A 255,503-nucleotide genomic window follows, 5' to 3' on the forward strand; every position below is an offset into this window, starting at 1 on the left:
TTACCGCAGTGTTAATGAATGGGGGCTTTGATTTGGCAAGGGGGTCTGAACCACAGGCCCACACATGCTCACATTCATACATAGGGTGAGGAGTTCAAACAGTGTCTGCTACCTTGGAAATAATCACTCTCTTTCCTCTAGTAATTACTGAAGCATTATTTCATATCGGTAACACAGAGAAACACTTTTTCCGTTTTACTTTTAGCATGAATAGATTTATGTTTTATTGTATTTTACTGCAAAGTGCATAGATAGTGAGTTAGATTTTGCATTAATTGAGGTAGATAAGCGTATGGGTGTGTCAGTTTTAAACAGATGCCATGAGCATTAGACTAAAATGGAACAAATGCCAGAGAAACATGGACCTAATGGCAATGATAAAACATGGTTGGGGTGTTACCTTCACTTAAAGTTATCTTTTGTATGTCTGCCAACTTTATTGGATGGACAGTAGAGATCTGAAGCACACAGCGTCTTTGGTGTATGATGTGTTACTGTTCAAGCTAAACACTTTCTAATGCACCAAAGACAAACATTTTCAAAAGACCATTTTTGGGGCTCTGTGTTGGGCAGCCACAAGAGGTGCAATCAGCAAAACCTATTAAGCCTGATAAGAAATTGTTCTATCTGAGATAGAGCCATGTATGAAAGGAGCTTTTTACATTTTTATAATCTTTAATTTGAATTTCTTGAAAAATTCTTAGACTTGGTATAAGTTTGGACTGTACTCTATCAATCTAAGACTTAACATTTACACATGACTCTCAGCATACTACTTTTGTTTGCCCTCTTCCTTAGTCCACAAAGAAAGTAAGACTATGTAAAAAGCAGTATGAAAGGACATATGGGAAATAAAATATGTCAGGGATGTTTGTGCATGTAGTATGTATGTGTAGATACGGTACAGACTGTTCAAGTGTGTGTGTGTGTCTGTGTGTGTGTGTGTGTGTGTGTTAGATAAAAGAGAGAGAGGAGCATGTGAGGCACCTGGACCAGGATGTGGTTGCTTTGCGAGCCACCCTGGACTCTCTGAAGGAAACCTTGGCAGTGAAGGAGAAACACACACAACAGCTGGTCCAAGAAAACACCAAGCTCAAAGAAAGCTTGGCCACACTGCAGAGCAAAGTAGGTAACAAACACACACACACACACACACACACACACACACACACACACACACACACACACACACACACACACACACACACACACACACACAAAGTAGGGGAGCTCTTTTTAAATAAGAACAGAATTGGGATACCTTCTTGAAAGCAAATCCAGTCAGGTACAGGTGGGAATTCTTTTCATTTTTTTACTTCCTTTGCAGTTAATCATCCTTGCTTCTCTCCCTTTTCCTCCACTTTCCCTCTCGCACCCTCTCTCCATATTTAATAACTTATCGCCACCATCTTAGCTCCACAGAGGGTTGGCTCGTTGTACAATGAAGAACTATGCTTGTATGAATATCACTTAGTCTACAGAGAGATCAAAAGTGGAGGGGGGTTAAGTTTTATTTTCTTCCTTTCTTTTTTGTCCATCAATTATCAATACATATATTGTTTGAACATCATTTTTTTCCTTTATGCCTTTTCTCAGTTTCTTGCATCTCACTTTTCCGGTATCACCTTCGCCCCAATGAGAACCAGTGGTAATGAATGGGAACATTAAAGAGTCATACACATGATGAATGAAATGGCCTTTAGGTTTCTCTCGTTGTCCTTTCTCTCTCTTTTTTTATAATTCTCTTCCTCTCTGTCTCTTGTTCAGTGTATTTTCTTCTCTTCTTTTTTCATCCTGTTCCAGGCCCTTTAGTTATATCAGAGTGCTGCATGGCAGTGATGTGCTTTAGGCTTAAATTAACCCATTTACTGTGTCCTTGACCAAACCAAGTCATTCATCTGCTACTACTGTTTTAGCAGTGTGGGTGCTTGCCAGCCAGCTAAATGAAGTACCTTCAACATAAAAGCATTTTAGTTACTTGACTGAGGGAACACTTGTAACACCCTCTTAGAGGCTGACTTTATGCTGTTACTTTTCCAGCACTAACTTAATTTCTGTGTTACCTTGTTGACATTACTGGTATACTCTGGAGGTGGCAGCAGTTTAAATGTGATCATTTTAAAACTGTATTTGCATTTCCTCATATTATTGATAGCATGTGGCTCATTTTGCAGTGCTTTAGTAACAATTTAAAAATAAACTGCTTCCTAGCAGCAAAACTGAGCTGGGCAGCACAGTTATTTGAAAAGTGCAGCGGTTCGTCAATAGGGGAATTGGCATCACAGAAATTAAATGTGGTGTTTTCCAAGGAGTCATGTTAATCAAAGTATATCCCTCCTTTTGTCTGATTGGATGATACTACAAACACTACTCTAAAGTTTGGATCCTATGACTTTAATATGTGCAGTTTTGCTGTTGCATTGGTCCTGGGTCAAAGAACCATAATGTTCCTTTTAATTGTATCCCTAAATTGTACTCTTTCCCCTAGTGTTTGAACCTCATTCGTCTCTTTCTGTGCCTGTCTCTTTCTTAGCCTAAAAAGCAGACATACTGTACTTACTCTAACTTTCTCTCCGTTTCTTGCTATGTTTGCCCACCTCAGTTGCAAACAAGCGAGTGCATGTTCAGCCATATTAATGAAAGCCTGGATCACACCAAATGCACTCTAAGTGCAGAAAGACAGCAGAAGCAACAGATCCAGGACCAGTTGCACAGAGGAAATGAAGAAATAGAGCGTCTTCAGCAGGAACTGACAGATGTGCATCGCACCACTGAAAAAAGGGTAATTGGTTTCCTCCTCAAAGTCTTGATTCAAATATGAAATTATGAAATATTGTAAAACCTTGCTTGCCTAATTTTGCCATTTTATTGTAACAATTAAACTGAGACAAGTGCATTTGACTTCCCCATTGTTGGCCATGTAGTGTTGACATTGATACGTTATTAGCGAGTTGCTCACATGGTCAAAACACATTTTCTTCACAAAATGGACAATGTCAGTGAGAAAACGGTTAAATGAAAATACACAATTTTACAGGATTGAAATGAAATATAATATTCACTTTAATGTAATGCATTGTCTTGTCCCACAATGGGGCTGATAAGAGGGGTCGCACAGGTGAGGGATTCATTTAAATATTCTTTCTTTCAAATGTAATATTCACTTTGACAGGCATTGTCTAGTTCTACAATAGTGCTGATAATAAGGTTTTAGATAATGGGTAATGTGATGTTCAGATATATAGAGCCTTATTAAAAACACACTTTTGACAAAGACAGACAAAAATTTGCATTATTCTTGTAAAATAGGATTTTTTGTTCTCTCAGTCTGTGCTACAGTAAAATTCAAAAGCAAATGTTCACACATGCTGCCTCTCTTTTTAGATCTGTTTATGTTCTGGCCATGAAATTAAGTACAAACAGGTAGTGTTGCATCTGCCATCCCTGTTTCATGGTTATTACAGACTAATGTGTTTCCAACTAACACATTGGTTTTAACAGACAATACATCAAATCTATTACCCAGTTATTGCTTTGTTAATTACCATATTACCTATAATTTAATATATAATCACATTTTTACTGTGTTTTCATTATATTACCCCCCATTACCCTGTTGTTACCAAGCTATAATGTAAAGTGTTACTGCATTAATTCGCGCACACACTCACGTACTTCATGCATTCACTCATGCACACTTCATTCCCTCGTTGTATAGACAGTGGATGTTTTAGGTGTGTGTTACAGAGAGCGAGTGTTCCTGCTGCCCATTGAAAGTAAGTGAAACTGAGGGAATGTCATATTAAGTATTTTCCTCTGCTGCTCTAAATGTCCTAACATTAGCACAGCTGAACAAACACTCTCTGCTTCATCTGAAATGTTACTCTGATTCACTCTTCCTCTCACCCTCACCCCCTCTCACTTTGGATTCTTAGCTTAGAATTGGAAAGCAGTTTGCCTGTGTTGTAGAGAATAGCAGAAAGTGTTCCAGAACCTTTTTTTTTATATCTGGGAATTAGGATCAGAAGAGAGGAAGCCTGACCTGGGGATTTCAGAGACCAAACTTTTTACCATTCAAGTGCTGTATTTTTGGACTTGGGTCAACATTTCTTTTTCCATTTGGTTAATTCTGCCAGGATCTATGTAACAACTAAAGCATCAGGAAAAAATGACTTTGGAAATTAACTAATTAAAAACATATGATTGCCCCTCTTACATAAAACTTTTGTTTTTACTTATAAAATCCTGTGTAATGTTTTTAAATATGTTCCTTTTTATTATTTACATCTGTATCTCTTTTTGCTTGATTTATATTCATAATCTTGTCCCCCTCTCTGAATTTCACATATCATACAAATGGCCACATGTTGCTATGGCCTTAACATGTGGTTTAAGTGTTATACTCGTCCGAACTTCCCCACTGGGGTACTTGAAAGTGGTAAAGTAATTAACATGACAATGGTCTTTTTCTCAGAGATGATCTGCTTCATCTACCCAGGCTAAAAAAAAAAGTCACTTGGATGGTTCTCTGGAGGGCCTTCTGTTAAATGCTTAGGTCATAAAGTACACGGAGGGAGATGGGAGAATAGGGAGAGAGAGAATGGTGAAGCTTTAAGGGTTGGACTTGGACAAACACTGGTCTCACTCACAGTGCTTTGCAGCCAGCAGGATAACTTACTGGTTCTTCTCTCTCCCTGTGTTTTCTCTTGATTTTGCTTATTGCTCATTTCTTTTCTTGCTTTCCCACTTCTCACATACTCTCCCAACACCACTCCTATCCCCACCCCACCCCCAACTGTTCAAATAATAACCCCCCCCCCCCCCTTTTTTTTTTCTCTGGCTCTTTATCTTGTCATTGCCTGTCAGTAGGGATTCTATCTGTGTGTTGTGTGCGTGCGTATGTGTGAACACATTGAGACTGAGATACACTTAAGAGCTCATTGATTTAAAAATACCTTCGATATTGGAGGTCCCCTCCTGCAGATTTGTTCAGGAGCTTATCACACACACGCGTAGACATCCACGTAGAGATATGCATAAACCAAAGCTCCACTCCAAAGTTTCTCCTTAAACTTTGTGATTGACCTAGTTAGCGTGCCATTTTGACAAGTTGTCTGTTTTGACACGACATCCTCCGGTGTTTATCAACATCCATTCTGCCTATCACATGCACACATTGGGAATTTGCACATAGACACACACACACACACTCAAAAATAAATCAAGCTAAGATTTAAAAATTGGCAGGAAGAAAGCTGCATTTGCCGAATGACTGAAATGAAAAAAGGCTCTGGTCATTTTCTTCTGTTGGCACAAATGTGTTTGTTCTATTTTATCTGGTATCTATGGAATGCAAAACACAACCTGTATTATCCCGACCAGGGTATGAGGTAGGTTTATGGCTGTTTACATGAAGAGTCATTTGTGATTTAGCTACTGCGTGCATGAAAGTGCATATGAGGTGTTTTTTTTGTTTTTATTTTGTTTTGTTTTTGCTCTCTTTTGCAATAGCTCAGGTTTAGTGTGGTTAGTAAGCCTTATTGTTGACAGCCAAAGGTGATGGGTCAAAGAGTCAAGTTAACTCCATCAATCCCCCTGGACAGTTACAAACGAGCACTCAACTCTGGTCAAAACAATCCGTGGATCACAGAGGACAGACAGAAGGTGAGGAAAGATGGAGAAAGGGAATGTGAATATCCGGCTCAATTCGGCATGAAGGACAGCAGTGGAAACTCGCTGCATCAAATGTTTTTACCAGTAATAATGTGCATTGCAAATTACACTGAACATTAGAATTCATTGCTTATTATTTTAATGTTAGTGGAGTTAAGCAATGGCCACTAATGCCCTTGATCCACAGATGCTAGAAATAATATCCCTCTCTTTCTGATGTGATCCGTAGATTTCACCGTCTAAAAGAAATCCTGAACATCTTAAATATATTAATGATGCATAACCACTGATGAAAACATTCAAAACTATGTTAGAACCCGACACAAATCCGACTGCACAAAACTGCAGACACCTGGCCTTGTTGAGTGACCCCAAACAGAGAAAAGCCTTGACAAAATACAGTCTCACTGAACAAGGAGAGAAGAGATAAAACAGGCAAAAACAGTTCCCCAGCCAACCAGTAAGGAAAAACATAACACCCACGTGAAAGTGCACACACTCAGTTTGGCATATAACCGAAGCAGGTAATTAGGGAAGGTCACCAAGGAAACCGACACACACAGGCAATTGTCAGACACACTGTACTCACTACTGTATACCTGTAGTATCTACCCACTACCCCCACCACTACTTTAAACACAAATATGACAGCAGCACTAGGGTATTTTATCTCTGGTTATGTATAAACAGTGACCATAGTTGCCCTTTTGCCTGAGATAAACTCTGTGTTGTCAGTGAGACAAGGAGATAGGATCATTAACAATGTGTTACATTGTCAAAATATCTTGAAACAGACCATCTGTGTTTTACAATTAATACAAAAACATCCTTAAACCACGAGGACATTTTTTCTTACAGATACAGAAGAGGGAGGCAAAGATTTGTGCGCTGGTGAAGGAACTCACAGAGAGTAAAAAGCAGCACTCTGATTGTCAGAAAGTGGTAAAATCAACAGCTTCATTATTCCCTAGACTGATATTTTTAATGCACAGGATTCATTTTAATGTTAACTGCATCAAAGTAAGATTTGTTTGTTGATTAATTATACATTTTACATATTGTACATTAGATAATGTTGAGCGGCTTTCTAATCCAATAATTGCTTCCTAGGGTATTATTTAAGGTAAATGACAGTATTCTGTTGTCCTAATGTGTTGAACGGTTAAATCGCAGCTTCGACTATGTTGTCTTTATTTGCTGCATGTTTCCTCAGTTGCTTAGAAGTGAGAAGGAGCTGGGGAAACTGTGTGAGGAGCGGGATGTGCTGAAAACCAAGATGGAGCATCAGACCAGAGAGAGACTGGAGGCAGACTTGGCTGTGAGCCACAAGAAAATCTACGCCTTGCACCTGGAGGTCCATTTCTTAAAGTCTCACTGCATGCGTTCATGTGTTTGGGTGTGAATGCATGTCTAGGTTTATTGACCACACAATGCCACAATTAGACTGTAGTTTTATGCCCTGGATATTTTTTGTGTGCTTAGGTTCAAAGCAGAGATCAGTTGATTATGCAGCTAAGAGGTGACATGAAGACAGCTGAACAAAAGCATCAAGGGACACAGGAACAGGTGTGGTGGCTTGTTTATATCTTTGTTGATTTGTGCTTTTTTTGTCATTTATATCTCATGTTCCTATCTGCATTTGTATGACTTTACTTCCAATTATCTGTGTTCAATTTGAGTATATTGTCATATTGTATAATTGGACAGTAATTTAGAAGATAATTTAGAGATAATTTAGAAGATCTTACGAAACAGCATACTTTAATATTACTAGTTTACAATTCATATCTTCTGAACATGTTCAGTGAGAAATATCTTGGTTTATTTGGATGTTTCTGTTTTTGGGGTTTTTGTTTGAAATTCAATTCTAGCTAGTACTACAAAGGTCTTCAACCTGTCTTACTATTTTGTTGTTTTTTCTTTCATATGCAGAGGCTAGGTTGAGTGAGCACCCTTGTGTTTTTTTTCCAGCAATGCCCTGCTCCACACCCACAGACTCGCACAAATCCCACTTGAGGGAAGTGCCCAAACCACCAACAGTACTGTTGGCTACTGAGCAGCTGCATATGAGCAGTGGGAGGTGTATCACCTCTCTTAGTATTTCTCCTCAAAAGTTGGAGCTGAGGAAAGGGGAATCGTTACTCATTCATGTCTGCGTGTCCACATTTTCCCAGTTGATCCTGAGACTAAACTAGGAAACTCTCTGACTCAAGCCTTATTCCCTCACTTTTAGGTTACTGCCGCCCCCTCGCTGTCTTTTCTGTGTGCGCTTTGTATGCCTACATAAAGTTGTGCCATTTCCATCCTTTTAGCTGTCCTCTCTTTCTCTTTATTCTCGCTCAGGTGGCAGCACTAGAGGATGAGGTAAGACATTTGAACAACAAGATCAGGGGACACCAGGAAGCAACCTGTCAATTAAACAAAAAGATCAGAGATATTGAGCGCCTTAAAGACCAGAAGGAGAAAGAGCGACAGGAGCTTCATGATCAGTTTCATATCAGTCAGCAACAGGTACAGAAAAATTCTCTCCTCTCCTCTCTCCTCTTACTTTCACTCAACTCCACTTTCCCTGCGGGTAAAATCTATAGATCAGTTGAACTCTAACCCGGAAGCTGTGAAACAGGGTCACGAAATTAATGCCAAACGCTGGAGCCAGGAAAGCCTCATGGTTCACAGTCGACTGAAGCAGAACAAATCTGAGCTCAGCCAACAGAGCAGGCTGAAGGAGGAGCATCAGAGGTTATAATACTCAAGGACAGTTTAAGCATCATAGGCAAGTCTTTTGTGTGTTTGTTTGTTAATCAGCTGAGTCACAATCCAGCAAAACAATCTACTTCAATAGGCTGTGTTAATCTATTGAACAACATAAAAAGAAAAATCATGTGCACTTATGATTCTGAGTGTGAGTGATACAAATCGCAGTAGACAATAAAGTAGTCAGAGCCTTTGCCAGGAAAAAAAAACTGACCCCTTCACAGCAGTCAACTTACATATATCGACATTTACATCATCTGATTAGCAAATAAGACAAGATGAACCCTCTGTTTGTCAACCTCTCACATCCAATTGGACCCAAACATGAATACACGGAGGGAAACATTAAAGAGAATCCAAAAAAAAGAAGAAGATAATAAAAAAGAAGTTATTATCAACCGAGGGTTGAATTGGGCAGTCGTGTGACAGTCATGAATACTCAACAGACAGTCCAAATGAGGTTCGTCAGGTCACGAGGGTCAAAGCGATGTGTTTTCCATCATGTTTAATGAGGGTTATTTGTTTCCCCAAAGCACAAGCTCCTGATTATGGTCACAAGAAAGCCATGGTGTTCCCATTAAACCTTGTTATGAGGCCTTTCATCCAGCAACAAAATGAAATGCTAAATCCACCATTAGCGCTTCGACTCTGATGTAGTCGATACATTAAAGGGAAAGAAATACATTGACAGATGGGGGCAAAGTAACAGAGAGAGGTATAATAGGTAATGTGGGCACATGACGTCCACAGTACTTTAGTGTGTGTGTGTGTGTGAGTGTGTGTGTGTGTGTGTGTGTGTGTGTCTCATAACATGCCTTTAAAATGTTTACATTGGGTAACTGGGTTCACAGTCGCATTCAAGTTGCATGGGCTGAGTCAATGGTTTGAAAGAGTCTACACCTACACAACACTCCCCTCGTCTCCCCTCGTCTCCTCTCCTCTCCTCTCCTCTCCTCTCCTCTCCTCTCCTCTCCTCTCCTCTCCTCTCCTCTCCGGTTTATGTCTTATTCTTTCTTTGCATGAGCAATTGTTCTGCTCAGCCATGCCACCTTCTCCCAAGTGTTAGTCTTAGATGGGCCCAGTTAATCCCTGGTTAAACCAAGCTGCAGTGAACCACTGAAATCTAACTAGTTGGCTGTCATTAGTTGTAAACCCTCATGTTCTGATCCAGATTACAGCAGGATTAATGTGGATGAACTCAAGCTGAGTGTTAGAGCGGGTTTAACTTTCTCAACCTCTCCCCTTGAAAGGTGAACTACTGAAGGATTCCTAGTGTAACACCAGGATTAAGCCTAGTTTCACTTCCTAGGTTCCCCTTTCATTATGGGAGAGGCTACTGTAGAGCAGTATTTTGCACCATGGTAGACAAACTAGAATGCATATATTGTTCTATTTTTCTAGACACCTTTACTCACTGAGCACCACATTAAGCACTGATTTTGTAGTGTTATGATAATGATTTTGGCAGTTGTTGCTATAATAGTTTCCATATCTTTCTAAGTTTATTTATTCTTCATACGTGCATACATTATATCTTCCTACTGCTTTATTCATCAGTTGTTAGCAACACATCACCAGCTGAAAGGAGCCAAGGAGGAGCTGAAAGATGCCAATTTGCAAGCCCAGGAGCAGAAACAGACAACAGCAATTTTAAAAAAGAAGTACATGGCAGCAATGGAAAAGGTGGATAGTGTTCAAGTGCAAGTCAAAGAATTGCAAGAGGAACTATGTTATTCACAGCAGCAGGTACAATACATACAGGTACTATACATCCTGTTCTTGCATGCTTAGTGCTTATAGATATATCCCATTAGCTCCTGATATATTTTACAATACATTGTTCTATTCACTTTAATGTCTTCAATGTTTGGCAGCTAAGAGAGTCTCAATTGGCAACTAAATTAGCGAGGGAAGAACTAGCTGAACTGGAGCGGAGGTACCAGGAAGCGGTTGGCCAGTGGGAGAATTCACAGGAGGCTCTTGACCAGTTAACAGATCAGCTCCAGGCCAATCGAATCCTGCTAAAGGAGAGTCAGCAAAAAGTGGACCACTTCAAAAGTCTGATGGAATCCCTGCAGGAGCAGGGTGACACACTCAAACAACAGGTCAAGAATCACCTGTAGTACATATTAGCTTAAGTAGACAGAGACAGGTACACAAAGAAAAAATAAATTTTTAATCCTCTGCAGATACTGATATTTTTTTTGTTTATATATTGATACTCAGTCCGAACCTTTTTTTCCACTAGAGATCTTTTGTCACTCACAATATTCCTGTTATGAAGATGAAATAATCATTGTACAGGTTAATGCCTTTTAAAATTTCCATGCAACTGTGAAGCATCTCATCACAATCATGATAACAGAGAGAGATGGGGGTATTGGTCCATTAGTCATTGGGGGTAGCGTTTAATTTTAAAATATGGAAATAGTGTTATTCCAATATTTAACAAGAAAAAGTGGATAACATGATCTCTGATGAGTTTAGTTTAACTCTGATTTGTTTCTTTGTTCTTGAGTGTGCACCCAGCTGCTTCCCTACTCCATAACTGTAAATACGTGTGCGTACTGTGTCACTGTACACATGCAAAAGTCTGTGTCTATGCCAGTATTCTTTTGTGCATGTGTGCAGTGGCGTGTGTCACTTTTTTCCTTTTTCTTTCTGTTTTATATTTACTACGTCAGGCAACAAATGAATCATCTTTATTACGGAGAAATTTAATTTGGATGATCTTAACTGCTGCCACCAAGGTCACACGGGCAGAATGTCATTTTAATCCAATCAACTTTAATCTGTTGGTTATAAAAGAGTTAGGCTGTTGAAGAATGGCTGTATCTCTGGCCCTTTATTACACTGGCTAATGACTTTGATTGTGAGCCACCTATCAAGAGGTTAGGGGTTCTTATGGAATCTGAATTCCATATTTGCACCCTGCTAATTCTCTCCCTCATGCTCTCCCTCAGCTAACCCTAAAATGCACCTTTTGCATGAGCAATGAAATTAATTTTGAATTTATTTTTCAGTTTTAAATGTGTTCTTTGCATTTTGGTGGCTTCCTTAAAAGATCAACAGCTTTCCGCTTGTCCATCCAGGGGTCACCACAGCGGAGCACGTTCCCTAGGTTGATTTGCCATGAGTTTTTACGCCGAATGCCCTTCCTGCTGCAACCCTCCCATTTTTATCTGGGCTTGCGACCAGTGCCAAGGTGGCCCTTGGTGGCTGGGAGGTGCCACACCTTCTGGGGTGGGATTCAAACCCATGGCCCGACCTGATGCTCTACCCATTGAGCCACTAGGCCCCTTTGGCTCTCTTTCTTAGTATATGGTTGACTAAAATTAGTCAAAAAGAGCATAAAATCATTTTCTCTCTACCCATTTCACTTGCAAATAGAAACTGATGTTGGAGGGTGACCTACAGCTATATAGACAGATGCATTCTCATTCTAATGACGAGTACCTCAGGCTGGTAAGAAAGAGTCAGCAGCTGCAGGAGGTAAGGTTGTAGATTTTACTGTTTCTACACTTTAAAATTACATATAATGTATCAAGCTTTGTTTTTATAGACTTTATTAAATTTATTTACACTGTAGCTGTATTCTAAAATAACACTTTTGAATTCAGATTTACACATAATGTATAATTTCAGATATTAACAACAGATGAAACTACATACTACGTCTGCACCTTGGTGTGTGTGTTTGTGTGTGTTTCCAGCTCTGCACTGAGCAGGAGGAGCGCCTTGCAGAGTGTGAAAAGGCTATTCTTCAGATGAAGTCAGAGCTGGAGAGACAGTAATAACAGAGTCTATAAAACTCTCATTCTCCTCTGCTGATCCTGGTTCCTGTCCTTGTCTATTCTCTCATGCCCTTCTCATCTGTCTCCATCCCCTACTCTCGCTCTCATTCTCTTTCCAACAGGCACACAATAACATCCTCTATGTAGCATTGAAAATATATTCAGATAATTTCTGTCAATTTATGTAGTCGGTTTTCTATTAAATGTTTTGTTTCATTATGTTTAATGATACCATCATATTTCTATGATCTTCAAACTGGCCAGTCAGTCTCTTTTTTTCCTACACATAGAGCCGAGGAAAAACTAGGTCTGAAGCAAACTCTTGCCAAATCCCACCATACATACCTGAAAAATCGCAACCAGCTGGAACAGGAAGTGTCACATCTAAAAAAGGTAGTAGCACGCCTAGAGCTTGAGCTGGCAGACACCCAAAAAGTATTAAAGTAATGCATTTCTGCTGAGTTGCCCTCTAATTCAGAAAGAGCTGTGTTATTTTTACCTTTATCTTTTCTACTTTTGAATTCAGAGGCCTTTTCCACTGTTACCTATACATGTATATCAGGCTAACCACATTGGATTAAGCACAGCCTTGGATTCGGTTCAAGTTCCCAAAGAGGAATACTCACGCTCCTCACCTCCATCAGAACGACACACCCACCTTTTGTGATTGTCCCGTGATTGCTTGGCAGAAACAAATTACCTCGCCATTAATTAAAGCACCAAACGGTGCCAAGGCTGGTAAAATTGACTCCAATTAAGAGCTCAATGGGACACTAAATATTCAAATTACTCAAAGTGGTGACTGTTGCCTGGCAAAGTGCCAACATTGCTGGCAGTTATAAGCACTTAGTATGTGGATGATGTGTGTGTCTGTGTGCATGTGTGCGTGAACGTGCTTGTGCAGCCTTGCGTGGTGGAAGCTGGAACTTTTGATATGCACGTCATCGTTACCAAGACCAGATACACTCACACACACATTTATGGTATGGTCATAATCACACCTAGGGAAGCTGTAGTAGAGTACTAAATAATTATAGCTTCTTGTCATGTCTTTACCAATCATTTATTCAATATGTATAATCACAAATTGGTTGTGGGGGCAGCCTTGTGGTGCAGTGATTAGCAAGAGAGATCTAGGCTCAAACTTGCTGACCAACCGGGACCTTTCTATCTGGAATATGCGTAGTTACCTCATGCCTGCCTGGGTTTCTTCCCAAAGACATGTATATTAGGTTAATTGGCAACTCTGAACTGCCTGTAGATTTGAATGATTTGAGTCTGTCCCTATGTGTCATTGCAGTCTTTAATAAACTATTGGCGTATTCAATACTTTGTGCCCTACCTCTTGCCCATTGCCAGCAAAAATTGGCTACAGCCCCTGCATCACCCTCTAAAAGATATGTGGAAATGGCTAATAGACGGAGTAGTGAAAGCTACATGGACACCTATTGACTACATTTATTCTGAGTTTAAGAGTTTAAATTTACACCAAGGCTTAGCCACTCGACTGGGTTCTTTCATTAACTAAAAATGTAACATTTACCAAATATGCATGTGTTGTAATAATGTATTGATTTTTTTTTTACCACATAGTTTGAACACAGTTTTGAAAATTGCATGTGGGGGGAGGTACCACTGTTTTCCACTTTTTGTTCTATTATTATTATTATTGTGTCATTGTTTTGAATTTAAATATGATCTTTATTGGATAAATGAAAATGAAAGCAGTAAGGCCAGGTAAGGTATCAAATATCATTAATGTATGCACAAACATTGTTACTTAATCAGTGTTCCTTTTTGGCCTTACTTATGCTGCAGGCACACATGGAACTCGTCAGGCGGTCAGAGGAGGAGCTGAAGGGGGCCTGGCAGGAAGTTGCGATAAGTAGCAAGGAGGTGGATGTACAGAAAGGAGAGGTGCAGAGACTCCAGGACAAGTTACAGGAGGAGGAGGAAAAGTTGAGGAGTGCCATCAGAGAGAAACAGAGTCTGAGCTCTTGCATCAGGCACATGAACCAAGAGATGGAGAAGCTACATAGCAAGCACCAAGTGACAGGTAACAATCAGTCAGTAAATTTCCCATTTTATCTACCCATCTTTCCATTAACCCATCAACATATCAACTTTAAAGTCATTCGCATACAAAAATGTATATATGTTACACTTTTTACATAATTTATTTTTACATTAACCTTCTTTTGACGGATGACCAGTGTGGTTTTTGCTCCTGCACTTGCAAGCAAAAAAGTCAACATGATCCTTTTTATATTATATTTGCAGAACAAGCCACACTGCTGTAAGCTCAATCAGTTGGCTCAAATTAGCCATCACTGATACAGCAATGTTGAGATTCGGTTGCAAGTTATCTGCTCACAATGTTAACTCCTATGCACATACACACACATACATCCTGTAGATAGAGGTTGAATTTAATGGCGTACTGCTTTAGCTGTATGGTAATGATCTAGTTTGTGTGTCTGTACGTGCGTGTCTGCGCGTGCCTGATTGTGGCCTTTGTAGTAGTGTGTCAGTGCAGGAATGGTGATGGCTGGGTCTCTCTGAGCACAGAAATGTCTCATTAAGAATTAACGTACACATCTACGGTCACGCCAGGCAAACACCTCACATACACATGCACATAGCCATTTCACCCAACTCCCACTGCTTTAATTAGCACATACACACTTGCTCACAGAGGTATAAATACGCACACACAGACAATCACCTATTGTCCGCAGAGAGATGAATCTGAGGTCTCTCTCTGTGGTAGACAGTGGCTGGCTTGCTCAGTGAACACTGCTCATTAACAAGATAGAGACAGAAGGACAGTGCTGTGTAGCTTGGCCTTTGTCTGCGATCAAAACACATTCCCTCAACTGTACGTTCCACACAAAACCACATATTATTCAGCTTTTACCTTCAGCAAATACAATCCAGCAATGTAGAGCCTATTGTAATGACTTAAGAAGAATCAAGATGCATTATTATAACAAAGGAGGCATTGTTTACCTGGATATAGCAGTGTCCTGAATAGACTGGGTGAGGAGTCAGCTTGAGAAATTACTGTCATGAACAAAAGGCCTTTTTATTAACATGAAGCCTTTGTCGAAGTTCTTTCCCTGTTTTGAAAATGTTGCCTTGAGTGGTGATTCTCTGCTCTGCTTGATAATAGATCTCCTCTAAGATGGAGAGGATTATAAAAAAACAAACAGGTTAGGATGCAGATAGTTAGAACGGTGATATACTGTACAAAAAGAGGTATAAAATAATCAGAAAACAACATGCTGGAATAGGAACTGCTTGTTACCAGACAATGTTTACTATAATTGCCTGTTTAAGGTTTAATTTTATTTTAGTTTTATACATTGTGTTATATCTTTGTATATGGTCAATATCCAGTAAATTTTCTGTCTCAGCATTTATTACTAAATTATTTATCTGTTAAATAATAATGCTCTGAAATATCAGCATGGCAGTGGCAAATATCAGCTTTAAAAAGCAATAATTGGAGCAGTCCCATATCATTTTTACTGCTGATGTTTAATTTTTCATGGAATTGACAATTTTGTGGTCTGTATTGAGCATTTTTATTTGTTTGGTGAAACCAAACAGGCTGTCTGAGTCCTACAGTTCATTGGGCATATACGTAACTGTAGTAAGAATGTGATGGATATTATATTAAAAGGTCCCCCTGGCCAGATAGAGGGAATGTCAAAGAAAGGGAGGATGTGAAGATGAGTTGGGAACCAAAGAAGTGTCACATCGATGAGATTGAAGCGTCTGAAGGCAGCTGGATTCAATCAGACTGTACCACGAGAGTATGAAGCGAAGGGGAAAAGAGTGATTAAAAAGAAGAGAAAAAAAGTCCTTAAACTTGGCATAAGACTGTGTGTATCAAATTTAATGTCAATCTTTGACAGCATGCATTTACTGTATGGCTCTTTGCTTATGTCCTGGCCTTATAGTGTGTCCAAAGTAAATCACACCTAATAGACCTAATAAACTACAGTACGTGTGTTGCTAAGAGCATACAGGTGTATTGATGTCAACAATGTAGAGCTCCTTTATTTTAGTAATTAGAAGTAAACACATAATTTAAAAATATAGTTTTCAACAAAAAATAGAGTTATCTAGAAAAGTAAATATTGTTTTACTGGTCATTTTCAATGGGAGATGCCGTATAGTATACTCTACACTAAATGGCCAGTTAATTGTTTAGTGAAAAAGAGTTTTCATTCATCAGTCTGGGAAATTCAAATGTTTAAAATATCTAAATTTGACTGATAGTTCCATCTTACATCTTAAATAAGATGTGCTGTGAGGTTGGCCATAATGTGAAATAAATGGGATGCTGTGTGACAACAAATGAAATAACAGCATAAACAAAAACACAATATCCATATTTCCACACTTCCACAAAAACAGAAATGTGATATTACCACCCCTCTGTGCTGCTGATGTGCATTTGCCTAAAGATGATGAAATCATTATTGTGTGTGTGTGTGTGGGTGTGTGTATGTATGTGTGTTTGTTTGCTGCTATCCAATCAGGATCCCTGGACGCACACATGCACAGGCCTCTCTCCTCCAATTCACCTCTATTACTAGCTATAATCCCATTTCACACTCTATCGATCCCCAAAACTGTTGTTCACCGGAACCAGCAGCAAACACTGGCATTTCTCCCCATCATTTCACCACCATTGTTCTTTATTACACAAAGAAGTCCCCCTTTGCCTCAGATCAAACTCAGCCCTGCTGAAATATGAATTATAAATGTATGGCTAATAAAAGAGAAGGGGGGGAAAGAGAGAGAGGGTAGAGAGATAGAGATAGAGAGAAGTGGTTGGTAGAAACATCAGAGAAAATGACTCCTTTACAAGAGTCTATTGATCAGTTTCTATCAAAGTGGGATGTCAGACATGAGATTACCTGGCAGTTTGAGCATTAGGTGCCGTGTGTTATAGCCCCGGGCCCTTGTACCACTGCCAGAGGATTGTAAATAAAGCGGAGAGGAGAGAGCAAGAGGGGAGTGTGTTGGGGTGTATGTGTGTGAGTTTTGAATTGTATGTTTGTGTGTATGTGTGTCTGTTAGTCTTTGTCTTTGTGAGTGCTCAGTGTTGTGTGCATACATGTTTTTTTACTTGTGGTGTATTTGTGTGCATGATAGTGTACGGCTGTGTGCTTACACCTTTTGGCTTATACCCAAAAGCAGTGTTGCAAGCCCATGAAACTTCACAAAGAGAGAGAAAGAGTCTTGGGAGGCTTTGGGACGTCTCCGGGGAGCACCTTAGCCCATATGAATCCCTCAACAAAGCCAAAGGAAGCCCCTATGAAGCCTTATGAAGCTTTTATGAGGGCCAGGCAAGGCCCAGCCTAGCTCCAACCACTGATTCAGGGTTAGCTGGGTTTTCATCCTTCTCATGTTAAAGGTTAGCTGTGAGAGCAGGGTAATCTGACCGCAGATCTGTGATTATAGGCTGATGCTGTATGATGGGCTTTGAAGTTAGTATGAAGGCACTAAAAGAGAGAGATTGAGCGAGAGAGTTAGATTATGAACTAATGTCATACCTTGAGCTGTGAAGCCAGTATAAAGGGGTCAAAAAAGTGAAAGTGCGAGGGACCCAAGATCTTAGATTTTGGACTAATGTAATAACTCATGAGGCCGCTAAAAGCAGGTTGTAAAAGACCTCAGGTCTTTTACAACCTGCTTTTCGTTTAGTGTGTGGACTGATGTACTCCTTAAGCTGAAGAAAGAAAGAAAAGCTGAACAAACAATTGTATTCAAATCAATACTGCGTCCAAACAGACTACAACTTTCAAATCTCAAATTATCAACTTAAGTTAAAATAAACATTTAATTTAAAAGTACTGTGAACATGTATGTCTTGCTGTTTGCATTCTAGTTTTTGTCTCTCTGGAAATGTGTATTTTTAAAACTACAGACGTCTACACTTGATGTATCTAGGGTGTTTGAGGTGTGTGTGTGTGTGTGTGTGTGTGTGTGTATACCGATGCGTTGTTGGGTGCAAATAGCAGAGTTTGTGTAAACGGGCAGTGCATGCAGCTAATTGCTCTCTCTGTGGCCTCCCCTGGCGGAAGGTGTCACTGAGGTCACCTCCAAGCTAACGCCGTGAATGTGAATTTGCTCCCTTGTCTCAAGTTTTTGCATCCTTACTTAATTGATTATTGAGATTCATAGCAAACTCTCACCTTGAGTGTCAGTAAAATAGCCAAGGTAGGGCACATACACAAATAAAAGTGTTTGTACATCGTTAAATATTTAGCAATTCCAGTTGCCGCTTCAGTCTTCCTAGGGCTTCAGTTTAAACAGTTTGGATGCTGCAAAACCATAAATTAATCATAGTTTTATTAAATGTAGGTTTGCTTTTCTGTATTTATTCCTTTTTGGTATTGGTTTTCTCTTCCCTCGATTCAATCTGTGCCAGCGTCAACATCACAGCATGGTGCGTGGACATAAAAGCATTAAAGAATTACACAAAATATTTCTCTATTTCTATTTCACACACTGAAATACACATGCACACCCACAAAGTCAAGGTCCAACCTGTAAATATTCAGCACACACTCATACACTGTAGCACATACACCTCTACATATTCAGTGCACACACCTTCTCAATATTCACTAGCCTTGGCCACTGATGGCTGACAGTTTATGTTATATTCAATGAATACTGAATTTAGTGAAAAGGTTTTAGGAGCTATGAGGAAACATTGACTCACAAAACAGCATACATACAAAAAAAAGGGGGGGAGGAAGCAAATCCTAAATTTTAAATTCAAACTGTAAAGGGCCTGCAAAAGCAAACCCAACCAAGGAACCTAACTGGTGGTTTAGTATGCATCTGCTCAATGTGCTAAACTATTAAGTGTAGGACAATGGGGTTTTATTGCATGTAGACGGAAAAGAGGGCTGAAAAGGGAATGTGATTGAAGGGCTGCAGTCAGGAGTATGAGCTAAAGTAGCCTGCTCAAGGTAAAGAGTGCCATCTATTGACAAAGTTGGGGAGTGCTTCTTTTGTCTCTCAACAAAAGGTCTGCTGCCCCATCTAAGTGTAAGCACTGCAATACGTTGATTCCTTCCTTCTATGCCACTTAAAGGCATTCACTGCCTCTTCTATGGTGGACTTCTTCATTTTGCTTTGAAGGGGACTTGCAGTTCATGTTTTTCCACTTGTGCTGAAATCAACAAAAAGCAATAATCATCTGTTTATATGCATGTTTTCTAAATCATTCCATTAAACGTGATCTTCTGAAAGATGTGAAGGAGAATAACTGTGCAAATCATTACTGCCTATGTCGCCTTTATTTCTTTACATACAATATCAACAGAATCAACTCAGCCTCAAAATACAAGACAATCTTATTGATGACGAAGTTGGAAAATGTCTCTTTTTTTTTTTTTTTTTTTTTTTGTCATGTGGTCATTTGGGTTAGGCCTTCTTGCTTATGAATCTTGACCAAGAGTTTCTGAACTGAACTGTTGCTGTTTATCTCACACTTTATTTCTCTGTCTCTCCTGCTCAGTGAAGGAGTTGGCAGCCCGTGCAGAGGAGGTGAGGCAGATGGAGGAGTGCCTGAGTGAAGGAAAGCTAGCAGAGGAGAAAATAAGGTAAGGAGGGAGAGAGGGAAAGAAGCTCCCTCTCTTATCCCTTTTTCCATCGTCCCCTGTGTAAGCTCAGTAATCAAAAACATAACTTTTTTTTTCGTGCGGCATACAGTAGTGTTTAACTGAACATGTGTCGAAAAGAACAGCCCTTGAAATACATACAATATTTAAGAAAGTGTACAAAGCAAAACAACCAGACTTTTAAGTTCTATCAAACATTGAGTTTGACTTTACTGTCCCGCGTGTCAGATGTAAGTGAGAAACTCTGTGTTGATGGTAGATGCTAGGCCATAGAGTTCATAGTTCAGAGGTGAGACCTCTGGTTGACCCCTGTGTGTCACCAGGGCTGCGGTGATGACATCAGCAAGCATGTATCACCCAGTAGAGAGCGTGTTTGTGTGTTTCTGTTTGTGCACACATAGTTGTGGTTGTGGCTTTGGCTTCGACATGACCTCACTGCAACGGTCTCCCTCTCAGGGAGTTTCTTGGTTAAGTTGAGCCATGGAACGTTTTCATCGTCAACTGGCAATTTAAAACTCGGCATGGAGACTCTATAGGTTACATTTTGAATTATTACATTTTATTACATTTAAACCAATTTTAAGTACTGGATGGTAAAACAATCACTGTGTCTGCATATCATATCCATTTGCAGATTCATGCTGTTTACTGTTAACCCAGTATTATCTAATAACTGCAAAGACATGAAAGGTTTTTAAGCAACAACACCATACTAATGGCTTCCATCTGTGCTGTGGGAAATCCCCTCCTTTCTCCACAGGATGCCTTCTCTCTTTCTTTTCTCTCTCTCTCCTGCTCTGTTCATCCTATCATGTGTTCTCTCCATGGACCAATCTATCAGGCATTTCTTTCCTTTTTGTTTTGGCTGTTCTGCTTCTCCTTTAGTTTTTCCTAACACTGTTTCTCTATTAATAGCAGTTTTAATTTTACTGCTGAAACATTTAGGCAATGAATGCGTGCTGAAACACACATGAATGTGTTGAGACATAGACAGAAAGTTAACTTTAATTTTTGTAGGTAAACACATTTCAGAGTTTAGACATTAAATCTTTTTCATTTGAAAAGATAATTTAAACTGCCAGTTTGTTGCTAGCTACGCTTATATAAATGCTAAGATTGACTTTCTCATGCCATTTTATAACAAATACAGTAAGCATATTAGTTAAACATACAATACACCATTTTAAGATTGGTGACCTAAGAGTTTGAGACACTGACCATGAAATCAGCATCCATCTGTCACACTCCTTCTTTATCGTCCACTCTCAAACGACAATGTAACGAGACAAAATAACCTAAAAATATGTATAATTGGAGTTTTTTTGTCACTTAGACAGATGACAGACAATCAGTTAGCAACACTTTTGGTTAAGGAATTTTTAAAATATAAATTCTGTCCCAGCTTCTCGTGTGAACTTTTTTTTTAATCATCTGAATATAGTAAATCACATATATTCATCTTTTGAACTATGCGTTGGACAAAATGTGTTTTTAGAAAAAACTGTGGTGCATTTTTTTTGCCTTTTATTAAGCGATTAACTGATTAACTACCAGAAACCCTGTCAATAATAAAACCATTGCACCCTTGAATATTAAAATCTACAGTGACAGGTCTTTGACATTCAATACTTTAAATGTTTAACTGTAACTAACAACAAAGGAAGTATAGAGGGAGAATGGTCAAAATTAAACTCTGCATTTGTATTGTTTTTTTTTCATATTTTATATGACAGTTTAACACAAATGCCAATAAAAACTAATAGTCGGATTCTGACTTTGTGGTCTCTCCCTGCATACTCTCTTTTTGAACTTCAGATCATGGTCCCAAAACTTTTGCCCGAAAAATATATTATTATACTTACTATTCAAAAACACTACTAATTCCTCTTTTTGTATATATTTTCTTTTATAAGTGTGGGGGTTGTTTGTTTTGGTCTGTGTGTGTGTGTGTGTGTGTGTGTGTGTGTGTGTGTGTGTGTGTGTGTGTGTGTGTGTGTGTGTGTGTGCATGGAAGGGGTTGGTGGGAGTGTTGAGGCTCACTGAGCGGCCAAAGCGAGGCTGTGGAGGGAGGTTTGTGGAAATGGTAATCATTTGTCGTATTGATCCCGCTGTAGCCAGGCCAGCCGGCGCACACAAACCCACTCACACACATGTACACACACACACACACCGACAAACACTACCAGACTCACATACACACAGATGCACAGTTGCGTGGCAGGAATAGACCCCTTCATATTGATCCCCTTCACATTCCCTTAGCTTCGCTGCCACACACACTCACACATACACACCCACACACATACTTACACTTCTGGGCCTACAGATCTGGATTTTAAAGTAACTTATAGGAGTGAAATACTTTAGATATGGTTGTGTTTCGAAACATTTCTGGTGAAAATGAACATAAAATAAAAAAAGACACCTAAGATGTTGCGTTGACTAATACAAATGGGATATAGTATTAATCTTGTTTTACAGTAAGACTTTAAATTGTTTTTGTGTGTTTGGGCAGATCAATGGCCATGAGTCTGGAGAAGGAAGTGGTAGAGCTCACGAAGAACCTTCAGCAGGCTGTTGATCAGAAACTCAAGGCAGAAAAAGAAAAAGAAAACGCACAGGACCAGGTAAATGAAAACACTCCAGACCTGAGTGACATAGAAGGCTCTGCAGACAGTTCAGAGTTTTTGTTTAAAGCACCAGGGCATTGTGCAGGTGTGATGTTGGCCATTTGAACCATGCTGCCTGAAAGCTACTCTAAAATAGTTGTACCACTTCATATAATTTAAATCGAGTCATCTAATCCATGTGCCAGTTGTAAAATTGATTTTTCTGGTTCACTGTATCTTTTATTTAGTATGTTAAATAAATATTTGAGCTACATCTACTGTACTACATACAGTAATACTAATACACATATGTTAACGTTTCCTCTCCTCTCCTCCCATGCCCTCCAACATCCCACCCCACCCAACACCACCACCCCCCTCTACCTTTTTGATGATTAGTGGCATATATCCGGTGCTAGAGCCCGGATTATCTTGTCCAAGAGAGGGAGGGGTGTGTGCGGGACCTAAACCTGGCAAGGTGATTTGGAGCATTAATTCCTGGGTGTAATATTCCCTGATATTCCCTAATGTTCTGCCTGGGAGCGTGGGGGAACCTCAGGGGAGAGCGGTTGTCAGAGCTGAGCCGCCGCTGTACAAAGGCAGAATAGATAATTAAGGGTAAAGCCATGACGGGGAAGTGATGTTCATTTAGATTCAACAAACTTTGAGTTCAGTCTTAAACGCCCTTGCACCATGGTGCTCTTTTGGATCTTAATTTTGCTTTTTGTTCAGTGTGTTCTTATAGTTACTCAAATTCTGCCTTTGATTCTGTCTTTCTCTCTCTTTTTCTCTCTCTCCCCATGTTTTATGTCTTACCCTCTCTTTTTCACTCATGTTTTTCCATGTGTTCCTCTCTTTCTATGCCCCCCCGCCCCTTTTTTTTATTTTTTTTTGTCCTTGGCCTAAAATCACAGTGGTGAAATTGTTGGTATGATTGCAGTCAATGTCACAACACAAATAGAGTTAAACTTCTTGGGGCATGTAAAACAAGCCTTTTAAATAAGTGTTTTATTAGTTTTTTCTATAATCGTACTTCTTGCTCTGAATAATTAGTCTGGTTAACATTTTTTTACTTTGCCAACACATTGTTACTTAAAATAAGTAAATGTTAATATTAAAATATTGTCCAGCTCTAGGCTAAAACGATATCATTTTGAGTTACTGTACAATTTGAGTTCTTTTTGCGATCGATGTCCAGATTCAGTTTTCCCTTTCTTAAAGAAATAGCACTTTGTTGTGGCAAATATTCATATTCTGTTCTTTTCCAAGAGGTAAATAAGAAGTTTGATACCAATGTGCTAACTCTTTAGGCTAATGTAAGCCAAATGTCAGTCAACAAAATGTATTTTTCAGCACCTGGTAATGGTGACTAACTGACATGTTTAATCTGTAAAAGCACAGTGTGGGAATAGATTCAAAAGACAATAAATTCAAAATCAGTTAATTTAAGTTATGTATCAATATGTAAATGTTAGATAAACAGGAGAATAGTCAGCGTAGGAGTCCCATTACCTTTAATCAGAAACGATCTGTTTCAACAGCTTATGCTAAGCTAACATATACCATATTTAATGGAAAAATACAGTATAAAAGTGGCCAAACAACAACCTACTTCTTCAAGGCACTGTGGCTATAACACCACCAGCAGGATTTAGTCAGTACAATAGTAGCCAGCCCCTGCTGGTTTGAAAAAGTAGATCAGTTCAGAAACCATTCTGGCTTTTGTTTGGCTGATCACTTCAGTTGGTGTTAGTTTAATGTAAAACATGGGTCTTTTGAACTTAATACACTATGTTTTTTAAGTGATTCAGTTAATCAATCAGGTAATCAATCAGTCAATCTTTTGCTGTAGTGAATTCTTTGGGAAAGAGAGAGAGAGAGAGTGAGAGAGAGTGTGAGTGTGTGTGTGTGTGTGTGTGTCTATTTGGCTTTGTGTACTGTAAGTATAGTCAGTGGCTGCCTACTGCTCTCATATACAGATTGTTACATTTCCCCTTGGCATTCTTGCTGTCTTTCATCATTTCAACAACAGGTGAGCCTTTCAATGAATATGACTCCAAAAAGTGTTTAAACGCCAGTGTGCTGGCCGTTCTGGCTAGGACTCCTTCATTAGGTCCCAATCTCTGTTATTGACCTGCAGAAGATGAATTATCCACTGGTAAAAAAAAATCAAAGGGTTTGAAATGGTAAATGGTACACTACAGTGGCCTATAGAGGAAATCTATATTACAAATTGCCTCAGTGCACAGTAGCTGAACCTCAGATAGCTCTTTCGTTTTCCGTGTGTATGTCTTTCGTGTGTGTGTGCGTGTGTGTGTGTGTGTGTGTTTGGGGTGGGGGGTGGTGGGCTACATAAATGGTATTGTTTGTGTTGTCTGTGTCTGTTTAGTGTCTCTTCTATGATATGAATAAAATTATTTGCATGCATGGTGGTCAGCTCTGTGCTTACATACACACACACACACACACACACACACACACACACACTTTGCTCAATCACATCTCTGCATGAGTCCAGTTCAAATGCAAGTCATGGTAAACATGAGACATGCTGTGTTATTAATCAGATCATCCCTTTACTTTTCTCTCTGTCTCTCTTTCTCTTTCACATGCATACATATACACCCATTAACAAACACACAGACAGACAGACACACAGACAGACAGACAGACAGACACACACACACACACACACACACACACACACACACACACACACACACACACACACAATCACAGTCATTAGTGTGTTTACCACAACCCCTTTTATCATGGAGTAAAACATTTCTAACAGTTTAATGAGAATTTGCAGACAAGGTTTTAAATAGCAAATGCTCATAAACTTTTCCTAGTTTTCCTAGATCTTTACAACTATTGATGTCATTATAGAAATACAATTAGACAGTAGGTTTTAATCACTCGGAGACAGTGTGGGGACTGCCTGGTGGTTAGGGAGACAAGTCTTGGACCTGCTTAAGTTTCTTTGAGCAAGACATTAAATCGGACCCAGTTCAAAGAGAGCTTATCTGTTACCTCATCTTTTCAGGGGGTAAGATGCACAGTATTATATCTTTACCTGAAATGGAATGGACGGCATTTGGTGTCTCCATGTGTTTTTGTGTGTCTCATCCCCTTCAAACGCAGCTCATTAGTCTACAGTGCTGTAATTCATTTAGGACAGACAGTCGAGACTAACCACATTTGTTTTTATTGCTTTTTTTTTTTAGTCCTCCTTGTGTTGTCTCTATACCTTTGTGTCCCTCTTAGCTGTCACACATTGTCTTCCTCTTTCAAAGAAATATGAGTTTTTTTGGGATATGGATGTAGATGGAGGAACACAAAACAAAGCCACAGAGAGCTGTTCTTTGCAAAGGTTCATGGATGGGGCACATAAGGTATGAAATATTCAAACCAGAACATTTGATAGGGACCATTTTGAAATAGGCACGTAGATAGTTAGGCAGTTAGGTTATTTCTCTCCCTCTTTTTTAAGTATGCTGATTTACATTTGTTCTTTAGTTGTACTAAATGTGTCTTTACGTTGTTAGTTTAAGCAACATGCAAGGGCAAATTTATCTCAGTTAATTTTCAGAGTGTATTTTGTGCACCTGTCTGATCATGACTATGTTCAAGGTTTACAACACTTAAAATATGAGTGAAAATGGGTCTTTACAAATTATACCTGCGACCCATTTAACAGGGTCTACTTTTAAATAAAGTAAGAATGCTATTATTATAATTATTCAAGGCTAACCTTAGCTGCAAGTTTTATTCTACTAAAGTCCTCTTTAGATTCCAAAAGAGATTTGTAATTTTACTCTATTCAAAGTCATCTCGACCTCAGACTAAAGAATAATGACAAGTTAGTAGTTGTCAAAAAAGGACCTGCAGTAGGACACTACAAGTACCACGCTCTCTAAAAGCTATGTATGACACACTCATGTGTTGAGTGCTGGTCTGTTTCTCTGTACCATAAAATGAACAAATAGATTTTTTTTTTTACTACAAATATTTAATGTGGAGAAAATAATTATTTATATATAAACATCACACAATGCTACTTTTTTTCTTTTCACTTATTTTGGAGCCTTTAGTTAAGTTACTGAGAAATGAATAGAAAAAGCAATGGGAATACTGCATGTCACAGCAGAGCAGGGCTGCCAGTTTTTAGCTAGACTTGCTCTAAGTGATCATCACTAGAAAATATGTTAACAATAAAAATCTAAAATTGTTTTTTTGTGTGTGTGTATGTGTTGGTCACCTGAACAACTAAATGCTGGCCTGTTTGACGTCCTCACATCCAAGCCACATTCATAGATTGCTATTGTAAGAGGTTTCTGACTACTGTAGCAGTCTCGTAACCTCCACAATACTGTTCGCATCGTTTCTCTAGTAATCCTGCTACACTACTCCAACCTCAAAAATGAACCAACCCTAATAATGCAAAATTGGCAGGAATTGAATTGATGAATACAAAGGCTGGGTATTGCTTAAAATGATAATATCATTGACATGATGAATTAAACTTTTTAGACTTCTATAAAACATAATTTTTCAACTAAAAATCAAACAAAGTTAAATGTTGCATAAACATAAACATTCCTAAATAAAATGCAGTCTAAAATTGTTGTAGACTGTTGTAGTCACTGACTGACTAAAGGCTACGTGAAGAAATTTCAAAATTTTAAAATAGTGTTTGGTGCCAGCTAACTGTGTTTGACAGTTTCTCACACAAAGTCCTATGAGTTACTTTTACAACTCACACTAAAACCTTGCTGTGAAGTTGCAAAGAAATATCTAACAAGAAGGGTAATGTAGCTATGCTCATGCAGGCTAGATCCAAGATAGGGGACTTTAGTAATGGCAAGTCACTGATAAACAACCCAGCAGCATTCGTAGGACCATGTTTGATGAAAGGACTTTGGAAAAGAAGTCAGGCCATGCAGCAGCAGATGAAGGTAATTAAAGAAGCCATCATCAGCATCATTAATATGCTAGATCTGCTGTGGCCCACTGACTAGTCTAATGGAGAACATGTCATCATCGTCACCATTAGGGAGAGTGGGACACACACAAACACACGCACACACAATCTTAATCTTAATGTTGGGTCACGCCATGATTATCACCATTAAGCCTAGAGTGAGAAGACCTGCTTAAGAAACCTCATTCTCTCCTGCCATCATACGTGCACTCATACAGTACACACACACACACACACACACACACTTGTAGATCTTTAATTCAGTCACTGTGAGTGATAAGCATGCATATTTAAGTGATGTCAGGCCTGTTGGGTCTTTTAATTAGACAGAATGAATGAATGTTTTATAAAAACGTGTTTAACAATAAATGTGTTCATTAATTTGATGAGAGGATGTGCTCTGATGAGCTGAGTGGAACAGAGTAATGGCTCGTATTCAGCTCCGGCGTTGGATGGTAGCAACAACCAGGCTATTTGTTTCCGATTTTTCTCTCATCTCTGTTTCCCTTGCTTTACCCAAAAAAAGTTAACTTTAAATTATGTCTATCCCACAACCTTGGACAGTTTGGTCTCCTAGAATGGACTTAGTCCTCTATAGTTAATGTGCAGCATGACATTAGGCCACAGTTCAATGGTAAATAGAAAAGATGGAAAGTCCCCTTCTTCTTTTGTTTCACTGTGGTAGGCTGTGTGTTTTGTAATAAAAGTTCTTTCAGTCATTTCAGTCAAGTTTAGAAGAAAGATTGTCCATCTTGTATCTTTTGTCAATAAAAAGTCTGGGCTATATCAAAATGATAAATACTGTTGCAGCCACTGTAAAGATTCCAAATCCTTCACCAGCACCACAGTACAAAACACATTCTCCAGCACAGGATTAAAAGAACCGGTGATATCACCAAACTTAGTTATACTGTAAGTGTGTCCCAAATGCATTTTGTTGCCCCTTTTAGCCCCCATCATCTACTAAAATATTTGTGCAACAAAACCAATCTAAATGTTAAGCAGGTATGCTACTTTATTACTCCCCCTCCCCTTGCAATCGCACCAGCCACCTTCTGCCATTTTTCTTTTTTTTTTTTTCTTTTCCAAATGTCCTCCTCTCTCTCACGCACTCTCCCTCTTTTTCTCACACACCCTTTCACTGCCTCCCTTGACACTGGTGGAAACAGAGTGATGGTGTGTAATTTAGTCCTAATCACAACATCAGACTTTTGTGCTGCGATTTACATCCCTCCACCAGCCGAACCAGTCAGACAGTCAGGAGGGAGATGTTAATGTGAGACCGCAGGTAATTACTGTCATTACAGCTCACCACAGATCCTGCCACTGTGTGCATGTCTGTATGTGTGCCTGCGCATGTGGAGATGTGTGCAGAGGCATTGTGAGTGTGCGTGTGCTTTTTGAGGACTTGAATGCCATGGTTTGATATTTTTGTGAGTAATAGGGAAATAGGTATATTAATGTGGGGTTAATGTAAACTTCTGAACGTGAAGATGTACCGGTGCATGAGACCAAACATAAGTGAAATCACAAACAACAGGGGCTTCACAATATTTAATCTATCATTGATTTGTGTAATTAAAATTGATGCCCTGACTCTTTACTCATCAGAATTGATTGATTTGCAGGATGTGATTACATTGTTTCTACTGTTCTTTTTTGGAAGAACAATATTACCAGTAGATACACAATACAGAGGGCCAAGTGTTTCTGACTGGCACAAAGAATAAAAGTTGATGTTTCAGCAGCTGATCAGAATGACTGTGTTGTAACCTCTACGGAAAGATTCCAAGAAGAAAACCTTTCCTCAAAAAAACAGGACAAAAGTTGTGCCAGAGCAAACATTGCCAGAGAACATGAAAAGCAGCCTGATGAATTCTGGCTGCACAGCCTCTGGTCAGATTAAACCACTTCTGTCCCCCCCTTCCACTTTTCACTCTAATTGGCATGTCCTCTGTGTTGTCCTGTTCCACTGAAGCAATCTGATGATGAAATGAAGGATAATTGTTTGTTTTAATCAATATTTTGATTACGCCAGCAAACTGTGCTTTCGTTGAGTTCTGCTTCAGCAGAATCAGCTGTCTTATTATATTTGTGTTACGGTTTACTCTGTGGTGTTTTTCAGATCAGCAAGAAGATATTTTGGTATACATGTGGTAATCTGAATACACAGACACACAAATGCACACAGTACAATCCACACAGCAGTTGATATTTTGACATTTCTGGTTAATCATATGACAATTTTGGATACTTAAATCGTGGCCCACATATTGGAAACTTTTTTCAGGTTTGCCCAAGTCTTTGTTGGAAGAGGGTATGGTATATCAAGGTGTTTCCATGGCGATAAGAGTAATGTGTCAGGGTCCCCAGAGTTTAGGCCTGGAAAGGTCCTGACTGATAAGCAAAATGAAAAAGTCAGCAGTTTGGCCAGTACCATCCCATTTCTGTTTGCACCCCACACCTGTCTTCTCCTCCCTCAAATCTTGTCTTCAGTCTTGTGCTCTCCCCCATCATTCATCATTCTTCTTTCGCACCGGCTTAAAATCTCAGTCTGGTATTTATACCTGCACCTCTAAATGCCACCTCTTTTATTTCCCATTATCCTCCATTTAGCTAAGTTTTTGTATTGTTTTGCTATTATGTTCTATTTTGGATATATTTGTTTTCACCCTTTCTTTGCTTCCCATCTATTAGAACCCTTACTTATCACCTTCCTTTTTTTTACATTTGTGGCTGCATCCACCTGTTTTTATACTGCATATGAAGAGTGTGTGTGTGTGTGCGTGTGTTTGTGTGTGTGTGCAGAGTGAGCAAGAGCCTTAAACCAATCTAAATTTGTGAAGCAGATGTTAGATATCTTATCCTTGAAAGACAGCAATATTTATACGCTTCAAAACTCTGTTTTCAATTAATGTCTTGCAGGTTTGTTTATCACTAGTCCAGTCAGAATAGAGAACAGTTGTTTTTGGTGAATAAAAAGTAAGTATTGGCATATAAACCACAGTACACTAAACTACTAACATTGACTTTGACTTTTACTGTAGGTGGACACACTCCAATTGGAGCTGGAGGTGACACGGTCAGACAATGCCAATCTTCGCCGTGAAAGCAACCTGGTCATGACCAATGTCAAATGTTGGATGGCTGAACAAAGGTACTGTATGAATATACTTAAGAATAACATGTTTTTAAAACATTTTCCACTGGCATAAAAATGAATGAATAAGAAAATTTAATTAAATGCAGAGTTTTCTTTTGAATTTGTGGATTAATAGAATCTTTCAATTTTATCTATTTATTAATGTTATGCATGTTAAATGTCTTGCCTGGTCTTCTTTCAGGGCTGCCAATGACAGCCTCATTATCCAGATGAAGGCCCAAAGCAAGATGGTCCTCATTTTCACCAAAGAGAAGGAGTGAGTATTTCTTTTTGACTGAGATTGTGAACTATTGTTTGTGTATGGGCATCTGTGATTTTCTAATTCCTGTTCAATATACTTGTTTAATAAAATGAATAAAAATGGCAGGGAAAGCAGCACAGCTAACATGACACCTGCAAACTAGGTCACCTTTACCACCTGAAGAACATCTGTTCCGAAAGTGCACCTGTGTTTATGTATGTATGTATGTATGTATGTATGTAATGTTTGTGTCTGTGTTGGAGATTATGGGGGATTCACTTGCACCTGATAATCTTTTTGCATGTCTGCATCATGATGACTCACACGCACACACAGTACACAAACAGACATGGGCGTGACTTGTTCCTGTTTCCAGAGATCAAAGCAAGTCAGGTTGTCATCCCACCCCCCTGTAGTGCCATACTTCCCGCAGCCCCACCTAGTAGCATCGTGTGTCTGCTGCGTTTTTCCTCGCTGCAATATCTCAACCTAAACTGTGTGTTTGTATGTGAGTAACCTGTCGCAAAGGTAACAGACTTTATGCACACGGAAACACACCAGCTCCAAAAAGCTGTTTCACAGAATTTTTCTACCTCATACTCAGCACATAATACAAAATGTGATGGTTCTAAAATACTTCCCCTCCCATAAAATGAAACTATTTCATGCTTCTGTTGTGTAGCATAATAGTACAATAAACATCAAAATGAGAACTTGTTTTAATAGTTGTGGATACTAAGAATGTGTGGCATAACAAAATTCTGAAATAAATAGCCACAAGGGTGAATGATAAACGTGTGCGGAAATATAGCATTTCATTATAATAGGCCGCGATACCGGGTGTGTGTGTATGTGTGTCAGAGATAATGGCTGAGCTGTTAGTTAAAGGCTGGTATGGAAGCAAAGACAGACACCATTGCAGATGCTTGGTGGAATATTTTGTCTGTCATGTTAACAAGAGCCCCTTGATGATAATAGGTGTCTCTCTTTCTCTGAGTGTGCCTCTCTATGTATATTTCTCAGTTTAACTTTGTCTCCATATCTCCATCGCTTTGTCAGACATCTTCAGGAAGCTAATGACACCTTGAAGGCAGAGGTAAAGAGACTGCAAGCAATGGCGGATGAGAAGGAGAGGGACATGGAGTGCTTCAAGGTGAACAAGTGCACATAGAAAGACGATGAACTACATATAGGGAGAGACAAAAGAGAGTAGATCATAAACAGCTTTGTTTTTCGTTTTATAATTGTTTGCAGGGGCAGATCCAATACCAGAGCATTCAGCAAGACAAGAGAACGTGAGTCATGTCTGTGTGTGTCTGTGAGTGTGTGTTAGAGACTGTACAATTACACGTATGTATTTGTGTGCATCCATCAGCTGATCAGAGTTTAGCATTCACATCCAACAAAAGCGTTGCCCACCATGTTTCGCTCTTTCACACGCAATCTAGCCTGAACAAAGCTGATGATGATAATAACAGCAGGAGTGCTAAGTTGTGAATGAAACACCCTGTGGGCCTAGCCACCTGTGTGTGCCTGCATGCGTGTGTGCGTGTGTGTGTGTGTGCGTGCGTGCGTGCGTGCACATGTTGTGTCTCTTCAGTCTGAATATGTTATTCATGCTGGGCCTTTAACAATGATTACACTCCAATCACGGGACCATCGTCTCCTGCTTGCCACCCCCATGGCTGTCAAATAGCATTCATCAATAGAGGGAAGATATATTCATTATGTTCATTAAGGCAATGAGAATGAATGTGGCACAGATGGTATTGGGTGCAGGATGGAAGTGAGAAAGGAGGGTGTGTGCATTTGGGAGAGGGTGTTTGTGGGGGCACCTGCCTGCAGTAGCACCCCCCACCCCACATACCCTTCATACCCCCAGTGTGACCCCATAAGGTCTGTCTCATTAACCACACCCCACCCCCACCCCTCCCCACCTTGCCATGTTTTACACACATGCACACACTGATGTCGCACCCCTACCCTAACGAATCACCAGGCTCTGTTTCCAAAACGGATCAGATTTGTTTTGACTGGAGTAGGTTTCCAATTTTATTCAAAGCTGTCAGTCATTTTAATGATATCATTAAGGGGCCACGACAGAAAGACGAATCACATTTCTTTGTCTTTCCCTCATAATTGCGAATGAGCGAGAGAGAGGGACAGAGCAAGAGAGGCAGTTCATATAGATGTATGCATAAGAGGGGTTTTGATTGAGCGAATATAATAACATGGAACGAGATAAAAACAGTGAATGAAGCCTCCTCCATAGTGTCTCCCCATTCGTTCTCCTTTTTTATTCCCATTTTCTTTATTATGACGATTTCTAATTTATTTCATTCCGTTATTGTACCCCGCCAAACACACCTAACAGAAATGCCATATGTATGAAAATCATACATCTATGAGGCAAAAGATTTGTTATTTTTTCATGGCAGTCATATACATTTCCTGTGTAAATCTCATTACTGGTGGCAAAGGGGGTATCTTCTCATTGTCGCTCTACTGTCACTATCACTGACAGCAGTCAACATGGCATGAAGGCTTTGTCATTAGGTATGCCTTTATTAAAGAAATTTATTATGATAACATGCCCTAACTGTTCTAGAGCAGCTGGGAATGTCATTGTGGATAGCAAACTGTAATATACCAGTAATGCAATAGAAAGGTGAAGAAAGAGGAGTCGAGAGGCTGCGAGCTTTTTACTGAAGGAGTTAGAAAGTAAGAAAAGTTGCTTAGAAATAAAGTAAATGAAAGTATAGACATTAAAAAAGTATGTTGTTATTTTTTTCGACTTAAAAATGATAAATCAAAGTCAAAATTGAAACTGGAGGGATTTGTTTGCAACCTGTCTGATAATCTGACAATTAAAAAAACATAATGGCTTCGCTGTAATCTAGCGCATGAAATATCATTAGATGTGATAATAATGACAGTTTGCAAAGTAATATTACTGGTTCAGTGGTTGTTGTGGGTCTTTCAGTCATGCTACACAACAGTTATCAGCAGAATATTTCTTTTCTGCGCACTTTAAACCACAAAGTATAGAAACAGTGCTTTCTAGCCTTAATGCTGTAGCTAAAAGTAGTTGCAGTCTTAATTGCACAGGAAAAACTCTTATCTGCAGTAGCAGTTGTGGCATTGATCAAAACTCAATCCTGTTCATTTGCAAAGGATGCCACTTGTCCATTCCTCTCTGCCTTCCCTCCAGAGGTGTTTAATATGAAGAACGAGAAGAGTCTCTGACAACAGCCCTTAAGCGGTGTTTGTGCTGCAAAGCAATACACCGCTTAAGGTCTGCTACGAAATCCGAAGGGCGTGTAAGTAATACAAAGCCAAAAACTGTTTTGTTTTTACCTGCAGTTACGTTCTTATCCTAATTAAATTATTTGTTATAAAATTGTTTACTCTTATCAGTCTGCACAAAATATCTCTATCCGAGCACATTAAAGTACCACAGTGCACATTGAAATGCACTGAGTGGAGGAAGCGGAGATCGATGCTGTTTGCTGTCAGTGACTGTCTGACACAACCCATGTGGGGGAAGCGCTCATAAAGCATCAGGCTTCATCAACTGCACCACTAATGATGTGCTTCCAATTAAGAGCACCCAGTGATCACAGCAGAGGATTTGTACAAACACAGAGAGCTAGAGTGACAGAGAGACAGAAAGAGAAAATACGAAGGAGACTGTGTGAGAGTCAAGTCTTGCATAAAATTTACAGCAGCATGAGAGCAGTAAATAAGAAAGATGAGATTAGGGCAAGAGAGGGACGGTGTAGTTTATTGCCTGGTTTAGAGAGCATGGCAGCTTGGCTTTGACACTAATGACTGTAATTATACATACACTGATTGGGTTAGGCCGCTAATTACACACATCTGTGTTTGCGTGTAAACACAGCAATACATGTTTCCACAGGCGTCATGCCAAGAGATCAGCGGATCGCTGCCTTCACACATCGGGAGCATAAATCTCACACAGTTGTCTCAGCGGCAGTGATGTTTCATGATCTGCTGAAGACCACATTACCATCTAGGAAACAGTTTAAATCATGTGAAGATTCTGTGGAGATGTGGATTTTATGGAGTTGGCTGCTGCTTAAAGTTTATGCCTCCTGTTTTCGATTCACTTGTAGCAATGGGAACTAATGCAAGTCATCTTTTAAAAGGCATTTACAGTTTAAAAGATAAAGGGAATGTCAACCTTTCTTCTTATTAATGTTCGGGAAGGGTCAGCGTGATCAGTTTATGAACATTATTATTAGGCAATTAGATTTCTATTTTAAACCAAAAGTTAGTTGGTTAATAGGGATTTATAAGACAATCAGCTGGTGTATTTTTTATGCAGTTTTTAAAGTTTTCACATGCATTTTCTTTTGCACATTAAAATATTTCATTTACGGGCAGATTAGTCTTAGTTTTTGTGCTGTAAGCAGCATTATTTTTTAATACAAAAACACATCTCTCCCACAAAAATGATAGCTGGAATAATGACTGTTTGTGCTTTTAGTCAGCGGTGTCACTATTGTTTATATTGTTGTTTTGTGAAATGTTTCACTAATGAATCTCGTAAACTTTTCAGACAAAAATGTCAATTCACATATTAACATCTTTCTCAAGTGTCTCCTCGGATCTTAAATGTTTTACGTTGTGGCTAATAGCACCAAAGCTTCCTATGAGTGTGTTTGTTGGAGCTCCCCCACATACACAGGGACAATCATGGCATTTATTAGTGAACTTGTGCATCTTCCCAACTGAAGCAAAATAGGACTTTCCATCCACTGCTCTAATAGAAAGTGTAGCTTGCTGTTATACACAAAAATTAACATTGGGGAGGTACAGTGTTACTTTAATGGCCTAAAATGTCTTCAAAAAAGTATTTAGAAGGTTTAGAGGGTTTTTTTTCCAAATGCAAACTGAACAGGTTTACTGGGGCATGAAAGAAAGAGCATAAAGCGGGGGCAGCAAGCTCTTCAGCCTGTACAGAGCACCATTATCCACCGTCGTTAATTTAATATACATTCCTGGGTCGGCCCTGGGTTGGAATATAGCAGACCCTAACATTTGTTTGTCATTTTCCAAAACATTTTTAATAAACAGTTAAAATCTTAAATGGCTTCTTGTACTACTAATGTTCCCTGGCTGCGGTTGTGTTCATTTTGGTTTTGTTGTTTTCATTTTTTTTTCTTCTTGTCTTTTTTATTTGTGCTTTTACATATAATTTGATGATTTCTGGAACCCATTTGCTTAACCATCTTTCAGTTTAATGAAGATGGTTATAATGAACATGATGTACGCCGTCTTCTTGCCCCAGATTTGCAAGGACATTTGAAGCTGTTCTCCCACACAAATGTATATCACTGAACAAAAGTACTGGATTTGAAAAGTTTACCACCATAGGAGAATGTACAGTTTACTTAATATTATTTCACAGTAAAATGCACATGACCTTGTTTCAAGTAGCATCTGGAAAGTAAATTTTCAGAAACTACTCCAGTGCTAAGATTTAACATCGAATTTAATTTCTGATGTGTTTCATTGTCCATGTACTTGTACGTATTGTGTTACAGCATGGAAAATCAGAATTGTGTGGCTTTAAACCTCAGCAAAATTGAGGACATGCAGACCCGAATGCAAAGCAACCTGGAGGCCATCGGAATGCTAAATCAACAAGTAAGAGAGACACAAACGTATATACACAAGCCAGGTCCTGACAGTCCTTTTACCCGACACATACAAACACACACACCCACCGGCCCACCTGCTGTTGAGCTCACACAGAAAAGAAGGCTTTCATGCGTCCAACTTCAAACACACAGGCACACGCAGACATCCATTTCCTCTTCCGACGATAAAAGTGAAAAGTCTGTGGCAGGGCGGGGGAGGGTGTGTGTGTGTGTGTGTGTGTGTGCAGTGTGGGGAAGGGGGGACAAATCGTATCGGGAAAAAGCAGTGACGTTTCTTTCCACTGGTAAATGATTTCCCTTTCATGAAACTGAGAGAGGGAAGTATATCAATACAGCCATGCTGATCTCTTCATGACAGCATAGGGAAATGGCCCGCTGTGATAAAACAATGTGGGGGAAAAAACACAGAGGAATATTTTGAGGAAAAACTGACATTTTTTTTTTAACTGTGTTGAACTTCACAAGAGTCAACAAATCACCGAAAGAGAGACGAATCAAAAGTACTCCTCAGCCCCCTCAGTTCTCGAAAACTCCAGAGCCGGTGGAAAAGCTCACCCGACTTTTGTAAGTTTGTGGAATGGCCCTCTGATTGACACGGTACGACGAAAGGTGGTACTTGTTGAAGTTTTAGCATAGTGTTGGTTTAGTGAAAAGCAAATAGCATTAGTTGCATGTTTCAGACAGAGGAGGATAGATCAGAGAAAGAGATAGACACAGAAAGCGAGAGAGAGAGTGGGAGAGGTGGTGTTTAACAGGTCAGGTGTGTAATAGCACCTGTTAATCTCTAGAGTGAATCATTACACACATCGATCCAACATGGACAGCCTGCGCACACACAAACATACAAGCAAGAAGGGTATAGACAGTTCATTTACACAAGGATATTCCCTTCACTGTCCGTTGGACACACACATGCACACACTCACATACACACTTCCACACAGGTATCTGTTAAGAAATTAGATGAAATGCCTCAGTTTATCTATGTGAAAGGTGCTGGGTTGTAAATCACACCAGTGTCTCTGCTTTAGATCAGCCTCTGTTAGTCATAGTCACAAACTGCGTTATTGCTCCTCCACAGGTGCATAGTATTAACATTTGCTATTCAACACACACAAGCTTGATTTCTCTCCGACTGTCAGGTAAATTTCATGCAAACTTTTCAAATGTCACACAGGTATAAAGTGAATTTCCATTAATTGGGATGAAGACAGGCATCGGAGGAAACAATTGATATTCTTTCAAGGCTTGATTAGCATTAGGCGAGCTGTTTTGTTTTGTTTTTTTTTTTTCAGTCAGCTGTTGTTCGTTGTGTTTCATGCTTTCATGCATTTTTTTTTTGGTTTTATTTTGCTGTTGTTTTCAGTGGACATGTCATCTTACTCCAGTCTAGTCAAAACTCTGTTTAAAAATAACCAACGCTTTTTGCGAACATGAGGAAATTTAAAGTTTGCTGTCTATACAGCTTTTCTACTTAGGTCATTTTCATAATTTGTATTAAAATACTTGACTGAAACCAAGCTACACTATACTAATCAAGAACTGCAAACACACATGTGCAGCAGCGTTATAACACCCCGCTCAGTGCTTGTCTTTTTCTTTCATTCTACACCATTCACACACATCCTTTTTATGCACACATATGCACACCAATTCACTCGCAGTATGTGAAGGTTTAGGAGACAAGCTGTGATTTTTAATTGAACCCCCCTCTCTCGCAATTAGGAAAGCATCCAGAGCCACCAAAGATGGGGAAAATTAAACAGGTCCCCTTGAATATACAGTTAATTATAAATGTCAGCCTCAGTGTTTTTCATCCAGAAAGTCGCTTTTGGCGTAACATAAAATGGACACGTTGTAGATACTAAATACTCTTTAAGCATGTTTTGACACATGAACATTTCATTGGCTCTTCAAGGGTTAAGCCTAAGTCCCTGCTATTTCTAGTCATCAGATGTAATACATTTGCTCAGATTTATTAAGTGTGTGAGTGTGTGTGTGTGCATGCATGCGTGCATGGTGTCTGGAAGGATAATGTTAGCGGAACCATCTGGAAATGTGTCTGTCTCATCTCCGTTTTTGTTTTTCTCTCTCCCTCTCAAACACACACACACACACACACACAAAGAGACCCACACACACAAGGCCAGACATGTCGATGTGACATCATTCTTTAACCGCAGCGTTCACACAGACATACATACACGCAGTAAAAAAACAGATGTGGATGAGTGCAACTGTCATTACCCGATGTGTCTCTTTGTCTCTTCATCCTTTAATTTCTTATTTTACTCCTAAAAGCTAAAAATACATTATATCAAATCTTTTATTCTCTTTTATCTGCCTTATTACAATTTTTAAACTGACACATTTTGCATATATTTACCACGCTCCACAACTAATGCAATACTTTTATTTTATTTATTTTTTTATTTTTGCATTTAAAGCCCCTGTTTAACTCGCACTCCTCCCTGCCTTTACACAAATGCCCATGTAAAACAAAAATAAAACACCCTCAATTTAGCTAGTCTGTAATTGTGTTTCAGGAAGCTCAATCATGTTCTGACTATGTGCGATTTGTTTTGTGTCACAGATAATTTTCTGTCAAATCGACCTCTAATGATCGCTCAAATTGACTGTTTTCATGTAGAAATTTACACCATCACATGACTCCCACTTGCATCCATTTCAAACTGTGAACACAATACTCCTGAAACCCCCCTCGCAATTTTCCATTTGCATTTCTGTTTCAACAGGCATGAAAGCAACTGTGAAAGATGAATTAAGCACATAATGAGGTGTTGGCTACTTCATCAGCATGATAGCTGTTGACTTTTGATGGTTGATATTTATTGGTTACATCAAATTAAGTTTTGCAATTATGTAGATTTATCAAAATGAGAGAGATGTTTTAACTTCCTTGAAACTTCACTAAAAATTCCCACTCTTCTCTCAATCTGTTTTATGGTCTCTCATAAACCTTTTATGTATAAGTCTTCCCCAGTCCCTGTCTTAATGTCTTTTTATCTCTCTCCAGTTAAACACCCTCAGCAAGGAGAATAAACAGTTGCGTAGACAGCTGGAGGAAGAGGTGTCCATGCGTAGACACGTCGAACAACTGCTTCTTCCTTCTCCCACATGCCAGCAGTGCTCTAATATTCACCTTCCCATGTCCCTCACTGCCCACCCACCTCCCAAGTCCACATCCCTTCCTCATTCCTCCACCTCCCTCGTTCCCTAAGCTTGGACCCTGCAATAGGTGATGATGGGATTCAAACCTAAATGCAGAGAGCAGGTGAGACCCAGGTTTCGGGTGAATTATTCTTGACCAAGCTGACTACTGAGCTCTCTGTCTCCACATCTCTGGAAGATATTTGGTCTCAGAGGACCAAGCAGGGTTCTGACCAAATAAAGCCCCCTGAAGACTTTGACCTGTCTTGACTTTTTGACCTCAAACTCCTCACCAGGGGGCTTACTCAGTATAAGGTTAATGTCCTGGAGGTCAACATCAAGTCTCAGGGTGCCTAATGTCTGAGGGGGGCTCCAGAACCAGTGGATGATGGAATTTCCTCAAATCATCAAAAGTCAACTTAAAAATATCTCTACTACTGTTCTGTGATTAGATTAATTCCAAGAATTTTAAGTCTGACAATTTTATTATAAAATGATTGCATCCTTAAAATATTGCAGTCCTTTAAGCCCTGGGAGTTTAGCAGTTGATTCTTCAAATAATGTTCTTGTTTTACAACAACACTAAAGCACTAAGTATTAAAACATATGAGTATCTGCATTTATTTAAAATGTTGACAATGTAACTAACTTAACTGACCTTAAATCCACCCACTGCATAGAACACAGTATAATACTGAAGGTGGGTACATAGTTTACATAGTAGTGCCAATAGTGTTTACACAGCAATTGTACTATTTCAAAATGTAAATAAAGTTTTGTACAGTAAATCTAACCAAAAAACATAATAATGCTTTCAGACCCTCTGGAAATATTATTACCCAGACATTATTGCCTTTCCATAACTCAAATTCAACTCACTCAGTTACTTAATGCAGTTTCAAACTCCATCTTCACAGGAGGCTCTACTGGCAGCTCTTTGCTTCCTCAGCCCTTTACAAGAATGGTCAAAGGTTAAATGTCACTTTTTGTTGATTAGCTATAGTAACAGCGATGTGATTCTTCCCACTGTGTTTGCACTTCGCAGCTATGGGTTTGGTTGCCTCTAACTTTGCCGACTGCTGGAGTTTTATAATTGGTTGGAATGTCCTGAACATGCAGTATATCCACTGTCAAAGAACAAATGTTTTCATTCTCACTATTACTCAGAATGAGAGACCTGGGCTTAAATGTTGCTGCTCGTTGATTTGGACACTGGATTCTAAAGAATGGAAAAGACTGGGGACTCATTGCACAGCTCCTATCTGTGATACTCTGACCTGACAATGAGAGCAGGTGATGTATGGAAAGAGATTGTTCCAAAAAGAGGATTTGGAAAGAGGTTTTGCATTACACTTAACATTTGGCCTAAAGAACTGGCAGATATTTCAAAGTTCCTGAACTGATAGTTTAATGCCTAATTTGTTTAACTTTTGAATTACACGACTAAACCATTTTGACGAATGGGCTCAAAATTGCTGTGTCCCAAGATTGAATGAGATTTTACTTTTTCTCGACTCTTAATGATTCAAGGGAACCTGTCTGCAAGAAAAGATGGTGGATTTTTAACACTGGTTAAAAGTTATAGACATTAAACTGGAGTTGATGATAACAAATTTATAATAAGTTACCAACAACAACAATTGAAGCTATGAGATTTTTCTCCCCATTGTCCCATGATTTTACTTTAAACTTTTATTTTCACATTTACACATGTGGATAAAGAAAGATCAATGTTCACTTTTGGCCTTATCTGATCATGCACTGTTTAAACCCCTAAAACAATGGTGCTTTTTACTTAGTTTTACAGTTAAGCTGTATCAGGCAAAAGTTCAACATAAACTGCATTGTTCAAAAGTGGTCGTTTGCAGATGTTTAAGTTTATAGATGATCTGCAGTGACCATGCTTTCTGTAATAAAGAAACATGTGACCTTGTTTGTAGACAGTGGAGGTCTATGGCACAGAGAAATGAACAAACTCAGGTCCTGATTTTATAGATGTTGCACTTAGTAAATGCAATGTGTTATAGGTTTTAGATTCTTGGTATATTTTGCTAATGAAGATGTAGAAAATCACAGCCCTTATGCTTTAATCATTCTCTTCTACTGCGTTTGCACGGTCTTAAAGAGATGAATGGGGACAACCCGATTGTTACACTAAAAGAACAACCTGAAGGCCTAACTTTTCTAGCAAAGCTGTGATACATCACCACACTGTAGCATTTAAGTGTTTGATTCACAGAACTGAACAAAGCAACAGCCTATGGCAAATTTAAAAACTACTTTCAGTTGATAAAACTAGAACTTGGCATTACTTGCAGCCATGGAATAAGCACTTGTGCATAGATTCGCCATCACTGGCAAACCATCCCCCCACCCACCCCTTCTTTTTTTTACACAACTCGAAACTGTCTTACAAAAATCACACAGAAGAACCCCTCCAACCAGTGTTGCAATGTAATTTCTCAATGGATGTTTATTGTCATCTACCATCTTGTTTGCAGGCGGGTTCTCCTGATTTCACAGCAGCTGTGCACCATGTGTCCCCTGCATCTACAGTACTGTGCTGAATGTGAATTAAGTGAGAGTGCATTACAGTATGTATCTGCCTGCTTCTGTCTTTCTGTATCTGCATGTGGGTGAATGTGTAATATCATATTTGTTAAAATGTTTAGTTTTACACTTTAGGAGCTATTTATTGATTTTATGAGCCGGTGTTTTTTTAAACTGAAAGCTTAAAACCATTACTGAGTTTCATTTGTAAGTAATCATTCTTATAAATGTGTTCTGCACTGCATAATTAGGCAGTTTTACAATGTTGTATAACAGCTGAGAAAGAAAGATCTGCACACAAGTGACAACATTACATACATCAAATCTATTAAATAAATAATGATAATATGGTTTTGAAGTAAATGGCATATTGATGCTCCTGTCCCTCCATGTGCATCTACAGGTGACTCTTTGTATATGCTTATTCATACAAGCAAAAGATAAGCAAAAGAAGCATGCAAATATCTTAACTTTAACACCAATATTATACTGTGATAATGAGAATTCTGGGAAAAGAAGGTGTCAGACCACAATTGGCTTCCTTACGGTTTCCCCCCACCTGTCTTCCAGACCCCATTTTTTTAATCTTTCATTGGTTTTATATACCGCATACATAGCTGCTGTATAGCTGGTCAGGATGTCGTCCATTTTAATGATTTCGAGCTGAACTGCATGTCCTTGTTAGCTTGGTTTTCCTCATTTGCCGTTGCACTCAAATATACCCTCCTTTTATGTGCAAACACACATGCATGCATGCACCCAATCACACATCCACATGCATTTATATTCTTTCACAAACACACACTTGCACAAAAGGCACAGTCATTAAAAATGAAACCACAGTCTTTTTAAAAACTCCCTGGACTGAGGGAAAAGTCAGCGGCGCAGCGGTGAAAAGAGTCCCCCTGGAAACAATGAGTAGAATGATCATTTGTTGTTCTTGAAAACCCAGTGAGGTTTCACAGAGGTTAAGCTTCCTTTTGATGTGTTTTTAACTCGTTTCAGCTCTGTGCAGGGATTAGTCAGCCTCTCTCTCGCACACACACACACACGCACAAACACAAATGCACACATTAGCTCACACAAGCACATACAGGCTCTTAATTTCCACACCATGAGCTCTTCTCTCACAAAGATGAAAAGCACAGAACAGGCTCCTTCCTAACCTAATTTTATCAAATGAGCGTGTGTGGTACTTCACTGCTGTATGTGTGGTCCTTCGGAAACCTTTGGTAAACCAGAAAAATATTGCAAGTCAGTATTTTCGTTTTATCCCAAATTAGAGTTGGCTGTTTGTGAACAGTGTGGGCCCTCAACCACGAGAGAAAGGGAGAAAGAAAAGCAGAGTAGCTGTGCATCATCACAACAGTCGTTACAGTGTTTTTGAGACATTATTTGATCCTTATTTGAATATGCAAAAGACTAGGGCGCTCTCCCCATGATGTGAATGTGTTTTACTGACTCCAGTCTGCGCTTCCTTGTAGATTTGTATGGTAATAATCGCACCAAAAGCTTGTGTTTATAGTCCATGTTGCAAGCAGCTCTCCAAAATGCAAACCAGTTTTCAAATAATTCTTGGTGAGTGTTTTAACATTCTTGGAGTAGCAGGTGGAGACCAGAGCAGGTCACGAAGATTATGTGCAATGATAATAAACTCATCAAGAAGTTATTTACAGAAGCCATTTTATGTTTATTTTTCATATCACATGCAATTTGCTTACACGGTCAGTATTTCCTGTAAGATACATGATGAGAAAAATATGCTTCAGCCTCTATTAGATTTTATTTGTTTTGCTCTAAAAGTGATAATCCTTAAAAGTGTTGTTCTGAGCACTGTACCAAGAAAAATCTGTAAATTCTGCAGCTTTTTTACATTTGATTTACCTTTATAGATTTTCAGACTTACATTTTAGGAATTTAATAAAAAAACATTTTGTTTTTTTATTGTCATCTCTTAATAACCATATATTAGACACCTGGGTCTTGTGAAAATGACCAGCTCAGTATTTTGCCACTGTTATTGGGAGAGACACTTCTGTCACAACACAAACAGAACATGACACAACAGCAAGCAAGAGGCAAGGAAGAAATAAAGCTGACAGGATTGCTGGCAATATGTCTCTTCTAAAAGTTAGGTCACTCAGAAAGAATAAAGAGACAGTCATTCACACAGTGTTTCACTTTTGAAAAGGTGGTCGTTTTGTTACATGGTTACTTTTATAGACTGTACACTAACAGTATAGCAACATGCTGACATTTTGTTGGTGCAGTTGAATTTAAGCTGTCGAGGTTTATTTTCACAATGACAAAATGTCCCAGAAGGCTTCATTTCTTCAAACAATCCTGCACACACATATGAGATACGGCCTACAATGCATTAAGTTAGTTATTATTTACAGATGAATAATATTAGAATGAAGCAGGAACAAAGTAAATTTTAACTAAAAGTCTGTACTGTATGTGATCAAATATGTTTAAATAACCATAGCTGATATTGCTGTATAATGATTTTGTTTGCACCATGTTTGTCCCTAATGGAAATTTAATTTACCCCAAATCATGTGCATGTATATTCTATTAAATAACCCACAATCGTAAACCCCACAGTCAGTTGCTAATTCAGAAATCCCAGAGGAGCACATGAAGCAACAATTACTGACACCACCTATTTGACTCCTGTGCCCGTTGCTAAATAAATACCAGCTTTACAGGTGTTAGACTTAAGAGTTACTGTGCAGTAATTGCTAGTATTATGTTGTAAAAATGACACCCTGTGAAGTCTAACAACAACTCTGGTTTGCAGCAAAATGAGAGCACACTACATTTGTGTTAGTGTGTGGCTGACTTATCAGCGATGATCTGTATCTACAGTAGTTTCAGTGTTGTCTAATAGTTGGATTAGCCAATGCTGTACTACCCAGGGCAATCAGTGCATATTTTTTTTGTCATTCTGTTGATTGTAGCTTGGTGTATAAGGCAGAGATAGAAATGTGAAGAATACAAAAGCTGTTCAGCTGATTGTCCAGCAAAGGGGAACTACAATACCCAGAAGTACTTGCAGCATAGAACTGTGTTAGACTATAATAGCAACGCAGTAGCTACTGTATTTGTACACATTCCTACTCAGGCTACACATGTGCACACCTTTCATACCACAACCAGCGATTTATACACAGACTCCACACATGCAATGCAAAACATGTGAAAACTGCTTCAGAGACTGCTTCTCTGAATCCATCGTTTGATTTCGCTAGAACTTTGAGTTGTTCGGCTTATTGATCATAAAGAACAAGCCCAGACGATAGCAAACAATTTAGTGTTTATTGTTTACATGGATTATGAATGTGCAAATATAAGAAGGAAAAGCTACCCATTACAAAGCTTTATCACTTATTTAAACATATACAGTACACAACCAATTCCTTTTAATTATAGTGTCAGTTGTCCCACTGAGGGTGAAGGTACCATCCTTGAAAAATATAGTTTAACTCTAGTAGCAAACAGGGGATAGATGATATATTTTTGTTTCTGTGCTCCCATCCTGTAATAGATAAGTTTACCATCAGAACAATTTCTCAACATGATCCCTTAAGGAATAAAGCCATAGGTAAGAAGAGGTGGGAAAATGGGACAGTTTAAGACAGTAGGGAACCTAGGGGGAAGAAGAGATTACGTGGCAATTTAAGGAAGAGGGAAAGAAAAGTTGTGATGGAAGAGTTAAGGACTGTAGGGAAAGAGGAAAGGAAGGAAGGTAAAGAAGCAGAAGTACATGTGGAAGAGACTCAATGAACATGTGGGATTTAGGGAATAGGTTTGGGAATAAAGGGGGAAAATAGCAGATTGAGAGATGGATGCGGTGGGAGGCTGCCAAAGGAATGAAGAGAAGGGGGTGTAATGTGTGATTTAAAATATAGAAAGGCTAAAATGGGGAAAAGAGTACTGGGACATTTAGGCAAAGGTGATGAAATGGAAAGAAACGTAAAAGGTGAGAGAAGCCTGTGATGTGGAGAATGAGAGATGGAAGGGTGAAGGAACGCTGCAGATTTAGCAAGCGAAAAGATGGTGAAAGAGCAGAATGGGAGAAAGAAAGAATGAGAGAGCAGCGGGAGATTTAGGGTAAATATGGAAGAGAGAGTGCCAAAGAAGAACATATTGTCCTTATCGGCCTGCTCCAGAAAGCCTGCTCCTTAATGGGGCCGGTCTGAAGGGGAAATGAGGACTGGGCCTGATGCTACCTGATTAGCCATTGACTCAACCACACATCAAAGGCATGGAGGGAGGGTGCAAGGCGTGCATGTGCTCATGGGCTGAAGGTGAGTCACCGTCACCTCCTTCAGCGGGACCACGAAGGAAAATCATTCTCACTTTCTACACACACACACACACACGCACGCACGGCCCTTTTCTTTAACCTTTAAAAGGGAGAGCTTCTCTGAATAAGGAGATCCTCTGAATGGGGATATAGACGGGGGGACAAAAAAAGGTGGTGGAAGGTGTGGATCTCCTGTAATAGGGTGGGAGCGAGTAGTAATAAAAGGAGGGAAAGGAGACAGAGAAGAGTCATCATGCTCTATTTGCCTTTTGGCTACGTAAATTACAGAAGGCTAGACTGCATCTTTTACTCGATACCTTGGCACCTATACTCCTTTTCTATCCAACACCCTGAATTCATTACCGTCACGCACAATCACACACCTATAATCATATTCATCATACTCGCCCAAGCCTTCACTACCTCTCTCTTCAGTTCTATCCAAGGGAGCCCCAATATGGCTGCTGATGACCTTCATTAGTCCCCCTTTTATTTTCTGCACCCTACCTACTCTATTCATTTTTGATCTCTATCACGCTGGGTATGTTCACATATCTGGCCTTTTTTTTTTATTTTGCTCTCTGTCAAACATATTTATAGACTTTGTTTCATCTCTCTGTCCCTGAAATATTCTTTCATACACTGTTTCCTTTCCTCCCCGTTTTTTTTTTTAATCTGTCACTCTTTTCTCATTACTCCCTGTCTCTGTTTCATTAGCATACAGAGTAAGAAGATGGCGCTGGAGGTAATCTACACGAGTCGCCGGTGACAAAATGGAGGGCGTCATCAGAGGTTGCAGCGCTGTCATCAAGCACCAAACCTCTGCTGATGCCTACCTGTCACACGCTCACACTCGTGCATGCATCACACATATTTGCACAAGGGAGAAAGAAGGAAACATGTATCCATAATCAGGAGCGACACATTACAGCGTAAATGCTCCAATCTCACCTGACAGCCACATACACACATGCAGTGTCTGCGGTGTGGACTACTGCAACAGAAACAGACACTGACAGGTATCAGAGGCTTTAATGAATATAGCTGGTTTGTTCAACTTTTTTTTTTTTTCCTGTTGACTTTATCATGGTTTTAAAGGATGTAGATGTGGACTGAGTCTTTTTCACCTTAAGTTATCTGATAAACAGTTCAGTAGACCTGGAGTCAAAAAACTGCCTCTAATCAGTTTTGTATAACATCATTTACACAGAGATTGTTGTGTTAAAGACGTTTTTTGTAATCATCAACCCCATGTGTATATCTGTTGTCGTTTGAACACAAGCATTTAAAAATCTTTGCTACTTTTCTCCATGCCACAGAACATGCTTTCAGGTAAATAGTGAGAGTTGTACTAAAATGTTCTTAATAGTAGAATGTAATGTGAAAGTGTCACGAGTGCAGAAGAGTTAAATGCCAGCAGACTGTGAAACAGAGAAGTGGTTATTAGTTATAGATTCAGCTTTTAATCTGTAAGAGGAAACCTGTATTAATCGGTATCTTCCAAAAGTTAAATACTGTCGATTTAAACTTTGGATTTCACAAAACTGTGACGTGGCCAACTGACCTTTAAAGTGAGGTGGATACATTGGCTAATGCATACCGATGACTAATGATCAAATAACTGGATTTATAAAATTCATTTGACAAAAATTCTTTCTTTTTTTCTTTTGAACTGACATCTAACATCGTTTCATGCAGTGTTCTTGTAGGTTTTTTAGTTTCTGAAAGGGTTGCTTTAATGTAAAATGTGTACCATCCATCAGTCATACTGTGGCATTGCTGTACGTTTTTTTTTTTTTTTTTAAATCCCCGAGCATCAGTGCAATAAAATGTTTTGTGAAAATTTGATTTCCACATTGACTGCATTTGTATCTGTGCTGTATCATGTGTCCTCTATGTTTGAAGCTCATGAAACGGAGGTAGAGCATCATAGTTAAACAAAACATTAATTCCAAAATGCAACACACTGAGTTTCAAAATGTCTAAATTGCCTAACTGGCATATCCCCACTTTTATTGTGCAAGGTTATCTGCATTAAGAATAGTTTTAACTATCAAGTCCATTACAGCACTGAGAATGGTTGTGGACATCAAATTCACCCTCTGACCTTTTTGTTCCTTTACTTTTTCATCCTAGGGCAGAAATTGATTGCTGCGTAGCATGACAGTGGAGCAGAGCTAAGCTCATGGGTGTGTGTTGATCAGTGGATGGCCCCCTACTCTGTTCTTGATTAGAAACTGTACACTTACACTATTAATATCTGCTCTTACTTGACAAGACAACTGTGTCTCAACAACGCAAATTGCATTAAGCTTAGAAGAGATGGATGGTGTAGGTGTATATCTTGGAAGGAAAAGAAGAGAGGAAAGAGACACTGAGAAAAAAGTTCCTGAAGCCTGATGGCCATAGAGAGAAGGGGAAATAGGAAGCAATGGGGGAAAGAAATGAAGAGGACAAACAGAGAGTGAAGGATGAATTCCCAGGAGGCAGTGTTAAGTTGTATTGGTGTGTGAGCTTGTCACTAATAGTGTCCCTGCCATGGTTATGAGAGCTGGAAATACTTTGATGCTAATAGACAGATTATGGAAAGAAACGAAGCATGTCCTGAAATCCTCTTAGCAAGACTTCACCTTTTTATTTATTTATTTCCTGCCAAGTTCTTTTCTTTCTTTCTCTCTTCCTCTCTCTACCTCCATGGCCTTGGCATTGTCTCGTTGAACGCGTTTCATGTTTTGTCTGACGCCTGGTGGGTAGTGTTGTCTCTCCCTCACTCGCTATCTTTTTCTGTCTCACACGTTTTCAAAAGGCACTTTATTTATTGTCCCCGGGGAGCACTACATTATGCATTAACCTGTTCAATTATGCATTCATTTATGCAGCCGTTGCCTTATGTAAATGCACTTCATGATTAAACAAATTGTTTCGCTGTTTGGCCGTGTGTTCCCCGCATCGAGTGTTTGCCAGTGACATCATGCGGCAGTAGCAACAGACTCCATGCCTTTAGTCTGTATGCATGAGTGTGTGTGTCCCATTTGTGCCCTATTAAAGTTGTGAAGGGGCCTTGGAGATTGCATGAACACTCTGTGGACTTCAGAAAGCGATACCAATCAGGGAAGACCAGGAAAAGTAGAATTTAGATAGAATGCAACAAACTCAAAAGCCTGGCATGATTAGCACCGCTGCCTCATAGCTAGAAGGTCCCTGGTTTGAATCCTCGGCAGCTGTGGCCTTTTCTGTGTGGAGTTTGCATTGTCTCCCCATGCTTGGGTGGGTTTTCTTCAGGTACTCCAGTTTCCTTCCACAGTCCAAAGACACGCATGTACCCCACCTCTTGTTCAGTGACAGCTTAACAGGATAAGAGGTTAAAGATGCATAGATCACAGTTTTGGATCGTGTAGTGCTACTGCAGTACACGGACATGAGAAAGAGACATTTTTTAATCCGACTTGTTGCTTGCCCTTGAAGTTCCACTTTAGATGTCCCTTCTCTCTGATCACAGTCTGGATAAATCACGTCTTATTGCAGCAGAAGAGTTAATTAGACCCACCATTTTCACATAAATAAAATAAAAATGCCTGAGTTGCTGTGCAATGTCAGAAGTTTAACCTTTCTTGGCAACATTTTTATTAGAAAGCAAACAGTGAAATCACTATGGGTACCTTTGCCAGCCAATAGTCAGTCAGTGCTTTCATGAGATCAGCTTAGTGGACATGTGCCAAATTATGAAGTTGTCAGGCCACAGCAATATCACCATCAAAAACTTTCCCAATATATGAGAGTAGAACCTGAAACAACAGCTAATTTAAAACAAATACCCTTAATAGGCAATGTTACAATGTCAGCAGAGGCCTCTGGAAGTCTCCTATTGACTAAAGACTGAGTTGCCGCAGACATCTTAGTCACAGCTATATATAGCCCTTCCCCTATCTGACAAGAGAAATGAGCAGCCATTTAAGACAGATGAACTGGCTCTGAATGGTGGCTAGATTTATCTAAGCCACAGCCACAACTTTGATCTACTCCAAAATATCCCATTGGTTTCCATCTGATACAGGCTATCTGATTTGCCCACACCACTGAAGAATGAGAAATTTTGGAGGAGAAAAGATGAATGGAATATGCATTAATACACCTCTAGTAATGCAGTCGCCCTTTTTTTCTGCTTTGCTTTTGTCTTTTTTCACCTCGAATGCAACCATCCCTCAATCATGTGGTTGTAACACTGTGACTGTACCCCACTCCACCACCTCTTGCTTTTTGCTCTCTCTTCACCTCTATCTCTCTCCTCCCTCCCTCCCTCCCTCGGTGCGCCTCGCTCTTACTCTATCTCTCCCTCTCCGCCAGGCTGTGAGTGAATGATGGAGTTTTAGTGGACCCTGTGAGCAGTCCTGTGGTTTTTCAGTGCCACACATCAGAGGCAGAGCATTAGTCCTCTGCATGCTTCAGGAGTTTGGCTTGGCAAAGCACCAGGCCCTAACTACCTCCACTCCAGCATTCGCTGCTGCCAGCACGGGCCAGACAAACTACCTGAGCCTGATTTGCAATATACATGAAATTATGCTCATGTCCCACTGTTTATATTTTTATTCATTAACCTTTATAAGGACGTGTGTGTGTTTTTATTACATTAATTTTCTGAATATATCCTGACACAGAATGAGTTAAAGAAAGTTTATATTGGCTGTTTTGAAGGAAAGTGGGTCCCTATCTGCATAATATACAGTAAATCTTCATTATCCAAACCTCAGAAAGACTGTGCAGACTGGATGGTTGAAGGAATAAGTGTAATGAAGAGAATATGCACAGCGATGCAAAGTTATAGTCTGGTAATTTTGTACAATAATAATAAAGCTACCTGGGACTTGCATCTTGGAGCAATATAATTATGTGAGCTTTATAAGAAACTTCGTCCTGGTGGAGTTAATGGACTGAATGAAGAATGTGGACTATAACAAGAGGATAACACCCATGTTGATGTGTGCTTTACAGATTGTACCAAATACGCTGATGTACAGTATATTACATGAGTGAGGGAGAAACATCTGCAGAACCTTGTGCAATACCTGCAATTTCATGTATAGTAACTTTAGTTAAAGACAGATGAATATCACTAATCTGGTTATAAAACACTCCTTTGTCACAATGTTGGCTACAATCAAACATACACTCAACATCTGTTTATTATTTACCACCTATTAGAGAGTACGCTGTATGCAGTCAAAATGTCAGCTTTTACAGTTCCACTGACTTTCTCTCAGACTGCAGCTATTTCTAAAGCTGCTCTTATCATATGGGTTTTTATAGAACAGGGGCTTTTGGTTTGGAGTTTTTTGGCCGTGGACTAGAGAACATTCATTCTTATTCTGGGACCACTGGTCACTAAAACAAAATAGAAGTCTTCTCAGCTTGAGACCCGCATGAAATGAGTCCCTGACATATTTTTAAAAACTAAAAAAAAAACAAAAAAACACAGCTTTATTGTGACTGCTGGAAGTAGGAGGGTGTCAAAAGTCTCTACGGTAGAAAGATAGCCTCAGGCTGCGCCACACTACGTGTGTCCATGCAAGTGTGTGTGTGTGTGTGTGACTTTGTCTATCATTCTGCAGACTAACATTGTATTCTCATGCCAATACAAACACAGGAGGCTGCTATATATCTATAGTATTGACTGAATGCTACATTGGCATGATTTACATTTCTAATGAAGGACAAGAAAAATATGCAAACCCAACACACTCCAGCTAATTTTTTGGACACACACTTCATTTGAAACAGCTCTCTGGTGATGCTGCAACAGAATATTTCATCAAAACAAATGTTACATTTTAATGTTGTACCTCAGTTGAATATGACCAGCACTAAAAGATGTAATACTTAGCTATGCAATATGTATGGAAATATGTTCATGGACAGCATTTGCATTCATATATACCAGTCATTGGCAAGACTGAACAATTAAACAAACAAAAAAAAGACTAGTATAAAAGAAACACATGAAATGTACAATGAGTTGTGTGCTTTAAGAAGGATGAAATGTGCAGCACTTAGAAAACACACAACTATATGTATTTACATGTTGATACATGAAATAAGGGCTCCATTACAGTTTACTGTGTAATTATTTTGTATATTTTATTATATGTATCATAAAAATCAAGCATTTCATTATTTTTATTCATAGTGAGCCACACATATTGAGTGGTTTCAGTAACCCTCCAAAAAGAATAGAATTATACAATGTGTATAAATATAATAACAAATCCTTTTTTTTTGTCATGTAAACCTTTGTCCGACTGGACGGCTTAACCATCTGATGCAAAACTTAGAGTATTAGTTTAGCAATGGTGAGTCAGAAGCTTTAGCTGCATGCTAATACTACTTAACTGGATATTTAGTAATACACACTCACACACAGACACATTACAAACATACAGAATGCTGGGGACACCTCTTCAGTCACATGCTTGGCTATATATCTATGATAATGGTTACTATGCTGGTGATTATCATCATTATCAGTGGAAGACTTGTGATGGTGATGAGGTTTTTGACAGATATATTGCCAAGCAGGAATAGGTGGTGATGATGAGCCACAGAAGTGTGCTGCTATTCCGTGCTTTCATTCTCCCCTTGTGTCCCTCCATCTCGTCGTTGCTTCACCTCTTTGTCCTTTGGTTCAATTTTCGAATCACAAGTCAGGAGCAGTCAAGTGCTGCCAATCCGCCACACAACCTCGTGTCGCGGAATACTAAAAGAATACAGCAGAAATGTATTAGTTACACAAAGTCCTTGCTGTGTTTTTATTGAATTATGAAGAATTTATGATAGCAATTTGATCTGGTGTATCACTTTCAGCAAGGCTCTTGTTCTGCACGTGTAAGATATAGTGCAGCACTTGAGTATCTGTCTCTTTGGGGAATTGGCAGAGAGCAAAGCATGCTGTGTGATGCTCCACTCTTCCCAATCACAGCTTTGAGTCTTCAAAGAAAATATGACTCAAATTTATATCTGACATGGTAATAATAAAACTACTTAAAACTATAAAGTCTCTCCCAGTTCCCCCCATTTTATAAGCTCATGTTTATCTCCCACTTTTAATTAGTGAGTAGCATTAATTTCTGCCTTTGCTTTTATCACCAATCATTTACAGGCACTAGGATGATCATGTTAATATTACCGAATTATGGAATACATTCCCTAGGTTAATTAGGTTGTTCTTTTTAATTAGAATGTAATTGTGTGAATTGATGTCTTTTCAAGGGGAAATGCAGGCTATCAGACACTACAGGCAGCCCAGACATCCAATTTGGCTTAGACTGTGGGCAACAGTGCCCTCTAGACGTTGGAAAGGGAAGCGCATTATTGTTTCTGTGTGCTAAAACTGGCCTTTCTTACTGTCGATAGGATGTTTCTTTAATTGGAGTATTTTTATGTTGAATGTGTTTTTGTTTATTTGTATGTTTGTTTTTTCGGGTGAAGGCCTATGTGGAAAAAAAAAAAGATATCTTCGGTTTGAAAAACGATCCACTAAAGAATTATTCATCGATGAGTTGCAAATATAACACTTCTGTGTTTGTTTTCACAGCCTTTACTTCGACAGATTTGACACCACTGTTGTGCAAACATACATGAGTTGCAGTGTGTGTGTGTATGTGTGTGTATGTGTGTGTGAAGGAGAGAGAGAGTGAGAGAGAAGTGTAAAAAATATGTAGGCAAGATGAGGCAAGTCCCCCAAAGGAAGAGACTTCGAGCTTTGCAAGTGCAATGTGATGTTGCGTAGTTTACTGTAGGCTTAGATTTAGAGTTAAGGTTTGGAAGTATTACTGTATTAGCAGTTTGTCTTAGACTTCAATTACGATTAGAGAAAGAAGACTTTAGCTAAGGTACTACTGATTAACTATCACTAATTTCCGTAAACCAGTCTACAACTGCACATATTAAAACACTGCCTTGCTAGGATCCAGGCACATGTAGTACTGTACTACAGATGATCTGTTGAAATTCCAAACAGTATCGAAATAATTCATACAGTTACTGATTTACGATTCACATCAGTTCTGTGCAGATATTGCAGTGTAGTAAAAAGGCATTGAAATGACAGGTCACAATAAAGGGGAAACTACATTCGCCCGATAGGTCAGGCAGGCACAGAAGCCACTTTATTGCTGCATACACACCCGAGCCTTGTCCACAGCCGCATCAGTCTCTCAAAGCAGGTGGGCCATGTAAACTTTTAGAGCTCATGCAGGCCGCATAAAATGTTTTTGAGCTCCGAATCCTGGCTACTAAAATGGTGCCTTCTTCCAAAACATACACACCTCTCTGACCTCCTGTTAGCTCTTATTTCTTTGTAATTTTTTTTATTATTGTTTCATGTGCGAAAACATATTAAATGCACAAACAAAGTGTGTATTGTTGCTATATATATATGTGTGTGTGTGTGTGTGTGTATGTATGTAAATGGTTAAAATATGAAATGAATAGATACAAATTTAAAATTATGGTAAGAAACTCTGCGTAGAATGTTTTGGCAAGTCCTAGCTGAGGTTCTGAGATTAGGCCTGTTGTTTAGATAATAATTGGGGAATAAAATTAAAAACTGTTGCATACTGGTGGTCCTTAAATGTCCGGTGCATGTACTGTATCTGTGTACATCATTCTGTACCTGTGTCTGTCTATACACAGCTCACACACATCAGCTACCACCTTAATCATTCAGTGCAGTGCCTCTCCCTTCATCACACCCACAAACATTAAACATAGCAGGCCGCAGGTAAACAGCACTATCTCTAGGCCAATCCTTCACATGGGGTAAGGCAATTACAAACTCTGCATGCCACCCCACCATGCCACCTGCATTACATTCACTAACACACACACACACACACCCCTATCCAAACACTTGGAGACACACCCCTCAGTCTTGAACTACCCTACACATTTTATCACTTTTTCATCTCTCTCGTTCCCTCTCCCTCCCTCTCTGCATGTCATTCTCTGTCACTCGCCTTCTGCAAAATTGCACTGAGGCGAGCTGCCACAGTATTGAGGAATAGTGTCATATACTGGCAATTTCCTCCCTAGGTGTCAGGCATACTTTACCTTAATATGTCTGCAGCGACTCTTAATAAAACAGTCTTGTCTATATACATATCTCCACCGCAGCCCGGTCTGTGCCACACTGCACACGGCACTCAATAGCATGCTGTTAAATATTTACCTCCAGTGAATGTCAATGGAGGAGGAGTAGGTGGAGAGGAGGAGAGGAGACAGAGAAGAGAAATGGAAAATTGTGTCCCTGGTTGGTGTTTTAGCTGTCTGGATCTGTTGCAAGTTAGTCTGGGAGAAATTCCATATCAGCCAGCGGAATGTTTTAGGATATCGTGACGCCATATCAATGTAGTCTGCTTGCTTGGGTCGGGGGGGAAAAAAAGGCGAGAAGTGGAAATTGAAAAGTAGTTGGGTATTTGTGACTCAGGCAGGAAAGACGAAGTGTTTGGATGCACCGAAATTTACTGCGCCTGTCTGCCTGATGTTCATCTTGTGTTCTTTTTTGTTCTTCAAGCCCTGTGCATTGTGTCAGACCTCAGTGTACTGAGACCTGACAAGGCTTTGACTAAGAAATGAACAGCAGATCCCCTGCAGAGAGCTTGGGCAAAACTTATGTGTACTAACCAAGAAAAACTATTGTGGGTTGGCATCAAGATATACATTCCACGATTCGACTGCTAGCCATGCTTCTTTTAGCAGACGCTGTGTTTTTATTTTTACATCGGAATAATTTTAGAACTGTATTGTTTTTGTGTGTTTTTACGGTTGCAAGCATGGAACAAGTACAGTAGGGAGAGCAGCATAAAAATGTTCACCACTATACGGTAAGGATGGGGAACAAAAATAGATGTCTGACCCTAACTTTTAGATTTTAGTGAGGCGTGCTGAATGTCACTGATCTCTGGTTTGTCTTGGTTTATGGCTTGTTTTAGCTTGACTCTGGCTTTCTTCACTGCTGTCACATGTAGAGAACTGATAAAAATGCAATTTACAGCATGTTTTAAATTCAGTGCGATAACACAGGAAGTGCTGACATATGTGGCTTAGCTTTTAGAGCCACAGGTGCAATGAAATAATCCTGCTGTACATACAGTAGTTACCCTGGATAATCGCTAATACTGTGAATTATCAGTCCATTCGGAGTATTACTCTGGATAGCTCCACATGGCAAGCAAAATCTACTGTCCGACCCGGCAAACTTTATCACTTAGCAGCGGTATTCATTTCAGTGAGAAGTTAGAAAAGTATCTCCTGAATGTTAACTATGTGGCAGGTGATCCTGATAATAATCATGAGCTTGAAGGAAGGAAAGCTAACATCTCCTTTAAGTGCAGATTCTCCAGCTCAGACTTAGAGGCAGAAATATTCTCAGCGAGGGGAACCAGAAAAAAAGGAAGAAAAACGACGGCTGGGTTTTTAATGACTTTCTGCGCATTAGAATAATCTGTCATTTCAATTAGCTGGATTGTCATCTATGAGCTGTCTCCTGCTGCACCCACACACAGACACACCCTCACATGCGCACACACACACACACACATACATGCTGCACATACCTATACCTTGAGGTTGTCATCTGTACCCCTCATGGGAGAGAAGCAGGGGTGTCAAAGCAGCCCCCACCACCACCACCACCACCACCACTACCATGATACACACACATCACCAACACCACCGCCACCACCACTACACTACACACACACACACACACCCCATCCCTAAAAAACAAAGCAAGGTTTCAAGGGAAATTGCTTGACAGCAGCTTAAAAGCCAGTCAGGAATAACTTATCAGGCGAGGGCTGCCATCGTGCCTCGCGGGGTCATTTCATTACGATTACCTTACCCTCCTTAACTCAAAGAGAGTGAGCAAGCGGGGGGAAGGGGGGGGGGGGTGCAGGTAGTAGTGGTGGTGGTGATGGCAGGGAGGGGGTAAACTCTTCAAGAAAGAAAGATAGAAAGGAAGTCGAAGTTTCAGGAAGTGCTTGACTTTTACTTTTCTTCTCTCTCACTCTCTGGTTTTTAAACTTGTCACAGTAATGAGCTTACATCTTTTTTTTTCCTCTGCTTCCCATCATATACAGTATGTCATCTGCTGTTTCTCTTTCTTGCAGGTATTATGGGATATTTCAAGTTGTAGAAAGTCCAAAAAAAAGGTGAACAGTTTAATTTGTTTCCTTATGTTGTCTCCAGTTTTTAAGGTCAACATTTATATACAGTGGAACATATTTGACCCAAGACCTTATTTCCCTGAGGGGCTTTTGCTGCCTCAGTGCAGCGTGTGCAACAACTGGGGTTTGAAGCAACAGCGAGAAAGAACTTGCCCTCATGTCCACTGTGGTAACTTCATTAAACTTTTTTTGTTTATTGAGATTACTTGACCCACTTTTAAGCTTTTATTACTTCCATCTAATTATGTTTTCTATGGTAAGGAGGCATGTATTTCTATTTTCTTTTCTTTTGTACCTCAAGGCAATTAAGTGGCTTCCAGAAAATAAGGGAGTATGGCATGTTGGGATGATGTTATGATTGCTAATTATGCTCTGATGCGGCCCTGAGAAATGCTCTGCGCTCTGGCTTTTGTCCGGCCGGCTTTGCCAGGCCCAGATAATATTTATGAAATGTAGACATTCTTGGGGCTAAGGCAGAGTCTTTATAATGGGAGACAGATGGGGTCTGCTTCAGATTAAGAACATCGACTCCACTATCTGTGGGAACACCTTCTTCTCTCTCTCCCTGTGTGTGTGCACCTAAATGTGTGCGATTGTTTGCCTCAACGCATTTGCATCTGTACGTATGTGCACCGCGGTGCTTGCTCATGTGTGAATGTGTGCTTGCATAAATGCAATTGTCTTTGACAGCCACAGCGTACTTATTTTTTAATGCATTTCTGAGTTATGATAACCATCGCACAGTCTGCTCCTTCCATTGGCTTATGTATCTGACAGTGGAAATGGGAATAATTGTACAAAAACACTTCTCAATAACAACAAAAATCCCTTACAATTACATAGCTGGAGTTCATTTAGGCCAGAACTTTGTTATTGCCAGCAACCAAAGCTATGTTTCCGAGTAAATGTTTCTCCAGTCCGGATTCATCAAAACCAATGAACCTCCAGTACCTCATTGAAATGAAGAGATATGCAATACGAAAGCAAATTGCAGATAATATTCCCCTGACAACCACTATACACTGGAGTGTATTGTTTACCTTGCTAACATGCCATGCTAATGACATCAAGCTCACACACTAATGATAGCATGATAATTCCAAAAAGCACAAATGATCTTTATACTGTTGCAGCAGACAAAATGTTGTCGTATCTGTGTATCGTTTGCAGATATTGTGATTTAATTATGTCGATGTGATTCCCAGAAAGAGGGAGAGCAAGTAAAGGCATCGCGTTATGTTCAGTGCCGTGATAGAACTGTGTAATGTTCATTAATTCCAGAGTAACCATAAAATCAGATGAAGTCTCAGGATTCGTAGACAGTAGGTGGTTTCGTTTGGCACTGATGATAATGACACCAGGATATCAGCTGCATGACTGCCTATCGCTCTGTCCCCTGCCTGATCTCTCTACTTATGTTTTTTCTTCTCCCCGTGTCTGCATGTTTCCCTCTTTCTCACCTCTCCCTCTGTTCTTTTCTCTCTTGTTTTTTTTTTTTTTTGTTCTCTACCTCTCTTTATTTCCCAATTCCACTCTTTCTTTTCCTCTTCCTGAGACTCCTTCTCAAACACCTCTTCTCCCTCTGGAGCTGCGGTTGGCAGGATAAGAAAAATGTTTCAATAAAACAGTCCAGGATAGGAAGAATTGATGGCGAGGCAAAGGAAGGCTTTACTGCAGTATATACAGCATATGAATACATGTGCGTGTGTGTGTGTGTAAGTATTCTTTCATGCATACGCTCCTGTCTGAGTTGTACACTCAGGTCTTTCAGCCAGAAGAGACAGAAAATGGAGTAAAATTTGGATGATTGCATTAGCATTGAACTAGACTGAGACTCAACCAGCAAAACACTGCTTCCATGAAATACATTGGCCGAAATTTATAAAGACACTAACACTGCAGACCTGAGCATAGGAAATCAATATTTCTGAAAATATTTTCTCATATTTGAACTACTTCAGGAATGCTGGACTACACATTTCTTGCACAATGAGCTCCTAGAAACTCTAAATTTCCTCAGTAAATTGAAATTAAACACACAGACACACACACTCCTTTTTGGCAGATTTGTAAAGTTAGTGTCCTCACCTTCTCTGGAAAGTGAGTTCTACCGTATAATATGCATTTTTAAGACACAAATCTCCAGATGACCGTTTCAAAGACAAGAGAAGCAAGGTTGAGGCAAGTCTATTTTGCCCCACATTAATGCTCATCCGCTGCCAAATTGAGCAGATGGAAATTAAGTGAATCTACTGAGGCCATATTAGTCCCTTTTGGGCAAGTGTCATTGAAAAGATAGCGAACAGAGCTAAGTCGAATGACACTTTCTGCTCAATGAATTAGGCACAGTAAAGGATTAGTCCACAATGGAGGTCAATTGATTGACAGTGTTAAATGCTTAAGTTTGAATAGAGAACAGAGGTGGGAGAGAAGAGGGGGGTTCACATGAAACTTACAGGCAACCTCAGTTATTTAAAAAAAAAAAAAAAAAATTACCATTACTACTTTCTATCACAGATCATGTTTGCGTAATACTATTTTACCAGCCATGTTTTCTCCCATTGAAATTCACTTCTTAGAATATCAAAGATCTTTCTTCTTTTATCCTTTCTTCTCACTCGCCGTGCACTCTCTTATTCTTCTCCCCCTCCACCGTATCTTTCCTGTCATATTCCATCTCTTGTCGTTTGCTTGGTTTCATCCCCCAACAATAGGTATAAGAATTACATTTCAGCTGGAGCATTTCATGTTGCTAGAGCACCAGCTGGTATAATTTTTGTTCTGCAGAGGAAAAAACATCAGGCTACATTTGCTGCACTTCATGTATGTAAATCAGAATAGTGATGCACACCTTTTGAGGCTGGCTAGACAATGTGTGTAGACTGCTTAGAGAGACTCACACAATATAAGCTCCTGGTGTGGTTAAGTGTGCATGTGTGGTTATGACTGTATGAATGAGTGAGTGAGTGCATGTGTGTGTGTGTGTGTGTGTGTGTGTGTGTGTGTGTGTGTGTGTGTAGACCAGTGTTTATGCTCTTTAGTGACAGCCTCAACATAATCTGAGTTTGCTCTACAGGCATGGTGGGATGATACTTCAAAGTAAGTACCTGCTAACAGACATTAGTCCATGTAAACAGGGCATACTCTACCTAAGCTGGGTGTGTACTAGCATATGTGTGTATGTGCGAGTTCACATCTGTCATGTGTGAGTTTGTTTGTGCATATGTACTGTGGGTGCAATGGCATTTGAATGTAATTATACACTGCTGTGTGGTGTAGTTTAATGTCTCTGTGTGCAGTTGTAAAATTATGTCATGCTGTGCTGAAGATTTCAGCATGCATGGTCTGTATGTGTGTGTGTGTGTGTGTGTGTGTGTGGGATCTGTTTGCATGCCTCTGCAGTGGCAGGTGAGGGAGTCAAATGTAATGAGGCTGTGTCCCTTATGGTTTAAACATGAGCCTGTAAAGATGGAGACAGAGAAAGAGAGAATCAGTTTAGGTTTTTGAGGTCGAGAAATTAAGAGGAAGTGGGTCTTCAGCTGTGGAACACTTTGACATATTTTACTGAAAAGAAAATTCTATGGTACCATGATGCATTTTAACATTTTTGCATCAATACATTTTACAGACTTATGAATTATAGAATTTGTGTTGGAGTCTATATTGCCAAAAGACAATAAAAATCTGCATTGTAATCTGCATGTGCACTTCTGGTCGTAGTTTGGGGCTTATGTCGTGATTTGAGATGTTCATGACCCTTTGAAAATGGTAAATATATTATTGTAATGTAACTCAAAAAACATACAGCATATATATGGTGCTAATATTCCTCTGGTGTCAAACGTTATAACGTCATTTGCCTATTCTTAGTTGGTCCCAGTTGGACCCAATTCCACTTCCCAAGTTGCTCAGTAGGTTGTGTCACATTTATGCAGAATAATTAGTTGAGCTGTTTTTAGTTAAACCAACTTATACTTGTATTTACAGTACACATAATCCAAAAGACCTGCACTGTGTGTGTGGGCGAGGTTCATGTGATGTCCGATTGCACCCGTGTGTAGATATTGAGCAGGTTATTGTCTGGAAAATTCACAGTCGACAAGTGCACGTTTCTGTCATGTGATGGGAGCAAAACCAGTGTGCTGGTCATTTTGTGATCCATACCTGCTTTTCAGGCAGTTTCTGATTACCAACATTCAGTACATGGCACAAACTGCCTCCCATTGCAGATACGGTTTCACTACAGTGCTAAAAATAAAACAAACACACTACGCATCTTACTTAATGCTTTACCTGTCGCCTAGTAGGTGACAACTTGTCCGACATGGACGGTCTCCTGTTATGTCTCTACAGTACAATCAGTAAAGACCTGATTTTCATGACATAGTCAAAGGTAAGACTATACTGTACTTGCGATGTACACTTGATGTTGGTATATTAGACTAAAAACTCTGGTCTTTCACAAACCTCGATCAAGTGCTTAAAAATGAATCATGCTTTATTTCTGAGCAGCTATTGTAGGAAAGGTGTATAAAGCATTTATTTTGGCTTGCCACTGAATATTTTAGAGCTACAACAAATACTTATGTTTACTTGCGGTAGATATCCAAATGCATTATGTGATAGTATTATGTTTGTTACTGAATACATTTGCTAATTCCGATCGATATCTTCGCAACTATTAGGAGACAGTTTCTGATGAGATAAATACATTAAATGAAGCATTGGTTTCTCTGAAGTATTTTCGCAAATCAGACAGCGCAAGGAACATCCTGAAACAAGACAAGCAATCAAAGTAAACTGGATCAGAGAGAAATGAAAAGATCTAATGCCTATGTCATTTATTTTCCCTTTTTGTAAGAGAAAATTAGGTTTAAGGCTCAAAGTGAGTCACTGATGTGGACTATCTAGTGAGACAGATAACCTCCAAGTCCAACACCTTTACCCTGGACTTTCCAATGCTGCTGGCAGGATATATATCAAGTGCACTTATCAAACCCCATTATCACACCTCTGGTTGCATTGGTCACCCAAACTGCCCAAACCAGCCAGTTCATCCCTCCCCACATCAAAACACCGTACGTTATTTTACACTGATAGAAATGCGAGACCAGATGAGAAGAAGGTGCAAAAGAATCACCCTTGCATTCCCACACATCATTTCCACACTGAGACCTTTTTTGATGACTTGCCTTTGTGTGTGACTTCCATCCAACATACTTTTGCACTTTCCTCTTTGGAATCTGTTCTCTGTTCTTCCTCTATGTCACTTCTAGCTTCCCTTCATGTCCCGGCTCGTCCCTTATCATTGCATGTTCAACACAGGCTGCGGGACTCCTCTCTCGTGCTCTGTCCTCCCTCCCTCTCTTTTCCCTCCTCTGCCCTGCCAAGACAATAGACAGGCAGGATAACCCTTTACTCTAGAATTAATTATCTGCCCCTTTAATTCTAGGCCACGCTGATTAGCTCTGTATGTAAAATGGAGTCCATATTAACATAATATTTGGCTATCTCCTCTAAGCTGAGGTCCCTTGACCTTTTCAGCCTCTAAGTCTCTCTCTCTCTTTCTCTCTCTCTCTCCTTCTCTCGCTGTCATCTTTTACTCTCAGGAGGTACCTGACAGTCCCAGCCTATGAATGTGATTTGAAGGGGTAAATTAGATTTAGCCTCTCTCGCTCTCTTTCTCTCGGGCTTCCCATCCCTCCCTTCTCCTGTATGTATATGAAACTAACGACAGTTCATTTCAAGGCCTGGGTATAATTATGTGTTGCTTTTTTCTCAATCACTGACTGCTCTGATGGCAAAGGCTGATATGCTGTGTTAATATAAACGTTTAGCCGGGTTATTATGAGACCTGAGAGATGTAAAGGACAGCCAACCTGCACACTGATTGTCTCTTATACAGGACGTCCACCTTTGCACCTTCCATGTCTGCTGCTATTCTTCCCTTTATCGCTGTCCCCTGTTTCTCTATTCCTCTATTTATTGCTATCTTGTGTCTTTTTCTATCTTTGTCTATGCCTGTAGTAAAGTCACCCTGGCAGAATTAAGAGACCAAAGAATGGTCATGAATGGTTGGCACACTTAAGATGGCTGCTGAGATAATGTCATTTGTGGAAATGAACATTGGTGTGGTGCTGAGATCAGGAGAATTGGATGATTCATCATGTAGATAAGCACTATTGCACGGGATGTTTTAAACACAAATACAACCCTATATTCCATGTAGCTATTAGAAGCAAATTTATAACTATGAGTAATTTGAGGCTGCAACTAATGTTTCTTATTATTTGCAAGTTGTCTTCAGAAAATTAGGTTAATATCAAATGTAATTTGATATAGGTGTTGTTTGTAATGGCGCAAAATGTATAGAAATCCTTCGACTACTAGATTGCTGACATGTTGTTGTTGTGATGAGCAGTTCTGTGGGAGAAGCACCTTCTTCAAATCCCTGACAGTCTGGTCAGTGAGCTGCACAGCCACTCAGTAATCACAAAAGCCTCTAATAGTACATTATTACATTGGTTGTTTGTTCTTTGTTTTATGGATTACATTTTTGCTAAATTTTATTTTCAAATATTATTTTGTATACAATGCCTTCAGCGGCCCTCTTGAAGAAATGCTTTCTTCCTCTTTCAGGACCCATTGGTCTAGAATAAAGATGTTGTTGTAGTCTGCACTCTTAAATGGTAAACTCACTAGCTTAGATCCAATTGCACATGCACACAAAATCTCTCTCTCTCTCTCTCTCTCTCTCTCTCTTTTTCTCTCTCTCTCTCCCCCCATCTCTCTCTCCCCCCATCTCTCTCTCTCTCCCTCTCTCTCTCTCTCTCTCTCTCTCTCTCTCTCTCTCTTTTTCTCTCTCTATCTCTCCCCCCATCTCTCTCTCCCTCTCTCTCTCTCTCCCTCTCTCCCTCTCGCTATCTCTCTCTCTCTCTCTCTCTCTCTTTCTCTCTCTCTCTCTCTCCCCCCCATCTCTCTCTCTTCTCCACCTCTTAGTCTTTCACACACACACACACACACACACACACACACACACACACACACACACACACACACACACACAGAATTAGCAACAAGATGTTACAACATCCATAATATCAGTCAAGGAAATAGGCCGTTAATTGCTCAGTAGTGTGTGGGAGATTGTCTGTGTGTGGGTTTAGCTTCTTCTCACTCCTCAGGTCATTAGATTAGTTGCATTTTGTTTCAGCTCTGTGCGGGTGAACAGTTAGAAGGACATTAGCTTCCAAAAAGCCGCTGCTATAGCACCTGAAAGTTTAATTAATTTTAATTCACAGGGCATGCAGTGCAAGGGAAAACTGAATTTGTGTGTGTGTGTGTTTCGATTTCAACTCCCCTAAAACCCTTTCACGGTCAGGGTGTCTAAAACTGCTGGAAAGGTCAGCACATAATCACTCTCTTTAGCCTGCCACACATTTTAATTGACTGTCTTACCACCCCCACCCTTTCACTCACACACACACACACACACACACACGCACACACACACACACACAAACACACAGACACACACACTCCCCCATCATTACGGCAGGTATAGACCCCAGTATGAATTGATGATCTCCTATCTAAAGTCTAATCACTCTCCAGGACCTTAGGGAGGCTCAGTGATGTGTTTCCCTCTACTACTCCACAGGACCTCACACTCACACACTGAGCCTGTTGATGAGTAGAAAATGAGCATTCTGCCTCGTTTAATATTGTAGTTGATCACAAAGTCCTGTGAAAAATTGAATTGGACATAAAATGGGACTAGCTGACAGGCATCACGATTGGAAAGTGTGGTGGAAGTGAAGGATTAATAGTAGCATGCAGAGGCAAATTTATATCAAAAATCCCATGATGACTTCCCTTTTATTGGCCAGTAATCACATGTATTCACTATATATAGACGTAAGATCTTTCAAATGAGGTGATAGAAAGACATGCAGGTTCACACATGAGTCTACTTTGATCACTGGCAGTCTTACTACACCAGTGATTTGCCAGCCAACAAAGCATGTATTTATGCCGCAAACTCTTTATTTTTCTTAAATATGCAATAACTTAAGTAGATAATCATAATAACTTATGAAAACATTTTTAGTAGGTTTGGAAGAAGCTGTATGAAGCTTATGCAACATATTGCAGATCCTTTGGTGAAGAAATGCTCATATTTTATGATGTACTAGGCCAAGAGAAAGAGAAATTTAACTCTCACAATAATCTCTTGTGTGTCCAGTGCACTGCCGGCTGATTAGGGACAACCATCATTATATTTTACTGGCGGGTGCAAGAGATGAAACAATTAGGCCAAAGAAGAGGAAATGAGACAAAAGACACAGCCGCAAAGACAGAAAAAGAAAGCAGACGTGGTAGTGCGTGAGCTTTTCCATTTAGAAAACAGTGAACTGTTGAATGAGGCTGAGCTTAGTTTAGTGTTGAACAAATTAAATAAACAGAAATATTATTTGTGTTCAGCTAATTAATCATTCCACTGGTCATCACTTTTAAAAAAATAAATAAAATTAAAATTAGAAAAATGCTTCTGATGTTAAAGACAGCAAGAAAGATACAGCGAAAATTAATTTGGAGATCATGTGGTGCTGTAACAAATGATAGCGGCCGAGATCTTTTAGACATGATAATTGTCAGCTTGTTTTTTTTTTTTTTTTTTTTTTTTATGTTTAGTTGTTAAAACAGATTAAGAAACAGACGGACAGAATTATGAAGAACTAGTTATACAGACAGACCCTGGGTGGCAGCTATTCAAACATCTACATAATGCCTTCTGATGCACTATTTCCTAAAGGAGCGAGACGGCACCTCTACATGCACACACACACACGCTCACACACACAAACGAAAAGGCAATAACACAGGCCCTCTTTTGTCTCAGGCTTTTGGAAGTGGAGAAAAGGAGAGTGTGAAAATGAGTGAGCAAGAGAAAAGAAGCACAGGATGAGGTGTGTTATTCAGCCTCGCCACAGGGGGTTAGGACAACTAGGAGACCAGGAGAGTCTGCCCATTGTCCACACATGCCACACACAAACACACATGCTGGACAGAAAGCAGGCTCGGGCTCAGCAAAACCCAATATGTTGCAACATTTGCCAAAGAAAAGTGAAAATGAGTGTAAATTGAGGTTATTTTCTCGAACTCTCACTTACTACCTCACACTTGTTATCCAGTCACCCTTGGCTGTGATGGAGGTTCATTCTACACCCTTTCCTATGTCTGAGGTTCAACACAGCCACCATACGCAAGTGAAACCAGAAATGTAAGTAACGAACAGGGGCCTCCAATTACTTTTTGCTCAACTTACTTCTTTTACCAACACAGATATCTTATACAAAGAAAAGCTAAAATAGCTGGTGAAGAGTGTTCAATCATCCTTATTTGCATGTGTGTGAATTTGATGGTCAATGTTTCTGGCCAGTGCTGTTCAACACTGTCAGTACTGCCACATTGAGAACCATTGTACCGTGACTATTGATTCTTGGTCCTTCATGTAGACTTTTGAACAACAATGATAATGACATTTAGTGAACTGTTATAGATTGTCTCTCTTCTGGCTGCTTTGGCAAAGATGCAACTTTTAATGTCATAACAGGACGTCTTAATGGCACATTATACTGCAAAATCTAATTAGATCTTTGCAACAAGTGTATCTGCATTCATTATTATCATCCATCTATCAATCAATTTTCTAAACTGCTTGTTCTGTTAATGGTCTTTGGGGGCTGGAGCCGATCCCAACTGTCACTGAAGCGGTGTACACAGAGGCCCATGACCTTCTAGATGTGAGGCAGGTGTAGTAGCCACTCCTCTACTATTTCACCTGTATTTACAGTAGTAATATGTTATATACAAAAATATATTTGAATTTTAAGCTTTGGGAATTAGTCTCATCCTAAACCCCAAAAGCATATCAGTATTGTATTTAGTGTATTAATATACCCGAGAAACAAAATAATATAGTATTTTTTTTTTATTTATTCAACACAACTGTTCTGCAGTGTCCTTGTCTACTTAGGGATAACACGATGGATTCTGTTGTTACGTAAATCAGCCAAAAACATAACAAAAAAATAAAAAATTAACTTCTAAGTGAAAGTGCCTGCACAATGTAATGAATGTAATGTTTTGCTTGTCAGTATTGGCTGCACAAATATTGCTACAAATGTATAAATCAATGCAGCTGCCTCACACGGACCACGTACAGGACCAGCCCACGATTCCTTTTGCCTGATTGAAAATTCAGTGTTGAGCTTCATTTCATAGCATTTCTCAATCAACAATGTATTTGTCATCAAGCAAGAGATTTAAAGTGAGAGATTTCTGTCAACTGTGGTCCCTAGAAGTATAATGATATGATAGATGATATTTGAAAGAGAATGTATGAATTGTATGAAAGAGAAACATTTTTGCAACAGGCGAGCAAAAATCAACGTTTTGTTTCTTGTAAACAACAGTGAATCCAAGGAGTCTTATTATTATACAACTTTAATATTTCTCAATGTAACAAGCTGGAGAAATGAACATTCCAAACAAAATATTCTCACATAGTTTTCACATCAGTTCCAGTCCAGTTCTTTCTCTGAAATTTCCTTCCATTAGGAGCGAACGCTGGAAAAAAACAGTTATGCTAGTTATTGGAACAGGAAGAAGACGTAAATATAAGGACAAAACTAAATTACGATCAGTTTGGATTAAATACACTAAGTTTAGAAAAAGTCTCTAGGTGAAAAACCCTTGTGCACATTACATCCACTATATATTTTTTTGTTTCTTCCTGTGTTTTTCATTGTTAAACAACAAAAAGCTGGCATTTTGATCCAGTGCTAGAAGAAAATGTATTGTGCTGTACTGTATATGTTTGTGTTTTGTTTTTCTGGAGATGTGGATTTACCAGTAGACATAAAAATAGTGTTCTAATACCACTGTAAACATTTCTGTTTTTTTTTTTTTTGTTGTTGTTTTTTTTGTGCATTTTGTTGTACAAACTCGTGTAGCCGTCAAAAAGAATTCAGGAGTAGCCAATGACTAGTTGTTTATGATACATGAATATCACATAGAGTATATCTAGGCCTGTATATAATAAATAATATATTAGACGTACTGATTTTTGTGTCATTGATAGTCATCTTTCAAGATGCTCTTTAAAACAGGCTTTACACTCTGCCCTGTCAAAATTCAGTCGAAATCAAGTGGGCAAAATATTGGGAATTTGTGTTTTTTCCCAAAGACGGCCTGATCAAGGGATTCTACATGAAAGCTTTGATCCCGTATTCATTTCACCTTTTTTTTTTTTAAACTGCATCTCTCCCGAGGGTGAGGTTCAGATTATGAGAAAGACACGGGTCAAAAAAGGATTTGCAAATTGACACATGGATGGTGAGAAATTGGAATGAAGTCATTATTAAAATGCCATCCCTAATTTTTTGTACACTCACTGTTTATTAGTGAAGCTGAGCTGCTAATTTTAACTGTCTTCACACATACATCATATTACAAGTCACAAGCTTCCTTCTCCTTTTGGTGGAAGGTACCCAGTACAAAGTGGGGACATGTAACACATCCGGTCGCTTTGGGGAAAAAAAAAAAAGTTTATAAAGGTTTGTGATGATATGGAGAACTACTGTGCAAAGTGTTTGTTCTCTGTGAAGCACCTTCCAGTCTAACAAATCCAAACTCCAAAACAGAGGCTCTCCATTTGTCTCTAAGCATTTTGATCATTGCGCTTTATCAGTTCCAAAGACAGCATAGCAAAAGGAAAAAAGTGCTACAGGAGCTCAGCAATTGTGACGCTTGGGAGAAGAAAGATTCGATGAAGGTGTTCATTGTTGTTAAGCACCTAACATGTCTGTTTGTGTTCAGATTCTGTGTTTTGCTGGTGGTTTATTCCAGATGGTCCACTGCTTTGGTTAGATAAGTTTTTGTGTGTGAGTAAAGAATAATATATATATTTTTTTATTTTTAACTATGGAGATTCTAACTCTAACTCCTAATTAATTATTTAAATAACTTTCTTCAAATTATAATAGCATAAATATTGCACCTTAGACAGTAAATAACATGCTGACAGATTCACGGTGTTATTTTATAGTGTATATTCACATTAATATCAAATGCATGCCTTTGTTTCTTTGTCAAAAAATGAAGGCTCTTTTTTCATTTGTTTTGGGGGGAAAAGGAGTTTGTATGAGGGGCACATAATGGTTTCTAGATTAGTCAGATTGGCGAGGTGTAACATTAGAGGAACAAAAAATTGTGACATTATGACCACGACTTAAACTGATGCACATTATGGGCAAATGTTCCATAATGTGCTTAACTGTAATGTGTTCATTACAGGTTGATGTGTGAGAGATGGAAATGAGGAGAGGAAATCGTGTTCAAGGAGAGACCAAGCTCAGATGCCCAAGGGGGAAAAATGGTGATGTCAATCTTTTCTTTAATTGTGTAGAATCAAGAGCTGTGTGTGTGTGTGTGTGTGTGTGTGTGTGTGTGTGTTAGTGTGTGTGTTTGGCTGCATATCCTATATACTGCACTAAATTCATTGTGTTCTGTATGTTTATGACTGCAGAGTAATAATGGATTCACAAGTTGCTCCCATCGGACTGTGCCCCCTCTGACCTTTGACCTTGAAATCTCCAGTCAGGTTTAATGATCCAATCTTCTCACACCCTAGAATATGTTACCGTGGTAACTTAGCCTTTTCCCCCCACTCGTGATGCAGGAGGGTTCTCCATCCGTGTCTAATTTTGTCTCAAGCCAAGTCGGTGACCTCTGAAGATATGTTTGCAATCTGATCACTATATCCACAAATGTTGTTTGTCTCCCTAAAGCTGGCATTAGGATTTCTTCAGGTTAAATTCGACAGTTTATATATATACAGTAGTGACCTCTGCAACGAAAGTCTTTGCAAAACATTTACATTACATGTTTAATACACATGGATGTTTTATTCATCCAATTAAGTGTTTTATCACCCCAATAGAGGTTGTTTTACCATATAGTACTTAAAAGTAAATTATTCAGTGTATTCAGTGGCTTGGACAACATGCTATTCTTAAACTAGCCACTGCTTGTGTTTAGCCTGGGAAAACTACAGTGGTTGTCACACTGGACACAATTACTGGGGTTGTGTTAGCTTTAATTTTTGAGAAGAGAAATGAAAGTAAACAAAAAGCAGATTAAAAAATAAATGAAAACAAAGCATGGCAACAAAATAAAGTAGTAGGCAATGGTCACAAACAAATAAGACAATGGCAATTCCCTGGCATTCACTGTACTCTACAGTACTTGAGTTCTATCGAAATCAAAGCCAGTTCATTAAAATGGTAGCAGATCACCCGTTGTTCAATCATGCACTCTTTAAAAAGATATGTGCTTATTTAACAACGTGAAGCACCATTTTCCCACACAGTTCTCCGGTTTCTCCATGTAACTGCCCCATCTGTCGCTACTGCCTCCCTGTGATCAAAGTCAGAAAGTCTAACACTCTGGTAGCTCACCCCCAACAGTTATTACATTTTCTGAGTTAACAAAACAACATATTGTACAAGGACAACAACAAAGAACGCATCCATTCAAATGTTAACAGCTTTAAAATGTATTTAGACGTAACCGAAAAATTCAATTAAAATTGGGACCCAGCTGCACATCTATTGTTCAAAAAGTTGTTTGTGGCCGTTCTCAGGTTTGACTCACATATTTAAGAATATCACAATTTGTGCCCTAACTATGAATACTGTTGTTCACGTGGCTACATGACTTAAATTCTGCATATTGTAGATATGTGTTAGATTCCTGTTAAAACTGAAGCATTAAAAGTCTTTGCGCGCTAAATGTTAGCCAGATAAAGTTAACAGTGTGTGGATTCTGCATGTCCGGCTGAAGGGGGAAAGAATGGTCCCTTTTAATCAATGTGAATAATATTGTGAGCTGGGGCCCAGCCACATTATCATGTCAAGTTACAAATTAAAATGCCTGGCCGCTAACAGACTGGGGATATAAATTGGCCATCATGGCCATCTAAGTGTTCTAATGACATTTTTCGCTTGCCAGACAATTAATTCTATCAATCTGCATAACCTTTCCCAAAGCCCAGAAAACAATGACTCAAAATGAATGCAGACCAGCTGAAAGGTATACTTAGGCAATCATTACATTATTTAACACATGTGTTTAATTGGATTGCGATGCCTGGGTGCGGGTCTGGAGCGCCGGGGCCAGCGTGCTGACTCTAGCTCTGGCTAATTCAATAGGCTAAATGGAATCACTGGAAACACTCTGCAATCATCACTGCATTAGGACGCTCATTCCCATCATGTAAACATTGCTTGGAGCTCTTCCCATTTATCTTGTAGTCTCTCTGTCTCTGTTTCCCCTTTATTTCCACCACTTCTCAAGACATTCTTTCATCCTCTGTTTAATGAAAATTGAGGATGAGTTCCATTTTGGACTCAAGTGAATTCACAAAAAGCAATTTACCAAAAAGCTAGCACTTCTAGACGCATGAACTGCTTAGCTCCTCACTTTTCATAAATTAGGGGTGGAAGGCTTCCATCAGACACAGTCTCAAAGGGATTGGGAAGGTGCTAAGCATGTCTGCCTTTAACGGAGGTGAAAAACAGACTAATTCATTAAGCATTGATCACCCCAAATGACAGCAAAGTGCTTCAACATTTAGCGGGCAAATAACTGACAAATTGGCACACAATTTTTGTACATTTCCAACTCTTTAATGGGTAAAGTATGGAGCAAAAAGGCAATAAAAATGTTAGCAGACAACCCGATGAACCCACACCCAGCCCATTATGCTCACCACTCCTTATGGCTAAACGCCCTTAATGTCTTAAACTGTGGGCAAGGGTTGCCCTAATGATGCATTTTGGTGAGTGTTTCTTACTTTTTGATCAAAATTACATGTTTTATTTGATTCTTTTAAATGCAGTTTGTAATAGGAGCCCCATTATGCAGTGGACGAATGGACCCATTATGAAGGGTTAGGCTTAAAGTACCTGAGTATGTATTTGAGTAAATGTGCTTAATCTTGGATGGCCTAATATCATTTCTATCAACACTCCACCCTGTTCCGGCCTGTGAGATGAATACTGATATGACCTCATTATTGTATTATCATCGGTTGGGCTGCATGGCTACTAGACACACATTGCACACACACACTTCCGTGTGTGCAGTGTTAAAAAGAAAAAAGTGCAGTGACGGAACACATCAAATGTATGAAATTTGGCAGTGCACGTCCTGTATATGCACATAAATGGACATATAACAAGCAATTCTGTATTTTTAATGGATTCAGCCTTTGGCACAACTTCTGCTCAAGGACAATTAAAAGAGGTTAGGCCATGTCAGTCAACACAGGAATGCAGGCAGACAGCAAGGAGTGTGTGGCGTGTGTGAGAGTGAAGCAGTGCTAGATGAGCAGCGAGCTGACCTGAGCCCCAGCCAGAGTTTATTAATCAAAGCAGGAAACATGTGCAACCTCTCAAGCCTGGCCTAAAGACTTTGCTCACTGTCTTCCTGTGATGTCTGCTTCTCCACAACGCTCTCCCTCAGTTTGTGTTGTTTTACTTTTCTTTTTTTCCCTCTTTCTTCTCTCTGTGTGCTGCAAATGCCTACCTTCCTGTCTCTGTCTCTTGCATGCGCTGCTTATAAATTTTGTCTCTGAGAAGATCAGATAGCAGCGCAGGGATTTCAAAACAATGGCTCTTCATGCAGGGAGTCTGAAAGGTGGTAATGATTTACAGCATTATACCTGCGGAGACCCAAGAACTCATGTGTCTTCGTGATTCATCCCTTTTATCTTCTCATTACATGGCTACAGATGGATACATGACTGGAACTGCTTCCCCTAAAATCTTGGTTTCAGTGGTATTCTGGACCTGTGTTGTGCTCATTTGCAGAATTTTTTTTAGTTGGTCACGATTAAGTGTTTGTGGCGTCCTGTGGCTATTTTACTATTAGGAGCTTATCAGCCTTTCTTTGTGGTTCTTTTACAATCAGCTGTGGTTGTTTGTGTTATGCTGTCTGAACATGGAAAAGGGCATGTTTTCTATAAAGTCTTACTTCCTCTTAACAATGAGCTACTTTAGCAACAGTTTTATCCTGCCATTGTTGCATTGTCTGTTTGCAGCTATTTACTTAAAGGGAGGTGATCAACATCGATCTCCTTAAAGGTGGTTTTCTTGTAGAATTTCTACCAAAGCCGACTGGTTACACACAGATTCCGGCTAAAATCCACTTGAGACTGTCCTTCCTTTCTACACTGCTCTTTTTATACCCTGATTTTATGTCCTGAAATCAATGTAGTTGTGATTTATTAATGTAAAACTTCATTGTAACATGTATGTGCAATATGTATATCTGCTCAATGACAATAAAGGTTGTTCTAATTCTAAAAGTGCAGTATCCTTTTAAAACCTTTGAGCTTAAATTTTAGCCCTGCTGCTCAGTGTTTGATCCTCAACTAATCTAACTTCTTTTATTCACAAAGAAACCCCATTGTTAGCCTAGTAAAGTAGATGAAATAAAGAGAAGAATAGCCTTGAAAAGTTACTTTCTTTGAAAGTCTGAGAAATCTAATGGTAGTTATCAGTGACTATTGCTCGTAGTGAATATTGCTGACATGGTTTAAAGAGTGTGCTGTCAAAAGAATATGTAGAACCAGATGTAGCTGTGAAGTACATTTCACTTGGGGTCTCAACATTCTTATACCAAATGACGCAAATAAGGCAGAAAAGAATGATTAATGTGATTGCATGAGTGATTGCAGGATTGATTGATAGTTGGCCTCTTTTAATAAAAAAGTGTGTGACAAATAATGTATTTTTCGTCACAAGAAAAGGAGAAAAAGTACAGCAGAGTTGGGAGGAAAGTACCCAGACAAGTTGGTGCAATATTGACAGTGCCATCTGTGATGTGTGTGACTTCAAAGCTACAATTACTTTGAGCGGTTTTAAGACTGATACCTGCTCATGTTAAGAGGCAGCCTCTCACCTCCGGAGAGCTGCCTGCCAGACGAGAAATAATTCATTTTTTAGGAACTGAAGCAAGGGCAAATTCTGCCACGCAGCTCTCTTCACATCCATCTTCAAAGAGAAACAAGCTCCTATATTAAACAATGGAATATTTGGGCTCTTATTCATCTCATGTGGTGATTTTGCCAGTGCAGGGTGCTTTAATTCCTCCATTGTTACTGACAGGCCCTGCTGGGAAGGCCAAATAGGGTTTTTTGGACTCCACTGGACACTCTTAAACATAGACCAATCAGCATACACAATAACAAGTTGAACCCCTCATTCCAGAGCTGCAGGGATTTCTGGTATCAGGATGATCTCCATCTTTGGAGAGACAATAAAAAGTCCCAAAGACGTCCTGGCTGTTTCCACGAGAGGCCATTTTGTTCGACGCAGCCGTTTCTTCATCTCTCTTAAATGACAGCTTTGCTGCAGCCATTAACATGCATGCTACTGAAACAAGTATTATAGTTTAATTCCTACCATGAAAAGCTTCCAGAGGCATAAAAACGGAGCCATATGGAAGAGGTGGGGGAGGGGGGGGTGTAAAGACAGACAAGCTCCAGAAGTCTCATGGCTTGTGTGTTGCGTTGACTTAATGGCAAATGGATGTCATTGGAATTTTGAGCGAGGCAGCGAGATCTTATCGTGTAGATAAATGAATTAATATTTTACACTTCAGCTGTATTTTTTTTCTTCTGCTACAAGAAGGCTACAGTTGCACAGGGAGAATGAGAAAGAATAGGAGAGAAATAAGAGCTTGGGATGTGAACTCTCCTAATGTTATTCAGAGGCAGTGAGTCATGTAAAAGAAAAGGATCTTTTCTTGTACCAGTCAAGGACATTATCTGCTCCTGCTAGCAGTTATTAGCATTAGCATTTATATATTCAATGCAATTTTGAGGTCTGGTGATACTCTGAGGGGTCAGGAGAGAAAAACGAAATGAGGGAGGAAGGATAAAAAAGGTCTTTTCTCTGTGTGCAATTGGCACTAACCAGGACAGAATAACCAATGAGGTAAAACACAAGGATATTTCATGGTGGAATTCAATCTGTGATCAGAGCTCAAACTCAACAGGAGGAGGCCACACCTTGGAACAAAGCAGAAATAATAGGGACAATTTAACTATAATCAACGAATGCATGAACTGATCGCTTATGTTCCTGATCTACTGTAGCACTCGAATCTTAGATGTCACACATCGTATATTGGTTGATTTAAGCAAAAGATTCTGCACTTATTTTGCAAAAATGCACTGATAGTAGACATTAAGTAAATTAAATCCATCCAAAAGATCCAAACTCTAGAGATGTGTGATAACATTTGTAGGTCAGATTGTATTCGGAGCAAATGGTTTGAATAATTGAAGATTGGGTATTAAATTGTATTTTCCAAGAAAGAAAGGTGGGGGAGGTGATGACTTGATAGGCATGTGCACATGTGCACATGTGCACGCACGCACGCATACACACACACACACACTCACAAAACATGGCTAGATGTAGTCAGCTAATGGTTTTCCCCCCAGCCCCAGTAGGTCAAAGATCATGAGCTCAAGCACTCAGACGGTTTGACGCAGTTAAATGCATCGTCTGTTCAATTTAAAGATAATAAAAGGCAATCAAGTTGCTCTATACCTGGCTGATAATGATGCAGATTCTTCTTTTGAGAGAAACCCTACTTTTCACAGTTTTACTGCCCTTTATTTCAAATACAGTATATAAAGTCTTTATTGGTTTGCCAATTCGACAGCCTAAAAACGTTAGGTGATGGAGATTCATAGATTTGTGGATATATTCCAGCTGGCAAACAAATGATTATACTTTCAGAAAATACCAATAAAACAATGTATATGTACTCAGTATTCTTCTACTTACCTTTTGCTAACCCTATTTACATTCATCTTTTTGAATAATAATTCAGAAATACAATTGCAGCCATATGATTCTATTATTTTATTTAGTTCACCTATGGTAAGTTGTTGTGCACTTGAACATGCCATTTCAAATGTCTAAGCACTGCTATACATATCGTATTTTTGACTTGAAAGACAATAGGTACTCATACCTCTGTGATAGCTCTGCATCTCATGCACCTACATCATTTTGAAGGCAGATGGGATGTAATGCCCATCATTTCCACTAGCAATGTGCATTAAGGAAGCTCTGAGAATAATGCCGGCTTTTTCAGCAGAGACAACAGACAAAATAGCTTTGTGTCTAAAACTGCCTCCGTTCTTCATTTTAATATAGATCAGCGAGACAGAGAGAACGAAGATGAGAAGCTGCAATCCATGAATCTTTTATTGACATAATGTAAAGCTTTACCACCTATGCGAAATATCATTTTTACATAAATTCATTCCTTAGTGTGTCCACAAAAGTCATCTAATCTCAGACATAATGAGTCTCTTTATTCTCGTCATCTTCATGTTTGTTCCCTGCGTAATTTGGGAGGCCCTAAGTGTCACAATTTGCCCCCCTCTACTCATACATACAAACCCACATCCCACTTTGTCCTAGACAGTCATTGTGCAGTTGTATTAAGTGGTAGGGGGCAGAAGAGGAGGGAATGGGGCACATTCTCTTCTGAGGCTGACTTTGAGATTGTTATTATCATTTTCAAAGCATCAAAGCTTTTCTCTCTTGCGTTCTCTCACTCTCTCTCTCCATCCAAGCTTAAAGAGATGAAAGTTTGCCTTTGTTCCATCCCCTGCTATATTACCTCTGTGCATTAGGCCTCCTCTTTATCCGTGAAATTACCTTTTAGCTTTCTCATTCAGCGCAGGCAGTCTGCATGCGACAAGATGGCTCGCACTTTTTCACCACATCATATCCCCCCTGCACACCTCTCTCTCTTCTAAAAGATTGTTGCATTTGCAGTTTGATTTTGACTACACCTCTCTCTCTCTCTGTCTCTCTGTGTCTCTCTCTCTCCCTCTCTCTGTTTCTCCCCTCTTCATATAAGGTCCATCTGTCCCTTCATTATATGGTTAGTGTTGTTCTTTGATCGTTCTATCTCCAAAGCAAACACAGGGGTCTGTGTTGTTCCCCCCATCACGCAGATGGCTCAGAGATGCTTCTGTTCTTGCTGCTGTTCAGAGAGCCACTTTCCTGGCCTCTTGAAGCGGCTCTTTGAAGCTGACAGGAAGCACTCTAAGAGAGAAAAGTAGCTTGATCGTCATGCAAAAGCACTTTCCTCCCCCCATTTTTGGTTTTGTATGTTTTTCTCCTTCTTTGATTGAGCTGATCTTTCTGTCTCTTTCTATCTGTACGTCCTCCTGTCTGTCTATTCATCCATCCATTGGAAACTGATCTTGGACAGGTGAAATTAATAGTGACTGTACTTTACAAGACCCAGTAACATATTCTAAAACTTCTAACTAAGCATGGAGAAAAAGCCAGGAATGCGGAGTAGTGTATGAGTCAACAGCTCTGCACCCCGTGCCAAGTCAATAGATACAATAAATGTTGCCCTGTCCATAAAATGTTCATATGGAAGTAGGCAGTTAGCCCACGTGTTTGCTTTTCAATAGAAGTAAAAGTCCCTTCCACACTCGTAAACTTATCTCCAGAGAAGAACTTGCTGGGCATTGTTTTGCTGCAAGACAGAATTAATATATAAATGAGCAAAAGTGTATAAGTGTAAGGATGGGAAATACACACAGACAGGGATACACACACATTCTACACAGCTGGAATGACTCTTCGCAGACTAATGTAATTAATAGCTTTTTATCCATGTAGAATTTGAAATGAAGATGTAAATTGTTCGTTTAATATAGCCATAGGACATGGAGGCGTCTGCTGTCAAAGTCAATTACAGACTCAGCATAGTCCCAGACTTTATGAAAACCTAATCAAGATGTGATGTGTGTGAGTGTGTGTGTGTGTGTGTGTTTCTGGACACAAGATGAGCGTAAGCTTGTATGCATGCATTTTGTCAGTATGTGTGTATGCGAAAGCAGAATGTTTTACACTGGGCAGTTACGCTGGTATAAAAATATCTACAAACCAAATCTTATCAACAGAGAAAGAGGTTAGCAGTGTTTTATCTACTGTGGCGGGGGAGGGTTACACAGAAATCTTTTTAAAAAGGTTTCACTGTTGCTTGAGTGGTTGTCATTCTTCATGCTTCCCCAGTCTTTGAAACTAGAGCTTAAACTAAAGATACACAATCATTCTATAGGAACAATGGATTATTTCATTTACAAAAATGCTAAAAAATTGAACTTGTTAAAAGAACACTTTGGGCATTTTCTATAGTATATAAAGTTGTATATGTAGTAGTATATAGTATATAAAGTAATATCATTCTCAACGATTCTCTACTCATGAGGGGGAGGGTGTTCGCTTATCTGCAACCTCGATTATCTTATTTGTCTGTGCTGGTCTGTAGACATCCGTTGTTGTCCACAAACAGTAAAAAACATCAGCCAGACACAGAGCTCCACTGGCTGACATGGTTCTTCATTCCAAAGTACTTGTTTTTTTTTTTTTTTTCTTATTTTTGGGCACAACAGAGATCTACAGCACAGGCGAATAAACTAATCCAAGACTGACTGACATTTTACATCAATAAAAAAACAACTCATTGTTGGTTTTAGTGTTTGTATGGGCTCATTTGGAAATATAATTAATTTAGAAAATGACCGAAGTTATTCTTTACACCGTATTGTTGCTAGGTTAATAAATGTATTGTGCATACATTTGTCTTTTTTATATCTCATAGCTGATAATGAATATACTGTTACAGTTGCACTCTTGTGGACAGATTTAAAACTTTTATTACACAGCGATGTTACATTCTGTAGTACACTACATTAACTTGACCACATCCAGTTTTTTACCTGCTGATCATCAGCTGGAGCTCATTTTTTTTTATCCACTTTTCCTTTTACCAACACAACACTGTTTATTACTCAAAAAGTCAAGAGAAAAATCTTGTCAAACTTTCTAATGCAACTTGTCATGCCAATGGAAACTGACACAAATTCTTTTGACAGAACTCAAATAGCCAAATGAGCTCAGTGGAGTAAGTCATGCAGGCGGAGGTTTGCCTGTGTGGAAAGTCATTTATAAACGCCAAGGGTAGCCATTCATGCTCAATGATTTAGGACTTTCAAAACACATTTCTAGCTCATTTGAATAATAATGGTCATAAAAAAAACATTGCCTGAGGCGCAGCAAGCATACATCAAGCATCAACAAATGCCTTCTGAAGTTGTCGAAAGGCCCACAAACATGAAAACAATTACAACACACAACTTAATTTGTGAAGGGTATGTTTCTCTTGTTACACCAAGTTCATTTTAATGAGTTTGAAGGCAGTCGTGTCCTGTAGTTTGTGCTCCTGATTGATTGACTGTTGCAACCAAACAGAGCTTGGTCAGATAGAGCTCAGGTATAAGCTTCATTATGTACGTAGGCATACACACATACTCCTGTTTACACACAAACACAAAAACACATTTTGCTTTCTCTGATTCCTTATGCCTGACTTAATTGCACCAGGTAGCTGGTGATAAGACATTTAAACACCCACATGCATGGACTCACACAAAGATGGATCAAACAAAGCCATCCACTTCAAACAGATGACCTCATGATTGCCTTACATCAAAACTAGCATGCAATTAGGACTGAGTAGTGTTCATCAGCCGAGCCTCCAGAGGCTTTTCATTGTCCAGCACACTTAGCAGCAAAGATCAGTGCAGAGAATCAAAAGATGAGTGCAATTACATATTACCAGCGAGCTGTAAAGAAAAAAAAAGAACCTTTAATTTGTGTGTAAAAAGAAAATATGATTTAGCCACGCAGTGCAATCCAGTTGGCTTGACCCCCCAAGACATAAAGCATGGGAAGCAATATCAGTTTGAACTGCAATAAAAATAAACCAAGTACATGATTCAATGTGTGGCAGAAAAGCCATATGCTTCTGTGCTTATATGTGAATACAATATGCTGAAATAATGCATTTGTTTCATTACTTACTAACTGCATTCACACTTCAATTACTACACACTTCAATTCAGTTCAATACATGTAGAGTGCCAATTCACAAAAAAATCATCTCAAGGCACTTAACATGTTTACAGTTTTATAGAAAAAACCCAAGAAACCCCCTTGAGCAAGCATTAAGGTGACAGCAGAGAGAAATGTTTGTTCTTTAACCGAACAAACCTCCAACATAACCAGGCTCAGGGTGGGCAGCTATCTGCCTTGACTGGTTGGGGCGAGTGGAGAAATAAAAGAAGAGCAATAAGGAGCAACAAGAGGCAACAACAGAAAATTGAGCCAGTAACTGCACATCAGAAACACACAGCTTCAAACTCAGGGATACCTGCAGAAAGGTACAGAAAGAGGGAGACAGAGAGGGAGAAACTCATTACGAGAGAGAAGGCACAAAGTTAATATCGTGCAGGGGGGTTATACACTCACTGGGCACCCTACTTGTATAAATAATAATAAAACATTAGAACCACCTCTTACCACCGCCCACTATGACCTTAATAATAGAGTAGACAGAGTAGAAATATCACTTGCCCCAGCAGTCCAAGTCTAGAGCCACATAATAAAGCTGGTTCCGAGTCACGTGAGCCAGCTCTAGTTTTTGCTGACAGTTTGTGCCTAGTCTTGAAAGTAGAGAAAGATTCTGCTTCCTAAATCGGAAATGAGGGCTGGTTGCACCGGAGATGAGCTTGATATCTAAAAGCTCGGCCTCCCATTCTATGTTTGGAAATTCTGGGAAGTACAAGTCGACCTGCACTCTGAGAGCAAAGTAGTTTATTTGGATAATAGAGTGCTATGATGTCTTTAAGACATGATGGCGCTTGACCATTATTTTGACCATTACAATGAGTCACAACCTCAGTCATTCTACTTATTGTACTTTCTCATCTCTCTCAGCTTGTGCCCAGAAATTTTCATATCGTTTTATTTTATTTTATATTAATTTTTTTGTCCTTTCGGTTTATCCCGTAATTTCAGGGCCTCCACAGCGGATCATTAGTCCGAATGTTGATTTGGCACAGTTTTTCCTCCGGATTCCAACCCTCCCCAGTTTCTACCAGGTATGGCACCGGCACCACACGACTGGGGATGGGGATGGGGATGAGGAGGGGAATGGGCTGTTGTGTGTTCAGTGTCTTGCCTAAGGACATTTCAAAATGTGGTCAGAAAAAGTGGGGCCTCCTACCCTATGGTCGATGGGCAGCCACTCTACCAATTGAACCACTGCCATCCCTAAATTTTCATATTTTTATACTGTTTGTCAGTTTAGTTGTACATATATACAAAAATTATTGGCTACATGTTTTACATTTGTCTCTTGAAAAATGTGTTTTAATGCATCACTGGTTTAATTTTAAGTAGAGGTAACTTTCAAATCATGTCCTGATTAAAAACTGGTTAATAATTTTTAACTTGAGTTCAATTTCCCTTCAAACACCTGAGAAAAAAATCTTCTTGTTATGAATAATGGCTTTGTAAAATGTAGTTTTTCTAAAGGTCATTGGTATTCGTTTTAGACTAATATTATGTCTACGTATAATTTACTTCAATATGCGCGTTTTGGCATTGTCAACTTGACAACTCCAATCACCATTTCTGAATAGCAATGAATTGAAAACACTTCTAACTATGGTAAATATCTTGAAAACTTTCAAGGGGAATGTTTAATTAATTTTTAAAGCCAAATACATACATTTTTATTTGTGCTATGTGAAATAACAATGAGTAAGAAAAGACTGAAGACAGAAAGCAGTTCTAGTTTCAACAATAAAACATGGAAACTTGTTTACCAGGTTGATGCTGCACGCTTCCAGAGGGTTTGAGTATGATTCACAAAAAGATTCTCCTCCTTTTCTATAGCTTTTCATACACAGTATTCTCACTGATTGGCTTTTATTGTCTGTGTAAAAATGACAGTCACATATTGTCTGTCTCCACTGGAGACCATGTGCACACACCCAGACGGTACATGCATCCTCACATGAAACACCATGCACAGACACACGTACACTGTCTGTGCACAGAGGACAACACACACTGCAACCTAGGTGGAACTGACACAAACAAACACGCACAGCTCACTGACTAAAAAGGCTCCCAGCGTACAATGTAAAGTTAAAAGATATTAATATTTAATAGATCATTTGCAAGATTGGTATAATTAGCAGCTCATATTCATGGATTCACTTCAGGGATATCACATTGAGACATGTCTACTTATTCAAATAAGATGCAACATGTCACAGGGTGCATATATGCAAATGTGCATATGCTGCTAATTACGTATTGCCTGTCACAAAGAGAGAGAGGCTTTCAGCAAAAATGTTCAAAGTTTTCTATGAACTGTTCAAGCAGGCTGCTCAGGTCTAATTAAAACATGCATGTCCCCAAGGCCTTATCAAAGCACAGCAGAAATATGTACATCTCAAATAGAAGAGAATTAGCTAAATAAAGGACCTCCCTGGTGCTTTTGTCCCACTCAGATTCCAGGCTCTGCGCTAACAAACTTTATTTCTGATTGATACTGATAGACTACTGCAGGGATTTGAGAATATTTTGACCTGAGGTGGGGGACTTTTATTCTGACATATCCTCCCCTGGCACAATCCCAGATTTGACATTCTACTTGACACCAGCTGTATTGAAGGCTGTTGTGATGGGGATTGTTATTTTAATGAGGTAGAAATGAGAGGTAAACCTTCTAGTACACATTTGCTAATTAACCAAATGATTTGGCCTATAGGGTTTGCTGACACACGACTGATAACAGTAAGGCATCAAACAACCAAAATAATAATAATAAGAACTTTTTACAATTCTATCACAACTTTTGACTAATTCCTCTGAACTGGGTTTAATTAAATGTAAAAAAAACAATGGAGAACTAGAAAAGGGATTTCCAAAAAACAAAATATATTTAAACCCTTTTGTTACCTGTTGTTATACAGTGGGTAAAACAAATGAGGGCTTTAAAGTAGAGCCTCATACCCTTTTCTTATCTGTAGTTACACCATAGTTGCACCATAAATACAGCAAATGAGGGCTATAATTTAAAGTGGATCCCTTTACCCTCTTCTTATCTGTAGTTACAAAGTAGTTACACCATAAGCATGTGCTTATATGATGTAATTATTTAATAAGTACCTTAACAAAATACTTACACTGTAGGTATTTTTCTTTGTTATGTTGTTACCCTGTTATTTCCCAAAGTTTGCTTATTGTTATCAAGTAACAACAGTAGCTCTGTATCCATAGGTACTGTGGAGGTGCACCGTTGTTACTTATAAGTACAGTAAGTTCACTGTACTTACCCTGTAAGTCGCGGACTGCAATCTAAAGTGTTACCAGATTACATTTTTTGCTGAAAGAGCTGAAATGTTTGCTATAAAAATGTAAAATAGTTTGAATAAAGAAGAAAATAAGCACAATTAATGTAACATGAAATAGTAGCATAAAAATCCTGGAAACTGTAGAAATGTAATAGCTGAGTGCAAAACTTAAGGCAAAGAATTTATAAACTACTATGGTCATTTCAAAACGTCATGTTAAAGTTGAAATCCCAGTAGGTTAAAGAATGCAGAACCATTTACATCTCAATGTCGAGAAAGTTGAGAGAGAGAATAGATTCTAACAATTGTCCAATCAGCGAACCTGGACCTATTACTGCAGTTAGACTAAAACCACAAGCTTATTTTACCATTTAAATGGTAAAGCATTTTAAAAGTATCAAAAAAGGCTTTTATTTTGAAAGTTTTCTTCCTGTGTGTGTGTGTGTGTGTGTGTGTGTGTGTGTGTGTGTGTGTGTGTCTCCACTGCGTATTATGAGGGAGAAAGACTGTTAGGTGAAGCCTGATCACATAACCTGAATCGTTTGTGTCCGTCTTAGTCCTGTTAACAAAAATAAAAGCTGTGAGTGGCAGAAGGCTTGACGGTAACATACTTAATAAAATGAAGGCAGAGCAGCGATTTCAAAACAGCCCCGTTTGTGACTTGAGGAGAATTTCTGGACCTCTGTTATAATGGGCTCCAATGGGAGTTTCTGACGGAAATCTCTCTGCTTCTGGCCAAATACTGAAAGAGAGTTGCATTTATTGAAAGAACACAAAAATACCTATGGTTAATGTATAGTTTGTTGAGGAAAGGGGAAAATTGACTTTGGAAAAGAATAAAAAAAAGAACAAAAGTTGAAAAAAGCTGAAGCTTCGATGTCAGAGTGTGTGTGCTGGAAGTTATGTAATATGTCTGCTTGTATACTATGCTAATACAATTTATTCTAGGATAAACTTGTCAAAACAGCTACTTCACTGTCATTTCATTATCTGCATATTAACATAGTGGACACATTTACTGTTGAACCAACAGTGGTGACAACCTCAGCTAACTTTCTTTCTCATCCCATTATATCACTGATGCTAAGCTAAATACCAGAAGCAGCTCTCTGTATAACAGCACAGAATAGAAATAGTCATAAAGTACCTCTCTAAAGCAGGTTGAGCAGAAACTGAGCATGATCGAGAAAGCAGAATTTATTGCAGGGCAGCTTTACTTTTAGTTTGGTGTACAGTAACTTATAAAATGCCATCTTACTGTATACTGTATACATTCATGTGAACATATATTTGCATTTGTCAGTGCAAACACAACGACTAAATCATCCATTCTGGAAAGCTCAGAGTGCAAAGCTGTCCAGAAATGTGTCTGTGTGAGGAAAATGTATGCAGCTCAAATCAAAGTGATGTTGCACACAGTAATCTTTCTCTATTAAGGATGTCACTTTCTACAATCTTTTTGCAATTGCGGCTTAATATCCTTTACCACTCCACTGCTGGGTTGGTGAGCTTTTGGCAGAGCACATACACACATACTCACTGTCCCATCACACACACCCACAGTGTGTAGGTATCCCGCTGAAGGAGTCAGTCATGTGTTTCTTTCAGATAGGAGTTGAGAAAGGCCCTTGATTAGGACAGGAAGTCATGTGTGTAAAATTCACACTTTTTTTTTAACCACCACTGTCTTTCTATACAAGGTGGTGTGTTTCTGTGTGTGTAGGTGTGTATGTGTGTTGGACACACATCTATAGAGATCATAATTAACTGACTAAAGGTAAATAGTAATATAAAATTAATTACACGCTTACAGTGAATTCCTTTGTACCTTTTAAAGTGAGCTCAGTTCTAATTTCAGGGTAAAATAATTAGATCTGCAGCTGTTTTGGAAATGAAATGCCTTGACTCTGCTATGAAAGGCAAATTATTTACACTTGGTTTGTTCCTGATGATAAAATTCAAACTGGAGAGCCAGCAGTTTTGTGAGCTATTGTCTCTTTCCACTGATCTTTCTCAGGTGCATTTAGCCCTTTTTAAAATTTCTCATGATTAAACTTTATTTATTGAGAAATGCTCTGATTCTATAGTTGCGCATTTATTTCTCAGCATTGGTCAGTATTCACTTTCACTGAAGCAAAGGCCACCACAAGGTAAAATCTTCACATTACTTTTTTTCTAGCTGAAGACGTATTCATTTACTACAATAAAAAGTGACCAAAACAATATGTATATTATGGTTTGAAGCCCTACACAATCTATTTTATTGAATGGTCTGCCATGCTGTGGTAAAAAGTAACCACACTGAAGACATTTCAAAAAGTACCCAGTACCCACACTTACTGTAACTTTCATTCCATGCTCCTCGCTGCATAAATAACGACCATATTCATGCAGCCTTTTTACTGTTTTATTTCAACTCTTGTGGTGCAAACCATAGCACACCCACTGCACATGCTACAATTTTCAATATACATTTAGTGTGATTGATCAAGGTCCATAAGTGGCCGATAATATAGAATAAAAAGCATAAGGCTTTACTGTGCAGTGTTTTTAATAAACATCCGTTTGCTTGAAGTTGCTTTAGTTTGTGCTGCAAACGCCTGAAAACATTACGGGGGTAAAAAGGTAAGCATTTCCTCAATGCAGATGGAGTTATCTGAAATCATGGCTCTACGACTCAGTCCTCTGCTTCCTTCTTCTCCTTTCGCTCCTCCTCTCCTGCTTTTCTCTGTCGCCCCTTCTTTCTCAATTGTGTCCCTCGCCTCTGGCAAATGGGGATCATTTGTTTGTGTGAACTTCCCATAACCTGCAGCGCGTGAGACACTTATCATTCGGAGTGTCGGGCTGCTTCGTCCTGAGTTCTCTTCTCTTCTACTGCATTTTCTCCTTTCACACCAGTACCATGAGCCATCACTGTGGTTCATCACAAGTCTCCATCCTTCTCCATTCTTTGTCTCCCCCTCATACTCCCTTTCCCCCCATTTTCTCCTCCATTGTACGCCCCTTTCTCTCTCTCTCTTCAATCTCATTCCCCATGTAATCTCGGGGTAACACAGGACTGTTTTCATTACTACACTACTCATCGTAACATCAGCCATGTCATCTCTTCTGTCCTCTCTCTCTTTTTTATATTCCTTTATTCTAACAAGTCTGCATCTTAGAAGCCATTAGTTGTCCACCCCTTTTCATTTCCCTAATGTACCCCACTGAATACACACACATACACACCCTTGCCTGCACTAACCCCTAATTTCATTGCCCTAACCTGGCCCCTATCATCATGATGTAGAGCACACCACAGTTCCCTGCAGCCGTGTAAATCACTCTGTGCACGTGTGTGTCTGTGACCAACATTGCAGCATACTTTTTAAAAAATCTCTGTGTGTACTATCTCCACAGGAAAAATGAGCAGTAGCAAGACAACGCAGATAACTAAACAGGGAATGACAGAATAAAAAAGGGAAAAAGAAATGAGACAAATATAAAGATGAAAACAAAAAGAGGGATGAGATAGAGAGAGACCGACAGGGAGAGGAAAAGAGTGATTTTAAAGAGGGAAAGCTGTCATTGAGGGCTGAGGTGAGCCCTATCCCCCTTGCTTGCTTTAATCCCTCATTTATGTGAACTCAGCTTTGGAAATGAAGCTGTCACTGTATTTTCCTTCCCTTCACCCATGCTGTGGTATAATCAGAAACCACACGTGCATGCAACACACACACACACAGAGTCACAGGATGGAGAGACACAGAAAATCACTCAGAGGAGGTTTTCAATTCATTCCGGTGTTGGAGACAGAGATTCGTACAGCCTCACCTTGTCTAAAGGGGGAATCATCGGATATGTTGGAGACAGAGGGAATTATGGGTAAATGCACTGGTGAGGAATGATAGTCTGCAATATCCGGCTCCAATCTGGGATCACTGACACATGCCATTCATTTCAGCCAAATATTCCTCTGCTATGGTGTCGAGCTGTTTCTGCCTAATTTTTGCTGTTTGTTGACGGCAAAGTAAAGCATGATACAATTATTAAGTGATGTTAATCTAACATCCCTAACAGGTTTGTTAAATGTAGATGCATATAACAATATTATAACAAAAACATGTCAGTATTTTTCTAACTTTTAAAAAAATGTTAAATAAAATTGAATCACGCAGTAAAAAGCTGCAACTGCAAGTAAGTGACGCTCATGGCATTGAAATATGATTAAAAACTTTTTTTTAGTTACATTTCATTTTTACATTCATCTTATTATTTTGTCTTAAAATGACAGAGGAAGGGCAACATACATAGATAACAGCTATTAAAGGGCAATTTGACTAGTGTGAGACCACAGACTTGTACTGCCATCTAGTGGCAATGAGAGAAAGAGGACGCATGCATCTGCTTGACAGAAAACTCAGTAAGGGAAACAAACTTCTGCTGTCCAGGTCCGAGTTTTGCAACGTTTTAACAGCTTTTTTGATTTATTAAATAAATATATTCAACAAGCCTGGTGGTGTCAGAACATTTTCTAGGGGAAAATAAATGTATTTTTTCAACAGCTTTCATTTATCACCATTTTTATTTAGCAGGTAAATTGACTTATTATCTTGAGAATTAGTTGATATTTGTAATATGAAAAAAAAAACGATTTCACAACAATATTTTAACTACACAATATACATTATCACCATCTCTCAACTTGGCTTAATTTATAAACTCAGCAAGGAAGTAAAACTAAGTAAAGAATAAAAGAAAAAAGCAATTCCTGTCCATCATGTGCACCTCCACCCTCCTCTCACTCTTCATCCCTCTGTTTCTCCTCCTCGTCCTCCTCCTCAGGTGAACCAAGTGTCATACTGGTGTGTAATAGCGTGCTGTCAGTGTGGTCCGCAGCGAGGTGTGGGGAGGAGAGCGATGCGTCTCAGATGAGATATGTGACTGGCATGCTAACTCACAGTTTTATCTGAGGAAAAAGACAGAGACAGGACCCCACATCTCCTCACTAGAGGCCTTTGATTAAAGCTCCCTGGGTACACATACTTCCAAAAACACAAGTGTACACACATGCACCCGCACAGATTTTAAATAAATTGCAGGTAGGCGCATACGCACACATACAGTGTATATACACACAGATCCTCCCATTGTGGGTGTTGTTGTTTTGACCTAAGCCTGGTAGCTTGTCCATTATGGAGTTGATAGGAGGATTTGGCCATGTTGATTCTAGACAGCATCATCTCCTCTGCCATAAATAACCTGAGTGTTTTCTCTGAGTCACACAACAATATACAGAGAATAGGAGCTCTCAGCTTTATCCACTAGTCTCATCTACTGCACACAAATGTCCACACACACAAAACCCAAAGACAGTGTTTGTGTATGTATGGGCACAGACAAAATCACAGATTTAAAAGTACAGTTGGCTCCAGTACAGCCCAGATTTAGCTTAAATTACAGTTTTATGCTTTGGTTTGGCTTTTGGGTTTGTTTCAAAGTGTGTTTTCTTACACAGAAAGCAGGGAAAACTAGTTTGATTTTAGATGAGCAGCATCATCTGGCAGTGCAGTCTTAATAGCTTGCCAATAAAGCCTTAAATACAAACTGCATATCCCTGACCAGTGGATCTGTAGGGGAGCATGATGACTTCCATGAAGGAAGTCATGTACAAACCACTCTCAGTATTATTCCACGTGCAGAAACCACACTGGAATATATTTCTGTCAATTTATTGTGCTCTGCTTGTCTATATTGTTTCCTTTCATGATCAAATCTGAAAAACATGTCAATTTTATGTTTTACTTTTAGCAAAATGTCAGCTGGAATGATTTGTTGCAGCTGTAGCCACAGATAAATTGGAAAGGATTCATTTTTACGACTCGCACAGTTTACATGTTTTATGAAAACACAAACTTGAATGCCTTGTACTAGTTTCACTGCATGTACTGCTAAATATACAGAATATACAAGAGGTAGTCCAGTTACAGCTGGTACCCTGCTGTACTCTCTGTCTTTACAGCAAGAGGGTGCTACTACATTATAATACACTGTTTAATAAATACTTTATGCATCAGATAATCAACATAGACCGAATTATTTGAAATACATCAGCGAGACATTCTTCGAAATTGCAGTTTAATCAGGTTATAAATTATGGAAAGCACATAACACAAACCAAAATAATATATATATACATGGCTGATTCAAGAAAATGAATAAGGCAAGACAATTTAAACTGATGAGCCCAATGTTTGTAATCCATTTGACTGTATGTTATTTTAGCCACATTCCTTGTACTTCACAAACTGTTTTAAAAACTATGTATAAAATATATTTTTATTTGAATAGTTTTAATCTAGGGCACACACCCCTAAAGCTCGTATGTACCCTTTTTAAAGTATATGTATTAATAACTCCATTAAATCTAACTCATAATTTGATATGCACATGTGATAAGCTGCATGTTAAGAATCACAAATAATGTAATCATTTTCTGCACATCTGTGCCCAGTCAAGCAAGTCATTATTCAGTTAAACCTCCAAGTTGAGAAAAATGAAAAGTCTGAGATGTTATACTCTTCATAAATATCTTGCTTTTGATAACCTTAATGTGGTGATCCATTTGTTTACATCATTTGAATATGGTATGGTAGCTTTAATTTTATGTTGCACCAGGCGTTAAGGGGGAAGTAGTGGTCACCAGAGACACCAAACAAAGGTCCATCTAATCCATCCATTATCGTTACCGCTTATCTTGTTCAGGGTTGCAGGGAGTCTAGAGCCCATCCCAGCTGTCACTGGACGAGAGGCAGGGCACACCCTGTATAGGTGACCAGTCTATCTCAGGGCCAACACAGAGAGACATACTGTACACAGAAAGACAACCATTCACGCTCACATTCACACCTAGTAGCAATTTAGAGTCATCAAATAACTGAACATGCATGTCTTTGAACTGTGGGATGACACTGGAATACATGAAGTAAACCTGAAAGATTGTTTTCATAATTTTTATGCCATAGTCGGGGAGATGAATCTATAGGGCAAGGAAGCTGATATCATGTCGGTTTCTTTGACAGAATTTAGGAAAGACTTCAGGGGTCTGTCTGTGAGGCAAACTGGGGGCTGGCTTGAGGACAAAGAGGCTGGGGAAAGTGTTTAAACATCTCTGAGGCAGGACCGTGTGGGGGCGATGGAATGGGAGTGTCAGGAGAAGCTGTAGGCAAAGAGGCAGGAAAAGTGAAACACTTAATTTTACTTTATGTCAATTACATATATTGTTTGAAAAAAACTATTTGATACATATGCACAGTGTGATTGTTCATCTGTAAATCTTATTCACTCTGGTCCATGGGAAATACACCTTTAGATTTAATACCCATCAATGTGTGGCCATTACCTGGTTTGCTTAATGCATTTTTTTTTCAAAATGAAAGCATTTGAAAGCATTTGCAGGGATATGTGTGTGTGTGTGTCAGATGATGGTGAAGGTAAGTCTCACAGTTGTTCCATATGTAGTTCTTACCCGTCTGAGGAGTGTGAACTGCTGGCATGGTGCTGATGACCAGTGTGTGTCCAGTCACAGGGTCTGTGGCCAGCTGGGTGTGTCCTGGGTGGTGGATGTGTGTGGGCTCTGATGTTAGTCCTGAACACACAACACAATGACTCATTGTCAACCTCAATGGCAAGTGCTAACAGCAAGTTGCTTTGAGAGCGAAAAATATGTTTTCTACATTTCATGTGTCATTTAATCAGGTGACATTTAAAAGCGCAAGCACTTAATGAAATGCTCCATAACACAGATGTCTTCTTGCACTATGTGGCATTTCACCTAACAAGGCCCTCTCAGACCAAAAGTGCAAAAATGCATCTGTGTTTGGAGCTTTTGAATAATTGAGTGAGTCAAGTTTTGCAGAAGTTTTACGCAGATTTAGTTTCAGCCAGTGCCTTCAAAAATGTACTGACTAATTCTCTGACGTGTGCTAGGCCTCCATGACTTTATTTCAAATGATACACGTGCAGGCAGTTTTCAGCTAACCTAGTTTGTGTATCACACACAACACATTAAAAACCAAAAGGGTCAATGGTTTTGCACAGGAAGGAAGAGATGTTTGTGCTGTAATTGGTTTAGTTTAATAGTTCTGTGTTTTTTAAACTATTAAGTAGCAATAATATTGTCTCAACAATACTTGAACAGCAAAGGGCTTTGTTACCTTGTTTCATATTCCTAAAGGTAGTTTAAAAATAAAATAAATGCAGCTGTTTTTGTATAAAACCCTCACATATATGAAAAAAAAGAGAGATGACCCATTACTTTATTTTTACACACCTCATTTTGGGCTTGAGTTGTCTATAATGTCCTTTTATACATATCTATGTTACATTCCATCTTTAACTTTATACACACACTTATACACATTTAGAAATGTTTGCTCAATGAGTCTTGTGTACCTGGTTGTTTATGATGGCTTTGTCTAAAACACACAGAGTTTGGATTATACCACCATTTCTACTCATAGTCTGTGTAAATCTGAGAAAACCTTTGCCGTGCCATGTGTACGTTTTGTTTATTTACACTGTTTAATACTTGCACAATTCCACACGTTTACCACCTCAGGAGTACAATTGGAGCAGCTAGTGGTCTTGCTCACCCTGTTTTTGTGACTACTGGTTTACAAATGTGGTCTCACCTCCCAGTAGCATCTCATGCAGGAGGTTGTCTATCTTGGCCAGGCCACAGAGTTTAATGAAGTGGAGCTGCTCGATCATCTGCCAGGTGATGCTCTGCAGGGTGGGCAGAAGGAGTAACAGCTCTCCAAAACGACCCCTGGAGTCATACTGACGATCATTTATGTAGTCCTCCAGACTCATTTGAACCTGCAAACACACACACACAATGCCAGGTGTTCATTACTGTAAGCAAACTACCTTTGTCCTTGTAAGATGGGTGATATATGTCGAACACATTTCTAAAAAGTATAAGAATGTAAGAAGTATAAGAATATAATAAACAGTGATGACAAAGCTTAGATTCTCCTCCTTAACACCCTTTACAAATAAATGGATTGATTGAAGTGAACATTACTGAAAAGAACTGTAGCTCAAATGCTCAACCTACCTGCAGACGCATGGCCTTGATCTTGGCAGGATCGCGCAAAGACTTTGCATCTGCAGATTGGGAGGCAAAGAATGGAAGTGGGGGGTGAAGGACAGAGATGAAGGACAGGAGGGTGAGTAAAAAAAAAAACTAGGATGGAATTGAGGATATGAGTGGAATTGATAGAATGATTATGGTCAAACTAGGGTATGAAAGCAAAATGAGAGGATTTAGTGAAGGGGAGCAGAGGGGGGGGGCAGGGATTATTATCTCACTAGTCCAAGGAGACATGGAGAGATTGTGAAATAACTTTAAGGGTAAATATAACCAGATGGATGGGATAGGTAGGAATATATGGATTGGGATAGAAATTGCAATGGGTATCAAACAAGATTTCATTACAAATACACTGCTGCTGGTATCAGCTTTTCACTTAATGTAACAAAGAGATGGATTTTTAAATGAAATTGACAGGCAGTAGTCTCCAAATGGAGTAACTGTTCACTCTCAGTAAGAGTAAACTGGATACTACAAATTCACATCTCTACTGAAGGCTAAAATACTCCAAATATATATATTTCTTTATTTTACCAGGGTCAAAGAAGACAATAGCCTTGAGCGCAGCATACTCATTGTCATCTATTTGAATATCCTGAAAGGGCTGAACCAGCTCATCCAGCACTCGGTTAGCCACTCTACATAGCTCCGGTTCAGGACTGTTTCTGTGGATCACACAGTCATTACCTGCAGGCAAAGAGAGTATTGGTCAGTGCTGTTGGTACACACCCCAGTAATGAGTAATACAGCTTAGAAGAGACATTGTTGAAGTACCAAAGAAACAGACACCTTCAGTTAATTGTTCTCAGATAACACAACGTTCTTCAACATCTGCATCTCACTGCTAAAACTCCTAATTGCACCGCATGTTAATAGGACGCTATTCAAGTTGTCAGTTTGTACCTAAAAGCAGGAAGTCCTTGAATGGCATTGACCTTTTGGCGACCCCGAGCAAAAGGTGTTCACCTGCATGAGCCCTGAGCAAGCTCACCTGGAGACAAAGACATGTAGAGCGTGCACATTTAAACAAAGGCGACAAACAACGCCTCTTCTTTGGCCCGTAGTGTACATATACCCCACATGAGCCAATACGTGAATAAATGAATTTAAGATAACATCTCTAACACTCATTTTCCAAGTTTACAATACTTGAGTGATTAAAAGGGAACAATAGATCATTAAAGTATGCGAATCACAAGATTTACAGATTATGCTTCATGCTCAAAGTAGGATTACCTGATCGTCCAGTGGCAGTTCTCCAAAGACAGGAATATATTTGGCCCATTCCACCAACACCAATAGCTGTTGTTTCATCGAGTCACACACATCTCCAACAGTGGCCGACTTCTGCTCTGATATGTCTGTTATTCCAACTGGAGCAGTGATCTGAAGAAAATGAATTTGTTTTTCAACAGTTTTGTCATGCATGTGATGCTTCTACTGCATATTCCACAATTACATATTAGAAAATTCACATGGAAGATCATCACCTGTTGGGACAGTGATTCAGCTTGGGCCAAAATAGTAATTGGTGGCAGGTCTTGGGAGTCAGGGATACTTCTTCGAGAGCTTATTCGATCTCTCTCATTCTGTACGGCTGCAACATAACAGCTGAAGTTAGTGTGCGTGTGTGTGTGTGAAAAGAAAAGTATCGTGTTTTCCTTATTGTAAAGATTTACAGGAAAATGCTCTGCTTACAGTCGTATTAATTAGCTGATTTATTTGTTTTCTAAGAGTCGGGAGAAAAGATCATCTGAATACAAACGATGTGAGCAGACACTAGGGCAGTTAATATTTACAAAAATAGCCATACATGCTGGCATCAGTAAGAGGAGTCAAACGTTAACCAGTTGCAATCCAGAACAACATGGTTGAATAACACATAATTAGATGTCATAAAACTCTGTGTCAAGGTTATTCTACCCATAAATACACAAACACGCAGGGAGTAATCACCAATTTTATGGCTGAGACAATTCCAACCATCTTGTTCAGCTTTCACATTTTCTGATGACAGACTTCATATCATGGTGGCAAAAATGAAAACTAACCTACTTTAATCCAGAAAGGTTTATATACCTTCTTTTTTCATTCCAGCTCTGAAGCATTTGTTGAGTCTGCAGAAGCGACACTGATTCCTCTTATCTTTATCCACAATGCACTGTCTGCTGAACCTACATGTGATAAACATAACAAAATATAATCTACTCTAATGTGACATGCAATGAGACGATGTTTAGACTGAAAAGTAGATTTTCATTTAGACATGGGCAGTGCAGCATGCTTTCACACAGTATGTGCTCGTTTTCTTCACCTGCAGGTGTAGACGTGGTTCTTTCGTATGGAGCGTCTGAAGAACCCTTTACAGCCGTCACAGCTGGAAGCTCCGTAGTGTTTACCAGTGGCTTTGTCTCCACAGATGGCACAATTACTGTTGAACCCATCTGGACCAGGCAGGCTCGGCTCCATCGGCATGTTGTCTGCAACACACACACAGCAAATTCACACAGGTAAATGATTGCAGAAACATGCCCACACAGAATTTCTGCAGTATAATAATCACTGCAGTATACTTCTAGAATTCAATTTCTAACCATTAATACCATTTACCATTTATAACTATGTTACTCTAGCTATTTTTCAAACTATTGTTATTGTAGGAACAAACATGAAATGATCTAAGTTAAAATCAGTAGAGGATGTGAGGTTCAGCTTCTTCATCTTATTATGCTGATTGGAGAAATATGAGCTACTGTTGATTTAATTAGTCACCGGATAAAGTGTTGCTACTAGATTAATACAATATTTACCTTTCTATTATTTATAATTGTTACCATTTTTTCCTTGTGTTAGAAATTGGCAATGGCCACTATGAGCTGTTCCTTACTGGTTAGTGATACCAAGAACCAAAAACTAGGAAACAATTTTTTGTCTTAATTAAATTTTTATGTTTTTATGTTTTTTTTAAAAAAAAACATCTCCATGACACACCCTACAATTCCTATCTAAACAGTTTCATTCTCTTCTTTCCCTCAGTGCCACAGATTGTTTTTCTAGTACAATTTATAATACAAGCAATAGACAAGTTTTCACAGTCACATTCAAACAGTTGGATGTGTGCTCTGCTGGTCCAATATCTTCAGTTTTCTTATGACTAAATTTAGACCTTTTGAGTAAGTTTACAGTATGTAAAAACGTCTTACTCATTTCCCTTTTTTTTCTAAATAGCAACTGATTTGACTTTATGTGGTCTCACTTCACTTCAGCAGTGAATTACTAATCTTACAAACCAGCACACATCCCAGTGAAAGGTGTCAAATTATGGACAAGGCTCTACCCTGCTTCGTCTGTCCAATTCAGACAAGTGTATGAAATGGCATTTTCAGACAGCAGCTTAACCTCCTTTGTAATGATACTCACAGCATCAACAACATCTGTAGCAGGGCATACATTTTCTACATAAAGCTTTTGACTGAGACTCTGTTTGATTAATGTGTTCTTGCAGTTTCTAAGTTATTGCAAGTTGAAAATGACTAAGCCCTGAATGGCTGTCCAGACTGTGGCAGCATGTAGCAGATGGTATATGAGTGTTGCAGAGACCGGAGAGTAAGAAACAGGTTGAGCAGAGTGGGTTAATTTAGAGTCTCATGCTAGCACTAACTTACATTTCATGTCGTAGCTTTAACAAACAGGTGTCACTTTAAGAAATCAGGAAGCTCATTCCTTTTACAGTAAATACTCTGAGGAAAAAATCCAGCCATATATTACAGTGTGTCCAACCAGATACAAATATTGAGCAAAGTAATTGTCGGTGTGTGTGTGTGTGCGTGTGTGTGTGCGTGTGTGTGTGTGTGTGTGTGTGTGTGTGTGTGTGTGTGTGTGTGTGTACCCATTCTTACCTCCTCCTCCATAAAGCACCTCTGCATTCTCAAAGCCCAGTGTGCTGTATGAGGGATCCAGGCCTTCACAGTAGTTGGCTACTTCCATATCTAACAGGGATTTACTCTGAGGAGCAGGAGGATACTTCATTCCCGTTTCAATCTGGTGTTCCTTATACCTTCCCCTTCTTTCTTTCTATTCTCAACTCTTCTGTTCCCTGGTCACTCCTAAGTTTTTCGCTGCTGCCTATCTGTTGGTCTTCGCTTCATCTAAGTCTTCCATATATGACAAGGGAACTCTCTGGCATAAAATATCTGTAATTCCACCTGATTGGGCAAGGAACAGGTAGATGGGAGGAGTTGTAGAAAAGACTTCTCATCTTATCACACATTACCTGTCCTTATCTGTCCTACTCCCTCACACTTATCACTGGGATGAATAGATTGTGATGAGGAGGACATTTCCCTTCTCCTTCTTTTTCCACTCCTCTCTCTTTCTTTCCAAAATCTATAGATTTCATCAGAGTTTTGGATTTTTGAAGGACGGCTTGGAGTTTAAGTGCAGGCTGGTCATCTTCTGCTTGCACAGTTTGTTTTTAGAGGCACATACATTTAGGAGTGTGTGAGTGTGTGTGTGTGTGTGTGTGTGTGTGTGTGTGTCCTTGCTAGGCTTCCTAATCTAATCAATAGTGCAATAATAGCACCACTGCCTCAGCAGATATAATCTATAAAGACACAAAGTGAAGTGCAAAACACTGATAACTTCCATTAAATCTTCAGCGAACACAGTGTTCAGGTTTACTCCCAATTCTTTGTTCATAAAACTATGTCTAAATTAATTGACTCTACCATAAACAGCTTTTAAGCATATTTTTCATAGTGTGGGCTATGTTTAATTTAGATTCTGTGTCTAAAGTGTTATATCTATAAAACCGAGGAAGATGGATGCTCATACACAGCATAAGAACTATGAGGTTGTTCAGCAGTGCAAAAATAGGGAAGTGTACCAAAACTGCCTAGGAAGGAGTGTGTAACAGAATATAACAATATTTTTGTATTTCCTGAACCAATTTTAGCTCCCTCACAGATACAGAACTCATTCAAAGAGAAAAAAGTATTTAGAAGTGAATTTAAAATCATCAAAATTAGAAATAAAGAAATAGTTGAGCTGCCCCTTCTTCCAGACAGGAATGTTGTAAACATACTATAATTTACAACAATAAACAAAGTAAAATGTCCCAACTCACTAATTTTACATCATGAGTTTTATTGCACCAAATCTTATTGTGCGGCTTATATGTGATCAGTGATAATATACAGCATAGTACACGTAGAGATAATGCTCATTATCATTGATTAACTACTATTACAAGAAATAGCAATTAGTTTCTAATAATACTAATAACAGTGTGTCTATTGACAGTGCCACAGACATAGTCAATACAGCTGAAATAACTAAAATAAATATATAAAATAGGAACTGAGAGACTGAAAGAAGAGACAGGAAGAGACAAACAAGTGACAGAGAGATTACATTTTAACCAGTTCACTTGAATTGTTCATTTCTGTTGGCTAATTCAGCCTCCTCGCAAAAACATGCCACAGTAACCGAATGACTCTAAATGTGTTACGGGTTAATATAATTTAGATATTTAGATATGTATAACACATTCACTGAAATAGCAAAATAACTAAAACATAAATAAGGCATTATGACCTCTTCAACTAAAAACTATGCAGAACTTAACTGAGAGACTTTGTGTTCACCTGGCAACCAAAAGCTCTTTGCAGTCATAAAACCTGTACTAAGAGGCTTTCTCTGTGTGAACGGGTCATAATAATGTCATCATTATTTAGAGTAGAAGTTTTATTAGTCACAGATGATGATCAGCCTCTCATCCACCAATGAAACAACTACTTCCTGATATCTGGCAACTAGTAAAAAGTACACAGTTCAGTACAATGTTGTTTAGTTCTTAACAACAATCATCCTCAACTATGTATTTGCTTATTATATTTAATACATATGGTGCTAAGTTGTGAACAATAATTATTTATTATTGTATTTGTATTTGTGAAAATTAATGGAAACAATCCCAATTTTTGTTGTGAACATTTAACAACCGTTTCCTTAAACCTTAGAGTTACATGCTTGCCAATTTAAAAAAAATCCCAACTTTTTCCTATTAACCCTGGTTCCCTACAACGTTAGTTCTTCTTGCTAATATCACCTGGTGAATTACTGGAAGGCTTTTTGTGTAAATGGCATTCTCCCTTAAAATTGGACCAATTGTTTGTGATGAATGATTTCTCAAGTAAAGCCCACGTGTCTGCAGACTATAAGCAGAGTGAACACAATCACCTGTACATCACATCCTGAAGTTTGTTGAACTGTTTGTTGAATAGCGTTTGCAATAGGTATAGAAGAGTGAACATGTGGGTTGTTGTATGTAGCGCCTGACCATGTAAGACTGTGTATGATATTGTGTCCACTCCGAGTATATTCAAGTGTTTGACACAGGTACATTACATATAGTGTGGTGGTGGGAGTAGCGATTCCCTTTTGTGATCACAGAAAACACTTTTTTATTGGTCATTCATCAAATGACTGCATATTTGTAACATATTTGCTTTCACAGATTATGTCCTGGTACAGAATAAAATGGGTTGTCACATGATTTTTACAGCATAGCCTCTGTTAGAAAGCACGTCTCTCATCTGGTTTCACAAAATGCTGTCTGCAAAAAGAGGTGAGAAACATGCTAATTCACACACACTTACACACATAGAAAAAAAGGGTGGAAAAATGACTTGATGAACCACATCACTGCACTACAATCTGTACCACTGGTTACAGGACATTTAACAGCTACTGAAGTGTGCGTGTTTGTGTGTATGTGTGCATGTGAATAAAGCAAACAACTCTTTCACTACCAAAATACAAAAACTCATGATTTAGCAGAGCATCTCACAAAATTTCCCTGAGAAACTGTTTAAGGTAAACAATGCTTCCTCCACTCAACACACCTTATACTGTAGGAGAATTTCTTACCTGTGTTTCTCTTCCTGCCTAGGATGTGCATTTATCCAGGTGTACTGCTGTAGTCCGGCAGTCCCTCAGTGCCACATTACAGCTTAAGTGAATCGAAATGGTAAAAGTGTTCCACAACATTAAAAGGGAAGGTTGGAGAGCTGAGTGGCCTATAATTCATGGAGCGACACATTGGATGGCGCCACCATAGCCCTGTCATTAGATCGATTTACTAAACAAACTCAAACTAGGGTGGGGATGTTAAACAGTAACCCAGCGTCATAAAAACCAAAAGGAAAAGAATCACCAGGCGTGTGTGTGTGTGTGTGTGTGTGTCAGTGGGGGCCCCTACCACCAGCTCTGAGGCCAGAAGTTAAGAAATCCAAGAGGTCTGAGCTAATGTTTTACAAAATAATGGTGAAAAAGTAACAATTTTAGACATTTATTTCTCCTCACAGCAATGAAGCAGCACACAACTATGTAGCTCGCACAGAGGTTAAGTGTTAACAAATACAATGAAATACACAGTACAGTATACATAAGTCATTTCTTCTCACATGAAATGGCATATTAAATATGAAAAACGACACTTTCAAGCGTCAATTCCGTGACCAAATATTACACATTTCAAACTTAATGCCTGTGTAGTATACAAAACACCAGTAGGTGGCAAGAGTTTGTTCATTTTCAAGAAGAGGAAAGGACATTTTTTAGTCATGTCTTTAAATATTCTGACAAACAGAACAGAACATGTAATACTATTGTAAGACATGTTTGCTGTCTTTCACTTTCACTTAATGAAAATACAGGCTGTACATGAGTTTTTATGATTTTGTTTTAAAAGTCATCAATACACAATAAACAGTAATAAAGTTTTCAGAAGCCACTGATTAAAGATTATTTTGTGCTGTTTAAAAATGTGTCTCCTAACATCTGCATGGAGCTACACCTAAACAATGTACAGCATTAAATAAGACTTAAAAAAAGTTACAAAATTAAGTAAATAAACTCCCTCCACCCCTCACACACAACCCATCAATGTTTTTTTTAAGCAGTCTTTCCTGGGAAGCAGCCATAGCAGGTTCTCCTCCCCAAGAACGTAAGCATGTCCAAACAGTTAAAAGTAGTCAGACTCAGAAACATCTCATTGAAGCTCTCCAGTTCATTAATGTGCTGTAAGTAATACAGCCGGAACACGTGGTAGGGAATGAAGCAGACCACCATAATGAGGGCAAAGAACAGGCTCTTCAGCTGAGCCGAAAATTCCTGCTGAGAGGTGCAGCCCTGGTCATACTTCTTGTACAAAACCCTTAGGACATTGGCTTGAAGCGCGGTCAGTATGGTTGCCCCTACTATGATCACTGTACTCACGATGTAATTAAATACCGTGCTATTACTGTCAATGTTTCTGCCAAAATTGAAACAAATTTTTTCATTCATTTGATTATTTTGATCCACACCATAAAAAGTTTGGATGGAACAAACACTAATAAATACCACTATCCACACTACAATGCTGAGAACCACGGTATGTCTTTGAAAGGAGTTAATCACTTCACTTTTGTGGTAAAATGTTAACAGGCGCGTGATGAGGATGATAACATAGAAGACAAAAGACATGTACATGTGGATGTGAATCATTGCACTGACCACTTTACACCACCAAAAGCCCAGGTTCCAGTCTCCAGACGCATAATAGTAAATCCTGAAGGGGACAGTGAAGAGGAAGAGGAAGTGGGCAAAGATAAGGTTGAGTACGGCGATGGAGGTGATGGATGTTGAGTTGGACTTCAGGATGTGGATCATCAGGCTGAGACTGATGGTACCAGTGAGCAGAACCACAGAGTAGACAGACAAAAGAACTGTGCCATATGAAACCTTAGTGGAGTTGTTTGAAGGTGTCGTAGTGGATTGTATTGTGTATGGTGTGGTCCCGTCTTCTATGGAACTCATCTAAAACCGAGAAGAAAATGAGAATTGTATTGTCGTGTTTGGTACATCTTCAAATGTATTTTGTAATTATGTTATGTCACATATTAGTTTAAAATGACTACTACTACTACTCAAGGTTACCTAACACACCAAGCACCTAAATACATATAACGCAAATTAAACATTTCAGCATATAAATAAAGCTTTGTTAAGCTTCAAAACATGGACACCATTAACAGTTTATTTATTAGCAAAGCCAGCAGAGCAGGGCTACAATTGGTCCTAAAAATATATCAAAAGCTTAATCAAAATCTTGAGTTTACCAGTAAACATACATACCTTCTGTAAAGAACTGTCTGCTGAGTGCTTCCTTCAATGGTCGTTTTCTCCTTTACATTAATCCCTTCAAAGCAAAGTTTGTGTCTTGCATGCGAAAAGTGTCTGACAAAAGATGATGTGTCTTCGTGTGGCTTTCTTGACTGTATGAACGTGTGCGCTTGTGTTTATGTGTGGGATCAAGTGTGAATGTGAAAACTTTCTGTGGAAGTTAAGCTTGTGAAAATGAACTGTAGTCAGACACCTTTGCATATTTTGTGTGTGTGTGTGTGTGTGCTCTGTCAGAAATAGGAGGTTATTGCACACATTTGTCTGTGCAACCACAGAGCTGGCTACTTCCTCCTTCTGGTCACCTAAGTGTGGCTGTAATTTGTATCTTCAATATACACTTTAAAACATGATGTGGAAGCAAATGCTGTATAGAGCCGATCATTCGATGAAATAGAGTATACTGTGCTTCTTAGGGTTTATGATTTTTACCACTGCAGAGTGCCCTTAACATCCATTCAACAGCATAATGAAACGATGTACAGTACAGCAGCTGCATACCAGGACAGAAAATACAGCATAGTGATTTTATCAGTGCAGCTAGAGTGCAGCTTCCTCTCGGCTTGGAAGAATAGTTTTTTTTGGCCAGGTTGTTTAAAGCATTTCACATAGTGTCATGCATATTGTTTTGATCACATTCAACTAACCTCAGTTACTTAGCACTCTGTCCAAATGTGGTACTAATCTAGTTTAACATGCCCTAAGGAGAAATCAGTCTGCAAAAGTTGTTTTTTCTTCAGACATTGCAAAGAATTAGTAAATACTACTACAGCAACATATGATCACAAGATCAGTGGTACTGATACATAACAGTGAACATAAACTAGTCTACAGTAAGTATTATAATATTTAGGCAAAAGTGCTCATTCACACAAGAAGAAGTGAGAGAGGATGTGGCATTGCAGGCTGTTTTTGTTAACAGTATTAAACCATATGAACATCTCAGACTGAGCTGACACTAAAACCTGCAAGTCCAGCTAGCTCTCAGGGTGAGAGTCTGCAATGATGCTGAATATGTATTAACATAAAAACTTTTTATTGCCATATTCACAATATACTCCATCACATTTCCCAACACAGGAAAGTTGAGAAAAACTCCATGTATGCAAGGTGACACTATAGTCCGAGGGATCGGAGTTTGTCCAGTTCTGTGCATGTAAAACAGCAAACATTAGCCTACAGTGTCTCATCTGATGATCTGTTACACGATTAAAAGTTATCAAGGTACCATTCTTTGGTGGATCATAAATCAGCACCCTTGGCAAAGGCATAATTGAAAGTCAAACATTCAAATGGCCTTAGTCAGTTCATCAATGATTAATGCAAAAAACAATAGAGAAAAAACAGTGCGGTGCAGAATTAGTCTACTCTGGTAATGTCCTATTGGAACCATTTATCTAAACTTTAAGAGTTTATCACTTAGGACAGCCTCAGTTATTCTTTGTTATTATAAGCCCTGGCATAAGGTACATATCTGTAGTAGTAGGCTTGCATGTCATTTTTTTGATATGTGGTAACTTTTCCTTAAGTAGATCTTTGGAGATGCTTTAGACATCTGATATTTAAGTACATATATAGTCCATATATACTTCTATACATATATAAAACAATTTAGCCAAGTAGTGTACATTTTGCACAGTATTATACAATAATAATACATAATACAATTCCAAATGTTTAGAAACAAAACAAACTTCAAAAAGACAAAGATAAATGGAAGATATCAAAGAAAAAGAAAATATATACTAAACATCTGGTTTAACCTGTAGTGTGTAAAAATACATGCAAACATAAAGACATTCATTTAGGGGAAGTGTATCTTAGCTCTCCTCCGTAGAGTAAGTCTTCGTGATGTGAGAATGTGTGTGACAACACTAAGCAGCATCAGGAAGATGGTCATTGACATCACTATCACATAGTGGCTGATGCTGCAAATAACAAAGACACACATTTCAAATTTTTCTGGGCCAGTATGTACATAACAGACAACATTAAAACGATGATTGTAAGATAGCATGTGTGTGTTTGTGCATGCATGAGTCAAATTATTCATTAAGAGTTCTCGCAGTTAACATACCTTGTGCCAATGTCCAACCAGCTGCCGTGATCCTGCACCAGGAAGAAAAAGTGCTGAGGAGGCAAAGAGTTCAAGTTAAAGATTTACTATGCAATGTTCACATTCTGTTCAATTACCAGAATAGGGAGGGAGAGGAAAAAGAAGGAATATCTCAATGCATCCTCAGCCCAACTTATAGGCAGTGCCTTTAAGAAATGCCTTACCAGAGCCATTAAGTCAGAGATGACCAGGACAATGAGGAACAAACTGAAAGAAAACAATGAAAGAAAAGAATGGGGGAAGGGAAGCATTGCAGGTAAGTAATCAGTCATATAAAACACCCAAAACAAATATTTACATTGTACACAGCACAGACTGCAGATTTACACCCTCTTTGCACAGACTAATAGCACAATTTAATCTGAAAGGTTAATAACTATCCATCTTTAAACTGTTTTTTTGGCTTCTGCTGCCTACAGGCAGTGATGCAATCAGTTTTGACACCAGAGATGCTATGTAACTAAGTACATTTACTCACTGCTGTACTTAAGTGCACTTTTAAGATACTTGTACTTTACTGGAGTATTTTTGTAATATGTTACCTTTACATTTATTTTACATATTTAATTGCTAGTTACATTTTGCAGATGTAGAGTCTCATAAAATATATTCAGCAAATATATTATGACATATTATTAAAGATTAACCACATGTCAATACATACAATAGTTCCACTTTTACCAGCTGCTGTTCCACACCATGTCGCTATAGTAACACATCTTTGTTTATTTATTACTGTACATTTGTTGCCAGGTTTTTCAGATTTGAAAGTTTGTTAAACAAATGTGAACTTGACATTGTAGTTTAGTACTTAGTTTTCCTTGGTTAAAGAAATTGAAGTGGTACTTCTACTTGCAGTGGAGTACTTTTTAACGCAATCACTTTGATTTATTTAATGTGTGTACATCTATCATCTCTGTCTGACACCAAATGCAGAAGTTATTGTTCACATGAGCAAGACAAGAAGCAGAAGGCTGCATGAGGAGTTACCTTCTTGATGAGAGCTGTGTTGCAACTTGGATGGTCTCAAATGTACACATTACTATTATGAATGGAATTATAACCTGGAAAAGACAATATATAGACTTTTAGAATTTAATTTATAGGACCTTAGACATTTTATTAATTGATAATGATGCTGGTAACCTTTTTCTGTCTATTACCAATTAGTAGTAATGGTGTAGTAATTTGTGTTAGACAAGTAAAAAGCAAGCCGGATGAAAGGTCATCACTGCAGATTATAAAATAAGCGAAGAGAGGCAGATTTAAAAAAGCTTAGATGTGTTTTTGACAATGACTATGCAAAGACTGTAAGATTACATCCCCTTTTGGACACCTAGTTGAGAGAAATTTACATAATGGAAAACATGCAGATACACAGCCAATATCATACAAGTAAAGTGTTTATAATATGGTACCTTCCACATCATTAGCCCTCCCATGATAAAGGGGTTGAAGACAGTCGAGAAACAGTAAACAGATGCTGGGTCAAAACTAGACAAATGAGGAGGAGAAGGAAGCAAAGAATGTTCTTCATTAAGTCTTCGCAAAGACGCTGACTTGGTGAGAATCTATACTGATTTCATGATGTACAAACTGACATTATGTATCTTGTGCAATTTAAAAATGTATATGAAGCACAAATGTACGCACTACACAAAAGATTAGCTGGTCTGAACTATTTAACTAATTCACAAACGGTATGAGTCAGAAAGCATATTTCCTTCCTCTATTCAAATAATAGACTGAGAGACTCATACCCTGCTCAGCCACAAAGCCCCACTACCCTAAACACAAACTTCCTGCCATAAACACACACGCACACATGCACTCCAGCCCCGACAATAATACCACCCACTGGTTTGAATATATATATAAAAAAAGATTTCGGTAAAACATACCATAAATTAACTAATAAACGCCAATGTATGATTATGGGTTAACCACCTGTCAACACACGTAAAGTGGTCACAGGTACTTTTTATTAATTGCTGTACATGTATTGCCATTAATTAACATGATCAGTAATATTTAAAATACATAGTTTTTGATTGCACTTTTGCTTTTGTACTTAAATAACAAATTAAATGATGTACACACATAATATGCTAAGAAAATAATCTGCTAAGTAAAGTGCTACTTGTAGTGGGACTGTTTTAGTTCAATATTTGAATATAGTGTCACCTCTGCACACACATTCTGCTGTGTCTGGAGCATTGTACCCACAGACTGCTCAGAGCAGCAATGCTGACCCTTGTCCTCCATGACATAAACAAGACCACCAGTGTTAATGTTGTGGCTGATTGGTATACATTATACACCGGTTACACACACATCAGAAGGCATACAAACCTGTTAATGGAAGCTATGTTCCCAGTGCCAAAGAAAGCTGTTATTACAAAAAACACCTGAAGAAAATGACTAGTCAAGGAAAGTGCTAAATCAATGTTAAACCAGTCCAGTATTTGCCATTATACAAACATCAATGAATAAAATATATATAAAATAATAGGGATCATCTATTCTAACATACTGTAGTTTGGCCTGAACCTTTGAGAAAGAAGTAGCCTACTAATTCCAAATGACATGTACAAAAAAGGTGCTTCCATTTCGGTATTTTTGTGTTTAAGCTAATGACACTGTTGCAAAAAGTCTAAAAAGGATACAAAAAAGTAAGATCTTCTGATGTCATCCAACTTCAGTTGTCGAATCCTGGTGATGTCAATGTTTGCAGAGAAGTCAATAATGGAGAGCTGGAAAAAAATAAAATAAAAACACAAAAATATGTATACATGTGTGCAAACACCAATTAACAATTGTTCAAACACACACCCGAACATGACAAACATTTAAACCAAACACTATTAAATTAAGTACATTTTCTTGTTTTGTAACATCTGGATTAATGGAGAAAAAAACTATTTTTTCCATTTGAAAAGAGAATCCAGTGTCTGTACAAATAGCATTACATGTCATTAAAACCTTAATAAACACTTCAAAATAGACACCTTGACTACTGAAATCTGCATCTTTGCCATGTAGTTTGTGCTGCATGTCCAAATCTTTCACGTTTTGTAACAAGTGTTTTATGGTTTTACCTCTTGCCTGCAAGAGACTCCCTGAGCAAGCATAGCTTCCTGTTCAATGTTGATCCACACAAACATCAACCAAGATAACACAGGGGGGAACAGCGCCTCTGACCTAGGTTGGACAGAACACAACACATTCAAATTTCATCATTGCGTGGATTTTACTATTACACTCTACTCAGACAAATGCTATGCAAATGCTAGCTGCATGTTATGTGTATGTAATGTCGTTTGTTACCCAGTGCTGAGCAGCAGATATGTGGCAGTGAGAGAGAGGAATATGCTGAGGAGTCGATGGAAAAGACGTGTAGAGCTAAACAATGGAACCAGCATAGAAGATGCTGAGAAAAGAGAAAAGACAGAAGGGGATATACTGAAGTGATAATCTGATTTACACAAAACTGAGCATAAATACACAAGTCTCATAACGATCTTCCTTGCAACTCCTGAGGTGATGCATTTTTACTCTATGCACCTTGTTCTCATTCACACCCACCTACCTAACGTGGTCCAGCTAATGATCTGATTAAGAATTGGCAGGCCTTGTTTCTGCTGTAGACTGGAGTGTGTGAGGGACGGCACGTATGCACACACTGCCACATGGAGCATCTGTGGAGTTTGACAGGTAATAATTTATTTAAGAATTTGCAGTAGCAAAAAAAACCACAAGCACACATCATGACATGCACAAGAGTTACCTGGATGACAAACTGCTGTCTGCCACCAAGGTGCAGTGGTGTTCTCTGTCGTGATGACCAGAGGTAACAGGCTGAACTGAAGACAGTAAGTAGACCTGCACAGGTACTAAGGGACAAAAAAAATATGTTATTTAATTATTATAGCCGTGTTTATCTTGTGCAGTTTACTTTTCCACAAACATTCTGAATAAATATACTGCTGTTGATTGAAATTATATATGAATTGGATTCTCTGGCCTTGCCTGCTTCTCAAATAATCACATTTTTTCCAATCTCAGGACATTATCCTAATGATACCACCTGTGTAATGCCTGAAAGCCAATTCTGACTAAATGAAGATTCAAAATTTGTATATAGTGATATAGAACAAGCATGTTGTATTGTTATTCCAGCCATATTGCCTATTCATACAAATGTAACCATTCTGCAATGATAATAAACATAGCCCAAGTACACAAAAAAGTCCTAACTAAGTGATGTGTATCTTGTTTCTGAGGTTTGCCATGGTAACACGGTGTGGTAAACTTTCTGATAAATCTAAACAAATAGAGGAAGCACTCACACCAGATGTATGTTAGGCTCTCTACCCACAACTGGCATCAGTGGAAAAACAGCCAAACACAGACAGCCCAGAAGCCAGTTCAGGGATTGAAACTGCAAGGTAATAGATAAAATCAAGTTCAAATGGTCACAGACTGGGTGTCAGTGTATAATTCAACAAACCATTAATCCGACAGCACACTGGAATCAAAATATGGGAAAATTGCACTGCAAACAGCATTTTTGTGTGTCACTAATTGTAACAATTTTATTCCACTTATTAATTTTCAAAGAAAGTAAAAGATCAATTATTGTAAGGGCCAATAAAGAAACAAATACAGATTTCCATTCTGTACTTTGGATTTTACTTTTTTATTTATTTTTTCAATCACATCCATTCCAAATTATTTGTGCATGAGAAAGGCAAAAATAAGCCAATGCTTTATTAGAATTTCCTACTTTATTTAGTTAAATGTTACTTGCGTTTAGTTACATTTTATGGAAAACATCTCATATTCGCAAACTTCCTGGAAGGGTTTCCATCTTATTTCCCCAGTTATGGAAATAAACATATTTAAATAGCAGGATGTTATCAGGTGTAGCTTGACTGCAGGAATAATAACTTTGGTTACCTTGGCCCTGGAATAAAGTCCTGATAGAAAGGGCCAGAGACAGAGAACAGCCAGGCCAACAGTCAGCATGGCACGATGGAAGAAACTCACCACCTGGGGGCAGCAAAGATAAACTTTCGGCTTTTTTACAGAACAAAGAAACCTCAAACAGTATATTCATGTAAAAAATCTCTATACATTCTGCTTTAAAGACACCTACCAACAGCTCAATTCCAAATGCCACAAGCACAAAATACCCAAAACATTTCCAAAGGGGCAAAGTGGGAGCTGAGTGGATCAAATCGGTTAGAGTTCCAGACCTGAAATGGATTATAAAGTAGATTATTTTTCCTGCAATAAAAGGGAAGAAAGAATTAAAAGAGAAAGGTCTACTCTTTCATCCATCATGAACATTACTTCAAAGGATTTAATTAACAGGGATGCATTAACAAATATGTGCGATGTAAATGAATGAACTGATCTTCCTGTGATGTTTGTTGATGCATTTTGAACAGTTTACAGGAACTGTATGAGTGTTTAATTAAACTGTAATCTATGTGTACTGAGGTGTTTCCTGTATTTATCTATTTAAAATTTTTGTAAAAGTGCGAGTTACTCACTCTTTCAGAACAGAGTACCATACTGGGACAGGCAACAGGCAGTAAATATAGTAGGTGACAGGGCTCCTTTGGATAAACAGGAACACAGTGATCACCACTGTCACACACATGCACAATCTCCACAGCGTAAGGTTGGGATTCTGTACAAGCCCACATACAAAAGCATGATCAAAAATGCAACTTAACTTTAAGACATTCAAATTTCATTAACTTGTTTTGAAGGAAGAAGAGACAAATTGAGAGGTATTACAGAATATTCCCTGACCTGTCTGAGAAGATTGGGATATCTGTTAAGGCTGGTATGAGTCTTCAGTATTACTAAGGCAACATATGAGGTCCAGCCTACAAATCCCAGAACCACACTGCAACCTAGAAAGAACCTGTCATAGGTGTGGTAGTAAACCAGGCCCTCCAGAGAATGGGATATCAGAGACTGGCACAGAGAGATCTGACAAGAGAACAAAAAAAGAGAGTATGGAGTCATCTGTTATAAATGTAGGTTCATCTGACCTTTCAAGAACTGTCCCATTCTATTTGTATTACACTGTGTGTATTTAGTTTGTAATTATGTATATATTATGCATGTATTTAACATACAACCATAGACAGCCCTGCACCTTACTGTGAAGCTTTTTATTAGATTATCCAACAACCTGCACTAATGGACAATGAATTGCAGTATATTACTAGTGCTATTCAGTGTAATTCAGTCCTATACAACATAAAATGCAGTTATCTCTTCCTCGATACTCACAGTGTCCTTATACTTCTCCAGCTTAATCAGTATTTTTGCCTTGTGGCGGAATTCTGCTTGTTTCGACTCTGAGAGTTGTCTGGAAATGGGAAAAAATAATTAATAACAATGGGATTAATTGAATTTAAATTATGGCATAAATAGCTTCAATACATGAGCAGTGCTTCATTTGTCTTAATCACTACACAAGCTCTAAGTACTATAAACACAGTGAGGTGCTTAATATTTGCAGATTCGAGCGACAAACAATTTTAGATTTTCCCAGCAACACCCATCTTTTTCATACTCTTACTTTTCTAAGAGTTAATGTACATTACATTACCTCTTTCTGTAATGAACAATGAAATCACATTATTAACTCACTTCACTTCAGTACATGTGAACTTACTTGTAAGGGGTGAAGAGAAAGGACAAAGTTGTCTCCTTTTTCTGGTCCATTTTCACCTATAAAAATGTGTGTAGGTCAGTCACCATATGTTAGAGACAGTTATCTTTACAAGCGTGTTAGCACAGTTTACAACTCAAAAACTGGCAAGGTGTTTAAACATCAGTAGTTCCCAACAGTTACTCACCAACATACTGTACAGTATTAGTATTATCTTAGTGGCTTCCTGTCATACCTTAAACTGCTCCAGTACTTGGATAGCATTATTGTACATGCTTTCTGCCTTAAACTGGTCACTGTTGTTAAGGTAGGAAAGAGGTAACACACCCTAAGGAGACACAAGTACACTTTAATTTTAAACACTGAAATTATGATTCTATTACCCGACTTATTTTCACAGCAACAGAAACGTAAGACCATTTTACAACTATGGAAACATAATAACATGAGAAGGACTAGAATATTTTACTTTGCCTTTGGTTTATCTCTGAACTTACAACTGAGTTGACAGGAATGGGCACACCAATGAGAGAAGCCATGAGGGGAGCAATGTCAGCCTGCAGAAAACAACAATAAAAGAATTTCGCTTACAGGTACCTGTTTTGTTATACAAAAATGTTTTGTACTGTATATATTAGGAGAATTTCACACAATGTAAATGTATATTAGTTACAAGAGACAGTATTGCACAATTAGGATGATGACTGACCTATGTTTCATCTCTACATGGCATGGAATATATGAAGAATTCATCAGCACCATCAGGAGTTCATAGTAATCTAACAACTAGTACCCATATTTCTTTTTTCCCCCTATATTTCTCTTAGAGTATATTTCAAATTGTCCTCATTGAGATCTGTTTCCTATGCTTGTAAAGTTCTCTTCAAAAGGCATTTGAGACTATTTAACTTTAAAATTATAAAAGAAGAAAATAAATCCTTTACCATGGCAATTTTACCCAAATATGCAAAGAGAGAACATGCAAACACAAAATCAAACCTGTTAGCTTATTTCTGCTGTGTCAGACCACAGTTCTTACCTGACTGACATCAACCCTGCGAAGGTGCTCGAGTTTCCAATCTGAAAGAAACAGATTGAATTTAAAAAAAGAATGTAGACTTAATAAAGTCCACATAAAGTACATCTTAAATCTCAAGCTTCATATAATTTGCAAAAATAAAATCTCTAAGTTAGTTTAAGAGAATGACAGTCCAAATGTATTGCTTGGGAGATAAGTAAGCTGAGGAATTTAACACCTTGCAGGTATTGATCGTTGTATGGTTGGGGTCCAGTGACTCTCTGGGCATTGTGAACTCCAGCTCCCCATGCCACTAAAGGAGTGAGTGTCTCAGAGGGATGGCCTGCACCATGAGAACCTAGAAACACACACAAAACAAAACATGCACAAACTGATATATCCAAACAAAAAAAGAAATGCTATAAAGGCTGAAGTAAATTCACATCCCTTTAATAAAATCATACAACAGTATTACCCCAATTTGTCATGCCATGATCAGAGGTGAACACATAGGCTGTTCTGCCATCATAACCAAAGAAGTCTTCTACTATAGACACCAGCTCAGCTACGCCAGAATCCACTAGACCAATATTGTCTAGGTATTCCCTAGACAAAAGATACATACAAGATAAAGATACCACCACTTAACTGAATACTTTGGATAAATATATGAATTTGATTTCATGATGCATACAATCATGAACAATACCATGCAAACAAAATATGTGTTTGCCATGTGATACACACATGGCAAACAACAACTTACTGTGAAATGGGCCTGTGAGCATGTCCATTTGTGTCAAGGCCCAGTAAATGCAGGAAAAAGATATTCTTATCCTCTAACAAACTGGCTCTCAGACTTGAGTTGGACTTCGCTGACTGAAAGAATGACTGTTAGGAAGAAAAAAATAAACGTAGCTTAACCCTTTCATAAAGGCAATGTGTAACTCCATACCATTACTGTGGGAGTCTGGTCTTACTATACATTGACTCCTATTATCCTAAAAGCTTCAGCAGCCCACTTTAATGACCCCAAGTGGCTGAGCATTTTATGTTTTGCAATGCTCAAGTTGCTTATTTGGCCACAAATGACACAAAAATTAAATTTTAATATTTTTTAATTACAGTTAATATACATAGAATCATCATTAATGTTAGTACTTCCACTACCATACTTTGACTTGCGTGAACACCCAGGTGTCCAGCTTAGAGGCATCTGCGGAGGCGAAGTCCTCCTCCTCTGCGGGGTAGGTGTAGGTGTACACATGGTCTCCATTGGCTCCTGTAAAAAGCACAGCATAATCTATGTGAAGTTTTCAAATGCTGTTTTAAGATAATGAAAACACTCAAGCAGTGACGACAACTTTTTAAAATGTCATACAAAAAGTGGTGTTATTATGCTTGTATTTATGCACATAAATGTGTTGTATTCTTAGTTTGTTTAATTTTGTACCTTTGGCAAACATAGGCAGAATATCAGGGCTGCCCCAGCACCAGGTGTGTCTGCTCTCATTAAACACTGAGTCAAATTCAACTGGGTTCTCCTTCCAGCCTGAACACAAAGGTACAACAAAAGGTCAGTGCACTTGCAGTCCAAAACAGAAGCATGTGAGAGCTTTAATGAACATGCACAAATGAACGCCTACCTTTAGCAACAGCACTAACATCCTCATAGAAGCCAGCAATCAGAGCAACATGACCGGGACGAGACTCAGTGGGAACACGGGTGTGTGACACGCCCCAGGTACCCCTCTCCTCTATCACACTCCTGATATTAAGAATAACACACACATAACCATAGTAACAGTCACAACTACAAACACTAGGTAACAACAATTTCCCTGCAGATAAATACAGTTTCCACTACTGTCTAATTAACTCAGATTCAAGGACACCCCAATGATGCTTCCTACTCTGTACAAGTTTCCTGACCTCAAGTAAGGGGCCCTCGATGAGCCGTTGGGGAGTGGGCTGAAGAGGCTGTCTGCTCTGAGGCCATCAGCCACCAGTAACACCAGCCTAGAGGCAGGGGGTGCCAGCGATATGACCTGGGGTGTCATGCCGTGGACCAGGGGTGAGGTGAAGTAGATGTCAAAGATAGAAAGGAAGAAGACCACGTGGACTGTCAGTCCAACCAAGAAGAAGATTATCATCTTCATTTTTAGTGTCAACACCACGCAGGATCTGCAGAACAACTTTGACAGTTATAATCTGCACGCAACAAGGATAATTGAAAATGTCTTCGTACTTTGTTTCTTTGCAATAACTTGGTGTGGCAATAGAAATTCCATGTGTTGGAAGATAAAATAATGTGAGAACAATACAGAAATAAAGAGAATAAAATTGACAGGCAAATATGGACAAAGGTGTCTTGTGTCCTACTGTCAATCCATCGTTGTGACTCAGGTGTCACTTCTCATACAAAAGGTTGTTTTCTAAATGTTCATAACATAGACTTCTGTAGGTCAGTGTGCTAAAATAAGGACTTTTATACATATTTCATTGGCCTATATTCCAGAGCAGGTGGGTCAGGTTGACTGTCAATAAACTGAATATGAGCGTCACTTAAAAAGCATTTGCACCTTCCATGTACCTTCTTACCTCTATGTAAAGTTACCGTAATCCAAGGGTACAAACGGAGAACACAGTATCGCTGATGAATGAACATCAGGTAATCGCCTATTAAGCTAAGGTACACTGTGTCTAGCTTTTATTTTATTTTAGTAGATAAGCAATTATATATACAGAGAACCCGGCAGATTAATTCTAATTCTGTCGTACACAACAAGTTCAACGTAATCTTTAGGTATATGCTTATACAAAACCATCTACCAACCTAAAGAAATAAATAATGTAGCACCATGAACACTCACTTCCTTGTTTTGACTTGACGTTGGACGTCGACGTGTGCACTGTACAGCGGAATTGTGGGTACTGTAGTTAAAACAAGCGGGTTTTCAGGTGTATACTAAAGCTCCGAAATTCTTGAAATAAAATTGTTTTAGTTCAGTCATATAACGATTTGCGTTAAGTGTATTATTCCTGATTTATTTCCACAGCGTATGTATTTTATAATAGTTTAGCTAGGATAGCCTTTTGCTGTCAAATATCCCCTGCATAGATACCCTATGTGTATCCAATATCCAATCATTTCCTAGTATCCAGTGAAGTAGGCGGGCTTATAGATAACTTCCCTAGAATTTGTCCAATCATAGTTTGACATTATTTCCGTTTGTCAAAACTACTGACCAAACCGTAGCTAGCTTGGTATCCATTCAGCAAGAAGTGGGTCTGATTAGCTTAGCTAGCTTATATTGCTAAAATTCTTTATAGTGCAAACATGGCGTCGGTCAATCCGTTTAATCTTAGTGATTCAGAGGAAGAAGCTGAACGACGCCCCAATGAAACAGTTGACACAGAGAGAAGCCCAAGTGACGGGGCGCCAGGGCCACCGCCAGGAAATCCTTTCTCCCCGTCTGCAGACGCTGAGCGTCCGACGCTCCTGCTTGCTAGCAACCGGACGAGCCCTAGCGGTGAGGGCATCTTGGTCGCGGCCCCCTCTGCTATGGCAGGCAGCGCCGAGACACGGCTATCAGTTGATGTCATTGCCGCCCAGCTATTACGAGACCAGTACATCCTCACAGCTCTCGAGTTTCATACCGAATTGCTGGAAGCAGGCAGAGAGCTCCCGAGACTGAGGGATTATTTCTCCAACCCTGGCAACTTCGAGCGACAAAGCGGCACTCCCCCTGCCAAAGACCAGGCACTCGGACCTGGAGGACCACTGAGTAAGTAGCCGCTTGTCACGTCGCTGTCAACTATTTAACCTTATGTCTTAATGCTGAATTATACAGGCTTAGCCCACCAGGGAAGGTTAGCTAACATTAGCTTCCAAGATTGGACCAATCGATTATGAGTTATACGCTTGCTGCACCTGCCAGGTCTAGGGCCCAGGGCCAGCTGTCAGGTTTTGGCAGTCAGTTTTGACACCCAGACTAACGTTAGAGTATCAAACAATGCTAGAAACGAAATAGCTATCTTGATATTACATTAACATATATCACACTAGTTGTTGTTAACAGATGGGGATGAATGTGTACTTTAATGACAGGCCTGTATTAATGGTCACTCTACTGGAATTGAGCTTTTTTAGAAAATACATGGTCTTCTTTTGGCCATAGAGAGGTCAGAGGTCAGGATCCGCTACAGAAAAGTGAGAGGAAGAAGTTGCAACCTCCTTTTATAGATCCAACCTTACTGTGCTTAATATAGTTTTTTTTTAAATATAATGCTACTTTGAACAACACCAAGTGATAAAGCATGAGGGGATGAATAGCTTTCATGAAAGTGGAACATTTTTGTTTTGGACCCTGGAGTTTCACAGCAAATCGCTGGAACAATTCTCCATACAACCTTTTAAAAACAATAAGGGTTTCAATCACCCATACCAGTAGGTTTCCTTACATCTTTGTGTACCTCAGTAAAAGACAGTGCCTTAAATTGAAAACTTCATCAATGCATTGAACATCTTTACAGTTTGAGGGCTAGTGCCAGTAACAAAAATGGGAAGAGGCAACAAAGTGTATGTTTAAACAGTTCAGTGCAAGCCAACTATTAAGTGCTGTGTTCTTGATAATGCTCTTGTTCCTGATAAAGGAGATTAATTATTATTTTGAGGGTTCAATAAAACTTTCAGTGTTTATCACAGAAGTAAAACTCATTTTTTTGTGCATTTTTGATATTAGCAGTACTCTCTCTAGCAGAGAGTCCTGAGTTGTTAGACTGGTAGTGTCCCAAGGATTATTTCAACATTTGACTCAGAACTTTGAATCTACTCTGTTCTTTTTTAAAAATATATTCTTACATTTATCATAAAAAAAAATATTTATCTCATCATTCAAGGAATATTTGTCCCAATCTAAATAAAACAAATTATTTAAGAAACCTTCTACGTATCTTACGACATTTAATACATTTTGGCTTGGTTTTCTTTTTTGTTTCTACAACCAAATGGTCACTTAAGTCTTTTGCAAACACTGGTAAATGAATGTGAATGCGTGTGAAAGGCGTGTGAATGGGTGAATAAGAAGCAGTGTAAAGCGCTTTGAGTGCCAATAGGTAGAAAAGCCCTGTATAAGTGCAGACCATTTACACTCCAACAGGAAATCTAAAGTTTGGATGCATTTTTTTAACCTACTGTAATTCTGGAGAACATATAAAATCAAAATCAAATTTCAATTTTGAAATCAAAACTGAAATCCCCAAATGAAACAGTCTCCTCATTTATCAATAAGAGATGTTACGTGCCATAGGTCATTCATAGGGTCCAAATGCTGGTCCTATCTAAGTATTAGAATTAACAAGACAATACAACATTTACACTCACTTCACTCAACATTTACACTCACTCCTACAGGATGTGTTTTTAGTATTTCATTCAAATAGTACAAAAATCAGATCCTCTGGAATTTTGTGGATCAAGCAGCCTAATATGCATGATTTCAAACCTTCTTTCTAAAAAACAATTGTGATGCTTGTTGGGATGTTTTTCTGAAGTTTTAATTTGGAAGGTCATGCATAATTCACAAGGGAGTGGCTAAAATGATTGTTGCATATATGTATGAAAGGAAGTTGGGTTTATTAACAAATACTGAAACACTGAAAATAGTCCAAACATGGTAGCATAGATTCAATAAAAGAAAAATAGTCACAAAGTCAAATATAAGCAGGTCCATACTCAAGGTTTGCATATATTTACCAGGAATGTCTCATCAAGGGTAATGAACAGTCCACTCAGAATGATCAAACTTCTCACACACAAAGGTCAGGTCTTATATCATACTTGTGGCCTCCAGATTAGATCTGACCATAAAGTATATTTATCTCGTAAAGAAGAGACTAAGGATACGTAGGATATCAGTGACTCATATGGATGGTTACACATCCACACTAAGTTTAAACAAATCTGAAACGCATTGAATTGAATTGAATACATCCCTTATTCAGTACCCCTGATTTAACAGGAATGCACAGACTTCTGAAAACAAGTTTGGTTTGTTTTTGTCAGTCATTTTCTGTAAACATGATGGCATTTTGCATCTCAACCATAATCCGTGTACCTGAGAACAGCAGTGGATGTGTTTTCCCTCTTGGATTGTAGTTACAAATTAAGACAATTAAAGACAATTAAAGCTTTTAAGAGGTTTTCCTCGTTACCATTTCAAAGTTTAAACAGGTTTTAGTTTATGGACAACTCAGGCTTTTTACAGTTTGTTATGACAGCATCACTGCAAGTGTCATGTTTAGTTTTTGCTGTATGCCAAGCAAATATGCCAGATATGGGATTTTAAATGTTCAAACATTTTGCACGTTTCCGGCTGAGGGAAGTTCAGCTTTTAAATACATGTTGAAGAAAGAGAAGATATTTTTTCTAGCCAAAAGTTATTTTCCCTCATTTACATATAGCGAGTGACTGATGTTTGAGGAGACTTTTGCATAGTCTTGACTGTGAGTCTAGGGTACTGGCCTGAGGCTAGGGCAGTTAGATTAATTGCGTTCATTGTCTGTCAGTATGAAATCCGCCCCTAGTTAGAGCTTTACTCTGCTCTACCCAGTAGAATTAGATTCTAGTTAGTCTACAACATCAAATACAGCAAATGTAAGCTGTGTGCATTTGCTGCTTATGTCTGATGGTTGCATTATCACAAACCCCCAAATGGTTTGGAGCACAAGAACAAATAAATGTTTATGATAATGTCTTATTCACTACCCCCAATTTAACAAGAATGAACAGACCTCTGGAAAAACACCATGCTTGGTTTGTATTTGTTGGCCATTTTCCATAAATGTGTTTTGTTTTTTTTGCATCTTGTCCATAATTAGAAAAGCATGACAGGACATGACTGCTTGCCTGTTATGAAACTGACAGGAAGGTCATGGAGAAACAGTAATAATGTAGCACTAGGCTTTTAGCTATTGATAAGGGCAAAGGTTAATAAAAATAAGAAATCCTGGACAAAGCCAAAGAGTCAAATCTACCATATGCAAACATAAATAAATAAAGGTAGCTGATTGGATTTGTTGACTTAGAAAATGAAATGATAGACATAGCCAGAGGCCAGGTCCCTAATAGCTGAGACCTCATGTGATCACTGGAATGACTTCTTCCGTCATGTTGGATCGGTACAATTCCCTTGTTACATTGCAACATTAAGATACGCCTTTGTGAGATAGCCAGAACAACCTTGCATAATTAAAATTTCTTGGCAGAGCCACTGTATTGCACAGGTGGTCATAATGTTATGCCCGATGTGTTTGTGTGTATAAGAAAGTTTCTGAGTGTTTTTTTCTTCCTTCTTTACTCTAAACAGACATGTAGCTGGTCAACCGATGATGTGGTCATTGTGAATGCACAACCAGTGACTTTTAGCTCTAAGGAATTATTTGTAGTGAGCCTGTGTGCGGAGGATGACTGGTTTACAAACTACATAATATCTGCAGCTGCTTCTCTAAGCCACATGATGAGGCATCTCTCATCATGTTCTTAATTTGCAACATGTAACACCAATCATTTTCTCTTCACTCCACAGTGCCTAGTTATTCTGGTAGTTCTTTGTTTATATGATATAAAGAGTGTAGCATGTAAGACACTATATTGATATACACAATAATGACAGACAATATTGACTTCTTTATCTAGGAAGTGTCAGGCTTTCTATGTAAGATATAGTGTGGGATACCAGAAATTGGCCATAATACGATCTCATGTTTGAATGAAACATAAGTCTAAAAGTTATTTTGTAGTTGCACGCATCTACGATCTGCCACGTCAAATAGGTCAAATAGTTGCTTTGCATTATTAGTTCTAGGTTATCTTGCTGGTAACCACTACTTTGTGCTCTCCTGTTACATATCTGTGAATTTTGAAGTGACACACTGACAGTCTAGATCAACCACACAACACATGAACACCAGAACAGTTTCATCAAGTTTCACAGGTAGTAATTGTCAGCTTTTAAACTAAACTTACAGTTTTTACTCCCTTATTTACCCAAACCACATGTGCACTTTTGTGTGTAATTTTGTCACTGTATAATGTATTACCATTCTTTCCTCTGTCTGGGGCAGGCAATCGGTGGCATTGTGTGACAAGGTGATTAGTGAAATAGCTGTGGCTACTGGTTCATTACTCGGCCTTGTGATTTTGAATCTGTGAATACAGGTGGCTCTGTACATGAACATATTAGCTATTTTGTGTAAGTACAGTGGACTTTATTGGGTGTTCTTTTTATTTTTAATATGTATAACCTGGATCAGATACAAACGTGGGCTTGCCAAAACATCGTCGTCACATCAGAAAAGGGCTTTTTGGCTGTTTACTAGCCATCCATCCTCTATTTTCTAATGAGAACAATGGTGATACTCGAGAGCACAGAGAGATAGAGAGGGAAGACGGATATGGATTTCTTGTGTTTAGCACAACATCCTCTGCAGGAGCACAGTGAAGAGGTGACACTGAAGTGTCAGATTTACCACAGTCCAAAAACACCACAGACCTGAAAGGTTAGCCAGGAAGAAATACTTCCTTTTCTAAAATAAGTAGACACACAGACAGATCTCTGCACACCCCTACATATAGTTGAATTCCACTTTTTGCTTCTATCGTGCATACATACTATTATCCTCTAACTCACAATTGTTCCCACTTACAGCAAACATCCTGACACGATGCCAGGAAATAATGACAGTTGGAAGCATTCTCCACAGGAGAACTGGTTAACCTGATGTCAGCCTGACTCAACAGTGACATGCACACTCACACATTAATGCAATTAACACTCGCTGTAAAATCACAGGACTAAGTTTGAGTTTGATCCTTGATCCATTCCATCTGAATACGTCACTTCCGTAGTTTGTCAATGGTGGTTTGGGCAAATTGCCTCCACGTTTTTACGCAGCAATTAAACATTTAAAACAAATTAAGCCAAAAAAAAAAAAAGAACTTGTCTTGGAGTTTTCCACAGTTGCCACCGCCCAGGTGAAGCATCTCGCAGGTCTAAATACCTCAAGCTACATAGACCAAACTGTCTCTATCCACCCAGCTGTTTCTTCAGTGAACCAGGATCATAATGTCACGCTGCCATGGTCTGGCTCTGTAACCTCAGTGCCAACCCGGACGACCAATGGCCTGCCCTAACACGGGCCTCCTCTTTGCTGCCAACACATGAGGCCTGGATCCCGGCTAAAAGAAGACATCAGACGACACCTGCCGCACCCCATCTGGTCTACCGCTCCACCGTGCTGGAAAAGTCAATCGAGCCACCTTCTCCGGTCTAGGTGGATAACCAGTTCACATTGCTCGAGGAGCTGGAAAGGCCGACTTCCCCAGCACCGCGACTGCCTGCCCCGTGAGATACGAGACAGCTCGGCCCCCACAGGTGGCCTTTCCACCCACTACATACACCAAGGGCAGCGCGGTCGTGGCAGGGCCTCGCCAGACCAGACTTCCCACTACCACCACCTCGTGCCTAAAGCGAGGAATCTACATAAAGCGTAAGTCTATTCAGACCGACCGTGCTGATTATTGGCCACTCCATCGTTAGAGAGGTCCGATTAAAATCCGCCAAAACATTTTGCTTTCCTGGAGGCACAATTCAAAACCTGATAGAAAAACATCCTACGGCAACAAAAGTGGTGATGCATGTTGGCACAAATGACACCAAACGCCAACAGTCTGCTGCTGAAAAGTGACTTCATATCACTGGTAAACTCATTGCTGAGTTTTCACAAGAGACTGTTCTTTATCTCCGGCCCATTTTCCACGCTGGGTCGCGGTGTTGACTGGTTCTCCAGACTCAGCAGTCCGCACACATGGCTTCAACCACAAGTCTCCGCATAAGCACTCTTTTACATAGACAATTTCAATCTTTTCTGGGATCGTGCTCAGTACTTCAAACAAGATGGACTGCACCTGAACAGTCTGGGATCACGGATATTGACTGAGAACATTGTCAACAGCATGTTGTATTCATGTACTCACCTCTCCTGCATCCTGTGCTCTACAATGCTTTTTGCCCAATAGCGACTATATGCCCGACCACCTAAAGTATTTAAACCAAAAATTAACACAAGGGGAGTTAATCATAATAACCTTATAAAAGTTAAAACTACTACTCATACAAAACCCAACACAATTGTTGTTGGGAAATGACCTGATAAATGATCATCAAATTAATTTATTTTGTACCACTGAAGCTTGGTTGCAGCAGGAAGAATATGTCAGTTTAAATAAGTCAACCCCCCCATGTCATATTAAATATCACATTAATAGTAGCACAGACCGAGGTGGATGAGAAGCAGCAATCTTCCATTCAAGCTTATCAAAAAACCCTAAACCTAAACATAGTTCTAACTCATTTGAAAGCCTTACTCTTAGACCTTCACACCCAAATTTGAAAACTCAAAAAACACTTGTATTTGTCATTGTGTACAGTCTTCCAGTCCATGAACAAATTTAAGGAAATTGTTTCTTCATCGTATTCACCATCATTTGTCAATACAATGGATGGTAGCCACTCTTACTTTACAAATCCTGTACAATCCATAGTACAATTCACAAATGCACAGTTTAAAGCAGGTGTCATGAAAGTTAGAAAGGAAGTGGAGTTCCACTAATTTAGAAGAATCCCATTTAGCCTGGGAAAGCAGTTTAATAATGTATTTTAAAAAAAGCCCTCAACACCAGAAAAGCATAAACCGGAATGACCCCCAGTTTCTTTTCAACACTGTAGCCAGGCTGACTAGGAGCCATAGTTTTGTTGAACCTTATATTCCCTTAACTCATAACTTTATGAATAAAATTGTAGCTATTAAGGGAAAAAAAACTCCAGATTACTTCTAGGCTGGACGACTATAATTCCCTATTTTGGGGGTGTCCCTAAAGAGCCTTCCGTTAATTCAAAATGCTACAGCAAGATTACTGACTGGAATTAGCAAGGGAAATCAAATTTTTGCTTCATTAGCTTCACTCCATTGGCTTCCCATAAAATCTAGAATAGAATTTAAAACCTTCATACTTACATACAAAAATGTCCTCTATTGTCAGTTTTTTCATTCACACAGCCACTGTTCCTTAGCTTGCCATAGCTTTTACGTCAACAAAATCACATGATACATTTTACTTGACCTTCTACTATATCTTCCTATCAGAGAACAAACAAGCTACAGTAATCATGCACTTGTATTGCAATGCAAGGACCACTAACAACACTGGCTAAGAGACTAACATACCTACCAGACTAACATAATGGTCATTTTCATAAAGCAAAGGTCTCGACAAAGTAAAGATTTTGTTTTCTGATCTCTACAGTGAGTCCATATTTACTTGGCTAAAGTGTAACCTTTCCACATATTTTCTTCTAGCACAATCTAACAAATTTTCCATCCGTTTTTTCTTTTCTTTTTTTTTCTTTTTGGTGTAGTTGTGCAATAAAACGTAAGTGACCAAGCACAGTGTCCATAAGCTCCCAGGACACTAATCAAAATACTGAATTCCTAACAGTGTGGGGCTGCTGCTATATGGTACCAGTTTTCAAGGATCAGGGAAATGGACAGTGTGGCTATGAAGGTGTATATTTGTTTCACCGTTGTCTCTGTTTCTGTTTTTCTATTCAGATCGAGCAGGCAGCATCAGCACCTTAGACTCTTTAGACTTTGCCCGTTACTCAGATGACGGCAACCGAGAGTCGGACGAGCGAGTGGCAGGTAAGATGAGCCGCGCTGTCAGGACTCAAAGCAAGAGATCCAGCTTACCCCAGGGAAATTAAAAGATCGACAAAAATACGTATCGACAGAGAGACTAACAGAATGGCATAGGGTGGCCTAGAAACAGAGCAAAAACACGTGGCAGCTCCATCATCACTACAATACAAATTTTTGTTTAAGTTGAATGTGTTTTTTTTATCACAGTATTACAAAATATTGAGCATTTAAACATGAATGAGGATAGAATTCAAACTAGCAGTAGTTTCCTTACTAAAGAGATGGGAAAATAACATTTTAATTAAGAGAATTAACTAAAATCTTCAATGCTTTTTGAGATTTTCCTCTTTCAGCATCAATGCACATTTCTTTCTATTTTCAAGGTGTCAATGCCACCACCCATTAACTGTCACACTGTTGAGTCAGTCTGTGGTATTTTTGGTAAAGGACTCAGCAATGTTGGAAATCACACTCCCTTTCCTTTGTGGCTCTGTCGTGACACACCATTAGATAGTTTGAGCTAAATACAGTTGAGTCTGGTACTGATAGCATTTTTAAGAGCAGCTGCTCTGTTACATGAAGCTTGTTTATTTGGAGATGTTTTTACACTGTTAAATAAAGGAAAACCGATGATTAAGCCTTAAACATTAATATGCAGTGGGGATGTGAGTGCTTTTATACAGAGACCTTTTATATCGTGTTAACATAATCGGCCTGTGGATTTCATCTTTGTATTTTATAACCACCAACACAAATACATGACTTTTCAGTCCTTCTCATTATGCCATAGTAAAGTATATGTTGCCAGCTTCCTTTAGTCATCCACCCATTTGGTTGTAAAGTGTTAGTCAATTGTTTGGAAACCAGGCATCCTACAATGTAAGTGTGCGGTTAAAAACCATGCAGCAGAGATGTTGGTTTTATGCTCACAATTAGAAATATTTCCTCTGTTTAAGGTCCACATCCTGTTCACTTTCCCAAATTGGCATACTCCCCTTCCACCTCTGGCCCCGTCACCTACCCACCCCCACCCTTATTCCCCCTACTTGTTCTTCTTGCCAAGATGCCTGCCCCCAGCTGTCTGACTCTGGGTTTTCTGGCTTTCTCCTAACGTTGATCAAACCCCAGTGAACAATAACTGGACAAGTCACTCCATCCAGACTAGTTGTTTATTTTTTATTTTTATATTTTTCTCCCTCCTCGTTGTTCAGTTGTTTTCCCATTTTGTTACGCTTGCATCCTGTGCACTCTTGATCTGCTGGAAAGGTTCGGAATGATGGATTCAGAATAGGTATTTTAATATCATAAAATACCTCTACTGTGCTGATTATTCCTTCACTAAATAAATTTGCAAAATTATATTTAGTGACATTATACAGTCAATCCCATTATTAAGTAAGACCAATAACAATAAGTTGGTTTTCAAATATGGTGTTTAAGTCCCTAAATAAGGAAATACAACACCTTCCACACTACTCATTTCACAATAAACTACGGATTTGACGACAGCAAACGGATCAGATTAGATGGCAGATTTTTAGAGCACAGTTATGCAACATAGTTTTCCTGCGCCATTGCTTCTTACTTTTTGCGTGTGTTTTTTAACTAACCTGTCCAAGACCTTGTGTGTTCTTTTTTCTTTATTCAGTGTAATAATAAACAATTTGTTCCAAATGTTAGCTGCTGGTTGTTTAACATATCAGACGCAGCTTACTTGTGTTAATAAGAATATGTGTAATTGTTTGGTATTATACAAGTATTAATTTGTAAATGATTAAATTACTCAAATTTAAATTTAAAGTCAAAGCCAGAAGTCATTTAAATTTGACTTTTGGGTTTTATAGCTCAGTGTGCTATGGCTTAGACTAAAAAAATGAGCAGTGTATTTTTGAGTGGCTTGAATCCAAAGTTAAATTGTTTTGTAGTAAGGTATTTGGCTGGAAAAAAATCCTTTGTCAGACAGCTACTAAAAGATTAAGGCTACACGTCAGTGGCTTGAATATATTTACTCACCTGAGCAACAATAGAAGTAACTATGGTCTTCCATTTTTAAGTCAGACACATCAGTGCCATAAATGGGAGAAAAATGAGGGCAGCATATCTGGAGGTATCTTTAAATATTACACACACAAACAGATTATCATCCAGCCAGCTTTACCATGATCCTCTGCTGCATGTGTTCCTTAGACTCATGATTTGCATGCATTCTTCTTTTGTTTTGTTTTAGGATTAATGATCTTTTGTGTGGTTGTTTTGTTCTTCATGCCCATTTTGTTTTTTTTTTTGTTTTTTTGTTTTGTTTTGTTTTTTTTTTTTTCCCTGTCTTTGGTTGGATGCATTTCCTGTGTGTGTGTGTGTTTGTGTGTGTGTGTATGTGTGTTGTCACTTCCTGTCCAGTGCTGGAGTTTGAGCTACGGAAAGCAAAGGAGACCATTCAGGCTCTGCGCGCCAACTTGACTCAGGCAGCAGGTGTGGCGTACTTTTGACTTCTTCTCCATCTGAACTCTCTTTTGTTACAACGTTCTCTCTTTTTGTTCCTGCCCAAATTCCTCTATTTAAATAACACTTAGGATCCTCTGAAACTCATCAAATATTTTCCCAATTTTCTCAGAGAGTGAGATGCCCTCTCAGGAGAGAAAAAACTTCAAGTCAAGTCCTGAAATTCAGGTGGGGAATCATTTTTTCTGTTTTTCAAACAAAACTAAAGATTATTTATATTTCTTCAAACCTGTGTTGCATCACTGTAGGCCTGTAAGTGAATTATTTTACAGCTTCTTTTCTTTCTCTGCCTTAGGAGCCTATACGCCCACTGGAGAAAAGAGCCTTAAACTTTCTTGTCAATGAATATTTATTAAAAAATGAAAACAAACTGTCATCCATCACCTTTTCAGATGAAAATGATGATCAGGTAAAGATTTGCTGCTCATGCATTTCTGTCTTATTTTTTAAATGCAAAAGCATTTTATTTCCGAAGCAAATTAAGGTTACATGAGGGGCAGTGCTCCAAGAGTTTTGGTATGGTCATATGACAATCAATAAATTTAGCAACTATGATCAGCTGTCCTGTTCTGAGCTTTTAGCCTGTCCTGGTTTATCCATACAGAAATAAACATTACTTTGGGCACATCTCAGTTCTGCTTACTGTTTTGTTTTTCTTTTTCTTTCAAGGACTTTGAGGTATGGGATGATGTCGGCCTCAATATACCCAAACCCCCAGATCTTTTACAGCTCTACAGGAACTGCGCCACTTCCCTCCCCTCACCTCGAGATACAGCTGATGTGTCAGTAGGGGTAGATTTTGGCGATCTCCCAGGAAAATGCATTGTCCAAGAGCCCCCAAAAAAGCCTGATCTCTCACAACAGGTTTGTATGCACATGCATGGGTGGAAATCCTTGATGTACTTCATGGAACTACTGTACCTCAGGGATTAAGTGACATTTTTTGCTTTTCCTGCATCGAATAAGTTGTAATAATGAAATGGATGTCATTCCATTATCACAGACACACAGCCCTGCTTGTTGCTTTGCTAAATGGGCTTGAAGCACTGTCCATTTAGCACTCCCAGGGAGGTGTCAGTTTCATCTGAAGGTCATTTGCTTTGACTCATCACCTTGGAGTAATGGAGGCTATGAAAAGAACTATAACAATGATGATACTTAATTAGCATCTTAACATTCTGTTTGCTTTAGTAATAAGTTTTGGAACTAAATGTAAAGTAGCTGCTTTTTTTCAATAGTGTCTGGGTTTTCACCAGTCCATTTAGAGTTCTGACCTACTGTAGTCCCCGGTGTTGAGTTGAGAATGTAATGTGTCTTTGTAATTATTTTTCACGCTCTATAGCAACAGAAAGAGGTTGTACAAGAGTTGGAGTACCAGATAAGCCTCCTCAACAATGAGAAGGAGACTCTAGCTGAGCAGATCAAGAAACTGCAGAGGTTTGTGCATTTATGTTCATGCACTAGTAAATCAGTCTCTGTGCAAGACTGGCTAAGAAACGTCCAACAGCTGTGCCTATTTACTAACCATGACCACTTTTAGTGTGCTTTGATGACAGGGTTTCCTCTGTTTATACAACAGTTATGTGCCAACACAAGAACATTCATTAGTACTGGGGAAATTACCAGGGAAAATTAATACATAAATGTTTTTTCAGCTCTTCATTCCACAGTACCACAACTCTGACCAAAACTGGCCATAAGGTGGGATCAGTATGGCTCTTTAACACAAAGCAGCACTGCTGCATGACATTACAGAGGAAACCCTGCTCTGATACATAAGTGGAATGTGTTTTTCTTCAATGGGATTGTTAATTTCCATCAAAAATTACTCACATTTACAGAACAGTTCTGGCACCACTATTGGATCATCCAGTTGTTGTTTTTTTCATTGACTTAAAACTTCAGTATTTTGATTAGCTCTCTCACTTCCTCTAAATTATAGTGAGATTCAGACACTGAAGTGGACTGTCTCTTACACAACTTCGAACACTCAGGACCTGGGCTCCCAGAATACATCTAACACCTCCTCCTCCTGCAACAACACCCCTACTCCGTCTATTGAACCTGTCTCTGTGGTATGCGTATGGTTACAATATGGAGTGCCCACATTGTTTTTAATGCCATTGCTAGACAGTGGTAATAATTCCAATGTTCCTTGAGATAAATCACTAAAATGATTTTAGTCTGTTTGCACATTTTAAGACTTTGACATATTACCCCACTAATTTAAACTAGTCTTACTCTTAGCTTCCTACAGATAATGACCAGTATCTGGACATTCGAGGGGTTTCAGAGCCTGAAAGTGATCCAGGCCTTTCCTCTATTCAGAATACATCACAGTCTCACCAACAGTCCTACATCAAACTTAAAAGTCGGCCTCCCGTCCAGTTTGATCAACCGAATAGGTAAGTGGAAGTTAAACAATATGTAGAAATTCAAAAGCATTTAAACAGAAAGTCTTTTTTGCCTGGTCCACAGTGTTGTTTATTAGAAACTATATTTCTTAATAATTCTTACACATACAAGTTACCTAAATCAAGACATTTAAAATGGTAAAATATTTAAAGCAAACTAAAGCAGTTTTTTTCACCCATTTAGTTACTAAAGTTTACCTCTAGGTGGAGCTAGTTAACCAACTATGTAGCCACAGTAAAACAGCAATATTTTAGGCCAGTGCCTGCTCTTTTGAGTAAAAATTAATGATTTTGAAGGTTGACGTTTGATCATGTACAAACACCCTGTAGTATGTTTATTAGTGAGTTATCCAGTGACTAGAATACTATATTTATACTATACTATATTTATATTTTTTAACCTCACTGATAGCACTTCTAAGGGACAGTGGCAGCACAGAACTCTTTGGGTTAGTCCAATCCCATCCTCAATCATAGGGTGATCAGAGAAATCTCTAAAGGTTTTGTGGAGAACAGGGTAAGTGGTCTAAAACATAGTGACTGTTTTTGTTTCCATGTTGTTTGTGGTGTCTCAGGAAGTTATCCCCAGCCTTCCAGCAAGCCCTACTGTCTTTCTGCAGAATGTGCTCTGACAGCCGCCTGGGAGCAGAGGTCAGGACACACACTCTTTCAATAAACATATAAACTACATTTATGGCAGCATGCATTGTATAATCTCCCTACCACTTCCAGGTGTCTCGTATAGCAGACAGTGAGGACAGTGTGATGTTAATGCTGGGCCGCTGTCTTCCTCACATCGTCCCCAACGTCCTTCTTGCTAAGCGAGAGGTAACCCACCTTCTGCTGCTTATCTTCCTCCTCCTGTCCTCACTGTGTTTCCTCCATTATTGTGATCATAACACCAGGCTTCTTCTTAATGTACAATAGATACACATGCACACACGCGCACAGACACACAAAGCAACACAGCTAAGCGGGGTGAAAATTTAGGGTGACTGATTGGAAGGGACCGTCCTCACCTTACAAAATTACTATCTAATGTACATCTTTTTAGATGGGCATTGAACCCATTCTTAAAAGTCTTTAAGTGTCATGGTTAAAGATGCTACTCTCAGCATAATTTGTCAGTATATTTAATTGTCATAATCAGCAAATGAACACCAATATAATACGGAGATGTTGCATTTGATTCAGAATTTTTTCTTTGCACCTTTACCAAAGTGCATGGCAATGAAAGACATTTTCTGTTGGTGATTCACCCATTTCACAATCGGCTATTTTGGGCAAGTTTTAGCTCTGTTTACCTAAAAGGAACTCCACCCTTTTCTTGGTTTGTGCCACAAGGCATTCCCAAATTCAACTATCATGCAGTGTAGTGGTTTCATATAGACCATTATAATAAATTATATAAACCGTTTCATATAGAGTAATCTAAAATATGGGATTACTGGTTAGTTTATGGTAGTTCTATAAAAGTACTAATGTAAAGGTTTTTCAATTAGCATCTTTACCGTGGTTGTCCCGATTTGACTGTATCTCCTCCCAGCAAGCTGTTTGAATAAAGCATTCATCAAATCATTTGCTGTGCTAATAATTGTAAACATACACATTTGTAACCTGCAACTGTCTTGTGTATCTATTTTTTGGGAATTTCACCTTCCTCTATGATCGCGTTTGTTTTTACCAGTGTAGTCATTGTTTCTGCTTTGCTGTTCCTGTCCCCCACTCACATTTTGCTGTCCTTATTGCCTTCACTAGATTTATTTTTATTCTTCTCTTTTCGTCTCACTCATTCTCTCACTCTCATGCATGCCTCTCTTCTAGAGAATGGTTGCACATCTTTGCCAGGTGAGTCTTTCACGCACTCATATACATGGTTCTCATAAAACCTGTTTATCAAAATTATGCAACTACTGCCCAGCTCCTGTTGGCTACAACTGCTGTCTCTTAGGCTATGACCTTTGGGACTCAATCCTTTTTTTTCATTCTGATTAGCAATTTCTCTGTCATTTATGGAAACTGTTAATAGTTAGTGTTATTGTATGCTGCATTGCTTTAAAAGAAAATGTGAAGATTAATTGTTTATAGATCAAATTTAAACTAAGAAATTTTGGCCTAAGGTATACAGTTTTAGCCATAGGTGGGTCATGTACTGTAAAGGTCTATAACCTAGTGTAATTTCCTTAAAAGTTTCCTTGTTTTGTTCCTTTTCTGTTTTATTTGCTGCAACCCTAATCAATTGATGAATCCTTTGGGATTTTTAATGGTGCATTGAATATAACATTTGTGGCAAAATTATAATTTTTTTTTTTAAGTTCTTGATATGAGGTGTGCAGTTCCAAGCAAGTTTTTGCAAACCATTTTATTTGCTTACTGGGCAGGAAGATGTTTGCTTTGTTTTCAAATGCTGAATGTAAATGTCTCTTCAGCAGGCGAAGGAGATTGTAAAATAGACATGGCATTAACAAGCTATTACTCCTTGCAAGCTATAATGGAGATGCCTGCACAGGTGTTCTGTCTACTCATACCAGCTTGCATGCAATCTGTGTCTGTCTATGTGTATACAAACGCTATAACCACGAATCTTGCACATACACTATAGTGTTTAAACTTTACACATGACCCATAATGGAGTGTTTAAAGAGGTAGGTCTGGTTGGAGTTGTTTTTAGGCTGCTTTGCATATCACCATGGTTATGTTGCTTTAATCAACCACTGACCGTTATGGAGAACTTAATCTCTTTGCTAAACAAGGCAAACAAACTAAAGGAAAGTAGCCAAAAAAGTGAACAGAAGAAGGCTTCTTGAATAGTGTGGACTTTGTACTATGTCCGTTAGATTCACTACCATGACACTGTACGCACATTAAAAGGCACACACAGCTGCTCACACTTTCATTCTGAAACTTTAAGCGTTTTAGCCACTGCAAACTTGAAGGCACACCTTTAGTTGTTTGAATATGACACCCACTTAAGAACAAAAGATGTTTGACTAAAACTGTGAGATGATGCATTGAAACGCTGCCTGCCACCTGGCTGCATTATCAGACACTGTAAATCATTAGTTTTTCTTCATTGTTTTGCATTGTACAATAGCTTAATGTGATTAAAAAAAACTGCTGGCAAGATAAAGCTTTGACAGTTTTATCGGTTACCAGATAGAAGATCAAGATGGAAGATAGGACTCACTTATAGACAAATTCTGATATCTTGATGCATTTTTATGTTTGAGCTGAAGTTATAAGCACAAACAATTAAACGCAGAATGGAAAGGAGTTATAATAGAAGCCCACACCAACATGCTAACATGTTAATTGGTAGATAGGTTTGCTCTCTAACTATCTTATTTAGCATGTTAATTGTCCTGTGCTACTATTTGTTAAGTAACAGTACACACAAAACACAGTCAGTGGAAATGGAAATGCCCTCAGTTTTGCAGGTATTTGGTTGTAAACGAAATAATTTGTTACAGTATTGTGACCTGATGAAAGTAAGGGTACGTGTAAAACAATTTGCAATTTCTTTTAAAAGACTTAAAAGAACATTTTTGGACTTGCATGTTATATTAGAAGATAACCCAGACCGTCAACCAAGTCATTCGGATTCCTTCTTTTTGTGATCCTTCTGTCTAAAATTTCATGGCATGCAGTCGCCCTGCTATGGCTAATAAAGAATGAAAGCAATGGATACATAGAGGAGCATAGTCTATGACTGTCAATGGACTGCTATTTTGTCTGGACTGTGCAGTAACTCTGCTCTGTGAAGTAAAGTGTCCTGCTTCCTTGGCTCTGGGTCCTGGCGTCGTGTTGTCCACTTTGCCTTGCCACAGTGTTTACCCAGCACTGGTCAGACGTTTAACCCCCTGAAGGAGTCTTCACATCATAGACACAGGAGTCCACACAGAAATATATCACTGGGTTCTGGCATTTCACATATGTGCTCATTAGGAATTACTTTATTTGAATTGTCGGGCTAGTGGTGTTGAGTCTCCAAAAATGTCTCTTGTGAAGATGTTATTTTTGGAGACCAGGACAGAAGAATATTGCATGGGACCGTTAATTTTGGCTGATTTTAGTTGCAGGCTTTTGCTGCTTTTTGCCGCCTTCAGAGGTTTCATCCATATTGAACTCAACATGTAACCACTTAATATGACCCTCTGATATTTGAATGGCATTTATTTTTTTAAGAAGATGGCCAACATGGCACTGACTTCAAACTGTTGGACCAGCATTGGAAGAATGACTCATCACAACCTATCTTTACCCGCTTCTCTCTGTCCATCTAGTGCTTTTGGCTTTGCTAGTCCTTCCAGCATTTGCCAGGAAAAAAGCTATCTACCTAGGAAAAAAAACGTTTGTTTGAGAAGAAGACATTTTTAACTCTGTATGCACTCTCTAATTTGTGTGTGTGGTAAGAATGTAGGGCTGACCACAGTTTGGCTGTGGAGGCCCTGAATCAAGGCAAGGGCAGTTGAGCTGTCTCCCATCTGACTGGAAGGTCCATAAACTCTATCTGAACTCTGAGATAGAGCAGTGTTTCAGTATGGGAACTAGTGCACTATTAGGTTACTACATAATGTCTTTTCCTAAAGTATTAGAACAGTAAGGTTCATTAATTTGTTTTTGCTGCACACTGAAGACATTTGAATAAAAGATCAAAAGATGAGTATCAGAGGAAAGTTGGATTAATGTCTGGTGATTGACATGACCATACTAAAACCTTCCCTTTTTTCCCTCTATTGAAGTCCTTTGTTGAGTTGGCAGTGTGTTTTAGATCATCTTACTGCATGATGAAGTTTCTTACTTTTAGTTTTCATGTATTTGTTGTAGATCTGCCAAAAACCATTTCTTTACACGCTTTTCTTTGAATTCATTTTGCTGCTACTATCATGAGTTATATCATAATTATAGATTAGTGAACCTGTTCTAGAAGCAGCAATGCAGGCATAAGACTTAACACTACCTCCATCATGCTTCACAGATCAGCTTGTTTGGTTTGGATATTGTGCTGATTTTTTTTTTTTCTTCCTTCAGACTTTAGCCTTTATGTCACTTTGGTAGAAGTTAATGTTGGTTTTAGCAATCCATAAAACATTCTTCCAGAGCTTATGTGGCTCAACATTGTATTATAATTTTTTTTTCCTTTTACAAATTTCAGCCTGGCTTTCTAATGCTTGCTGCTGATCTTGGCCTCTGTGTTTTCTGCAAATGATGAACTGTAATACTGCAATACTGTGTGTGTGTTCAACAACATGCGGGTTGTTGAAATTGTTGTATTGGCTATGCCCAGTTTTTGTGCACTTTTGATTGTTTCCTCTTCTTTTCTCAAATTCAAAATGTCTTGCTTTTTCCCATAGATAGCTCTCTGTTTTTATGTTCATTTACATACATTTTAACGAACAAATGAGTTCAAAGGTAAAATGCAATACTTAATCCAAGAGAAGTCATTTCGAAGAATTTATTGTTTAGTAGTAAGTTTCACAGGACACAACTGGGTAACAAGAATCACCTGTCAGTCACATGTAAACAATACTTTTGAAAGAGAAAATTTTTGTTAAGGTAAATTACATCAAATAAAACAAGCCTTCCCATTACAATACTTTTGGCGGGGACTGTCCTGTTTGTTTTAGGCTTTAATTGTGTATGATTTGAAGGTAAGCATATTTCCTCTGGTCTTGATGGACTTTTGGATTTAAGTGACCCTCTGTGTCCTTCATTGTGAGTCAACATTTACTCCTGTTTCAAGAAACACCATCTGCTCTCTTATACTCCATAAATTTTCAGGCCTGCTGGTTTGCTACAGAGAGTCTTTTTGTTGTAAATGTAGGGTGATTTTCTACTTTAAAAGTAATTTTAACTGATGCCACCTCGCTCTGTCTTTCTTCATCTCTCTTTTTAGGAGTTGATTCCACTCATCTTGTGCACTGCCTGCCTACACCCTGAGCCTAAAGAGAGAGACCAGCTCCTCCACATCCTCTTTAACCTAATTAAGAGACCAGATGATGAGCAGAGGTGTGTATATAGACCAGATACGATTATTATGTGGTTTGAAATTTTAAGGACAAGTTTAAACCTGGTGCACTGTATTCTAATATGTTTCTGTGTGTGTGTGTGTGTGTGTGTGTGTGTGTGTGTTTTCTCTAAGACAAATGATCTTGACGGGGTGTGTTGCATTCGCAAGGCACGTGGGTCCCACCCGTGTTGAGGCTGAACTACTTCCTCAGTGCTGGGAACAGGTATGGTACATAAAGTGCAGGTGGCCCTTGGTGGCTGGGTGGGGCCACACCTGGTAGGGGTGGGATTCGAACCCGCGAACTTCTGCATCCTCGTCCAATGCTCTACTACTAAGCCACAAATATAATTCATGATTTATTCCCAGTATAGGCATATAGTGTATTAGTCATTATTATGCACCAGTATTTTCGTGTTACAATGACAAATTTTGTTTTTGTATTTTGTTTATACATTTGTAAACAGTTTTTTTTTCTCTTCCATTTTAGTGATTTTAACTATGGCTATTGGATTTAATGATGCAAACGATCACTTTGCCATATAATGTAATAATATATTCTGTATTATTCATTAGAAAAGAATAAGTTGTCTTGCTTTTAGTGAACAATTTATGTTGTATGTTATTTATGTTATTATGTCAAATTTTCTTTTTTGAAAGTTCTCTGTCCCTCCATCCATAGTGTCCCTGGCTTAAATGTGATAGCAGTTTTGTTTGTATAGCCACCTGTGTCACCCCGTGCAACATATTTATGCTAAACAAAATCTGCTGCACTGGCAACGACAGCTGTCAGCAGATTGGAGTCTGAGAAGCTGCCTAGAAAGACAAATAGTGGTTTCCACAGGGTCAGCATGTTGATGATACTTGAGTTGTTTCCATTCCATCGTGGCTGCACCCAGTCTGCCTCACTCCTACTTTCAACTCCTGTTCCTTTTTTTTTTACCATTCTTTGCTTTTTTTGTTCTCCTCTGCTGCAGATTAATCACAAATATCCAGAGAGGAGATTGTTGGTGGCAGAGTCCTGTGGAGCTTTAGCACCATATCTGCCTGTAAGAACATAGTATGCATGCACAGTAAAAAATGAATGTAGATGAACATTGATGAAAATAATAATTTAATTGACTGTTTATATTTGGCTCTGCAGAAAGAGATTCGTAGCTCGCTAGTATTGTCCATGTTGCAGCAGATGCTTGCTGAAGATAAGGCTGACATGGTCAGAGAAGCTGTTGTCAAGAGTCTTGGTATTATTATGGGTTACATAGATGACCCCGATAAGTACTCCCAGGTATGTGTGTCTGTTGGGGAACATAGATTAGCATGTGCTTTATTTATTTATTTATTTATGTATGTATGTATGTATGTATGTATTTTTCAATGACTACTTTTTGCATTTGTGTCTTCCTTCCAGGGTTTTGAGTTGATGCTGTTGTCTCTTGGGGACCCATCAGAAAGGGTGGTCAGTGCTGTCCACCAAGTCTTCATTCCTGCCTTTGCTGCCTGGACTACAGAGCTTGGCACGCTGCACAGTGCACTAATCCCTTCTTTGTTAGCACGCATAGAGAAACTGCTAGTGGTAAGGGCCTTTGTCTTCAGTTTGAAAAAGTACTTCATTTGCCACAGACACAATCAAAAATAGTCACAAATCTAAAAATACAAATATGGCAATGTGAGAAACGTGCATACCACACTTCTGCTTCTTCTTTTTTCTCTCTTTGTATAGCAAGGAGAACACAGTCTGGATGAACACAAGTTACACATGTTCCTTTCAGCCCTGCAGTCCCTTATCCCACCTCTGTTTGCTGTGGTGCTGCAGAACGCACCTTTTACCAGCAGAGCTAAACTTCACAGAGACATACCTGCAATAGAGGGTAGAGAAGCAAAACATAATACACCCAAAAGCACAAATAGAAACGTTGGGGTGCACAATGCAAATAATAAATAATAAAACCTTTTAATACATTTTCATATAGGAGTATTTTTTAATGTTTTAATTATTAACTCAGTATATTTCAATATGGTCCTGCAGTGACCCGGTTCCCTAGGCCAGCTTCTCCCCTTCAGGATATAGCGACCATCATAGGCAACCGGGAGATGCTGAGTGCCCTCCTGTTACTCTATGATCATCAGCTGGAGCACGAAGGAACAACTGGCTGGGAAAGCCTGCTATGGGTGGTCAATCAACTGTGAGTACAAAGCTCTTTCACTTACATGCTTAGACACATAGAGGGAGTTAAATAATTATTTTTAAACGTAATTTATAAATCGAGAAAGCCATCAGAAACCAAAATGCATGCATATAGATTTGTCTGCCTGTTCTTTCTTCAGCCTTCCTCAACTCATAGAGATTGTGGGTCGCATCAATGTGACGTCATCGACTTGCGTACATGAGTTTTCTCGCTTCTTCTGGAGGTTTTGTCGCACCTTCGGCAAGATCTTTACTAACACTAAGGTAAAACTGTGATATATGAAAGTTAAATATTCTGCTAATAATACCAGAGCTATGGAGTTTACCATAACTCAACAATGCCTCTCCACTGGAATTATATATATAATGTGAACTATAATACTTACTTATTTTTTTGTTCCAAGTAAACAGCGTTGTATTATAGCATGTACACAAGTTTTTAGGAAAAATCTCACAAATCAGGGCTTCACTTTCCTTCTGAGATGACAGATGAGGACAGTACACCGAGCACTATGCTTGTCAGCTTACAGCAAAATACTTTTTATTTTTAGATTTTTTTTTTTTTTTATATTTTGAACGTTATTTTAAACCAAATGGAGATTATTAATGACTAACACACATTGCTTGAAAGCAGTAGTGGGTTGATTTTAAATAGTAGTAATCAAGATACACGTTATACACTGTATTTGGACCACTTACTCTGAGGGGCTTACTCTGAGTCTATTGTCAATGTTTTCCATCAGAATCCAATGTAAAGTTTTTATTTTCATATCATTTTCAGGTTAAGCCACAGTTCCAAGAAATTCTAAGACTGTCTGAAGAGAATGTTGGTAAGAGCAGTGTTAACCTGCACATAAACACATGCAGTTGGCACAAATGTGGAAGAGTATGATTTGTTCTTCAGCTTTCTTAAGAGAATGTTGGTAGGTGGAGTTCAGACACAGATGCAAGTCAGCTATGGATGTTTGATTTGAGGCCCAGATAGTGTACATAGTACGTTATGGTAGAATGGACCACTCCTGTTATGTCATCATGTCCTGTTACGTTCAGTATGTTGGAGTAAGTTTAAGTTTTCTTATTAATTGCTATGTCATTCGGTTTGCTGTGCTGTGTTGCTACTCCTTAATGCCAGAAACACAGCATGAAACAAGCAAGAATATCAAACCCTTAGCCATAGTTCTGTACGCAGAAAAATGGCATTTTGAAAATGGCCTGAATACCCAGCAACATCAATAAATGATAATGCAATGCAGCCACAAAATGCAAAACTATGACAGAAATTGTAATGGCTGTGATTGTATGTAATTTTTATTCTTTTTTTCGACCCATTTTCCTGTCGTGTCATTCCTCTGTTAGATGCTTCAGCAGGAAATGGAATTCTCACCAAAGCTACAGTCCCTATCTATGCCACTGGTGTGCTGACATGTTATAATCAGGTAAGTCAACAACTGTCTTCTGCCAGTAGTAACTGACCTAAAAACACTTTAAGATGATTGGTCTTGGACCTTGTTGTGTTTTTAGTGTTTTGCATGGTGATTCAATCTGTGTCTTTTAAATTATTTCCATTACATGACTTATTGAGTAGTTTTTGGACTTTTCATCTGTACTTAGTTGTATGAATAGTGTTAACCACATTACACTTTGGCTCATTGTTCTTTGTCACAATGGAAAGTCCACTGAAACACAGATTAAGCAACCACATGTTTTGTTTTAATTTACAAAATGATGCGGCACATAGTGGAGCGCTGTTTATTGTGGTAACTTGTGGGGCAGCATGTTTAGAACACCCTAATTCAATTCATGTTGAACTTTATCACAGTGGTAATGAAATGCACTGATTTGTAGAAAATAACTTAAATATGTCTATCATTTGCCTATAGGAAGAGGATCGCAAGTTATTGGTGGGTTTCCTAGAGGATGTTATGACCACCCTATCACTTTCCCATGCACCTCTTGACAGCCTTAAGGCCTCCTTTGTAGAACTGGGGTAAGATGTACAGACAGAAAGACAGACACACACAATGAGTACAATCTGTTATGGCTTATGACAAATAAGCCCCCGTTTAAAAATATGATTTGCATGGACGCACACTTCAATACCGCCTAATCTCCTTTAAGTGCAGTCTTATTGTAATATATTTAAATATATATATATTTTAAAGGCCATGTGATAATCAGTTGCCACAATATTAACCATTCTTACAGATCCTTTGCTTTGTTTCAGTGCAAACCCTGTTTACCATGAATTGCTGCTAACTGTTCTGTGGTATGGGGTGGTCCATACTTCTGCACTGGTCCGGTGTACCGCAGCTCGGATGTTTGAGGTAACATACACAGAAAGTGTATTTAACTATTGAAAATAAATAGATAGATAGATATGGTTATATATATTTGTCCTTCTAATGCTGTCTAAAACAGGTGTTCTCAGTCCTGTTCCTCAAGGAACTTAGTTTGCTTGCTTCCGCATTAACACTAATATGGTGTCTTCCAGTCCCCCATTGGATGAAAACAGCTCATCCAGGTACTTAGCATTGGCTTTTGCAGGGTTACTTCAAAAACAAGCACAGCAGGAGTCATTGAGGACCAGGATTGGGATGCCCTGGCCTAAAATATGTCATAGTTTTATTTCTTTTCTTCTTTTTTTTATAATTGTAGCATGACCTACGATATTAATGTTTTTAATTAAATGAATGACTAATTTTGCAAATTTGTGAATTATAATAGAATATAAAATTTATGGATAAAATGGTTATGCAGATTAATTTGTTCTGTGCTGATTATTTCTTCCTCCTACTGAAATATTTTCCTTGAAAAATACAGTGAAATACAGATATATGATTTCTATATTATTAATGTTATTTCTGTTTCTGTATATAAAGTGTATTATTGAGATAAAATACACAATTTTGCAGCTTTACATTAGAGAACCAATATTCACTTACCTATTTGCTGTATATGTGCTAGCTCTGCTTGCTATTGCGGCTCTTTAACATGCATTTAATATTTAGCTTTTGAGTCTGAGTCTATTGTAGTTTGTCAGCTGATTCTAGCTGTATGGCTAGACCCTTTACATTAGGCCTTTCTGTGCACTGGTCTCAGAACCAACTACATATTATAAGTATCTGGTGCATGTCACAGAAATGGTAAAGTCTGCAACCTGACAGTTTAGTCAAACAATTTAGGTGCATCGCCCTTCAGTGTTGTTGGAAAGTTTAAACTTTATCTGAAATGTTTTCTTGTGGATATTATTTTACTATTTTGAGCGTTTCATGCGTAGTGGACATTTAATACTACTGTTACTGTACAAGGGACCGGACTATTTCCCTGTTATTTTTCCTGCAAATTGATTCTATCTATTTTTAAGCCAGCTTCTCTAGTCAAAAGTCCTGGCCCATTGGAAACAACCACAACAAACTCCCTACTGTCTGAGATCTGTGCACTCTTTAAGGTCAAATGTTGGGATGTGGATTTATTCATAGCATTAGAACTGGGCCCATGTTGATTGTAACTCGGAGGAGGAGGAGTAGTAGGTTGAATTCATGTCCCTTGCCCTTTCCCTACACACCTCACTGTCACCATTCCATAGTGTATTGCTGTCCACTATTGTCAAACTTGTGGGTTGAAAGCTGGTCCTCTACCACCAATTGCAGATCACATAAGATCAGTTTAGTGTCAACTATTTTATTATCAGTTCAATTTGAATGAACTTCTAACCCAATGTGTGGAGCCCACAGCTTTATGCTCACTATACTGTAAAAGTGTGCAGTTTAATATGTTAGCTTTGCCATTTCTTCTGCATATCTGCGTGTGCATGTGTGTGTGTTTGTGTGTGTGAATGTGTGTGCACACAAACTGGCTTGATGCAGTGCCGTTCCGTGCCTTGCAGCTATAGTTCTTGTCATTGTATGTATCACTTTCTGCCTATCTTTTTGTGTTTGTTTTTCTTTTCCCTCCCCTTTTTGTTTTGCCTTTATTTTTTTCTTTCTTTGTTTTGTTTTTCTTTTCTATATCCTTTGGCGGTGTTGCTCACTTTTGTCCCAATGCCCTGCCCACCTCTGTGACATCACGGCTGGCTCTGTCCAATCCGATCAGCTGCTGGTGAAGGGGGTGAATGAGACGCTGGTAGCTCAGAGAGTGGTGCCGGCTCTCATCACACTGTCCTCCGACCCTGAAATGTAAGTCGAACATCAACAACAACAATAAATCGCGCCGCGTCTCTCTCCCCCCTTCTCTTCGCCACCTGAGAACTATCACTGTGGATCAAGTCTGTGCTTTCCAGGAGCAAAATCAGCACAACACAAATTTGTGAACAATACAGTCTTATCATGATTGACAGAATTTGTTATTGATAGTGTTGATTTTAAACTTTAGCTTCTGCTATTACTTCCCTGAAACATTTGACTTATCAATATTACAGCCAGATTCAGTTGTCATTGTAGTTTGGAATTGCTCCTGTTGAGGTTAAGACTTGGCCTCAGGGTGGTTCTTAAGCATAACTACTGTTAGCACTAACACTCTGCATGTCAGCATCATCATTCCACGACTCTAATCTACGCCAGCTCTCGTTGCCTCATCAACCTGCAACACTAACCAGTCCTCAGCCAGATTTGTGCGTGCGCATTGCCCACATGTGGCAATGGCACAATTCCAGCATGCTCATCTTTAACCCATTCCCTCCTCCTCTTCCTCCCAACCCCACTCAGTTGAAGCAGGGCCCGTCCTTTTGACCGACCTGTCAAATCATGGTTGGTTGTCTTCACTCCTCCTGTCACCATTTTTTTTCTGTCACTCTGTTTTTCACTCTATTCTATTCTCTATATCTATTCTCTCTCATACTTTCTATCTGTACTTCTTTCTTTTACCTCTCTTCTCCTGTCCCTTATTTCCTTCCTTATTCCTGTCCCTGCCTCTCTCATCCTGCTGTGTGGTGGGTTTGCAGTTGGTTCTCCGAGGCATGAGTGAAGCATTAGTAGATCGCCGGGCGGCTCCGGCCCTTATAACTCTGTGCAGTGGGCCAGAATTGTGAGTCAACCGACACAAAAAAGTCTTTCTATAAACATTGTCATTTTGTGGGCTGCATCCTCACAGTGTCCTTCTAGAAATCTGTCTTACAGAGCTTGCAAGAGGAAAAAAAAACTTCACATGGCACCACAACCCCTTAGTATGTTGGAACATTTCCTGTAGCTTATGTGGCAGGTTCCTTAACCACCACAAAAAATAAGTGAAAGAGCAAATAACAGTCTAAGGAAATTTTCCCAAAACTTGTATCCTGTCTTCAGTAAGTGAAGCAAGTTTCTAACCCTAATTGGAAAAACTGTTTCGGCTGAAAAAATTCACTTAGTTCAGTCCTGTGGCATTCGTTTCTGATTTTCATGGGAGTCCGATCACAGGTCTCATTAATGCTTATTTAATGAAGCTTTTTGTACTGCCAGTGAACATACTTCCTTCATGTTTGTAATTGGACACAATAATAAAATTTGTGACAACACTGTTGGAATGCAGCCCTTTTCATCTCCTCATTTTCTGTTTTGGAATTAAAAATAAGTGTTGATTACAAACACACTTGTCCCCAACCTAAAGACTCAACATATTTTTAAAATGTTCACAAATTTTAACATTTAATTTACTTTATAAGCTTTTAGTTTTTAGGTTTAATTCTTTCATACATTTTGCTATCTAAAACTTAAAGCCTGGAAACATAATGACAAACAGTTTTTTGCTTCACTACTTCCAAGATGGCTCATGTGAATGGTTTGGTCTGTTCCTGCTCCTACTGACAGTGAAATTATAAACTAATAGCCCTATAACAGCATCCCATTAATCTTGCTATTGCAGTTCATTTATGAAATTACTTATTTTCAGATATTGTTCTGTATTTATATAGGTTTTAATGCCACATTTGTGTATCACATTAAATGCCTTTAATAAAAGGTGATCTTTTCCCATATGATCAGGAGTAGACTTTGTTTTGTAAGCTGTAAGCTCAAGAATATATTTGGTAATATTAATGTGTATTTTATATAATAAATGTAGATCTGGGTCAAATATTATTTGCAAAGATTTGCTATTTTCATGTTACAGATGAATCCAGTAGTAGGAAGGATTATTTTATAGAAGATTCAGCTGATTGGCCAGATTTTTTAATTTGGCAAGTCAAAGTAAACTTTGGCAAACCCCTAAAGATGGAATGTTTAAAATCAATCCCTGTCAGTAAATATTGATGGCATTTATATGTCATGTAGCATTAATAGTTTTTTCTGGTTTTTTTTTAATTTCACAACTTTTTTCCTTTAAATAAATAAGGTAGAATGCAAAGTTTAAGCTGCCAGTTAAACATGTGAGCAACCACCTTAGGCATCACTGTGGTTACTAGCAGGCCATGACATTGTATTTAATTGATGTCTAAGCCAAAACCAGCATCTGTTCTATTTGTCCAAGTCCTTTGTGGTTTTATTATTAATACTTAATTATCCCTAAATGTGCTATTATAGAAGAAAATGTATAGAGCCCTTATCAGTACTATCATGCTTGACATAACCTGAGAACATCTGAGTTGTCCTAATGTGGTTAAGACAATTTGGAAGTTGAGAAATTCTAAAATGAATCTTGTAACAACTTGCAGGTAGTATTTGACTCTAATCTAATTCTTGTTATTCTAATTGAAAACAAAGAGAGCCTATAAACTCGGGTACATACAGTGGTATGAATTGTCAAACTACTGTCTTGTTTCTCCTGCTGATTTTAGCTCAGTGAGGATATCTACAATTCCTGCCTTTGGTACCATCATGGAAACTGTCACGCAAAAAGAGGTAAATGTCAATTATGTACATGCCTAAAATGTACACATTTTTAAACAATCATTTTACAAATAATTGTATTATCTACTGTTACACTTTGTTCTTGTGTAGCTGCTGGAGCGTGTAAAAATGCAGCTGGCATCATTCCTAGAAGACCCTCAGTATCAAGATCAGCACTCTTTGCACATGGAGATCATCAGAACATTTGGAAGAGTCGGGCCTAATGCAGAGCCACGGTTTAGAGATGACTGTAAGTAAAAGATACAGATGTTGAAACATGTCTCGATGACAGTCTGTTTTTCTTGCGCTCGTGCTCTGATGCATTCTTCATATGCACTAACCCTTGTCTGTCTTTTTGTTGTTTCTTCAAGTTGTGTTGCCACACCTTCACAAGTTGGCACTGGCTAACAACAGCCAGGCAGTGGAGAGCAAGAGGATTGACATCGCTACTCAGCTGTTTGAAGCCTACAGCGCCCTCTCCTGCTGTTGTATCCCGTTAATCAGGATATCTATTGGTCACTCAGAGAGGACTTTTATTTGTAGCCTTAACACTTTGCATATACTTGTACTTGTAGCAGTTACTTAACGTTAAGACAGCTAAAGGGGAAATGTGAAATCCACGTCAGCTCACGTACAACTTTTATATCAGCTGTATGTTTTTTCAAAGGATTCACTAGAATGCATTGTCATCATTGGCTTAGGTTCAGTGTTGGCTGTTCTCACAGTGAGTCAGAGGGAAGGTTGCTACAATAGGTTGCTACAATAAGTCAAATGGTAGCTGCTCTGGTCAGATGTGCTCCTGAATGCGCCTATGTGTGGTAGTGCGTATCGGCCTGAGTGTGTGATTCAGTGTGTGTGTTGGCAGAGTTTGCCTGTCATTTGGCAGAAGGAGAAAGGGGGAAAATAAGCTCAGTTTGCCTCCATTTTCAGGCTAGAGGTAATTACAGGGTTGCTTAAGCAAAGGAAAGGATGAGAAAGGGAGAAAGCATGAGAGGAGGAAAGGAGGAACATCAACTTCAATTCTTAGTAGCAGTCCCCAGGACCACTCTCACGTTTACGTTACCTCTGTTCTGTCTCTCTCATTTCTCTCTTCTGTTATTCTTTTCCTCATGATATTTGCCTTTTCTCACACAATTATTTTCTATCTCCACTCTGTCTTTCCTCTGTCAACCCCGCCCCACCCACATCCAATATACACCCACAGAGTGGACTAGGCGGTCTGAGGTTCATTCCTGTGGATCTTTGTCAGGCTGTGATTTCACAGTGCAGTAGTGTCCAGGAGGTATAGCCCTAACCTCAGATGTGTTACCTCCCACTGCCTTTCTTTCTCTTGTAATCAGTGTGACATGCTCTGAAATTGTACATTCCCATCTCTAAAAATATAGATTTGGTCACTCTGTGTCCCTTATAGCTTCAGTGGCTGAGACAGACAGCAGAACACATGCACTTCTAGATAAACTAGTCCATGGATTCATAATTAGTAGCTACTTATCCTGTTTAGGGTTGCAAGAGCATGTCCCAACTGTCAGTGACCCTGGACAGGTGGAAAATCAATTTTAAGGGGATGAATTAGTGTTGTGATTACCAGTCTTTGTCATTTCCTTTACTTTGCTGTCATTTGGCAATTTATTAAAATACAGTCAAAGGAAATGTTTTACTAATCAATCATGTTTTTAATCACTGACTTCTTCATGTTTTTAAATTAATTAAGTAAATTCCATTTGGTTATTTCTGGAAACACTTTCCAAGCTGTTTTTGCAATGGACCCTGAATGACCTTGAAACCACCAGGTTTTTGTGTATATGTCTATACATGTACTCTAAGGAGAAAAACAGGAAAGTCCAGATAGATAAGGCGTTACATGTCCATTCTAGGAATTGTACATGGTATTGGTATTATAGTTTACGGGCAGTTTTGTTTTTACTGAAAACATCCGGATGTTTTTTTTTTTTTCTCACAGCATCTATCAGCAGTTTAGCATTGTCAGCTTATATATTGAGCTGTGTTCAGTTGAAACAATTTGGTTGAGCTGTGTTTTTACACTGTTTTATTTTCTCAATTTCTAAAAGCTGTCTTCTGTAATCTCCATAGTCCAGATTCTCACATGTGATTCTCATTGTTAACTAATACAATTATTCCAGTTTTCCATGATCCTTTAACATGGCTCAAATGGCATTTTGAAACTGTTGTAGTTTGTAGATCCACTCCTTAACTTCCTCTGCAGTCATTTCTGAGGAGGTGATGGTCAACCACTTCCTGCCTGGGCTCAAATGTCTTCGTGCTGACATGGAGCAGCTCTCTCCTGAGCATGAGGTGGGGGACAAACAGACATGCATACTCTCTAACACGGACACTGGAAATTCCATGCATATATTGTACTTCAACATGTTAACATTTAAATGCACATGCATACACAAATACATTTTCTCAACTGCATACTTAGACACTGATTTAACAGACTGTCTCCTATTGCCGGGGGATCTCACGCAATAATGGTAGACAGTCAGTCAGACTGTGTAACCCTGGTCAGCGACACACTTATATACACACCTCTACTGTATTTCCTTTTATTCTCACATGATTTATTTCATGTGAGCATTTTCCCAGGGTGACAAACAATCAGCTGACCCTTTTCCTCTTTTTACATCCATTCTGTCTACATACCAGATTGTAAAATTGTTATTATTAATAGTTATTATAAAATAAAATAATTTCCAAACTGGAACATTCATTCATAAAAACATACAAATGCATCCGTTATTTGTTTCGCCATGTTGGAACAGAATTAGACCCACAGATCCATTACAATAGTTTAAAGCATACTGGAATTCACTAATTGAAAAGGGTATCTTTCTGGATATCATGACATTTCTATGAAAAACTCTTCTTTTATATTTTGTAATAACGTTTCAACTCCATCTGTCTCTGTTGTGTTTCCTACAGGTGATTCTGAGTTCTATGATTAAAGAGTGTGAAATCAAGGTGGAAAGCAGAGGAATGGCAGATGCACAAGGGTGAGAACAATCAAAGCCTATGTTTCTTCTATATATATAGATAGATAGATAGATGTGTATATATATATATATATATATATGTGTGTGTGTGTATATATATGTGTGTGTGTGTGTATATATGTGTGTGTGTGTGTATATATGTGTATATATATGTATATATATATATATATATATATATATATATATATATATATATATATATATATATACACATACACACACACACACACACATATACATATATATATATATATATATATATATATATATATATATATATATACATATATACATATATATATATGTGTGTGTGTGTGTGTGTGTGTATATATGTATATATATGTATATGTATATATATATATGTATATGTATATATATATATATATGTGTGTGTGTGTGTGTGTATATATGTATATATATGTATATGTATATGTATATGTATATATATATGTATGTGTATATATATATGTGTATATATGTATGTGTATATATATATATATATGTGTGTGTGTATATATATATATATATATATGTGTGTGTGTGTGTGTATGTACACATCTCAAGTTTTTTGAGATGTGTTGCTGCCATCAAATTCAAAGTGAGCTAATATTTTTCATGAAATGATAAAATGTCTAAGTTTCAACATCTAATGTGTTGTTTATGTTCTATTGTAAATAAAAATAGGGGTTGGTGAGAGTAAATCATTGCATTCAGTTTTTATTTACGTTTTACACATTGTCTTAGCTTCTTTGGAATTAGGGTTGTGTGTATCTATCTATGTATCTTATGAAAGCATGTGACAGCAACAAGGGAAGGCTTTTAAGTGGTGTTTAAGAGTTTGGAGGTGGAAGAAATAGTCCAGTGCCAACAAAAGGGATCACTAAACACTATTGGGTGAGGGCCTTTATTGTGGCTTTATTCCCCTAGAGAGAAAAGAACATGTAGGAGTGTTTGTATCTTCAGAAAAAGAGAGAGGGGAAAATAAGAGCATTTGTTTTAGTAAAGCTAAGAGAGCTGGGACAGTGGCCACACTGGGGGTGTCCTTTAGAAGAAGTTCCCTGCATCTTGTTAACATGTGTTCAGGGCACAAGTGTGTATGTCTGTATGCACATAAACTCAGTTTTGTGTGTGTTCCCACTCCAAAACCCTCACTTAAACGATGAGGTTAAAAACTTTGTGCTTGTGCCGAGAGACTTGTTTTTTTTTCCCCTTTAATTTAGGCTCTTTGATTTCTCGAATTGTAACTGATTACTTGGATCTTTATTTTCACAAGATGTATATTTTAAGGAGTTTCTTTAATGAATCCCCTTAATACAGCCCTTTCAGATTCATTAGTCAACATCTTGCTAAATAATATGAAAGGCCTTCAACCGTGTGGTTTAAAACCAACAGAGCCTCCTCATAGAAATGTTTTTTATAATGGAATAACATGCAAATAGTCTAATTGCGTGTAAAGATCTGCTCCCTAATTTGCATATTTCTTCAGAATAATGTATGAAATAGTTTGGATTCTGGCCAAAATGGGACCTCCCGACAATTCTGAAGAAGCGTGAGGCTTTATTTCATAACACATGCAGCATTTTGATGACATATTTTTGAGTTGCTAGAGTTTTTATTGAAGACCTATGATAAAGTGTCTAAGCTCTCCAAAATTCTTTGGCTTTAAGTTGAAATAAGTGATCATATACAATTTTGTTTATATATTTATTTATTTGTTGGTAATTTATTATTCAATTGGGCACTTTGACAAAAGACTGAGTCTGAATACAAGCTGACTCAAAAGAGGAACTTAAGAGCCGTTAGACTATATAAATTAGGTAAGACTGTACTGGCAAACAGCAGTTCCCTGTAAAGGAGTAAAATCATGTTAACAAATGAGAGGGTTTTCTTTTTTGTTGTTTTTTTTTGGTTTTCTTTCTCTTCAAAAATAATTAATAAAAAAAAGCTAAGCCTTGTTGTTGGAGAACATCTTTAAGTTCTGTCTTGTTTTTTTTTTTTTGTTTTTTTTTTCATAGATCCATGTCCATTGCCTCCAGTTTGGTGGGTGAGGATGCCAAGACCAAGTTCCTCAGCAAGATGGGACAACTAACCACTTCTGGTGCCATGTTGGCCAACGTCTTCCAGCGAAAGAAGTAATCGCAACCATGATAACGATGTTAACTGACAAACCCCTGCTGTCTTCTGGAGCATCTCATTTTACCGTGGACACGACTGTGGTTACACCGAAAGTAGGAGAAAGTCAAGTGTATTGTTAATTAACTTCTAAGAAATGAAAGTTCGCAGACAGCTGAGTTTAAAATGTCCATTGCGACAGGACTACCTGCTATTTAACAGTGAACAGCGACGTTTCTTTGCAGTGAAACTTGGGGTTTTTCTCTCTCCTCATTTTTCCTCTCCCCTTAATTCTTATTTATGGACTAAGGATTTGCTTTTATGAATCAGTGTTGTTAACATTGTCATTTCAGAAGAAAAGAGGGAGAAATGAACAGTGTTGAAATTTACCCAAAGCAATGACAAGGGACTTGTTTCCTGGATGTTTCTGGACATGAAAGTATCGCCGAATTAAATCTCATTTTCAGGGCAGTACTCAGAAGGGTTTCTCACGTCTCTAGGAAACAACACTTTTATTTCGAATTTTAAAACAACAATTTGGGGCAAATGACTCTGGCAGTCGCATTAACTTGCATTTGAGAGTCACATAATACAAAAACGTTGAACCACAAAGCGGCTCTGTCTGTTAACAATGCCTTGCACAGTGTGTCTGTACTGACTCAGAAGCATCATCTACTTGAAGCTAGAAAAAATTGTCTTGCCTTTATTTCTTGAAAGTCTGTCTCTGTTTTTTGTTATCATAGTTTAAATTTTATATCTTATTTATGTCTTAATGAAGAAGAAACATACTTTATTCCAACTTCCAAAGAAATTTGCACTTCACTTTATTATTTTGTTCTATCTGTGCGCATATATCATTTTTTTTTTAACATTATCACTACCGCTAATGGACTTGTTTGTTGATCTGTTTTTGCAATGTGAAGTTAATAAGAACACTGATCATAATTATTCCCTCTCTGTCCGTTGTGTTATCAGTCTTTTTGTGTTGCAGTGTCTCTGATAATTGCATTTTTTTTTTTCTAAAGTGGGTATTTGGTTCTTTTTTTTTTTTTTCTCTATTTTGCATATGCTCCAAGAGAAACAGTAAATAATTGTATCATACACTGACCTGGAAATGATGGTACTCATTATGTATATTTAAAATTTGTGTTATGGTGTAATAAAAGCTGGAGATCCGTTGTGTATTTAAATGTAGTTCTGAAAGTTTGATTGAATGTTTGCATGTGTTGAGACCTTTTGTTTTATGTGGTAAATGAAGAGCATCCCGTGTTCTGACTATGGTTTAAAGTGTTGACAGGTGTTGAAGGCAATAAAACAAAACAGTTTTACAGACAAACGCACAACCCTGCTGTCCCTGCCCCTCACGTCCAAGTCTCTGATGTGATAAACTGTCGTCTTCGTACAATAAACCAAAGTCCATCTTACGGGACATTCCCAACAGCACCTTAACCCAAGTAAATATAAATAAAAGCTTACATGTGCCGTCAAGATTGCTCCCGATCCATTCTCCCAGAAGACACCTTTTCTCAAGTTTTAGTCTGATTTACCTGTTATTTACACTGTGCACTGATTGTGCTGTAAAACAAAAGAATCCAGGCAGACCCTTGGAGTTTCTTTCATTCTGTGGTTGAATATAACATTATGTGCAAGTGAACACCCTTTGATAACAGAATTTGCATATTCAAGCTAATATTCAACCATTGTCACTGATAATTCACCAGGTGGACAAATAACTGATTCATGTCAGTGCTTTGGTCCATGTCCCTGTGTATGTGTTTTGTCTATCAGTGTGTAGATGTAGCTGTCTATAGATATGCGTGACTTGCATTCAGACTGAATATCTTGCTCTTTGTCAAAACAGCCTCTTGCTGTACTTGCCAAGACCATAGCTTGGCTTTTATAATTAGTGTGTGTGACCGCCCAAATACATGTACGAGAACCTGCATGACTTGCATCTGGTTGTGAATCTGTTTTTTTATTTATGCATATCTGTGCGCATAAGAAAAAAAAGAGACTGCCATTTTCTTTGTGCGTGGAAGTGGCATCAGCCGGCAGCTCTTTACTCACATTGGTGACTTGAGTGACTCACAGATCACATCTGTTTCCAAAGCAAGCAGAAGCAATGCAGATCCAATCCTAAAACCACCGGAACATGGTGGCTAAACTCTAATGTTATTATTCCACTCTGTTTTGCGTGGATATGAGGGCTCTGTATGTGTCTGTGTCTGGACTGTGTACTTTTCCGAGTGTTAAAGGGGACCTTGCCTAACCCTTGAAGCTTCCTTCAGACTCTTGGTACCAAAACAGGCTGTGGCTGCTTTTTTCCTGTGGTCTGAGTGTGTGTTAAATTAATGGAAACCATTCAGCAGCTTACTGTACACGCGCGCGCGCGTGTGTGTGTATGTGTGTATAACCATGTATGAAACTTGTTGCAAGTGATGCTTAGCAGCACAACCCACATACATACAGGGCTACACGGTCTACGCTCTGACCCATGTTATTTGAAGTGTGAAGCTTGTGAACCGGCACTATGTCTCCCTGCGGTGGATTTACATTTTTATACATCAAAACAAGCTACGCTGTGTTTGAAGCAGAGTCTAACAGGGACTTGTTTAATTTAGGTCATTACTGGGTGACATCAGTGTGAATGTGTGTGTTCAGAGTCAAGCTGAGGTTTCTGATTGCTAATCTGGATCTTAATTGCTACTATGCTATGCTGCAGAGGCCCTACCACAAAACAGCTTCTCTCAGCATGTTTTTTGTTTTGTTTTTTTACGGGAAGAGGGGCAGAGGGAGGATGGGGCCTACTGGCTTAGCTTCAGATATCCGCTGTTTTTCCTTTTTCTCCACTCCTACGTGAGTTTAAGATTCCACTTGTGCAAATTGTTTACATTACGAGATTACTTTTTTGCCACACACTGCTCAAAACTATTTAGAATATTACTACTTCAGAATCTACAACTACGCACGGAAACAAACAGTCCTTGATCGCAACTTTTAAATACCTACAAAGTTTTCTGTTTATTTTTATCTTAGCCCAAATCTAACACTTGTTTGTAACACATTTTTCCTTTTACACTTCTCCTATTTCTCCCCAGCCTTAACCAACAATCGATATTTGCATAACTGTCACCTTGAAGACAATCTGTTCTCCATTCTCGCAGTCCTTCCCTGTCTTGACTTGCCAAGTTAAGCAGGGTTTAATCTGCCATGCAAATTTAGAGGGAAATACATACACCCAGTGTTTTTTTAATCTCCCTCTCTTCCATTGGATGAGGTTACAGCTGCAGAATTTCCTGGTGGCGACCAATGCACTTTTGAATAAACAACTTTTGTCAACTGTATAGGTGCCATAGCAGTTCCAGGACCCACGCTCCAGGAACTGTGCAGAGACCAGTCTATTTGCTTCCATGATGAATGGCGCGTGCAGGAAGTGACATCTTTGAATGTGACCACATGCTTTGCCTCAAGTGTGTGGGATCATATTTAAATTCATTTAGTATGAGATCATAAGTCCACTTGTTTACCAAATCGAATGACTACAACTTTCAAATAAAGTTGTGCATATGGAAAATGGTTGTCAGAAAAACTGGGGTCACAGCCTTTTTTTTAAATCCCAGTGTCGAAAGGTTCATGTTACCGTGACAATTTTACATCACTAAACTTAAGTGCCACATAAACACTCATTCATTCAGATCAGAGAATAATCAGGAGAGAGTGGGGGTTGAAGCCTTTTCTTTAGAAATGACAACGTGGGAGGAGCACCCACTCCGCTTTTACAAGCCGTTGCATGCAGCCCTCTCCACAACGCGTGGGAGCAGGAAGATGAGAGGAGAGGAAAGGTGGAGACTGCAGCTGCCTAACCGGGAATGAAGGCGCAAGAATGCCCTGTGAGACGGCGTGGAGACTCCGCCACATTAATGCGCTGACTGGTTTACTGTGAAGATTTATAAAGAAGAACAGCATCTTCGTGTGTGCCGAGGGTCTGAAAGCAAAGTTAAGCTCAGAAGTAGTCCTAATTAAGCAGCAGAGATGAGGTTGAACTTTTCAACTAGTTGGATATTCCGAGGCTGGATAACATGTTGCCTTGTCACCTTTTACGCACAGGTAAAAAACACACAATGCTTCCAGTGCAATGAGGTTGTAATAAATGTTTATTGTGTGCTGTGGTTCCGGTGAGCTCACTTTTCATGTGCTGCCAAAGTTGTGTTAATGAGTGGCAAGTCAAGACCCCAAGACTCATGATGGCTGATTTTTGATGGACAAGGAGATGTGTAACGGTAAACCAGCAGATGATATGCATGAAGTGGCCAGTGGGGGAAAGAGGGAGGAGGGAGGATTTTTAACGCCCGGACGCAGACCGCAAACAGTTGTGTTTGGGTCCTGTGCTTAGACCGCAAAAACACCGCTATGGTCCTCATCCTTCAAGTATTCTCTCCCGGTCCAAGAGTGGTCTCAATGTGAACCTCATTAGATCGGAGGGTCAACAGGGGCCAGCGGTCATACAGGGATACTGATTTTTTAAATTATTATTCTTTTATTATTGTAATAGGCTTAACTGTCACGGAGACTATTGACAGTTGATTTCATCATCAAACAGGCATCACTGTTTTGTGTTGATGTCTTTGTTTCTGCATCTGTGCCATAACAAAGACCTGGACATTAAAAAAAACGAAATATCCCAGCTGATCTTGTGCAACAGTTTAATTTGTGGGGAAAAAAGTGAATGGCACATAACATGTTGTTGTTTAGTCCAAGCAGCTAACTCTATCCAGGTGGAGCAGTTTATAAGATGTGGCTTTAGTGGTGAGACTGCTGGGCACCAGTGATCTATCACTGCCTGTTTGCCTGTGTGACCATAAAGCAGCATCGTTATGACTTTGACTGGAACCGAGTCTCCTTCCTCACTGTTTTTCCTCCGTGCTTCACCAAAAAATGTTTTGGAGGAGTCAATGCCTTGGGAAGGCATCGCATCTCATCCTTAGTGAGATACTTTTTTTTCACAGACTGACCAACAAATTTAAGTCATAGTTTTTCAAGTAGCGGTACCAAGATTAAACGAGTGTGTTTTTGTATTTGTGATTGGGGAGGGGGTATCTTTAATCCATGTTTTAAGGTGACGCTGCAAACCTTTGGCTTTGGTTTGTTCTCACCATGGTCTTGCCATTACTGACTCACAGTATCCCCAAAGAATTCCCCTTCTTTTTCTTGGTTTTCAACCACCTCATTCAAGCCATTCCAAACTCACTTCAAACTGTCTGTTTGACATTGAGCAAGAAAAAATTACTTCAAGATGTCGATAAAAGTCAATATATCATGAAAACACTGAGCATTGGTGGATTAATTTAGTTTCCTACCCACATGGCTCCTGTGCTTTTTTTTATTGGCCTGCTTCCTTTGTCATTCATGCATCTGTCCACCTTCCTGTCATCAACCCACCACTGCTTCTTTCCTTTTTTTTTTAACTCCCCTTTAATCATTTAACCAACAACCTTCACTTTTCTTCTCTGTGAGCTTTTTTTCCTGACATCCTTTATTTTTATTCATCCCTGTGTTCGTCTTAAATCAGTGTTTTGTTTGTCTTGGCATGAGCAAAAACTCTAACCCTGATGTTACTAATCTGACACCGAAGACATTCAACTGAAAAGCATGCAGCTTTAAAATGACAATAAAGCTCTTTGTGGGGAGATGAGAAGCAGTTATCATAGACCTTTAATATGTTTCTAGCCCATCTGGATTAAGCTTTGATAAATTACCCTAAAATACAAATTAGCACATAATATAGTCATCCAAGGACTAGTTTCACGCTTTTTGCAGTATTTGTTCTTCCCTGGTCAGTGAAATCCTTCTGGCGAGTTCATTTGTCATTTGTTTTTTAGGTTATTCACCCTTTTTGGCTCTGGCTTGTGCTATTTTTCTAAATCCTACAACGTCAGCTCCTGGATAACTGTTATTAAAACAGACAGTACAAAGCAGCAGCTCAATGCTGTTTTGATTAGTATGAGTAAAAAGCCATAAAGTTTGATAAAATTCCCACCCCTAAATCGGATGAGGCTTTCAAAAGTTGTAAAAGATTGTTTAGATATCACTTCAATAAGAAATATTTTTATGGCTTTTTTAAGAATTAGCAGGTGCAGACATCATACAATGATTCACCTGTTGGGCAATATGCTTTTACTGCACCTTATCGTAGACCTCTGAAAGCCCTCGGGGCCAAACGTCACTCGGTGCCCCTCTTGGCTTGGAGCCAGCTGCTGCTGTGGCCGTTATGCAAATTCTTTGGTTCTCTGACAGCAAATGGAGAGCATGCTGTTGCACAGTCCCGTTTGATACGATCAAACTAATGGAGAAGGGTTTTAGGGAGAGCTGATTAAAAAAAGCTATCTCTCTATCGTTCTAAAGATGTTAAACTCTTAGCATGGGAACTTTTCCTACCCCTGTCACTCTGCTCTCCTACAGCACATGGTCCTCATTAGTGCTGCGGTCCAAGCTATGAGCGCTTTGCATCATTATCCTTCTGGTTAGACTCTAAAACAAAGACTGGCTGATGTGCAAGAGGCTGAGTGGATGTAATTAAACACTTTTCCAGTTTTTATGTTGTTGCTGTTTTTGCCTGGGGCCAGACAGGCACTGGGGCTAAACAGAGTTTCACGTGAAGGTGTGAGCAGGAGAGGGAAAGGAAAAACAAAGGAGAAATGAGGAGAGGGTGTTAAAGTTAGGGCCCAGTATCATATTGTGAAACTTTATTTTCAATTGGATGCCAAGAAAAACAGGAATCCAGTGGTTCCTCCAGAATTATATTGTTAGAAACAAAAAGAAGGCAAGAATTTCAACAAAAGGAAGGTTGACAGCTCTGTGCAACAAAGTGATGGTCTGCATTTTGTCACAGGGGAAACCCAGGCATTTAAGAAGGTTTTAAATGAAGAAGCAACTAGCAGCTATTTTGAATAGCCCACAGTAATTCACTAATGTCACGAGGAGTTCACCAGCATGAATGTGACGTCCAGACAGACAATTTCAAATGCACCGTCGTTTTCTAAATGTTGCCTGTGGTTCGAAGCAGAAGGATGCGGCTGTCACATTTGACTGAACCAGACCTCTGCAGCACCAACATTATTTGTACTGTACACGTGACTTGGAATAGTCAGTAATTTCATGGGAAAAAGAAGCTTTCAGAAATGCTGAACGCGAAAAAGGAGGCGGTTGGTCCGACTTCAGAGTGAAGTTTGGTCTATAGGTTGCGTTTTTCTACATGTGTATATATAGAGATTGTGGCATTGGCACGGTTTTTGTCATAACAGCCAGATTCTCTAATTCAGCAATGTGGCCAGGAGTTCACCAGGCCCTAATTTATGGTGGTTGGAGGGTTTATAGGCTGTGTATGTGCATGTTTGGCTGCATGGCTTATCTTTGTGGTCTTCGAGTTCCCAGTTATTGTTTAAAACATGCACAGATGTATCCTTGTTCACTTCCATATTCCCTTGCTGAGCTGTGATACTGTGTTCTCATGCTAAAAACTTAGCTTTATACTTATTTAGGAAAGGGACATTTAGTAACACATTCACTGTTTACTTTTGGTTAGGTGAGTAATTGGTCACTCTGTAAAAAAAGTGGGAACCAGGACAGTATCAGCCTCCAGTTGGATGTTCTTATGTAACTGAGGTTCGCTTTGCTTTTTGCATGGTGCTGTGGTCAGGTGTTTCTCTGTGTGTCTCACTGTGTGAGTGTGGAAATAAGTCTTTGTAATGCTTGAACCGTCCTCTTCCTCTTATTGCTCACTACCATCTCATTTTTGCCTGTCACAGACAAAATTACAGAAGGAGTAATTTAATGTCTCTATATTTTCAGTATGTGGTCTCCAAATCTCTTCAGTGTGATGAAAAACATTACCTAAAAGGCCAGAGGTGCTGTAAGAAGTGTGAACCAGGTATTGGCAAACACACACACACACACACTCACACACACACACACACACACACACACAAATTCAAGAATATTGTGAGCATATCTCATATCTGATTTAGTCAATGGAAGCAGCATAAGATAAAAATAGATTTCCATTCACAAAGATCCTAAAAAAAAAAAGAGGAAGGATATTTAAATACTACTCTAATTTTGTCACTTCCTTACCACATTTCTCTTTGTCGCTCAGGTTGGCAGTAGTTACTGTGATTATACCCTTTGGGTTGTTAAATCCATCTTACTTTCTTCCTCCCACTCTCTTTCTGTCTGTCTCCCTCTTATTTTTTTCATTAGGCTTCTATGTGCATGCTCACTGCAATGAGTCTCAGCAGACTAAATGTATTAAATGTAATTTTGGTGAATACCAGCCTGACTGGACTGGAAAGACGGAGTGTCTCAGGCAGAAGTTCTGTGATGAAGGTCAGTACCAACACTTTGAACTGTTTCAAAGTCCTGAAAATCTGACTTAACAATGCAAATCTTTCAATATAAGATTTTGGTTTCCAAATATCTCCCAACATCTTTAAACAGACAGATACTGTTTACCCATACATCCACATCATAAACAGCTGTTGTTTCTTTAAGTTAAAGGCAACATCTATGAAACCGTCTCAACCCAACCTTTTTTTAATGACTTTGCAGGAATTTGTGCGTCTGTTTTGATATTCAGAACTTCTCTGATAACCACAGAAAATGTTCCGTACAGATTTAACCTGTGGGGTTGGGTAAAGCGCACGTTATTATTCCTTTTGTGCATTGAACTATTCTCTGCCTTGGCCTCCAGGTAAGGGTTTCATGAAGAGCATTGAAAATCCTTTGGCAGAGGAGCAGTGTCGCTGCCGTTCCGACCTCCAATGTCACCCCATCAACTGTGAGTACTGCGAGAAGATACCCACTTGCGATGCTGGATATGGGCTGGAGGAAGACCCTGGTGAGAGCACACAAACACAAATACTCATTTAGACTACATATTATTAGGGATACACTGCAAACTACAGTTTGTTGATATTTCCAGTGTCTAACAACGGAAGGAAGATTTGTGTTCCTTGTAAGAAAGGCTTCTTCTCTGCTGGCACCAATGAATTGTGCAAACAATGGACTAAGTATGTATATTTACACACACACACACACACACACACACACACACACACACACACACACACATACACTCACTCACTGAGTTTTTAGACGGAATCTTTTGACATCACTTAGGGAAAATGGAGCTGTCATGACTAATGACTTCCCACTTCCCCTAAAATCCTGGACCAGACACCAATATCTGCTACCAGCTGGAACTGTAATGATGATGATGATGATGATGATGATGATGAGAAAGTTGTTTTAATGTTTTTTCCCCCTCCATCTGTCTCTCCTCATAACACGTGTGAACATTGGTAGCAGCTCGTAGGTTGATGGTACACTGAGGGAAAACAAAACGCATGCACAAAATGTCTGTCCGCTTGGCTTCAATCTTCAATAATTTCATTCTTTCACATTCTCTCCCAGTTGTAAGGCCGAGGGCAGGAGTGAAACACAGGCAGGCAGTGCTCAGGCTGATGCATTGTGTGGAACACCTTTGTCTGGTAAGACGTGGACATTTTCAGTGTCAATAACAGAATGTCATGTTATTAATACATTGCAATATTAAAGGTAAACTTAAATAAAAGTCATATAGTGAATTAGGCTATTTAATTGCTATTTAAAGTAAATGCCCCCCACTCCTTTGGTTTTTATACAATGACTGACATCTTGATGATGAGTACGAAAGTGACCACTGAATTCACCTTTGTTGCAATTGCAGATCCCCCCTGGGTTATTGTCTCAATTCTGTCTGTCATCACCGTTCTGTGTCTGCTCATCCTGCTGCTCTTCTGCTATAAGGACAAACTAATATTACTGTCTGGTAGGTTATAGCCACGTATTATCCTTCAGATTCTAAGTGGAGATTTTCTTACTGTTCTTTGCGTGAGTTCATGATTCCAGACTGACACTGGTTCTCATCTGATCACATTAAGAAAGTCTTTGTATTTAGTTTAACGGAAAATAATGTTTTGTTCAGTTTTCACTTCAATGTGTTTATTCTTTGTCTAGTAAATCTTCGCTCCTGTGTCCAGAATTTGAAGCGGACTAGGATACAGCAGGTAAAGTAGAATTTCTGTTTAAAAGCAATGGAAAGGAACAAACAATTGTACTGCAAGTACTCTCAACTATTAGTTGACTAATACAGATAAAACATTTGATTATATAAATCTATAAGAAAGTGCATACTCTTACCACAAGCTGTACATAGGAAATGTAAAAAATATATTAGTTATTTGCAAAGCTTTTTTTTTAATTTCTGTTCTTGTAGGAGACCTTGGCCCCTCTTTACCAGAGCGGAGGTCCCAAGTGTACGCCATGTGAGACAACCAAACTTATCTACCAAGCATCACACAACTCCCCAGATGAGCCATGCACCTTCCCAACATCTGATTCAGATGTCAAGGTCTCGCTGCCTTCCACAAGCGAAATGACAGAGAAAGAAGAGACTAGCATCAAGACACTGACGGAAGATCAGAGTAAAGGGTCTGGAGAACCAGAGGAGGTGTCAGAAGAAGAGGAGGTTGTGAGTGTATCTCCTCTTTTGTCGGGGTCTTGTGCATGTGTCGTTCCTGTTTGCGAGCCACTGGAAGTAGGGGAGAATGAGGATTGTAGCCAGGCCGTCAGCCCCGGGAATTCGGGCACCTGCTCATGTGGAGGGTTAGATGGAGACAAGGATGGTGATGAGACTGGGAAGGAAGAGCAGAGGGAGAGCAGAAGGGCAGACAATGGTGGAGAAAAGCGTGATGGAAATCAAGAAATCAAGGTTTTGTCCAAGAGTGAGACATGTGCTGCATCTCTTGTTCCTTTTCCTCCTCCTCTCCTCCATATGTCCTCCGCACCCCATCCACTGAGTCCACTTTCTGAACTCTGCCTACCACTGTCCCAGGCACAAGTAGCAAAAGAGTTCAAAACTCACCTGGCTGACCAGTCACAGTTAAAAGAGCAGAACTTACACAGACTGACAAGCACAGACTCCATCTCAACAGAGTGTAGTACAACCTGTGTGATGACCTCAGCCAGCCCTTTGATGACTTCCTCATCTGTTGGAGAACTCTACCTGGACAAGTCCCCTGAGGCCTTGGGCCAGGGGAAAGGCCAGGGGCTTCTGTGGGAAGAAAGCAGTGGAAACAAGCTTTCTTCAGGGGAGTCAGAACTGGAGTGCTCACCTGAAAGCCTCCATAGTCAGCTGAATGAACCAAACCTCATCTCAGGTAGTTGAAAATGGAAAACTTCAACATATTTAAACGCATCTGCATGGAAGCCCATTTGCTTCAGGGAAAACAAATTATGGCACGAATTTAAAAAAATGACTTGATACTATTTAATCTAATAGGGTGGAAGGTCAACATTAGGGCCTACATTATAAATTGGAAAAGAAAAATGTAGACCTTTACATTTTTATTGCAAGTTTATGAAAAATTCAATTTCAAAAAATCTACAAAGTCTACATTTTTTTTCTCGTGTCAATAATGGGCTTTCACACTTTCACAAGACTGTGACCCTATAGATGTGTTTGCCGGTATCCTGTGTTTGTGTAGTCAGTCACTGGTATACTGAGACAGGGTCATACATGATTTAATACCCTACAGTGTTAGTTTTAATGGAAAGTTTTCTGTCACATGGCCAAACTGTTTTGTTCGCACAGAGAGCTTTACACATTGCCAAAAAGAGAGAAAAACTGCGGGAGCTGCATTTATGCATTGTGCCTCCACCACTGAGTGATTGTGGTTAGTTATAAAAGCAGTATTATCAGAAAGTCTGATTGGGTCAGTGGTTAGCTCAAACTGGGGTATCATTAGGTGAACATGCTGAACTTATAATAGGGCATTGGTTTCATCAGAAAAATGTGAAGTTTTTTGTGATTGTTTCCGAGAAATATTCATTATTAAAGCCAGTATCGATAGTTGGACCCTGAATTTTGAGGGACCACACACAAAGTTGGAATAAGATATGTGTGTGTTTGATGAGCTAGTGAACCACCAGAACCACACTCTTAACATACAGCATTGTGTGTGTCAGTGTGAACTATGCCATCTACAAAGCTCCTGTTTACCCAGATTTCCATAGGGTTGCGCAAAGTGACCACAGCTTTAATTGAAGCAAGATGTGTGCAGCTTGAGTAATACTTTTATATCCCTGCCCACCCAACAAAAACACACACAAAAACACACAAACTTTTTTGGACTCTCACTGACGACTGGGTACTTTAATTACATGCTAGGCTGAAATGAACACCATTTCCCATCATACAGCAATGACCGTTCATTAAATCGACTTCCCACACATCCTATTTAAAAGTTAAGCAAGGGTCAGTGGTTCCACTTGTCCACCCAAGTATTTGTTTAACCTCAAGTCTCACACATCAGTCTTGTGTGTTGGCCACTCAGGGTCTCCTTAGTTCACCTAAACAATGACGATTTATCCACCGAATTTGGGAATTAAATTGGCCTTTGAATAGGTAAAATAATAGTGTCATTTTGAGCAAAACTGTGTACAACTGTTGGTTTCATAGAGATTAAACAGGAGAAGGATTTTACATGAGTTAACGCTGTCAGAAAACTGTATTGCTGTGGATCTATGAAAAAAACTGCTCAGTATTAAGAAAGAATAAACAGAAGAACCCAAGCAGATTCCACAGAGCTTTGTTTTTCAAGTTGTGGTGAAATGACATACTTTTGAGCTAGACCTCTCAGACTGGTATTCTGGGAAAGGCTCTCAGTTGGGGAACAGAATCACAAACTCGCAGAGAGTGTGTGTGATTGTGTTTGTTTGTCTTTATAGGGCTATGCGTGCTTTTCTGTGTGTGTGTGTGTATGTGTGTGAACGCACATATGTGTGAATGGATAAGACATAAGCTGTGAGTCACGGAGGGTCTGCTTTTTTTTGTTGGCTGGAAAATCAGACAGGCGGCTGGATAAAATAGGAAGCAGGGGTTTAAGGTGGTGACAGATGCCTTATAAAACAAAACAACACACAAAAAAAAATTCATCAGATTGGATCAAATGTCTATGTGAAGAACATGGACATAAATAGATCAGTGCAAGTCCGAACAAATGATTTGTAGAGCCATGCTGGGGTAAGTCATTTAAAGTTAATAACACGTTTATTTAAAATTCATTCACTTCTGTAAAACCTACAGAAGGGTTGTTTTTAGGAAACGTTAATAGAAACAAATATGATATAGTAATGAATGTAGCTGTGGGCTGTGGTCACCCTGCATGGTCACTACTCCCACTGCCCATTTGTCATCAAAGATTAGCCATATGTCACAAGGGGGAGAAGTTCTGTCTGCCTGTGTGTAGGATTGAAAGAGGCTAGATATACATTTGTATTTTTTTTGTGTGAGTATAAATTTTCCAGGGTCACTACACTTGCTATTTTATGAAAGAGTAGGAAATGATACAATTGACACACGTTACCCCTCGAAAACCAAGGCTTTTTGTCACATGAGCCCACTTGTAGGCAGCAGTGTAGGACCGTAGATAAGTTCCTCTTTTGGCTCTTAAACTGCTTATTTTAAGGTTTATACATGTACTCAAGTTTATCTGTCTTCCTCATGTCTTTTTGTTCAGGTCAGGTGTTGGGGAAACACAACACCACCTTCATCTCCAGCGGTCAGGTGATGAACTTCAGCGGTGACGTGGTCGTGGTCTATGTCAGCCAGACGTCTCTTGGGAGTGACGGGGCAGGCCAGGATGATGCCTTTGGAAGCCCTGTCCAGGAAGAGGCCAGTGAGACAGCTCAGTCTGTCCTGAACAGTCCGAGGTCACAAGGGGACTCGATTTGTCACGTCACCATGCAAGACGAGACACTACCGGTCCAAGAAATGAGGGAAGAGCAGCCAATGGGAAAGTGAAAAGTTACCGATGACTGTTTTATTCATCAGTCATCTCCTGAACTGTCTAATAAACATCAACCCTAAAAGTTGCTGTTGGTCACCTTATACACCTTTACTCACAATGAAATTACACATTTACAACTTTTGTCCATTTGTGTAAAGCTATGAATCTGTGCCCATGCTATTTTTGGAACCTAATCTACAATAACATGTCCCATTTTATACTATAGTCACCAAATCCTGCCTCCGACATCTCTAATGTGCCTTTTTTCACCTTGCAGTGGAAAGCTGCAGGTTTATTTTTCAAATGGAAACCCCCTCCATTCCAGACAATAATGGGGAATTTTGGGAATTGGATGTGGAACTAGAGTTTGGACTGGAAAAGCCTCGTGTTTTTATGGTTGAATGGCAAATGCAGCTGGGTTCTTGATACTGAGGAGTTGCTACCCTTCCCTTCTCCAGCTTGTCACACTGAATAGTCCAGGTTAATCTTTGTAGACGCCTACATTGGAACTATTCTTAATTTGACATTTGGATGATTTTAGCAGTTTTCTTACATAAGAAAATATCCATTGTAATTGTATTTTCTCCTACAAGGGAGCAAACAATTTATCTTAATATATTCACATTAGTATCTGGCAGTGGAAAATGAAAGTTTGTGAAAAATATGATGTATCATTTAACTTTTTATTGGGGAACTCACTGAAATACTTGGAAATTTTAAATTTAAACCCTGGAGTGCTACTGATGGATATAAAGAGGTGATTTTTCCTTTTTTTTAAAAAATCTTCAGATAAAGACATATAAAGATGAAAGAACATTTATTTTCAAATTAGTGTCAAAACTCTGGGGTCAAAATAGAACGCACACGAAAAAGTGCAAAAACAACTGCAATAAAAATATTTTGAGAATAATTTCAAACCTTATGTAAACATTGTAAACAAATAAGTGCGCTTTCCAAAAATCCAACTTGTAAACACAGTAACATAGTAATATAATCATGTTAGAGTCCAGTCCAGCCCTGCTTCAAGGTACTTTATGAAGCAGTTTAAGAGATGTGGGGGTGATGTTTTTATGATTCCTAGCCCGATAAAGGGTTACATTTTTTCACCAAGTGAATTATCCTTTTTCATGGCTTTCAGGGTCTAATAAAAGCTATTTCACAGTAAAGGGTGACATCCAGCTTTGGTACGATGCTTTTGTGTCCTGTATGTAGCCTTTTTGTCTTTTCTTATTGCACCACAGGTGCAGTTTGTGTCTAAGAAAAATGCTATGCATTTGTTAAGCTATTTTATTACAGGTTTGTTTTGTTTCATTATATTTTCAATTGCAAGTCATTATGAAGAAAAGTAAAATGTTTGTAATGTTTTGTTTGAAATAATTTTACAAAGTAGATTGTTTACATAATATTGCAGAAGATTCATATGTGATCAATGTTTGTATATATTTTTAAAAGAGCAAGATGTGTTTGAGCATTAAGAATGACTGTTCCCTTTGTGGTTCTTCTCATTTGATTTGTGGTGTGAATGTGTTAAGTGGAGCGATCAATAGTTGCCTAAACGCACACATTCTACGAGTTCAAAGGGATTGCTCAATTACAGCCTCATAATATGTATGCAACTTTACATAATTATATACATATCACTCAAGCTTATTGAAATGAATGACTGAAAAATATTTTAATTGAAATTAAATATGTTTTGCATCTAAAACTTTGAAAGATGGCTGTCATCCTGCATTCTGTGGTTTCTCTCCTGTCAACTTTCTTATTCCGGGATCGACAAATTATAATGAATGGGTAATTTATCCCCAAGATGATCTATAATCTTCACAAAGCTATGCTAATTACACATGTGGCAAGACCTCTCTGTCTTTGCCTTTGACAGACAGACAAGCAGCCTTTCATCAGGCCTGGGGATGGCAAGCAGCTGTGAGGAGAAATTAATGTAGCAGTCAGACCAGCAAGCGTCACAGAACGACCACATGAGAGGAGCTGGCAGCTCTCATTTAGGCCGGGTTTGGGTCAGCAAGACTATGTTTATGTGTGTGTGAGTGTGTGAGTGTGTGTATGTGTACATTTTGTCTCAGCTTATTTTATGGTTGTTAGAGAAAACAGGAAGTTATGACTAGCTTTCATATGGTTTACATGAGACCTGGCTGTAGACTTAAATGCTGCTTGTTTTGGATTTTCATGAGTGAGAAGTTCTTCATTTGACTCAAGGTAATGTAGGAAGTCTTAAAGTGCTATATTTTTCTACAGGCCACCCCCTAGTGGTAACTGCCTCTAAAGAAAACAAACAAATCTCTTTAAACATCATCATTACAAAAGAGTGTTTACGTCATGGATTCAGTTTTCAAAAGTAGTGCGAAATGTGACTGACTGTCACATCTTTATAAGCAGGTGCTAAATTTATTTTTTATGACTGATTGAAACAATAACGCACAGCAATGTGTGTTCTTGAAGGACCCCTGTGCCTCCTGTAATAAAATACTAGAAATAGGGGCCCCTAAAGAAGGAGAAACCCACTCCTAAATAACGGTTCGGCTTTCATACTTCAGCTCTGTAAAGGATCAAATAAACGATGGTTGTCCCCTCAGTCCCTAATTAAGTTAAGAGTCTGACATGGCTGTGGTGATAACTTAAACCTTCCTGTGGAAAGCACCAGAAAATCCAGAGTGGTGAAATGCTGAAATTACAGTCAGCTCACCTGTGGATCCAGGTTTAGAATTTCACCTGGCCTGTACAGAGAATCACTACAGCTGAGATTTAATACTTTTCACTGATGACGATTCTTCAATTAGCCAAAGTAGTTGAGACACAGATATTGATTTTGGATGCAAGACATATGATGAACTGCTTTAGACCAGAACCACCAAAGAAGTAGATGAATAGACATGGGTGAATAAAACTGGACCAGCAGATGCAACGGCTGCTTACAAGATAATGCATTTGTAGCAGGAGTGGGTTTTATTGAGAAATATATTTTATTAGTATATTTACAATTCGTACAGAACAATTTCCTGTAAAAGTTCCATACTCATGTCTTTTACATGCCATACACTATTTTTCTATGCAGTATTATATCTGAGTTTACTCTAAGCCAGATGTACTGTTCAATAATTTAAACTGTAGCTTCATAAAAAAAACTCTGACTTGTTGAAATACTGCAGCGCATATCATGTGATATTTTGCAAGGGATCACACTGAACTTCTGCTAAATTGATTAGTACAATGACAGACTTTGAACAGAAGAGGATTTGTATCTAACTCAGACTTTCCAGTCTAAAGCACATTAAAGGCAAATTCTTTTTCTCTCTCCCACTTTCATTGTCTGTGTCATTTCTCTGGATCTGAATGTTGAGACAACATCAGAGAAATAAAGAATCACTAAAGGGGGCAGTGATTGCAGCTTTATGTCACCAGCTTCAGAAATGCAAGCAGTAAGGTAAGAAACTTGTCATGTTATCAGCAAGATGAAAGTAGAAATGGCTTTATTAGGGCATGTTTTCAGCACTGAATACCAGATGTAGAATTCACACATCACAAGTTATTTAGGCAGTGTGGGTATAAGGTGGGTGGATATTTAGCTTCAGGTCAGTTCAGAATGAAATGTCAGTGAAATTGCTCGGTCAGTTCAAAGCCTGTGAGCTTGAACTACACTTTGTGATGACTGTGTTTCTGGCATTCACTGTTTTGCCTTAGGTGGTCAACCTACCCACATTGTGCTTTAGTTACTGTAAGGTTAAACAAACATTTCATATAAACAATAATTTATTTGCTTCACTTCTCTTATGAAGTTCTATCTCATTCTGCTGACACTAAAAACTAATTTCACTAAATTAATCATTTATCTTTTCATGCTCATGTCCTCAGGTCTCTGTTTGCCCCAAAGTGGTCTTCAGATGTTCGTCTCGAAGGGAAGACAGCTATTATAACAGGGGCAAACACTGGAATTGGCAAAGAGACTGCAAAAGATTTAGCTAGCAGAGGTAAAAAAAAACCCATTTAACATTTAGCTAAAGAAAAGTGAGCACTTAGATGAGTTATTCTATATGCATCTTAATTAAACCAATAAGGTTCAAAAGCAGGCACTATTCTGGCTTTAATAATAGAAAGTTAAAACCAAATAAGAGCAGTTAACTGCAATATACACTGATGCATGAACCCTTAAAGAAAAAATGTTTAGCAGTAAGCTCAACATCACCTTACCTTGATCGAATTTCAGCATGTATGTACGTGCAAGTACCTTCACCATTACAAGTTAATAATCTCCTTAGGTGCACGGGTGATTTTGGCATGCAGAGACATGGCAAAAGGGGAACGAGCTGCTTGTGACATCATGAGAGAGGTGAAGGGAGCCAAAATAGTCGCCAAGCAACTGGATCTGGCTGACACCAAATCAATCTGCCAGTTTGCTGAGAACATCTACAACAGTGGGTGGCACACGCACTTATAACCTCCTGTAAGCCCTGTGATTTTTTTTTGATACTGCTGGTAACAGATCGTCTCCTCTGCAGCTGAGAAGGCTCTTCACTACCTCATCAACAATGCTGCTGTTGCTATTTGCCCTCACACAACGACAGTGGATGGATATGAACTACAGTTTGGAGTCAATCACTTGGGTAGGAGATGAGCATTTTTAAAACTTGTCCCTGTGTTTAGATAATGTGGGGGTGTCACGATAAATTCCCTGAGCCTCTTATTAAGATACGTAGTCTGACATTTTTGGTTGTCTGGCACAAATGGCTCTAATTACTTTTCATACTAGAAATTATATTTTTGCAGGCATCATTTGCTGATCTCATCGTGATGAGCAGGCAACCTTTCATAAACATATTTTTCAATGCACATTAAGCCAGTACAATAATAGCTAGTGCTTCATCAGCAATTAATTAAAGTTCATTTTAAAATAACAATACGCAATTGACTAGTACAAATGTTTTTAATCGCCAGAAGTAATAAAAAAATGCGAGGAGTGTATAAAAAAAGTTTAATAAACTCTTTTTTTTCACCCATTTTCATTTTGCTCCTTTTGTGTCTAAGTTTTCACCTACTACTTCCACAGGTCATTTCTTCCTGACTTTCCTTCTACTGGACTTACTGAAGCACTCTGCTCCATCCCGGGTCATCAACGTGTCATCCTCAGCTCACGCCATGGGCAAAATCCATTTTGATGATCTGAGTGGTGAGAAAGACTACCACCCTGTCAAGGCCTATGCACAGAGCAAGCTGGCCAACATCCTGTTTACCCGAGAGCTGGCCAAAAGGACCGAGGGTGAGATCTGTTGTTTGACAAAAAGAGAGAACAAGATTGTGCACCATGTATATTTGTCTCTTTCTGGGCCTCTTTTTCTTTTTCCTGGTGCGTAAAAAAAGGATCTGCATGTATTGCCAGTGTGAGTGTCTCATGCCTTAACCACAACTGCTGTGGGAACAAACACCCAGCAGAAGATGTTTCTCAGAAATATTGTTCAATTTATCATCTTGTCACCTTTAATTCTCAGTATGTGAGTATTTTATTCATATGTTAAACCTAATTTTTTTTAACCATAGATTCTAATATGATATACTTCATTGCACCTGACTACATGTAATCTGTTTTTAGTGGTTTTCTGCATTTTAGGTTGACCCAAACATATGATGTGATAGCCAAATAGACACATTTTGAGAGGCATAAACATCATCTAATTTTAAAGCAACTTCAGTTCTGAAATTCACCTCTTCATCTCCAGTTCTAGGTGTGATGGTTTATTCGGTGGATCCTGGCATGGTGAACACTGAGATAACAAGACACATAAGGCACCCTCTTGTGGACATAATGAGGACTTTTGGTTTCCTGATCAAGACCCCAGCAGAGGGAGCCTACACCACCATCTACTGCACAGTCACTCCTGAAAACCAGCTGCTTAATGGAGGATACTACAAGTAAGTTTCCAATGCTGTGGTAGTAGCAGCAATATTCACATCTATCTGTTCACTGAAATTAACTAAACCAAACCAGCTGTGCTACACACTACCAAACATCTGCAGAAACATATACTATAGTCACACAGGAGACCGTCCAAGCCCGGCAGAAATTGGGGAGGGTTGCGTCAGGAAGGGCATCCGGTGTAAAAACTGTACCAAATCAACAATGATCCACTGTGGCGACCCTGAACTCACGGGATAAGCCGAAAGAACAAGAAAAAATCCCAAAAAACAAGTCACACAGGAGACTGACAGACAATCTAAAAACATTTTGATCTGTCTCTTTTTGATAACTTGAAACACATAAAATATTGCATGAGTCTCTGTCCTCTGTACTTACAGGAACTGTGCCAGGGCAGAGAGTTGCAGCGCAGCTCGAGACGATGGCACTGCCTTAAAGCTGTGGGCTGTGAGCTGCCACCTGCTTGGCATCCGCTGGAGATAAAGTGAATATGCTCCTACAGTACATATGTCTGAAGCAATGCTTTTGAGCTCATACATAGATACCCTTATTGCACCACATATTATGCTGATGAATGCTGAAAATAATATTCATGTGATAGACAAAATTTGTGTAAGTAGACAGAAGAACACCAAAATGGACCAGAGCTACTAACTGTATTAGAGATTAATTAAAAGCAGTGTTGGCTACTATGCATTTTTGTTTGGAGAAATAAATAACAGCTGCTGCTAATAAAAAAAATCCACGATGCGGCTAAATATGCTTATGTTTTGTTGTTTGACTCAAGCCATGACAAAATACAACAAGGATTTCCATCTCCACAGAGCTGCAGTTGTAAAAGAGTTATTTGATATTTAGCAAGATTAAACTTTTCTTTGAAAATCCTCATGACTGGGATTAGGCAGTCTGGTTCATTGTGACTTGAGAAGACCTCCAGTGGCCAGGAATAATAGACCTCTTCATTCAAAAGGTAATTAGAGCTAATCCAATAAGCATTAACTTATGGGAAAAGTTTTGTATTTGCACTTTGATGCACTGTATCATAACATAGGCTGCAGCCATGTTGAAAAAAGCCTCAGTTATTTTGACTGAATTCAAATGCTTTAGGTGTTCACACCATTCTCTTGGGTCAGCTCAGTCTCTTTAACTTCAGTCTCCCCAGCAGCAGGCGAGTCACAGCTCCCCGGCCTGCTGTAACTTGTGTATCAGTGAATCAATTATGCACTAGCTCGCTGCTGATTGGTCCAGCCGTACCACTGCGAGGACAAACACTGTGAGTCGGGGACAGATGACAAACACCATGATCCAGTGATGAACTTGGGTGAAAACTCAAGAAGGCATATTCATTTCTTCCTGAAGTGGGTCTCTGGTCCTGACGTGGAGATTTGTTGCTTTTGGGGAAGAATGTACTGCAGGTAGGAAAACTACACGTGTTATGTGGCTGATTCTATGAAACACAGGAATGTGAGATATTCAAAGGAGATTACTAAACAGTAGTTTGTGGTTTGCCTGTGAAAAGCTAAACTCAGTTTGTTTTCTTTGCCTCATGCAGAAAAATATTAATAATCAGGGAGTATAAATACAATGATTTTTTTGTCTATATTAACATCAAGTTGTGGATTGTGTTTAGCATGTTTGATTATTTCTAAATTTCCTCACTTTTGTGGAAAATTGCGCAAAATGGAACAAATGTGTGTAAACAGATAGATTAATGACATAAGTGTCAGTGGGGGTTGGAAAGTAATACACACACACATACACACACACACACACACACACTCATTTTTTATCCATATATGTTTTCTGTCCTTCGTTGGTTACTCATGTATTGATGCTTGTTGTTCAGGAGCATGTGCTTTAACCACTGGTCATCTGAGGAGAGGCTAGATGGAAAAACAGTCATCATCACCGGAGCCAACACTGGTATTGGCAAAGAAACAGCCAGAGACTTGGCAAGAAGAGGTACTGGACTGGCTTGTCGGTCCAACTAGTTGTCTGTCTCCATCTGTCTGTGTGTTTCTGAATTTTTTACTTCTTAAAAAAATTTTAAACAGTGACTTACACATTCCACTCTCCTTTCAGTGGAATTAAGAGTTCCAAATGCTCGGCCAGATTAAAGCTCTAAACTTTAACAGTGCCGGCTGCACCCGGGCCTCCACCAGTCTCAGCTTTAATCCTACGTACTTGTATGATTATTCGGTGTGGTTTTACAGTTTTATATCAGAAGTTTTTGGCTGTGTCAAGTGATTTTACTAAAGTAGATATTATATGTCAAGACCAAAGGAAACAGGAAAGAGAGTTGAGGCTGTGTTTGACGCTTAACTAGAAGAACATCTTGTTCATTTCTTCACTCATCCATGTGCAAGACAAATGGCAGTAATAGAAGACAGGCAATGCACAGAGGAGACAGAGGGAGTATTGTAAGGGTCTGCTACTCTCCAGACAGCAACAAAAAGAGATGGGAGAGTGCACACACACACACACACACACACACACACACACACACACACACAAACACACAGAATAATATGAAAACTAATTCAGCATATCGTGTGCACTTGAAAGTCTCAGCGTGGCTTCGTCTTTCTCCTCTTTTGGGAAACAGAAAATGAAGTTAGAAGTGAAAGAACACAGGAAGTGGCGTGTAGTTGTGTGTAGTAATCCTGTCGGAGAATAACACAGTACTCCATGTTATAGGGGGCTGCTCTGTCAAATTATATTACAGTATCACCTTTCAGTAATATGATGACAACATATTAGCTTTGCAAACATTCTAAAAACAAAACAGTGCAATAAGGGAGAGCTTTTAGAATGACATGTTATTGCATTTGAATATACAGGAAAGGATCAGACATGTGTTATGATCTGCTTGATGAGCTTTTTGACTTTAACCTTCCATTGTTGCCTGTTTTTTTTTTTTCCATTTTATTTAATCGAGTCAACTGAGCTCCCTAAGAAATGTGGGAACAGTCGGGTTTTCTCACACATGGTAACAACACGGGAGAAACAAAGCCACTGTGATGGGAGACAGTCACATAAGCTCAGACTGATTAATGGCTCTCCTCTTTCGTAATTGCAGCTTATTTGTGTGTGAATGTGTGAGTGCGTTTGAAGGAGGTTGACAGAGAGTGTGTGTCCTCAAAGCCCCTTTCTGGACTTACTAAGGAGAATAATTTGTGTTAGAGGTGACAGAGCAGCACACAGCTGAGAGTGTCTTGTGTTCATCTGAGGGAGCTAAATGAGATGCGGAATCAGAGTTAAGAAAACATTAAAGAACCATCAGTGATATATTTAGAAAGTTCTTCTGTAACTTGTTGAACTTTTGAGTTGGGAAACACCTCCTGCATGTACAATGCGTACCCCAACATATAATTGTCAAAGTCACTGTATAATCAACCCAGCATGCATCAGAGAAAATGAAATGGAAAAAGTTCCAGCCTATGGATATAGCTAAAAGAAATGTATAGGTTCCTGTTCACATGTCCACATTTTTTGGATTAAACCCAGAATGTTGCTGTTTTGAGTGTTCAGATTTTGGGCTCTTTTTCAGGTGCACGCATCATCATGGCATGCAGAGACCTGGAGAGGGCAGAGGAAGCTCAGGCAGACATCTTGGAAGATACAGGAAATGAGAATGTGATCATCAGGAAACTGGATCTGTCTGACACCAGGTCCATCAGAACATTTGCCGATCTCATCAACAAAGGTAGGTAAGTATATTTTTAATTTTTGTCCCCCCAACCAAAAAAAGTATGCCGTGAATGATCATTGATGTTTCTTTAAAAAGATAAGTGCTGCCTTTGGGGGTTGAGTGGGTTGTCCATTAATTGCAATTTGGTGGTTTGATTTCTTCTGAATATTAGGCTACTACTGACGTCTTTGTGTGTATTAGCACAGTAGCAATTACTATGTGACTGCAGTCCATCAAAAGAATTACAATAGCATTTATCCCATGTGTTTAAAATATGAAACGTCTGGGGAAACTAACGCATACTAACACTTTCTTATCCAGTTGTATATGTGTGGTATGATGTTTTCAGAAGAGAAACAAGTGAATATCCTGATAAACAATGCAGGCATCATGATGTGTCCCTACTCCAAAACTGCGGATGGGTTTGAAATGCAGTTAGGAGTTAATCATTTGGGTAAGTCATTACAGAAGTTACAGAAATTTCATCAACACATCATTTTTCAAGAACCTGTCAAGCAGTCATTAAATGGAGTGGATTGGTTCGATTGATTGTGATTTCTATTAGCAGAATGAATAAAAGAGTGTTTTTTTTTTGGACTTGACTTGTTAATTGCAGCATAGTTGAGTTTTGACCCTAAGAGTGAGCAAATTATCATTATAAAATGGGTTTTACTTAGCTGGGATGTCAACTCCATCTATGTGTTTGTGTTTGTTTGGATAGTTTGGACAGTCAGATGTACTATGTTGACTATGATAAATAAGCTGTTGTGACTCCAGCACCAGGAAACAGAAGCAGTCTACAAAGTAAAGAAAGTATTATTTGCTATTAAATGTGCATTTGACCTCTGAGTGGGCGATTCACAGTAAATTATTGGAAGAAAGAGAATTTCCAGATATAGACAAACATCATCACAGGCAGACAGAGAAATTTGACTAATAAAAACCACTTGTTGGTTATAAAGATATCCCAACAATTTACATACAGTGGACTTTACTAGAGTTCCCCATTAAGCACAAGAAAAACCACAACGTAAACCAAGAAACCAATATAGTCATGGTATAACATAACATCCTGTTTGTCAGTGGTTATGTTAGTGCTACAGTTCCTCTTCAGCAGCACTAACATTTACAAGGCTCTCATTTATACGGTGGCCCTGAGAGCCCAAAGCAGTGCAATTTGAGAAAAAACGTGCACATATACAAAAACAACTTCACCAATTTGACAACACAGGTGCAGCATTTAGAAATGTGCTGCAAAAAGCCACAATACCACGGAAATGGCTCCGAAATATACATTAAAATTACATTTACAAATCTAAATGTACCCCGGAGTCGTTGTAGACAACTGTCATAGCAATGTTTCCAGTGGACACTAAAAAGTGATGCTGGCAGGCAGTATAATACAGACAGCGTGGTGGTGGAGTGGTTATCTAGATACTTTCCACCCAATGACAGCTAGGACTAGTTCCAGCACCCACACGACCACTGACAGCACAAGTGTGCAATACAATAGTGCATGCTCCCTGAAATATGATTTCATAAAGTATGCATTTGGCACTGAAAGCATTGCATGTTGGATTTCCAACCCTCCATTAGGCATTAAAGAGTGCTGTAGTAATGTAACATTATTTTGGCAGCACAGCCTGAATCTGTAGGTGTTTTGAATTTCCTCAGGTCACTTCCTGTTGACTTACCTGCTGCTGGACCTTATTAAGCATTCGGCTCCAGCTCGCATTGTTGTCGTGGCATCAGTGGCCCACACCTGGACTGGGCTTCGACTGGATGACATCAACAGTGAGCAAAATTATGATAGCATGAAGGCCTATGGACAGAGCAAGCTGGCTAATGTCCTGTTTGCACACTCACTAGCCAAACGGTTACAAGGTGAGGTGATATGGAGGAAGTGATGCACAAGCAAGCACATTTCACAAAGTAAAACCTAACCACAGATTTAGTATAAATTTCATTCACAGATCTGTATTATAACCAAGACTGTATGCAAATTAAGAATTATGTTTACCACGAGCATGTGAGGAAGAACCTGTGCAGCTTTTATTGAAAATAGCCAATCAAAGAACACAACGTTGTATTCAGTTTTACATTAGAACTGACTGAAAAAAGCAAGTCCATGCTATTTATTGCATACAGAATAGCTCGCCTGGGTATTCATCTTTATTTAATTGTCTTTTCTCCTTCTGAGGAAATAGACAATTACATACGAATCAGTTTTTCACTGGAAATGAGGCATTTTGTTGACTCAATCTCTTGGTTAATCGCCAGGAACTGAAATAAATTACTTTACTATGAAAACCCTCTCTAATGGTTGATTTCCTAGATATTGAGAGGAACTATTGAAAGTCAGTCTATTAGGATTTTACACTGATACAAACAGAAAATTGGACATTAATGAGAAAGGACAAAATGAAACTAAATGCAAATACCATGGCTAATATGTCTATTTTATTCTAATTTCCAAATTCAATTGTGCATGCTGATACAGTTACTGTATCTACTGAAGCATATTTAGAAAAACTCATAACAGAATATGCACATGTGAATAACAGGGTCACTGTTTTATTATTAACATGAGTACACTATAAAGGTTGCCTTCATGTTGCAGGTACAGGGGTAAGTGTGTTCTCCCTCCACCCGGGGGTGGTGCAGTCTGACCTGTGGAGGCACCAGCACCAGTGTATCCAGGTGGCAGTGAAGATTTTCAGGATTTTCACCAAAACAACAGTGGAGGGGGCTCAGACTACCATCTACTGTGCTGTAGAACCAGGCCTGGAGAGTCAGAGCGGAGGTTACTTCAGGTACACGCTGGGTGCTACACTGTCTTTTACCTGATGCACAGGTATTAAAAACCTAATTACAATGCATGTTAGTTATTTTAGGCTTTCTATAGAAATCAAACCTACAGTTTACTCATGTTCAATCATTTTAAATAGTAAATCAAAAAAATGTGGATGTTATATAACCCTTGGGTTTAATTAATTATTTGAGTGCAACACTGCGTTGATGTAATGTGGTGTATCAGCTGCAGCCTCCATTCAGATTGCTAATAAATGTTGTGTTGATTTAATTAAAGACTCCAGTGAAATCAGCCTCAGCCTCGCTCCGCTGAACAGTAATAACAGAATAGAGACCTCCTTAAGGGTGACAAACTGAATGATTTCCTGGTCACCCGAAGAGCAAAGAGGGATTACACATTAATGAGAAACACCAACAGTATTTCCATCTACAGTTGTTACAAGAGAGCATTTAGAGTAAGCAAATGAGAGTTCATGCTGCTCCATATTTCTATGTGCTGCTGAGTAACTAAAGGGTAAACAGAATGTAGTAATGTTTTCCTCACTTAGGATTGACACAATGTAGCACACAGTGTTAATTGGCATTGTCTGTCCCTGTCTCTGCAGTGACTGTGCCCCTGCCAGGTGTTCAAGAACTGCTTCTGATGACGACTTGGCCCAGACGTTTTGGGAGATTAGCTGCAACATGGTTGGCATCACCTGGCAGTGAATGCCACAAAGAGACGTTAAGGACATTGCACGCATTGTGTAAATATCTCCCTTAAACAGCAAATACAGTACCTACAAAGAGCCCTTAACATTGTTACTATTACTATATTTTATGTATTTAATGACTCAATGTGCAGCAAATTCCAAAAATCATTGGTTCACTACCAAGAGCTTCTTCGTGCTATAGAGCTAAATTGTTATATAAATAATTACAAATTAATTGTAAGTTTTAGTTAAATTATGTTTGACAAGATTTTAATTTTTTTTTTCTGGAAGGGGAACAATTAATGATAGTGAAACAGTTTTCTTAGTTTTGCAGATTTTGAAAGAAAACACATTTAACTGTCTTTTTACTGTGCTCTTATTAATGGAATTTTTTTTGTTTAATCCGTATGTTTTTTCAGTGCAGGTGCTGCTCTTGCTTGTAAAGATGCTTATAAATGCTTTTAATGAAAATGTCATTTTATTTATGTTTATTTTACTTGTCCCTTTAAAACGTCGTCCAGTTCAGTGATATTGTTGCCGCCAATTGGGAGAACTACATTTGACCCCAAACTGCCTCTAGAATCTATTTTTTCCACCCCCTTTTATATGAATAAGGCTAGATTAAATAGTAGAACCACCTCTCTGGGCAACGCAGAACAGTTCAATGATGGCATAAACTACCCTCCTAAAGTTTGAACAAAAACTAAACATAATAAAATTATTGAAGGGACTATTGTATTACGTTACATTAGTTTAGGCTTCTACCTAATTAACTGCCAATATACTATCAGAACACATTCAGTATAACCTCAGCCTTGCGTCTGAAACAATATATTTGCAATAACATGAAAACAGATTTTTGAATTTCAGCGTGAGTGATTCTGACGTCACTATATAAAATTGTTTTGTTCTATTTAAACTATTGTAAAATAGATTTCCTCTAGACACGAAATTTTTCCTTATGTGTGAGATTGTTAAGATGCATAGTCCTTGAAACTTTTTATTTATTTATTTTTGTCCTTTCACCTTATCCCTTGAGTTCAGGGTCGCCACAGCGGATCATTGTCCGCATGTTGATTTGGCACAGTTTTTACGCCGGATGCCCTTCCTGACGCAACCCTCCCCAATTTCTACCCGGCTTGGACTGACACTGCACAGCTGGGGAGGCGAATGGGCTGTTAGGGGTTCAGTGTCTTGCCCAGAGACACTTTGACATATAGCCGGAACCGGGGATCGAACCACTGACCCTGTGGTGACCCCTGATATCCCACTTTTAAATAAAGAAGCAATTAAAAATAAACGTGGTTAAACATAAAACGTGCTTATTACTTTAAGAATATCTCTAGTCGCACAATACAATTAGTGTAATGGAGAAAAAAGATCGGACTGATGCCAGAACTGTAATTAGGACTTCAGATTTCTACACTGGCTTCCTGTGCCTGCATCATGTTCAAAGCTCTATCTCTTGCCCAGAGGGTGATCACCCCAACGGCTCCTCCTCATTCAGGTATACAACCCCTCCCATCCGCTGCCAACGAACGATGTCTGGTGGTCCCAGTACCCCACTGAAGACACTCAGCAAAACTCTTCAGCTCAGTGATCCCACGATGCTGGAACGAGCAACCAAAGTTTGCACGCTCAGCAAACTCACTCCCCATATTCCGCATCTTTCTACGCACTTACATCTTAAAAAACATCCTTTTTAGCATGAAACATGAAACCAAAACACTTCTTCTAATAGGATTTTGCTTTGATATTTTCTCCTTGACTTAGATTTTTGCTTGCCTTTTATCTCACTAAATGATTAATGTAAAGTAATGTAGTTAGAAGCTGTAATGTAAATCATATGACATGAAAGACATGGCAAAAACAGGAAACCCTATTGGAAGCTAGGACAAATTCCCGTTCAAGTAATATCGGTATTAACAATATCCCATTTTCAGCCACTCTGTTTCAGAAATGTACTATTATTATAAAAAGCAGCTCTGCAGTTTGACAATACATTGCACACATACCTCCCAGCCTGTAGGGGGCAGTTTGTACAGTAATTCAATCTCAAGGAGGCTCACACGCACGCGCCTTTAAAGTCTACGTCAGCTTTTCTCCGTTCATAGCTACGCTCTGTATAACAAACTGCCTGAATTCTACGTGGCCTTCAGTCGTGTCGCTGGCTTCTTACCAAGCTCCACTGTACATACAGGTAAACTAAAGGTTGTTTTTTTATTACATGAAAATAATTGTACATTTTCCCCAAAACATCATTCCAAGTAACCTTTGACTTTTAAATGAGTTTCCATTGAATTAAATGTTAGGTGGAGTTGGTACGTGACGTTAGGCTTAGCTAACGTTAGCAAGGAGGGTTTTATTAGCGTTAGTTAGCTGGTCTGATTTACTTGGTGTCAAGATTTTCAGTGATGACGATACATTTATTCGATTATGGGGCTACTATTGGTGATGGGTTATTGATGTATATGATCTGTTAATGATTAAAAAGTTGAGCGAGCTAGAAAAGGCTGGGTCTGTAAAGTCAACGTCAGCACTGAAAGCAGTCCAAGCTTTAGCTTTAGCCTAACTTAGATTGGTTTCTGCCTCCAGCGCTTAAAACCATGGATCAGGTAATGCAGTTTGTGGAGCCCAGTCGGCAGTTCGTCAAAGATTCCATACGACTCGTAAAGAGATGCACAAAACCCGACAGAAAAGGTAAGATCATATGTTTGGTCCAGTCTTTGTTACACTCACATCATATGAAGATCCATTCTGCATCTTATCAAATCAAGTAACCATCATTTGTTTTGAACATGATAAAATGGTATAATGATAAGAATAGATCATGTAACATAACGTTTGTCTTTAGCACATCAGACACACACACGATTAATATTTTGAGTCTATGGTGAAAACGACTTCATTTCAGACTACTTGATAATTTAAGGTGAACTAGTTGTGATCCAATGACTATTAGCTTTGCTAAATAATGTCATTTATTCCTTTTTCCTGTCTTTTAGAATTCCAGAAGATTGCCATGGCCACAGCAATTGGGTTTGCCATCATGGGTTTCATTGGTTTCTTCGTCAAACTCATTCACATCCCTATCAACAACATCATTGTGTAAGTAGCACATGTATTATTTACATTATAAAATAGAAAAATACAAATCCATGCATGTTGTTTTAAATTCTTAACAAGTGACTGTTGGGGGAAATAAGTGTTAACATCATTAAACACTAGTTGTCATCATTAAACACTAGTACTCTACAGTGAAGTCACCCAAATCATCAGATGGTATCAGTGTATAAGCCAAATACTAGCAGGAATGACCAAAAAGCTAATTATTTGAGAAATTCTAGTGAATTCCTAAAAATTCATCTTCAAAGGGCTATATTATTAACATGGGCTCAAATAAAAAACAAAATGGAACAATTGAAAAAAGTGGATGGAAACTGACACACTAGTAACATTAATATTTTTATTTTCATGTACAGAAAGAGGATTAATATCTCAAAGTGCAGAGGTTTGATTGTCTGTCAAATGAAAATTGAGGTGTGATTTTAAATCTTTGCAAGTGGTCCAGAATGATGAGTCATGACATTTTTAGGTTAAGAAGTCAGAGTGTTTATGTATTTATGGCCATTTAAGCTTATTTAGATTAAAAACATGGATCTTTTTTTCCCCCCTGGCATTTCAATGCCTTTCATGCTTTTTTCCTTTTTCCTTTTTAGTGGCGGTTGAATCCTGGTCAAGTACAAACAAATACCTGGAGACTGTGGTGCAAAATGTTATTTGGGCTGAGTTGACTTGGGTCTGGAGGGATGGCATTTTTATGTTCTTTTCAACATTTATATTTCAATGTGTAAATAAAACAATGTGAGATCAAACAACTGATTTGTCTTGTTTATTCAGTTCTGTTTATAGCTGAGCTTTCAGTATGGTATGGATATATTCCTTTTTCAGAATTTTAGAAGTACAACAATTAAAAAGACAATTACTGTATTGTAACAGTGAAATACTGTATCTGCACAGTGGTCACTAGACAAAACAAGCTCATTTATATTAAAGGCACATGTTGTAGGCTGTAATGACAGATCTTTGCACACATTAAAAGAAAGGCATTGGTGATGCCATCATCTTAGTCCTTACATTAAAAAATGCCTGAGAGCAAACTATTGTAATGAGAGAAACCACACAGTACAGAAAATAAGTCTGGATCTTTTCCTAAGCCAAAAGTACCTGCAGGGTAGTTGTGAATTTAATCCTGTGCAGTGAATAAGCACAAGGATTTCTATCATGGCATAAGTCAGTCTTAAAAACAAAACATTTTCAGTTTTGTTTTTTTCTGTGTACCAGAACTGACCAATTTAACATGGCAAATACTGAGCAAAGGCTCAGAGAGGTTTTCCTTGTAACTAGTAACTGCCACAGCTAACCGCAGAAAAAAGTTAGACATTCTGATTAATCAGAAGAATCTCCTCTCTCTGCACACACCCCATTCTTCTGGATGCCCATGCTCCAAATAAGTGGCTGGTCTGTGGTCACAGTTACCTCCTTCCTGGAGTTTCCGAGAGCGACCGGCTCATAGGTGTTAGAAGTGCTCACCAGCTTCCCAAACTGCAGTACCTGGTTGTCTGAACGGAAACATAATACAATTAAATTGATAGGTAATGAGGTCCCACTAAGTTATAATGCTACTTCTGTCACATCAACACCAACCTAATTAGTCAAGGCAAATTACTCAGGGAATAGAAGTAGATAGTTGACTTAGAAATAGTGTTTTCAATGTGTTCTTACTATTCTTTCTATCCATTTGTAACAGCTGTTGTCGAATAACAGAAGTAAGCTGGTAGACAAGACTGCCTTGTCTACCAGCTAATGTCTTTAACACAGGAATCTGTGGCTATACAACCACCCACATACAGAACATTCGATGTCATTTAGTTTTTATAGGAAGGAAAAGAACAATGTGGATGTTACGAAAGTTGAACTGAACAATTCAGGCCTGAAAGAGCAACTGGCCAACACTGACCTCAAGTGGTCAAACCAGGAAGATCAGCTGTATGTAAGGGAACGAGGGCACAAAAAAGTAACCAGCAAACAGTAGATACATTATGTTTAAGCATATGGTTATGAATAACAGTTTTTAACATTTTTTTTTAAAGAACTGTCATGCAAAAGAAGTGCCCTGAGAGTGGAGATGTTGGATCTTGTACAACCTGAAAATGGGAAGCTCAACCCGGGATTTACAGCTGGGGCTTTCTATTCATTTTCCATTATGGGTCACTGTTCTTACCATTCACAACCAATCAAACAACAAAATACTTAATACTGAATAATACCAAATTTCTGACCCAAGAGTTCAGCAAATCTGTTTAATTCTGCTTTAATTATGTTAATGATGTTTGAAATACAGTAGATAAACCACAAGTTCTACTGTGACTTGAGAATTGTTTGCTGAAAACACTGAACATTTTTCTTTAAAAGGCACCAATTTATAATTTAACTATATACTGTAATTAGTGTTCTATTTGTGCAGTTGCTTAATCTGATTACTTTAACTATAGAGTTAAAATCATTTTTGACTGGCTATGAAATGCTAGTGCTAACATTATTTACTAAAGTGACAAAGTTAGACTGTACTGGCACAACCAACATGACAAATGGAAATCTACAAACCATATCAAGATACAATCAGTAGCAGAATGTGCACCTCTGGCCACAATAAATAAATCACATTTAGTTCCCTGCCACATTGTAGCACATAAATGGATACAATAAAAATTTGGGAAAAAATATATTTCAATTTTTCATAGGGTACACTGAAATTGCTTTACATGTGGGTTATTGGGAGTGGAATCTCACGAGCATCGCTTTAACAAAAGTCTAAAATAATCATTATGATTATTAAGTCTGGGCAATATTTATGCCTCAACCTAATTAAACTGGTTGCTATGATAATTTTCTTGCACCATTAGTGCACAATGTACTGCATTAGTCCAAAGTTTTCTGGGTTTCGTAAGTTTAAATAAATTTAAAATACAAATGTAATTCCCTTCACTCATGAAAGCTCTCAGTGTGTCAATGTGAGGATGAGCTGCAATTCAATATATTTCAGCTTTTTTATAAATAGGTAATTTCAAAGTAGTACAAATTGTATTCTGTTGAAGAATAAAGAGACCAATTAACCATATATCCTAATTTTAAAAATGCTACAATTCAAACATAATACAATAGATTGTACTCTATTAAGCTAAACCAGCACCTGGTAATTGCATTGTTTCAACATCCTCAGAAAAAGACAAAACATGAAGAGCATTAGAAAACAAGAATATTATGAACATGCAAAAATAGGTTTGGTACCATCACTTGTACAAAGGTAAAAATGAACACAAAGAAACTGGGACAACAAAGAATGAAATTAAGCCTTTGTCCACAGGCGCCTGTGTGCACATCAAACAAGACCAAAAAAATGTATATATACTCTGCTCCAAAGATATCTGCACAAGCATGGTGCTAGATCAGCTTGACTCAGAATAAAAAAAAAAAAAGTATGTGAACCTGGGGTACTTCTAATTGAATCAATACGGAGTCATCGTCACTAGGCTATGGCTGAACAAGAATAATGCTATGACTGTTAACTGCAGGCCTGAAGCTTTAACTGTGTAGGATAATGTGTTTCCACCATGATCACACCAGCAGGCCGTGAGGAGGGTGTAGGAGCTTTACATAAATACACTAACATACACTTTTGTTTTAACATTTTATGGTCAATATGGTATCATGTGAGTTTTATTGGCCCTGAAGGGTTTTTTCCCCCAGATTAATATTATATGCATCGTAATCCAACATAAGTCATTTTCTAGCAGAGATGGAACAGTTCTGGTGATTTTACATAACTAATTTGCTCTGTGCTTTTCTCACTGGAAAAAATTAGGTTAAACTCAGATGGCCAATCTGGCTACGATCACACCCACATGGTCCGGATGAAGTATTTAACTTCATTGTTTTTCTAAACTTTATACATTACAATAAGAAATTATAATAGGGCAAAAATATGGCTACAACAGGCATCTGAGAAGACACCGTATCACTAGGGTGCCACACACACACACACGGTCCCCCAGAAGACTACATAAATCTTCTATAGCTGTTGAGATAATTGCAATGAAATTATCATCGGATTTTTCCTTCAATAAACTGTGATTAGATTTCAACCACAGAGGAAGATATATTAAGGGGTGAAATCTGTAATCAAGGCTTCCACCAGAGGCAGCAGAGGACTAACATACAAGCATGAAGAGACATGCTTAAGTGGAAGAGTGACACCTACATTTACTAACACACATTATCTCTGTCTGTCTCTCATAGACACATCCATTTATAAACATGGACCCACCCACACATGGACGCACCCACAAACACACACACACACGTGTGTGTAAACTCTACCACACAAAAGGCTTTCAGATGGCTTCATTAGTAGTCCCCTCCTCAAAGCTGATACCGATCAATAACGGCCCCCCGATGCAGAGGGGACCAAAATGAGTGTCGCACCCTTCAGTGATAACAATGGAGATGTTTGCTGCCTGTAATTGCATTTCCAGCGCCATAGCCAAAAGGGCCTGTCAGTTGTAAGTAGACAGTATTTACACAACAAATTAACCAGGAGTGAGGGTGGGCGATGAGAGGAGAGACTCACAGACACTCACAGTGCAGCGGGCAGGTAGTGAGGGGAATTATGTGTGTTACAGGCCATTTTTGAAAGGGAGAGAAGAATGTTGCTGCTCTACTTTTGCCTTCACACAGGTTTTTTGTCAAGAGGTTCTTGGAAGAAACATTAAAGGTGTGTATCAAGCATGTTTAAACAATGAAACAGTGTTAAAGTGTGATACTCTGAGATCCCAAACAGGCTCTACAGCATCTAACTGTACATGTAGGACAGGTTGTCTGACAAGGTCAAACAGGAATCTCCTTGGACTTGATGTTTGCAGATGACATCTGGAGGTAAGCACTAAAGAGAAAGGGCATGAAAGTCAGTAGGAGCCACATGAAGCACATGTGCATAAATGGCAAAGAGAGTGGTGGAATGATGATGATAAGTAAAGGGGAATGTGGCAGAACAGGGAACAAGATGGTGGTAAGACCAGCCATGTTGTAGGGCCTGGAGATGGCACTGATAAAAAGAAAAGAGGTGTTGCGATTTTCATTGGGATTGACAAAGATGGACAGGATTAGGATTAAGGATATCAGAGGGATAGTGCAGGCAGGAAGTTTTTTGGGCATCTGCAGAGGGATGTGGGGTATATCAGGAAAAGAATGCTGAGGATGGAGCTGCAGGAGAAATTGGTGTGACAGAAGAAGACACTGAAGACCTTTCTGAGCCATTTACACTTGGGTGAAAAAGTTTGCATCCCCTTATTGTGAAATGGCAAAAAGAGTAAAACTAAGTTTTTATTTTAACAACACAATATTTTGATGCACAATCAGCGAGTACAAATGTTTTTCATCAATAAAAATGTGTGTTCATTTTTTAATAATTTATCAAAATTATTAAGATTTCTGCAATGACATAAATTTTTATTATTTGACCTTTTATGACCATTATTTTAATGTCTGATGAGAAAAGAACATTTGCACAACTGGGGCAACTGTGGCAGAGGAAGGTAGGGCGGTCGTCCACCAATCTCAGAGTTGTTGGGTCAATCCCAGGCTCCTCCGGTCCCATTAGTATCATTCCACAGTGAGCAAGACACTGAACACCAACTTACTTGCTCCCAGTGAGTGCTGGCCATCCTCCATCAGTGTGTGTGATTGTGTGTGCGAATGGGTGAATAAGAAGCAGTGTAAAGCGCTGTGAGTGCCAATAGGTAGAGAAGCAGACCATTTACAAGAATAAAGTATATTAGTATGTTGGTTACGTTTGCATCCTGCTACATTGAAATGGTTGGTGTATCCACTTTGCTAAATTAATCAACTTTTGTTTCAGCTGAATTCACCATAAAAAAAATCAGTGTCTTACTTTTGAGGACATTTTGAAATAAGGGGATGCAAACGTATGCACCCAACTATAAATACGCTACTCATCAGCATGGGTTGTTCATCATGCTAATTTCACTAACTTATAATTATTTATTAAATTGTCAGTGTCACACCTACAGCTTAAAAATAGGTAGTTACTATGATTCAAAGTGCTTCAGCACAAACAGATGCAGATCATTTTCTTGTCCCAATATGACCAAATGTGTTTAGCAAGAAACACATGTCCCCTTTTAAGCTGATTTCTTCGTCAACCAGTGTGCTATCAAATTTAATAACGTGTCAGTTTGACAGAAAATCACTTTCTGTAAATCATTAAATTGTTCAATACTGAGATGTCCAAATTAATAAAATCAGAGGAATGTGTTTTACACATGAATGCAGTTCTCTCATCACGCTCAGAATGACAGTAAAGCCAAATAGCATAGATATTTATTCAGGCTAAGATTACAGCCTGTTTCACCTTGGATCCAAACATTCTTGTGACTATACGGTTTTCATTTAAAAAAAGATAAAAGTACTCTAAATTCACAGTTGTCTGTACTTTGGACACAAACAAAATCCTGATTTCAGTTGATGCAGTTTACAATACTCTGGCGAGTTATATCTACCTGACAGAAAACAAGGAAATCCTGATTTGGGTAAAAAAAAAATATATATATATATTTTCTGGGACTTTTTAAAAATTGGTTTAACCATTTAGCTGCAAACTACACAGCTTTATTTGTACAGTTGATTCAAATATGAAGAAGTGTGAACAATGATCACACTCCATTAAAAAGCAAACAAAAAAAAAAAGATATATAAATGTAGAAATACTTCAAAATTTAGGCTGTTTTCTATTGAAGAAATCATAAACTGTAGATAATATTTCAAAACAGCGGAGTGCTTCAATTTCTCTACCTGTCATTCTTCTTATATTTATGGCTATTTATTGGCTAAGACATGAGTCAAGGCGTACTCTAGCTGTGTAAGAACCATCTGCTGTGCAATGATAGCTGCCTCCATTAAATGTTTATTATGTTGCTGCTGCTGGGTTTGTCTAAGAGCGTGAAGTGGCAAACACTGTTCTGACTTAAGCTGACCTTCAGATAAGAAAACGTGTCTCTGCTGGGAACGTGGTATCAGTCAGTCGAGGGACAAAAGTGCAAACAGACAGCAAAGTACAGTTTGGTATTTTGATTTTAGAGGGTGATTGTGGGGAAAAGTCACGGTTTATGTGTTTCGTAAGATAAAAGGTTTGAGTAGATGAATCGATGGGGTTGATGTGTTTGTGGAAATTAATATCCTTCAAGAATACTTGAGCAATTTATTATTAGTTTACTGCGTATGTGAGTACAATACAATATGTGAATGTTTGCATGGATGTGAACACTGTTCTTTTGCCTCTTTCAGAGCTTTCAGATCCAAGGGGGGCGCTAACAGCACTTCACATTAGGCAGCTCCTCTGCCCCCGTGTATGACTTTGCACAAATGTATAGATCCACCATAAAACCATAAAACAAACTCCACCGCTACACAATACATACACTTTTCATTTCCCCTCTCCAAGACCTTAGTGAGTGGGTGTAAAGGAGATAGGGAGGAAATGAGAGAAGAGAAGGAGAGCTAGGAGATGGAAGGGGGCAGGAGGGCAGGGAGAAGTGGTGTTATGTAGAAATGTAAAGCAGAAAAAGAAAAGTGAAAGAGAAAGGGGATATGAAAGAAGAAGCGAGGCAGAGATAAAGGGAGAATGGATTAATTTCTTTGGTCCGAATCGCTGAAAGAACGAGACACCAGGCGAGTGTACAAGCAGAAAAACATAAGCAGTAAAAGAAGAAAAGATACATGAGAAGAATAGGAGAAGGTCAGGGTGCATGTTTGCATCTCGAGAAACAGAGGGAAAAGGAGAGATCTTACAGTGGAGATGTCTGCCTCTGGCAGGGACTCTGGGTAAGACCTCACTGAACCACGTTTGTCAGAAACATCTGTTTGACTACAACATAAAGTACATCGCTTTTTCCCCCTCCCTTAAAAACAATTCTTTCCTGTGTTTATTATGCTTCCTGAATACTTAAAACGCAGGCTGATCATGCTTCTAAAAGCTTAAGCTGCAATGCTTTGTCTCAGCAGCCGTACAAAACTTTAAAGGCAGTTCTGTCAACATATCCTTAGATTTATCGCTTTTGAATTCATATCAAAAACATTTTCCTCTGCCGTTTCATTTTGACAAAATGGGATCCAAATGCCTCGCCCATCTTTCTAATAAGGTTTGTTCTTGAAGAGTTCACTGCGCACAACCTCACCTAAAATCCCTGCTGCTTCAGTCAATAGAGTCAGTCTTAGTAAAGTCTTTGCAGAGCACGTTTTGCTCTTAAAGTAAAGAGCCAGTGGAAAGGCTGACTAGCACTATTTTCATCATAGGTAGGTCAGAGCGGCCATAGATTCTTCATGTTCAGACAGTAACTAAAAATATGGAACATGTAGCAAAGTCATTTGCATTCCAACACATTTGTGAAGACTTACATTTCCTAAAGAACATATTCTCATTAACAGTGAGGGCAAGCTTTCTAATCTTGCCCAAAGTTTACTTTTAATTACGATTTCTCAATTGCTTTGGCTCTCTGAGAGACTTTGCCAGCGAAATCCTTCTGTCCTCGTGTGTTTGTGTTTTAATCAAACTCAGCACCTGCCCGTGTTGGATTTGTGTGCTTGTCGATGTGTCTCAAGTTGCACTTGTTTATGTGTGTGTTTACAGGCAGTGGTAACTCAAAATGTTGCATATACCCCTGAGAGAGGAGGAGATGAGCTAAACCCCCCATCTGGTGAGTTATTTAAAGATCTTTTACCATTTTAATGACATTTAAACATACTGAAAAAGTATGTGAGTGAGTGAGACTCTGACTTTATGTGTGTATAAAGGCCCAATCCCATATATTTCCTTTGTCCTTTGCAGGTTCAGATGAAGTGTTGGGGTGTCCTAATTCACTTCAGCAGAGAGGGGTAGGGAGAAGCCTTTTCTAAGTTTTAAGGCATTGCCTCTGAAAACTGAGGGTTTACGAATTGCAATTGGGCCTAAGTGTAGTGGTAATTGGAAAGGCTAATGAAAGAAAACATGAGTGACAGAAACATATTTATAAATGTGTCAATAATTTGTGTTATTAATTTGTGTCATTTGTTGACAAAATCTACGTGAAGGGCCATGCAGAGAGTGACGCACACATAAGACAGACAAACTTCACATTCTTTAGCAATTTAACATGCAGCATACACACTCTAACTTGTAACTACGCCAGCAGTCTTTAAAGTGAAGAGGAAAAAAATATCTACTTCTTATTTGAGTCATCTGACTAACAACCTTGATTTGCTCTCGAACATCATTTGACATAATCAAAAGCTATTAACTGGGTCATATTGTTTTTATTGCTTCATCAGCTTTTCAGATGAAACAACTACATTAAATTTTCATTTAGTCTAGTTTAGCCAGAACACTTCAATCAGCACAGGAAAGTAACTCTACTGTGTCACCTAACCGTTACACAGCCTTCATGTTTTCCAAGATTTTCATTACACCTAATTTTTGCTTAAGGCCAACATTTTTTCTTACACAATCCAATCAATGTTTCTGCTGTCTATAAATGCCTCTGCTATACTGTACTTCCATAAACATGACCCCAAGTGTATGTGTGCAGTTCAAGTCAATTTTCCTTCATTGTATACTTATTGTACAGTGATTATAAAATTGCTGTTTAACACGGTCAGTATGTGGGTGACTTACACTTTATATTGTGCCTAAATCCATCTTGTTTAGACAAAAAAAAGGAAAGAAAATCTGCTTCTTTGGTAAAATGCTGCTTTTGCTAATGCTAATGGGCCTGGAAGCCAACATTTGATCATGAGTTCAGAATTACTGTTATACAACACTGACTAAAACAGTATGGTGGGATGAATCCTCTAAGCCTATTACAGATACATAATACACACAGCTCTGCATTTACGCAATTTGCCATTTTTTGAGCAAATCAATTCCCCCACCAGGAAATGCTCCTGCACATCAATCACAGGCGTCCTAATATGCCACATAGTATAGCCACTGTAGGCTTATTAGCTGCCAACAGTGGAACAGAATTCTGTGATATAAGTCTTAAGGACAACAAAGACCCCCAAAGTCAGCTTGTAGCACTTATCTTGAAATTACAATAACTAAATCTCAGACTCTACTGAAATTTGTGTCACACAATCAACTTTATATTGATTTACTGTCCAGCTCTAGTGTGCATGGGTATTTGTTATACTTCTTGTAGTGTATGTGTGTCTGATGCTCACTACTGCATGGGTGTGTGTGCCTGATCATGCTGAAGTTTTAAGGAACTTCAGAGGGGTTGGAAACCAGTATTGTTGGGTACTAGCAGCTTATTTGCATATAAGGCTGAATGGAAACCTTACAGAGAAAAGCCTCTTCAGCCTTTTTGTCATCAGTGGGATGACAGCCATTGTTCCTTGTCCACACACACACGTACACACACACAGACATCTACATACTTCCACAAACTAACACACTGTAAAACACAAACAGGAGCAGGATAAAACAAGTGCACATACACGCAGGCATACCCAGTGATACAAGGCACAAGCATATAAAAGAAAAAGGCACCATCTCACCCACACACATGCTACACAAGGAAGAGTTGGTCTGTGGATAACAAGCAACATATTTCAATAGCTATGATCCACGCTAAGCTGAAAACATCTTGACAAAGCAGGTTTTAACACACCAAATACACACACACACACATAGTATACCAAAAGCCATAACTCAAGACAGTGTTTCTGTAGGATGAAGGCTTTTTAATATTAAGCTGTCAGGTAAAAGAGGGCTGACTCACAAAGAAATGACTAAAGAGGTTTTCTGCATGAGAAATCTAACACACATACTTGGACACACACACACACACACACACACACACACACACACACACACACACACACACACTTCCATAATCATAAGGATTTTTACCTAGTAGAATAAAGTTTTGCAGTGATTTAAAAGTCCTCCAAATGCACTCTTGGAGGAATTTCATTTTGTTATATTTGCTTGAGAGTAGCTCTTGACCCCCCATTTACTTCTTAAGGAACATAAGTGATGCTGCCAATAAAAAGCATAATGGGGGAATGAGTGTTTTTAAAGACAAAGCGCAAGGCCTGAGGCACGTGTTGGCCATTTTAACTGCAGCTGCCATGGATTTTGACTAATCTCCAAAATGCATTTTAAAACCACGTAAAACAAATCAACATAAACACATTTTGCACATTGTTTTCAGAAAATAGAAAGTGGTGAATTAACCATTGTCTGTCTGTAAGAAAGCTAAAAATGAGCCAGAAAACATACATAGGCTTATTTGAATAGGATACTCCAGTATCATATACATGGTAATAATATTATTTGGATATTTATAATCCAAACTGTAGCATCCCAAAATAAGAACATGTACTGCCTTGTGTCAAGCCCAGGAGACAGCTGTCAAACTGAAGGATCATAGGACTGCCATGACTTCAGAAAAGTAATTTTCCCTTTAAATGCACACAACTATGAAAGTTATAGAAGATAGCTGTCCTCAAAGACACTGTCTGAAGCCTCCAGTTTTAATGTGTCGGCCATTTAAACTGAGAACATGCTCTTTTGAAAATGAAGGTATAAGGTATTTGCAAATCCTTTTAATGACTACCAAGGAAGGTTTTATCTCCGAAAAGTAACCTTCATCTCAATAATGTAAAAGCACCATACAACTCTACAAAAGCAATATTCATAAAAACAAAGACAAAAAAAACAAGAAAATTAAAGGCAAGACTGGATGTTTTAACAGGTGCGGGCTTTTAAAATGTTTGAGGATTTAAAAGCCTTTACCTCCAGCTCCTTTTACTAATAGTGTTACAACAAAGCATATTGTGATTTCATAATTGTTTTTACTGTGCAACTGCCTCCAACATACGCAGGTCAAATTGTATCTAGGCATCCATTACTTTGAGCCATAGCATTAAATAGGCCTAAGAATATACATAGGATCCCCTGCATATATGCTATCCAATATCTGCTGCCTTTCTGTAAGATCCAATATCCGCACGAGGGCTTAGTTTCTAATAATGGTAAGGGATCATGTTAGATCAAAGACTGATATCTAATTTTATACCTTTCATGTGGGGCAGTTTCATATAATGGTTCTGTTCTGTTCATACAGTCAGTTTAGTCTCTGATTTTTAGATTTGGTTGTTAGTGGGTTGATACCAGTCAATTGACTAGGTTTGAAAATTATAACAGTGGACTTTGGTAGGCTCATTAATACATTAAATAAAAAGCATGGTAACATTTTATCTTTAATTTGTGTATCGAACTGTGTGTATCAGACAGAAAGATAAACTGTCATTACTTGTTCTGAGAAAGTAATAAGTGAAATTTGCTGCAGCTTTTTGTACCTATGGATGCTTGGGCGCGGTCCTCCTGATGCATAGACTTTAATACGGATAAAATTATTAATGTGTAGGTGTATGCTAAGGGAACACAATGACCTTGACTTCATGGGTTGGTTCTCATGGTAAGTAAACAAGAAGGAAAATTTCTCATAATAATACAGGTCGTTAACATCTCAAGTACAAATATGCAGTATCACTGCGTGTACGAGGATTGCCAAGCTGAATTATCCCCGGCGCTGCGAGATTTAATGCCAAACACTGCTAAATATTATAATCAGTGTAAATAAATCCATAATGCTAGAGAGTACCACAACCTTCAAATATCTGTTTCACACATTCACGCACATAAGCCCAATGTGATTTGAAGGTTGCTGTGCTAGAGCTGAGCATGTCAGTGGTTTCCAGTGGGTGACTCCTCTACTGCTTTCATGGCTGCAGCAACTCCAAGACATCCCATTCTGTCAGATTAATGTTACGTTGGTTATTTGCTGTGGGCGGTCCAGTGCCACTCATTTTCTGGAGGGTAGAGTGAGGGCAATGGAATGCACAACAGCAAAGAAAATGAGCAGGGAAAAGCTGAGGTTAGGGCTACTTAATGCAAATGAATTGGCAGGGGTCTTAAAGTATTACTGCAGGCAACACCAATCAACAATCAGAGCCTGGCCAACAAGAGCTTGGTCTGGGTTTATGTGCCTGGGCATGACCAATCAAGAGTGCAAAGAACTCAACCTTATTTTGCATAATTGTTGGCATCAGCAACCCCGTTTGAGCTTCTGCAATAAAGGATATAAGAAGAAATGGTCTAAGTCTATCACTGCTTATGTTACCAAATAAGGATCATATTTAACATGAGATACAGCGAGATTACTGATCTGAAGTTTGACCTTTTAATTTTTTTTTACATCCTAATGTATTAATAGAATGCATGTCTGCCTTTGCAATTCCAACTAAAAACCATTTAAAACAGCCTATGTCAGAAGCCTGAGGTTGGTCGGAGAAGAATATGCCATTTCAACCTCTCATGAGCACAGCTTTGTCTGCATATTGTACACTATCAAGCCAGATGTCTCTGAACCAAGCCAAGCTCAAAATGAGTGAAGTTCATTCAGATTGAAATGTGTAACGTGAACTTTAAGGGTCCCAGTACACTGAGTTTTGCATTTACAGCTATAAATATTAAGGCTGAATTCTGTGCAGGTGCAACAGATGGTTGCTGTATTATTTAGTCAAAGAAAAGAACAGATGCACTGCTTGACTTATAAAATGAGGACATTTTAAACAAACAAAAGTAAAGATTTCTGGTAAAAATGTACTGTATATAATTACAGCAGATCAGAAGATCGCAAGAGATAAAACAAACAAAGCAAATCTGAACTTTAAAGAAAACATGAATAAGAGCACAGAATTAAAAAAAAAATTGTTACTTATTAAATTTAAATGTTTGACTTTTGAATTCATTAGACATTACAAAGATACACATTCCCAAGGCCATCTGTTGCCAAGCCAACAAGAAAGCTGACTAGGAAAGAAATGGATACTAAGACTGTGCTCCCTCACTCAATGCTGTCCACTATAAACGACAGTATCAGAACTAGTACAGTTCACAGTAGTGTACACTAGTACACTCTTCATGGACGTAATTGTCCTCGTTTCTCTGTGGCCACATGAAGAATTGGATTGACCAACACAAACTGCAATGGGAAAGCCTTGGGGGCTCAGTGCAGATGTGAGAAACAGAACAGTGGATTTACCCAAATTCATTATGCTTTCTATACAACTACAGACTTGAACATGATCAGTTTGAACAACTGTACATAAATACAACTTACTGGGAGGAGGAGACACTTTCCGATGTCTGGAAGAAGACTTCAACTGTCTCACTCAGCTGATAAAACATTGGATTGGATGATCAGGAACCACCCAGAAACCATCATGGAAGAGGTTCTCCATGAACCGGTAACAGCTCCAAAACCAGTGTGAACATTCACGAAAATTAGCCGATTTAACATTCAACTAAATGTTTTAGCTGACTACTTGGACAAAAGCCTTATCAAATGAGACAAAGCTTTGTTTGCAGGAGTTAAGGTGAGACATTCAACACTAACAACACTGTACCTACTGTTAAGCATGGCAGTGGTAGCACAGCTTTGAGGAAATAAGCTTGCTGATAGCTACCAGAATTCCCCCCTAAAGGTGAAATACTGTAAGCTTTAACAAAATGTTATATGTCAGAAAACCCCAAATGAATAAAACCAAATGCACCAAAGTTTTAGGTTTCTCTTATCAAAGATTTACCATGTAAAGTACACATAGACTTCAGGGCACAACTGTATAATTAAATGTTTTTTTCAATAACACATAAATAAATAAATCAGAAGAAAAATAAATTAAATGGCAAATAAGCAGCCATCAGTGGAAGAGTGATGCACTTCCCACCTCCAGGCTGACATTATTACTCAGAAGAGCTGGAAAAAACTCCAAACCACAGCAAATTCGGTGAAGCCACTAACACAAGCCTTGAACCATGTCCAGGCAGACGTCACGGGGCGTAACGGTGATACCAGGGCAGGAGGAGGAACATCAAAGAGAAGCCATCCTTGACAACAAGTAACCATCTCATTTATCTCAATAGTTTCATTGGGAAGAAGCAGGACACTTGGTCAGGGCATGACTGGCACAGGTAGCAACCTGTCAACATGACAGAGGAAGGACGGCTATCCCTCTGTATCTTTATATATGCTTCTTTTGTTATTCAGTCACACTACAAAAAGTAAATAAAAATCTACTGCACTATAAAAAAGCACGAATTTATATATTAAGACAAACGTAAAGCAGTACACTGTGAAACCACTACACTATGAAATGTCAAATAAATGAAAGAATAAATGTAGGGAGCACCCTAGGACCGAGGATATCAGGAGCAAGAAGTTCTTATACAAACAGAAATCGTAAAGAATACTTCATCGCATACTTCATGCCTACAAGCTCCTGTTTCAAGCTCTTCCCACAGTTTCCATAATCTTCCATGTCCTGCTGTGTGTCAGCATACTCAACATCAAACTGAGATGCCTGCCATCGTGTCTCCTCTCTTTCTTTAAACTCGTCATTTCATTCCCCCCGACTCTCCTACCATGTCACCTTCTTTGCCATTTATTATACGCTCTTTATATTTTACTTCACATTATACTGTGCCCATGTGCAGTAAATATGCCAAAAGCACATCTCATGTTTAAGCTCACAAAATTGGCCCAACAACAACAAAAATATCTGCATGCACCTTCATTGGGAGAATGTTTTTCAGGTGTCTGGCTTAAGATTGCATTTTCGCTTGAGTTAGTTAAAAAAAAATCAGGAAATCAGGATGTATTTATGTCCATATACCACAATATAAATGTAAGAGTGAGGTGTATAATGGTGTGTCCATGTGACATAACATTAATATCAGAAATCTTTCACTGGAATTGATATCATTAGTGAATATTGCCGTGAGCTACTGTCAAAAATACGACAACACATCTTGAAATATATGCACGAGTACAAACTCAAACCCAGTTACTTAAGAAAAGTTTACATTTATTTGTTGTAATATACATGAGAACATGAAATTGAAGGTTAGTGGAAGAAATGAAGAGATATAACCCAGTGTAAATTTCTCCAGCTACAATAGGTGTGTGAGTGAGAGCAGTGTTATTGGTGCCAGAAGTCCTTCTGTCCCTCCAGCCAACGCTCTCATCACCACATTATACTGACATTATTATACACAACATCCTGGATTCTATTTGCACATATCAATCACTTCCTTATAAAATTGCATGCTCCCCTCTTACATGTCACCTTACTTCACTGCAGTCACTTCATTATTTAGTAGTACACTCCTCTCTTTTAGTATCATTACTGCACTGCAGTCCTTTCATTAGACAGCAGTTTCGACAAAGAGTCTATTGAGCCAAAGCCATTCGGAGGCTTTCTCCATTGCCTCAGTGATGCTGAAAATGACTCTTGCTCCACTCTTTTCTTCTCTTGTCATTTTGAACCTATGACATACTGGTACAATTATAGTAGCACCCAGACAGTTACAATACAAGTCTGCATCATTTTTCAGCAGGTATTTACAACCCTTTACTTTTTGCAGATTTTTCTGTTTTGTAGATTTAATTTCACGTGAATTAATTTATAATTTTGCCCTGACAATCTATACTCAATGCCCCTCTAATACCAAAGTGAAATTGTGCTTTTACAAATGATTACAAATTTATTAAAATCAAAAACTGAAATCTGTCATTTACAAAAGTAATCTCTGCTGTGGCACTCCAGATTGTTATCAGGTGCAACCTGTTTGCTTTAATTATCCTTGAGATGTGTCTATAACTGGGGTCCACTGTGGCAACTTGAATTGATTGGACTTTGTTTAGAAAGGCAAACACTTGTGTATATAAGGCACCAAATCACACTGCATGTCAGGATAAAAACCAAGCCTTGAAGTGGAATAAACTAAGAGCTCAAGAGCCACTTTAACAGAGCTTCAGAAGTCCTCTACAATGATGCGAGAACCTGCCTGTAAAGACAATCATCTTAGCAGCGCTCCGTCAATCAGACCTTTACGTAGGCAGAAAGCATTTTGAGGATGGATGTTCACCCTGTTTAGAGATTCAAAACAATTTGTACTGACATAAAATAGTACATTCAAAAAAATATAAGTGAATGCCTTACTGCAATGCTTAAATAATGAGCAAAAATAACAAGTTTAGAATTTTACTCGGTCTTCTGTTAAAACCTTACAGCTCTCCTGTACTACTCATTCTAATGCCTAATTTTATTCTTTAAAACAAGAGGTAAAAGCTCTGGACGCAAGCAAAACACGTCATTTGAGCCAAAAAAATATAATGGCTGAAGAAAGAAGATGATTTATTTTTAATGACAGAGAAGCTTTGAACCCAAGTGTGGAGCTTTGTTTCAGTGGATTTCTGCAGAGTGTTAGTGCCACACAAAAGTGGCACAATGCTGATATGGGTTTTGCAGAGCAAAAACCATGCACAGACACAAATTTAAACAGTGAAAACAAATGCACAAGTCAGTGACATGCTGCTGCTACGTATAAGAAATAAACCGATATTCTTGCTTTTTGCTTCATATTCTGGTCTTTCCCTTCGACCCCTGGGGGAAATCATTACTGCCGGCCTTCTAAATATGCATGCGATTAATTATGCGTCTTGTTATGAATGGCTAATCTGCATAGGACTCTCATGTTTAAGTCCTTCTCATTACCATTCAGAAGGCCATCTCACAGGTGTGCCGAGTAAATATACAACCCACTGCAGTTGATCAAAATATGGAACACACACACACGCACACTCTTAATAAACTGGAGCCAAAGCTCAGAAGAATGGTGTACTTAAACACACTTACTGACATGTATGAACATTCAAGCCTGCTGTCTAATGTCTATAGACTTCCAGAAACAACAGCAACAGCGCACACCCACCAAGAAACAGGCACCTTATGCAACCCCACTGACAGAAGGTCCTGCTTGCTCTACATACAGTACGGCTGGAACTTTGGTCTGTGCCAACTCATTAAGAACACAGCTGGCCATGAGCCTTAGAATAGAGTAAAACCACAGCAGACCTCAGACTTGCGGCTGATTGGGATGTCACACAATGTTAAAGAACATAAAGCTCACCAGGCATGTAGGTGTTTTCAATATATGAAACTTGTTTAAAATGCAGCCTCATTTGACTGAAACATATTAAACTGTTATGAATCTTGTTATGCATGTAGAAAAATCAGTGGAATTTGTTTTCATTGTGAACACATATTACAGTTAGATGTACTGGCAGCTAACATTTACTGTATGTTTTGCTAGAACACAGAATTTATTTTTCACTACAGACCGGAAACACTTATTTATAAGCTATGTATCACCACCAGTCTTCCAGCATGTTGCTTTGTTATTTTAGACAATTCCATCAGCAAAATGAATGGCAGTGAAAAAAACCATGCAGATCATAAGTGGCATGTATGAGACAGTTGGTGACATTTTCTTACAGTGCCCACAAAATGTACGAGTGGCCCGGACTCGTATTTCAAGTCACAAATTAAATGCATATGTATTTGACCTAAAAATTATACTGACTTAATAAATTAAAGAACTTGGAGTTTCAATAGGATACCAAAATTGATATCATTTGAAAATATACAGTTTTTAACCAAACCTAATGAAAGACTCTCTCCCTCTGGTCTCTGCCTAATGGGTTATAATCAGGTCTCTGTCCATTATTATTAGTATTATCAAGCTGATAGTATAACATTACCAAATGTAATATTCTCTAGTCTAATATCTCGGTGAATGACAACCATTTCTTATTTCAGTCAAAGACATTTTTTAGGATGTAACGTTGTGTATTTTGAACAGTTCCCTCTTTATTTCTGCCTGCTGTGCTGCTCTGATGATGTGTCATTGACAGATATACTATTAACATCTTTTATGGTGTATAATGCAACTTATGACAGGTACATCTGTTGTCTGCTATGAAGTGTGGACTTTTCTTATTACTCTTCTATGACATTTTAACAGTTTTTATAATAAATAAGAATGCTGCAATGCATTAAGAATCTTTTTCTAAACTGCACTTTGTGTCTCAGCTAATGCTGGAATCTGGAGTTTGCTAGCCTATGAGTCAGACTTTGCAAAATCTGAAGGCTTGATGCAAGGGAGGCAGCAAAAAATATATTTGCATGTTGTGGCTTAAAGGATTCACTAATTGCGCTAATGACCAAATCTCATAAATGCACGTCTTCATGATCAGGTGGTATTCAAGAGTCTGAAACATGCAATATATAACATATTTGTGCAGTTAAGAAAGTTGGTGAATCTAATGGGAAGTACAAGTGAAATTTCATATGATTAGATTCATGTTTTTCTTGACCTTCGCAAGAAAATTGATCCGAATCTAATAATCTTGAGTTTGAAAGATGTTGGTGACATGTTTTTAAACTTAACCAAGTATTTTATTTGTATAAAAGCAGAAAAAGAAAAGGTTGTATATATTCTGATCCTACTAAAGACTTTAGTAACACAAAGAGAGATATGCTAATTTTTTCCTGTAGAGCATTATTAAAATAATTTTCATTATGAAATTATTGAAAGGGGGATAAAAAGGAGGGTCTCACCCAGATTCCATTTGAGTCCAGTAGTGGTTGTTTGGCACGGTCCACCTACTGGGATGAGACTGCACCACTCCCCCTCCAGGCCTGTGTTCACCCCCAGCCTATGGCTGCCCTGTTGACACACACCAAATAAAGTATTTGCACGTGAAGACCAGTGTCAAAAAGAGAGAGAAACAATGAAATATAAAAACATGAAACAAAAAGACAACTGGGCAAGACTTTTGAAAACTTTTCACCCCCAAATGGAAAACTGAACCAGGAAGCTTGGCTCCATCAAATAAAGCCCCTAGTTCCAAAACGCATACTTTAAAAGTCTAACTTGTCATTATGAATTATAGTTTATTTTACTGTATGTCATAGGGATTTAAAACACTAACAAACATTTCCTAGGTCTTATCATTATAAATACCTCCCTTAAAATCAAGGGGTAGTGTTTACTACAGCATATTGTGTTATTTTAAAAAGAACAGCATCCGACACCGTCAGTAATGGGGCGGGTGTTCAAGAATGTTAAGTCTTTTTCAATGATGTCTGAGAGACAGATGAAGAAATTTTTTGGAGATACAGTGAAATCTTCTTCTGAAGTGTTGTACAAAGAAAATCAACATGAACAAAATCCAAAATGTCACAGTATGCCTTTGAGAGACTGACACTGGGAAAAAATAAACATGAGCATCACACAATTTAGGTACAAGGTAATGTCAGACTCTTCAGGCTGAATAATGACTTGCTCTGGATGTACTGGGTATAATAAAGCCTCATGCTAGACTGTAAAAAGGTCAAAACAAAGTTTCTCTCATTCTGTGTGTATACACATGTATTTGGTAAGGGGAGTATTGTAACTGCAGCAAGAGCAAGTCAAAAATGCTTGAAATGTTATAATTATCTATCACTAGCACTTCGAATATCTGGAGGCTAGCAGTGCCACACATGCTCAAAATGCCATACATCCAAACATGAGCACAAAGACAAAAAGCGTTGACAGCTAACAGCTAAGTTAACTCAGTCATCCAAAAAGGATCATACAGACAGAGACAAAGGCAGCAGAGACTTGCACACTCAATTAAGAGTTTGAAAACTTGAAAGTGTGTCATGCTTAAAGCAGAGATTCCATTGCTAGGCTTCCTGGAGCTGTGGAACCAGAGGCAAGTAATGATGGGAAAATTCAAAGCTTTGCAGCTTTTGATGTACAGAAAACACCCCTGAAGTTGTTTTCTATACATACGTCTCTTTCTGTAAGTGTGACAGAGAAAAAGTACACAGTATGAGTAATGTGTGTTCTTATGCACTTGCAGCATCTGCAAACATACATTCTATTTGAGTTTTTTATGTTTTTTTACATGATTTCATTTCAGTACAGTAAACAAAATCCTGGTTTGATTCTAAACATTTATATTTATTTTGTGTTTTAATGTCACATTGTTGCTAACTTGTTTTACCACACCGGTGGTTGGGTGAGTGAACTTAATACATCTCTGGTATCACACTTCTTCATTTAATTCAGCTCTTACTTAACTCTTACTCAAAAGGGCATCAGGTAAACGAGCTCACAGATTTGACCTGGAGTATGTGCACTAGAATGATTTATAGTACACATGGCGCTGACACAGCCCTGTGCATCGCCTGTCCCCTAACACAGAGAGTAGGCTTTTTTTAAGCATTTTCAGGGGCTAGGGTACTAATTTAGGTAAATGTGGCTGTGCTTGGCCCTCCAACCAACGCTCAATAGAGTAGACGGCAAGAGGGAAAAAATAAACAAAACAGATGAAGTCAGCATTAGTTCCTTTTTTTTCCAGAACCAAATTGGGTAAATTTAGCATCACTTTGGGACCTAGACTGATTAAAACATTTTCATGTCGTGTAGGGAGTCAGGATGAACAAGCCTGGAGCTCTTGCAGTGTCCCTAATCATAACTTAATAAAAGACATGAGAATTGCATAAAGCACTGAGGCAGCTATAGAAAACACAAGAATTTCCAAAAGATGGCATAAAAACACTTTGACACTTTATTCGGGAAACAAATGCTTAAACAAACAAACACAGCCTGTAGCTTTAACTGCTGTAAAGCTAAATAAATTGTGTTTTTAAGTGACATAATCTCATTTTATAAAGTTTGCAAAATGGGCAAAACATAGAATTCAGTTTTGGTCATAATTTCTTTTTTCACGCGCACCTGAGATAAAGCACAAAACATGAAATACTTTTGGATTAATATACAGGACTACCAGGACAGTCCAGAGTGCTTAACACTAGTTTATGTACAAAAGGACATTAGCAAAACCTTAAATGTTCTTTCATTAACAAAGTAAAACAATAGTGACAAGTTCAAGGTAACTTGGTAAGTACAAGGTACCAAACAAAGAAACTGTCTTCTCTCTTTGTTTTTTTTTTTGTTTTGTTTTGTTTTGAGAGCAGAAACCAAAAACCAATGATCATGACACAACTCTGCAAATATTGCTTGTATTACCAAATCCCAAAGCTAAAAATGGAACACGACTGTGTATAGAATATGGGCGGTGGGGGTATTTGGCAAAAGTTGTAAACACTTCAATTACAGATGTAACTTGAACGAATAGCACTGGGACTTTCGAAGGTTGCAATCACCTTCATGTACAAGCGTCTGCGTTCATCAGTTGCTGGCGAATTGGAGCTGCATTGACAAACGAGCTTAATTTACCCTCACTGAAGTAAGATTAATTGGAGGTGTCGAGGTATGAAGCAGCAAATGACAACGTGCCTTTGGAATAATGACAAGTAGGAGGGAACCAGTGCATGAGGGAGAGGTTTGCTCAACATATTATAAGGTGTCATCAGGAAGTGTGACAGTCGGTTGTTTTGTGCTGAAGATCCCACAAATAACCAACACAGAGAAAAAAGAAAAGAAAGGGAAATAAAGAGCAGTGTGTGTCCCAAATGGTGGCTGCTTGGCCACTTGTAAACTCAATCAACTGAGGAGTATGAGAAAGTGGCAGGCATTGAGGAAAAACAATTTGGGAGCATCAAAAGACACTCTCTCGCTCTCTCATGCACAACAGCAAATTGGGACACCATAAGAGCAGATAAGTGTGTGTGAGTTTGTGTGTGTGTGTGTGTGTGTGCGTGTGTGTGTTCTTCAAGTGATTATTTAACAAAGAAACAAAGTGTTCAACACTCTAATCAAGGTGGAAGTAGAGCAAGGAAAAGAACATTTCTGAAAGAGAGAAGAAAATGAAGACAAGGGCACAGAGAGGGGATGATTGGAAGAAATAGGAGTTGGTAAAGAAGCAGAATGGAATTTCAGCATTCTCTGTTTAGTTTTCAAATGCTAACTTTTTTTAAGTTGCATATGAAATCTGTGAAAACAAAATCCAGCTGACTTGTTCTCATGGGTAAGAAAATGAATTAAAAGACATGCGACAATGTGTCTATGCATACAAGTAATGTTTATCTACTGTGGGTTTATAATACACTTACAGGTCTGAGCAGACAAGCCAGACTAGTTCCCTGAATGATCAAGAGGGGAAGTTCTGTCATGGACAGAGCGTGGTGCAATGTCTCCACAGATGCCATGATCTGGTCAAATCTGCCCGCAAGACCACCCAGAATCACCATGGCATCCACCTGGAAAGACAAACACACTTTATTAAGACACGGAATGTGCCACAGTTGCCATAACATTGTGTTGTGCTTGAGTAACAGTGTGCTACGGAAATTAAATAAAATGAAACTTCCTTTCTTATAATAAAGTGACAAAGGTGGCTGCAAAAAACAAACAAACAAACAACTGAACCAGAAATTAAAAAGGAAAGTTTTATCCTCATTTGGATTGTAACAGGGAACATTTTTAAAAGACAATTACTCTAGCTGCTTGATGGCGAGTTTTAATTTGGGAAAACACATATCCTATACGATAAAATATTAGTGCATTGTAAATTAATTATACAATTTTGCAGTACTGCAGAGAAAAAGTGTATTACAGAAACATTATTTAGAAAAATTAGAAACATTATTTAGAAAAATTATAAGAAAGGAGTATGGCAGTTGAGGAAAACCTAATTCAAGTATTTTGTACCAAATTTGGTGAGGATATATGCTGAAATAGTTATATTTGTTATATAAACATTGCATAATTTTTTTTTTTTTTGCAGCATTTTGAGTCGTGCTGCCATGTTTAGACATACCAAAAACAATAAAAGGACACGTGTATGAGGTCCTAAGCGAAGTTAAAGCGTAGTTATGGGTATTATCTATATTTTTCTTATTGTCAACATACACTCACTGTCCACTTTATTAGGTACACCTGTACAATGTAATGGAATTCATTACAGTGGCTCTGCCATGAACTCTACTTTTACAATGTTATAATTTCTCAGTTTTTAAGTTGAAACCATCAGAAAGGTGATAATTCTACTCTCTTTATTACTGAGATCGAAGTGGTTCGTGGAGTCGTACTGGAGTGCACTGTAAAAAGGAGGTGGTTCTAACGTTTTGGCCAGTGAGTGTATTCCCAGAAGCACAACTCAAGTAATGTCAGCATAGCCAAAAGAGGAATCAGATGGCGGCTTGTTCATATATTACCGTGCCATGAACACAAGAGCAGTAGGATAAATCACGTACAGCACATATAATGTGCTCATTCCAGAAATAGTCATAACTGTGACAAAGCTACATCTAAAACCGACAGGAGCCAGCTGTTTTAGGTAACTCAAAGTATACATTGACTCCTACATCTTCAGTGGGAACTAATGAACTTGAGAGCCACAGAAAGGCTGGGGAATTATCGGGAGCCACACAAATGTGTTATGAGTTTTATGGGCCTTCTTGACAATAACAAAAATACAGAATATTGCCGCCTTATTATTTTATGAAGACCCAAACAAGCACAGCAATTCCATTCTATTGGGACATGTAAGCTTAAAATTAAAGTAAAAGCAAGGACACAGAGAACAGACCAAGAAACAAAACACAGAACAGATAACAAATCATGGGCAAATCCAAGCATAAATTCAGGCCATAACACTTAGCTTCCTTGATTTCACCTCTTCATTTAAGAGATTGCTGTATCCTAAGTGGATTATTTAACACAAAACCATTTCCTGCAATCTCCTTCTTTTTTAACTTTTAGCTAGCAGTTCCATTATGTACAATATTTGCAGTTTGCAGCAGTTACATCCTTATATAAGCCTCCAAGCAGTCAAGCACCAGTGCTGACAGCCTTAAAACCCAACAGAGTTTAGAGGGCAGAGGTGCTGTCGCAGACTGATGGACTGACAGTCACACCAGCATGGAAAACAAACAAATACCATCAATCACACTCACTTCAATTTCACATCAGAAACAGTACTGCAAACACATGTTGTGAGAGGTTAAATAATTTTCTATTAGCTCTGCTGATGTTGAACATTATTGCTTTGAAAACAGCTAAATATCAGGGGAATAGCAGCCAATAACATACAATTTTCTTCACTTTTAAAGATGCCACTATAGCTAGTGAGCAGCACATTAATTTGCTGAAATTTGCTTGACTGTTTTGTGTAGAAGTGTATGTGCATGCATTAACCCATTTTATAGTACAGCATAGGAAGCTCCTGCTGTGCCACTCGAATGTACATTTTCACCCCCTATTTACAGTTTCAACACCCCCCCCATTCCTTCATTATGTCTAACTTTTCCCAACAGGTGAAAGAGCTAAGATCAATCTTGTGCTGGAGGTCTTTACATAATGGGAAAAGACTAATTACCAAACTGAATGTGTTGTAACTAAGTTTCTGCCTGAGGAGATTGAGTTAAAACACAACCAAGTGCTGAGATTGAGGTTATTTTAACATCTGGATGACGCCCCCACGTGCAGAGGCAATGCTTAAACTGTAATAATGTAAACAACAACACTTGGTAAAAAAAAAATCTGCTCTGTGAGTGTGAGAGTGTGTGAGAGAGAGAGAGAGAGGGAGAGAGAGAGAGAGAGAGAGAGAGCGAGAGAGAGAAAGATTGGGGGGGTGGGTGGGGGGGTGGGGGGGAATGGCTGTCAAATACGAGAGTATGAAACTCTGCATTAACCTACAAAGAGACTTCCATGAGTTACCCCAACACTGGGAAGAAACACTAAAATCACTTTTAGAAACTTTTTCTATCAGAATCTAGTGTTACAGAAAAAGCTGATGTTTCTCTCTCTCACTATTTTTATATAATTATTAACAAATTTCATAAAAAGTTCAGCTCTACCAATGCGTTAGTCATGCCTCACAAACTTTCCCTACATCTGTGGCTCTCAGTCACAGTTCACTAATAAAAATGATTCCAGTCTTTAAAAATGACTGACATGGGCAACAATAAGGGTTATATATAGTAATTAGAACCTTACTAGAGGTTGCTTGGTTCTTTAAAGTTATTTTACCGTCACATTGCTCTCTAGACTCTACAGTTTGTGTAGTCTGTCTCCAGGATCTCTGGTCGTCGCCACTAAGCACCCAGTAATTAATGTCAGGACTATTATTCATTTAAGGCAGAGGATGTTTAATTTAAGGGAGTTATTTAATTTACATTGTTGTATTACCTCTATGATGCACAATTGAATCATTTTCATTCTTTTGTCAGTTTATTAGGCACACTTACAACTAAAAGCAAGTCAGTTTAATTCAAGTCCTCCTTCATGAAGGTGATTATGTTTTAGATGTTTTACATTTTAGATGAGTTGATTGAGCTCTTAAGGTATATTTATTAAGGATTGGCTCTGGCCCTTGGCTCTTTTTCCATCCATCAAACCAAACAAATTTCTGATGCCCCCCCCCATTTTTGTTATTGCTTCCTAAGTTTCACAAACTCTCCCACACCAGAATTCCTTGACCAGTTCCCAGTTCAAATTCAAAGCAAAGAGCTAGAACCTGAAGAGAGAAGATCTCAAAGAAAGTAAAGAAAATAAAGAGGGAACAAGGGGTGATGACTAGGGAAACATACAGAACACAATGAATTGTTTTTCCAGGTCCAATGACACAGTAGCTTGTTCAATCTTCCGCATCCCATCACCGCTTTTGTTGTGTCCGCTACGCAAATCAAAGTCTATGCAACTGTTTGAATTTTTATTTGTTCCTATTTCATGTTTGTTTACTAAAAACTAACCAAAAAAAGGAAGAAGAATAAGGGCAAGGAAATCCTCACAAATGAATGAAAAAAATGTAACAAGCTGGCTCAACACATCTGGCCAAACTGTCTCATGATTGGCTAGAGGAACCAGAGCGAGCAACGCTGACTTGGTGAGGAACAGAAAAGTCATGCCCATTTAACGGGGATGATGAACAGATACCCAGAGAAAAAGAGGAAAAAAATAGAAACAGTGGTGCTGCTTATGCCTGCAACAGTGAAGAAGAGAGAAGCTAACTAGGACAGGGCTGTGAGTCAAAAAACAGACAGCACAAACACTACATGCTGGGATACACACAAGCCTGCACACAGTTCAACAAGTACGTACACAAACACATGTAAACAGGTACCAAATACACACACAAAAAGTACTGTGGCCTTTAACAAACACGTGCACGATAGAGACACACTTTCCAATGCACACACACTGAGGCGTAAAAACACATACATAAATACATATGTATACACACAAACAAACACATACTCATCCCCCCACCATAATCCTCTGTTACTATTCTTCAGGATTTCACCCAGCACAATACGAGATAAATTCTCTAAATCGAGCGCTAAGCTGTGTGGAGGAAAACATCCAGAGGCTAATACGTTGAATTTTAAATAGCCCAAACACACTACTGAGCACAATGCTCCGTAATCTGCAAATCACCCTATTATTATTTCATTCATGTATTTAATTCATTTAAACAGACTAAGAAGATGGAAATGAGTGAAGGTGAGTGGAAGAGAAAATGACACAGCATGATATGAAATCATTAGAAAAGTTCTGCTTTTATATAACCTACACTTAATCACAAAGTGACAAAGAAAACAAAACAAAACAAAAAAAGTCATCATCAGCAACTCCTAAAGAGCGCTAAATACTGATTGCCAGGCTCCTATCTCTCGCAGGCAGACACATGGACAAACACTCAGCAGCAGTTCAAAGGCAAAGTAAATATTAGCCAGACAAGAGAAAAAGGGCCCATGGAAGGAAAGGAGAAAAGCATATCTTCTCTTAATGCCTGGAACAAAAATAACAGGGACAAAAAGGAACAATGCTGCAACGCGTGTGCTTATGAGATGAAGTGCATGTTTATGTGCCTGTAAGCATCTTCGTCATGGTTTCATCATCTTAGAGATGTGAAGTGATTGGGACACTTGGTGGTGATTGGAGCAACACTCTGCATGCTGCTCAAAAATTCTAATAATAGAGAAAATGGAGCAATAGTCATCATATCCTATGACTGTGCTCACACAGAGAATGATCAATGTGAGAATGCCCGCAATTCACAATATACCATTTCTTATATTCCATATGTTTTTCTCATGTGGCATTCTGTCCATCCCGTGCAATTCAGCTGACATTTTGAGCGTCAGAGTGGAAATCTGAGTAAATCGCTGGATCAGATCACTGTTGTGGCTGGCTCTGCAGCAGCTGGCTGGGCGTGGGGCTTTGCTATGGCTCGCAGCTCATTTTTAAGAGTTGGATATCAGGGTTATTAGGAAATACTTCACGCTTTAAAAAGATCACAAGGAAAACAAAGTGTTTCATCTTAGCAAGCAAATCGCAATGATGCTTATTATTTATATGTAGGTGTTACTGTTGATGATGTTAGTCAGAGGATTTTATTTTCTGCATTTATTTCATGTTCTTTTTCTCATATTCAGACTTTAAACACCCACACACATACTCAATGCTGGGATGTGCCTGCAGTCCCCAGTCCAACTCTATTGACCTCTGAGCACATCATCTTTCCTTGCTTAAGGCTTCTAAACTCTCTGTTGTTTTCTTATAAACAACTGTAACAATAATCTCATTTTTTACATTGGTATGCCAATCACAACTGTAAACACATCAGGAAATATTTTTATTTGTTTTTCGCAAAGAGTCAGAGACTTCCATTTACATCTATCCACCACAGCACAGCCACTGGTGGTCTTTTAGAGAAAAGGCGTCAGCATGGCCACTGCGAGCAATCTGTGGCTAAACAGCCCCATACGCAGCAATGTGATACAGTGCACCATGTGCACAGTATGTACACCAAACCAATACTCAAGAAAAAATGCAAGTATTGGCCTAATAATTCTTCAACTTCAAGTCTTTCACTCAAGTACTTGAAAGACTATATACCAATTTACTTTAAGCACTGAAATAAAAGTACTCCACTAAGAAAGCAATGTATTTTAAACTATACTGATTATGGTAATGGACAGCAAGGTGGTGGAATGGTTAGTGCTGCCACATCACAGCCAGAAGGTTCCGAGTTCAAATATACCTGCTGGCTGCAGCCTCTGTGTGAGGTTTGCGTGTTCTCTCCCTATGCTTGTGTGGGGTTCCTCCAGGTACTGTGGTTTTCTCCCACAGTCCAAAGCCATGCATGTTAGGTTAATCGGTGACTGGAAATTGCCCGTAGGTGTGAAAGTGAGAGTGTGAATAGTTGCCTGTCTGTGTATATCTCTGTTTTGACCCTGAGATAGACTGGAGACCTGCCCAGGGTGAACCCCACCTCACACCCAATGAAAGCTGGGATAATGTGAGATGGATGAATGTTTATGGTACTTGTGGAAAAACATGTACGGTAATGATTAAATATAAAAGGGTTCAAAATCACTGTAGGAAAAGGTGGAGCTGAATAAATCACATAAACCACGATTTGTGCGACAGGTGGTTATCTCATTATGACCCATTAGCATTTATTAGTCAAAATATTTTCTAAAACAGAATTTTTTAATTAAAACCATCAGATGATGTTGTGGCTGATCAGTGAATATCTGTTACATATACTGTTGCAACCATGAGACAGTTGCCTTGTCATAAAGACTGGAAGCCTATCCCCCCTTTGTTAGATATTAAAAACCTACTTACTAGCACTACATATTGTAGTTTGACTGTTTTAACCCATTAAAGAAAGTAAAGTCAAAACCCAACAAATTATTATTAATGAGCTTTAGAGATGGTGATTGGCATATCTTGCTGTTTTCCCCTGCTTCCTGTCTTTATAACGTCAACCTTCTCATAATTTTTGTTAATAAGTGAGTAGCCATATTTTCCCGCAATACTAAACTATTCCCTTAACAATTAAAATGTCTGGACTAATTACTAATTGTGTTTGAATGAAACCGTGTGTGTGTGTGTGTGTGTGTGTGTGTGTGTGTGTGTGTGTGTGTTATTACCTGTAACCGTCTTGTCCGAATCTCCTCTACCATGATTTGAAGACACTTGGTGAAGTCTGTTAGATCCTGGTCATCTGTTTCTACCAGCTTGCAGCCCTGCACACATAAAGACGAGTGGAAACTCACACGAGCCACAAACCACAATCAGATAGATGTACACACATAACAAAACAAAAACCCAGGCAGAGATAAGGGATAGGGGATAGCAGAAAAAGATAGAGAGATGAAGAGCGGTATAAATCAGTGTTGTATTGTTGTCTGGCTGTCTGAAGACTGCGTTGCTGAATAATGTAGAGGTTCCACTCAGTGGCCCTAAACTACAGCATCCAGGTAAACAACCATGCTGTAACTTTCTCTCCCTGTGTCTTTCTATCTTCACACACTGTCACCTGCTGAAACACACACCCACCCACCCACACACAGCATTCAGTTCACACAAACCTGTGCGCTGTGTTGTTTGATCCGCTCCATTCTCCCTCCCCCATCCCTCCATCTCTGCCTCTCTCACTCCCTTGCAGATGCTCTTCTGTTCTCTCCCTTCGTTTTATGCAGAATTATTCACCATTTCCGACAAATCTCTGAAGGAACGCCTCAAACTTTCCCATTGTTCTGCTCCTAAAGCATTAGCATAGCACTCCATTTCCTCTCAAAGAAAAAAAGGCACTACTCGTTTTTTATGCAGCCTGTATGATATTTGTGAGAGAGAACTAATACGACAGAAAGCTACAAGGAGAAAGAAAAGGGTGAGAAGAAGCAGAGTGCCCCAGCTGAAGGCAAACCTTGCAACGACTGTTAACAGTGCGCACCAGTAGGGGTCTGATCACAGTAAAACTGAGTAACACAGCACAGACAGTGTATTGTCATACCTCTGTGGTGTGTGTGTGTGTGTATGTGTTTGTGACACCTTAGCCTGTATTTATTATTTATCGAATCAAGTTTCACCTCTCCTCCAGTGTTGTGGTTTGACATTTTGCTTGTTATAAACATTTGAAAGACCTCTTTTTATTTTAATGACCTTGTCCAGTTCAGTTGTGAGCAACTCTCTTGCACAGCTCGGGACACAGGCCCGTCAAGGTTAAAATAATGATGATGTCATAAGAAAACTGAGGTGGTACTGGCTTATAGGTGAAGTGTGTTCATATACTGTTTACTTAGGAAAATTTGCATATCGTATTAAATTGCATTTTAAATAAGCACATAAATCTTTCTTTCCACATCTACATTACAGCACAATGGTATGTGGAATCTTTGTATGTTACCCATCTGCAGGTCCTCACAATATATTTAGTGTAGATTTAGCTTCTACATGCCAGGAATCAGGTCAACTCAACAAACAAACTTTTTTGCTTGTGATTTATTAACAACGAACAATATCTCTGCAACTTCTTGTCATAGCTTTTAGAAATTAATTTAATTTTAGATGATTGGAAGGTCAAGAATAAACTGAACTAGAAAGAAGCAGAAAATAACTATAGCTTTAGGTATCATATTGTGGACATCCAGGATTGAGAAATTGCAATAATATGTGGCTGTGTTTAAGGTACAGGCAGTGCTTCCCACAAGGCTGTGTGAAATCTCCACTGTTACATTTATATTTATTTTACTGGTCAATGGGTAATGTGAGGTTTGGATTTATGGGTGCGTTTTGACTCTAACTAGCCCGAGATGCTCAAAATTTAAGTTTGAGCTGTTTGTGGAGAAGCAGTTTTAAGTATGATAAATTATGATTTCCCTGTTACAAACTGTGTTAGGAATAAAAAAAACTTAGTATACCTGGAAAATGTGGGTCTGACCACCTCCTGTGGTGTTTTTTGCATCTTGCAGAGCACTGACAGCTGAAGTCATGTCAGACTGCACACTTTGATGATTCAGTCTGCATGTTCTTGTCACTGCAGGTGGAACTCCTGGAGAGTCTCGAGCATGAGAGCCATTTAAGCCCAGTCAACTTTGGATAGTCACTTATCCACTTAGGCAGCGTGAGCTGAGCTCTGTAACCCTGTGACACCACTCAGACTCAGAGAGAAAAATGTTTTCCCAATCTCAAGCTGAGCCGATAGTTGATCTCATGTTGAGTTGCTGGGGGTTTAGTTTGCTGTATACTCTCACAGCACAAGGGGTCATTTTGGGAGAACACGTGCCTCTTCAGATTGAGCTGTCCTTGCAATTCCCAAGTTACCACTTAACACTTTCTTTAACTGTCCAATATATACACTAACCTAACAAGATCTGTAAATACATTTGTGGCTGAAGATAGTACAGGGTTCTTTTGTCCAAACTTTTATACCGTGTCTGCCTGAAGTTTGGTTGCCTTTGATTTGTGTGCGAGTATGTATGGAAGCATGCGTGTCCTTATCGGCACCTGTATGTCTGAGAGAATCCGCAAGTTGTTTCTTCACTCACCTTGTCTGCATAGAAAGCTTTGACCTCAGCAGTAATAGAGTCAAAATCCCCACTGATATAGTCGGGAAGAAACCTGGATGTGACGATAGAAAGGGAGGTTGAGTGACAGAGGGAGAGGGTTAAGATTGCAAGAAAGGCAGAGAGACAGAGATAGAAGAGAGAAGGAGAGAAAGGACATTGGGGCATGTGTCAGCTCTTTGATCTGTGCAGCGAGGGAGAGGAGTGATGCCGCCGGGGAAAGACGATGAGACATGAAGACTGACAGGGTGATTCTCTGTGGCACTGAGCCTGGCCCTGTCTCTCTCTCTCACACACATAGACACACACAAACACACAGTTAACTGCACAGACAGAAAGAGCAATGTATATGTATACAGAACTATACACAGCAGTGCATGCGAGGAAATGTGATAAATATATGGGAAAAACCAACAAATAAACACTAATGACAGGACTGGAATCAAAGTTATTCTTTAGTCACTCAAGCACAAGATCAGTAATTAACTGGCTGTTGCCTGTCACGCCTTGTCTCTCTTTTTCAGACATGTAAAGAGACCAAGATGTATCCGGTGTCCATTAGATACTGACCTGTTCGGACTCCACCCACCATTAGAGATATGTATCATTTTGCTTTGTGCTTAATCAGATAAAAGTAAAAAATATAAATACAAATATATAAATAATCTTTATATTTAAGAATCAAATGATTTATGTGGACTAACAATAGGGTACAGAGGACGTTACAGGCAACTTTTGATATAAAACATAAACATCACTAACAGCCAACTTTCAGTAATGTACCTACGGCACCTGCATCATTGCATATTAGGTGATTAAGTTCATTTTCCTGCAGACTTTATGGCCCACACATATAAATTTGGTTCTTGCCACAACGTCATCTATTTGAAACAATGAAACTCGTAAATAAATTCTATTCTTTTTAATAAAAACTAAAAGTAATCAACCCCATATGTAAAGCATTAGTTAAATAGCTTTGTATTTTTCAATTAGCATGTGTGAAATCAATGTTGGCTACTCTATGTTTACAGTGCTGGCAATGCAAATGAACATGGACTTTCACTGCCAATTGTAAATTTAAAACCCCATTGTTTAAATAAGACCCCTGCACTAGTGGGTGTTTATTTTCAGATGTGTATATCTGTACAAACACAAATTTTCATTAATTGACATAAAATGAATTTGTCGAGCCCTGTTTTCCCATGGTTTATGGCTTACATATATATAAGACTAGCTTCAGAAGATGGGCATAATGGTGACCAAAATGAACAAATGCTGGTTGTGAACATAAACTTAGCAGAAATACCATGTTAAAATTGGAATTAAGTGAATTACAATTTCAAAATAAACTGGGAAAATGATTTGGGTTTTTTGAATGCAAATATGTTTATGTATTTTACTCATCCAATTACAGATGTGGTTTGAGGTAACCTGCATTTGCAGGATATATGAATTAACAATGTATCTTGTTGATATCAGTGAGAACCACCCAAAATATACAAACTTCAACTGAGTAGCAAATTCCTGCCAGAGAGAGACAGATAGCTTTCTGTTTATTCATGTGTGTGTGTTTAAATTTAAGGAGCAGGACCATGCAGGGATGCAGTTGCTGCTATCTAGAGCTATTAACAGGTCTGACATTACGATTTCATGGTTGGTTGGGTGTTTGTGTATGTTTGTTTGTGTGTGTGCACTCCCCAGCAAGAGGCGAGAGCGATGTTCCGGTTGGTTGAAGAAAGAGATACAGGAGGATTATTCCCTCCCTCCTCCTGCGTTCCCATTTACACCAACAAGATACAGCAAAACAAACACCACTGCAATTGTGTGCAATCTCCTGCCACACACACACACACACACACACACTCCTACAATAGCAAAAACACACAAAGACAATCGAGCACAACTCTACTTGAGATGGACAAAAAAAAATAGGGCCTCGGTAAACACCTCCATACAATATGCACATACAACTGCACAGCCACACAATTCACATTCCTATAAATCAGACAAAATGTGACGCTGGGCCTGATCAGTGCGTGCGTACACACACACAGCCCTTCATGACCTGTGTGCATGACTCTGTCGGCCATTCTAAATTCTGTTTTTCCGTCTGTGTGCATGAGTGTAAATGGTGTTTGTGTGTCTGCATGTTGTGTGCCTGACAGTCAGTCCTCACTTCCACATTAATATTAACTGACACTTTAATTTGAACGGGAAATAGAGCATTTTACCGCCAGTTTGTCTGAGTATTGGGTGGCTGGGATGGCTATGTGACCTTTGCGTGTGTGTGTGTGTGTGTGTGTGTGTGTGTGTGTGTGTGTGTGTGTGTGTGTGTGTGTGTCTGTCAGGCTGCTTGTGCATCTCTCTCTATATCCTCTGGACCTGCTTTCTTCTCCTCGCCCTGCCAACCCACACTTTCCTTTCCCATGTTGCATTCCGTTACATCTATGCCGAACTTATCATGCATTCTCTTTGCAATTATTAATTTTAAAAGGCTTAATTAAGGCAATTTTTTTCGTATTCAACCACTTCATTAGAAGAAGAAAATAAACTTGCTACTCATATTTTTTTTTTATCTGTATATCCTCTCTATTTCTGACCACTTAATTACATCAAAAAAGTTGTTTTGTGGATTTTCTCTTGTTCCCTCATGTCTTTCATCTTCTTCTGTATCACTGCATGACAAACACTTTTTTTTCTCATCTTTTCATCATTTAAAGAGATGCATGACTGATTACTCCTCTCTTTCCTTGCATCTCCCAATCACATGAGAGGAGCCAGAAAAGTGCGAGAGGAATTATTGTAGACAACATCATTAACAACCCATGTACATAAACAAGTCAAAGAAAATAACTTTTACATGTTCAGCTCTTGGACTCATATTATACGAATGGACATATAAAATTCACACATACATTGACATACAAACTCCGGACAATGACAAGTGATGTTTTTGTCATCACTTGTCTGTTTCTTTGTATGTGCTAGACAATATTTTGTTGGAGTTTTTGCATTTTTAAATGCCATTTTTGTTGCGATCATACAGGTTATTTAGAAAGCCCTCAAAAATTACCTCTTTTTTCATTCAGATATGAGAAATTTGGGGTTTGTGGATGTAGGATGTTTTACAGTATGATGATAATGTGTCCTGATTCAAAATAAAGGGGTTCTGCAAAAAGAGGCACAAGACAGATTAGCAAAACAAAATGATGGGCTTAGTTGCAAACTTGTGTACAATTGATTAAAAAAAACGGTCTATAGCTTCTGGATTTTTTTGGCTGTTATAGAAATGTATCTAATCCCAAAGGTAATCGCCATAAATCCACCACCAAACCATAAACACCAGGATTGGTGTACTAAAGCGACAAAGAGAGCACGAAGGAAAGTGAGATCATTGTAATTTGAATTAAGCTTGATTGTTACAATTCTAAATTCATAAACTAATGGAAGTACAACATATTTTATGGAAGAGGAAATGTAAAATCCTAAGGGAAGGCCTATAGTTCCCCATGCTCATCAGCTCATCTCAGCATGTTAATATCCAAATTATACAGTTGTATGCAAAAGTTTAGGTACCCCTGACAATGTCCATCGTTTTCATTTATAAATATTTGGGTGTTTGGATCAGCAATTTCATTTTGATCTATCAAATAACTGAAGGACACTAATATTTCAGTAGTGAAATGAGGTTTATTGGATTAAGAGAAAATGTGCAATATGCAGTCCATGCGACCCTCAACTATAACCAGATTCCCAGTACCAGCACCGGCCACACAGCCCCACAGCCTGATGGAACCTCGCCCAAATTTTACAGTGGGTAGCAAGTGTTTTTCTTGGAACACTGTGGTCTTTTGCCGCCATGCATAACGCCCCTTGTCATGACCAAATAACTCAATCTTTGTTTCATCAGTCAACAGCACCTTATTCCAAAATGAAGCTGGCTTGTCCAAATGTGCAGTTGCATACCTCAAGTGACTCCGTTTGTGGCGTGTGTGCAGAAAAGTCTTCTTTCGCATCACTCTCCCATACAGCTTCTCCTTGTGCAAACTGCGCTGAATTGTTGAACGATGCACAGTGACACCATCTGCATTAAGTTGATGTTGTAGGTCTTTAGAGGTGGTCTGTGGGTTGTTTATGACCGTTCTCACCATCCTTCACCTTTGTATCTCCAATATTGTATGTGGCCTGCCATTTATGGCCTTAACAAGAACTGTGCCAGTGGTCTCTCATTCCCTCACTATGTTCCTCACAGTGGACACTGACAGCTTATCTCTGCGATAACTTTTTGTAGCCTTCCCTTAAACAATAATGTTGAGCAATCTTTGTTTTCAGGTCATTTGAGAGTTGTTTTGAGACCCCCATGTTGCCACTCTTCAGAGGAGGGTCAAAGAGAACAACAACTTGCAACTGGCCACCTCAAATACCTTTTCTCATGATGGGATGCACCTGTCTATGAGGTTCAAGGCTTAATGAGTCACCAAACCAATTATGTGTTCCAAATAATCAGTGCTACAGGTAGTTACAGGTATTCAAATCAACAAAATGACAAGGATGCCCAAATTTATGCACCTGTCTAATTTCGTTTTGATGCATATTGCACATTTTAATCTGTTATTTGATAGATCAAAATGAAATTTCTGATCCAAACACCCAAATATTTATAAATAAAAATCATGGACATTGTTCAAACTTTTGCATAAAACTGTATTAAGGAAAATTCTCAATCAAGCTATAGTAGACAAACTCCACCTGGAGTCTAAAAACACAGAAAACCTGGGATGAGAAACAAAAACATGACATACAAAAATATATCATAAATATTATTATAAAATTACAAATTGCTCTAATTGCACTAAATGTAATTAGGCGGCAAAAGCTGTTAGTTACTAGTCATCAGCTGTCCAGAATTCTCTCAAACCACTTGCCCATTTTTATTTGCAGTGTAAGCCTCCTAAGTGCTGGCCTGCAACCTCGCTTTCAGGTCACACGATTCCCAATACCCTAGCATATGAACAGTGTCCAAGCTGTGCAAATTTGATTGGACCACTAGACCTCTAAATGGCTCATATGGTGTTTTTTCATACATTTAGATTAGATTAGATTAGATTAGATTAGATTAGATTCAACTTTATTGTCATTACACATGTACAAGTACAAAGCAACGAAATGCAGTTTAGGTCTAACCAATAGCAGCAATAGTGCAATAGCAGCAAAAGCAAAAATAGTTCATTGTTCTGTTGCTTACAAATAGCATTATATCAGTCTTCTCTAGCCTTGCTGGCCCGAGAGTCAATGTAGAGCTCTGAGTGAGGCTATGGCATCTTTAAATACTATACAATATAGTATAAAGAATAACACAAATATTGGCCTGTCTGATGAGGTAACATAAAACATGGTGAAAGGTATTAATAGAATATAGAAAACTTGGAATGACAAACAAATAGACAATGTCAGAGATAGATCTTTTACCTATACAGTAAGTATTTTTCACTCGACAACTTCATTGGCTGAAGCTGACAGATCTTCAAACCAAAATGCATACACATATCATATCCTCACACAACTACACCCAGAAAGTATCCCCTGAAAATAAAATGGCTTAGTCAAACCTTGACACATTAACACGTCTCCATTGTTCTGTAACTGTATAGACCAACACAAACACCTGCAAATGGTCACATTGTCCAATCTAAACACAGTAGAAAAAAGTGTAACAATTCTAATCCACTACTCATGGGATCCCCAGTTGCAGAAGCATGTGAGTATTTGGTTAATGCCTAGTGAAGCTCAGCTTTCATCTGAGTAGTTAATGGCTAATTTTGCCAATTCACCAAACTCAAATTAGAGTCTTGCTTATAAATGTGCATATGATTTCATCAGTCATGAATAGTGTTTTTGCCAGGTGGTGACAGAATAGCAGATTAGGAATAACAAGATAGCAGGGAAAGCAACAGTGAACAGTGTTTATCATCAAAGAACAGGATATTCTGAATGTTACAGTTTAAACAATTTGGATATGATTGTACAGAGTTCAGATCATACAGTAAGAATAAAAACTATGAATAGAAATCCTATTTGTATCAACATTCACTTGTCTATATTCCAGAATGATCAATCAAAAAAGTTGCATTTTGTCACTTAACTCCCTGCACGTCTTTTCAGCTGAGTCTTTGTAAACTGAGCAATACGGGAAAGATTGTATCAGGCTGTAAACTTTTCTCAAGTGACCTACAAAACTAACTGTGATGGAAGAGAGACAGGAAATGGAGGGCAGCACCACTGTGTACTGCACATGGTATTGTAAAAAAGTATCATGGGTTCCTGAGTATAGATTGAAGTGCAAAATAAAGTGTGCTAAAATGAAAAGGTCTGAATAGTACTTTATGAGGCAACTCTATGCCCTTTTTGTCTCCAAATATCCCAAATAGTGCAGTGAAATAATTGTCACTCATGATTCATTATGAAAGGCTGTTTTGACAGATAATTACGTGGCACCTTTACTTTTACTGTGGGAGGATGTCTACCCACTCAGATCTTGTGGGATCAGTCAAGGGGATGGTTAAAGGCTAACCAGTAACCTTACTATCCTCAATATTTTCTCACTGAATTACACAGTCATGGGCAAACATGTCACCTGACTTGCTAAGGCCACGGCTTTCTCACAAAGATCTCACACAATTTGCATTTAAAAGAAAATGCAACATATTTCAATTTTGGTTTGGCCTCCAAAACACCACCTCAGGCATAGTTTCCCTAAAGGCGACTAAAAAGCTTTGATTTTCTCAACAAATCTGACATAACTTACACGTTCAGCAACAAGACTGTAGTGAATGTGGTCAAAGTGATGACAGCGCACAGACTATGCAGCACTTTTGCTGGCTTCCCTTTTCAAAATGAAATCTTAAAAGCTGACGTGTTCCCCCGCAGTGAGGAAGCACAATTTGTCAGAATTACTTGCAGGAGTTTGGGAGGTACTGATCCCTTCATGAGTCAGTTGATGTATCAGCTACACTTTCCATTTGGGACTTTTAAGCAGGCTATGCTCTGCATCTATACAACAAAAAACTAAACATCCTAGTTTTGATATTTTGAACTTAGGTTCAAAACACTGATAACTGGGTTGGAAGAATTGTCCCAGTAATGGTTTCACTCCTGCTCAATTGGAGGAAAAGAAAAAGCCCCAAGATATACACCCACACAGAAACCTTCAAAAACTCTCTCACACACACACACAGTTAAACTCCCTATTACATATTTATCTTGCTTTCAAAATCATACTTTACAAATGATCAGTTGTTTTTTTCTTTGTGCTTCCTTTTCTTTTTCTCCTCCTTTGCATTCCTCCCCAACCTCCCTCTAGTTGAGATATGGGGGAACATTGTGCTGCTCATAAAACGTGGCTTTGGACTGATTACTTGCACCTCCCCTCCGTATTCCATTAGTTATGGTAATGTTTGGTTAAATACATCTTAACTTGCTGGTAATTGATTGATTTACACATCCCAACCTGTGAATATTCCCCCACTTTACTCTCATCCTCCCCTTCTTTGTGATATTCTTCTTTTCTCCCTGTGTAATGCATAACTCTTCGGGACAGACTGTGTTTGAGTTGGGAGGGCAAAAAGGGAGGCCTGACTGTCAGCTCAACTGTGCAAGCTGCTGACAAAGCTCAGACTGGAGGGTCAGAAGATGAATCTGCTGTGTCACATAAGCAGACAGAAATATGAGCGATGCCTCTGTGGGGCTCCTGCTCAAACTCACTCTGTAACTGAGATACATGACTAGTTTTATGTTGAAAATACAATTAGAAAATGCTCAAAGACACACAAAACATACTGTGTAATGCACATCTGTATTACGGAGAACCTCATCTTCAGCAAAAACTTTCCCTGCTAGTATAATCTTAGCTCAAAACTAATACTAATCCTAGTTCTAACCTTTACAGACTCACTCCCATCTAAAAGCATTACTGACATTTAAATGGTCTATAATGCAGCGTGCCATTAAATTCTTCTAGTGTACCTCCTCCTGTTTATGATGTTAATAGTATTAGGCTGTCTATCCTCCAAACATAATTTAATAATACTGCATTAAAATGAGAGGTATCACTTTGTTGTTTTGCAATTTTTAAATCACTCTTTAATAGCTGCTGATGCTTCTGGAACACAATTATTCTTGTCAGCAACTCAATTATTTAATGTTTTTGTTCTGTAAATTGTCTTTACTATGTGTAATCAAAATTACATAAAGCACAATATGAACATCAGAAATATGCAGTAATATTGATGCAGTAAATGTAATAATAATAATAATAATAAAGAGATAAACATTATAGTAATTCATAAATATTGCAATATTTAGATTTTCTAGTGTAGGAAGAGCTAGATTTCCTTCAAATTTAACTTTTAACACTTCAATACACTGCTAGAATCTATAATGACGCTTTAAATTCAAGTCTAACCCAAAAAATTTGATTCATATTGGACCCTTTAAAGAAGTGTGAATGATTTTTGCAAACTACAAACTATTATTACAAGAATAAACTTTCAGAAACACACTTACACACAAACAGACACTTGTAACATCATATTCACACCATGGCAAAATGGACACTCATGGCCACACTCAGGGTGTTAATGTGAAAGCCTCAACACTTCAGGGATCCAGTAAAGCCCAGATCCATCTCTATCCTGACAGCAGTCCTCCATTAGCCAATGGGAAAAATGGGGCTGCAGAATGCAAACACCCTGTACTTTGACGAAAACACACACAGCCCTGATAAATAAACAGGGTACACTTTTGTCTTCCCCTGGAACACACATGTGTGCATGTGCACACAAACACACACACACACACACACACACACACACACACACACTGCTGTAAGCACAATACATTTCTAATGCAGCAACTTTTTTGGTCAAAAACAAACAATGCTTTTGAATAAACAATGTGCACTTTCTACATCTTATCATCTTTCTCCTGAATGAAACTGCACAACCACATGCAGCGAGAATGACATGTGTGAAAACACAAATGCAAATGTGAACACAAAACAGACTCACCTTTCACTGTCTCCAGCAGTGATGTTATAGAGGTGATTGGCAGCTCCATCAGCACATGCCCTCAGGAGTGCTGCAGACAGACAGACAGACACACACTTTAGCCTGTGAAACTGAAACCAGTTAAATGAATAGTGCACATTACAGCCAGTGAATAAATATTCCTGATTTGTACAAGTCCCTGTTAGATAGGACCTAGTTCAACTGGTTTACGTCTCATATAAACTGGTTTCAACTAATGCAAAATTGATATTACAGTTTGTGTGTCCATTTTACGTCAGGGTGTGTCGGTTCCTGAGTGAAGGTGGATCATCCAACAGACTGTTTATAGTTTGTACCACTTTAGTCAGGCCTAAATGGTGGCATACAGGTGTAATTTTCTCCTCAAATTATTTCCTGCTTCCCCTAAACACCTGAGGCTGAGAAAGGCATACCCACATTATGCATCACTTACCATTATTTCACAGCAGTAGGGTGCAAAGAAATAAGGCATATACTAATAATACTTAGATTATTGTATATGAAATTGTTTGTTAACAAGTGAATAAAAAAGAAAAACTGTACTGCCGTTTTGGTATACAAGGAGTTATACAAGCATTTTGAAATTATTCTCAGGCCATAAGAAGTGCTTTTTGTAGAAACCATATCACATTTTTCCAGTACTAGTCCTGATAAATATGCTGTATGTTCTGTCTGTAGCAATAAAAGCAATGTTATAACACACTGATACATGAAGGTGAATGTGCAAGGGCAGATTTAGTTGCTTTATACATCAGACTGTGAGAGCTCTGAGTGCACCAGCACACATCTATAAAAAAGGGTGGGAAAACATGAGCAATGACTGATTTAAACACTTCAATGACTGAAAAGGTTTTAGAGTTTAAAGAAAAAATTTGTTTGAAACAGACCGCCACAATAAACAAAGATAATAATATGCCATAAAGACAAAGAAACACTAAGATTAAGAAAATTAGGCTTTAAAAGCTAATTCTTTGAAAGAGCACTTATTTTTTCTGAATTTAAAAACAGAAAAAATTAGGTAGTCAGTGCTATTCTTATAATTGTATTCAAGTTGTACTAAATTAGATGCAAACTATTTGCAAACACATGCTCTTTCAAGGCCTCTGCTCTATTCAAATTAAACAGACAGCCTATTTTTAAAGCCTCCTTTCCTGTTTTGGTGCGCAGGGGGGAAACACTTCAAAGAATCATCTATGGTTTTCTACTTGAACCTAGTTAAATCTGATGTAAGCATGCACCAAAGAGACGAGCAACACTTGTACATGTTTTCCGTATCATCAGCTTTCCTTTCTCCAACTGTGTCCGTTCCCTAAACCCATCTTTGTGTGTCTGTGTCTACAGAACTATTTACACTTAGCAGACGCTTTTATCCAAAACAACTTGCAAGGACACCTTAACGTGTGGATGGGAGGAGCTATGGACTGACCCTCCTGTGATTGGTGGACAACCCATTCAACCTCATTAGCAATAAGTCACTGAGAATGTAATTTTTTTGGTTGCAAAACATATTAAGCCTCAGTTACAGCTACTTATGAACTGGTTTAATAAGCATTTGTGCATGTGAATTTAATCAATCAACATTTAAAAAGAAAAGAATATATAAACCAGCATACACTGCAGGGATACGGTCTTGGTCACTGTTAAGATATGTTTCATAGTATACAGCAAAATCACCCGTGCTAAATTAATGAGTGGCTTTTTTTTGTTCTACTCTTGGGGTGTTCATTTAACACTGGAGATTTTGCTGTGTAACTATCAACCTTAAACTTGAATTAACTGATTTGTACACATCAGAGAAATTAAATATTAAAGTTTACACTTCCCTTATAGGGAACTGTAACAAGGATTGTGAAAGTTTACACATGGTATTCCTTTTAAGGCCTTATTTCCATACTGTACTGTAAATCACACAACTCTTAACAAATTATTAATAGCACAACCCCTTTAAAAACTTGCAGTATATACAGTAACAAAGCCTATTTTAAATTCACATTCAGCAATACACGACAAATTAGAACTGAGTTTAATGCTTGGAATGACTATGTGAACAAAGGGGAGTAACTTTCACAATTCAACTATCCTTGCCTGAAGTGCTTAAAAATGGGAGAGACTGCTGATGCATTTGTACTGATGTAAATAAGACACTTATACTCAAGGTACTGTTTTTATTCATAACCCCCACCTCCTGCTGTCGACGTTTCGCATCAAGAAATGACTGGAATGTAAATGACTCATTATCTCTGACGGAGTGCAAAGGCTGAAAAACTTTCCAAGTGACAATTTCTGGAAAAGCACAGAAACTGTTCTTTAAGCCTGGTGGTGACAGACTGTAAAGTTATCAGCAATTATCTCCGTGTAAATGTCTACACAGATGCACACATACACAAACACACATACACATATATGCTCAAACACAAAATTATAATAACTGTCAGGCCTAAGATTCAATCATCTTTTCTGCTTGCAGGGCATGCCATTAAACACACACACACACACACACACTTACAGTAAATCGTTAAAGAGGCCCAGTGTCACTCTACAAAGTGCAGCTCTCAAATACTGATGTCAATACATCTTTATATACAGTTTCTGATCAAATGTTTTGACTTATCCCACAAACTTAGGCTGAATTTACAGTGTTCCCAGATATCAGTCAGCCAAAAACGGTTTTTAATCATAAGAGACTATTCATAAGCATGCAGTGCCTTAGAGTACTGTAGAGTTAATAGAGAATAGAGTTATGATTTACAGTATTCTTTTGTACAGTGAAACTGTTGTAATATTTTATATTCTACCTAATGTCACAGTTTCCTACAATATTTTAGAATGTGGCCCACTTAAAAAGCACCTATTGTACAACAGTGGTAAACAAAATCCCAATCATTCTATTAAACTGCTTTTAATACAGTATAGTGCACAATACAGTGAGAAAAAGTAGTTCAATGAACTTCGTAAAAATTATTAAACAATGTACATGGTTTTGACAATGTTCATGTGATAAAACATAATAACAAAACCCATAAATCTGTGCCTGCAAAAATTGCTTACTGGTTCACAGGTCACATATAAAGCAAAAAAGTAAAATACTCCTCTAGTCACAAGAATATGTTGATGGCCAATTGAAACATATAACCAAGTTTAGTTGTACAAATTCAGATTGAAATGCTAAAAAAGTATAAGTAACTGCAACTAAAACTGGCGTCGGTTGCTCAGTTGGGAGAACAACTCGATCTCCCCGACTGCATGTTGCAGTGTCCCTAGCAAGAGACTGAACCCATCAACCCATCCGTGCAGTGCAAAGTACCAGTCCCACGCCCAGTACAAATTGGGGAGAGTTGCGAAAGGAAGGGCATCCAGCATAAAGAAAAAATGTGCCATTTCAACATGCGAACCAATGATCCGCTGTAAAAACACTGAACTAACAGGATAAGCCGAAGAAAATATTTGACTTGCACATTTTTTGACAGTTTGACTGACTTGAGCACAAGCTTTCAAAAGATGTAGGCAGTTGTTTTACTAATTAATAATGGCCCAAAATGCTTTAGTTAGGTCAGTAGTTACTGTAACTACACAAAAATGGCAGAAAAGTAATTACACTACTAGAAACACTGTCCAAACATGGATGTACTACTAGCAAGCTACTATGTAGTTTGTAATCATGGTCAACCTGCTCTTCCAGAAGTCCACCAGATGACATCACCTGACTCCTCCAGGTGACGTCATCTGAAGGAGTTTTTTCAGGTATAAGCAGAGAAATATTTTAATATAGGAAAGTCATAGGGAAGTTTAATAGAATTAATATACATTTACACCCTAAACTTCTGGGAATATTCTTGTTGCATTTAATGAAGTGGTTAAGCTAAACTTAGTTTACATGAAAAAGCAAGTTGACATTTGCAAAAATATTTCAAGCTGCAAACATTTTTCTACACACTGTTTTATACTTACCAGCTCCTGATTTTATATTTTGTCCTTGCTGCTTAATCTGCAAATGTAAAGAACTTAAGTGTGTTAAGATCACTGACCTTGACTGTGCAAGCATATGTTTAATGCTGTATTTTTTATGGCCCTCCTGTTTGCAAAACAAACAGTCAACAGTGTTTTCCTCTATCATTTCGCAAATCCATTAGACTTCAAAATACTCATAAACATGGTCAGACTCATTCAAAAGTTTTTTTATCATACGACAAAGTTTCACAAATGCCTGTGGGTGCGTCTGTCTCTCAAACTCCCATTTGTCTTCATAACAGCAAATGACAAAAGTGGGTAAACTGAACTTGAGAAAGATTATCCCTCCATCTGCACTCCATCCACAGGCAATGAAGACACAATTACTGTCATTCTCCCACTCAAAACAATGAATTGTCGGATGTTTGAAGTACGCCACAATTGTGAATGCACCAGCCTAACCAGCTCCTTCATCTTCTCCTTCGCCTCAGAGCTTTTGAGTTTACCAAACACAAAATCAAACACACAAAACCACATACAGCAATATATAGTGTAATGAATTCTGATGGTGACACAATGTGAGCCAAGTGGGGACAGTTAGAGGAGATGACCTTTTAAATAAACTAGCTATAATAATCCCTACCTGCAGGCTTCACAACCATCTCCTCCTGTCACTCATCTATATGATAGATACATATGGTGGTCAGGAAATAATGCATTCTTTCTCTCTCCCTCTCTCTCTCTCTCTGTCTCTCTCTCTCACACACACACACACACACACACACACACCTAAGCCTCAGTCAGTGCTTTTTAATGATCTATGTCACTCTTGAGGTTGATGCAGAAAAGTTGCATGTACAACATTCATGCACAAACACACCCAACACACACTGCTGTGGGATATTCTATAGCAGGTCTGTATTGATGAGGTTAGTGCGAAGGATTAATACCTGTCAAGTTGGGGCTTTAGCGCAGTAGAGGAGAGGGCAAACGGTCACAGAGAGCGGTAAAAAGATTATTGCCCTTGTTATGATGCCTTGGTGCCCTCCCTTCATCTATCACTCCACCTCTCCCCCTCCATCTGTCACCTTGTCTCCAGATCCACCCTTCTCTCTACACATTGCTTCAAATTTGATTGATTTTCCCGCACAAACATTATATTTTGTGTCTTTCTACCTCCACTCTGTTACTCTTTACTCTCCCACTCCGTCCTTTTTATTATAGGTTGCATGATTCTCCCACTCCTTTAACAGTCTCACTGGGATTTCTTCTATCCAACAGTTCTCACTATCAGCTTCTCCTCTTGAGTCTGCTACGCACATATTCACCCCATTTGACATGTACAGGAATGTAAGTATGTTCATGCCTCATCACCAGCCCAGCCTTGATTACAAGGCTGATACTTGGTGGACTGATGGGTGATGTTCACAGACTTTAACTTCACCAAGGTGCTTCACATCAACGAATGATAAAACGAGACACTTGTATTAAACACAGGCACGTTTTTTTGTTGTTGTTGCTTAGTTAGCGACGCCTTAGCTGATTGCCTTATTGAATTACTTGTTGGTGTTGTTACAATGTGTGCAAGTGAAGAACTGGTAAGTAAGTGAAAGATTGGACAAAGTGAACAAGTGAGTGGGTGACTGACTAGATGAGCAATTGAGTGACTGATGGAATCACTGATCACTGAGAAGGTGCGTGAGTGAGATAAGCAGCTAGATCCCACTTCACAACATCACGCTCTACACCTGTAAATGTGGTTCCCTTTGATCATTGTTGCGCTTTTCCAAGCTCCATCGCTCTTCTGCTCCCTGCTGCTTCACCTCTCCCACAGGTGATGAGGGGGCCCAGGGGCACCACATCAGAGGACCCGAGAATGCTGTATGTATGTGGGTGTGGATGTCGGTGTATATAAGGGTGGAGAGCTGGCTATGATGCCTCCAGGTGAACAACCATCTGGAGAGTGACACACACTAAACACTCGTGTGCACACTGGCATCTGCTGATCCCATAAACAACATTAAAAATACATGGCATATCAAATAAGGAGTGATGAACTTGCTACAAGCACATTTACCATCGTACTGTGAGAGATCTGAGATCTGTCATTCACAGACAATCATCATCCTGTCAAAACTTCCCAGAAAAGTCCCATGAGCACTGCTGCCAAGAGCAAAACTGATCAAGAAAACTTACCAATTTCTGACATGCACACCACAGCATTGCTAGTGGCACTTCAGAAGCCACCCAAAATCTCAATGACAATTTTCAAACATTTTCTTAATATAAAAGGCAGGCAGTCCGAGTCTAAGATCCCAAAACATACTGGATATGCACATCTACCTCAGAGTGGTAAAAATTGCAATTATTAAATGGATGAAACAGTCATCAGCAAAAGGATATCCAAGAGTGTGAGTTTAATGAAATTTAGCATCACTTAGAAGATTCACTTTATATGTAACAGGTATCAAATTACTTTTGATGATGAACTGACTGTTTTATATATATTTCTTTGTGTTATTTCTTATCTTCCCCCTTTATAAATGAGCAAAATAATTTTTACCTTGGGGCAACAGGCAACCTTTGGTGTGAAATCAGATGAGAAAATTACTTTCTCTATTATCATTAAACATTTTCTAGAGGTCCTTTAGTAAAGAGGCAGAAACCAAGAGTGCAGCATCTATCTAAGTCTGTGACTGCTGTGCGATGGAAAGAGCTCAGGTGCCTCTTGGGTTTTTCCTTAGTTGATAAGAATATCAAAGCTGTGTTCATTAAAATTCAGTGCAACATGGTTTTAATCACAAGTTTGTCTTCAAAGTTACTGTTTACTAACCTTGTTGCCTGACTGTATAAGTTTTGAATTACATTAATTATATTACATAAATTAGTGTTCTTACAGCTTTTTCGCTGTTGTTTCATGGTCTAAGCATTAAACCTATTGATCCATGTCACTTCTTTTCAGTCCAGCCTTCCTAAACAATAACATAACTAATTTAGCACAAGCTGGTTCAAGTTATTCTTGTTTAGGTATGCTGTTTCTGAACAATTCACCAGATTTAGAGCCAATGTTCTAGGATACCGAGAGATGAGATGAGATGAGATGACACTGACTGAATTAAAGGTTCAAAGTCAGCTTTGCATTCTTAATATATCACAGCCCTCTGCTTCAATGCATCTCATAAGTGACACCTTAGGGAGTCTGGAGTTCTACTTTCATTTAAATCCCTATTTTTCCTCTCTTGACAATGAGCCTGAACTTTTGTTTTTGAGTTGTCATAATGTTTAGCCTCCTTAAATTGTTCCCATTTTCCACAGAAAATTCTGCTCTTTGCTAACTTCACAAAGTATTATGCACCAATTGGAAAACTAAGGGTAGAACTGTATAGTATATCCTATTTCCCAGACCTGGACCAGACCATTTTCGCTCATTGAGGAAAAACTGCAAAATGCCTCAAATATTTAGGAAACAGCTCAGAGTCAGTGCTGACCGTATATTTGTTATGACTGAAGCACCCACATTCTTAGTGCATAGGTCCTAGGGTCTAGTGGGTTTGTTTGTTACGACACTGTTGCCCACCGACTGAATGAAGTGGACACTTTCTAGTATCGCCTCTGTTCATATTTTTTTAAGTGAATGCATACACACTAGAATTAATGTGAACTGATGTGCAAAAAGTGCCATCCTTTTCTACCCTTTCTGGACCTTACAACTGCTACAAAAGTGGTTTAAATAGGACTGGGTGTCTATAAATAAAAGCAAATTGTACCGCTGAGCATATGGCTTGGGTGGTGAAAGCCGAAGACTAATAAAAATAATAGATGACAGGAATACAGTCCTTAGAAGATAAATTATAGAGTATCTGATCCTATAAAACTGCATTCATCTGTAGAGTGAGATGGCCTCGTACACTGATCCAGGCTTATTTCATATTCTTTAGTGCAGGTGCAACTGTCATTTATTAGTTTCCTACAGCGTCAGTTTGTTATATATTTTCGGCTACTGATAATCGTATCATAAATGAATTGGTGCGCGCAAATGAAATGCCTATTGTTCTAAATAATTTTTGTTTTGAACAAAATAATTGTTCAGGTCAGACAGTCAGTAAAAAATTAAATAAGAAGTCACCTTTATTATTTTCTTCAAAAAAATAATGTCATCTTTAAGTTCATTAAAACCCATCTCACAGGGAATGTGGGCAGAGGTCAGGGAGGGGGCATATTCAGTGACATGGCAGCAATTAAGATTTTGCATAATGGAGGCTACGCAGGCTAGAGAGCACAGTCTAACAAAAACACAACAGGGGAATACATGCTCAGTGCAAATCAAGGCAGATGGGATGTAAGTGAGCTGTGGTGATCTGTGATCTGTGCCGGTGATGTGTGAAATATCTACCTTTACTCCAGAGGATATGTAGGTAGTCCTTATCCAGAGGCTGATTCAGAATGATCAGACAGATCCTCTGCAAGCCTGGGGAAGGAGATACAAAGAAAATTGAATATGATGAATCATGCTGGTACGAATCATAAAACATCAGATGAAGACACAGACAACTGATAGAGCATAAAAACCAAAGAGCAAAGGCAGAACATATTATTATTTGCATGTACAAGACAATGCCTTTTAAATGTAGACAGAGGCTGTTGTTTGTGGCACTAAATAAAGACCAAAATTAAAACAAAGCCGTGATAATGAGGTCATTATCATGCTCCACATGGAGACAGGAAAATAACACAGATTAAAAACAGAAACCGTTTCAAACGAGTTTTCGTTTCAGGGGAATTTGAAACACTCCCACCTCGATCCAGTTAAGCAGCAAGTGGTTTGTTTGGAGCATCAGATGATATCAACACCTGACCACAGCATTGATGATGTGTATTCACATTAAGCAGCGATTTACCTCGACTACAGTGCCTCTGCTCTCTTCGACCCAGGGTCACAACAATGTCTTTATTATTCATTAAAAAAGGGAAATCTGTGCACTTAGGCTTGCACACATCTCATCGATGGCTCATCTGTATAACTTGACCTTTGTGACACGCCATCTGTAACTACATGACAACAGAGGAAAGCCCTTTTCAAAGCAGCACAAACGAAAATAACCTGTCATCCTCTTGTTACTCTCATTCCTACTTCACGCTTTTGTGTCAAAGACTCTTTCCCAGGGTGCGTCCTTTCTTCAAATCTATTTCTTTCCTCAGCCTGCCATCCATCTTGCTTTTAACTTTTCTTTTGCTCTGCTGCTAATGCAGATCCCCTGACTAAGACTTTGGAATTGTCATTTTTCTATCTGCAGGAAATGGGGAAAAAAAAAAAAAAAATAGTGATCCTAGAAAAGCCTTAATGGAGCATAGACTACAGCACAAGCTCTCTTCCCCCCTGCCTTCACACTTTGCTCATTTATCTTTCTTTTTCATGTCTGCCCTTATGAATGATTTCTCATGCATTTTTAAAGTTGTTACCTTTCGTAGCAAAGCCAATATGCCATATGCAAGCTTAAGCAACACTCTGTGATCACAATGCTCCCTTCCCTCTTTCCTAAACTGTATTTATGTAAATTCAACCCAACTGGATCCCAGTTTCTGTGCAGCGCAACAGAGCATATCTAATAAAGCTTGTATCTTTCCCAATACACCTTTCCTGATACTTTGTGAATGCAAGGGGAGGCCAGAAAAGGCCACAGTAAAGAAGAAAGAAGAAGCTTTCATGAAATTCTTAGTGCAAAATGCCCCGAGGAAAAAAATAACTCGTTTGGATTTAAACCCTCAAGTGTGGGTGTGAGTGCATTTTAGCTTGGCTGAGGAAGGGGGAGGAACAAAAAAACTGCCTTTCGAGTTTCTGACTTTGTTGCAGCGGTGGTCTTGATGTTGTTAAAAAGTTCACATCACTGGAAGGTCATTTCCAATACAAACTTAACCCGAGTCAAGTATGGTAAAAGGGAGAAAGGATAAAGAGGAGACACAAAGGAGAAAAAAGAGAAAGGAGAACACATGGAGGGGTAGGTGAGGAGGAGGGAGTAGATTTGTCAGTCATGTCTCTTAATTGGCTAGAGGTGTACAGAGAACAAAAGACAAACTCAACCAGCCGTGACTTTTCAGATAACCCTTCGTCGCACATACCCTCACCTCGCCGCACACACACGAGTAGGTGTGCAGCTTTTCGTGCACTCTGTTCAAAGAAATGTCACCTTGGGATTCTTTTAAAAGTACCAGACAGCATAAATACCACAACCTCACACATATACACAAACACACACAATCCAAGCATTTGAGCTAGCACGTAGATTTTCCAGCAAAAGGCATTTATAATTAATATGCTGAAATGCTAACTATGGACACTGGGGATTTTAAAATGCAGATATCTGGGGGCTGTTTTTATATCCTCCTTTGAGAGGCCTAAACCAAAGAAGCCATAGAATAGGGGGAAAGTGTTTCATGAACTTGGACTATTCAGGGAATCTCAGGCATATTCTTTACCTTTGATAGCAAGTGACAGATTTATCAACAAAATTGTATTTTCGGGGGAATGTGTGTATACTCAGATTTGCTCTGTTCTGCAACCATTGTGGGATTATTTGAATGGCCTGTGAAATCTTTAGACTAAATTTTGTATTGGTACAGTGAGCAAACTCCAGAGTGTAGCCTGTAATGCTTAGCTAGCATGTCTGAGTAAACATTTATTTTAGTGGAGTAATGTAATGATAGCTTCTTATTAGAAGTGAGTGTCTCTTGACATCTTGGCCTTCGCGTGATATTGATTTTCAATCTGTAAAAGCATAGGAAATCCACAGCAGTTCTGGTCTGTGCAAATCACATAAATGAGAGGACAAACTATGAAAAATATTTTAGTTTTGTTTACTAATAATTCTATGTAAGCTAGTATTGAATCATAATGCGGTCGTCTTTGGAAAGTAATAGAAATACAACAAAGAAAACCCTTTGCATGTACTGACTACACATTTACAAACCCTATTTCCAGAAAAAAAAAGTTGTTTCTGAGATGCAACCAAAGCTAAAATCTGCAAATTGCTGATTCACTTGAACCTTTATCTGATAACATTTCTCTGCAACAGCTAGTGTATTTTTAAAAAGCGTAATTAAAACCAAAGAAATTAACTACAAAGAAAAGCAGTGTAACACAGCGGTAAATATGTCTCTAGTCCAATGTCTAATGTGAAAGATTTGAAGATTTTAGTTTTATGCTAATTTTAAAAAAAGTGTTTCTGGTCCCAACTTTTCTGGAAATTGCATTTCTAAAATAACAGAGCCTGTGGTGTTGAACAAGCTGATTACAGTTATTCTAAACCTTTGGTGCCAATCGGTGGTGAAACTGGAGAGAGAGAGCAATGCATCATGATGCAACACACAGTGGCTTCAGAGTCTTTACCTCTTCACGTTTTGTGAACTTTGTTACATTTCTATCTATTCTGATGCTTGCCAGGAATAAAGGGATAAACTGTGCTAAAGAGTGCAAAGCTTTTTAAGATTTACCCAATCTAACCAAGATGAACTTTTACTGTTTCCACTGGAGTACAACAAGTATTGAATCAATGTTTCTAATAAGATATTTCAGCTTTTGATTTTTTACAGACTGGCAAATGCAATGTCTCACTTTGTCATTATGGATTAGTGAGTGTAGTGTGCTGAAACGCGAAAACTACAATTTTAACCATGTAAAGTGTATCTCTGTAAAAATAACTTTTGTTTTTGTCAATTTCTTTTTTTATGAAATCCTAATTTAGTTACAATTTATCATCAGTTACATCTTCACCACCCTTAGATAATTACTTTATCCATACTAATATTAAATTACTTCAGTACACCCTAAAAACAGTTATTAGCTCTTGCAGCTTGATTTCCTTGGCCATTCCACTCTGTGGAATGGTTATCATACATAACCAGATGTAAAAACAGGATCCTTTAGTCAAGCTTCATACAAGAAAGGTTGAAAGAAAGTGGTTACGCTGAATTATAATTGTTGTCGTAACATAATTCCAGGAACCAACACGACGAATTTACTGAGATACATCTATTGAAGACTTTCTCCAGGACTTTCAATACCTTATCTGTATCTCAGTAAACTGCACACAGTATTCTTACTGTGTATTTATGAATCAACCTTTTATGTGAATATTATAAACTGAAGAATCTAAAGAGGATGACTAAGGGACAAGCTCTGAGACAGCTGAGCTTTCTTGGGACATAGCGTTTGTTTTTGTATAGGGAACAACTTGTGCCTGCTGCTGGCTCTACAGGCCAAACTGTTGCACGATCCCCTTGACCTTTACAGATCTGGGTAAACTTGCCCTTAGGTTGATATAAGCTTTACTTCCTTCACACACACACACACACACACACACCACCAGGGAGCTCACATAAACCTTGACCTGAGAGCAGTGGCTAAAGGCAACTAAAAGCAGCTTCGTACTCAGGTCTATAGGCCAGTCAGAGCTGATGATCTGGAGAGATTTCCAAGATCATCAGCAGATGCAAAATATGTCAAATCCTCGTAGGGGAAATGAATCTAGCTTTTAAAAACCGAGAATACATGTACTATGGAATGGTATTTTAAATCAAATGTCAGATTGATTCCAATGTTTGTCAGCATTATGTTGGAACAAACTAAATTTACATGATCACAGGGAATTTATTTATAAACCACATTATTTATTTGTAAACATGTTTTAATAATCACACTATCTCTCCAAAATAATTTTTTCTCAAACATTACAAGAAAACTCAACAAGCCATCTTTCAGTAAAGATTGATTATGTAGGCAGGCTAACAAAAAAGGGCAAAGAAAGTGGATACATAAAACACGGCATTGTCATGAAAGTGCCAGTTCTTTATTTATTTATTTATTTATTTGGAGTTTTATTTCCCCTTGAGACTGTTTGTCAGTGTGCACAGGAGCAGCAGAGAGAGAAAGACAAGTTTGGCAGTGATGTGAATATCTGTATTTTGATCAGACACATAGACATGTCTGTGTTTTCATTCTGATATATGTGTGGATATAGCATATGTGGGTGAACACGCCATATCTGTGCCTGAACCTGTTTGATTGACTGTGTTTACGTGTGCTTGCATGAAGGGAGCGGGTGTTTGAAAGGCAGTACCTGAGGGCAGCAGGCAGTCCAAGGGCGTCAACTCTTCATCCATGGCCAGGATCTACAGGAGCCCGTCTTCAATCAGTCGGATTACGTGCAACTGAGAACAACGGGACACACACTGTTTTGACTGTTCTTGCTTTTATCTTGTTCCTGTTTCTTTCTATTCCTTGTTATTAAAATAACTATTAAAGCTATTAAAAGAGGTTATTTCATTTTGTCTCCAACTTCAGTTTATATTCTGCCTTTTTTTTTTTGGTTGTTTCCCTAGAAACAACCAGTTTAACAAAGACAGAAACATGCACACATAAGAGCATAATGACACTGAGGCTGGATTACTCACTCACTCAAGACACTTAAAACATGGGTTCAAATTATTAAAAGTTATTTTAACTACTGATTATTCGGGCAATTATTTTCTTGATTGTTTGTTGGTAAAATCATCATGTTTAAAAAAGCTAAAAATATTTATTTAGTTCACAATCATTTGCAACACAAATATGAAAGAAATGCTCTAAATTACACAATATAGTATTGATGGTTATAATATTACTCTATATGTGTGTCAAGGTAGTTTCATATTACATATTAAACTATTAAGCAAAGTCATTGATTAGTCAGTCAAAATAATGTGCAGCTATTGTTGATAAATGACTGCCAGTTTCAATAGAATCTCTAATCATTACAATATTACCTGCATATGTAAAGTCTGGGTTTCCTGCTTTTCTTTGACAAAAATTAGAGTGCAAATAATATTTGGATGGGTTGGTAGGTGTGGAGACAGCAAAAAATATATATTGGGCATGTTTTACAATATTTTGTATGTGCACTCATCCCCCCCAGTTTGTTTGAGTTTGAACTAATTAAATTGAAACATCTTATTGACGTGTGTGAGGTGGAATTTGAAAGCACCCTAACTAACACACTCTCTCTCTCAGTGAGTGTTGTGCTTTTATCTCTAAATATACACTCACTGACTTCATTGAGTAAACCTGTACAATCAAATACAATCTAATACAGCAGCTCTGCCATTAATTGTACTTTTACAAGGTTATAAATTCTCAGTTTTTATGTTGAAACTGTCTGAAAGGTGATAATTGTACTATGTGTTTATTACTGAGTTCATAGTGGGTGGTTGAGTCGTACTGAAGAGCAATATAATAAGAGGTGCTTTCAATGATTTGGCCACCCTATTTAAAAGGAATGCTAATTGTGGTTGGGATGGAGAAGGCTGCAGCTACAACTCTTACAACTCTTTTTAATAGGCAAGAATTATTCATGTAATTATGCACTGCATGAAAAACTTTAAGTTTCTTGGAGTTTTATGTTTAACTAAGATAAAACAGTAACACACTGTAAAAAATGAGAGGCCTTTTGACATGCCTGAAGCGGTGTCAAATGTCAAAGTTATGAGAAAGGATAAACAAAGAATAGTTTTTTCAGTCTAAAGATAAAGTTGAATCACTCTCCAGTCTGATCTAATATAATCTTTTTTATACTGAAATAAAAACATTCCTATGAATGCTGGTATAGGTAAACCTTGTTTAACCAAACCCTCTGACACTTCTAAAAATGCCATAAAGTCTGTGCTTGTAGGACAATGTGTACCTTATTCCTGCCTCTTTGAAATATACCTAAACAACAGAAACCCAAAAAAAATACTGCTCAGCTGCCAACACTCACCTCTCAGCTTTACAATCCAGTAGAGAAGAGCAAAATGGGATAAGGAAAGAAAGTGAAGTGCCGAGCTAAAGGTCACAACAATAAATAACCTCAGCAACCCTTAATAATTATCTACCAGTAACAGTCCTTCCCACTCCCACCCACATTCACACTTCACAGCCTGTACTTGTTTTCCCCAAGTTAAAAAGTGGACATGTTAATTATCAGTTTGAGTCCTACTCTGGACTGTATTCATTTGTCAAAAGAGCTGAACTTCAGCTGCCATAAAACAGGATTATATAACCTATAGATTGCCCTTACCACTTCTCCTATAAGGCACATAATATAAATAAGTTTAAACCCTTTGAGCTGGTTTATTTTTTTAAGGTATAGCAGACTGAAACAAATCAGAAGTACTCAAAACCATTGTACACCTTTTCCTGTGTTTACTCTAATATTCAAATAACCACATTTTCATAGTTGTCTCATACTGTATATTCTTTTAAAAGCAGTCAATCACCGACACTCGATGAAAAGAGTATGAATAATGCTGTCAAATCAGAGCCGCTGCTTTTCTGCGCTTCGATGATTTTACAGAAGACAAAGACAAAAATGTGGGTAATTATGCTATTCACAGTTTCTGTTTTAATCCAATCAGTGCATCAATCAGCTATACAGATAATTTGCAGTGGTGTTAGTTTTAGTAATGTTGGACTGTAAAGCAGCAGCTTATGAGTCATTAGCTACCAATCACTGACCCCTTATTTATGTATGTATGTATGCATTTATTTATTTTTCAGGGTCGCCACAGTTTTTACGCCAGATGCCCTTCCTAACGCAACCTTTCCCAGTTTCTACCGTGCTTAGTCTGGCACTGCACAGCTGGGGGATGGGAGTGGGCTGTTGGGGGGGGGTTAGTGTCTGGCCCAGAGACACTTCAACATATAGCCGGAACAAGGGATCAAACCACTGACCCTGTGGTGACCCCTGATATCCCACTTTAAAGTTGAGCCACTATGTTAAGTCCTGACTAGTGCATATCGTCGTCGTCATCATCATCATCATCATCATCATCATCATCTCTGGCTCTTTTCCCTGCTCTCTGCAGTGTGTTATTATAGGCTTTAACTGAAGGTGCTGAGGCTGGTGTGGTGACTGTACCTGCACCTGTGTACCAACTGCCCTGACTCTGTCTGTGACACGTTCAATCATAATGGTAACACTGACTAACTTACTGACGCTGGGTGGATACGTTCACACTCACAGCAGTCCCCTCGCAGCGTTTGTGCTCTGTCTGAAGGATTTATGCTGTGGTTCTGTATGCACACCGTGCACAATACGCACTGCTGTCAGCGTGAGGTTACAGTGGTAAGTAAAGAGACAATAAAAACTTACAAAATCAAGCCTTGAAGGAAGTGACTTCCGCCATGCGCGTTGTAAACAGACAACGAGAGCGCGAGGAGCTCACAGGGGGAAGCTCCCGAGTGTCGGGGAATTTTTAAGGGGACGCCTAGAGGCTGAAAGTGGGAGGGCAGCTTTCATTTCTCAGTATCTCAAAAGAAGTCCCGGTTGTTTGTAAGCAGGTTCCAGCAAATTAAGAAAGGGTTTAATTTTCTTCACTGGACACGGTCCCAGTTAAGACCTGTTGATCTAATACAAATCTCTCCAATATCAAGAACAACATTCATAAAAATGTTGATGCTTCATTGAGTCCCCTTCACAAGGAGATCTGCCACATACTTGCAACATGGTTAAACCAGGATCTTCCCTACTGCCTCTGCCCAAGCTAGATGTGAATGACATAATAATACAGTAAAATTAGTTGAATTGTTTTAAAAACTTTACTCATTTGATTGAGCTATTGCGCTCCATCTAAGTTGGGGCTGGATCTGGATTGAATCGATAATAAGATCAGGTCCTCTGATTTTTATCCTTGAAATTTCTGAATTTAAGTTGTGATTCCACTATTTCTAAATATTTATTTTAATGTGACGAGTTTCCGTGACATTTAAATGTATGTTTGTTTGTTTTTTTTTGTTTTTTAATATCATGTTGAGGGGCATGAGCCAAATGCTGCTGCAAGCATTTCTGGGATGTCCAATGAACTGTGAATTTATCCCTTCAATAGAGACATTCCTTTTGAATTTGCTTCTTATGTTTAATAAATCTAACCAAAAGACTGTGCCCGCTGCTAATCATTTATAGACTTGAGCAAGAATGGAATTATTCAACTAATTTATAATAGATCTCAGATTCATTCATATGATATTTTGAAAGGAAACTAAATCAATAGGTTGAAATGAATTTTTTTGCGTTTAAAAAAAAAAAAATTTAGATGATGCTCCATAATCGCTAATTTATAGTGTAAACTGCATATAGATTCTCACTTTGCTTACACATGCACACATACAAACCCCAGAGAACACACAGGTTGACCAAAAATGCTGACAGATCAGAAAAATCACACAAGCATACACAAGATGTGCATCTACAGGTAAACAGTGAACAAACATACACATACACACACAAACTGCACACTGATGCTGTATGCCTGTCATATCTTCAGAAGGTGGTAGAAGCAGTGTGAAGTGAGAAACCAAATCTCTCTCAAGGTAAATCCACTCTAGAGGCTCGTTAAAACAAACACCCTCTCATCAATCACCCCCGGTCCTGTCTCCAGGACAGACTGCACATGGGAAGAAGTCACATACACACCCAGCATACAGTTTTGCACAGACATGGATAGCTCTGGTATGCACACGTGCTATGCCGAGATGCATGGGAAGTCATTCGTTCTGCGGGCATGCATTATAAATACATTTATGAATAAATTCCAGGCTGAGTGCATTCTTCATTGGCAGGGATTTTTTTTACAAGACTGCATGACCTGAATGTTTGATCAGATGTCTCTCTCTCTGTCTCACCACATCTACCAAACAAGCTCACACTTTCTTGTTTTTCTTTCTAATATTTACATTTTTCCCCATGTCCTTATTTTACACATTTCTGCCTTGATTTATTAGAAAGTTGTCTTACTTTTCCCTCATTCTAAAATCTTGTGTATTATGGATCCAGCTCCCTCTCGCAAGTTTTTTTACTTCTTCTGTTTGGAATTCTGATTTTTTTTTTTTGTTGTTGTTTCGCTTCACAATTTGACACGGGTGGTCATGGGTGAGCAAAAAAAGGATAAATCTGCTATGCAGCTGTTTTCCTGTGGCTGTCAGGAGTATGACCACATGGCTTATGATTAAATTGGAAATTGATGTGCATTTAGACATTTAAACTTGATTCACTGGCCAATAGGTGAATGATGGCACACAAGCCAACACACGTAAAGTGTTGGGGAAATAATGCAGACAACATCTAAATATGGTCATTAGGTGGGATGCAGCCATAAAAAATGGGAAGTTATTTATCTGAATACTTTACACATCCTAAAGCAATGAACAGCTAAAATATGTTAATATGGGATATACATGGTACTTATGGGATATACATGGTATATACATGGTATATACATGGTATATACATGGTATATCCCATATTAATATTTTAGAGTGTTAGAGTGGAATTACTTTTTTCTCATATAATGTTGAGTTAAAGTTAAAGTAGGCGTACAAGCAATAGAATGTGAGCATATTACTGGTCACGTAAGATTTATTGGCTTAAATCCTTTATGACAAACAGCAACAGCATCCTGTTGCTGTTTCGCAGGCTTATTTTAAAGACTAGGTAGTTTTGATCTTTTTTTAAATTGTGATTTTCATACACCCAAAGAGCAGGTGCTTTTATTTTTGAAGCCTACCACATTACCTGACCATTAAATCTAAATACTGTGTTTTTTTCCATAGGGAAAAACCCAGACGCTGATGAATGGATGAAGAAGGGTGTTTGGTTTTATTAAGCAATGTGATGGGTGAAAAATGCGTTGTGATAATAGCCGTATTTCTTTATTTGCATGTAATATAATATGCAAAATTTTGTTAAGCCAAAATTGACAAATAAATCTTTGCTGTATTACTTAACCAAAGCAACAGATCCAACTTCATCAATCCATTCTCTATTATATAATGCTCATAAATATCTATCCGTCAAGAGAAAAAAAGCTTATACATACTGAATGTTGTCCAGTGAAAGAAGAAGAAGAATTACTTCCCTCTTGTTTTACTCTGCCAGCAGGTCCTTCTCCCATAGATGTCAAAGCACTAATTACACATCAAACCCTAATGGGCACTGGAGCCAATATTGACTTTAAATCCATCTGAGTTTATTGCCATGGTAATGCTGGTGAGCTCATGTATTTTTGTATGCAGAATCATATGGCTGTCCAAAACTGATGTTTAATATACCGTAAAAGTGAATTAAATTGATGGCCATCAAATAAACCCATCTTATATCAGTTAGTATCCATTAGAAAAACAATTATTCTGGGTATCTGACCAAAGTAAGTTAACACTGGAGTCAGTTGTAAACACTCCAGAAGCTACTTTGTGTGTATCTATGAAACACCAGTGGATTTGACGAAGAGCCTGCAGAGTAATACCGCTCACTGTACTTCTTTCTACTGCCGGTGGCTTTTAATTCTCTTTGCAGAGCATTGTGTGGTCAGTATCTCTATCATATGCAGCTAATTACCTTCATTGTGTGGTTCGTCAGAATCAGATTGGCTGTTGCTAGATTCTTAACAGCATTAGGCCAGATACACCAGTGTGGAGACAACCATTCACAATCGTTTCTTCCTAAATTACCACATGCTTACAGATATTGTAGTGAGGAGCTATTGTGGACATTTTTATTTCATTTTCTATTCAAGGTCATATCACAGTGAAGTGATTGTGCTTGCTTTCGCTTCAATTTAATATCCCCTATCAGCGAATACACAAGTTACATTATTACCCCACTCACCCGTGGCAGAATACACCTTTTACTGTGGCAGATAAAACCACAACAGCAAATAAAAAAAGAGGCAGAGACAATAACTTAATGAAAATTCTGACTTTCTGTTCCTCACATGCAATAATACTTTTAATCATAACCTTAACTATTTTCTGTCATTTAGAATTCACCTGTTGTTTTTCCTCGCTAATACACTTCCTTTTTATCTGTCTTCACCTCAAGTTCAAGCTGCCTTTCCCCACTGTAGGTTCCCTTTTGTCTCTTCCTTTGCTTTCAGTTTTACTTCACCTCATTGTGTCTGTCTGATCCTTTCCATCCTGCTTTCGGGTTTTGTATTCATGAAACATTTTATTGCACTTATAATCATTTCTTTTATGTCTGGTAAAGGTGGAAAGCAGCTCAAACAGGCCAGTTCAGATTATTAAGAGGATCTTACAGTTCTGCACAGTTTGGGGTCATGAGCTCATACTACCTACCAATGAGAAAGTTCCAGGGGGTATGTGCAGCTGAATTACGGGCTAAGTAGGCCATTTTTCATTTTTGTCTGCCAATGATGATGGCCCATTTTAATCATGAATGAACACAAGAGCAATGCAGGGCAGTGTCTTTTTTGTTGCTTTTGAAATGCATAATGGTCTCCTGCCATGGTCAACTAGGTTAAAAACAATGTGCAGTGTGGAGCCGGATCTCTGCGTCTGTCTCTCTCTTAGAGCTAACAAATGTCCATTAGTGGAAAGAGACAAGGCTTAAATTGCTCTGGGTATACCAGTGCTCTGTGGACCAAGAAGAAAGACTTCTACAGATGTTTGGACTTAGCATACCGTATCAAAGGGAACTTTGCACTTTAAAGTCCAAATATATGGACATGGTCATCTGGCATAAAAACACATGCCAAATCAACGTGCAGAACAGGCTTTGGCGACCCCTGAAGGGACAAGCCGAAAGCCGTTGTGGTGATTCTTGACAACTTAGAAGCCTGATTATGCAGAAGCTGCCTGTCACATAATCATGGGAAACTGATGGATTTCTTTTTTGGTCACGGTACTAATGCCTAAAGGTTGACGTCTCTTACCTGCCTGTCCAGAAACAGGGATAAAAGCCAACCTTAAGAGCAGTGTGGCAATTTTCCAGCGGGGAGTATTACCTCATATCTGTTGAGGAGAAGTGGAGCTAGCAGCTTAGTCCTGGACAGTTATTCTTTTTCCCTACATTAAGCCAAAAATAAGTGGTATGGGTTATTAATCACTCATATCCTGAGGGCCTCGTCAGCTGAGAAATACATTAGTAGATGATGTGATACAGGGTTTATATATCGGGATGTATTAAAAGACTGTCACCCAAAATATTAATATTTCCAATGGTATGCAATCCAACCCTTAGGCATATTTCTGTGAACGCTGGAATCACAGGATTGGAGCACACCCTCTGTCACCTAGGGGCAGAGATAGATAAGCTGGACTGGACTGGACTGACCTCCCAGAAACTGCTGGAGGGTTTCACAGGGAAGCTGCGGTGGGCCCTGCCAGGCCCTGCAAGGGATGATGCAGATGGTGCCTGGTGAGATTTCTGAGCTCCCCTGTGGTGCAGATACCAGCAGAAAGTGGGGTTTGGCAGGGGGAATGGAGGCAAACTTTCGGTGGGAGGGCTATTTTAGACTGACAGAGAGAGAGATAGGGCTTGTACACAGCATGTGTTAATATCAGGATGGCAGTGAACACTTTAATACTGCTAAGATGTGGACACAACAAAAAGTCAGAATAACTGATCGTTCACTCTCTGTGTCTTTTGCCAAACTCTTTAACAGCTGCTCACATCACTAGTGGCTCATCCATTTAAAAGTGAAGAAACCTGCACATGGCCTTTCTTTTAAAACATAACCTAAACACGTTGCATAATCTGTGGTCATCATCTTCAGAGACTAGATGTATTTTATTGTATGAGGCTCAGTGTTCTGTGCGATAGGACCAAGGAAAGCTATGGGCAGACGTCATCAGGCGTATGTTCTGTATTCTTTAAGAACAAAACGTTCTATTAGATTTTCTGTCGGGAGGCCACACTTGCCACTTAGGTGATGCACAAAATAGGGATGAGTTGTTGGGTCTGGGACAGTGCTGAAAGAGATGATCTCAGTATACCTTAGGGTAAAGAAAAGCATTTTTTTTCCTCTTGTAATGATATTGTCATAGGGAGAATATGATTTTAGGAGCTGTGAAATGCAATATATACACTGTGAAGAAGATGTCAGACTGCATTTTATTGTCAGTAATGTTTGTGTGCTGCCGACAATGTAGATTTGTGATGTGTTTCTGCCGCATTTGGCTCTCTTTGCTTAACACAGAGATTTGGAGCTGGAAACATGATCGAATTCAAATGTTCCATAATTGTATAACGTTTTTGAATTAACACGTCAATATTAATGTGACATAAAGATGTTACAGTACCGTATGATGTGCCGCTGTAATACTGTAATATTTTCAGTATTGATGGTTTTATTTCTATTTAAAACAGAATGTTGGAGCAGGAACTTGTCACTAACTGAAAATCAAAATCAAGAAAAAACATATCATGTCACATCATTATGCACAGTAACATCAAAACTGAAATTGATTTGTAATAATGGACAAATGATATTTTTTGCTTTATATATCCACAAGGAGTTGTCAGAGCTTGTTCCTTTCACTTTCTTGTTTAAAAGCCATCAGCTTGTAGTCTCGATATGTGCCCCCCATCCTTTGCACTCTCTCACACACCCCTCATCTATTTCCCTTCCAGTGGTGATCTCTCTTTCCTACTTCATTCTTCTTTTAAACCACAATTGATCTTTTGCTCCCTTGCCTGCCCCGTCTCTTGGGTTCTGTGTTGTCTAAACACACAGACCAACAGAAACTCTGACAATGAATCAATCAGATTAATGAATGAAGTGTCTTCTGACTCTCCACTGCCATTCCTCTGAAGGACTATTTGCAGAGCCTGTCATTCTCTAATGTTGCGTCTTTCGTTTCTTTTTCTTCTCCGATTGTCACCCTCCCTAATGAATCCTGCCAATCTAACATGGCCTCAACCAAATTCAATCTCTTGCACTTCTTTTTGTGTTGCCCCATAAAAGAGATAAAACAACTTATTTTTCTCAAGTGTATGTGAGACAGCCATGTTTGCCACTAATGGCTAAATGCACAGTATAATTGCAAAAAGTAAATATGTGCAGACTTAGTTTGCTACTATTGTGTTTCTTTATTTTGTTGTTGTTTTCAGTGGCCATGCATATCAATCAAAATCAATGTAAATGTGCCAATATTAGCCAAAGCAGCCATTATTAATAATGCAGGTGATGCCGTGCATTTACAGTGCAGGAAATTCATGTAAAAAATCAAGAAGAAAATCACTCCAGGTAGGCGAAAGATGACAACATAAAACCACATTACATTACAGATAACTTAGGTACACATTCTGACAGACAGATGAAAACCTCGTACTTAGAGTAAAGCTCTGCAGCACCCCAGCAATAAATCACAACGTGTCATTCTTGATCCTGAACTGCATTTGATTATCAGCATCATTCAAATAGTCAGTGTTTCATTTTCTTTGACCAGTAGAAGAACCAAAATTTGGTGTGCAGTGTTTCTTATGCCAGTCTAAAAAACAGCCTCATACAGTGCCATTGCCATGTTTGGTATAATGTGTAGCAATTGGCTCGCAGTATAGATTATCTCATACTGAATTGAAGGAAAATTAATTTGTGCTTTAACATTAGAAGACATTTTACATGTTATTATTTAACATTTTAATGTTGGAAAGATGGTGTTGTGCAGCGAATAAAAATTCAAATGTAAATGATCAGACCTGTTTATAAATGCAGGTCGAGTCTTACAGCAAGAATAACATCTACTATTTCAGAAGATGTAGTGATTTTAGTGAATTTGCCACACAGCTTGAGTGCACCTTCAGAAAGAAATCAAGGAAGACCACAGAAGACCGTGCAGTGTGCTATCTGGCAGGAGGGTGCAGCACGCATACCTTCAAATGGTGTAACAATTGTAAGAAGAGAACAGAAGGTTAATAGACAACATTTAAAGCAATCTCACTCACAAACGTTTCCAGGTGAGAGGACATTGTTATTGTGTCAGAATGCATTTTTTATAAGTCATTATCAGTGCATTCAGTACAAAGCCAGCTGTAATAGGGGTGCTCATATGCATACTAAAGTTGATGGAAATTACTTGATATGTCTTGTGTGGTAATGATTATGACACTTAAGTTCTAAGCTCCTTCGATCCCTGTATAATGGGGTAATTACCCAGGACTGTGTAACATTAGCTCCTGCACCATCAATAATTCAAATGCACAAATCAAATGAAACTCTGACAACTCTCCTGACACCATGCTGCTGTCCTCCAGGGAAGGCTATTTGTGATTCCCACATTTTTCTTACCTCCTCTGCTCTCTTTCATGGGTGAATACAAAAGACGGTTACTCCTGTTTTTTTGTTTTTTTTGGCACATTGAATGGAGCAGTGTAATCTCAGGAGAGGGTTTCTCTGGGGTTATTTGTGTGTATGTGTGAGCGTGTGAGCACTCTCTGTGGGATGTTCTTCATAAGTGTTGGAGAGAGACACCACCGTGTTACATTTTGCTTACATTTCATACCTCACAACACAGTGGCTGGATGGAGAAGTTACTGTAAAAAAAAAAAAAAACAACGGCAAGAAGAGGGATGAAAGAGAAGTTACTTCTTGATCTTTTTGATTTTATGTATTTTTCAGACCTGATGAGAAATGGGGGGACACGCAATACATGTAATTGACGTTGTCCATCAAGCTTTCTTCTGCAGAGTGGTGTAGATCACCTACTGAGTCCATGCTTTCTACATTTTTGTATCTGTATTATTGTATCTGTATTTGTATTGTATTACAGTGTTCTTATTCAAATAGGCAAGCTGATTTTCTGTGGCATCACTGAACCTTTCTTGATTTCCCTAAATCCAAATCAGTCGTCACTACCCCACTCCGCAAAGCCTTACTGTAAGTAAAGTAATTGAAATACTTTCAAATCGATGCCGGTCTGGATTATATTTCTGAACATGGGATGGACAGATGTCAGTGAGCCAAAACTCTAAAAATCCTACTTATTGAAGGCATTTATTACCTGATATTAGGATTTCAGAGTGCATTCCCCATTTCAGCTATAGTATGCTCTGCTGCATACACACAGAGACACACACTTTCTATCCAGTCAGCTAAGTCCAAATAGAGAACAGAGTTTCACTATGAGTGGAGCAGATGAGGGTGAAGTGCTTTACCCAAGGCCACTCTTTAAATGACGCTTTTTCAGGTAGGATAAAGAAACGCTTCCCCTCTTCCCCTGTCAACATTTTCGCAGCATGACTAGGGATTCGAGCTGGTAATCTTCTGGTCCCAAGTTTGAGTCTCTAATCTTCTGGTTAGTGCTGCCCAAATTTATGCGGAAAAAGTATCAGGTAAAAGAGCGGGGACCTGTGAAATCCTCTCGACTCAGCACCAGGGAGAGCTTGTGACAGAACAGCAATGTAATAACTTCTCTTCACAAAATATGTCCTCAGGCCATGGTTTAAATCTTCGATCAGTATGTGCTCACGCAGGCTGAGCTTTAAACCCAGCAAAGTATGAGTTGGAGGCATTTTAGCTTAGTTTAGGAGGTGTCTGTGATTATGCAGGGTTGAATCTCAGCTTCTGTATGCAGCCCCACATCCTCATCCCTTTCGTAAAGAAGCAGGTAGCGAACAGTTTTACTTTGAGTCAAATACAAGTATGTATGTATATTTTGGTAATGGAGTGTAAAGACAATGCATTTGCACGTTTTGTCAGACATCAACACAGTGCAGTTATTTCTGATTCTCAACGTATCAAAGTATAACATATGTTTTGAGATATTCATTGTTCTACACCAATGATCAAAACTTGTCAGAGATGTACTTTTTGATTAAAATCAACAGTAAAAGTAACAAAACAGCTTTTCATCCACTTTACATAAGCTCAGTTTATGAACTACCACAGACTTACATCATATATATACTCATCTTTAAGAATGATACTTATGCTATTTCTTCTTCTACTTTATAAATAGGAGCTCTGGATTAAGTAGTACTTAGTGATGGCATCATTTCAAAGAACGGAGGATTAAGTGTGTTCATGGTGTTTATTTAATGTGTGTGCTCACCTCAAGAGATTTCTCTCAGCAGGGAAAGGAATTTAAATGTACTTTTGGTTTGGTGTAATTCTTTTCTGCTTCCGAAATTTCAAATGTGTCAGTAAAATGCACAACAGTCAACAGGTGTGTGAAGAAGTGTGTGAATTCTTGCAACCTCTTTTTCATTTTGTAAAGTTTTAAACCAAAGCTTGGAGATGAGTAACCCTTTCACACCTTCTATATCTCTGCACATTTACTAATTAAGTTATGCTACAGAAGGATTAAAACAACAACACATCTCTATGTAATCATCTTAACAAACAGTCACCGAAAATTTGTGATCGTTTAAAATGTTTACGTGGCAGCCATTGCACTGGGAGACATCGTGTTTTCAGAGTGTCTGTCTGACCCATTCTCATGACTGCAATACCTCAGAAATGCCTTGAGGGAATTTCTTCAAAGTTGGCACCGACTTGGACTCAAGGTTGAACTGATTAGATTTTGGTGGTTGAAGGTCACTGTGACGTGTCGGTCCCATTCTCCCAGTATCTTAGGAATACCTGGGGGGAATTTCATTACATCTTGAACAGATGTCCTTTTGGACTCATGGGTGGTAAACAGCAACTGGATGGTGGAGGTGTTCATCTGCCAGGTAATAATTCTACTTTCATAAGCAGTGCACTTCAGTCGAAAAGAAAGGGAGAAAATAAAGAGGCAAATGTTCTTTATTGTTCTTTTTCCAAAATAGTCCCTTAAGATAATGGCTGATCACTGTTTTAAATCAGTGCTTTGGTGTTTTAATTGACCATGTCAGGGATATTAGCCTAATTTAAGCAGTGTCATAGTCACATTAGCTTTTATTAGAGCAGATCATGTCAAGCTTAAGTGTATATCTCACAGCCTTTTTAATCTTCACATTTATGTTAGAAATGTTTAATCTTTGTCTTTAATAAGATTTAGAAATACAGCTTGTTTTAGGAGCCAAAACATCAGATCGATTTAATTATTATTAATTATTGTGTCAGATACAGAATTAAATAGATCACCCTACAAGAATAGTTGTTGGGGCCAGATCTAACCCACAAGCAATCTTCCTGAGAGTCTGCGTGTGTGTTTGTGTGTGTGTGTGTGTGTGTGTGTGTTGTGCTCCGCTGCCTGTTGGATCAGCTCTGTCACACAAACACAAAAACACATACTTACACATACAATCATGCTGCTTCTTATACTGTAGTTCTCACATTACACTTTTCCCACATAAGCTCTATTTCCCTCTTACAGATGCAGTACTTTTGGTGGAATTGGGCCTTGGGGCTATATATTGTATTCAGATTTGTGTGTGTGTGTGTGTGTGTGTGTGTGTGTGTGCGCGTGTAGGTGTGTGTGTGTGTGTGTGTGTGTGTGTGTGTGTGTGCAATCTTATGTTATGTTGTTGCAATCTAACATCTTATTTAACCAAATCCCAAATTTTCTTGGAAGGGAGTTTCTTGGAAGAGAGAAATAAATGAAAGCCATTGGCTTAATCAAAAAATCTTTTTGAAGTGGGCCAGCACTGTGTCTGATCTTGATTTTTCTTTGCTGTCCAGTAGACAGATGAGTAGTTTCTTTGTATCATGTGTGCAACACAGGATAGTTGGGAAACAGCGCAGCAGGGTAATCATTGCGCTGCTTTTTTAAAACTTACGGTGTTTTTAATTAATTTAAAATAATTTTATACATTGAAACTTAGTAAAATTGGATTAAAAGATTTGAGAAAAGAGAATTAATATTACTCTTGTCTCTGTATGATAAAGATGAAATTAAGAGTAAGTTAACATCATTTAACACAGTCATTGACATTGGGAAACAGCAGTGGACTCACTAAAAGACTATATAAACAAAATAGTTTTCCTAGGTTGCTCAAAAGCACTTTCTGAGGTGTCCGCATCTGAGGTGTCTGCAAGTTCTATGTTTATTACATGTTTATTGAAGTGAGCCGTATCGTCTTGCTGGGAAACTGGCTGAGAAACAAAATAAATGAAACAATGAGCCCTACATAATTAAAGGGGATGCCATCATTTACACTAATAGGACCTGGGCCCCTTCTTGTGACTGAGACTTTTTCTCGTATCTTTGAGGAAGGCATTAATTCCCTACAGGCCTCTGGGGACATAAATCGAATCTATTTATTCAGATCATACAGGAGAACACATAGTGTTTACTTACTGTACTTAAAGCTACAAAATGCAACTTAAGTTTTACCAGCCCGAGGTTCCCACTCTGCTCCGCAAACCCTTCGCTCTTCCTGCTCTGCTGTGCTCTTCTTTCATCTGCTACGCCCTGCTCAGAGCTGTGAAATTACACTAAATGATAATGTTCCAAAACATACTCTAGTCAAGCAGAAAAAGGTGAAACTGTCTGTTTGGTTTAAGGGCAAGCCTCGTACAAAAAGTGACACTAAGAGTGACACTTTACAAGTGACACTAAGATAAGTTTTTAAACATATTTCCCATTAAAACATATTTGAAAAAGGCACACACTTTAGATTTAGGCATCTTTTCTTGTTGTAGTTGATGTTGGTAATTTTACTAAACCCTACATTGGGTTTAACATTTTTTAGGCACTTTGCTCTAGTCCTTCAAGTAAAATATTTTATTCCAACGTGTCCATGAGCTGAAAAAACATTTCTGTGGCGATCACTGTGACTGAAATGAGAAATGAGGTAGATTTTCTTCCAGTAAAAATCTAATGAAAACTAGGGATTGTTATGGCCTTTTTTCTTCTTTTTTTTTTTTTTTAAAAAGTGCATAGAATTCTAGGCGTCAGTGGTTACAGTATATGACAGTACGGTCCATTTCAACCACTTATTTCTGAATATTCAACAACAGTTCAATTCTTGTATTTAGAACAACATTACATTTATTTTTCAGATTTGTGGTAATAATTATGAAAACAATCATGCCACACAGGATAGGGGGGGAGTGGTTAGAGCTGCTACCTCACAGCTGAAAGTTCCCTGGACCGTATCCCGGGCCCACTAAGACCTTTCTGTGTGGAGTTTGCGTTTTCTCCGCAGCTTGTGTGTGTTTCCTTCTGGTAGTCCGGTTTCCTCCCACAGTATAAATACATGCATGTTAGGTTAATTGGTGACTATTAATTGCCTGTAAATCTAAATATGACTGGCTGTCTGTGTATGTCTCTTTGTCTTGGCCCTGTGATGGACTGGTGACCTATCCAGAGTGTACCTTTCTCACCTTTTGCCCAATAACAGCTAAGATAGGCTTAAGCCCCCCAACGAACCTGAACAGGATAAGAGTTTGCAGATAATGGATGGATGACACAACAAAGTGTTGTTGGTTCTCTGAAACAGGGCACTGTAGCTGTTGACTGACTGGCTGTCAGGTTGGAAGCTTTGTTGCCTGGCTGTTTGACTTGATTGGCAGACTTGCCTGCATAGCTGAGCTTATGCACCAGTGGCTATACAATTGTTATTTGCTGTATCAAGGAAAATCAATAGCTGTTGAAAATGTTTAAATAGAAAGCAGCTTTTGCAGTAGTTTCACAAGTATGGATTGTTTTTTTTTTCCTCTGGAGCCATGTTGTACGCTACCTATACCATTAATTAAACAAAATACATGATAGTTATAATGAAAAATATGCTTCCTGAGAAGAGGCACCATAGGAAAAATGTACTGCATCATATAGAGCACCAGGCAGGGATCAAACAAACAAACAAACCAACAAACAAAAACTGAGCTCAAGAAAATAAACAATGATGCTGCCACTGTGCCAACAATGAGATTTTTTAGCAACCAAGGAGGGAGCATGGCTGCTACAGTAGACTTTAAAGAAGAGAATAAATAAGAGAAATTGAATAATATTCACATACATTTTGTTAAGAAATACATAAAAAAATTAAGAATTTTAAACAACCGGCCACTTTCATCTTTTTTTTTTTTACATCATGACAAACTTTGACACATTGGTGAACTGTCAGTTTGTCCAGTTGCATAAGTTGAAGGGACATAATGGTGCAGTGGTTGTTAAAATATGATTTCTTTTCACTAGCTATGCACGAGGATTCTAGTTGATGTGTTTTGATCTGTCAGTAGGCTGCTGGGACACTAAATGTGATAACGTTTTAGGACTCTGGCTCATACTGTATCCAATTTAATGACAAGGAAACAAATCAATTTTGTTCCCAAATTCTCCCATCCGACATGTGAAATAAACTGAAATGCAGTTTAAAATAAATGCTGTCTTGGAAAAGCTGTTCATCATTATGAGACACTGTCTGTCATGCTGTTAATTTGAAAATAAATTGCCAGTGTCTAGGATGTGATGGTGGAGCGGGTCAGATATCAGTGACAATAGATGAAGGTTAGCATTGTGTTGTGTTGTACTGTATATATGTCACTCACTGCTATGAGTTTTGGCTGAAATGAACCAATGGAAGATTTTGACAATGACCATTTCTGACACTTTTCCACTGTCTCCTTTTTTCTTTTTTTTTGGGGGGGGGGGGGGGGGGGGGGGGGGGGTCACAAGGTAAGTCAGTGACTTACCTAACTCTGTCACAATAGAGTTACTGACTAATCTGTCAAAATGAATATATTTTGAATACTACTAAAATTTTGATAATATTAATCTGCAGGTCTAGTCAAGATGCATTTGAAATATGCCTCATAAAGTTTGTGCAGAAATCTAAAATGTTTAGGATTCGCTCATTTTAACTAATGGCCAGATTCATTGAGAGAACAGCTTCAAAAATGTGTTAAGGAATCCATATAATTTATGATGACTATATTTCTGGTACTTCAGAGCAGTAGGGGAAAGGTACTCACATTATCAGCCAATGTAAAAGTATCATTACCACAGTGTAGAAATACTCTAATGAAATTTCTGCATTACAGTCTTGCTGAATATGCTGAAGCACCAAACATACTCATTAGGTAGATGCAATTACTGAGTAAGCATCACTAATGTTGCAGTTGGTAAAGTTGGGGCTAAGTTTGTCCAGTTTGGGTACTGCTATGTGGTTTAACAAAATAATACTAATTCATCATAGTCTATTAGTTGGTTATATGTTGCATGATGAATCTCTAAAAGCAAAATAACTTAATCTTTCAAACAAATGTAAGGGGTCAAAAATAGTACGATATAAATAAATTTCCTTTTAATATGCAATATAGAGTGAAAGTAAAAATGACACGATGGAAACAACATAGAAATTGTCAAGTAAGTACAGAACTAATGACTAATGATGTCTACAAACACAACTGGCCTGTTTTTGATTCTGGACATGAGCTTGGTGCAATACAAAAGGTTGAACTAATGTTTGGATGCACAGTTTTGGCCACTTGCTTTGCCGGCTGGATGATTGACTAGTTGGTTCGGCAGCTGTCTAAGTGCTGTGACAAACAGAGAAAACAAAAAAGCATCTGTGGAGGGAGTATATTGATCAAATGTTTCTAAATTGGTTTTTAACCAGACCTTGAGGCCAAGAGATGGAAACTTTACACAACCTCTTCTCACGACCTCCTCCTCATCGAGTCAGCATTTTTAGAAACTTATGTTGTAAAAAAAAAAAAAAAAAAAGACAATTAAACAAATTTGGGGGAGTAAAGGAGAAGAAGGATGTGGGAGGCTTGGCACAATGACCATGCCAAGTCATTGCCGTCTTGTTCTCATGTGGTCAATAAAGGTTATTGAAGACTTCTGGAGTGGAACATTTTGGCCTTATCCTCCAGAATTTCTCAGCAAGCTTGCCCGTAAGTCTGCCTGCCAGCCACCAGAGTTATTGATTCTTTCCAGCTTACTGTAGGAGCAGGGCAGCAGGCTAATACAAGTAAGTGAAATTAAGGGAATGTATCTGTTTGTTTTAGTGTGCATACAAAGCAAGAAGGGAGGAAAATGCTCTGAGAATTGCACAGAAGAGGAGACAGCGAGTTCACCAGAGTGCAATTTTATGGGTTCATTTCAACCGTGCAATATCTCTGCATGTGGGACTATAAATTTAGTCTCTCTGCCATTGTACAGTTTGTTGTTTCCTACTGCTGACTCCCCAGTGACGTACATGCAAAATGATAATTTTTTATGCCACCTTATAATTTACTTCTCTATAACTCTACAAGGCTCTAAACTAGAGATGCATCATCACCATTGCCCAAGAGTGAACGCAGTGGAAGATCATTAGAATATGGGGAAGATAAAAAACACTGTAAAAACATAGAGTGATTGCTCTCTCCTGACTAGACAGAAAAATATAAAAATCAAGTATGAAAAAAATATTGAGGAAAAATATGCATTATGCAAGTATTATTTGCATAGTTCAAGATTGAAGCATTGCCACTGTCAAAAGACGCTATGTTCATATCACGTTACAATTCAGAATATGCTGAGAAGAAAAAAGACATAAAAATATATCATATTGACAAGAGTTATTGATGCCCTTCCTTCTGCAAGTTTTTCTCACAGTGAAAGATTTCACACACACATATCTGTAAATTGACCCCATATTACATTTGTGGCATACTGAGAACTCACAGGAGATAACTGCTGCCCGTTTTGCATTTATCAGATGTAAAAGAGAGAAGGGGAAGAAAGTAAAGATGGAAGGTAAGCAAGCAGTGAAAAAACTGAGATGTAAAGACTTGATATAGTGATATTCAGCAGACCGTGTGTATGTGATCCCGGGGATAACAGTGGTGGTGGTTGGTGTGGGAAGACTCTGGAAACAAATCATGTCACAGGAAACCTCCACTGCCAATCTTAATAAAATTTCCCGTCTTAGAGGATGCCATATATATAAACCAGTGCTCTCATTGCAGAAAGGGGTCGGACAGATTTTTGTGTCTGCAGAACAAATGTTACTCCCTGCAGGAAAAGACCAGAGAAGATCTGTTACATGGAGTTTATTAGAAACAATAAGAGACTGACAGATTACCGTGGACATTAAGATACGACCCACATTTCTCCTTTTACAACCTAATATCTTGAATCTTATCATCAATTTTATTGGTTATGACACTGTTGTTTCTCTCCATTTTTACTCAAGAGACATAGTGTTTGGATGATAGATGCATCAACACACCACAAGCCAATTTACTACAGTGAACTGCAGTCCTCCAGTGCTGATCCCTGGCATGGATGAGTTTGTTTTCTACACTCCAGTCCATTCATCCCTGAAACAGCAGAAATGGTGGTTTATCGGGCCAGACATTTTTTTTCCAATCCTGCAGAGATTAAATATTTTCATCTCATAGTCAACTGAAAAATGGTTTTCTTTTTGTTGTTTGTTTCCAAAAGATGCTGAACTCTGTAAAATTGTCAGCTGCCATATCCTGTTTGTGTCAAAGAACAATAACTTGCACATTTTTCGGGTCTATCAGGGCAATTATGGTGCTGGACGTCCAAAAAACTAACTGTCTGTCTCTTAGTCAGCTCAGTGTGTGTCTGCCTCCTTTGACCTCTTTCATTAATGAGCCGGTTTGGATCACAGTCCTGCTGTTAGCTTTGCGTCCTTTGGGAGTGGACCAATCTAGATACACATGGGGCCATGGAGCTGAGCTTGAAAAATTCAGCAGGGTTGCAGCGCCTCATAGCTCCAACTCGCCCAGCAACTTTTATCATATCCTCTTAAAAGGCACATAAATCCTATTTTCTTCATTCTCTAACTCATACCATCTAGAGTCTCGGGGGTCTGAAGCCTTTAAATTTTTTATTTAAGTTATCTCACTTCCTTCATCTACACTGATTGAAGTGGATTTAAAGGGTGAAAATAAATGGGTATCAAAGTTTTCAGCTGGATTTGCATCATTGCTCTTTTTTAGGAAAAAATACATTCATGACTTTTATGTAATCTTTTGTCCTGCTTAAAATACCCACCATATCGTTAGGAAATGTAAAACTGTGTTTAGCTGACAAATCCCCTTTGTTCAACAATGCATCCATAAAAATCCAAAATCGTTAAGGCACATCCCACATAACTTGAACATCCACAATTTGATTTCTGGCAAATGTCATTTCTGGCATAAATACATTTTTAAAAGGAAGTTCATGTTATCCTAAAATCATTTTTATTCTCCATATAGTGAAATCTTGGCTGAACCCAGACAATTTTAAATTACCTTTGATTTACATCCAATTGTTGTTCACGCATCTTTACATAAGACTATAAGATAAAACACATCTTTGTTTTAGGTCTGTGTGTGTGTTTTTTTTTTTATTTATACACTGATCAGGCATAACATTATGATCACCTGTGCAATTTTATGCAATCCAATACTGTATTGAATTCTACTTTTACATATTTAAAATGAATGAGGTGGCCAAAACATTAGAATCATAGTGCACTCCTGTATGACTCCACTACCCACTTTTATAACCTTGTAAAAGTAGAATTCATGGCAGAGCCAGTGTATTGAATTGCATTAAATTGCACAGGCGCTCATAATGTTATGCCCGATTGGTGTAATTTGGTAGGAACACAAGCATCCAGTTACTCAGTTTCAACTATCCATCTATTATCTGTAAGTGCTTATCCTGTTTATGGGTCCCAGGGGCCGAGAGCCTTTAAGGTCGGCGTACACCCTTGACAGGTCGACACTCTATCTCAGGGCCAACACAGAGAGACATACACAGACAGAAATTCACACCTATGGGCAATTTAGAGTCACCACTTGCATGCATGTCTTTGGATTTTGAAAACCAGAGTACCCAGGCAAGCACAGGGACAACATGCATTGCGAAGGCCACGGTTGGCCAGGGCCGGGAACCTGTAACCTTCTAGCTGTGAGGAAGCAGCACTAAGCACTCTACTTTCGACTAAAACCAGATGAAATGCTGTTAGGACTGTTTTAAAAAATAGTGCAATGAAAGTTGGGCTGTGGACAGAGACAAGGCATTGTGTTAGTAACCACCGTGTGAGAAGAGAATGCTTATGAGCCAGGGGCATCTTATAGACTAAGTTTGTTGAAACCTAATCCATACGGAAAATTCCAAGCTTGACGCCTTCACTTTTAAAACAGTATTTGCAGTACAATATGACTGCTCTCAGTTTGCACCCTAAGGCAACAACCTAGCCAGTGAAAGCGTGCTGAACTTAGGAGGGTCATGATCACCAGTTTCACTTCCTGTTC

General features: G+C 38.6%; 10 protein-coding genes across 25 annotated transcripts in view; 6 read left to right on the plus strand and 4 right to left on the minus strand.

Annotated features, from left to right (window-relative positions):
- LOC137104973 (trichohyalin-like) overlaps window positions 1-44,171 on the plus strand; it is an 84,288-nt gene extending 40,117 nt beyond the window's left edge. Inside the window, exons 7-26 of one of the 2 annotated variants that reach the window (XM_067486894.1) lie at window positions 958-1,125; window positions 2,603-2,782; window positions 6,532-6,615; window positions 6,887-7,027; window positions 7,156-7,239; window positions 8,017-8,184; window positions 9,985-10,173; window positions 10,302-10,532; window positions 11,818-11,919; window positions 12,141-12,217; window positions 12,512-12,614; window positions 14,040-14,277; window positions 19,771-19,855; window positions 22,389-22,500; window positions 30,514-30,623; window positions 30,811-30,885; window positions 31,930-32,023; window positions 32,125-32,165; window positions 36,441-36,543; window positions 39,595-44,171. In XM_067486894.1, coding sequence (XP_067342995.1) covers window positions 958-1,125; window positions 2,603-2,782; window positions 6,532-6,615; window positions 6,887-7,027; window positions 7,156-7,239; window positions 8,017-8,184; window positions 9,985-10,173; window positions 10,302-10,532; window positions 11,818-11,919; window positions 12,141-12,217; window positions 12,512-12,614; window positions 14,040-14,277; window positions 19,771-19,855; window positions 22,389-22,500; window positions 30,514-30,623; window positions 30,811-30,885; window positions 31,930-32,023; window positions 32,125-32,165; window positions 36,441-36,543; window positions 39,595-39,798 — 2,589 coding nt within the window. In that variant the 3' untranslated portion in view covers window positions 39,799-44,171. Of the gene's footprint in view, window positions 1-957; window positions 1,126-2,602; window positions 2,783-6,531; window positions 6,616-6,886; window positions 7,028-7,155; window positions 7,240-8,016; window positions 8,185-9,984; window positions 10,174-10,301; window positions 10,533-11,817; window positions 11,920-12,140; window positions 12,218-12,511; window positions 12,615-14,039; window positions 14,278-19,770; window positions 19,856-22,388; window positions 22,501-22,881; window positions 22,961-30,513; window positions 30,624-30,810; window positions 30,886-31,929; window positions 32,024-32,124; window positions 32,166-36,440; window positions 36,544-39,594 lie in introns of those variants that run through there. The other variant, XM_067486896.1, reaches the window with a different exon arrangement.
- A 44,593-nt stretch (window positions 44,172-88,764) lies between these two features.
- Window positions 88,765-100,484, minus strand: hnf4g (hepatocyte nuclear factor 4, gamma). 2 transcript variants are annotated; one of them, XM_067486398.1, is made up of 11 exons: window positions 100,268-100,484; window positions 95,652-95,817; window positions 95,417-95,511; window positions 94,828-94,934; window positions 94,574-94,723; window positions 94,241-94,328; window positions 93,872-94,024; window positions 93,302-93,351; window positions 92,874-93,060; window positions 91,709-91,828; window positions 88,765-91,399 (listed from the first exon to the last, which is right to left on the minus strand). In XM_067486398.1, exons 1-11 carry the CDS (start codon window positions 100,296-100,298, stop codon window positions 91,278-91,280), a joined length of 1,269 nt encoding a protein of 422 aa, XP_067342499.1. In that variant the 5' UTR covers window positions 100,299-100,484; the 3' UTR covers window positions 88,765-91,277. The 2 variants fall into 2 exon arrangements, with proteins under 2 accessions (XP_067342499.1, XP_067342498.1); XM_067486397.1 differs by lacking the exon at window positions 100,268-100,484 and adding an exon at window positions 97,237-97,695 and having other exon boundaries at window positions 88,766-91,399.
- Window positions 100,485-100,674: 190 nt separating this feature from the next.
- On the minus strand, window positions 100,675-102,835 carry LOC137104747 (probable G-protein coupled receptor 141). Its single transcript, XM_067486399.1, has 2 exons — window positions 102,518-102,835; window positions 100,675-102,199 (listed from the first exon to the last, which is right to left on the minus strand). Exon 2 carries the CDS (start codon window positions 102,197-102,199, stop codon window positions 101,294-101,296), a length of 906 nt encoding a protein of 301 aa, XP_067342500.1. The 5' UTR covers window positions 102,518-102,835; the 3' UTR covers window positions 100,675-101,293.
- Window positions 102,836-103,581: 746 nt separating this feature from the next.
- On the minus strand, window positions 103,582-115,641 carry pign (phosphatidylinositol glycan anchor biosynthesis, class N). 4 transcript variants are annotated; one of them, XM_067486394.1, is made up of 29 exons: window positions 115,267-115,641; window positions 114,326-114,577; window positions 114,040-114,161; window positions 113,847-113,945; window positions 113,569-113,675; window positions 113,160-113,284; window positions 112,869-112,999; window positions 112,632-112,751; window positions 112,415-112,455; window positions 111,873-111,932; window positions 111,611-111,703; window positions 111,379-111,434; window positions 110,991-111,069; window positions 110,502-110,684; window positions 110,237-110,376; window positions 109,837-109,936; window positions 109,638-109,730; window positions 109,028-109,119; window positions 108,466-108,571; window positions 108,268-108,376; window positions 108,006-108,108; window positions 107,777-107,879; window positions 107,345-107,431; window positions 107,031-107,086; window positions 106,097-106,172; window positions 105,669-105,742; window positions 104,843-104,885; window positions 104,640-104,692; window positions 103,582-104,490 (listed from the first exon to the last, which is right to left on the minus strand). In XM_067486394.1, the coding sequence occupies exons 2-29, from the start codon at window positions 114,550-114,552 to the stop codon at window positions 104,367-104,369; spliced, it is 2,802 nt and encodes a 933-aa protein (XP_067342495.1). In that variant the 5' UTR covers window positions 114,553-114,577; window positions 115,267-115,641; the 3' UTR covers window positions 103,582-104,366. The 4 variants fall into 4 exon arrangements, 3 of the variants coding, with proteins under 3 accessions (XP_067342495.1, XP_067342497.1, XP_067342494.1); XM_067486396.1 differs by having other exon boundaries at window positions 115,230-115,641; XM_067486393.1 differs by lacking the exon at window positions 115,267-115,641 and adding an exon at window positions 114,995-115,223.
- Window positions 115,634-150,371, plus strand: relch (RAB11 binding and LisH domain, coiled-coil and HEAT repeat containing). 9 transcript variants are annotated; one of them, XM_067486384.1, is made up of 31 exons: window positions 115,634-116,181; window positions 124,067-124,156; window positions 126,551-126,622; window positions 126,765-126,820; window positions 126,948-127,061; window positions 127,322-127,516; window positions 127,995-128,089; window positions 128,595-128,727; window positions 128,900-129,057; window positions 129,642-129,717; window positions 129,799-129,894; window positions 130,891-130,914; window positions 134,963-135,075; window positions 135,209-135,299; window positions 136,051-136,122; window positions 136,218-136,358; window positions 136,482-136,646; window positions 136,794-136,941; window positions 137,100-137,256; window positions 137,399-137,522; window positions 138,040-138,088; window positions 138,615-138,694; window positions 139,139-139,245; window positions 139,483-139,582; window positions 141,351-141,433; window positions 144,004-144,067; window positions 144,167-144,305; window positions 144,427-144,543; window positions 146,280-146,368; window positions 146,999-147,069; window positions 149,085-150,371. In XM_067486384.1, the coding sequence occupies exons 1-31, from the start codon at window positions 115,734-115,736 to the stop codon at window positions 149,203-149,205; spliced, it is 3,588 nt and encodes a 1,195-aa protein (XP_067342485.1). In that variant the 5' UTR covers window positions 115,634-115,733; the 3' UTR covers window positions 149,206-150,371. The 9 variants fall into 9 exon arrangements, 8 of the variants coding, with proteins under 8 accessions (XP_067342485.1, XP_067342487.1, XP_067342488.1 ...); XM_067486386.1 differs by lacking the exon at window positions 141,351-141,433 and adding an exon at window positions 142,198-142,280; XM_067486387.1 differs by lacking the exon at window positions 130,891-130,914.
- Window positions 150,372-152,968: 2,597 nt separating this feature from the next.
- tnfrsf11a (tumor necrosis factor receptor superfamily, member 11a, NFKB activator) lies at window positions 152,969-164,221 on the plus strand. Its single transcript, XM_067486400.1, has 10 exons — window positions 152,969-153,288; window positions 157,030-157,108; window positions 157,438-157,563; window positions 157,928-158,074; window positions 158,159-158,246; window positions 158,650-158,726; window positions 158,945-159,046; window positions 159,235-159,284; window positions 159,494-160,436; window positions 162,798-164,221. Exons 1-10 carry the CDS (start codon window positions 153,214-153,216, stop codon window positions 163,079-163,081), a joined length of 1,971 nt encoding a protein of 656 aa, XP_067342501.1. The 5' UTR covers window positions 152,969-153,213; the 3' UTR covers window positions 163,082-164,221.
- A 142-nt stretch (window positions 164,222-164,363) lies between these two features.
- si:dkey-73n8.3 (uncharacterized protein LOC100150965 homolog) lies at window positions 164,364-169,755 on the plus strand. Its single transcript, XM_067486404.1, has 7 exons — window positions 164,364-166,509; window positions 166,938-167,053; window positions 167,342-167,497; window positions 167,582-167,686; window positions 168,130-168,339; window positions 168,797-168,989; window positions 169,374-169,755. Exons 1-7 carry the CDS (start codon window positions 166,478-166,480, stop codon window positions 169,474-169,476), a joined length of 915 nt encoding a protein of 304 aa, XP_067342505.1. The 5' UTR covers window positions 164,364-166,477; the 3' UTR covers window positions 169,477-169,755.
- A 391-nt stretch (window positions 169,756-170,146) lies between these two features.
- zgc:112332 (uncharacterized protein LOC553712 homolog) lies at window positions 170,147-178,088 on the plus strand. Of its 2 annotated transcripts, none has more exons than XM_067486402.1 (7): window positions 170,147-170,408; window positions 170,840-170,955; window positions 172,544-172,699; window positions 173,034-173,138; window positions 174,359-174,568; window positions 175,305-175,538; window positions 176,101-178,088. In XM_067486402.1, the coding sequence occupies exons 1-6, from the start codon at window positions 170,305-170,307 to the stop codon at window positions 175,529-175,531; spliced, it is 918 nt and encodes a 305-aa protein (XP_067342503.1). In that variant the 5' UTR covers window positions 170,147-170,304; the 3' UTR covers window positions 175,532-175,538; window positions 176,101-178,088. The 2 variants fall into 2 exon arrangements, with proteins under 2 accessions (XP_067342503.1, XP_067342502.1); XM_067486401.1 differs by having other exon boundaries at window positions 170,174-170,408; window positions 175,305-175,497.
- A 151-nt stretch (window positions 178,089-178,239) lies between these two features.
- On the plus strand, window positions 178,240-180,065 carry sec61g (SEC61 translocon subunit gamma). The gene is made up of 4 exons (XM_067486407.1): window positions 178,240-178,387; window positions 178,783-178,887; window positions 179,193-179,295; window positions 179,907-180,065. The coding sequence occupies exons 2-4, from the start codon at window positions 178,794-178,796 to the stop codon at window positions 179,914-179,916; spliced, it is 207 nt and encodes a 68-aa protein (XP_067342508.1). The 5' UTR covers window positions 178,240-178,387; window positions 178,783-178,793; the 3' UTR covers window positions 179,917-180,065.
- tpk1 (thiamin pyrophosphokinase 1) lies at window positions 180,065-236,840 on the minus strand. Of its 2 annotated transcripts, none has more exons than XM_067486405.1 (9): window positions 236,726-236,840; window positions 233,678-233,768; window positions 228,958-229,032; window positions 220,599-220,668; window positions 211,516-211,588; window positions 209,116-209,211; window positions 202,282-202,428; window positions 198,832-198,940; window positions 180,065-180,809 (listed from the first exon to the last, which is right to left on the minus strand). In XM_067486405.1, exons 2-9 carry the CDS (start codon window positions 233,718-233,720, stop codon window positions 180,637-180,639), a joined length of 786 nt encoding a protein of 261 aa, XP_067342506.1. In that variant the 5' UTR covers window positions 233,721-233,768; window positions 236,726-236,840; the 3' UTR covers window positions 180,065-180,636. The 2 variants fall into 2 exon arrangements, with proteins under 2 accessions (XP_067342506.1, XP_067342507.1); XM_067486406.1 differs by lacking the exon at window positions 236,726-236,840 and adding an exon at window positions 236,566-236,697.
- Between the last annotated feature and the right edge of the window lie 18,663 nt (window positions 236,841-255,503).

Source organism: Channa argus, chromosome 19, assembly GCF_033026475.1.
Source record: "Channa argus isolate prfri chromosome 19, Channa argus male v1.0, whole genome shotgun sequence".
Lineage (NCBI taxonomy): Eukaryota > Metazoa > Chordata > Actinopteri > Anabantiformes > Channidae > Channa > Channa argus.

Bases quoted from the DNA above. Each gene is read 5' to 3' on its own strand.
- LOC137104747 (XM_067486399.1), bottom strand. From the start codon at position 102,199: ATGAGTTCCATAGAAGACGGGACCACACCATACACAATACAATCCACT.
- sec61g (XM_067486407.1), top strand. From the start codon at position 178,794: ATGGATCAGGTAATGCAGTTTGTGGAGCCCAGTCGGCAGTTCGTCAAA. The intron at 178,888-179,192 runs GTAAGATCATAT...CCTGTCTTTTAG, and splicing joins CACAAAACCCGACAGAAAAG to AATTCCAGAAGATTGCCATG.
- pign (XM_067486394.1), bottom strand. From the start codon at position 114,552: ATGAAGATGATAATCTTCTTCTTGGTTGGACTGACAGTCCACGTGGTC. The intron at 112,752-112,868 runs GTAATACTGTTG...GTGTGTTTCTAG, and splicing joins TCATGGCATGACAAATTGGG to GTTCTCATGGTGCAGGCCAT. The intron at 104,693-104,842 runs GTAAGGCATTTC...TTGCCTCCTCAG, and splicing joins TCTCTGACTTAATGGCTCTG to CACTTTTTCTTCCTGGTGCA.
- relch (XM_067486384.1), top strand. From the start codon at position 115,734: ATGGCGTCGGTCAATCCGTTTAATCTTAGTGATTCAGAGGAAGAAGCT. The intron at 141,434-144,003 runs GTAAGTCGAACA...TGCTGATTTTAG, and splicing joins CTGTCCTCCGACCCTGAAAT to CTCAGTGAGGATATCTACAA. The intron at 144,544-146,279 runs GTATCCCGTTAA...CTTCCTCTGCAG, and splicing joins CAGCGCCCTCTCCTGCTGTT to TCATTTCTGAGGAGGTGATG.
- zgc:112332 (XM_067486401.1), top strand. From the start codon at position 170,305: ATGAACTTGGGTGAAAACTCAAGAAGGCATATTCATTTCTTCCTGAAG. The intron at 170,409-170,839 runs GTAGGAAAACTA...CTTGTTGTTCAG, and splicing joins TGGGGAAGAATGTACTGCAG to GAGCATGTGCTTTAACCACT. The intron at 174,569-175,304 runs GTGAGGTGATAT...TTCATGTTGCAG, and splicing joins ACTAGCCAAACGGTTACAAG to GTACAGGGGTAAGTGTGTTC.
- hnf4g (XM_067486397.1), bottom strand. From the start codon at position 97,366: ATGAAGTATCCTCCTGCTCCTCAGAGTAAATCCCTGTTAGATATGGAA. The intron at 93,352-93,871 runs GTAAAATAAAGA...CCCAATCTGCAG, and splicing joins TATTGTCTTCTTTGACCCTG to ATGCAAAGTCTTTGCGCGAT. The intron at 93,061-93,301 runs GTAGGTTGAGCA...GTGTGTTTGCAG, and splicing joins TCAAGGCCATGCGTCTGCAG to GTTCAAATGAGTCTGGAGGA.
- tnfrsf11a (XM_067486400.1), top strand. From the start codon at position 153,214: ATGAGGTTGAACTTTTCAACTAGTTGGATATTCCGAGGCTGGATAACA. The intron at 157,564-157,927 runs GTCAGTACCAAC...CTTGGCCTCCAG, and splicing joins GCAGAAGTTCTGTGATGAAG to GTAAGGGTTTCATGAAGAGC. The intron at 158,075-158,158 runs GTGAGAGCACAC...TGATATTTCCAG, and splicing joins TGGGCTGGAGGAAGACCCTG to TGTCTAACAACGGAAGGAAG.
- tpk1 (XM_067486405.1), bottom strand. From the start codon at position 233,720: ATGGATGAAGAGTTGACGCCCTTGGACTGCCTGCTGCCCTCAG. The intron at 220,669-228,957 runs GTAGATATTTCA...GTCTGTCTGCAG, and splicing joins ACATATCCTCTGGAGTAAAG to CACTCCTGAGGGCATGTGCT. The intron at 202,429-209,115 runs GTAATAACACAC...TTGTCTTTCCAG, and splicing joins TTCGGACAAGACGGTTACAG to GTGGATGCCATGGTGATTCT.
- si:dkey-73n8.3 (XM_067486404.1), top strand. From the start codon at position 166,478: ATGTCACCAGCTTCAGAAATGCAAGCAGTAAG. The intron at 168,340-168,796 runs GTGAGATCTGTT...CTTCATCTCCAG, and splicing joins GCTGGCCAAAAGGACCGAGG to TTCTAGGTGTGATGGTTTAT. The intron at 168,990-169,373 runs GTAAGTTTCCAA...CTGTACTTACAG, and splicing joins CTTAATGGAGGATACTACAA to GAACTGTGCCAGGGCAGAGA.